Here is a 288358-nt window from a genome sequence, read left to right as displayed (position 1 = left end):
CCTTCCTTGCTCTAATTTCAAAATTTATTCTCCCCCCCCCCCCCAAAGCAACCGAGTTTGCCCCGGAAAATCTAAGCAAACTTGATTCCTTGAGACACTGTCCAAATTACAGCCTGCTTATATTCCTCCTTAATCTACCAGGGATTATAATAATTGCCTTGACTTAATTCTATCCCTGAGTTCAAAATATATCTCTTTGGTCCCCCTTTTCTGATACTGTTAAATCCCTTTGTGTTTGAACCCAAATGCTACAGACTGAATTCTCTCTCTCCAAAATTTACATGTTGAAGCCCTAAGCCTCAATGTGACTGTTTTGGAGTAAGGAAGTAATTAAGGTTAAATGAATTCATAGGGTAAGGCCCTGATCTAATGGGATAAGTGTCCTTATAAGAAGAGACATTAAAAAAAAAAAAAAGAAAAAAGGAAGAGACATCAGAGAGTTCTCTCTCTCTCTCTCTCTCTCTCTCTCTACTATTAGAGGACACAGAAATAAGGTGACCTGCCAATAATCCAGAAAGAGGGCGATCACCAGAATTGAGTCGGCTGTACCTTGATCTTGGACTTCTAAACTCCTGAACTGTGAGAAAATTAATTTCTGCCGTTTAAGCCAGCCAGTACATGTTATTTTGTTATGGCAGCCCAAACTGACTGAAACATTAAACTCTGGGTCCCTGACATACAAAACATAAGTAGAGCATACGAAATTAAAATCCAACCCACAGCCAGCATGAGCCCACCACTGACGAGTTTAAGAACCTCAGAAAAAGACCTTAAGGGGTTAACCCTTCCACAAGAAGCTTCCTTTCTTGACCCTGAATAAAGTTCCAAACAGAATAAAGAAGAACAGAATTTGGGCTCTCAACCCAAGTGCCAACTACCTCTGCCTGACCCTCCACATTTCAATCAGAATCTCATACACTAGGCCTCTGAGGACCATGTGAATCTTATCTGTCTTTATATTATAAGTTTTGGTCTGAAGTTCTAGATAAGAACCAAATAAAGACGGTAAAATTGATTCCATCCACCCGTGCCAAAAAGACATAAAAACCCTGTATAATGATAGAATTCCTGATGTTCAAACGCCTGTCTCAGCTGGCCTTGCCATGGGAGCTGTAGCGTGCTGTGCCCACGGTGTCATTTTTGCTACAGTAGAATGAATGGACTTACTGAGATCCAGAGGGCCTTGGCTTATTGAAAACAGCTATTGTCCGACAGATTCCAGTTACCACAGTAGCTCTGAGAGGCTGGATAACTTTCTGTGGCCTTTGTCCACCAAATCTTGTGCCAAGTCAAACTGTCTAAGAACTACATAATATGTTTTCAATGTACTAGATAATCAATTCCTCTCTATTCCGATAATGACTTCTAAAGAAATAATTATAGATTTTTATAATAAAGAAAACTAGCTAACAACTCAAATGTCTGACAAAAATCTGAAGAGTATATATACTATTATGTTAATAATTGTTACCGTATAGTGTATTTTTCTGTTTGTCCTAAATTTGCTAAACTTTATGTAGTAAAAACTTATTACTGAACCTGTGCTTTTTGAATAAAGAATATAAGATGCCTAGAAAAGAAATCATTAAAATTTTAGTGCTTTTTTTTTTTTTTTTGGTCACATAACTCTTGCAGCCAAAACGGAGTTCAAACACTCTGCTTCCAATGGTTCTGACAAAAAGCTTGAAAAGCTCTTTCCTTGGCCTTAGGGAAACAATGGGCTGTCTGTGTCTGCCCAGATGTATGGTTACAATTACAATGTCATCTTCTTTTAAAAAGAATGGCTACTTAACCCAGATGAAAGGCCATTCACAAGCATGCCCTAAATAAAAGGACACAACTGTTTTGAAGCTGTTTTGGCTATCGATGCTAAATTGTATTCTGTCATGTTTCAGGCTCAGAAGTATGTGAGAAAAAGATTATGTGGAACCTTTCCGCCCCCTCTCCCAAAAAAAAGAAATGAAGGTTTAACAAAATTTATAATTTTTAAAATTTATTGAGTCACTTGTCAATTATTTATTTAAGACTGGGGAAGGAAAGATGACAATGGTCTACACATGTCCTCAAGTAACCTTCAACCTAATGAGAAGTACCAATATGCATATAAACAATTGTACCTCAGGTGCTAGAATATATTATGAAAATAGATACCAAGTACCATGGGAAGAGAAGTGAGAGAGTGACAAATTGTAAAAGTAGGACGAACTGTGTATGGCTTTTCCTGTCTTTGATGAGGGAGCAGGAGGCTGGCTGAGGACAAAGCGAAAGCTGGCACCTTGCACCCCCTCTCCATCCGCTCCCCTCGGTGATGTGTGTGGCATTCCTCAGGCACCCGTGACCAACATAGATGAGAAACAAATAGTTAACTTGCAGAGATCACAATCCTGCAAGACAGGAGTCTCCCAACTATCTTGATGTTAATGGCTTGCTGAAAGACAACATTAATGAAGCTGGGAGACCTCCGGTATCCCGAGCCAGCACCTTGGAGGCCTCCTTTAGCATATGAAAACTCCGTTCAAACCTCCGTTTCCCTCGCCTTACCCCAACCTTGTAGACCTCCTTTAGCATATGAAAGCTCCGTTGAAACCTCCCTTTCCCTCATCTTCCCCCAACCACAGGGTACATAACCTGCCATCCCTCACAACCCGGGGCAGCAGCAGCTCTTCCTGCCCCCGGGTCCTGTCCCCGTGCTTTAATAAACCACCATTTTGCACCAAAGATGTCTCAAGGATTCTTTCTTGGTCATCGGCTCCGGACCTCAGCCCACCGAACCTCACCTAGGTTCTAGAACTTCATCATCTTTGTTTGTGTCATTGGATGGTAATGCAGTGGGCAGAGAGCAGGCTCCCTGCACTCCCAGCACAATTCTGGTCAGCATATAGACTACAGTAGGAATAGTGTTCCCTGTAGTTATGCAGCATGGCAGCCTGAGAATAGGAAAACATCATGGCCTTCAGAGGATTACAAAGACCTACAGGTGGTGCCTTTGAATCCACTACTTCCTAGCCCTATCAGCTAGTAATGCTTTTGGTTGCAAAAACCTAAGCTTATGACTTATGAAACAAAAACACCATTATCTCAAATTACAAAAACTGCAGACAGACGTGATTTCTTCTTGAGAAGCCTATTATCAGTGCTCCGATTCTTTTTTGTGGATAGATGATCTACTTTTTCTACCTGAGAGCTAAAGAAGGTAAGGGAGAATCCACGCAGGTAATTTAGAGAGGAGCATGCCAGGTCAAGAGAACTGGCAAGTGCAGAGTGCTCCGGCTTCCGCTCTGCATACAAACTAACCCGGGCCGCTGGATTTCTTCCTTTCAAATGTGCTTTCTACCTTCTCAAATGTGCTTTCTCAGTTCACCTTCCCCGACCCCCATCTAGAAAAGAGTGACCACTCCTCATGCAGCCCCGCCTGTCCTAGCCTCCCTTTACTTTTAATTCCATCCCCTTCACTACATGACATGTATTTATTTTTGTATTTGTCTATTTCCTTCCACCAGAATGTAGCTCCTTTTGATGAAGTTCTAGAACCTAGGTCAGGTTCGGTGGAGTGAGGTTCGGAGCCGATGGCTAAGAAAGAATTCTTAAGACGTCTCTGGTGCAAAAAGGTGGTTTATTAAAGCACGGGGACAGGACCCGTGGGCAGGCAGAGATGCAGCTGCCCCGGGGATGTGAGGAGTGGTTGGTTATATACACAGGAGTTAGGTAGGTGAGGACAAAGGGGGTGTTCAGAAGGGCTATCAGGGTAAAGAAGACTGTCAGGATATTGAAGTCCTTGTTACTATCCAGCCAAGGCCGCTTTCCCTCTAATGAGGCACTGACATAAAGACAATTAGGAGTCTCCTGGTGGAATGTCGCATTCCTGCTATCAAGCGTCCTTGTTAGTGAGATTTAGGTTTAGAAGCAATTTAACTTTATTTATTTATCCTTCTACCTCAGCCTCCTTCAGTTTTTATGGAGGGGAGGATGATGTTAGGGCTTGAGGAACTGAGTTATGTGCCTCTGGAAATTGGGCTATTGATAAGGTAACTTCTTTGTTGTAAATCTCAAGGACATTTGTAAACCAAGGGAGACTCCTGCCTTGCAGGATTGTGATCTCTGCAAGTTAACTATTTGTTTCTCATTTATGGCAGTCAGGGGTGCCTGAGGAATGTCACCTATAGTACCGAGGGGAGGGAAGCGGGTGGAGAGGGGGCGCAAGGTGCCAGCTTTTGCTTTGTCCTCAGCCAGCCTCCTGCTCCCTCATCACTTTGAAGGGCAGGGACTAAGTCTGTTTTCTGCTGTATTCCCTATGCCTAGACTGTTCTTGCGCGTGCAAGATGTTCAATAAATATTTGCTCAATGAATGAATGAGTGGCGAGCTGGGAGCTAGTGTTAAGTGCGGGGGCTCCACACTGCTGTCATTGCGTAGAAGGCATGCATTCTGGTGCAGTTCTGGGGGACCTTGCAAACTCCTGCAGTCTGATTCTCTCCCATAATAAGGGAACTGGATCCAGGAAAAACTGCAGTCCTCAGCACGTACTTTTATCGAGGCCTTTTCAAATTCCTCTGCTTCTGCTCACAGTACTTAACTGTGGGGAATTAATTTCCCAGGATGCAGTGCACCATTGCAAATCTCTCTCCCTGTTGCATTTTGGGAGTTGTAGTCGGTGAATGAATACAAAAATATCAGGACCGTTATTTTAACAATTAGCAATTTCAAAGAAAAGGAATAGCCCCTCAGTTTCTTGGTTTGTAAAACAAACAAACAGATCAAAACTACTGCTATCGCCTGGAACCATGAAGTTGAGAAGAATTTAGTTTCTTTCCATCCTCTTTCAAAAGGGAAGAATTGCTTGATTTCCTGAGACAAAGTGTAAGTATTGATTACATTTCTCAATTCATGGAAATTTCACCTTGGTTCTAAAGAAAAATTCCTAACACTTTCAGTGTTGGTATGTTTTCAGTATTTCATCATTTCTTTTTCAGTACTCACAGGTATGTTTTCTTAAAGATATACTAAGCCATGTTATAATTTGTTAACCAGATGCTTTTTTTAGCCCTAATGTCAGAAATTACCAAGCAGAGGCTTGTAAACATCTGTTAATGATGCTAAAGAAAAAGAGAATCTGCATCTAATACTTAGATTGAATTAGGTTACATTTACATTTTCTTCCAAGTTTATATCCTGTTGACAATAAATACATCTGAAATTGATTCAAAGAAAACATGTTTTACAAATATAAAAACATTGTCTTACATTTCATTCTTCCTTAGAGTTCACAAATTACCTGCACAAACACTTGACAGAAACTGCTAATCGCTCACCTAAATATCAGAATTGTGATCTTTTTTGGGGGAAGACAATGTGTCCAGCTTAAAAACTACATTACTTAGCCCCCCACAGAGTTAGACCTTTTACTTTACTCTTAGTTGGAGAAGCCATACTGGTCATGGCTGAGATTGCCCTTGTATAACAATATGGGGCCTCTGAGCTCTCCCGGACAAGTGAAAACCATTGACTTCTCCTGTGATTCATAGACTAAGAAACTACAATCTTATGCCCTCCCTGGTACACAAGATTACCCATGTGCCTCCGTGACATGACAGACTGGTGGTTGCTGGGTGACTTTAGACTCATCTCATGCATGCTTTTCACGCTTCTGGGCTGACAATTAGAATGCTGAAATTTTAATACCACTCTGAGCTTTGCAGGTACCTTCTGCTCCCAGATCACTAAACCATGTTGAGTTTTTACTAACCTACAACCTCATGAATGTCAGTCTAGGTGTAAAGGGTCAGAGCTCAGCCTCTTTATTGAGATTGGCCAATAAATAAATTCACTTTGCTCCACTTCTAATTTTTTTCTCTTCCTCTAAATTGTTCTCAACTTCCCTCTCTGAGCTTGGGAGCGGTGCCAAAGGTGGTAGAGAAGACAGGGAAAATGATAAGCTTTTTCTTACTCATTCTAAATTTCTTTTTTTATATCAAGATCTGCCTTTTTGGTTCACTGCCATATATTTTATTTGTCCTCCAAATAAGTTAGGGTATAATATATTGGATATTTGGAATAAAAGAAAGAGTCATGAGATTATATAAATTATTGGAAATGAAAAAAACGTATTATAATATCAAAATCCCAACTTATTCCAAGTGTATTGGTCAGAGTTCTTAGGTGTAAGCAACAGAAACCATTTCTAGCTGATTTAAGCAGAAAAGGAACTTATTTAAGAAGCTGAACACCAGGGTTGGGGAAAAGAATTTTGTAGCCAGAATCCCAGGCAAAATCATTCCAACTGAAATAACTTTTGCTGTATAATGAATCATTCCAAAATTTAGTGACAACCATTTGTTTAGCTTACAATTTTGTGGTTCAACAATTTGAATTGAGTTCTCTCATGGATCTGTAATCAGATGCCAATGAACTGGGTAGCTATTTCTGATGTTTGGGCTGGGTATTGGCTGACACAATAGATCTATGTGATTCGCATCAACCAGTAGGGTAGCCCAGGCCCATCTACATAGCTGTTCAACAGGGTTCCAGGGAATGAGAAGTCTGCCATTCTTTCCACCTTACAAAAGACAGATACAATTTTCACCCACATTTACTCTTGTGGTGTATCAGATACCACAAAGCAAACTACAATTTAATATGATGAATTTTAAAAACTGACTTCAATTAATTAGGATTATTTTATCCTCTTAGGGTAGAGATATGCTGTTCAAATTCATAACTGTTAGTGTAATCACTTTTGGCTATAAAAGCTGCAACCAATTTTTGTGTAATAATTCTCATATCCATTTCTCTGATCATTTGTTTTATTTTTTAAAAATGTTTTTAAAGATTTTATTTATTTATTTGAGAGAGAGAGAGAGTGAGAAAGAGAATGAGAGGGGAGAAGGTCAGAGGGAGAAGACTCCCCATGGAGCTGGGAGCCCCACGTGGGACTTGATCCCTGGACTCTGGGATCACAACCTGAGCTGAAGGCAGTTGCTTAACCTGAGCCACCCAGGTGGCCCCTGTTCATTTGTTTTAAATTTTAAAGTACTCTAAAGGGTGGGTACCTGAGTGGCTCAGTTAGTTGAGTGTTGGAGGCCTGGGTCCTGATCTCAGGGCTTTGGGATCAAGCTCCACATGGGGGCCCCTGCTTAAGGCAGAGTCTGCTTATCCCTCTCCTGCTGCTCCTCCCCTCACTCACACATCTGCATGCACATGCTCTCTCCTGCTCTCTCTCTCTCAAATAAACAAACAAATAAATAAAATCTTTAAAAAAATAAAGCACTCTGAGTGGCATTTGAAATAGGTATGGGACAAATGTATAAATTTTTACTTGAAGCTAATGGACAAACCCAAAAATAAATAACTTCTGATTTTATAGAGTCCTTTTTACTCTTATATAAATTTCACTTGATAGTCAAAGTGCTTCTAATTGAATTAATAAAGTATAGTTCGGTAGTTTGCTATGTCTTGGTAATGTATTTTGATATACTCATAAGAAATTGAGAAAACAAAAAATGACTATAATAACGAATCTTTTCCAAGATAGGCAAAATTCTTTTTGTATAAGTTTTAGAATCAAATTGTCAAGGCCTTCTATTTTGGAATTTTTATCAAGACTGCCTTAAATTTATCGGTGGTTTCAGAGAGAATCAGCACATTTATAATATTGTGTGTCCTGCTCCATAAATATGTATAGCTCTCTATTTATTTAGGCCTTTAATTTCTTTCATTAAAGTGTTTTAGCTTTCACTGTAGAGATCTTGCAAAACTTTAGATTAATTCCTATAACACTTTGATAATTTTTAATCCCACTGTAAATTAATATAGCTATGTCAGTTTCTTTGGGCAAGTTTTCTTTTTTTTTTTTTAAGATTTTTATTTATTTATTTGACAGACAGAGATCACAAGTAGGCAGAGAGGCAGGCAGAGAGAGAGGAAGGGAAGCAGGCTTCCTGCTGAGTAGAGAGCCCGATGTGGGGCTCGATCCCAAGACCCTGGGATCATGACCTGAGCTGAAGGCAGAGGCTTTAACCCACTGAACCATCCAGGTTCCCCTGGGCAAGTTTTTATATGGTGTATTATTTCTGTTCTTTCCATTTTCAAAATTTCAAAATCTTCTATAAATAGGTCACAATTAATTTTTAAATCTGATGTATGGTCCTCATGTTTTAACTAAATAACAGTCAAATTGAGGGCCTGCATTATATATAAATAATCAGGTAGTATATACATTATGAATTATATATAATGTACTTATATCTTCCATTTTCCTATGTTCTTTTTGTTTGTTCCACCTCATATGCTTTTCTTGACCTGATACATTTTCCTTTCCTCTTTTCTCCCTCCTGAAGAAGAACCTTAGAACACTGTAGACCTACTTGACTTTTTCCTGACTTTCATGCTATTTTGCTCATATTTCTTTCTACATCCTTATGCTTTCATAAGGGTCTAATCAGCTGTTAAACTGATCTGTATAATGTTTCAATTACATAATTTTTAGGTAGGTCCTCTTCAAGTCTGTTTACTTAAATCCCTTGAAAAAAATCAGGTTTGACTTTTATCTCTATAAACAGAATAAGTGTTTTATCCCAGTGTGTGTCTGATAAATCCAGTATCTGGAGTTCTTTCTGGTCTGTCTATTGCTCCTGCTGATTCTGGCTCACACAAACTTATTTATGCCTTGTAATACTAAATTATTTGATGGTCAATTTTTTTTTTTAAGATTTTATCTGTTTATTTGACAGAGAGAGACAAAGCGAGAGAGGGAACACAAGCAGGGGGAGTGGGAGAGGGGAAAGCAGGCTTCCCGCTGAGCAGGGATCCCGACATGGGACTCGATCCCAGGGTCCCGGGATCACGTTGATGGTCAATTTTATTTGAAAAATATCTTTTAGATGAAGTGTGGCACTTTGCGTGATATTATCTTCTTCAGAAAGGATTTTATCTCCCACTTTCAATTACCTGTGGACTCTTGCAGTATAGGCTCGATGTTCAAGGCATCTCTGAGCTGCCTAGGGAGTCCCCAGAGTAATCTGTACATCCTGCTTCCAGAATTCAGCTCTCTGAGGTGTTTGCTCATAACAGGGATGGGTTATTGCCAGCTTTGGCAGTTGCTGAGCTGAGGCTCAGTTCCCCGCCTTTGGAAATCTGCCCCAAAGCACAGCTTGCCTCTCAGCTGTTTACGGGGTGTTCCCACTCATTCTAGTCCTCTTCACTGAAGTGTGAATTGCCTCATTTCCCTGGGCAAACGCCTCTGGTGTCAATCACTCTAGCTCACCTCTCTGTGGTGTTTACCCTCACTAGTCCAAGATTGGTTATTTTTCACTAACTTGTTGAGTGTTTGACACTATTGGGAAGATATTTTCTGTATTTTGTCTAGCTCTTTTACTTATTTTAGCAAGTGTTAGTCAAATCACCTATAAAGTCACTACTGGAAGCATCTTTTCATTTATATTACTAGTGAATGAAGGTAGGCATCAAATCACAATGGCATTTAAAGGCTTTTTAAAAATTTATTTATTTGTCAGAGAGAGAGAGAGCACAAGCAGGCAAAGTGGCAGGTAGAGGCAGATGGAGAAGCAGACTCCCCGCTGAGCAAGGAGCCCGATGTGGGACATGATCCCAGGACCCTGGGATCACGACCTGAGCCGAAAGCAGCAGCCCAACCAACTGAGCCACCCAGGCTTCCCCTTAACAGCATTTAGATTCCACTGGACATACATTCTAAAATGATCTCACAGATTTATCTAATATTACCAATATTTACAACATGCCAAAATTATATCATTTTCACTAATTTAAAAATATCTTAAAATTAAAGATACTAACATAAGATGGGCAAAGAAAAGCTTTTTTCATATTATTTCAAGAGACAGTTGAGAAAAATTTTGAAAGGTAGTGTCTGTTTTCTAAGTATTTGATTTCACGTAACTTCCGTTAGCATAGTGTAAACTTGTTTAGAACAGAAGTGTGCTCATTTATCTCTAGAACCTTAGTATTTGGTACACTACCTTGTATAGAATAGTCCCTCAATAAATATTTCTTGAATTATTATATTTTCATTTTTTTCCCAAATTTTAAAATTGTGTTGTGTCCAGTGTCAATGAAGAACTGATCAGCAGTGGAAAACAACACTATTTTCATTAACTCTAGTCATTTTCTTTTCTAATCAATACAACAGTTGGTTTCAGTATTCAAATGACATTAAGACCAAGGTTCCATCTGCTTCTTCTGAAATATTGGTTAATTTACTCTAATTTGCATTCCATCTTAAGTAACCTTGAAAGAACTCAGCACAGATTGAACAAATTAAAGGTATTTGTATAATGTGGCTTTTGCCATTTTATGGCATTTTAAAGTTTGAAATTTCTTCTGAATAATATTTACAAAGGCAAATAGATACCTGAATTTTAAATAGAATATTAAAATTTTCTCTAGTGTATTTTATGGCATATTAGGGAATATTTTTAATTTCCATCAAATATTTTGTGAAAAATAAACTATAGACTATTTTGTGTATGTTATTCCCATGTATCTGAAGTCATGTCACAAGTTCACTGTTCCCCATGAATTCACGTCCATAGATGTGACATTAAAGAGTCAAGACTAGATATTGCAGTGGGGTGGAAGGATGTTTACGAACTCTGCTGTGAGAGTGATTGTTGAGAAATGGTATATGCAGAAAAAGTGAGGGTCTATCCTGGAGACAATAAGATCAACCCCGTGGGTTCAGAGTAAACAGAGACTAAATTGGGAATTAGTGAGAATTAGGATAGATGGGGTGAAGGGGAATCTGAAAGCTGTTTATATCAGGCATCAACACAGTTTTCTATAAAGAAACTGAGAGTAAATATTTTACCTTTTGTGAGCTACATAACCTTTGTCATAGCTACTTGATTCTGCCATTCTGCCACTGTAGTGTCAAAGCAGGCAGAGACAGCACAGAAAGGATGTGTGTGGTTGTGTTTCAGTAACACTACATACGAAGCAGGCTGGGTTTGGCCTGTGAGCTGGTGGCTCACCAACCCCTGCTGATGAGGATTCTAGGGCCCCAAGAGCTAACTTGTTGCCAGAAGGGTTCAGTCCACTTTCAATGCCGGAAGAGTGAATCAAAAGCCTTACTTTTCCTGTGGCATCTGGCTCCATTTGCTGCCAGACCCTTGTCCTTCATAATCCAATGGAAGTTAGCCCACGGCTGCTGACATTCTCTCAGTGACTTGGAAACCTGCATAGTCTGCAGCATTGCCCACTTGGAACATTCATTGTTCTCAAACCACAGCACCACACCAGGGCCAAGTCCCGAGGGGTCTTCCAAACTTAGTTACGTACCCTTCCAGAGCTAGCTCTTCCTTAGCAACTCTTGGGTCCTATTATTTTAGATTTGGGTAATGAAACCAGAAATACTTTTCCTTCTGGTGGGTTCCTCTTGGGAGTCTTTATGTCTCCTCCTGCCAGAAGACTTCTTGTTTAGAGACACCACAGATCACCTTGAGAGTTGACCTTAATTTTTTTTTCCCTTTCATTTTGAAATTGGGATCAGAGTTTGTGTCTTTTTCTTCCACCACAACCCTAGCTTTTTTATAAAGCTGATTCATCTATCAAAATACCAAAGAAAATAGAAAAGTTGTCTCCTGGCAACAGAAGTTGTATGATACCCTTCCCTAAGGACAGTGGGTTCTATTCAATTTACATTTGCCTCTATCAACCCTTTTCAAAGCAGAGATCTGCTCCAAGGTGACTTCTTTCTTTGTCTATAGAATGAATGTACAGTTTGTCTTTATAAAAAGAAAATTTAGCTCTGTCTAAAAGAAGCTTTTATTCAGGTGAGGTCATTTTCTTGGGATGCAGGCACCTCTTTCTGGAAGAGCTAGATTTTCTAAATTGAATAGAAGCTAAATTATCTAAAACGCAAATTAGACCAACACTGCATATCTTGATTCTTTTAAATTGCTAATACACCACTTATCATTATTCTGGCCTCATCTCACATGGGCTGGCCCATCACACAATCTGCTCAGTTCACCAATCAAAATTTGTCAACCTTAGTTAACCCCAGTGAGTTCTGAACATGGACAAGATGTATATGCCTGCAAATAGTGAAGGTCCAGAACCACTGTTTAAGAGAGGTTCATGGACACGTTTGTCATCATCCCTTCTTGCAGATTGTGGGTGGCAGCAAAAAAATGCAGTGGTAGACCACTTGAGTTGAGGTTTAATTTATAGTCTATTGGGATACATTTCAGAATGATGGCATGGTAGGATTGTGGCTTGAAATCAATTTGATACTGACTATTAGCATCTTGTACTTTATTCTTTGAGAAGAACTCTTACAATATCATTATCAGTCTTATAGAGTGTGCATTACACAGAAGTTTTTGGTTTATAATTGACCGGAACTCAAAGAAAAGTAACGGGCAAAAATGGCTTAAGAAGGAAGTGATTATTGACTCATGTAGCTGAATCCCTGAAAAGCTTGTGTTGCTGCTGGCTTTGTGGCAATTGAATTCAGGAGCTCAAAATTCTCTTTTATATATTCTTCTCCCTTAACATTGGCTTTATTCTCTTCTACAACTATAAGACTTTTCTCATTTGGCAGAGGAAACAGGACCATGGGAAGCTTGGGACTTACATTGGCATAGCCTTGCTACCTAAAAGTGAGGGAAGGGCACACTTCCCTCTGACTCTAGTTACGAAGCCCTTGTGAGGGTACTTTGATAGGTTCCTGTTGGTTTTATGCCATCTCTGGGCAAATCTCCATTGCCAGAAGATAGGGTATCATATATGATAGTTCTCACTTCAGTTATGTGACCAATATGGTGAATTCTGAGACAATAAATGTCCCCATTTCTTGGGACCATATATTGGCCTATATTTGGAGAAGAGGTCATACCTCAACAGAAGGGATGGATGTAAACCAAAGTACTGGATGTTTCCAATGCCTGGAATCTACAAAGGACAAACAACTGATGAAATAATAGTTTACCAAATGATAAATCAATGACATATAATTCAATGCAGAGGGTGAACCAATGAATCTAAGAATCCTAGCATTTAAATAAGCACCATCTCCACATTTGCAAAGATCTGTCATTTGTGACTTCATACCTGTGTAAAATCAACTTTGTATTAATTTTGTACTTCAAAATAAAGTCCAACATTAATATGCCTATTTTTCCAATATCAATGAACAAATCTGTATCAAAGGTATAACTGAGGGGGTAAAAATTATTTTAAGTGTATAATTTTCATGTAGTATGTATATTACTGTGAAATTAAATTGTAATTCTACTTGTTTTAAAGTTATGTAATATCTTAATTTTAAGAAATATCTTGTTTTAGCTCTTTTCATAACTGTTTCCAGAACATACTAAAAGAACAAAAGTGGAGTGAGTGGCAGCAAAGGTTAAGAACCACTGAGTTATATCATCTTACATTTCTTTCCATGTCTCTTAATAATTCCTTTTAAAATCTTTTCAACCCCTGTTCCAATTTTTCTCATAATTTGTTCTAAAACATAAGCATGGTGACTGTAGTTAATAATAGTGTAGGGAATATTTGAAATATTGCATATTTGAAAGTTGCTAAGAGAGTAGATCTTAAAAGTCCTCATCACAAGAAAAAGAAATTTTAGCTATGTATAGGGACTTACTATGGTGACTATTTTGTAATATATACAAATATTGAATCATTACGTGTATATCCGAAACCAATTGAATGGTATATGTCAACTATACCTCAATAAAAAAGAATGGTTATTATCATGACATTCAAATTAAGAGGGAACATGGGGAAATTTCAGTTTAGTATGACAAATAAAATATAATTCCCCATCCACAGAGGCGTTCAACAGCCAAGCAGACCAGGATAGGTGAAAAGATATATATATATATATATATATATATATATATGTGTATATATATATATATATATATATGTAAGATGTGTACACATAAGTGTACAGGTGCTCAGAAAAAAAGGAAAAAGAGAACTCACATTTGGATTCTAGAAAACATCTAAAGCTGTTAGAGCCTGGAGATAAGGCTGGAAAACTTCATAGGAGTAGTGAGTCTTCAGTAGACATTAGGAGAGTTTGAGATGCGGTATTTAAGAGAGTGCATGGTTAGCCACACACTGGGAAGAGAAGAGAAGAGAATGGAGAGCTGCCTTAATGGTGAACATTTTTCTGCAGCTCCAGAGAAAGGCTCAAAACTCTCATGTTGGACTAATTATTATAAAAACTCTATGCAATCAATGGATAATTGCAGAAGGAGCAAGAGAACAGGAGTCACTCTGGACTAATTAAAATAGGTTCTTATTTGCGTGTCAGAAGCCTCTCACACTTTTTGTGAAAATTGCCGATGTGCTCAAAGTGTTGAGATATATAAGAGAAAGGAGAGAGAGAAAGAGAGAGAGAGAGAGTGCTTATCCTAGCAGGATCAAAGATCATGAAACCCTAAATTAATCAAAGTATTTATTCAGAATCTTTATTGTTCCAGGGCTTTACCAACCCTAGGAGACAATAGAAATTATGGAATTTAGTTATTCAATAAGTATTCACTGAACTCTTGAAATGTATGAAATATGATGCTAAGGGTTGTGTGTAGGGTCCATACAGGGAACAATGGGGGATGAGACAGGAAGATTGGTGGCAGCCAGAACAAGGACCCTTGCATGCCAGGTGAAAGACTGGAGAACCATGGAGCATTTTTTAGCAAATAAGTGACATGGTCAAACTGTGTTTTGAGGGAGATGTCTTGCTGCAAAATTAAAGAACTGGTCATAAAATGAAGTAATGAAGCCAGAGGCTATCATAACATCATAGAGATAATGAAGTCTGGAACAAAATGGTGAGAGCAGAAATGTAATGGAGAGGATGAATAGCAGAGAAATGACATGTGTCATTCCACCAATTCACCCCTACAGGTGGGAATACAAGATTATAATACACTAAATAAAACAAAATTATCAAGGCCATAACAGGGCCTGATACATTTTCTATATCAAGAAATATATCAAGTGCTACATTATGCAGCACAAAATATCTACTGCTACTCAGACGGAGGTCACTGAAAGCATGGAGTAGCATGAATAAAACTCAAGAAATGTCAGGTGTGCATGTGTTCCAGGATAGGGGAACAGCATGTGAGCGGGCTCAGAGGCAGAATGAACATGATCCAATTATGGCTCAAACAAGCTCATCACAGGAGAGGACACGGTCTAAGGAGAGGAAAATGAGGCTGTTTAACAGAGACGAGGGTTGTCCAGTGGAGCCCTTACTTAGAGGGGTATCATGTGGCAAAATGAGCTCTGAGGACACAGCAAACTTTTGTAGAAAACCAGGCATTAATTGGTGCCAGTGGAGATAGAGGAGACACAAATATGAAAGAATCAAATTGCACTAGACTTTCAAAAGGATTTGGAGACTAAATATAAGGGATGAAAGGCATGAATAAATCCAAGATGATGGCGAGCAAAATCTTTAGACTGAGCGGTTGGGTCCATCTTATACTTTGACTAGTTGTGGCTCGTTACTTACCAGTAAGATAGTAGAGAACCATTTGCCCAGTTACTCTGATAAAAAAGGAAGCATCAATTTATATTCATGTATTTCTCATGTATTTCTTTTCACACATTAAATAGTGTATTAATACAGCACACTAAGGTAAAGTAAAAGAAAATTAAGGGCAGCTATATAAAACTTGGTGGGAAAAATTAATTATATTTTTACAGTATAGGGAGATTTTATTTATTTATTTTACAGACAGAGATCACAAGTAGGCAGAGAGGCAGGCAGAGGAGGGGGGCGAAGCAGGCTCCCAGGACCCTGAGATCATGACCTGAGCCAAAAGCAGAGGGTTTAACCTAATGAGCCTCCCAGGCACCCTATTTTTACGGTATATAAGCATGAAGACAAATCAAATTTTAGGGGAATATATTAAAAATAAAACTTACAAATAAACTCTCTTCTATTTTTTAATGAGAAACTCAAGCTTCCTGTCATAAATATGATTTTGTGCAGAGAATGGCTATATAAAATTAAAAATTTTTATCTAACTTTGTGATAGCTACAGTTGAAAAAACTTGGCATGAGTAGCTAATAAAAGTCTAAAATCATTGCTTTACAATCATTGAAAATAGAACAACCCGTGAAATGACACTGAAAAAATCCAAAAGCTCTGCTTTCATTGACCAAAGTCATGTTTAAATTCCTTGTGATAATTGGATGTTTTCCAATCCAATTAAGATTTTTATATCAAATGTCCCAAAACAAAAATCTTGGTCTTATTTCCAAAACGTGCGTGTGTTTTTAGGGCATTTGCACCCCCATAAAAGAGACATTGGTCACCTATGGACAAAATTAACGCATAGAAGACAGAGGTATTTGTCACTGCTTTTATCTGTACGCGGGAGGAAGCTGCTGGGTCTCTCCACTCTCTCACCACTCCCAACAAACCTGGGGTTGTGCCCGGTGCTCCTTGGGAAGTAACATGTTCTGCAGCTGATTGGCTGGGGCGGGGGGGGGGGGGTATGTCCAGTGGGTTTCCAGGTGGTGGGGCCCCTTCCTGGCTCTGTTCAGTGCACTGGGTAGATACCAGTTCCCGATGCTCCTTCTCTGTTCCTTTGGCTCTCAGCCCTTTGGGCTTGTTGTCATAGGATGCTCTACCCTAACCAGAATGTTTGCAAACAGAAGCAACCTGCAGTGAAGGTCTCTCACACAAACCCTGCCACACCCCTGAAGAGGTAAATATTTTGTGGGGGCAGTTGTAACCCATTCTCAACACATTAATATATCAATGCACACCCACAGCAAAACTTATCAATGCAACTTTTTGTTTGGTTCCTTCTGTTATGGGATTTCTTAGGATAGCTACAACTCTCAGAACAAAGGTATGTTCCTGGGGAATGGGACTCACTAGAACTGGTAAAGCCCCATTTGATTCCTCACGAGGAATCACAGGAGGCCATGGTGGGCAAAAGTCACTGAAAGCAGGAAAATGTAAAACTCAATTAAAAAAAAGTATCTCCTGCCAGAGAATACTGTTAGGTGTCATATTTTTTAAAAAGGTCTTAAGTTAATCCTTTAGTGAATAGGTGTCTTTGTATTCATTTGGGGTTTTTGCTTGCAGCCACCAAGAAGTGGACTCCGGCTAAATTTACGAGAGAAAAGGAGAGGGGAAGAGGAAGAGAGAGACAGAGAGAGACAGAGACAAGGATTTATTTGAAAGGCTATGCGGATTTACAAAGGAACAAAAGAAAGGAGAAAGCCAGACTTCCGAAAGGAAAGGAACACCTCAGTTCTGAGAATCGAAGGACCTTAGAGTAATTGCTGTTCTCTGCACCTGCCATGAATCAACACTCAGAGTTTTCCAACTCTGTATCACTCCCTTCAAAATACAACTTCCTAGGGAATTGATTCCCTTTGTTTTTACGTGGCTCCCCATCCCCACTTCCCCAGTTGGCCTGGAGAGGACCGAACACCTTCAGTATAGCTCTGACTGCAGGAATAGACAGGTCATCATGAAAATTCAAGACACCATCACAAGAAAGAACAATGGATCTTAGACAAACAAAAACAACAGATATTCATTTTTACCAATCAAACTCCATTTTAAGGTGAAGAAACCCGAGTCCCTGAGGTGAAATAGTCTCCTCAGTCCACGACGAGGTCAGAATTAGAACATCACTCTCCCATCTGCCAGAACTTTCCTCATTTCACTACTTTTTCTCCTTCACACATTCAGTCCTTCTAAACCTCTCTTTTTTAGGAAAATGAAATAAAATCTTAAATTGCCTCCCCATACTACTGAGAAGTGGACTGATGTTTGAGAAATACATTACTAGGGGCGCCTGGGTGGCTCAGTGGGTTAAAGCCTCTGCCTTCAGCTCAGGTCATGATCTCAGGGTCCTGGGATCGAGCCCCGCATTGGGCTCTCTGCTCAGCAGGGAGCCTGCTTCCTCCTCTCTCTCTCTCTCTGCCTACTTGTGATCTCTATCTGTCAAATAAATAAATAAAAATCTTTAAAAAAAAAAAAAAAGAAATACATTACTAAATTAAATACACTTTTTTTCAACCTTACAGATAAATGCCAAATATCCCAAGGAAGCATAGTTGCCAAAAAGCCGAGAAAGAGTTCGTATTTGGCTGTGAGCACCCAAAACCAACACATAGGAAAACGACCTCTTTCTTATCTCAGGAATCTGACAGTTTTAATGATCATGTCAAATGCATTTTCAGGCATATTTTTTCCAGGTTATTTGTGCTGTGAAGTACTCTGTCTTGAGAAATGTCAGAGTGCTGTGTTTTCAGTGGGTGCCATTTTTCATTTGAGCACACTGGAACGAGATTTCCACTGAAAAATATTCAAGTTCTACGAGGCACATTAAATTGTTTTTGATTCCACCATTATTATAAGAAGCTGAAACCAGCAAACCTGAAGCAACATTCGACATAAAAGTTCTGCCCTTGGTACAAACATGGATGTGCGTGGTGAGTGTGGGATGGAGCATTTTTGAGTTCAGGAATATCCTCTAGTAGCCTCAAGGCTGGAAGTGGCTCAGAGGTCAACCCTTCCCAAAGCCTTCCTTGGCTATCACACTTAAGAAGTTTCTCCACGGTAATTACAACTGCATCCTAATTGTTTCCTTAGTAGCCTACATCACAAGAGGTAATTATATGCTTGTTAAGAGAAGCAGAGTTTGGATCTGCTTAAGATCATAGAGTTTGGAGGGGCCTCTGGGTGGCTTAGTTGGTTGGACATCTGACTCTTGATCTAAGCTCAGGTCTTGATCTCAGGGTCGCGAGTTCACTCCCTGCAAAGGGCTCCACATGGGCATGGAGCCTGGAAAAAAAAAATCAATATATCAATATATCAACATATCACAGAGCTTGGAGTAATCTACTAGGTTCAAAATCTCAGGTAATTGTAGTTGTTGCCCTTGTGCACAATAACTAACCTTTCTGAGTCTCAGGCCCTGTAACCCAAAAATGTGAGCCAGTGTATGCAGTTCTTAAAGTTGTTGTAAGATTTAAGCGAGGTTAACTGGTGCAAAACATTTCTAACAGTGACTCATCTGTAGTGAGTATCATCTAAGTGCTTTCTATTGTTATGATTAATTTATTGTCCTGCACATCTTTCCTTCCACCTGCATTAGACTGATTTCTGTGAGGGCAGGAACCATATCTATTATTTTGTCCAATGGGTATCCAGTAAGAAAAGTGCCTTCCAAGTAGTGGGGGAGGGGTTAATCAAGATTTTTAGGTTGAATGGATGGACAGATGAATGGATGTCTGCTTTCGGCTTAGGTTATGAGGTCATAATACCAGGGCCCCCAATCCAGCCTGCTTGAGGTTCCCTGCTCAGCAGGGAGTCTGCTTCTCCCTCTCCCTCTGCCCCACCCCGCACCACTCTTTCTTGCTCCCTTGCTCTCTCTGTCAAGGAAATAAATAAAATCTTTTTTTTTTTTTTTTTTTTTTTAAAAGAAGAAACTGAAATGTGGAATGACTTGCTTGAAAGCAGATTTCAAATATAAATCCTGGGCTTGAGCTCTGGTCTCTGACTCCAAATCTCATTCTCTTCTGGTTCAGTCTTTTATTTCTTAGTGTTTTCCACCTCTGAATTGCATCCACAAGATTATTCTTTGAAAGAGGGAAATAATTTGCCCTGTTCATTGCATTGTTTTGAACATCAAAAGTTAGAGTAGGTAAAATACATCACACTGTTACTCCAATATACAATCATTATTGTGTTTAGTGTTGGGGGGATTGCAAAAGGTAGCTGCATTGTTTTGTGAAATGGTTTTAGAAGGGAAAGAAAATATTCTAAAAGAGGTGGGAGAGAAGAAAAGAGAATCTGGTCAAAGGAGGGATAAAGGACTTACAATAAGAACTGAGCTTTGAATTCTGAAGCATTTCCTGATCCTGGACCATGTGGTCAGGTCACGATGGTCAGACCACCTAGAGAGAAAAGGAATGTACCTTTCTAATGTTTCAATAATTTCTTGAATTACTGAGGTGTGGTCAGCATGCATCTCTGGCATTTTATCACAGGTTTTCAACTCTTGGCTAATGACATTAGGGAACTGCAGTTTTAGCTTTCTGTTTTACCTCCCCTTCATATAGAAAAGCTGAGTTTCCTGGATGATAAATTCAGAAATTTTCTAACTTATTTTTTACCACTACCAAGAATTGCAAATTCTGTTGAGGTACTAAGAGAGTTGGAAAAAGGAAATCCCTACAGAAGAACTTCGGTAGTATGAGAAGTATAATTGCTGATTAATAGCATGATGATTGATAAACAGAATCAACTAACAATCATTGAACATTTAGTATGTGGAAGAAACTATTCTACATGGTTTTGTATGCATTGTTTTCTTTCTTTCTACCCATACCCCCACCCACCTCTATCATTTAACTTAATTGATTGATTCATTTCTTCAACAAATATTTACTGAATGCCTATTTGCCAAGCACAATTCCAGTTACTAGATAAGACTTACTGACCTTTTAGAGCTTATATTCTAATGGGACATAAAGTCAATAAAAGTCAAGGAAAAATTGACCAATAAATACTTGATAAACTATCAGATAGTGACAAGGTCTGTATAGAAAAACAAAATAATATGTAAGAATAAAGAGTAACAGAGGCCTGAGGTGATTAATGCTATCTAGGTGGAGTCACTGGTCCTGAAGAGTTTAAATTTGGGCAAAGGTATGAATTAAGTAAGAGGTTAAGCCAACACAATGTTGACAGAAGAGCATTCTGGGACGAAGAAACAGTGCTTGCAAAATCCCTGAGGCTAGGGAGGTTAGATTTTCTCCTGAGTGTGAAGGAGAGCTCTTAGAGGGTTTGGGCAGAGGAGTGACACAATTGGATTTACTTTTCAGAAGATCATTCTGGCTCCTCCCACATAGGAAATGGTTTATAGGTTACAGGACTAACATGAGTGGAAGCTGGCAGAACAGTCAGGAGGCTATTGTGTCAGTCCAAGGAAGAGATGGTGGTAGTTGTGGAGGGTGAGGAATGGGGCAAGTAGTCAGCTTTGGAAGGTAACATGGTTCTCTTCTGATTACTTCCACTCTCGGGGTGAAATGAGTTGATGTCATTAGCTGAGAATGACAAGATTTGAAGAAAAATAAAGTGTGAGTTGGTCCCCAGAGAGTGAGAAAGTGAACGGACTATGGAAAAATACTAGGATTGTGGGATAGCGGGGCCTGTTTGAAGTTTGTGGTCATCACTCTAATGTGAGACAACACCGCATGGTTGTGTGTTTTCCTCTACCCACCTTCAGTTTTTCTGGCAAGGGCAGAGAATCTCATTCAATTCGGGCTGGGGTTTTGCTTTCTAGGTGTGGTGCATAGGGAGGTAGAACATGAAGGTTTGTACAGTTGTGAGCTTTTGGTAAGAATTCTTGGAACCCAAGAAAATGAGGACATAAGGTGCTACTGCCCGAGAAATGTGGACATTGGTGGATCAGATTGTCTCCATGCTGCTAGATCTACTGGAGTGTGCTGTGGACTGAATTTCTGTGCCCCTCAAAATTCTTAGGCTGAAATCCTAACCCCCAATGCGATGGTATTTGGAGGAGGATCATTTGAGCGGTCATCGTTTAGATGAGGTCATGAGTGAGATGGAATTGAGGTGGGAAGGTCTGCGTTGGCGGTCAGACGCTTGAAATGGAGACCTTGAAGATATTGGGGCACGTGATCATGGGAGTGGGTTATCTTTATCAGCCTAATACCGTATATACAGTGTTTTATATTTGCTGGGTGTTTTTCTCCTCTGTATCACTTGACCTTGCTAGGTTGTCAGAATAATCACCCAGTTGAGATCAGCCAAGTTCACTGCCAAAAGGTGGAGGACTTATTCTAGATTGTTAATGTCTGAAGAGGTGCCTCCTATCACAGTTAAGACTGTGATATTGGCTCTGTTCTGGAGGTGTGATGATGCGGTTAGAACACGCCCTGGCCTTTGGGTTCAGTGAGGATGCCCACACACCAGCCTCCCTTGGTGCAGGGAACCCTCACCATTCCCAGACAGGTGATGGTGTTTATCAGCAGGAAGGTGTTGTAGGGGGCCAGGGAGTATCCTAGGCAGAGAATCCTCCCTCAGAAGGGGCCTTCTTTCCTGGATAGCAGCCAGCTCTCTGTAAGTTCCCACCAGGCCTACTTTTCAGTATGGGATCCAAGTTTTTAATTTCAGGCAGGTAGAGGTCAGTGTTCATTCTGTGGGTCAGTGCGCAGGAGCTGGGCTTCCGCTCTCCAGCAATCCTTAAGTAAGCGCCTCCAGCCGCTCAGGAGGCTTTCCGGGGGGGGACGGGGGTGTCTTAGCTTCTCAGCCTCACTACTGCAATATCCAGGGGTGCGTCCCCCCTTTTTCGATTCTTGACGTCAAGCTCCAACAGCACGGAGCCTGGCAAGGGCGGTGGAGAGCAGAGGGAGAGTGGCAGGGAGGGGAAGCCATTGCAGCAACAGCTTGCAGGAGGGAGCTGGACGTCTCCCGGTGGAACAAAACCGGGAGCGGGGGCCGGAGTAGGGGGAGGAAGGGGACCTGCCTGTTCAGGGAGCCGCCGGGTTGCTGCAAAGAGGGGCGGGGAAAGGCGGGGGCGCTGCCTGCAACGCGCTGGCTCCAGCGGTGCCCGCGGGGAATGTGACATCAGCGGCGCCGGGCGCTTGCGGCTGGAGAAGGCAGCTCGCCTCGGCTGCGCGGTGCACACCTCGCCCGGGGGAGGACGCGGACTCGGGCAGGCGGCCGGGATGTCGGCGAAGGAGAGGCCAAAGGGCAAAGTGATCAAGGACAGCGTGACCCTCTTGCCCTGCTTTTATTTCGTGGAGGTGAGTTGTTTCAGCTCTTTGGCATAATGCAGATCTTGAGGGCAGCTCGGGAGCGAATTCGGGTCCCGGACGGTGTTGGAGGCGCGGAGACCGTGCGGGAGTGCGCGCCGCTGCCCTAGATGCCCGACCCTCCCCCTTCCCCTAGGTTTCTCTGGAGCTCCCCCGAGTGTGCCTGTGAGTGTCTGCCGGCCAGGGGTGACTATCACTGGTGATGTCGCTGCTGGGTGGCCTGCAGGGAAGAGATACCTGTGTGAGTGAGTGTGGGGCTAGTTCTCTGGCCCTCCGGTTCTGCCGGTGTGCAAAGCGTCCGTGGCCCACAGGGGCCATGATGCCAATATTTCGGGATTTGTGTTTTCAGTCTACCAGTCCGTATCTAGAACTCTGTGAGCTTTTGGTAAGAATTCAAATGCACACAGCCATGCTCAGAATGTATGGGGTCTGGAGATGTTTATAGAGCATTAGAATTACTGACTGCTTTATTAAACAACAACAACAACAAACAACATTCCCCTATTACAATTATTATGGTGCTCACGTCTGCTTCTAAAATTGGGTCTGCTTCTCTAGGCATCAATCTATTGGCCCTTTTCCATGGCTAACAAAAATTATACATGTGTATACGTATGTATATATGTATGTATAATATTTTTAAAATATGTGACACCATCTGCTTTTGCATGATTTCTACATGTACATTTATTTTGTGCTGAGCAGTACTATAGATAAGCAATTAACATGGAGATGTAATCATAATGAACCTCTAACTTACCAAAATGCAGTATTTAAGAAAAGAACAATTTGTGGAGGGGTTAAAAAGATTGACAGGTACAGTGATTCCATGCACCGTGGTCCATTGCATTAGGAAGACATTTTTTAGGCAAGAGGTTTATTAAGTCATAGGTAGAAAAGAGATACATTAGATAGGTTTGGAGAAATTAGATGGTTGTAGTCATAAAATTATGTTCTGTAATTAAAACCTGGATTGCAACAGAGAGTATTAGAGTGTTGCTGAATTACAAATATCTTTCATTGGTTGTCTTTTCAGGCAAATATGGAGGTTTAGTACTTCCAAGTACAGATAGTAGATTCTGTATTTGATGATGGTGAGGCTTATCTATATTGAACGATAGCCACTGCCTTGAAACTTGGGGGAAGGGACGTTGTCAGATTGTTCTTGTAGAGGACAGAATATTTGCAAATTTCTCTTAGGTGTCCCAAATTCTAAAAATGGTTTCAGTTTTAAGAAAGATGTATGTGACTTACATGAGTCTCAGAAAAATGATGGGTGATTCCTTCATCCGTGACCCATAGGAAAGAGAAAAAAAAAAAAAAGAGGTATCTTGTTTATTTAAAGTAATTAATTGATTAATTTGTTTTTATCCTTTCTCTTTCACAAGGGATTTTGAGGTCATGGTTTAGATAATTTTGTTGAAAGATCATAGTTTCCTTCAGAAAAATGTGGGCAGCAGAAGATTCCATGATGAAAAGGGAAAATAAATAGAAAGAAAATGGGATACCTGACTTTAAGCCAGATCATATCAGGCCACTTGTCGCATTGCTAAGCCACTGTGGTTTTATACTAAAGCACTTTCATCCGTATCTGGACCCTTTATGTGTTCTAGGAGGAATCAGTTCATTTCTGGGTTCCACCTCCAGGATGGAGCACACCTGAGGTCAGCTAGAAGCTGACCACATATGGATTGCAGCTGTATGGCTTCAAAGCAAATACTTTTATGAAAGAGGATGCAAACCAGAGAATTAAGGATATGTCTTTAAAGAGTCTATGTGGGCACTTTTGAAGGACTTTTCACAGGGGTACATACATATCCCGTAATCTAAAATTTTATGAGTAAAAATGCCTCATAATGCTTTTGAAATGTATCTCTAGGAACAAACATCTCACAAATGTCACTTCTTTTCCATGAGTGGAAATCACCCCAAATCATTACATTCCCTTTGATCCGTTCAGATAACCCTCTACAAATTCCTTAGCAGAGCAAGCTATAGAATAGCTTGAATACTTGAAGACTATGCATGGAGTTAATAACATTATTTCCTGGGGGTAACACAAAGTGAGAGCCACAAAAATCGCATTGCAAATTATCTCCCTGAAACTTCATTGCACGATGAACCACTAAAGAGCCTCTAGAAAATCAGAGAAGACATTAGTACACCAATTATTTAAGGGGTTGACAGGATGCACTACCAAGCTTCTTTGGAGTGACTCATTTTGAAGCCAGTGAAAATGAGCTTTGTATTTCCTTTGGAGGATGAATAAATAGCAGGAATTAAGATGTCAGTAAAATACCCTAGAATAATGACACTTTGTCTTACAACATAGTTTCCCAAGACCTTAGTAATTAAAATGGAAAAGTGAAACATGAGTGAATCTTCCATCACATAACAGCCCAAAGCCCATATCTCAAGCCTTTCTATGTTACTTCAGGCAGTAATTTAAGCCCCCATCTCCTCCCCAATTTCTAGAGGTGGTGTGGGTTCCATAGCATTCCTGAAATGGACCAATTTTGATGGACGGAATGGAGAGAGTAACCAACAGAGTGCTATTTACAGTTCGTACAGTAATAATGACAACCAGTTATGAAGCACCTAATAGCTACTAAGAGTAAAGCAAGCTAAATGCTTTACCTGCACCATCTCATTTAGTTTTCAAAGGTTCTCATTAAGAAAGACACTATTATCACCTATGTTTCAGAGAAGAAGAAACAGAAGCTCATGGAAACTGAACAGCTTGCCCAGGGTTTACAAAGCCAGGTCAGAGGTAGAGCTGGGTATGGATTTAGAGCGTGTGCTCCTGGCACCCACTGTCTCTCTCAACACGCTGAAAGAATATTCACAGGGCAAAGTTACCGCCTATGGCCTCCCACTGGTAAACACAGAAATATGTAGTTTCAAGTAAGGATACATCAACGAAGATGACAGTTTTGCCTAATAACAGACCATCCTCCTCAGCTGAGTTCCTCCTTCACAGGATGCCTCTAGACACAAAAGTTGGTGGACAGGGTCCACTCCCCGTACGGACTCAATAGATAGCGGCTAGGGTCCCTTCAACAACTCCCCATGACCAGGTACGGAGAAAGAGAGGAGAGCCTGGCAGTCCAGGTGCAGAATGTCTGAGGGTGGAGACTGCATCCTTGTGGGCACTGGGCTAAGTGGTTCAGCCACTAACAGCGAGTAATCTTGTCCCAGTTCACCGCCAAACTCAATGTCAAGCAAACATTAAATTAATGGATAGAATTCATTTCTCTCTCTCTCTCTTTCCTTTTTTTTTTTTTTTAAAGATTTTATTTATTTACCTGATAGAGATCACAAGTAGGCAGAGAGGCAGGCAGAGAGAGAGGAGGAAGCAGGCTCCTCGCTGAGCAGAAAGCCCGATGGGGGGCTTAATCCCAGGCCCCTGAGATGACGACCTGAGCCAAAAGCAGAGGCTTTAACCCACTGAGCCACCAAGGCGCCCCTAGAATTCATTTCTCTTACACCTTTGGTTTATGCTGCCAGTTGTCTGCTGATGAAGGGGCTTATGGCTGACAGTAATGAAATATATTATTAGTACATGTTGATTGAAAAAACACATGATGATTTCCAGCACGGTACCTCTATGATCTAGTTTGTTAATTCGGTTTTGCCTTGTTCAACTCGAAAGGAACTCTCTGACAAGCACATCCAAGGCCTTATCAGTTTGGACAGAAAAGCAGGTTAAAAAGGAATGTTCCACTGAAGAAAAGGTTTCTTTTGCCTTTAAAGTTCCAAAGCACTGTCCGGCTGATGGTTGTATCACTCTCGGTGGCAATTGCACTGGCAGCACACCTACACTTAGTGAAAGGTCTTGCAGGCTTAATCACCCAAAATTACGTGAGATAAGGTTGATTATCTGTGTGCCTAGTGCATTTCCTTTATACAAGGCATCATAATGGTTGTACCTGTGCTCAGACTCACCATTTTGTTCTCATTAGTCATCCTGTTCAAAGGTATGAGTTCACATCAATTCAGTAGGTAATATAAACAAATGACAAATACCCTTTAAGCCAAAAAGGCATAAATTCTTAATAAGTAAATAGGAAAGAGCTTCTTTTCATTTAAATGTTCTGTTTTATGACCTATATTTTTATTACTAATCTAATGTTCTTTTTATGGAGGTTGAAAAGCTGTGTTTGACCAATATGCAAGGGTATTTTTATAGGATTACAGAGACAGATGGTTGGAAATTCTTGTTTTTCTACACACACACACACACACACACACGCACACACCCACCCCTGCACACACAGGCAGGCACAAACCCAGGTCCAGTGAGAATATCATCTCTCACCATTAAGCATCAAATAGCACAATCTGAAGAATTCCAGATTCAGAATATTTTAAACACAACAAACGTGAAATCATACAGAAGGTGTTCACTAGTTTGAATGTTGTACTTAACAATGGCTATGTCTCGAGATTTTGTTAATGCAGGTTAATTACTGTAGGCTTGGTAACCAGACAGTGTGTTCCAGAGTAAAAGCCCTTGTTTCTTGGTTGCCATCCGACCTGGAGAACTTCCAAAAGCCTTTGTTTGAGCGCAGATATCCTAGTTCGGTCAGTCTGAACACCATGCACAGACATTCTGGTGTCCTGATAAAACATTAATTTGAGTTTTGTTTTCTTCCCCCTGGAAAGTGTTCCCAGATTCTTAATTGTAGCAAACCTGAAGTCACACGATTTCTGTTCTAGCTCGTGATCTGTGTGAAAATTATATAACTCATTTGATCTTCTCTCTGGGAAATATAGCTAGCTTATTTCTTTCTCCATAAACTTTGGCATCAGTAAGAAGTACAAAATCACATTTCTGCATTGCATATACCAAAATAGTAGCTGGAGGCTTTTCCCTTTTCTGGGCGGCATGGTGAAGTAGTCTGCTCAAAGTAGTCCCACAAACCTGCCAACAGAGATGAGCTGACAAATTTTTCCTCCTCTTTTAGAGTCACAGTGCGCAAAGTCCTCTGGTGAATGAATAACAAGAAGGAAATAGAGAATAGATTCCCAAGTTTTAGAGAGACTAAATGAGGACATTTCCACAAATACCAAATATTGATAGGTATGCAGAACCTGCTTTGAGGAAATTCTGTGCTGTTTTAGGCACCATCACTATCCTACTGTCCACGGCCAAGTCACTCGTAATGTTCTGTGGCCTACTTTTCTCTAATAGAAAGAAAAAGAAAAAAAAGCATTTGGCTTCTACCAACCTCAGAGGAGACTAACGACAACAACGGCAATAATAATAATTAGAAGAATCAACTTCAGTCCTCCTACATGTGACAGACCCTGTCCCTACATTATCTTTAATGCTGAGAACTACCCTAGAACTAGCATTACTATTGTGTTGAGGCAGTACCAAGAAAGGATTATTTACCTTATGTTTTAAATCAGCGAACTGGAGCTCAGAATGCTAACTGTTTGTGGGGACACACGGCAATGCAGTGAAGCAGCCGGGATCTGAGTGCTGGTGCCTCTCACTGTTGCATTGTCATCACACTACTCCCCCTCACTCACACTCTACTCAATGGAACAAAGCAGTGGGTTGGGGACACCCGCCTCTACCTTGCCCAGGCTAGTTTCATGGTGTCTGGAGGCAGGTCCTTGAAAGATATCTGGTTGGGGCTCCCTCTGAGTTGTGAGGTAAAGTTTTTCTCTTTTATTCAGCTACTGAACGTGGGGCTCCATTAGTGTTGTCTCCTACTCACAGGAAGGGATTTAATCCTGACCTGGAGGTGTACATGACACCGTATCTGTCCGCCTCAGAAGGCGCTTCTTTTGGGACAGCCCAGGGCACCCACGAGTCTCCTGTGGGGACCAAAGGAGCAGCAGGGATGGAGAGAGAAGTTGGAACTGAAATAAAGCTTAGAAAAGGAAGATCTGCAGGTCTGTGGAAGAAGGAATCCCAAAGAGATAACAGAAACAGAGAGAGGCCAGGCCATGGGGGAATTAGGAGAAGATGTGTGAGAAAATAGAAGGTAGATGTGAAGTGCATGTGAGGGGATGGGGATCCAGTGTGTGAACAAACCATGGAGATCCTTTAGGCATCCGGCTCATCTAAACCGGCTTATTATATACAAAGCATTGAAGGCACGATGGTCAGTTTTTATGTCGGGAATGTATTACAGATACAATGCACAGCAGATTTCCTTCCAGAGTATGTATATACACCAGGTTATTTTCAGGCAACCTCTCTTTAAATAAATAAATAAATAAATAAAATTTTTTAAAAAATTTAAAAAGTGAGGAAATGTTGTATTACAGAATTAAGTGTAATAAAATCCTGCACTCCAAGAACATCTGGCTTGGTTCCTCTATCATAGATGAGAAAATTGTGCCTTGAAAAGGTTAACTGAGTTACCTAAAGACACACTCTGGTGAATATCAGATCGGGAATAGAACCTGAGTCTCCCGTCTCCTGTTCCAGTGTTCAGTCCTAATTACTACTATTTCTAGAATTGCTCATATTAGAAAATGTCCCCCTGGATTATAACACTAAAAATACAGGTCATTCTAATTCTACATGTGAACAATGAGGTATTATCACTTTTATCTATATCTAGATCTAATTAGTTAATATTTTGTTAAAGAATTTTGAATCTGCATTCATGAGGGGGCTAGTTGTGAATGGATCTTCTGCTTTCCCAAATTGTTGGGCTCTTTGAAAAACATGGCTATAGCTAAAGATTATAAGTTTGGAAGTGGTATTTTTCTTTCTCATTGCCTAATTGCCCACCTATAATTTCACAATTGCTTCCTTTGACACGAGGTCTCTGACAGACAATAAAGATGAAACATCGAAGGAATAAGAATATAATTTACATCATTAGTAAAAAAAAACAAAAAACAAAAAAAACAAACCCTGAGTTTTCTATTATAACGTATTGTAGTTTTTCAAATACATTGTCTTTTTTGATCCTTTAAATACAACTGGGCAGTAGCCGTAGATACTAACTCTGTTCTACAAATGCAGTAACTGAGACTCGAGGAGGTCCAAGAATATGCCTAAAACCCAAATAGTCCTATACGCCTATGTTGAAGTTTGTAAAAAAAAAAAAAAAAAAAGAGGTTTGTATTTGGACTGTAAAATGTCTATTTATGAACATCTTAGCTTCTTTGGTTTCTTCTGGAATTAATTAGCTGAGAAATGTACTTCCGATAATTCCTCATGGTCAAGTGGATTTTGGAATATGGAAGCTAAGGACAGAAAAGTTCGTTTTAACATAATTAATGTGGAGGTGTTTCTCCTGTCAGTGATTAGACACGGAATCAATTGCCCTGTAGTTCCGTTATTCTTTGGTTGTTTTCAAGTCACAAACATTTATGTTAACGCAACATAAATTCCTTCCTTATTTGCTGTCACAAGATGGCTTCTGTATATTTTTCCAGAACTGGCCTTAGGCCACTGAGGTATAAATTAAAGAGAGGGAAAATTTTGGGAATTAAAATCAGTGTATTTAGAGAAAAAGGTAAATGACGTATCAGTTTGTTTAGTAGGCTGTTGTTTGGGAGTGGGAACGTGGAACCATGTATGAATGTGTTGTTTACAATTGAATGTCCTCACCAAAAGCCTAGGCTATTTAATTGCCTTGGTGGTAAAACTGCCATTTCATAAAGTCTTAATCATGCTTCAGAAACCGAGCCCACATGGGTGGAGCCCCCAAGAGACCGACCTTACATGAAGTAGTGTCCAAAAAAAGGGTACTAAAATGAAGTACCAGGGTGTAATCTGTTTGTATCTTCGTGATAGTTCATTTATTCATTAAATAAATATTTATTGATTGCTTATTATGTGCCTTTTAAATTAGTGGAAATAATATAGAACCATTGCTGGCATATTTCCTAGTTCATAGGAGAGTTTCAGTAAATTTTCACTGGACAGATGGAATAAAACAGAAATAATATGAACATAAATTTGTCCTTAACTTTCTTTTTCTCAGCTAGTGGAGATGTTTTTGTTTATAAAGTAAATGCTGATGAATATACCATCAAATATGTTGCTCTGTCTCGTGAATTATTGAACAATGGAGGATTAAATCAATCTCCCTGGTCTCTATGAGTCCTCAGTTCTTAAGTATACTTATACTCATTTTATGATGTAAGGCATACCTATGGAGTTTTTGAGATTTGAGACTTCAAGGAGTGGTATTATTTAAAGAAGGAACTCATCATTTTAATTTTCAGAGATAACTCTTCAAGTTACATAAGGAGGCACACATTCTAGCAAACTCTGGGCAAGTAACTCACTTCCTCCAAGTCTCAGTATCCACATTTGTAAAATGGCAGAAATACTGTGGGCACATTCGTTTTTGTGACTCCTTGATTGTATACAAATTATACAAATGGCTAGCAATTTCTAATGGAAACTCAGTGCTTAGGAAATGAGTTTTCTCTTTCCCATTTGCCAACACCCTCCAACCCCTCATCTCATCTAAAGCAAACTTTTCAGGTGGCTTCAGACTTTACTAGATTCCCTGGAAAAGAGTTTATTTTCCTGATTTTTTTTTTTTTTGGTATCACACATTTTGGTATGTTTTATAATGTGCATACAGTGATAAAGTACTCTGTTTCAAAATAAAAATACATATAAATAAAAGCTTGTTGGATTGCATGCTCATTTTTTATTGATACAGGCACACACATACACATAAAACACACATTCACAAAATGGAAACCACTTGCTTTTAGTATCCTTACTTAACCTTGTCAGTGGGAGAAAATTCACATTCACTGAACATTTTCTATATGCTAGTGCAACACTCTACTGCGGGTTTTTGCTCCAAGGATGTTGGTAGGTCCATACTCTGTGAGACCCTGCCATTCAAATCTTTTTAGAATTTTATGGTACTGTATATGAACTCAGCAGCAGCTATCCAGTGCAAAATACATATATTCTCATGTTTCATTTCAGCCATCTATGATATAAAAAAATATATATATTCTACAAGAAAAGATGAATCAAAGGATAATCTAATCTTTGGGAATAAGTAACCTCACTTAGGCTATTGGGGTGAAATTCATTGAAATTTTTTTTGAAACAGTTGGATACACACCAAAGAATTAACAGGTTTTTTTCTTCCTGTGTGATGATCTGGAAATGCTTGTATTGTAGCAACTGAGATTTGAGTGATTGAAACAGAGCTTCCAATTGTAAAGATTTGGGTTTAAATTATGAGTTTTCTCCATGGAAAGACATCAAAAGACAGGCAACACTCTGTTGTAAACTGTATACTGGAAAGAAATTAACTTTTGAAACTTTTCTACTTTAGGTTCTCATTGGGTTTCTAGCTTCCAGTTGAATTTAATAGATGTATGAAGAAATTTATTCAATGATGCTAGATTCTTTGATATTTAAGTCTCATGCATATATAGTTATTTCATGGACAATATTGGTTCTGGTGACTTTTTAGATAGTTAGACCAGGAGATAGTTAAGATAATAATAATTATTATTTTTTTAAACTCTAACCTCTAGAGCAATAGAAATAGCAGAGAGAAGGTAATAGGGTCTCAATAAATTTGTGTTGCATTAATGTCACATTGGTCAAGAAATCTGTCAGTCACTGGAGATAGGGAGATAGAGACTGTACTGGGCCTCAGCTTTGGTCTTAGCCTTGGCCTCAGTCTTCTCTGGCTGATTCCAAAGGCTAGTGGTCTTTCTAGTCCGGTTCAGAAACAAGGGAAGAGATCGCTAAGACTTTATCTCCCGGATATGTGTTCCAACATGTCCAAGAAGGGCCAAGTGCAATACCTTCCAGAAGATGCCTGTTCTCCAGGGCTATAAAAGAATTTTACACACTGTCCGTTCCAAAGCTCCCAGCCCACCTGACTCCACAGGCTCTTCCCCTTCCACCATCACCACCCTTGCACTTTAAGATTGCAGAAGTCAACACAACAGAGGAGAGGAGAGATGGGTAATAAGAGATGACCCCAAGAAACACAAATACCTTCGTGAGCTGTGTTTCAGTCTCTCATCCTCTCCTGTGTTGTGTCTTCATTTTCCAGGCCACATTAAAAACCATAACGAGGACAACAACTTCTAATCTAGACAGAGGCAGTTAAGCATAACAGAGGGGCAGACACTCACTGAGCTTGGGCAGTGGGGCAGGGACCTCCCCCACTTCAATGGCAAGATAGAGCTGCTTAGCTACACAGACCAGATGGTTGGGTTGCCAAAATCAGAAGCTGCTGAAATCTTGGCATATGAGCAAGGGTTAACCAAATCTGTAATGGATGGCTACTTCTTGAAATGGGTGGGGAGGTTGCTTAAAAATGTCATCAGCTACAACAATGCTTAACGGTCCCTCCAGCTCAGAGACATTTCTGCCCTACTGTGCCACCTTCTGAAGATCTGTGCATGGTACCAGGTGAAACTCTAGAAAGTCTGCCAAATGGCGCACACACACACACACACATACACATGCACATGCACACGCAAACATATGATTTCATTTATTCTTTGACTTTTGGTTCAAACTACTACTGACTTTCCCAGTTTTTTGTGTTGGTCAAGCAATTCAGCAGTAATTAGATTTATTTGTTTAAAACTTGAGTAATAAGTTGTGCCTCTTTGCCAGATGTACTTGTATGTCACATCACATCGTATTTTGTGTGTATATTTACTCATCTGACTTTTTGATGCATGTCAAAATGAAACACATGATACAATTATACTTAATTTAATCACAGCCTTAAGATGTTGGAAATGAAAGTTATTAATGTCCTGTCCCACATTAATATTTTACCTTCAATATTCTGTTTATATTTGTTGATATCTTTCACAGATACATTCAAGTAAATAAAATCCTTAGCAGTCTTGGAAAATCTTTAATCTTGAAGGTGGGCTTATAATATGCATTTTAGTATGCATCTAAGTATGTAGGAGAAAAGCTTGAAGGAGAGAGTGGCTCACGAGACATTGTTAAATTCTTATCTAAAATAATGGATTAGAAATCCCTTTGCTGGATAATTGATAGGTCAAGTAAAATCTATCAGCTACAAAGTATACGCTTAATAAATGTTAAGATTTAAATCAATTATTACATAGTAAAAAATATAAACTTTATTAGTACTTATATAAAACAGTTTAAATGATAAATTTGGTGCCTGAGTTTAGTAAAAAACTCAAAAATTTTTCAAATGACTCATGTATGGAATTCAATAATTTCTGTGTTTATTACACAAAATTAGGTATCACTTTAGATCTCAAAATCAGAATTTTGGTTTTGTTATTCCATGTCTCAAAATTGCAGTAATTTTTAGTTAGATTTCATTTCCCTGACATCGCATGACAATATTTATTAATTTTTCTTTTACTCCTATGTTGTTTCATATTAGGAAATATGTATTGGACCCCAAATGTATTATGTATTTCCTTTGTAAGACCATTCAGGGGAAAATATGTATGCTTTCTCTACATGAATTAAATAATCCAAGTGATAGTGAAAATATCATTTAATCTAAGTATATTAAAATTGTAATTTTTTAAGAGATATCAAAAATACATGCATAATACCAATCACAGCAGAAATTATAGGGAGGCATCCATGGTATATAAAGCTAAAATGTACTTTATATTTGTTTATTTTTTCTATTTCTCATTGTCTTTGTGAAGGCAAAGGTCAGAGGTGGAAATTTTAGCAAAATGCAGGAAGTATAATGATCACGAACATGAACACTGATGCTGGGTTTCTTGGAGTTTATAATCTAGCTAACCAGCTGTATAATCTTGCACGAATCATGTCATCTGTCTTGCCTCAGTTCTCCCATCTGTGGGGATAATAATGGTACCTAATAATAGTAAGAGGTTTTATGAAGATTGAAAGAGTTCGGAAACGTAAACTACTTTAAATGACCCATGGAAGTAGCATTAAATTGCTACATGTACCCATATTTTTTGAAGCCAGGTATATGTTGTAAGGGAAACGAAATTACAACTCTAGAAAGATTTAAAAGCAATTACTTTTAACAATTGAGGTATGGGTCCCCAGCCTCAGGTCTTAGTGTCTAATTTGGTTTAAAGAACAAAATGCTTTCCAAGACAATGTACATACTTCATTGTCTAATTATATAAGAGAAGAAAATCTTCAAAACCTGAGGTTAAAACTGAATACAAAGCTTACTACCCCAAGCCTAATGCTGGTTCAATATTCAGGTGATAAAACAGACATGTATTTTTATTTTAAACTTTACTATTTGAAGGACTTAGTTTGAGTTTCTTGTCTTCTTCAGTGCTTAAAAAAATCATTATTAGAATTGTAGAAATTTACAGTAGGAGCATGTTCTGTGAGAGAAGTAGGCAAGGATCTTTTAACATGGGTATTTTTGTTTTATCATATTAGCCACACGACAAGAATTGTGTAAAACACTTAACATCTCTGAGCCAGCCATGTACATATTTATTCTACATTGAGGCTACTGAGTATGTCCTTTGCTATACTAGGCCTGGGGAATAGAGATGTGAATAAGACCATTTCTCTGTTCTCAAGGGTCATATCATTGAATAAAAGAGAAAAGTAGAGAACAACTGCCATCCCATATGGCAGTCGCTGTGACAGAGGCATTCATGAGGCGATCCCTGTGCAGCTAGAGAAAGTGATCCAAAGAAATCACTGAGGACAGGAAAGCATCTGGAGATTTAAGGGTGTCCCAATCCCTGGTATTTTATACTAGAAGTTATTTACGAGGAAAAAAAAATGAAGATGAGAGCAGAAAACATCCAAGATATAATTAAGGGTTCTTAAGATATTACCAAAAAATAATAATAATAATAAAATTACATTGGAGAAACTGCACAGGGAAGAGCATTAAGACCTTGGAATATGAGATCATTGAGAGTGTGATTTGAAAGTGCCTAGGGCTTTTCACTTTTGCTGCCGCTGTTGAAACCCCTCACACACACATGGCCATTTCTCGCCTCTGTCCTTATGTGGCATTTCCACGGAAGCCTGGGGCTCTTCTTTCCTGGAAAACACCGGACGAATGCCAGACGGTGACATGTGCCAGAGCGGCAGCAGGGTGAAGTGGGGCTTGTGCTTCTGGGAACTGAACAGATAAGGTTCCTTACTCGGGCTTGGCACTGAGGAGCCAGGCACACTGTTTAACGTATCTGGGGCAGGATATTCTCTCAAAATTTATCTTACAATTCCCAAAGAGGTCATGAGTATTAAATTAGATAACTCATGGGGAAATGCCTACATAAAAACCCAATAAAAGTTCTTTTCTTTTTAGATATGAATTACTGCTCAATAAATAATTACTTTTAGTAACTGGAAGTGAACCGAGCTGCAGAAAAGACAGGTAGTAGATTTGAGCACAAGAAGCTGTTTTCATGGGGTGCTTCAGTGGTTCAGTGGATTAAGTATCTGCCTTTGGCTCAGGTCATGATCCCAGAGTCCTGGGATCAAGTCCCACATTGGGTTCCTTTCTCAATGGGGAACCTGCTTTTCCCTCTGCCAGCCACTCCCCCTGCTTGTACTCTCTCTCTCGGTCTGTCAAATAAATAAATAATTTTTTAAAAAAAGAATCCATTTTCATGTTCGGGGGCTAAAGAAGTTGATAGAGAAACTGTTTAAGAGTTAAGAAGTGGGTGACTTTTTTCAAACATCACATATTCCCTGCAACACCCTTTTTCCCTTCAGCAATCACAGCCTTTGTAGCAATGTTGAAGGGAAAGTAGGCTGAGACCCATGAGCAAAGAAGTTGACGGCCTGTTTTCTGGACTTGGGCATCTGTGTAGGAATCTGGGTACTCCCACTCACCAGCTTTGTGACCCCTGGACAATTCACGTTACCGACATCTGCCTCAGTTTTCTCATCTGTAAATTGGGGATATCAATAGAAACTTTATAAGGTGTGGACTGAATGCAGCAATCTGTTATAGACCTAGGCTCAGTATCTGGCACCCACATCCCCAAAGCATATGCTATGGATTGTTAAGAAATCATTCAAGTTTTCCATTTAATTAATAGTAATGTCTTGATTTCTTTTGATTAAATTTGGTAAACATTTACCGAATGCCTGAAACATTCAGAACACTGTGTGAGATACACAGGTCTCAAGTAAGTAAATCTTTTTAAGTAGTTTTAAGTAGTTAATCTTTAGACTAGGGCTGGTGATATACAAAAAACTATAGTCCAAGGCAGACAGATACGTCCTACAATAGAATACATATGGAGTATAGGAGTCAGAGTCTTCTGTTCTGAATAAAGAGCATGGAGAAAGTTTCAGGGAGAAAAAAATCATGTCAACTTGACCTTTATGAGGACAATTTTTATGGGACATGAATGTGAAAATGTAGTGTAAAACAGAGCCTAGAACATGCCTTTTGAGACATAAGTGTAATGGGAACATAGCAGGACTGTGGAAAGTAGGTATGGAGCAAAATTAAACAGGAAAGTAGATTAAGCGAGAATATAAAAGGTCAAAGGTGCCATTCTAAAAAATTGGCACTTTATTTCGTTGTTAGTGAGACACTCTTAAAAGGCATGATCAGATATGAACTCTAGAAAAATCAGCCTAGGGCGCCTGCATGGCTCAGTTGGTTAAGCAACTGCCTTTGGTTTAGATCATGGTCCAGGATTCCAGGGATCGAGTCCTGCATCGGGCTCCCTGCTCAGCGGGGAGTCTGCTTCTCTCTCTGACCCTCTCCCTTTTCATGCTCTCTCATTCTCTCTCTCTCAAATAAATAAAACCTTTAAGAAAGAAAGAAAGAGAGAGAAAGGCAGAAAGAAAGAAAAATCAGTCTAGAAATATCTTAGAGGATGAAATGACTCATGTGGAGGACACAGGTAGCAGATCTAATACATTATAGAGAGTAGTGACCATGTGAAAGAAATGAGTGAGATGCCTCCGAAATCATGCCGGCACATGGAGAATTCTAGAAGTAGATAACCATGTATTTATGGTTATCTATATATACATGTATGTATATATTTCACTAAGAACAGATGAGGCCCAGAAAGGTGAAGCGACTTGCCCCGAATTCTAGAAGCTGGTGGAATAAATGAGGGAAGAAACTGACTTCTCCTGTCTCCGAAGCTGGCATTGGTTTCGTTCTACCACACTGCCTTGTTTGAATTTGTATCTATACATGCCATTTAAACGACAGCCAGTTTGTTTGTGAAAACTCATTTAGGTACCTAGAACTAGAATGGTGTTATAGACTCATTCCTGACCGTTTCCTTCCCTTAACTACCCTATGCATGCCAGTGTGTTTTCTTATATTTTTGAGATTCATTGTAGTTTATCTAAATATGCTGCAATTAAGATAGTGATATAAACTATAAAACTGTATACTATACTATAGTATATATTATTAATTATCATTGCCAATATCTTAAGGAAACATTTATCTGGATTAGCTACAAGGCAAAAATTACCAGAAATGTCATTAAATATTGCACTGTAGGAAGTAGAAAATTCTATCATCACTGTGTTGACCTATGACAACCTCCTTTGTGGCATAAGCTTTAGTAAAATTACTTTGATCTGCTAATATTTCTTCTACTTTGAACTTGATTTCAGTATATTATATTAATGTTTTAAATTTCACTTTTTATATGATTTGGGGATATTTTACCAGAATTGGTTCCCAGTCTCCCATTTAAACTTTTTATTTGCAAAAAATAAATCAAATCAAATTAAATGTATTATTCACATTTAAAAATGTCCCTTTTCTTGTAGATTACCTCTTGCATATGAGTGGTATGAATCTACACAGTTACATTCTTTGACTTCTTGTGTCATTATTCATATTAAAAGCAAAGTAATTTCATTCTGAAATTTCTTGAGCGTGGTGGTGTTTAAATCCGAGGGTTGCTGGAGGGGAGGGGGATGGGAGAGATGAGGTGGCTGGGTGATGGACATTGGGGAGGGTATGTGCTAAGGTGAGGAAAAAAAAATTTTTTTAAATAATAAAAAAAAATCATCCTGTATCAGTCACATGCAGCTTTTCACCAACAGCCTCAGTCCAGAATGGCATCTTACTCTTTTCTAACAGCTATATTTTGATACCTAAGAGGCATCTCACCTTTCATACTTCCAGAACAGAGCCTTAGATTTCTCCTACTCAAGCTTCTCCCAGCCTTCCTCCTTCTGATAAATGATGCCACTGACCCTATTGCCCAAGCCTAGGATCCTTGAAATCAGTCTTGATTCTTTTTCCTTCCAGGACTAGACTGCCAATAAGTCCTGTCATTTCTGCCTCCAGAATCAGATTGAGATCTGGCAACTTCTCTACTGCGTCAGTGTCTTGCCTGGCTTAGGTTAGGGGCCATGCCTCCACTAGAATGGAAGCTCCGTGGGGGCAGGGAGTTTTCTGTCGTCGATTGCCGTCTTCCTCACTCACAGACCAGGGTCAGGCACACACGACGTAGTCAATAAGTATTTGCTGAGTTTTGATGAGCCTTCTACATTTTCACCCTGCTTCTACTTTGGACCCACCATATCCATCCTCAACCCAACAGTCAGAGCGATGTCTGTAAGACCTATTTCAAGTCATATTAAACCTCTGCTTAAATTCTCCAAAGCGTTTCCAAACGTACTTTGCCTAAAATATTAACTCAGGCCACAGCCTTCAGTGCTCTGCCAAGCTTGGCCCCAAATCCACCTCTCTGACTTCTTCTTCTGTCGCTGCTCCCTTTTGAGTCTGCTTTTCACCTGGGTTTTAGATGATGAGTTCTTTCTTGTCCCGTGAAATCTCTGCTTAAATGATACCTACTGAGGTAGGCCTTCCCAGATCCAGAAGAGCAATCCAGGCACTCAATTACCACAGCCTTCCCTCTTATCTTCCTTAAAGCACATGTTCGTTCTCAGATTATAATTTTTAAATTGTTATCTGCCTTCCTCAGCGAGAATGAGAACAAGGACTTTGGCTTATTCCGCCTGTATTCCCAGGACACTGAACAAGACCCACCGCTAGCAGGTTCTCAGTAAATACTTGTTGAATAAATAAAAAACAAAGGAGCATTGATATTATACATGTTAATTGGCTCTTTGCGGCTCTGATACCACCAGTTTAAGAGGATTTTGTAAGACTCTACATTCATGATGGCCATGAAAGAGGAAAAGAATGGAACGGAATTTGTATTACTCTAGGCCAAGAGCAAAGAAAACTCTCCCAAATGAGGAAGAAAGCTTGTTCTCATTATCAGCATGCTAAAAGCAAGTAAGTTATCTGACCTAGATAAAATGTCATGATAGATTCCATAAAATGTTTTGCTAAAATTGATATATACTGTCGATTTGATTTTTTAAAAAAGCCTCAAAAAATCAATATTATCTAGCAAATGTAATCTTTTGAAACATATTTCTTTTGTTTGCCTTGTCTTCTAAAACTGTAGTAATTTTCTCTTAAAAATTGCTTCTATTATTTTTGCTCACAAGTTCCTTAGCAGATGGTAATTATAAGAATCAATATCTTTTTTTTTTTTTTTGAAAACTATTTTCCTAATCTTTAGGTAATTTCCCTCCTCTGTATTGCTACATAAAAACAGTTAGTTCACACTTTTTTCTTGGTTACAACGTAAGTGGAGAATAAAATTCTTAATTCTTGCCTATATGGATCTTTTAAAATCTCTTTTAAAATCTCATTTTAAATGCATTCGAAAGATGTCTGTGCAATTTTATTATGTATATATATATCAATTCTATATGTGTGCCCAAATTAGTGCATACCATCTGTTAAAGTTCTTCCATTGAAAAAGAAGTTTTGTTGATGAATATTTCATAAGATGAAGGATACCTCTGAAGATAAGTGTGTTAGAAGGAAGCATTGTAATCTAATTCATTGTTGTCTGGTAGTAAAATACAATATAGGACAACAATGTATAAAATTACTTTTTTCTAAAATATTATAAATATTTTGTTCAAATCATTCTTTTTTAAAAGATATTTATTTATTTGTCAGAGAGAGAGAAAGAGAGAGAGACACGACACAAGCAAGGGAAGTGGCAGGCAGAGGGAGAAGTAGGCTTCCGGCTGAGCAAGGAGCCCAATGCAGGACTTGATCTCAGGACCCTGGGATCATGACCCAAGCCGAAGGCAGATGTTTCCCCAACTGAGCCACCCAGGCGTACCCAAATCACTATTTCTTAAAAACAAATTAGAATACAAGGAATAAAAGATATTTTTAAAAATCCAGAGAAACAAACACCAAAAAGAAGAAAAATATGACCATTATTTTGAAAACAGATGAGGGTCTTGAAATATGTTTCTATAAAAGCTATTAATACATGGGTAGAAAAACTGTGTCACTAGGAAAAATCTTGAAAGAAAGCTGATGTCTGAAATGACTAAGGTGAATAACATTACAGAAGGAAATTAATTTTTACTCAAAAAACTAATTTATTATATTCATATATATGTATATATATTTAGAAGTCACTCATGTATAATATTCATGGAAGTGTAGAAATGAGTAAGATTAGGCCCCCACTTTAAGGAGATTTTCATTTGGGAAGCAGAGCAAAGGCTCCAACTAACCTAGCAGATAACTGATAATAAAGAAGAGCATATAAAAATTTCTTGAAAAGAGGGGCATGGGGGTGGCTCAGTTGGTTAAGTGTCTGCCTTCAGCTCAGATCATGATCTGAGAGCCCTGCATCATTGGGCTCCCAGCTCAGCAGGGAGTCAGCTTCTCCCTCTCCCTCTGCCCCTCCTCCCTGGTTGGGCTTGTGTGCTCTCTCTCTTCCTCTCTCACTTGTGCGTGCTCTGTCACATAAAAAATAAATAAATAAAAAATAAATTCCTAAAAAGAAGTGCCAGGGAATTAAGAGTGAGGAAATGACTTTCAAAATAGATTACCATATAAAGAATTACAAAAAAGGGGACATTTGACAAGTATAATATTATTAATAGTTATAACAACAGCAACAATAGTAATAATACTAACATTTATAAGCTATTCTTCATTCTAGGTATTGTTGAAAATTACTTGCACTAGTTCATTTAATCCTTTCAGCTGCCTGTGATGATGGGTACATACTGTCAATATACCTACTTCATAGATAAGACTGAGATTTAAGGAAAACATTTCTAAGGTCACATTGTTGGTAGTGAGTGGGAGAGCTGATATTAGAACCTCCCTTGAAAACCGTATGACCTGACTGGTTTGACTACAGTATGTTGAATTCAGAGTGTCCCTCCCTATTTACACATACACGTACACACACTCCCTATTTACACATACACATATTTACACATACACGTACACATACATGTACACACACATACACGTACACACACAGACATACGCACAATATAGGAATACAACTTTCATTTCATGGCTATATCTTCACTGGTACAGTTAAGCAGATTCTAAAGTTATCATCCACAAAATTCAATGGCAATTTAATGTCTTTACTAGGGAAGACAACAGAACTTTAAGCTAAATAGCCCCCCTTTTAATTGATGCTAGTTGTGTTTCATTATCCTAAAACTCTAATCCCATTTTTGAAAATAAACAAACAAAAAGCATAGAGTGTGATTAAGAAATAAGATTTGGGAGATACAATTCATGGGCTCAAAACCTACCTCGAACACTCACTAGAGAAGACTGGGCTTATCCACCTACAAAACAAGGATAGTAATAGCACCAACATTATATCATAATAAAAAGTCTTAAGTTAAATGAGTTAAAAATTAATTAATAAAATTATTTAAGCTTTCTAAAACAGAAACTTCACAGCACATAGTAAGGGCTATATGCATTTCTTGTTAAATTAAAACTAAAATATACTAAAAGTGGATTTAAATGAAGAATTAAGTGGATTTAAATGAAAAATCTCAATCACGCACATGCAGCATGAAGTGGTGTTTTATTGGTTGAGAATGAAAACTCCTAGTTGTGTATTACAGGAGAGGGGAGTGGTGGGGAGAAATGATCAGATATTTTAAGTGAACAAATGATCATGGGTTCTAATGAGAGAAATGTGAGTGTTTCGATGTGCTTTTTGTCCTATTGAAAAGCATAAATCTGAAAAACAGGACAATGCCAGATTAATCTCTATAGATAATTAGTTTTTCTAATAAACTTAATTCTCACCTCATTATAAAAAGACCCTTGGGAATAGAAGGCATAATCCTGTTTTGTAAATTTATTTTTTTAACTGAACATCCAGATATGATGGATGGTCACTATTGTCTTCATCAAAAATCTGTTCTGTTTAGTCAAATAAATATTGTATCCTCTACAAGTAACACAGCCTTAGGCTAAGCAACTCTTAATATATGTGCTATTTAAACTGAATTTTCAGATTCTGAAAGGTCTACCATCAATGTACTTGCAGTATTTTCTCTTAAGCTGAGCAGGTGTCTCATAATCTTGCTGGCCAAGCCCATGTCCTGTTCAACCATATTATAGCTCGCATCCACATAGTACCTGAGATATTGTAGGTTGAGTGAATAAATAACTGAATCCATAATACAAAGTCTTGAAGGTAAATGTGTAATATAGACTTAACCAGACAAACTAAAGGACATCCAGTGCAATTACAATTTCACGCAAACAGGAAATAATTCTTAGTTTAAGTATCCCCCAAATATTGCATGGGACATACTTATCCTAAAAATTGCTCGTTGCCTATCTGAAATTATAATCTCACTGGGTGACCTGTATTTTCATTACTAAATCTGGTAACTCTAGTCTGATTATTAACTTATTCAATTAGTCATTTATCAACAAGTATTTATTGCAGTATTAAGTTATTAAATATGTACTATGTGCCCACCACATGGCGGGAACAATTCTGTGCCCTGACTTAGCAATAAATAAACATCACTGGCAGACTCTCACTTTATGGAACACGTATTTCTGTGGGAGATGGGGAGAGGGTGATGAAAAATAAACAGGTGAAGTATTAAATTGACAAGGTAATTTCGGTTAATGATCAATGCCATGAAGAGTATCAAGCAAGATGATAAGGGCAGAGAGGGAAGGATGAACCAAGGGCTATCGTGTGTGTGTGTGTGTGTGTGTGTGTGTGTGTGTAAAAGCCTTTGCTGATAAATAGGTTATAATGAAATAAATAGAGTGAGGGTTTGTTGGGGAATAACAACTCAGGCAGGATCTCCATGTCTCCACGGCAGCTCTAGCTTTCAGCCTTTGCCTTCCTACTGGCCAGTTTGGACGATGAGGCCTTGGTGGGCATGGCCAGCCTCCTCAAGCCATTGGGGGCCTCTGTTGTCCTGACCAGGGGTTCATCTTGGACTCACCACCCCTAGGAGGAGCAGCAGCCTTGGCCTTGGCCTTGGGCCTCCCCTTGGCCGCATGGACAACAACCTCTTTAGGGATGAGGTTTTCCTTTGTTTTGGCTGGAAAAGCAGCACAATTCTTGCCCTTGGGGACCACAGATTTTGAACTCTGACTCTCAACTTTTGTTTCCCTGTGGGCCTCACCATCTTGACTATTCCTTCTGCCTTTGACCTTTGACTTCCTCCTGGGCCCAATGCCACTGGGAAGAGCCTGTGTGGCCTTGACTCTCTATTGGGGGGCCGGGTGACAGGAAATCATCATTAAAAGATGAAAAGAAACCAGTCTTTTCCAAGAGCCAGGGGAAGAGCACAAACAGAAGAAGGAACAGCAAACGCAAAGACACTAGGTAGAAATGTATAGGACTGTTCAGGAAAAGTGTGGAAACCAATTAGATTATAGTGGGCAGGAGCTTGGGGAATTGTATAAACATCATACAGAAAGATGTAAGAAACTGAAACAAGAGCCAGTTCATGCATAAATTTGTATTCCATGATGTGACATTTGGATACTTTTCAAGTAGAATGGAAAGCACTTAGAGTGGTTATGATCAGGAGGGATATGATAAAAAAAATATTTTCCAAAGACCCCTTGGTTTGCTGGGTGGAAAATGGATAGGTGGGGTGGGGAGAGAAGAGTGAAAGTACACCACCAGTTAGGAGGTGATCTGAGAGCAAAGGTGAGGGACATGACATGGGCTCATAGGAGGCTGGTGTCAGGTAGGTGAATTAGATGTTCTGAAAGTAGAAGCCATAGCATTTATGAAAGGTATTAAGTCTGAGATCAGAGGAGAGTGGTGAGAGAAGGGGAAGTAGCCATTTGTTCCCACTTAAAGATGCACTGATCCTATGTATGACCTGTGCACAATAATAAAGTGCTCTTCTTTATCCTTCCTTCTCAGTTGCCTATATTGGCATCATCGGTGGTTAGCCTGTATTTCCTTGAACTCACGGATGTCTTCAAACCCGTGCACTCTGGATTTAGCTGCTATGACCGGAGTCTTAGCATGCCCTATATTGAACCAACCCAGGAGGCAATTCCATTCCTCATGTTGCTGAGCTTGGCTTTTGCTGGACCTGCAATTACGGTAAGAATTGCCCCCAAATTGTATTTGTCATTCTTCCAAAACTAAGAATGACCACATTTGTGTAATAAATGGGTTAAAAACAAACAAAAAAGTGAACTCGAAATCTTGGAACAGAAAGATCATGTCTTTGGGATATTTTGAAAACGTCCTGTGACTTAATAGTTGAAAATAACTAGCATTAAAAGATTGTATAATTGCAAAAGTAATGGGTCTCTAATGTTCAGTTTTATAAATCATTCTAAAAAAATATTTGTAACTGCTTAATTCCCCTTGAATAGCTAATATGACATTTCTGATATATTTCCTAATTAATGTGTTGATTTGGTATCTGAAGTCTGGAAAGCTGGAGGGGAAAAACAAATAATTATATAGCCAAGAACTTTCTTCTCAAAAGGCATGTTGATATCACAGTTTCATTTTTTTACTGGATTAGCACTTTTTATTGATTATAAGCACTGAGTACCAACAATTATAAAGTAAAAAGGGCACAACTCACATTCCTGGCATTTTGGTTCACACATGCGCACACAAACTAAGCATAAAATACTTTTGATGCAAAACAGGCATTTGCATTTTTACATATATAATATAAAGAAATGTCCTAACTTACTGGAATTGAATGTAAAACATAATTCTTTTTATTTTTTTAACTTACACATTATGAGTAAACACATTTTTCATTAATCCATTAATAAATAAGACTGGACAAGCCTTTTTACCATCTCTTCTGCCCCTAGAATCCCACATAAAGGTCAAGAAACATGTTTCAAGGTTAACATCATTTATTTCTACCAGTAGGAACTGTTACTTTGCTTTTATCGTGCTCATGAATGTCAGAGGAAGTGGTTATTTAATGAAAAGCTGTACTTGAATGGAGTTTTTACAAGATTCCCTAATGAATTGGCCAATTCTGGTTCAACACAGCAGCAATTTTAGAAAAATCTATACATAAATCTTCCAAAGTCTATACTTTTATGTAGCTATGAATTTGTTTTTTCAAAATTTCTCCTACATTAAATTATAACATATGTTTACACTCAAAATAAATTATACAAAACATTCTCAGAAGGTAAAATCAGAACTTAATATTCCACAGAACTTAATCATACTTAAAAGGTCTCAAATACTTTGTAAATTACTGCGTTATTTGAACTCCAGTTAACTCTAGTGTGATAGGCACTATTAATGATGTGCTTGGAAATAGCTGCGATTCAAACTAATAAAACATACCTAAAGGGCAGTATTGCTCAGAATAACGGCACTTTCCTGTCATTTCTCTAACGACTTACTAAAAAATCCATATCATCTGTCATTTGACAAGAGCAAAAAGAATATAAGCTTTAAACTGTTACACCAGAAAGCATTTCTCCTAGTTGGGGTGTAGCCCTCAAACTTATTGTAATAGAATACTTGAAATAAAACAAAATTCTGTACAAATGTTCATGACTGTATTGATATTTAACACGAGACTATGTTTGATACTTATTCATTTAAATGATTTTTTATATATCCAGAAGCCTTTCCTCCCTAGGGTATTTTATGAAGTTGTGAGGAAGACAAGTCTAGCTGTGACACCTGCTGCTGCTGACCCTGTTTATCTCACACCGATCCCTTTGCTGACACTGTTACATGTCCTAGGGACAACCACCTTGGCCTTATCGCTGTGTTCCTGCATCTGTGACTCCCCCATTTCCTTAATAAATTCTTAAGACGCAATTTAGGGATGTTTACTGGGGCTTCCAGGCCAAAGCTTTCTTTCTGGAGCCTTGAGAAATGACAGGGCGAATCTGCCATGTCTGTCTTTCACCAAGCTGGACCTGGGGAGCCCAGTGCCAATTCCTCCCACAAAGGACCCACTAAATCTCAGGATCTTCACGGGCCCTCCATAGTGGCTGCGTGCCTCTTAATGGAAGAAGAGGCAAACTAGGGAAATATTTATATTCTGGGAACCCTAAATCCCCGCATATCACTTAGAACTCCAGGATACTCCAAGGAGTCCGTGGTTCTTTCCTTCCACACTGGGTTCGTAGCTCTGGATAACCAACTCGGTGGTAAAACGAATCTTGACTTTGCTCACATCAAAGATTGCTTTCACACCTTTCTCTCAAACATATATCATGCATCTTCTAGATCTCTTTCCAATTTCATTTTCTCCTCTATCTTTAAGGATTTCTCCCAAAACATTTATTTTCTCAACATTGGTCTTATGAGGTCTGTAGTCCTCTTGTTCCACGCCCATAATTTTGTCTCTAATCTTACTACATAGTTACAATTCTAATCTCCTTCCCCTCTTGGTGAAAAGGTGAAAAATAACAAGTAGACTTTAATGGCCAACTTTCAAGGATGCTGTTTTCTTTTTATGTATATGTAGCATTAACCCGTTAGAAAATGGGTTGGTGAGAGAGGAGGGGAAGCAAGAGGAATCCTTCATGTGGAAATGGTTTTTAAAGCCCAGTTCTGATGGGCATTAAGGAGGCCACTTGATGTAATTGAGCACTGGTGTTATATACAATTGATGAATCACTAAATTCTGCACCTGAAACTAATGCTACGCTGTATGTTAACTACATTATGTTTCAATTAAAAATTAAAAAAAATAAATAAAGGCCACATCAGTGAAGAGAGGCATGGTTTTCATCCACTCATCTGGAGAGAAGACCAAGTGAAAAACAAAAGACCTCATGTCAGCAATATTCTCCAAAAGAATCTTTACAAGAACAAAAGAAGATCAACTGATTTTTGATAGAGGCATTTAAATATAAATCACGTAGTGTTTGCTTTTCAGATTTTTTAAAGTGCTTTGAGAGACGTTTTAAAAATAACCTGTCTTCGTGATGCTGTACCAGAAACTGTAAAAATTCCTTTCATGTCTGTGAAATACATTACTTATGTCTCTGAAATTGCCCTTGAATTGGAAAATTTCATCCTTAATACTCACTTTTCATTTACTTTAAAGTAATAATGAAATAAGCATTTTGTTCAGTCCTTTGGAGATTGTATCTCAGGGAAAACAACAGAGGATATCAAAAATGTTCATGTAATCTATATGAATAGAAAAAAATGTATACTTTCTCTTCGCTGGAAGTTAACTTCTATTACATTTTATTAAAAGATAAATATATCTAACTTTATGGGAGAATTCTATTGGAATTTGATTATAGATCCTAGATGGGAACCTTATACAATATTAAATGTATTAGGGTTTCCAAAAGACTTTCACTACAGATTTAGACACTATAATAAATACTATTTTGTCGTTCTTTTTTGCTGTTTCCACAATGAAGACTTTTAAAAAAATGTTATGTATTTATTGGAAAGAGGGTGAGAGAGAGAGCTAGAGAGAGCATGAGTGGAGAGGAGGGGCAGATGGAGAGGGAGGAGCAGACTCCCACTGATCAGGGAGCCCTACGCAGGGCTCCATTTTGGGACTTAGGATCATGACCTGAGCCAAAGGCAGATGCTTAATGGACTGAGCCACCCAGATGCCCCAATAAAGACTTTTTCATTGTGAGTTCTTCCTGTGGTAGATATTCCTAGGGCAGTGCCCATATGATTAATGGAAAGAAATATATTTCTCACTGTGTCTCCCGTGAAGCAGAGCCATTTCAGAATCTCTTCCAAAAACCTGCCCATGATATTCAACAAGGAAAAATAATTCTTCTTCGGCCTGTGTACAGATTAAACAGAATATTGTGAAAGGATACTTGTCAGAAATTGTTTCCTGTTTACAAATGACAAAAGCAGCAAATAATTTTATCATCAGAATCTAAACTCTGAAACCACTTTTTAGCACAACCAGCATGCCATTCAGAATGAGGAAACAAGCAGGCGTATTCAGAAATACATCAGGAAGCATCTCCCCTCCCCCTGAGGAAAATTCCATCTTTGGACAAAATTGAACCACTTTGAAAATTCATGTAATGACATATAGATCAAGGTTAAATGAATAGAAGTGTGAGGAAAAAATTGTTTCTTAGAGAGGACAGTTGGGAGATGTCAAAATAATGACAAGAAACCTCTATCCATAATCAAGCCAAATAGTATTAAAGCACTCTCTTGACATATGAGTCTTGAACATATTAAACAACTAAAGTAAAACGCCTGAAATCTCAAGGTCATTTGAGATAATGACTACTGTGTTGTATGCTAAGACACTTTTCCCTAATGGCACTACACAAATAAATTCTTATATAATTTAACATTAATGGACAAAATGTGAATCATTACACATATAATTGAAAAGAGAAGAAAAAAATTATCCACAGAACTATTTTTGAGGAAATGAAGATAAAATCAATATCTTTTAACCATGCAAGAGTGCATTTCAGGAATGAGTGGTTAATTCTCTTGAAATGATGAATTTTAGATAACCTCTATCTTATTCTATGTGTGTGGTGTTTTGTGTCACATCTATCTATGCAGAATACAGGACCTATTGTGTTTCTGTGTCTAACTTAAAGTAATAGTGTAGGATGATATTTCTCAAGAAGTATAAATAATTAACTCACTGTTAAATGATTTGAAAGAAAAACCCCTCCTTTTGATGATCTCTATATAATTGATCTTCAAGATGTTTATTATATATGCCATATGATTTTCACACATTTATGGTTATTGATAGAGTTCCATTAAAAATTATTTTTATACAAATTAAGATTCTTTATAATTGTACACATACCATGATATCTACAGAATTAAATATAACAGATTGAACACTCCGAACAAAAGGTTGTAGGCTTACTGTCATTAGTTTAAAAAAAAAAAACACTATAATTTTAAATACTTCATAAAATAAATGTTAAGCTAGTAATGAGAACTGGGAAGTTTCCCTTGGGAAATCTATTTGAGCCCCTTATCATGACTATGACCTTTAAAGTGACATCATCCCTTATATCTAAGACTGCCAGTATCTCCTGTAATTCAACTTTTCTCAGCTCCACACATTTCTACAAATCAATGTCTCATTTCATATCAATCTATTAAGCATGGTGATCTTAAATATTTGAATTTTTTACGTAAATAAGACTCATAATTTCAAATCTTGCTTCTCTTTTGTAGCACAACTAAGGGCCTGAATGCCCAGGGTAATCAGCCAACAAGCATCCCACCGTAAAGGTAACAAATGCAAATCCCACAATGCCAGCCATTGTGCTAGACAGGAGAATAAAGGGTAAATAAGAAATGGCCCTTCCCAGGGCACCTGGGTGGCTCAGTTGGTTAAGTGACTGCCTTGGCTCGGGTCATGATCCTGGAGTTCTGGGATGGAGTCCTGCATCAGGCTCCCTGCTCAGCGGGGAGTCAGCTTCTCCCTCTGCCCCTCCCCCTTCTCATGCTCTCTCTCTCTCTCTCTCTCTCTCATTCTAAATAAATAAATAAATAAAATCTTACAAAAAAAAAAAAAAGAAAGAAAAGACCCTTCCCTCAGGGGGTTATAGTCTATTGAGAGACAAACAAATGAACAACTGAAGTGCACTTTCACTGAGTTATACTAAAAAGGAAGGATAAGGTGCTAAGGAAACCACAAAGAAGAAGATATAATTCAGTTTAGGGTGATGTTGGGTGTTGCAAGGAAAACTTCTTGAAGGAAATGATTACCAAATGCATTGGGTCCCTTCCCTGATGTCCTATGTCCTAGAATCCTACAGCAAATATACTTTTCTTTATCTTAACATCTTTAATATGTTAATTTTTCTGATACTACATTATGGCTCTCTGTCCATTGTAAACACATTCTCTTTTTTCTTTTCCTTTTTCTTTTTCTTTTTTTTTCCTGAGAGAAAGAGAAAGAAAGCATAGGGTGGGGAGGAGCAGAGGGAGAGAGAGAGAGAATCTTTAAAATTATTTATTTAATTTTTAAAAATATATTTTTTAATTTTTTAATAAACATATAATGTATTATTAGCCCCAGGAGTACAGGTCTGTGAATCTCCAGGTTTATACACTTCACAGCACTCACCATAGCACATACCGTCCCCAATGTCCATAACCCCACCATCCTCTCCCTACCCCCCTTCCCCCGGCAACCCTCAGTTTGCTTTGTGAGATTAAGGGTCTCTTCTCCTTTGTCTCCCTCCCGATCCCATCTTGTTTCATTTATTCTTTTCCTACTCCTCAAACCTCCCACGTTGCATCTCCACTTCCAGAGAGAGAGAGAATCTTGAGAGAATCTCCATGCCTAGCGCAGAGCCCCACATGGAGCGCCGTGTGCAATCCTGAAATCACAACCTGCGCCAAAATCAAGAGTCAGACATTCAGCCGAAAGAGCCCCCCAGGCACCCCTGTAAACACATTTTCTAATCTTATGCCTAAGGAATTGTACCCTGCTTACCTAAATTCTCTTGTAATTTGCATTCTCCAACAAAATAGCTACCAGCCACACGTGACTATTTCTGTGTTAAGTCTAGATTAATTTAAAATTTAAATACTGAACTAAATGCAGTGAAATAAAATAAAAAATTCAGCTCCTCGGGTGTAGTAGCCAAACTTCAAGGCTCAATAGCCACATGTGGGTAGTGATGACCCTATTGGAAAGACAGGAAATATTTTCATCATCACAGAAATTTTTGTTGGACAGCTTGGCTGTAGGTAACACCTTTCTAACCTCATGGATGCTTTCCATGGATTGAACTTTCTGCTCAATTCTGAATTGGCTTATTGAAATAATATGCTAGTAAAATTTTCTAATCCTAGCTCTGGTGCTAACTTTATTCTTCCCCAACCCCCACCACTGGGTGGGCTGCCCCCACCCAGCCATCTTGTTTTTGTGTTGTAAGAGATGAAATGCCAAGACTCTAAGAATTAGGGCAGAATCAGTAACTGCGCAATTAAGCAATGAGGCATCATCCCTGGATACTGCTGAGCAAAGGGCCAAAGACTGAGTGCTGCAACCACAAGAAAATGCCAGGACCATATCACACCCTTGACCAGTCCATAGGCACTCAGAAGATCCAACTAGCGCTCTCCACAGTGCCCCGATTGCTGCTTCTCTCTGCTCGCTCAACTACTCAGGAGAAATTGCTCACATCTCTAACACTTTAAAGAAAAATATATCTTGGGGCACCTGGGTGGCTCAGTGGGTTAAGCCTCTGCCTTCAGCTCGGGTCATGATCTCAGGGTCCTGGGATCGAGCCCCACATCGGACTCTGCTCAGCAGGGAGCCTGGTTCTCCCTCTCTCTGCCTGCCTCTCTGCCTACTTGTGATCATTCTCTGTCTCTGTCCAATAAATAAATAAAATCTTAAAAAGAAAAATATATCTTTACCTTGTTGAACTGATGATGTGTTAAGAGATAACTTAGAATTCATTTGTTACCTATCAAGTCCATTCTGAAAACCATCCTGTCTTTGCAGATTATGGTAGGGGAAGGAATTCTCTACTGTTGCCTGTCCAAAAGAAGAAATGGGGTTGGACTGGAGCCCAACATAAATGCCGGAGGCTGCAATTTCAACTCCTTCCTTAGAAGAGCCGTCAGATTTGTTGGTGGGTGTGGGGAACCACAAAGAAAGGAAATTTTTTTTCCAAATAGCAATGTTATATTTAATTACAGATATTAAGTTTTTAAAGCTATAATTTAGATGTATAATTTCAGGTACAGGATGAGTTTTACATTATACAAAAAGACTGCTAAAACACCAAGTTTGGGGCTTTGTATCTGTAATATGTTATTTACAGTTACAGTCCTTATTTTGAGAGCTAACGCACCATGCATTTTAGTATATTTTTGTCTTAGCTGTGGTGGAAGCATAAGTTTACTTTAAAATGGTTTCTCTGGATGTGTGTTTGTTTTTTAAAATGGAGAATAAATGTCGGCAGGCTATTGTGAATGGATAACTCTTCAGAAATTAGTTTAGCCACATCAGTGATTCCATTTCAATTCTGGAGTGTTTTCATCCAGAAGCTACTGCACATGGAAATGTCACCATACAGAACTGAATCATGGCTATTTTTCCTTAGTTATATCCTCTAATTTTACCCTTTATTTTTTTAAATCTAAACCCGCATCTCTTCTGATCAGCCCGGGACCATCTTAATGTTTGAGTCACAGAACTTTTTGTTTTTTTTAACCGAGTTGAGAAGTCAAAACACAGTATACCACACCAATATGAATGCTTCACATTCATTCCCAGTAAGTCAGTAAAAAATTACTTTACCTGTAACCTCTCAGCTCAAGAGAATAGGTAATTTTATCTAATATCTAGACAATAATTAAATATAACCTTCTCTCCCACTAGAGGAAAAGCCTGGTTTAATGCCCAGACTCTGATCCACTGATTAAGGTACTTGGAGATGGTGAGCCACGAATAAGCCCTTTAGCGGGGCCACAATTGAGGCAAGGAAAGAAATCCTCAGGATATATAGCCAATCTCAGGGAACAATTTTGCTAATGTAACAAATGCTTTGGACAAAAGGGCATATATCCTCTGTGAAAAGCCTCGTGCCTGCGAGGATGGTCCATCCTTCCCTAGAGAATAAGGTCCCAGAATGCCATCCTCTGAGGGTCTGGGGATGCTCCTTCTCCAAAGGTAAAAATGGATGGGTTTTCCCACTGAAGCCTACTCCTCTCCAGGACCAGCACGCTGCTAGGAATTAGAATGTAGAAATAAAGGACCTGTAACTTGAATTCCAGGTGATCAGGTGGAGAAGGAATTGGGAGAGTCATTGCTAGGTAGGGATAAGCAGAAAAGGAAAGTGGGAAACGGTAATGGGCAGGCCAACGACCACTGTCTGGAGGAGTTGATTGATGAATTACTCAGCTGCCTCTTGTATTGATTTCTATGAGCACATCATGAATCAGAATCCAGACTGTCAAGTCAGAGTGAATCCAGGGTGTCAAGACAACGTAGAGGAAGCCGGGTTCAGATCATATGTATGTGAGCAGAGCTAGCTTCCCATGCAAGGGACTTGGAGTAGGAATGGAGTTCAAGTGAACAAGACTGAATCAGAGTTTGCGAGTTTATGGTTTGAGACTGGGGCCAGGAGACAAAAGAAAGAATTTGGACGGGGAGATACAAGAACATCATCTCTGAATTACAAATATGCAGGAAGTCTCCCACAGCCCTGTACCCAAGATATGATTATTATTTCCATGACAGGGCCCGCCTACCCTCTTCTGTTTTAATTAGCATTCCCGGTATGACTGCAGCTTGTGGGGAGTTGGAACCAGTTCTGTAGGGCTTGGCAACTGTGGCTGGAGTTAGGGAGTTCTGGAGGGAGTGCGAGCCCCGGAAGCTCAAACGTGCTAAGCAATTTTAAATTATTTTGAATTTTTGCCTCATTCCCCATATTTAATCCTCTTCAAATCACACAGTTGGTCACCTTCACATACCCCGGGTATCTGACAAGTGGCCTATAGTAATAATATTAAGAATAGGTCCTTTTTAACCAAACTGACCAAAAATACTCCAAATGACTACCCTAGAGGTACTCATTGCCCCTATTTTGGCATTATCTGGTTTAGAGATACAGGAATTTTCTATCCTTATTTTCTCTAAATAAACTCAGAGAAAATGATCACAACAGATTTGCAGGTCACCACATTAATGTGTAGTGAACATGGTTGATGATGGTACAATGTTGGTACTAAGCACTGACTTAATAAGGATTTCTTTCCCTTTGCGTATAGGTGTTCATGTGTTTGGACTGTGCTCTACAGCTCTCATTACGGATATCATACAGCTCTCCACAGGGTATCAGGCACCATACTTTCTGACTGTGTGCAAGCCAAACTATACCTCTCTGAATGTGTCTTGCAAGGAAAATTCCTACATTGTAGAAGATATTTGCTCAGGATCTGACCTTACAGTTATCAACAGTGGCAGGTCAGAAATGGAGATTTTTAACCTTCCCATGTCAGTGTTTTCATGGTTCATGAGTAGCGACTGTGGGATCGTTTGATGCATACATTTTTCAGTCATAATGATTTTGGTTTTATTTTTCTTTTCTTTATTTTCAATCCAGTGATTTCTTTAGTGGTTACACCATAGAAACTCTGGTGGCTCATTCCAAATCCTCCTGTCTCAAAAATTTTAGCCTCACATTCTTGCCACTAATCTTCATATCACCAAATCCTATTCATGTTTTGCGAGGTACCCTAGACTCTTTATGGTTTTAGGTTAACACAATTTATTTATCTTAGGATGTTTATAGGTAATCAATATGTGTCCTGTATTGACTTAAGTGGAAGCTTAAATATTTATATTTATGTCTCCATTGTATGTTGTATTTTTAAAAAATCATGTGAATTTTCCTTTTGGTAGAGTTTTACATGTGCATCTACTTTGTATAAACCCAGAAGATCAGTATAGCTTCTAATCTTGCATTTTAGAAAACAAAAGACAGAAAAACTCAAGAAAATACCAATGCATTAAGTTTTTCTCAATCAATAAAGTAAAAATTAAACTTTCTGGCAAGAGATAATGTTTTGGAAATTCAAAAGAAATAAGTTACAGAAGGATGAAGGGCAGTAAGTGATTGCTATAAGAATTGCGTTTGTTGTTCAGTGAGTTCTCAAGATCAAGTTAAGAATCGAAAATAAGTTAGTAAGTACCCTTGAAGAAGCAGAACCTGATATTATGTAATTATACACATTCAAGTTCTCATAGTCCATTCAATAATTTTGAAGCTACATTTAAGATCAATGTCCTCTACTTTTTCTCAATCTTTCTACATATCTTGTCTGTGTTAAGTGGTAATCCTTTTTATTGGTACCAAATAATTAGGAGGACATTAATATAACTGAATTTTATTTTTTTTAATTTTTTATCTATTAAGAGAAATCTCTATTTTTCTTCCTTCACCTGTCCTTTTCAGTGTTTCTCCCATATCTTGTGTTCCACCTCTCTCCCAGCTTGCTTCTTCAATTATTTAACTAAATAAGATGCTCTACGATTCTCAAGATGATAATTCCATTAAAGTGGAGAAACATTTTGTTAAAATTGGACTTCTTGTGTTTTCTAGAGTGTAAAAATTACATTTAGACCCACTGCTGTGTGAAAATAATTTTGCCTTTTAAAATTTTGTGTAAATGCTCCCATATATTTAGGAGCATAAGAGAAGTTTCAAAGCTTTAAAATCCTAGGTTTTATGGACCTTTACTTTAAACTGACATACTTTGAGTACCAAAGAAAAATTACAATGTTTTCCAATCCACTTCTACTTTCAAGCATCATTCCAGTGGTGTAACAAATTGATTCCTCCAAAGCTAACACTTTCTATTGGAAAGTGCATTATGCTATTCTTTAATTCTAATACTGATTAGCAGTGTTTATCACTCCGATCTTTCTCCAGAAATCTAAAGAGAAATTAAAATTATCACTTACTGCCTCGAGGCTTTTAAATAGAACATTTTAACCACCCAGCGTTCTTATGATTGTTAGCAGTGAATCTGAAATAGAAGGCATAATTTGACTGTCTTCCTTTGGCAGAAAATCATTCCCTTCTCAACATGCGACCCTCGCTGCCTTCGCAGCTGTGTACGTTTCGGTAAGTCTCTGACTCTTTTTCATCAGTCTGTGTCCTAGAGAATATCAGAGAAACGAGTGTTGTCTCCAAGTGACTAATTAGATTATATAGCCATGTAATAACAGAACAGTAAACTTGAGCACAGCAGTCCTTCAACACAATTGCATCGAAAACAGAAATTGAATGATACTGTATACAATACTACATTAAACGAAATTTTCTACACAGTCATAATATTTATTCAGCCTGCTATCCCTTCAATGCAATATATCTCATGGCAAGGTATTGTGAACTATATGAATGTTATAAATTGTCGAACTGAAAGAATCGTGTTTAAGCACATGCATACACACATAGACACGTGCTTTACTTTCAGTATTTATGTAATAGTGAGTTCAAAGTCAGTGTAAAGTTGATAAATGATATACAGTGAATCCACATAGTGTCTGATTAATACAATAGTCCATCAGGTCCTATGTGAGAAAAGTGTACTGGAATTATGTGACAAATAACATGGAAACTAAACAGTTATCTGGCTAATTATACTGCTTCAACTTATCTTTCAAGCTTTCATGTAATTAAATGAGATCTGCTTTTTATTTGATGAATTTTGCTATGTATTTCTTCTTTTTCAGGAATAGAACATAGCCATAGCAGGAGGAAAGGAGCAGTAAAATTGATGTCAAGTGTATGAGTTAGACTCTGAGTCTAACTTTTCATTCGATTATAATTTAATAGTAAAATGACCTTTCTAACATACTTACCAGATCGCTTTCATTTTTCAGATGTACTTCAATTCCACATTAACGGATTCCTCTAAGCTTCTCAAACCTCTCTTGGTCTTCACCTTTATCATCTGTGGGATCATCTGTGGGCTCACCCGAATAACTCAGTATAAGAACCACCCAGTTGATGTCTATTGTGGCTTTTTAATAGGAGGAGGAATTGCTCTCTACTTGGTAAATAATTTACTATTCTCATTTGATAAACCACAGTTTAAATGGAAAACATGCATCAAACACTTTTGCATTGTAATAATTTACTTGCAATGTAGTTTATGTTCATGAGGAAATCTGAGTGCTTCTCCATCCTAAGCCACACATATATCCCACTTTCAGCAAAATAGTATTTTAAACCCTTACCATGGACCATCCACTGCAACTTTAGGATTATTGCATTTTATACACACATACACACACACACACCAGAAAGAGTCAGGGACTGTTTTTCCTACTGTACTTTTATAGATGAGGAAAGTGAATATTTGTAAAAGTAAGGTTCATGACAGTGAAGGTTTGGCGGAATTTTGTAGAATGTGCCCAACATCACAAATGTAGCACCTGGATGTATTAGCACCAACTATTACTGAATTTTTTAGCAGCACTCTATTTTCAAGCCCAATCTTCCTTCAGAGGAAATATTCTCAGCAGAAAGAAACTGAGATTGTCCATTTCATGCATTCATTCATGAATTCATTCATTCCCTCATTCAGTATCTGATCTGTGCCAGGTACTATACTGAGCATCAGTACTGTGAGAAACAAGATCCAGCCTTAAGGAGTTTTCAGTATAAATAGTAATAAGAATATAGATAGTTGCAGGATATTAAATGGTATACTAAGGTGTGAACAAAATGCTTTGGGAATAGCACACTGAAGAAGGAAGTTACAGAAGCTTTCACAGAAGTGATATAGTTTTAAGAAATAAGAAATTTTTTTCTTAGGGTAAGGAAAGGAGTAAGGACACTTAAGCAAAGAAACTGCCCATGCACAAAGACGGACATCTAAGAGAGCAGGTATAAGTGGAAGGTGAGGGAATAGGAAGAATGAGAGATAACAGCTAAGTTTCCAGCTTGGAAGACGGAATAGATGGTGACTTTGTTAGCAGGCTAGGAACACGATGGAGAAAGTAGGTTGGTGGAGAAGTGTTTGATGAGCTCAAGTTAAGGATCAATAGGCAGTTGAAGAGTTGCTTCTGGAGCTCAAAAGGGCAATCAGAAGTGGGGAAATAGATTTGGAAGTCATGGACATTATTGATGGAAGTACCATTATAGTTATGGAGGAGTCAAGAGTTACTTGAAATTGCCAGGTCATAAGAATGAAATACCCACATGCCAGCAGCATGCAGAGAAACAGGCAGTCACCAAGGAAACTGAAAGAAACTGACAGAGAAATGAAAATCATCTATCACAGCAGTTCAATCATGGGATCTTGATGCCCTTGTTCATGGAAGGTGTTACAAGACAATGATGACAAAAAGTTGTAAAAGCACTGAAGCAAGTGATGATTTATTTTTCACTTTTATAAACTAGCACAGTCAGGATTGTCACTTTAAATCTCATGCTTATGCACGTGCTTTCTTCGGAGGAGGAGAAAGTGATCAAAGTGAAGTTAGCAGACTGGGTATAAGCTTGGGTTTCCCATGGGAGTGTTGACTGGCAGTGCTTACAGAATAAGCAAGGAAGACTGAGAGCTGTGTCCTTCCAGTTCATCCATTGCCCTTGTGTGAGTGTGATTTCACGGTGTCCAGGAATTAGCCTAGGCTCCGTAGTCTGAAGGATTTGGGCTTGAATCTCAAGTATCTTATAGTTGGTCAAATTACATTATCTCTCAGCAACTGGTTTCTTCACTTATTAGGTGAGAATAATAACTGGCTATTTCATATCATAACAAAGATGAAGCGACTATGTTTACTGGCCACAGTGCCAGGCACTGCATGTCGAACAATATGGCAGAGGTTCTTACAGTCTAGTGGACAGTTTCCCCAAGCTTACTCCTTTAAATACAATTATTAATGGAGCATTAGGTAGGGACTGCTCATCCTGAGAACTCTGGCAGCGAGAGCAGAGATAGGTACTATTTAGAAGACAAGATTCTGGAGATGCAGAAGCTGGACTTACTTCATTTCTGTTTGCACCCAGTGCCCTGAAATTGGAAATTCATCCACTCCAAGCCAATGCTATTGTAAATTGTTAAGTGCTCTATAAAATGTTAAATCCATGGGATTCTTGTGGGTTGATTTGAAAAGTGGCTACCAAATAGGTATCTGCTGCTCTCTCTTACCTCTAAACTAAAGCATCTCAGAAGCTGAAAATCTAACAGGAATTTGGTCTTCCATGTGTAAAAATTGTAAAAGTTCTGAATCTAAACTTTGCCTTATCCAAATTTTTATCCCCCAAACCCAAAATAACAGAAAACTGGTAGGTTGAGGATGAAGATATGATTACATAAAATTTAGCTCAGATTTAGTGTACTAGCATTGAATTGATCAACTATTACTTCCAAACTTAAAGGAAAGAATGTGGGTGCTCCCAACTAGTGCTAATGTCTGCCCTTTCTTTTGAGAATACTCTGTGCAATGCTGACCACGGAGGGCTGTGCTCCATCCGAGTTGTAACAATATTTGTCTCTGACCTCACTGCAAAACCTAACAGCATGCTTTATGAATGATTCCTTGTTTTATATTTTTCACACCTCCCCTGCTTTCCATCAGAAGGTGTGATTGAAAATGGATGGTAAAATAAATCAGTTAAGCTATTCAAGGTGTCACTCAACAAGAGGTTCCTAAATCCAGAAAAATAAATTACTTTGAAAAGCAGAAGAACATCCTTATTTCTCTCATTGTCTTTTTTTCTCAAAACATACAGAGGGTAAGATTCGCAAAAACATCCAGGGGGATGGAGAAAGGAGAGAAAATCCAACTAATATAAAATAACGGTCTCCTTAGTTCTGAGCAGTTAGTTCAGTGATATATGATATAACTTACAGAAGATTTCCTGAGTAATTGTAGTTTGGGTTTTTTGTTATTTGTATTAGTCAATGATGGATAGAGAGCACATAGCTTCTTTATATGCTTCAGCGGATCCTCTGAGACAAATTCTTAGTAACCGTGTCTTCTAGTGCGTGATGTTCATTGTTTCTCTTCAACACTAGGGCCTGTATGCTGTGGGGAATTTTCTGCCTAGTGATGATAGTATGTTTCAGCACAGAGATGCCCTCAGATCTCTGACAGACCTCAACCAAGACCCCAGCCGAGTTTTATCTGCTAAAAATGGTAGCAGCAGCGATGGAATTGCTCACACAGAAGGTATCCTCAACCGAAACCACAGAGATGCTAGCTCATTGACAAACCTCAAAAGGGCAAATGCTGATGTGGAAATCATCACTCCACGGAGCCCCATGGGGAAGGAGAACATGGTTACCTTTAGCAATACCCTGCCTAGAGCCAACACCCCATCCGTAGAAGACCCTGTCCGAAGAAATGCTTCCATTCATGCCTCTATGGATTCTGCTAGATCAAAGCAGCTTCTCACCCAGTGGAAGAATAAGAATGAAAGTCGGAAGTTGTCCTTGCAAGTTATAGAGACTGAGCCTGGACAGTCACCACCCAGATCCATAGAAATGAGGTCAAGCTCAGAGCCCTCCAGGGTGGGAGTGAATGGAGACCACCATGCTCCCAGCAATCAGTACCTCAAAGTACAGCCTGGCACTGTCCCTGGGTGTAACAATAGCATGCCTGGGGGACCAAGAGTGTCCATTCAGTCCCGCCCTGGGTCCTCACAGTTAGTGCATATCCCCGAGGAGACCCAGGAAAACATAAGCACCTCTCCCAAAAGCAGCTCTGCTCGAGCCAAGTGGTTGAAAGCTGCTGAGAAGACTGTGGCCTGTAATAGAAGCAACAGCCAGCCCCGAATCATGCAAGTAATCGCTATGTCCAAGCAGCAGGGTGTCCTCCAAAGCAGCCCCAAGAATACCGAAGGCAGCACAGTCTCCTGCACGGGCTCCATCCGCTACAAAACCTTGACAGACCATGAACCCAGTGGGATCGTAAGGGTTGAGGCTCACCCAGAGAACAACAGGCCCATCATACAGATCCCATCCACCGAAGGCGAAGGTAGTGGCTCCTGGAAATGGAAAGCCCCTGAAAAGGGCAGCCTTCGCCAAACTTATGAGCTCAACGATCTCAACAGGGACTCAGAAAGCTGTGAGTCCCTGAAAGACAGTTTTGGTTCTGGAGACCGCAAGAGAAGCAACATAGATAACAATGAGCATCACCACCATGGAATCACCACAATCCGGGTTACCCCAGTAGAGGGCAGCGAAATTGGGTCAGAGACGCTGTCCATTTCCTCCTCCCGCGACTCTACCCTGCGGAGAAAGGGCAACATCATCTTAATCCCTGAAAGAAGTAACAGCCCTGAAAACACTAGAAATATCTTCTACAAGGGAACCTCCCCAACACGGGCTTATAAAGATTGAGTGATGGCATTCAGCACTTGAGCGACCCCCAAAAGACCACGTCATGATTCTACCCGTGCTCTGTTCCAGCAGATCGAGAAAACTTCTCATCGAACTGGGTTATCTACCATCAGCCCGGAACTCAATGACTCTTGAGAACTACTACACTCAAGCTTGTAGATTTCACATCATGGGGAGGGAAAAGCACAATGCAGGAACCTAACTAATGTGATATTGTGAAGAATCTTAAGACCTATCTTCAAACTCAAAAGGTTTGCAGAAGGCAGTATCAGAAGAAAGTGGTTTCCTTCAGTGTATACTATTTTACTTCCTGAATGTGCCAACTTTAGGGATCTTTCTTTATAATTAGCTGTGGGAATCCAGAACACATGTTTCCCTACAGCAGAGGCCATGCAGTATTATATATTCATTTTGCAGAATCTGCACCTAGAGCTCAGTAAGGGTGGTGCTGATTATTATAGTACATATACGATGTAAACTCTCAAATTCTATTTAGCTGTGAAATAGTGGTGTGCAATTCCTTGTCAAAGAAATGCTACTGTATTAAGAAGATGCTGGCTGCTTTGTGTTAGAATAGGACACCCCGCAGCTTCTCTGTAGTGGCTCTGTCACAGTCAAAAAACGAAAAGGTTTTGTGCATTTCTTCAAAATTATGCTTTGTTCAGCAACAAAAATTGTGTAGGAATATTTTCAGTGAGAGGGAATAACTAGTACTTTTCTACATAGGTTGTTTTTATTTTGACTGCTTACTTTTTATTTAAGTATAGCTACTACTCCTGATTCTGTTTTTTCGTAAGTAAATTTGGAGAATTTTAAAAATACTTTGTTTTAGCGTCTTTGGAAATTGTGATCATATTTTGCATTTTATGGCTCCTCCTTTATTTATTAATTGAAAATTTTTTTGATGTTATAGATATGTTTTTCTATTTTTAAAGCAAGAATAACAGTTGACATTCCTTGAGCAAAATATATTGCTGTGAATTTATGAACAAGAAATCTGAACCAACACTTGACATTGTGGATTACATTGCCAGCAATGTTGGGTGAGTCTACACTTGGATGTCTCCAACCAGCTGGCTTTGGTTGCTATCTTAACAAGTAATCCAAAAACTTCATTTTGTTCCAGATTATTATTTTTTATATCCTAATAACCAGTAAATTAGAACAACAGTTGTTGGGTTTTACCTTCTTCCCTCAGATATTTTTGTTCATTGGGCATCAACAGGAAGATCTGAAAAAAAAATGCAAATTGACAAGTGAAAATATCAGTGTAAATTAAGAATATATTTCTTCAGAATCTCTAAGTAGTCACAGTGTTAGTGCTTAATATGCAAACAATAGTTTTGCTACCTATCCTGAATAAAACCTTCAGCCTAAATCAAAGGAAACCAATACAATGAGAAGAAGATAAAACCAAAATATTTGGAGGTGTTTTCCAATTTAAAAACTTAAGTATGGAGAAATATTTGGTTCTTGGAATTTATTATCAAACCTTTTTTACTCCATTTCTTAAGAATTCTAATATACACTCAATGATTGCCAAGGGGATAGAAGGTAACAACAAAGCTGGTTGATCTGATCTGTTTCATTTTCCATGAGGACAGAAGGAGTTGTTTGAGATAAAGACTATCACTTCATTATCAACTTCTACAGGAAAAGGGCAAAGCTTTCTAGAGTCACCAACTTCCTAAAAGCATTAGGGATTTAGCTGAAACCAGCAGAATTGAAAACTCTGGCAATAAAATATGATTCACCTATATCCCTTCTGGCAATTTCCTTCTCAGAGAGGGGAGTGGGAGTAAAACGTTGCCTTCCCCACTTCTCGCCACTACCACCATCACCACACTCCTACTGGCTTCTGCCATTTCATAGAGAGAAAGGTGGACTGGTTTTAGTACTCTGAAGAAAAAAAAAAAGCTGCAGCATTTCAGGTGCAGTAAGACGTTTCCTAATCTTTCCTATTTCTTAAAAAAAAGATTTTAAAGTACTTCTCTAGTCATTGAGGGTTTTTCTTTCTTTACATAAATATTGATATATTCTTTTTCTACTCAAAGTGCCAAAGGCTACAGTTTTTAATGACTGAACCAATTGTACCACATTGTTAAGGAAATATAATGATAGTCACTAGAACTCAGACCTCTGCATGTATATTTGATAATACATCTTTTGTAAAAAAAAAATTACAAAAAAATATTTGTTTACATTCCACTGGTACCTTAATTTAAAATAAATGAGACTAACAGGTGGTATCTCTTCTTAGTGTTCTATTTATCTGATTTGCTAATGAGAGCACTTCTTCCTTTGTTAGGCTGTGCTTTACTGAGAAAACCAAGTATTGAATAAAGAGAGTAATTATCTTTTTAAAGTAAATAAAATTATGAAAATATATATAATATATATAAAGTATTGTGTTTAATAAAATGTTATGCAATGTTTTCCAAACTGATAAAGTTTGTAAAGTGCTATAATGTATTTTGTTAAGTACAGATTAAAGCTATTGTGTGAGTATATTGTGCTAACATCATAGAAATAAAGATTAGATTTCTTCACCAAAATTGGAACATTTTGGTTTTTTACTTCAGAGAGAGTATGAATGGATAATAACTTGGCTTATAGGAAAACAGCTGAAGAAACAAGAATGAATCAGAGCTGATTATATTCATAATTGTTTAGAAGAAAGAGTATTGCACTCACAAAGAAAAGTTTGTCAAACTACACCATAATGTTTCCGCATAATTTAGAATTTTGATTTAATGCTTATCACGGGATCTCTTTTAAATTTACTTAGACATAGATTTCTCACATATCAACATTATAAAGTATAAAAATGAAAATATGTCAGGGCTAATTGCTCTGAATCAATTTTTGAATAAAGTAGTTATTGGGCCTCTTTTCCCCAATATTATTGCCCTTTGTGGCAACTTTTCTTTAAAAGAATACTCTACTATTAATGCCAGGATTGTTTTCCAAGACATTAGCAACTGTTATATGAGTTTTACTGCTGATACTGCTGATAATGTTTCACTAGAAGCTACTAACACAAGTTTTTAGGCCTCGACAGGGAATTACGCTTTACTCAAATGATCCTGAAGTGGCGCACTTACCGAAACATGAAGTTACAGTTATCCGGTAATGCCATCAAGTTCATGCATCATGATTGTCACCTGGCCAACAAACACAGTATGATGCGATTCACTATAGAAAATGCATTGGTAAAACAAAACAAAACCACATTGATTTTAGAGATGTTAACATATGTATAACGGTGTGTATCTTATTATGGTCGAAATACAATAATAAGTTTCTCTGGGTCTTGATTTTTCAACTCTAAAACAGGGATGTTTGGCTCTATTATCCTTTCTAAAAGATATCCTAAAGTCTTTTCTAAAGTTCTATATGTAATTATTTACTATTTTATCCAGAGAGCAAAATCTAATGTCAGGATAATAGAAAATAACTTGCTGGTCTAACATGACTAACAAATGAGTACTGTCATCTTTGATCATACAGTGGATATAAGCAAAACAATGGAGTAGTGAAGAGCCTACATCAACCATTTCATTACATAATGTGTCAGAATAGGTGATTGGTATGCAAGTAACCCTGATCCTAGTACTTTTCTCGTCAGATACCAGGTGAGTGCCTTCTGGGTCATATATCATATATCATATGATGATATAGCTATCATTAGGGAACAATATCATTTCTGTCTTTTACAGGTCAAGTCTTTACTTAATATCTGTGGGTCATTGCTATTATAGTTCAAAGGGAATGTGAAAATTTAAGTGTGGCTCAGAAAGTCACTTAATTAACATAATATAACTGAAGGAAATCAAAAGGAATTGAAGTGGTTTCATCTAAAAGGAAAATATAACTTGGGAAATGGATAAAGGTCTGCTTGTGACTGGATGTTTCATTTCCTCTGTTTATTGAATGCATCTCCTGTCTTTAATCTGTAGAAAGCTTCTAAAATGCTCTAAGATCAAATGCTCCAGTTTGAAGAAAATAGAGTTTTCAGTAATAGTATATGATATTACAGGTAAGATCCAATTATAGGAAATCCCCAGTGATCATATTTTCTAATTGCAAAAGAATATCTAGATGAATCCTCTGATACAGAAATGACTTTTATTTCACTGTCTATACTATCGTTAGTTAATAAAAGCTCCTGCTTGTGATTGTGCACTGTGGTCAATAATAATGAGGGCAAAATGAGCAAATCTATAGTTCTATCACTAATTCTATTTACAAATTTGTTGAATGCCCATTTTATCTCCTTTACTTTCCCTACACTAAGATTCTTAGTCATTACCTTTGAGGGAAATCCATCTAAAGTTTAATGTTAGCTTTACAAAATAGTACAACTGACAAGTGGGAAATGGGTTTAAAAAAAAGTATGAGGGGGCACCTGGGTGGCTCAGTGGGTTAAGCCTCTGCCTTCAGCTCAGGTCATGATCTCAGGGTCCTGGGATTGAGCCCTACATCGGGCTCTCTGCTCAGCAGGGAACTGCTTCCTCCCCCCTCTCTCTCTGTGCCTGCCTCTCTGCCTACTTGTGACCTCTGTCTGTCAAATAAATGAATAAAATCTTAAAAAAATAAAAAATAAATAAAAAATAAAAGTATGAGAATCGTATTCCCTTAAAATCTCTCCTTTTCGTAATCACTTCAGGACACACTGTACCCAGGTACCGCCTTTTAGAAAGAAAGTTAGATATTCTATACCAGAAACTCTTTCTTCCCCCCATGTTATAGTTTATACCTTTCAAACCTGAGATGTCCCTCTGAGAAAAGGTAAAGAATCTTTGAGTACTAGGAAAATCTAATTAACTCCACTCCCAGATCAATCTTTCCCATTCTGCATCTAAATTAAATTTTTCCAAAGGTATTTCCAAAGGCATAAAAAGAAGTATTTTTATTTTATTTTATTTGTTTATTTGACAGAGAGATCACAAGTAGGCAGAGAGGCAGGCAGAGAGAGGAGGAAGCAGGCTCCAGGCTGAGCAGAGAGCCTAATGAGGGGCTCGATCTCAGGACTCTGAGATCATGACCTGAGCCGAAGGCAGAGGCCCAAACCACTGAGCCACCCAGGTGCCCCTAAGAAGAAATATTTTTAAAAACTAACTCAAAATGAGTTAAAGACTTAAATGTAATTATGAAAGTATAAGACTCCTGATAAAAAATACAGGAGGAAATTTTCAGGACCTAGGACAAGGACCAACTACTAGTCCTTGGTTAGGTATGTGGTTTGCAAATATTTCTTCCAACCTGTAGCCTATCTTCTCATCCTTTTAACAAGGTCTTTCAAAGAGCAAATGTCTTACATTTTAATGAAGTCCAGTGTGTCCTCTCCCTTTGGCCATGTTTTTATTTTTTTTATTTTTTTTAAAGATTTTATTTAATTTGACAGACAGAGGTCACAGGTAGGCAGAGAGGCAGGCAGAGAGAGAGGAAGGGAAGCAGGCCCCCTGCTGAGCAGAGAGCCCGATGTGGGGCTCGATCCCAGGACCCTGGGATCATGACCTGAGCTGAAGGCAGAGGCTTTAACCCACTGAGCCACCCAGGCGCCCCTTCGGCCATATTTTTAAAGTCAAATCTAAGATACAGGAAAAAAATCCTCAGAACTCAACAATAAAATGCCAATAAGGGCAAAAAATATCAAAAACAGTAAAATGACAATATCATAGTAAATATCAAAGATTAAAAGAGTAAAACTGTAAAATAAGAAATGAACAAAGGTATGAAGAGACATTTTACCAAAGATTTATTACACATGAATCAGTGTTCAACATCATTAATCATTTAGGAAATAGAAATAGAAATAGAAATAGAAAATAGAAATAGAAATAGGAAATAGAAATTAAAACCACAAAGAGATACTACTATACACATATAAGAATGACTAAAATTTAAAAAAAAGTGGTAATAATATCAAATGCTGAAAAGAATGTTGAGGAATTTGATCATTTATCCATTGCTAGTGCAAATGAAAAATGGTATAACCACTCTGGAAACAACTTGTCAATTTCTTTAAAAAACAAAACTAAACATACAGTTATATGACCCAGGAACTACATTTGGGGACATTTTCCCATAGAAATAAAAACTATGTCCACACCCAAAATACTTTACATTTTCACCTCAGTTTCACGACTAATAGCCCCAAACTGGAAACAACTCAGATGTTCTTCCATGAGTGAATGGTTAAACCATGAAATACTACCCAGAAATAAAAATAAATGAACTATTGATGGCATACCACTTGAATAAATCTCCAGGGAATTATGCTGAATGAAAAACCCACTATCAAAAGTTTCCATGCTGTATGATTCCACCTCATAAGACAGTACAGATATGAGCAGCCCACATATGGAGAAGTGGTTTTGTCATCCTTACCACACAACTACCATGGTTGTTCCAGTTGCCATAATTTCCCAGCAGGAATGGGGTGGGAAGGAGGAATTCAAAGATATGCAGCTTTGTTTTTAAGAAGAAGACACAGAGGTTTTGTATGTCAGGTGTAATCTACCCAAATGGCACAAACCAGATCACCTTACTGCAAGAGAGGCTGGGGATGAAGTCTCTAGGAGAGAGGCCTTGGGCCCAGCTAAAAATCTGTTTTCTCTTATGAAATGAAAAAGGATGAGAATGGCTCGTGGAGGTTCATGACCAGTTTCTGTCATAATAGCTTCAAGACCCTTCACAACAGGGTTGTAGAGCCTTATGTTTCACTGCTTCTCCACTGAAAGCTATTTGCTGTCACAGGTCCAGCTGCTTCATTTGTGTGGGGGGATGGGAGGTGGGTGGGTGCTTGTGTGTGTGGTTTATTTTTAAGTCTCTGGAAAGTCTTTGTTTCCCTTTTTAAAATCCCCTTTGTCCTTCAAGGCTAAATGTCAATATTCCTTTATTTTCAATTTTTCCTTTATCCTAATTTTAGGGCTGGAAGGGACTTGAGATATCACTCATCCTTTAGGTATAATCACTATAATTACCTATATTTCACATATGAGAAAAGAAGAACACATGAGAAGAGATTTACTCAAAACCGCACAAGTGGTAGATCCAAGAAGGATGTTGGAGGGCAGGGAAAAATACCTCCTGCTCATTTTGTAATCCCTAGTGTTTAACACATCACCCACCACATAGGTGAATAAACTTTGAAATGAGTGAGTGAATGAATGAATGAATGAAATATTTATATTTATAATCCTTGTTCTGTATGACCAATGTAGTCACTTACTCAGTTTGTATTATCAATCAATTTGAGTAATGAGGCATTGGATATTTATTACACATTAAATTATAAACTTTTATAAGCAGCTCCTAGCACAATAGGTACTCAAATATAAGAATAATTGGATGAGTACAGTATGCTCCATATACTATAAGAGAAAAAATGATCGAAATGAGTAAGTTATAGAATTCATCACATAAAGGAAAGTACGAGAGCATTTCAAAGAGAAAGAAATGGTCATCTATTTGATTGTGCCCCCAAATCCTACAGTTCTCAGAAACCCCCTCCAAGACTCTGAAGCCAAATAAGTGTTATTTATATTTTTCTCCTTTTTCTTATTTGAAGCATCTTTTTCAAATGTTGACATTGTGTAAGCCAGATTTCCTGGAACAAACAGTCTCCTCACAATAGATATGATTTTGGAACAGTTGTTTGTTCAAATGTTCCCACCTCCACAGTAATCTTGGTAGAGGAAGGTGCCAATAAAGATTTATTCTATCATTAAAAAAAGAAAGAAAGCCCTCTTTATAGTCAACATTGAAACTTATTTTTCTAATTCAAAATCAGATGTTAGAGTCCAGGGATTATAGCAATTTCTTTATATCTGGCCTATCCACTGGTCTCTTATTCCCACCCAATCTACCATTTAGGATACCACAACTATTTTCATAATTGTGGAGTAATGTCTTTGGGGTCAGGCTGACAAGTATTCAAATTCTAGCTCCAACAACTGTGTTCCTCACTTTTCTTGCCTGTATAATATGGATAATAGTTTAGAGTTGGTATGGAGATTAAATGAATAAATATAGGCAAAACAGGGGCACCTGGGTGGCTCAGTCAGTTAAGTGTCTGCCTTGGGCTCAGGTCATGATCTCAAGGTCCTGGATCAAGCCCCACACTGGGTTCCCTGCTCAGCAGGGTGTGTGCTTCTCCCTCTGCATTGTACCTTCCCTTCAAATAAATAAATAAATAAATCTTGAAAAAAATACAGGCAAAACATTTGAAATACTGTGTGGCAGTACACAATTATTGGTTCTTAATCTTGGGCAATGCTGTGTGACTTCTTTATCTTCAGTCTTCTCCTCTCTAGAAATACACAACTGCCTGCTAGATTGATATCTATGCTTATAAATCTATAATTATCTCAGATTTAACATTTTCAAAATACTTTTCCTGATTTCCACTCCCAAATGTATTCTTCCATCTTAGTAATCGTAAACTGTTGACCTCCACTACAATTGCAAAAGCAGAAAATCTAAACTATATACGTAATCCTTTCCTTTCCCTTACCATTCACTTCTGAACTAAGTCCTATCACGTCTGCCTCAAAATATATCCTATGATCTCTTTCGCCCAACTTCACTGTCTTTAGTCTTGGCCAGACCACCATGGACTCTTGATACTCCTCTCTAGGCTTGAGGCTTCCATTTTTGCTGCCCTATAGTCCATTTTTCACATGGCAGCCAGAGTAAATGTCTTAAAAACATAAATCAGATAAGATGTTCTCCTAAAATTCCTCAAATTGTTTATGAAAATTCAAGTTTGAAAAACAATGAAAACTTTACACATAGGTATCCAGTACCCTTCCTTGGCAAAGAGAAGTTTCCCTATGAAGGAACCCCAACCTTCAGGGATGGTACCTACAAAATGGAGAATGTAGAGTGAACTTAACGTGAGCAGAGGACAAACTGAGAGAAGTCCACACCTATTTTCTCTACCTCAGTGGCACTATCCATGCACTCTTGGGCTGTCTAGTGACCTTAATTAATCCAAATAAAGACACCTCTAATGTTATTGATACCCCAAAATAATTCTTTTATTTATTCAATTGGTAAATACTTATTAATTATATTCAACATGTTGATCTTCCAGAGATAGATTTTAGAAATGAAGGACAGTGAGTACAATCCTAGCTGGATCACTCACCAATTTTGTGACCTTGAGCAACATTTCTACCCTTCTTGAAAAGCTATTTAAACATATACATATATTTTAAAGTTTGCTGTGAGATTACAAATGTATATCCCCACTGTCATTTTTATCAGACCTTCAATGTGTCACATCCGGGCACCTGGGTGGCTCAGTGGGTTAAAGCCTCTGCCTTCAGCTCAGGTCATGGTCTCAGGGTCCTGGGATCCAGGCCCACATCGGGCTCTCTGCTCAACAGGGAGCCCGCTTCCTCCTCTCTCTCTGCCTGCCTCTCTGCCTATTTGTGATCTCTTTCTCTGTGTCAAATAAATAAATAAAATTTGTAAAAAAATAAAATAATAAAAAATAAAGTGTCACATCTTTCTTGTATTTTTAGGGAAAATAAGACAGGTTATTAATTCAGATCCTATCTGAGTTTTCCACCCACCAGTTGCTTCTCAGCTTGTTGTACTGAAACATGCTTCTAGTACCACACTGGCCCTCTGCTTGTCACCACCAAGCACTATTAAGCATGGTAACTAAATATGATGTTGTTCCTTTACATAGATTTAACGGGGAGGAAGATCAAGAAAAAGCAAAAATCTTGCTACTGTTCCTTTCTTTTGTTCTCTCTGCTACCATATATATGCATCTACACAGATGTATTCGAGTAACCATAGGAAATGATAAGTATAGGGGGTGAAAATATTGAAACTTTGTGCTAAAAATTGAATTCCTACAATTAAAGAGAAGGCTACCAAGCATGAAAAGACATGGAATAAATTCAAATTCATATTACTAAGTGTAAGAAGCCAGTCTGAAAGTCTTCACTACATGATTCCAATTATATGACATTCTGGAAAAGGCGAAACTATGGAGAGATCAATGGGTGACCATTTTATAATACACTTCCTGACTAGATTTTCAGTCTTTCCTTTTACCATTGATTGGTCATCTTCCAGGTCAAGAGAGAAAAATACTGAGGAGAAAGTGCAGAAAAGATGTCTCTACTAAGGTCTTAAAGTGTGTCCTTCCAAAAGCACTTTCCAATCCAAAAACAGTTGCGAAGTAAGCCAAATCTTTCAAGGGTGATTTTATTCTCCTGCCTCTCTAATTAATCTTTCATCTCCAGTCTTTTCCCTTCCTTCCTTCCTTTCTTTCTTTCTTTCTTTCTTTCTTTCTTTCTTTCTTTCTTTCTTTCTTTTTTTTTTCTGCTTTGCTTATATTAGTCAGTGTATATTGATGAATCACTTGAATCTTCCAGTTTTCAATTTTTACCTGTGTCCAAAACACATACTGTTCTTGATGAAATTTTGCTTGAAAGTAGTCAAACTTTCCTTGATCAATTTTTAAAGCATATATGTGCTTGAAGGGCCCCTGGGTGGGCTCAGTCAGTTAAGCCTCCCACTCTTGATTTCAGCTCAGGTCATGATCTCGAGGTTGTGAGATTGAGACCCACGTGGGGCTCCATGCTCAGTGGAGAGTCTGGTTGAGATTCTCTCTCTTCCTCCACCCTTTCCCTACTTGTTCTCTCTCTTCCTTTCTCTAAAATAAATAAATAAATATTTAAAAAGAATAATTACATATGTGCTTGAGTGAAAGGGCTAGAAATAATTTCATATATACCTGTGATTGTTTCACAAGAAAGCTGAAATATGGTCTACATTTTAACAATTCCATCTTTTAGTAAATACATGATGATTATTCTCACTAACATTTGGAACCATTTGGAAACCATTGCGAGAGGCCATACTCACCAGGTGGAGAGGGACTGTGTTTTACTCATCATTGTATTTCTAGTGCTTACTACAGTGCTTCAGCATTGAAGAAACTCAAATTTATCTGTATGACTTTATTAAATACTCCTAACTTAATAACTATTACTGTTTCAATCTGAAAAATGACAGGCAAAAACTCCAAGAAGTTAAAGGACTTTGTTAAGCTCACAAACTAGCTCTTGACAGACCTGATTTTAAAATCCAGTGTTCTGGGATTGCAGCTCTGTCTGTGATGGTGAGCCACAAAATAGTTGGAATTTTCCCCCTTTTTGGTGAATATCAGGTTCAAAAATATCCACTCATGCAGCCTGGAGGAGACTTGGTGGAAGGTGGAGCAAAGCATTTAATTCACCAAAACCCTGTCAAGGCAATTTAACCTGGAAAATTCCTTATCAATAGCAATAGATTTGTAGGTAGATGATAGATAGATTTATTTTTTTAAGTAGGCTCCCTACCCAGCATGGAGCCCAACATGAAGCTTAAAGTCACAACCCCAAGATCACAACCTGAGCTGAGATCAAGAGTCGTGTGCTTAACTGACTGAGCCACCCAGGCATCCCTTGATTTTTTTTTTTTTTATAAAACACATTTGACTAGAAGCCTTGCTCTAACATTAGTTCACTTTGCTATTAGTTCACAAGATATTATTACTTATTATTTCATTCTTATTATTATTATTATTGTGAACTTATTAGTTCACAAGATAAAGTAAGTCAAATTACTAATTCTGTTATTTTTTTTAAGTCATTTTTTAAAAGAAACACTATAGCTTGGGTGCCTGGGTGGCTTGGTCGGTTAAGCACAGGAGCTAAGCCTCTGCCTTAGACTCAGGTCACAATCCCAGAGTCCTGGGATCTAGTCTCACATGGAGCTCCCTGCTCAGCGGGGAGTCTGCTTCTCTCTACCCCTCCCTCCTGCTTGTGATTTCTCTCTCTCATGCTCTCTCTCAAATAAATGATTTTTTTTTTTAAAAGAAACACTATAGCTTATTTAGAAAACTTTAGGTAAATCTTAGAGAAAAAAATAATGGCCTCTTCCAAAATCCATGACCAACAAGGTCATGATTACTATCTCTAAGCTGAGCTTTTAATCTATTCTAATATTTTTATTAATCAATAGACACCAGGTGTGGGGCAGGAGCCTACACACTTGTACTGTACCAAAACTAAGTTTCAGCTCTGTTAAACCTGCTCTGTCCACGTCACACATGCCTTGCAAGACCTTGGAGCATCATCATTAAGTTGTGTCATTACCAAGTCAGAGAGACCCTGTTACTGTGTTCTAGATAGTTAACCATATATAAATAGGTAGTATGTGGGTTTGTGTATACGGCCTATAAAAGCAATCACACACCTGTATATTAGTCAAAACTTCTAAGTAGTGACTGTATGAATATTTCATGTTTCCTCCCAGCCATTGCTTCTGTAACCTCTTTTTAAAAAGAGAGAGAGAGAGGGCGCCTGGGTAGCTCAGTGGGTTAAGCCACTGCCTTCGGCTCAGGTCGTGATCCCAGGATCCTGGGATGGAGTCTTGCATCTGGCTCTCTGCTTCGGCAGGGAGCCTGCTTCCCCCACCACATTTCTGCTTGTCTCTCTGCCTACATGTGCTCTCTGACTGTCAAATAAATAAATAAAAATAAAAATAAATAAATAAATAAACAGAGAAAGAGAGAAGTGTGCAAGACAGGTCAGTTTCCATAGGAACAAATGTAACAACAGAAAAACCTGTTAGAGCTAGAGCTTTGCCTCCTGGTAAGCTGAACTCACACCACCAATGTGTCATGAGCCCCACATTGCTCTCATTTAATTGCATTTTCTAAAGTCATCTCTAAAAACTTTCCATAACTAATAAGTATTTACAATTTTTCTTTTCATTAGGGATTTTACTTATTTTTTACAAACTCGTCTTTTGAGCATCTTCCGCCATGAAGTGAAATAGATTCACCAAAGTCTGAATCTTGTCCTACATCTATATTGACAAGCTTTTTAGAGAGTAGACCTAGGACACAGCCTTACCAGTAAAACAACAACCACCAAAAAATACTCCCCCAAATCATAACATATAACAAATAATTATACACATGAGCATTATTAATTTAACATAAAATATGTAAAATAAGTGTCACAAACATGGACTCTCTGGCCACTGAATTAAAAATGTTTTAAATCAGAAAATAGCTATATTTTTATTTGGATTTGTATTATTTGACTATAAGAGGAAAAAAGCCAGCTAAAGCATAAATATTCTGAGAAAATAAAGGTGATACAAAATAATTACTTTTCTTAAATACTAACTGTAGTACATCTAACTGTTAAAACATACTAGCTGCTTGACAGAGGGCACAAATAATAAAATAATAAAATTATGAAGTAATGGGGCACCTGGGTGGCTCAGTGGGTTAAACCCTCTGCCTTTGGCTCAGGTCATGATCCCAGGGTCCTGGGATCAAGCCCCGCATTGGGCTTTCTGCTCAGCAGGGAGACTGCTTCCCTTCCTCTCTCTCTGCCTGCCTCTCTGCCTACTTGTGATCTCTACCTGTCAAATAAATAAATAAAATCTTTAAAAAAAATTATAAAGTAATAAGTAACCTATAGAACTTTTCTAAATTTATAAGGTGAATTAATATGAAATAATTCAACTTAGAAAAAATTGGTAACAAATAACTTCTCATTATCAGTATAAGAAAGGGTTATTCGGCACTGTATTTTAAGGGCTCAAAGGAAATACTCCATTTTAGAAAAATCCATAATTATCATGTAAATTCCAAGACTTCTGTTTATAGCTTTTGAAAAGGGGGTTAAGTATTAAAATAGTCACAACAGGTAAATTCTAGAAATTTCAAGATTATCTTTCAATTCTTATTTCCTCTCTCTCCATCCAATTTGTCATAAAACTCTGTGTTCTGTCCCTTCTTAACCTTTCCCCATCACCTCATTCTAGCACTTGTTTGGCCCCAGTAACTCTAGGTCCCCACTTCACAAGATTCCAGTGCACCAGTGCAGAACCACTCTCCCTTTTTTGTATTTACTTGTCCACATTCCCATTCCTAAGGGCCAGGTTTCTCATAGGTTTGCCAGAAAAGTCTGATTAAATTATTTTGAAATATAATGTAAATGGCTGATGGAAATGTCAGTGTATTGTACTTGCCAGGGTGATGTGCATTCGAAAGAGAAGTTTATTATCCCCTAGAATTAATTTATTGATTCAAATCCTTTGGAAATGAGAAGAAACTCTTTTTTGATTTAACAACTGAATACTCAAAGGAAGAATGAATCTGTAATGTTAGAATTTCAGCAGTAACACAGCTATTGACCCCAAGTGACTCTTAATTTATGTAATTATTAATTATTAATTATGTATTAGTTAATTATGTATTATTACAACCATCAGTTCTGTAACAAAGTGTTGGAAATTTAGAAGTTACCTGATTTGTTCTTTACCAGTTGTCCCACAATTTGGAATTTGCAGTACCAGTTACCTTTAAAATGGATATAAGGGTGAGGTTAAAAACAAGAGGCTGTTTGAGTCACAAGAGCCTCCAGATTTTCTTCTTCACTGTCCCTTCCCTACTTCTGCAGAAAACTGAAGATATGTCCTTGAAATAGCGAGACAGAGACTTACTTGAGAAGGTAAGAGGACTGTCTCTTAGAAACATATACCACAGAGCAGGGCAGGAATCCATATTAAAACCTCAAAGTTCAGTGGAAATCTATCAGTGACATACTGAATCTTGAAAACCCAATCCTTTTGCCTATTTAGGCCTCAGAATGATGACAGGATAATAATCTCTCGGTCAACTGTAGAAAAATTCATTTCAGAGAACTTGACTGATTAAGAGAAAAGAATGAAAGATACTGATAGCAGCCCAACTAGATTAGCCAGCACGGAGGTCAATGAAACAGGCAGGTATAATAGTCCTAAGTGTGAATGCACCTATTAGCAGAACTCAAAATATATAAAGCAAAAATTAGGTCACTTGGCCTAATATTTATACTTTACACACAACTGAAGAATTTTACATTTTTCTTAAGTGCACTGAAACACTCATTAAGCAGATATGTTGTACCATAAAACAAGTCTCAATGAGTTTAAAAGGACTTGAAATTATGTGTTTCCATAATATAACCGCATTTAATTAAAAAAATCAATTAGATATCTAGAAGATCTCCAAATACCTGGAATTTAATCAACTTATTTCTAAATCACTGATGGAGTAAAGAAGAAATCACTGGGAAAATCAGAAGATATTTCTTATTTGATGATCATTAAAACACAGCATACCCAAACTAGCAGGATGTAGCTAAAGTAGTGCTGATGCTGTCCTTAGAAGGAAATTTATAGTTTTAAATATTTATATTTAGAAAAAAGAAAGAAAGAAAGAAAGAAAGAAAGAAAGAAAGAAAGAAAGAAAGAAAGAAAGAAAGAAAGGTAGAGCCAATGCTCCAAAACAAGGCACTGGGCTAGACACTAGAAATTCAATGGTAACTAAAACACAGTCCATGTCCTGATGTTGAATATAACCTAGTGCAATGGTTGCCATATATTACGTGAATAATCATCACCAGGAGTATTTATTACAATGTAGAGCCATTAGAACGTAGATCAAATTACAGTTTTCCCTCATGAAGCAATCACTGTTTTAATATGCCCTTCACAATGAGGAGCTCCATGTGGCTAACAAACATACAAAGAAATCCAATTTCATTATGTATTTGAAGTGTTAATTGGAAACAATGAGAATTCACTACACACCCACCAGAATCACTAAGTGAAAAGGACAGAAAATGCCAAATGCTGCAAAGATGTGGAACAACCAGAATTCTCACACACTGTTGCTGAGAATTTAAATGGGTAAAACTACTTTGGAGAACCATTTGGCAGTAATGGCTAAAGCTGACTCATCAGTTTCCTTCCTTGGTATACACCCTACAAAAATGCTTACATATGTTGACCAAAAACCAGTACAATCATATTTGGAACAGACTATTGTAAATAAAGACAAATAAACACTACCTAAATGTCTGTCATTTAAATGGTGACATAGCCACATAATTAGATATTGCATGACATTAAATAAGAAATAAGTACAAATATATGCAAAATATGGATGAATATCATAAATGTAACATTGAATAAAAAGAGCAGTATTGATGAAATGGTATATGTGGAATGATTCTATTCATATAAATTTCAAAAGCAGACAAAACTATTCCATGGGAGTTGAAGTCAGAATCATGGTTTGTGGAAGAGTGCAGAGTGGGGAGTGACTGGTAAGGGACATGAAGCTAGCTTGTGGGATGCCAGCAGTGTTCTAGTCCTTGACTTGTGTGTGCTACTGACATTTGAAGGTTCACATGGGGTAAAAGTTCACTGGGCTGTACATGCAGAATTTGTTCACACAACTTGTCTATTTCATTTCAGTTAAAAGCTCAAATAAAAACAGAAGAAATACAAAAGACAACTGACAGAATGGGAGAAGATATTTGCAAATGACATAGCAGATAAAGGGCTAGTATCCAAAATCTATAAAGATCTTATCAAACTCAATACCCAAAGAACAAATAATCCAATCAAGAAATGGGCAGAAGACACGAACAAACACTTCTGCAAAGAAGACATCCAAATGGCCAACAGACTCATGAAAAATTGCTCAACATCACTTGGGATCAGGGAACTACAAACCAAAACCACAGTGAGATACCATCTCACACCAGTCAGAATGGCTAAAATTAACCAGTCGGGAATCAACACGTGTTGGCAAGGATGCAGAGAAAGAGGAACCCTCTTACACTGCTGGTGGGAATGCAAGCTGGTGCAGCCACTCTGGAAAACAGTATGGAGGTTCCTCAAAAAGTTGAAAATAGAGCTACCCTATGACCCAGCAATCACACTACTGGGTACTTACCCTAACGATACAAATGTAGTGATCTGAAGGGGCATGTGCACCCCAATGTTTATAGCAGCAATGTCCACAATAACCAAACTATGGAATGAGCCTAGTTGTCCATCAACAGATGACTGGATAAAGAAGATGTGGTATATATTACAAGCGAATATTATGAAGCCACCAGGAATCCTAAAATCTTGTCATTTGCAATGACATGGATGGAACTAGAGGGTATTATGCTAAGCAAAATAAGTCAGAGAGGGACAATTATCATATGATCTCACTGATTTGAGGAATTTGAGAAACAAAACAGAGGATCATAGGGGAAAGGAGGGAAAAATAAAACAAGATGAAACCAGAAAGGGAGACAAACCTTAAGGAACTCTTGGTGTTAGCAAACAAACTGGGGTTGCTGGATTGGAGTGGGGTGGGAGGGATGAGGTGGTGGAGTGATCGACATTGGAGAGAGTATGTGCTATGGTGAGTGAATTGTGTAAGACTGATGAATCACAGACCTGTACCCCTGAAACAAAGAATACATTATATGTTAATTTAAAAAAAAACAGAAGAAATATTTCCCTTTGTTTTTAATTGGATTCATGAAAGTTATCACCAAAGTATCTTCATTATCAGGATTTCTCATGCTTACAGTTGCCAACCACAGTTCTTTTTCTCCTTAAATTTAATTAAAATGGCTTGGACCATTCTGTTTGTTCTCACACTTACTATGTACTCCTTGGAGTACATAGTTCAAATGAATGGGAGGCCTTTAATGTTTTCAAAGTCAAATAATAAGTTTAATATTTTATTAGGAGAATTATTTTTAAGGTTAATAATTGACAATGTAATCCCCCTCTTGCCCTATGTAATCCTTTTTGAATCAGGGTAGTGAGGTTTACAGCTCCTTGAGAGTGGTACTTGAGCAATGTCCCCTTGGGAATGGAATGTATTGCTTTCTGAAGCTGAACAAATCTATATTGAATCATAATCCTCCTACTCTGGACCACTGGAGATATCTGGCATAATTTAATACCTACTTCCTGCACTCTAATCATTTTCTTTTCCCTTTAGTAGACATATGGGAAAACAATAACATAGTCACTGGTTTTTCCAAGTAAAATTTGGAGAATCCTTCAATTAAAAGAATATTCATAGAAATATGATTATTTTGTGTTCCTTAGTAAATGATAAATTCTTTTTGTTGTTTAGGAAAATATCCATTTTCTCACATTGGTTTATTTGAAGTTAAATTACAAATGGCCTTGCAATTTAGGGCATAACTGATAATGATTTAATGAATAAAGAGATCTTAACTTTTTTAAAAGATTTTACTTATTTACTAGAGAGAGAGAGAGAGACAGCGAGAGAGGGAATTGGGGAGGAGAGAGAGAAGCAGGCTCCCCACTCAGCAGAAAGCCCAACACGGGGCTCCATCCTAGGACCCTGGGATCATGACCAGAGCTGAAGGCAGGCAGTTAACTAACTGAGGCACCCAGGCACCCCAAGGATCTTAACTTTCTGACTTTCCTTTTATACACCTCCATTTTAAAGTCTGGATAACCACAGCTGAGGAAAGTCCATTTGTTAAAACATTTATGAATGGAACATTTGTTTTCTTTTGCTTTACCTTTTATAATACAAGATACATATTTTTTAAAAAGATAGAAAACTGAATTCCATTCCCACCCGAATTAGCTGTAATTCTTATTGTAATCTTCTCAGCGAGCCACAATTATGAGTTCAGGCACAACTGTGTTAGTGCACCAAATGTGCCTGCTGAAAATAACTATGCAATTAATTGTCAAAGGATTTTACCACCTTGATGGTTATGTAATACGATTCCTGGCCTCTTTTGCAGTTTCACCCAGCAGTATACAAAGTTTGTGCAGTGCTAGTTGTAGAAGATATGGATCTGGGCCAAGATGTCTATCTGCCCAATCAGAATGATTTGGACATTGTATTTGAAGTAGGTTTAATATTAAAAATTTAAAGAATACTAGTTGTTTGCCTTAAGGTATGGACTTCCCAAAGTATACGCACGAGTTTTATATTTATCCAGGTTTCTTAAAATAACTGATTTTTGACAGCATCTTAAAATGAGAACTTGCCTAGTTCCATTACAGTTGCACAGATTTATACTATTGGATAAAATATAATTGTAAATTATTTTTCCTTCCATTATCACCTTTTGAAACATATCCTATTTTGCATTTTTTTCCTAATAATTACCAGAGATTTTGTGTTTTATTGCTTTCTATTCATAATACTCACATCTTTACTTACACTTTCATGGTTTCTGAATTGATTTGCTGTTTCAGTTTCTATGGTAACTCTGCCAGTTGCCTACCTATAAATAGATATTTTATAATAGCAGGCTTATGAAAGTTCAATTTTTGAATACCCTTCTGCAATAAGGAGAATTGCTAGAATAATAACATATAAATCCAGATTTAGGAAAACAGATATCTTATATTTGTCAGGGTGTAAAAATAGATGACTAAAATTGGAAAGTTCAGTTAGACGCATGTTGGCAAGCACATGGCGAAAAGACAGAATACTCAAATATTTAAAAAGAAAAATGTACAGTTAGGATATATTTTTCATTTTAGTCCCCATTGAAAAATTCAGGATATCTTTTAAATAACGTTGATTAACCACATACAAACTCTCCAGACTGCATTGCTTTCATTGGAATCTCATACTACTCTTCAACATGATTTTGTAGAAATTCTTACCTATGGATATTATCCCTTGGTTTCGTATGTATATATATTACATATGAAGTTTACACACACACACACACACACACACACATACACATTACACTTCCAATCTATTCTTTCATCTTTTAATGTTCTTTATATTATGGTTTCATTTACCATACAGGTATTTTAATTTATGCTGCCAAATATGTTTTCCTAATGATGTACTATATGTTGGCTAATTGAATTTAAATTAAAATAAATGTTAGTTTTCAAAGAATTTTTTAAATACATCAGTTTTCTTCTGTGGATTTTGAATCTGTGCCTCAGTTAGGAAGCCTTTCCTACTGCAAGATTATAAAACAATCCCCTGTATTTCTCGTTTATTCTTAAATAGTTTTAAAAGTACATTATGTTATTAATCTATCCGAAATTTATTTTTGTGTTTATTGTGGGGTAAGATTCTACTTTTTATAGAATGTCAATTGAATTATCAGTAGTTATCATTTCCCTCATGATTTTAAGTGCTCTATTTATCATATATTAAATTTCAAATATAGATGGATCTATTTTATACATGGACCCTGTATTATGGTCCCTTCATTTATTTTTTTTAAAGATTTTATTTGTTTATTTTTTTAACAGAGAGAGAGAGAGAGATCACAAGTAGGAAGAGAGGCAGGCAGAGAGAGGGGGAAGCAGGCTCCCTGCTGAGCAGAGAGCCCAGTGTGGGACTCGATCCCAGGACCCTGAGATCATGACCCGAGCTGAAGGCAGAGGCTTTAACCCACTGAGCCACCCAGGTGCCCCCTTTCATTTATTTTTTTATTCCCACACTGATATCTGCTAACTAGCATGTTTTAATATATAGTAGTGTATTTCAAATGTGTGTTAGTATTCTGCTTCTTTACTCTTCTGTATGAACTTTAGAATCAGGTTGAAGTTCCATAAAATTCCCATTAGTGCTTCCATTTACTTTATTATTTAATTCAGGAACAATGTACATCTATATAACATTTAGTCTTCCCATTTAGAAACCTATGAACTATCTATATTTGCTCTGCTCAGTTTTATGTTCAACAGTAAAGTCATATTTTATTCCCGATTCAGAAAAATTCTAGAATTTTGTGTTATTGTATGAGGGATATTTTTTCTGTCATTTTTCTATTTACTTACGGTTATTAATTCTACTAACGCTAGCATATTTATCTACTATTTCACCCCCTAACTGCACTATTGTATGAGTTCTATTGGCTTTTCAGTTCTTTTATATGTATATATAAAGGCATGCTAATATTTCATTTTCTACCCTCATACCTTATAAATCTTATAAATATAGCTTTGTCTACTTTAGGGAATAATCTAATTATGAAACAAATCCTTAGGAAAGACAATAAATGTGTATGAATCTGTTCATAGCTGTCCCGGTTAACACATTAATATCTAGAGACAGAGTGGGGACTGTAAGTTTACAAAATAAGTAACATATTCCCATTTTTAAAATAAAACTTACTAACTCCAACTTTTTCCTAAATTTAGGATGTATTATAAGTATTATAAGTTTCAATACAATCTCCATTGGGTTATGAGCGCCTTAAATTCTGTGGAGCCACCTTATTCATCTCTGGGTCACCAGTCCACCCAGTGAAATTCAGTGTTGTTGGATCATTAATCAATCAATCCTTACCACCTTAATTAATTTGAGTCAGCAAAGAAAGCCCACAGTATGATTGAAACCTATGAAATTTTTCTCTGCTTTTGAAATATTATAATTTTATACCATATTTGGTCTTTTTATATATGCTTTTTATATACAAGATGATTGTGCATTCAACAGAAGGGACCTTTTTCATTTTAATCAGAATCAGGCCACCTGTAGGTGTCTTGCACATAAAGGCACAAAAAAATAAAAAATGATTATGCTCAAAAATGTATTTTCCCAGACAAGAATATCTGAAATGAAATAATATTTGAAATGAAATAATATCATCCGAATACTTGTCAAGTTTTCCTTTTCTTCTGGAATTTGATTGTAACTATCAGTAACACTATACTTTCTGGGTAGTTTCATGATACAAATCAATAAGCTGTATTGCCTGTTCTCTTTTACTATAACAAATGTAAGTTTCATGTTCCTCACAGTATATTAGCATAGACAAATATAAATTACTCCTAACAGTTCAGATTCACATGAAGCACTTCTTTTGAGGTTTCTGCAGAGAATGGTGGTAATTGCATAAAGAAAATGCAACAAAGCTACTCCTTTTTATCATATTCAATGCAATGTTCCATTGATGGATGAATTTTGCATTCATTACAGGATAGATTGTGTAATAAAATGCATGTTAGACATTTAATGTCTGTTAGACATTTCATGTCCTTTGTATTTAAAAGCACAAGTTGACCTTGTTAGATGCCTAATAAGTAAAGTAATTTACCTTGTACCAATCAAAAAAATCTTTCACTATAACAAAAATGAGATTCAGTTACATCATAAAGATATTATTTCTGATGACAGTAGTTTATGCTTAAATATATATTTCTGGTGCCAAAGAAGCCCAGACATTTCTTCAAACAATAATATTTGGAATGCCTACAACAAGGCTTTTGAAATGTATGGTTGTTAAAAGTACGAGGAAGAAAACATAGTATCAAGGATCAAATATTAGCAATGCCATCCATTTCTGGATGTTCAGAATGTTCAGACAGGTGGTCGATCACTACAGCAGAACTTACTCCATTTATTTCCACACAAATATATTTCATTTGAATAATTATCAGAAAAACAATAACTAAAAGAATGAGTTGTGGTTGATGCTGAAAAACAGAGCTTAATATCTGTGAGGAAATGAGTAGTTCTAGAAACTAGAAATCATAAGACATGTCACTACTATAAATTAGATTATTTCCCTAACGCTGTAGTTATGTAAATGTTATCTCTGATGCCATATTTGCAATGTTGTTAACTTCTAGGTAGATCAAAAGTCTCCCATTTCCTTTCTGTCCAACTCATTTTTCAATGGACTATGCCCAGCTTCTTGGTCTGTGCATATGCCAATAAGTATGGCCTTTCAGTAACTGTGAATTGCTAGTACTTCTTTTGAAGGTAGATGTACTCTTCTCTGTATGTGGTCCAATGCTCTAACTCTGAGTGTTTCAGTGTTGGGGCCGATTCCACCTTAAAACCTGTTAAACCCCTAGGGCCTGTCTGGGCCTGCTTAGCCATAGTGACTCCGTGTTGCCTAGGTAGCCATTTTGTTGTTTAATAAACGCCTCAGCAGTTACTGATATTGGTTCCGGGTAACAGTTGCTAAAACACACACCTAACTGATATTGGTTCTGGGTAACCGTTGCTAAAACACACACCTAAAATAAGGCCACACAGGTAAGAAACATCCAATCAGCCAAAGCCACATATGTAGAGATCTGTGGTTGTGCCCTATAAAACTAGCCTGTAAGACCAAGGAGGGCGTCGCTCTCTTCGGAGGCAACCCTGGCCGGTCAGTCTGACTTCTAATGCTTGGCATAGAATAAAGCTTTGCATAACTTTCACTTTGTCTCAGTCTCGTTCCTTTGATAACGGACCCTTCATTCAGCATATTGAAATACTACATTCTCAATGAAAACAGCAGTATCTCCACTGGCCCAAAAGTATATCACTTACTATGGGAATGCTCTTTAAAAACATACGTCCTGGGCCGCCTGGGTAGCTCAGTGGGTGAAAGCCTCTGCCTTCAGCTCAGGTCATGATTCCAGGGTCCTGGGATCGAGCCCTGCATCGGGCTCTCTGCTCAGCGGGGAGCCTGCTTCCCTTCCTTTCTCTGCCTGCCTTTCTGCCTACTTGTGATCTCTGTCTATCAAATAAATAAATAATCTTAAAAAAAAAATACGTCCTGTGAGGTTTTATCGAATGTTGAATTATTTGCCTCCACTAAGGCTTAGAAGTCTTGGAAAACTTGGAACACCTTTCCTGAATAGCCTTTATATGCCTTATCCTAGTTGTGTCTGTCCTAAGGCCAAACTTCAGTTCCCTAATTTGTATTCCAATCATCGTCTTGTTTCTCTCCTCCTGCTCTGGCAGTGTTCCCTTACAGAACAGCTTTCCCATCCTGACCATCAGAATCCATCTTACAATACATATGCCTTTGACCTTTTAGATATCCAAGTAGAAAATGTAGAAGAGAGGCTACAATGTCAGTCTCCACTCTCTACCCTGACACATACAGTGGCCATCATGTTTCTTCCTGCTCTGTATTATTTATTTCTATTACAATACTGCCTTCTCAATCATCCACTGTCTTTGTAGCTAGAGCTCCCTGACCACTCCTTTCTCTCAGGATGTTCCCAGTCTTCTCTAAAAGAGAGGTCTTCTAGCTCTGCTTGGGAACCCTGGCATTTGCTTCTGTCAACATGTGGACCCGACTAGCTTTGCTGAGCATATATTTCAAATCCCAATTTCCCTATGGAATGTAACAGTGATTAAATAATTTATACTTACCCTCATTTTGAGTTCTATTTTGAATCTTTTCGCATGACCTATACATCTCTGCTTTTTAAGATTTACTTTCAGACCTGTGCATTACTTTTACCTCTGGTATGCCCTCCCACCCCCAATTGCCAAAGTATTTTCCCATTTTTTCCCTACTTACTTAAAATCATCAAGAATTTACTGAGCAGCTATGTACCTGGACTATACTTAATAAAAAGACATGAGCGCTGGCCCAAGAAACTGACTCTTCAAAGCTCATATTTTCTTCAAAACACTCTGAAGTCCAATTTATGCAGGTTTGAAGGATCAGAATAACAGAGAAGGGAACAGAGAGATGTGAAACAATAATTCTCATTGTTTTTTAAGTATTATTATCATGTACTTGAGATTAGTAAACATTCATGTTCTGGAGGAGTTTTTCAATAAGCTATTCTTAGATTGCATGAAATAAGCAGAACTTTAAATGCAAACTTTGTCTATAAATTTAATATTAAAAATGTATCTTCATTTTGAGCTGCTGCTTAATCTGAATCTGCATATTATGTAAGCTTCTGAGAGCACTGAGATAAATTATATATAAAGGAAAATTAGAAACTGCTTGAATCAGAAAGTTCTAGTAATAATAATAATTTGTAAAAACCACAGGAGGATCAAAAACAATACAAATTACAATCCAAAGACAATATGGAAAGCCTACCAGGTAAGAGGTTCACAAACAAGCAGACAAAATAAAGCAAATCTGTTTCCAACCCTCATCAGGCTAGAGGTACGAGACAATCTTAAATTACTGTGCACTTATTAAATATATAGGTGTAGAGGTCTTCTATTAAATATAGAATTTAAAATAAAGGGTAATTGTCTATCCTTCCATATCTGAAGCACTTTTTTAAAAAAGCTTCACATGACATTCTTTTTTTTTTTTTTTAAAGATTTTATTTATTTATTTGACAGACAGATCACAAGTAGGCAGAGAGGCAGGCAGAGAGAGAAGGGAGGAAGCAGGCTCCCTGCTGAGCAGAGAGCCCGATGCGGGGCTCGATCCCAGGACGCTGGGATCATGACCTGAGCCGAAGGCAGCGGCTTTAACCCACTGAGCCACCCAGACGCCCCTTCACATGACATTCTTATGAGAATTTTAACAGAAAGTCCTCTGTCCTGAGTTCTGTGTCCATCTTACAGGATCTGAAAAGGAAAAATTACATAGCAAAAGGTTTTAAGGAGAATGGAGACAAACTTCTCTGACCCCACAATGGTAACCAGGGCTTGCCAAACTAAAATAATTACAGGGAAGCCTTTGGTAGGAATCTGCTAAGCAAGTAAAATGCTAATATAGATGAGTATGCTTTGAACTAAGGGAACTTCTAAATAGACTTTATAGATACTTAAGCATAATGATTGCTTAATATTTGCATAACTAGTTTAATATACACTTCTTAGTTTACAATGTGTTTTTATGCACAGATTTATTTCATCGATCTCAATAAGTCCATAAGGAAGGAATTATTCACCACTTTTTTTTTTTTTTTTTTTTTTTTTTTTTAAAGATTTTATTTATTTATTTGACAGACAGAGATCACAAGTAGGCAGAGAGGCAGGCAGAGAGAGAGGAGGAAACAGGCTGCTTGCGGAGCAGAGAGCCTGATGCGGGGCTCGATCCCAGGACCCTGGGATTATGACCTGAGCCGAAGGCAGAGGCTTTAACCAACTGAGCCACCCAGGTGCCCCATATTCACCACTTTTTTGTCCATCCCCTTTTTCCTTTTAATTTTTAAATTCCTGTATGATTAACATACAGTGTTACATTAGTTTCAGGTGTACATGCTAGTGATTCAAGAATTCTACACATTACTCAGTGCTCATCATGGTAAGTGGACTTTTAATCTGCTTCACCAATTTCACCCATTCTCCCATCCACCTCCCAGACTTATGGTAACCATAAGTCTGGTCTCAGTAATTAAGAGTCTGGTTTTTGCTTGTCTCTTTTTTTCTTTGTTGTGTTCCTTAAGTTCCACATATAAGTGAAATCATATGGTATTTGTCTTTCTCTGACTGATTTATTTCACTTAGCATCATACCCTCTAGATCCTTCCATGTCATTGTAAATGGCAATATTTCACTTTTTTTAAGGCTGAGTAAAATTCCGTTTTATATATACATATATCACATCTCCTTTATCCACTCATCTATCTGTGGTCATGGGCTGCTTCCATAGTTTGGCTATTGTAGATGCAGCAATTAACATAGGAATGCGCATATCTTTTTGAATTAGTATTTTTATATTCTCTGCATGAATATCCAGTAGTGGAATCACTGATTCATATGGTATTCTATTTTTAAATTTTTGAGGAACCTCCATACTGTTTCCCACAGTGGCTGCACCAGTTTGCATTCCCACCAACAGTGCATGAGGTCTGCTTTTTCTTCACATTCTTGCCAACCCTGTTGTTTCTAGTATTTTTGATTTTAGACATTCAGACAGGCGTGAGGTGATATATCATTGTGGTTTTGATTTACATTTCCCTGATGATGAGAGATGTTGAGCATCTTTTCATGTTTCTGTTTGCCATCTGGATGTCTTCTTTGGAGAAATAATCTGTTCATGTCTTCTGCCCCTTTCTTAATTGAATTATTTGGCTTTTTCTGTTGCATTGTATAAATTTCTTTATATATTTTGGATACCAACTCCTTATCAGATATATCATTTACAAACATCTTCTCCTAATCATTGGTTGTCTCCTTGTTTTGTTGATTATTTCCTTCACTGTGTGGAAGATTTTATTTTGATGTAGTCCTGATAATTTACTTATTTGTTGTTGTTTGTTTCCCTTGCCTCAGGAGACATATCTAGAAAAATGTTGCTATGGTCGATGTCAGAGAAATTACTGCCTATGCTCTCTTTTAGGTTTTTTATGGTTTCAGGTCTCACATTTAGATTGTGAATCCATTTTGTGTTTATTTTGATGTATGGTGAACGTAGCTGGTCCAGTTTCATTCTTTTGCATGTAGTTGTCTGGTTTTCCCAACACCATTTGTTGAAAAGACTGTCTTTTTCGTATTGTATATTCTTTCCTGCTTTGTTATGGATTAATCGACCATATAATTATGGGTTTATTTCTGGGTTCTCTATGCTGTTTTATCCATCTGTGCATCTATTTTGTACCAGTACTATATTGTTTTGATTGCTACCTTTGTAGTATATCTTGAAATCTGAAATTATGATACCTCTAGTTTTGTTCTTTTTCAAGATGGCTTTGGTTATATATTTTCTTATAATCCTTTGTATTTCTGTAGTGTCAATTGTTATTTCTCCTCTTTCATTTATGATTTTGTTTGAGTTATCCCTCTTTTTTTAATAAGTCTGGTTAAAGGCTTATCAATTTTGTTGACACTTTCAAAGAATCAGCTCCTGTTGGTGCATGGATGGCTCAGCTTGTCAAGTGTCTGGCTTCTGCTCGGGTCCTGATCCCAGGGTCCTGGGATGGAGCCCCACCTCAGGATCTCTGCTCAGTGGGGAGACTGCTTTTCCCTCTCCCTCTGCCCCTTTACCCACTGTGCTCTCTCTCAAATACATAAAATCTTTGAAAAAAAAAAAAAAAAGAACCAGCTTCTGATTTCACTGATCTCTTGTATTGCCTTTTATTATTATTATTATTATTATTATTTCTATGTCATTTATTTCTGCTATAATCTTTATTATTTCCTTCCTTCTACTGATTTTGAGTTATATGTTCTTATTTTTCTGGCTCCCTTAGATTGTTTACTTGAGATTTTTCTTGCTTCTTGAGGTAGACCTGTATTACTATAAACTGCCCTCTTAGAACAGCTTTTGCTGCATCCCAAAGACTTTGGACTACTGTGTTTTCATTTTCATTTATCTCCATGTATTTTTTTGTATTTTCTCTGACATCTTGGTTGACCCATTCATTATTTAATAGCATTTTATTTAACCTCCACTTATTTGGTGTTCTTTCCAGATTTTTTTCTTGTGGTTGATTTCTACTTTCATAGTGCTGTAGTCAAAAAAGATGCACAGTATGACTTCAGTCTTTTTGATTTGTTGAGCTTTGTTTTGTGGCCTAATGTGATCTATTCTGGAAAATGTTCCATGTGCACTTGAAAAAAATGTGCATTCCATTTTTTAAAAGTGGAATGTACTGAATATATATGTTGGATCCATCGGTCCAATGTGGCCTTCAAAGCCACTGTTTCCTTGTTGATTTTCCGCTTGGGTGAGCTATCCATTGATTAAATGCGGTGTTAAAGTTTCCTACTTTTGTATTGATATTAATTACTTCCTTTAAGTTTATTAGCTGCTCTATGTATTTGGGTGATCCCATGTTGGCTGCATAAATATTTACATACTGGATTGTTCCCTTCATAATTATGTAGTGTCCTTCTTTGTTTCTTGGTTTAAAGTATATTTTTTCTAATACAAGTATTGCTATCCCAGCTTTCTTTTCACTTCCATTTGCATTATAAATGCTTTTCCATACTTTCACTTTCAATCTGCATGTGTCTCTAGGTCTGAAATGAGTCTCTTGTGGGCAGCATATAGATGGGTCTTGCTTGGGGTGCCTGGATGGCTCAGTTGGTTAAACCTCTGCTTTTGGTTCAGGTCATGATCTCAGGGTTCTGGGATTGAGCCCTGCATTGGGCTCTCTGCTCAGTGGGGAGCCTGATTCCCCCTGCCTCTCTGCCTACTTGTGATCTCCCTCTCTGTCAGTTAAATAAAATCTTAGAGAAAAAAAAATTAGATAAGTCTTGTTTTTCATCCATTCCATCACCCTATGTCTTTTGATTGGAACATTTAGTCCATTTACATTCAAAGTAATTGTTGGTATGTATGTACTTACTGCCATTTTGTTACTTATTTTGCATTTGTTTTCGCAGTTCTTTCCTGTTTCTTCTCATAATTTGTTGGCTTTCTTCAGTAATATACTTGGATTCCTTTCTCTTTAATTTTTGCATATATATTACTAGGTTTTGGTTTGTGGTTACCATTAGGTTTATGTATAACATCTTGTACATATGCCAATCTATGTTAAGTTGATGGTTGCTTAAGTTTGAACCCATTTTAAAAGCACAAAATTTCCCCAGAAGTAAATATTTGCCACTTTGTAAGGGAGAGAAAACAGAGGCTCAGATAAGTTGGTTGTCTTGGCCAAAGTCACTCTGGTATCAAGCAGTAGATAAAAGCAGATAAATCCAGGGACCTGAACTTCAAAGTCATGAAGTTCTTTGCCTTTTTTTTTTTTTTTTTTGCTACTTTGCTACTCTGCCAGGGGCTGGTAGGAAAACACAGAAGAAATTGTGTTAGGTTTATAGTCCTGTGGACACATGATTTATGGCATTGTTTCTTAAGTCAAATAGTCATGAGATTAGTTTTCTTAGTGTCACAATAACTGAATTAGTTCAGTCTATCTTTTGAGCCCTCCTTTTCTTATGAATAAACTGATATTTTGTGTAAGCCATAATGACCCTCATCTCTCCTTACCAGAACCACTCAGCAGTCAGTGGAAACCCCACTGTGGTTCTTTTATCATCTTCCTCTTCTCCTTGACAGCCAGTGAGAAAACCCGAGCTTTAAGTCTCAGCTATACTATTAACTAACTGCATTCATTTTCTGATTGTTGAAATGAGGGAATTAACTAAAAGATATTCAAGGACCTTTACATTATTATTTCACAATATTATCACTTTAGAGTGTAAGTTCCATAAATACAAGAATTTGTTGATTTTGTTCATTGCTGTGTCCTCTGTGGTTAGAACAGCATTTGCTAAAACATGCTCAACAGATGAATAAATGAATAGTATCTCATTTCAGGTTTAGAGAGGATGAATTCAGTAAACAGATGGTTTATCATTCAGGGAAGGCCTCACCACTGAGCAGCACAGTCCAGGAAAGAGTCCACCATTTGAAAGCTCAGAAACTTGACTTAATCAACTCATTTAAAAGTGACCAGGATTCGTGGAATGGATGCAAAGCAATCTCACAAGTGACTGATTGGTAAACTATAATTATAAACGCATAACTTACCACAAAGTACACCTACTTGGTGTGCACTGAGATTTGTGTTCATTCTGATCAGTGGGTTCTAGGAATGAGTATAAATCAACTCAATTACCCCAAGATTGCAGTGGTCAGCCTGCTTAGCCCCATCTAGAGTTGTGTATTTATTTAAGGGGAACTTTCCAAAGTCAAACTTTTTTTTTATTTATTTAAAAATCTACCCCCAGTACTGCTCATTCAGTTATCCAGTTAGTGCATAATCAGCAACCAAAGTTTGTTACTGAAGTCCAACCCTTTTACCCTGTTCTCAGAAATATCCATAGAGAAGTTTTTATTTTCTTTGAAAATGTGGATTTCTCCAATGGGTAAGTGAATACCAAAAATACTTGAACTCAAATATTTGAGTGAATGTCTTCATGGAGGCAAGGCTTTACAATGTACTTTGAATTTGTTCCTACAGATACTTAGACTAATGTATAAAGAACTACATTTCATAATCATTTGTTCATTTGAAATGAAGAAATGTGGTTACATTAAGCACAACCAGAAAGTATAAGCTATCTCCAAATGGACCATATTATTAAGTGGCTAAACACATCAAGCATGGTGATGGTATTATTTCTAATAAATTGATCACTGGGGTAGCAATTCTCAGGAATAAATGTGCAGACTTTAAAGATATTTATTCTTTTTTTTTACATTTCTCTTTATAGGAGTGTTAGGAAGTTATTTAGGCTATAACTGAAGTTTTAATATGAGTCTGAGCTACTAAAGAAGATCAAAGGATTTCTCAAGCCAACAATTAACTAGAAGTTGAATGAGATTATTTATCCACTATCCCCTTCTGTAATGGACCCTTTAATTCCAATTATTGGATAATTCTCTAATAAGTTTAATGTGACAAGTCTAAAAATATTTTCTTAGCTTTAATTTCTTGGATATGCTTTGATGAGTCATTAATTTTATCAAATCTATATAAAAACTCAGATAAGAAAAAGCATTTGTAACTAGGACTAAGAAGGTATATCCTTGTCATATTCTACCTTTAATCAATACTTAAGATAAAATATGATGATGAATTTCTAAAAGCTTCAATAATTTCTATTAGCAATGCCAAGCACTATGGGGTTAAAATGATTTAAATGATAGTAGCATAACCCCAGTGTTTATAGAAACATTATCTACAATAGCCAAATTATGGAAAGAACCCAATTTCCTATCAACTGATAAATGGATAAAGAAGATGTGGTATTTACATACAATGGAATTTTACTCAGCTATAAAAAAGAATGAAAACTTGCCATTTGCAATGATATGGATGGAGCTGGAGTGTATTAGGCTAAGCAAAATAAGTCAGTCATACAAAGACAAATACCTTATGATTTCATACATTTGTGGAATGTAAGAAACAAAATGATCATGGGGGGAAAAGGAGAGGAAAACCAAGAAACAGACTCTTGACTATAGATAATGAATTGATGGTTACAAGAGGGGAGGTAGGTTGAGGTGGAGTGGGTTAAACAACTGATGGGGATTAAGAAGTGCAGTTGTGCACTGGGTGTTGTATGTAAGCTGTTGAATCACTAAATTGTACACTAAAGCTAATATGACACTGTATGTTAACTGGAATTTAAATAAAACTTAAAAACAAAATAAATGCAGTCCCATACATCAGCATATGCAAATAAAATAGGTTTTCACTCTACCTCTAAACACGAAATAAGATCAATTTAAGGTATGAACATATTTTGAAACTATTTGATTTTCAAAAAGTAATTTTTATTACTAGGAAATAAATTCCAATTAAAAGTCTTCCCATTTAAAAAAAAAAATCCAGCAATAGCTGGGTGACATCTTACAGAATATGAGTGAGATTAAGCAGGACCAAAGAAAATATGGCTTATCAATGCCATACATATTCATGTTTGGATTTCCAAGTGCTTACAATGTGTTCCTTCTAGTTAGGTCTGGAACATAATTAAGAATCATGTTCCTTAGATTAGCAAAAGATTTTAGTAGGGGAAAGAATAAGTCCTGCTTTTCTTTTTCCAAAGCCCCAGCCCACAGGGACCCTGGCCTTTGTCAAGCTACTCATAATCTAATTCCTACTGTCTATAATGCTTGATGAATTACAATGACCAATGATGTATTTACTTGCAGCCATTGTTTCTCATGGTAACAATATCAACCATATCAAATTTATTTCTTTACTGCAATCATTCAAAAAGGATATGAAACATAAAGGCAAAACAGTGCTATGATGACTAGTAAGAGGAAAAGTTTATAAGAATGCAAGAGGGGAAATATTATTATGTGCTAATTAGTTCACTTAAGCAGTAAGTTATTCTAATGTGCTTTTTAGAAACACTTAAAAGTGTATTGCTTTTTATCCTTACTTAAACCCAAATGGCTTTGTAGAGAGATTACAGTGAATAAAAAAATAAATAAATAAAGTTACTTTTCTCCCAACAATGAGAAATGATTTAATTGCCTAACAGGGTAATGATCTCTCGTTATTTTGATTCGGCCCCTACTCTCCGTAGATTTATATTTCTGTTCTATCATATTCAAGGCATCTTTTCACAATATTCTTATTAATATAATCAACCTTTTTAGCAAAAGTTTAAAATTATTTTAATTTTGATTACTTCATGTCATGTATTCTGCTCTTTTGTTGATATTTACTTAAATTTTAAAATCATCAGTAAAACATTTGAAAGCAATGCTTGTGGAATAGATTTTTCTCAGTTAGTGAACATGTCAAAATCATGTTTTCTTTAAAGGTATGTGACAACAATCAAAAGGAAGAACTGGGGTTTCTTTAAACCCTTAACCAAAAAAGGCTATTGGAGGTTCCAGACTGTTGTATCCTTCTGTAGACAACAGCTGTTTGTAAATGCAGAAGTCATGACCTGCTAGCAACTCCCCAAGAGGAGATTCATAAAATGGGTTTACTTCTATCCAAAATTTTTAAGATAGATGCAGGAAAAAAGAGTAAAGTAGCCAATTTATCTCACCGTCCAAATACATTACGTTTTTAGACTGCCAAGAGCAGCCCAGAATTTAAAGAAAAAATTCAATAAATGTCAACTTAACTCCTACTCTATGCCAGGATCCTTTCTGGGAAACATGATATTTAGTTTGCTAATATTAACATGCGAGTGGCAGGCACTGTAAAGTCAAAAGGAAGTAGAGATTAAAACATTATGGTATTGATTCAGGAAGAGACAAATGGATTGTAACAGAATAGAGTTCAGAAATAGACCCATGTATCGATAATTGTGCAATAATTGATAGTGGCAATAAAATAATTCCAGAGAGGGGAATAGTCATGTAATGAATTTTTTCTCAGTAAATTGAGAGAGAAAAATAAGTCAAATATTTTATACCATTTGCAAAAAAAAAAAATCCATTTGGATTAAAAATATAAAAGTAAAAATCAAAGCCTCAAACACATTATAAGAAAAATAGAAATCCGTGTTCATAACTTTGGAATAGAAGATGATTTAACAACATTATATAAAACACAGAAGCCACAAAGAAAAATTCCCAATTTTGACTACACCAAAATTTAAAACTTTAAATAAAATAAGTCAGCCGGAGAAAGACAAATACCCTATGATTTGACTCATATGTGAGATTTAAGAAACAAAACAAACAACCAAGGGAAAAAGAGAGAGAGTCAAGCCAAGAAACAGACTGTGAACCATAGAGAACAAACTGATGGTTGAGGGGGTGGGATGGATGAGAAGGCAATGGGAACTAAGGAGTGCATTGTGAAAGGCATTGGCCGATTAAAATTAAAACTTTTTAAAAATCTAAATAAAATAAAAAACAAAACAATTTTTAAAAAGGACATCTATTTTTGTATCCTACTTTTTCACTTAACATTATATCATAAACTTTTTATATCATTTGTATAATATTTTATATTTTATATTCTTTAGAAGCATTAAGTGATTACACAACTCTGAAAAAAATGTAAAAATTAGGAAACAAAGCTACAGACTGGGAAAGTATATTGTCAACGTATGTAACAGAGAAGGGATTAATATCCAGAATAGATAAGCTACAATGAGGAGTGTATTTTTCAATCTTTATAATGGGACAAAGATTATTTCCCACAGCAGATACGGAGCTCATAAAAATCAATTTAAAAGCCATAGAAATTAGAAAATCACTTTAAAGTTTGATACTATTATATGTTGGGCTTGTTGGGTATTTGATATTGCCATACACTATTGGTAGAAGTGTAAATTGGCACAGTCCTTTTAGAGAATAATTCATCAGTACCACTGCAAGTTAAAATACAACCACCCTATCACCCTGCAGTAGTACTGTTTAATATCTTCCCTGAAGAAATACCTATCTGTGTGAGGACAAATGCATATACAGTGACATTCTTTGTGACATTGTCTATTATACTGAAAATTGAAAACAATCTAAATCTCCATCTACAAAAAAAAGGTTATGTAAAGTCATACAAAGCAGCACTTGAATAAAATAAGAAATATTAATATTTAGACAACGTGAAAAGATTTCCAAGGTACAACTCACCCTAGAATATGAAAATCTCATTCACTTTACAAACTAGTTACTCAAACTATCTATTCTTGTGCACATATAGGTAACAGATAATAGAAAACTGAACTAATGATGGCAAGTGAAACTATTTTTTATCTGAATTTTTTGAATGTATATGAGAATGTATTTATTTAATATTTCTATAATTAGAATATTTACTTTTAGAGAGATTACAATGATTATAAGTAACAGGAATTTGAAAGTGGTATATTAATATGGAGGTGTCAGGGCCATCTTGAAAATTCCACTAAATAAAATAAAACTATTTCTATTCAAACATGGATTTTATTATATCAATAATTAGAATTCTTTTCCCTATAAATAATATCTAGAGGGTACTTCAACTGCTAACTCCTCTTATTTTCCATTTAAGTTTTATTTTTACAATACTTTTCACACTATGAAATTTTCCATGGAAGTCTGTACTGGCTTATCACTTTTACTATTAAACTAAAGAGCTTCCACACACACAATACAAGAAGATATATACTTTTATATGCATTTCAAGGGATCCACTTTTCAAGGGTTCTTTTTGTTGTTTTGTTCTGATGTCAAATGAAATTTTCAGATGTTTTCCTTAAATAGTAGAGTCAGCCCCAAATGAAGTCTCTAGAATATAATCCCTAATTATTCCTATTAGCTCCTTTCTCACCCTAGAACATGAAAACCTCTATAATTGTTCCAGCCCTCATTCAATGTACCTGGGATAATCAATAATTTGGTATGGGTGGATGGATGCTTTAGAAACCAGTCTGGAGATAAATGTATCTGACCTTAGTCTTCCATTCTAAACCTTTCCTCAAATCCTTTACAAGCACTATGAGGACATCCACTTTCAATGAAAGTCTTCCTGCTTCCCTGGAATATGTTAGGGACCAGGGTGCAGAGATGTTTGACAAGTATACAATGTTCAGCTAGGCTATTCTGTCCCTTTGTACATTTTTCATTACATTATATATGTTCCTACCCTGAAAAACAGGTGCCTATATTGAGATTCCCCAACCAACGAAAACAAGTAGATTTTGTGTGATGTTTTGCTATGTGCAATCTTGCTATATACATGTATTACCTAGAAAAACATTTAAAATTGCAAACTACTTCTTTCTATAATCTTCATCTCCCAACTTTGCTTTCTTTTTCCCCCATAATACAGATCATCTTCTGGCATCTTATATCATTTCTTTACATGTTTTGTTTATTGTCTATCTCTTCTCTGTCTCCTTACCCCCAGCCACCCACACCCATAAATACTGAGTACAAGCTCTATGAGAGAAAGGAATTTTGTTTAATTTTTTCACTACTGAAACCCCACTGTTTAAAACACAATACATAATAAATGTTTAAAAAAATTTTGTTAAATAAATGAATGAATGCAGTCTTTACAATATTTTTACATTGCTTGAATGGATGAAATTTGAAGATGAGAAAGTTTGTTTTTTGGTTTTTGTTCTTTTGTATACTAAAAGGATACCTCTAATTTTCCCAGTTTTTTTTTAAAGATTTTATTTATTTATTTGACAGAGAGAGACACTGGAAGGGAGGGAACACCAGCAGGGGGAGTGGGAGAGGGAGAAACAGGCCTCCACTGGGAGTCTGAGTTGGGAGTCTGAAGTGGGGTCAATCCCAGAACCCTGGGATCACAATCCCAGCCAAAGCAGACCCTTAACGACTGAGCCACCAAGGCACCCCTGATTTCCCCAATTTTATTGATGATGTTATTGCTTTGGTAAATAAATTCAGCAGCATAGTGGTCATGGCAATAATTCTTCAAGTCTTATACAGACACAGTTCTCCCAGATTCTGGGGTGAACAGCCTTTTTTTTTTTTTTTTGAAGATTTTATTTATTTATTTGAGTCAGAGACAGAGCACAAGTAAGGGGAAGGAGGGCGGGGCTCAGTCGCAGGAACCTGGGATCATGACCTATCCCGAAGGTAGACGCTTGACAACTGAGCCAACCAGGCGCCCCTGGTGACCAGCTCTTTAGTGCAGGTCAGGCTGTTTCGCTTCCCTTGACCTTTGTTTACATTACTTTGGGGTCATCACAGGTTGAAATTGAAGGTAGAGGTGGGTAACAACATTGTACACAGTGAGTAGAGGACCAATTTTCATTGAAAAGTTTTCAAAATCATGGTAAATTTATTTGCAAAGAAAATTTATATAACTTGATGTATAGTCAATACTACCATAAAAGATGTTCTGCTCCAACCTGTTTTATGAAATGCTTTTGCAGCAGTGCTGTATAACCAGAACTATTTATTGTCATTATTCCATAGGAAAATTGATTCTCATTCTCTGAGTACTTGATGCCTTTGTAGGAAAGAAATTTGGACTCTCTCTCAGTTTGAGCAGCCTCAGCGACAATGTGAAGGAACTAAAATGAGAAGGAGGCTGGTCTTATCTTTCTTAGCTATCTTGCCCTCATTCTGTCTCTCTGCTCCCCCCACACCACCAGTCTGCAGTCCCAGCTGCCCCAACAACCCAGTTTTGCTTCCATTACATTTCTTTCACTGTTGGAGGTGGGGTGGAGTAGAAAATATGTTCGGAAAGAGGAGACCCCTTTTAAAAAATACCTCTTGTTGGGGCACCCCAACTGGGTGGCTCAGTCAGTTAAACATCTGACTCTTGTTTTTGGCTCAGGTTATGATCTCCCACATAGGGCTCCACACTGGGGGCGTGGATTTGCTTAAGATTCTCTCTCTCAGGTGCCTGGGTGTCTCAGCTGGTTAAGCAACTGCCTTCAGCTCAGGTTATGATCCTGGAGTCCCAGGATCGAGTTCCACATCAGGGTCCCTGGTCAGCAGGGAGTCTGCTTCTCCCTCTGACCCTCCCTCTTCTCATGCTCTCTCTCTCATTCTCTCTCACAAATAAATAAATAAAATCTTAAAAAAAAAAATTCTCTCTCTGCCCCTCCCCTCTTCCCTCTCTTAAAAAAAGAAACAAACCCAAAACCCCTTGTTCCTAAACACCTGTCTTAGTTGTCACATCCTCTGTGTAGCAGGTGTCCTAAGGCTGCTCCCCCAAGGGCGCATGTGTGGGTTCTTCAGGAGAATGTATAGTGGTCTCTGTTGTGCGCTCTTTGCTGATATAAAAGATACTCTCCAACATCATCTCCCCAGTTCTCTTTCTTCACCTTTTGCTTTTTGGATCTCTCAGTGGGCACTTCTGCCATCAAGTACTCAGAAGATAACTACAGCCCAACTTCTTTCCACAGAGTCTACCTAACTCCTCATCCCTGTCACACCAAGCGTAGCGTTGAAAATGCTTTTCACACTTCTTTTCTCTATCTTCTCTACCATCTCTTCCCTCCTCCTCTCTCCCTATTCTACTAGGTACAGGGACCAGACCAACAAACATATGATTCAACAGATAGCCATCGAGGACTTGAGTTAGCTGCCTCCCTTGTTTATGGAGGAGGGAGTGTAGTAATGACTAAGAGATTACTTCTTGTACCAGACTGCTTGAGTTCAAATCCCAGTGCCTCCATATACTGCTCCTATGACACCCGGCCAGTTTTCAATTTCTTTGTACCTCAGACACCTCATCTACAAAGTGGAGATAAAATAGTTCCTACTACGCAGGGTTATTATGAAGATTGAATAAGTTAATATATGTCATACACTTATAATAATACCTGATAAAAAGAACCATGTACTGTGCATTGTCCATTATTAATCCCCAATTTTTATTAGTGGTTTAAAAATCCCTTTTTTTGGATCAGGGGAATATGACTCTCATCCCACCCCACTCCTGCCAAAGCGACATGGAAAAAATTCAGGACTCTTTTCCCTGGCAGTGGACCACTCTGACTCTCCTGCTTATTTGTGACCATCCTCTCTCTCCTGGACTGCCGCTGTAGCACCTTAACCTGACCCCTCACCTCCCTCCAGTCTGTTCTCCCTCCTAGAACCATGAAGGTTTCCTTAAAAGCAGAGGTCAGAACGCTTTTTCCTATAAATGTTCAGATAGTAAATATTTTAAATTTTGTAGGATGAAAGGCAAAATCAAGGATATGGTGTAGAATAATAAAAAGAGAAAAGACAAATTTTCACAAAATTTTTGCTGACAGATTCAAACTATAATAATTGAGCACAGTTTTCCTATAATACGGTATACTAACAAAAAGAAAGTAATTATTCTGAGGGAATATCGTTTTCTTCATTGGGATTCAAGGTAGTGTTCTCTACCATCAAAACTGAAGGCAAATGTTCATTTGTCAAAGCTGATATGAAATAGAATTTCCCATTTCGTCTTTGAAAATGTCTTTTCACAAAAATTAATACTGAAATGACTACCCAATGAATTTACATATATTGAAGCTTGAAGTTTACTTAAAAGACACACGGATTTTTCTTCTTTTGATATATAAGCATGTAGAGGTGCCTGTGTGGCTCAGTCCATTAAGCATCTGCCTTTGGCTCGGGTCAGGGTCCCAGGGTCCTGCGATCAAGCCCCAAATCTGGCTTCTTGCTCAGCAGGGAGCCTGCTTCTCCCTCTCCCTATTGCTCCCCACTGCTTATGCACGTGCGCTCTTTCTCTCTCTCTCTGTCAAATACATAAATAAAATCTTTATAAAAAATGTATTCAGTGATGTATATTGAATAGACAAATGAGAGAAACCTCCCAGTAAAGGGGACAGTTTCTGCCCCTGTCAGTACTTCAAGATAGACTCTATGACAGCCCCCACAGTGACTGATTGCCATACCTCCTGCTCACTCAAGACATAATATAATGCCAAAGAAGCATTAGGTGTTTCTAGAAATTGTTACCATACATTTCATAAGAATCAAACCATAAGGGGCATCTGGGTGGCTCAGGCAGTTAAGGGTCTGCCTATGCTCAGGTCATGATCCCGGGGTCTTGGGATGGAGCCCCACATCAGGCTCCCTACTCAGTGGGGAACCTGCTTCTCCCTCTACCTCTACTCCTGCTTGTGTTCCTCCTCTCACTGTTTCTCTCTCTGTCAAATAAATAAATAAAATCTTAAAAAAAAAAAAAGAATCAAACCATTAAAGATGTGGGGTAAAGTATCAGATACAGTGCAAGACAATTAAAGTCAGCACAATGCGCACCAGTTAGTATAAAACATTCAACCAGGCTCTTTTCAAAGTATTTTCAGTTAACTGTCATAGATAGGTATCAGAACCAAAAGAGGTTGCAGAAACTATCAAAATATCAAAAGCAAAATCAATTGATTTTAGAAATCTCTTTCTGAAGCTGGAAAATCAAGACAAAAATAATGGGAAGTTTTCTTGAGCAAATTATATGAGGAATATTTTTGTAACATGAAAGAAAACATGTTAGAGTATATTAATAATGTATCTGTTATAATCCAAATTTTAAGATAATATAGCAATTACATATGCCTTGTTGTTTTGCGGAGCAAAGCTCAATTAGGAAACAATCTTCAGTTTCATATCACTTTATCGGAAAGTGAGAAAGTGAGGCACCTAGGTGGCTCAGTCAGTTAAGTGTCTGCCTTTAGCTCAGGTCATGATCCCAAGGTTTTGGGATAGAGTCCCACATTAGGTTCCCTGCTCAGCCGGGAGCCTGCTTCTCTCTTCCCCCTCCCCCACCTCTCTCTCTCTCTGTCTGAAATAAATAAATAAAATGTTAACATAAATAAATAATTAAACAAAATTAAAATGAAAAATTTTAATCTGATTGTTAAAGAAACTTAGAAAACCTATGTAGAAAGTAAGAGTACAGAAATGCACTAAAAGCATAAAACAGTAAGAACTGACCTAAAAGAGGAATTGAATTATGTACCAATATCTTAATATTCTGCTAGAGTTTTTTTTTTTAAAAAAGGTCACTTGCAATAAATAAACAATGCTTGCTAAAAATTTAATGTGCTCCAATAAAAATTTTTATAGGAGTACTCATAATTCTTTTTTTAAATATAGGTTAAAAAATGTTTTTCTTCTATATCATGAAACGTCAGAATCTGTCCTTGAAGTAAGAACAAGATCTGTCTTGTATAAGAACAGAGGGTTTTATGCTCATGAGCAAAAGATGTGGTATTTTGTTATAATAATTATGATAAAATCACTGGAGCTAAAAAGAAAAGCATAAAATACCTGAGAGGTTCTTAGCAATGTGACAATACCAGTTGCTTGAGAGTGATTATGTCACTCATAGAGATACAGGATAAGACTCATTTTGATGAGGACCTTGTTGAAGGAATAATGCAACGGTAGCAGTGTGACGTCCCTAATCTAAAGACATTAGTCGTAGGAAATATAAAAGGTAAGTCATTTCTGCAGGGCTTTCTATGCTAAGGGCTCTTCCAAAGGTAAGAGTCATTCCAAAGCATTATTCTAGATGTTGTTATAATATGCAAATATTATAACAGGATCACAATGGAAGAAGAATAAGCTCATGAGAATGAGGGCTAGAAGTGCTTATCATAGAAGTTCCAGCTGCTACAAAACATACTATATGCCACCTACCTACCTGTATTTGATGGATAGTAGTTGGTTTTTCCTAAAATAACCCAGTGAAGTAGGTGCTATTATAGAGAAGAGAAAACAGGAGTGAAGAAACTTGCTCCAGGTCACTCAGAGGCAAGCACTGATGCCTGTATTTGATGGCAGACCTTCTGCCACACTGCCTTCCACTACGCTAGCTGTTAAAGCAGCAGCTGTATAGACCCGGGGCACCTGGGTGGCTCAGTCGGTTGAGTGTCCAACTCTTATTTCGGTTCAGGTCACGATCTCAAGGTCATGATGCCAGGGTCATGAGATCGAGCCCCACATCGGGCTCCGTGCTGGATATGGAGTCTGTTTTTGATTCTCTCTCTCCTTCTCTCTCTGCTCCTTTTCTCCCTCTCTCTCTCTCTTAAAAAAAAAAAAAAAAAAAAAAAAAGGCAGCAGCTCTATACTGTATATATCCAAACAAAATGAAAGCCCCTGGACAATATTATGTTAGAAAATCATAATAATATTAATAATACCTAACACTTTTATCATGCTTACCATGTGTCAGACACTATTCTAATCACTATTGTAATATATAGTTATGAGTATTTCACAGATGAGGAAACTGTAGCACCTAACAGCTCAAAGATCTTTTCCTCAGGGAAGACCTTTCCTAAGTTCAGTATACACACACACACACACACACACACACACACACACTCAATCAAATTATCTTAATGTGCAGTACTGTCACAATTGCAATTTTACAATCATTATGTAATTACTTGAGTAATGTCCTTCTCCTCTACAACACAATAAGTGGTAGGATGTTCAGAACTCTGACTTGCTTCATGACTCGTCTTGGGTTGAGTGCCTTGAGACAAAGAACTATATGAAAATAATTTGCTGGGGAAAAGATTCCAGGAAGCATCAATAGGGAGTGAGAAAGTAAGACAGGGTAAGGACCAAGAAAAGAGAGGATACATTCCTGAAGAGTTTGCCATTGTGAGGAATTGAATCAAACTCTTTTAAGGTCCTCCGGAAGACTCTACAGATCACCTCTCAGAGTTATTCTACCTGAGAGGTGAGGAAACTGGGAAGTTTTGCTACCAGCTCCATCCATCATTGGTTGAGGACCACTCCCAGCGATGTTAACTTCCAGTGATTTCCAGCCTAATCCAGACACAAGCCAAGCATTCCTACAACCAGCGAAAGTACTCGGGCAGATTCCTGACAGACATTTGCAGCCACCAATATGTATAGAGTTAGTGCCAGGAAGACATAAACGTCGACTGACAGCTTTTGCTACAGCTCAGCACTCGAAACATTCATGATCCGAATTAAATGTACTCCATCCTCAGTCCTACCACAGACATTTGAAATGGATAACTGTTACAATTTCTTTTGAAAAAAAGAGGAAGACAATAGGGAGACTAGTGGTGCAGACTGTAGTCCCTGTTTTACAGATGTATTTGTTGAGGCTGTAACTTACACAGGTTACCTCTCTCTTCCACCACCTGTTCTAGGTTATGATCAAGCTCCGACAGCACTTCAACTGGTCTAGGTCTGCTGCCCCTGTGGGGTGATGCCAACCTGCTTCACAACTAAGGGGTCTAAACCCCTAGATATGAAGTCCTTGTCAGGGCTTTGGTTGCTGGAATAGCCCATTTGCTGTTTTCACTGAGCATAAAAACATCAAGAGACATCATATTGACTCCCATTATCTGCCAGTGGAGTATTCAATTTCTTTGCCTGATATTTTTGGGATGAGGGGACCTAAACAAATAGGCGTAAACCATAGCCTGGGGCCTAAGGGACCCTTTCTTATGCCCCTGGTAAGAAGTAGCACCCTCAGTCCTCTGGAAACCAGAACCTCTAATCACTCAGAGCAGAGAGGAAGCACAAATTCTGCAAGTGAGATGTTAGGAATGATGGGGAGAGGGACCACTCCTCATTCCGGAGTGCCACAGCAACTCAGCAAATCTTCCCCTCCCAGGACAGAAGCAGCACGGCATCACGGCTTTGATGATCAGAGTCAGAGGATGTTGTTGGCAGTACAGATGCTGCAGAGGGGACGGACAGGAAATAAAATGGTAAGTATTGGGTGTACCCATGTTTGCCTCTTTCATTGACTCTGAATTCATTTTCTAGAGAATACGTTCCGTGCCATAACTTCATAATTTCAGATTTCTACAGAAGAACTCTACAGATCTCAGGAGTGATCTAGGACACATTTTTTTTTTCTTTGAACTTTTCTTTGACACATTTTGCTTGAGTTCTGTTGACAGAAATCATAGCTAATGGACTGTGCTAGGGTTAAAGAATTGATAACAACAATAATAAAAATAGCAACATCTGTTTCTTAACTGCTTGCCATGTGCCATTCTCCCTGCTATGTTTTTTATATGCTTCTAACCTGCATGCCTTAAGCTTCACTGGTTCGTGAAATAAATAGGGTCACATTTATAAGGAAATGCCATATCATGATACAAAAAAAAAAAAAAAATTGTAGCTATTTTTCCAAGTAGTCTTTCCATCATTATTACCAGAATTCCCAGGGGCCCTTCCACAAGTAGTCCAAATGTGGCTTACCGTAGAATACTAAGCCCAGTTATTCTCCTGCCTCCACTTGATGATACATTCCTTCTGCCTCTCCCCATTTTTGTACCCCTTTCGGAGGGCAGGTGAGCGATGCTTATGGCTCCGCACTCCCTGCTGTCTTTGTCAAATTCTGCCCCATTGCCTGCAGCCAAGTCTGCCTCCAGAAGTTGAAGTTGACACTTGCTTACTGGTGAATCTTGTTCTACCTCAAATATCCACATTTTTCTGGTCCCTGCCCTTCATGTCTCCCTGGAACCAAGGTGGAGCTTGCTCAGTACACGTGCAGGGCACCCTAGATGGTAGAGATCCAGTCTAAACCCTAAGATGTCTACCTCATTCATGGGGACGTTTTCTAAAGGGCCTTGTTTATAATGGTCTGCTATTTAGTTGTGAGATTTTTGTCTCCACTCCCCTATGTAAATCATGTGTGTCTACATATGCCTAGAATAAATTGTAGCAATGGGCAAGCTTTAAATTCTGTCTCAACAGTCTGAGGGGTCCTAAGCAAAGGATAGGATATAACCATTTTCAGACCGGTAATCCAACTGAGGTGGACTGATGAAGTAGAGTTACCTAAGCACATAAAATCCCATGCAAGTCTTAGCTTCAGATCCTGCTACACACCTATTTTCTCATTTAATCCTCAAACAACACTCTGGGATAACTGATATCATCTTTGTTTGGGAATAAGGAAGGCAAGACACGTTCACTTGTCTAAAACAACACACTTAGCAATGGTAAAATGTAGATATGCAGTTTGGACGGGGGCCAAGAAAGATTTCATCTCTCTAGTGTTAGTGTCACCAAAATCACTAACTAGGAGAGTATTTAAAGCAAGAATTGGCTAGGACCTTTAAAAGTTTGTGAGCACGGCATAGCTCCCCCTTCTTCAACACCAATCTAATGTCCTTAAAGACACCTTATTACATCTTCATGTATTCTTTCTTTAGAGTATACTCTTAGGCTTCTAAAATACACATCAATATACTCTTAAAGTTCTTACTTTTCCCATGAGCCAAAAGATGATAATCTTTTATTCATGCCGAAGACTCTGTGCACATTTATAACACTCATGCTAGAAGTTGTTTGGGGGAAAGCCCAGATAAAATTAAGTCATCTTTCAAATATTGAAATTAATTCCAATTTCAGGCTTTCAAGACATATGTCCAACAAAAGACCCAAACGCTTTCATCCTCTGCATCTTTAAATAGCATTTGAAGTGCAGCGTGCCAAGCCAACAAAATCCTTGAGTTAAAGATTCTAATCTAGAGCTTTTTATATCAGTAGATCCTGGTAGTGGCATAAACATTAGACTATTGTTGAGGTTCAGAGGCCCACTAACTCTTATGGCCAGAACTTTCCCATATGAAAGACTGAAAGAGTATCATATGATTGTTGCCTACTTCAAAGACCCACATGCAAAGACTGATGAATCTGTTCTGATTTCCTAAAGGGAACAAAGATAACCCAACCTTTTTGGTTATCTTCAGGGTGAAAGGATAAAATTCCAAATTTGGAATTTTCAGGGAAGCAAACAAAATGCTCTTTGATAGAAAGTTTGTTTATTCTTTACTTAAAGGACACTTTCTTTTGCAGAATCAAAGCTAACCTATAAATACAACCCTCTAGTCCTTTTCCATGTGAGGCTTGAAATTTGGGAGATCATTTTCCTTGGCATGTGTAGAATCTAAGCTCAAAGAAAGAGACCTGTGTTCACTTCTTAAAATCAAATTTTGGGTTTCAGTCTGTTCTTGAGCTGTCCTTTTGCTATCTTACACTTGGCTAAGGATAAATTCAACATTCAGTTACTGTTTGTGGCAAAATAGTGTTTATTTCCATGGTTTGTATTTGTGCTTTATTTTCTACACAAATAAGCATGTGGTTTAATATTCATCTACATGTTGCCCTCACTAATTCTAATCCACCATCGCCTTCCCTGTTTCTCTCGTCCCATCTTTGTCTCTGCCAGACTGTGAGCAAGAAGCCTTTGCCCTCACCTCATGCTCATGGTTAATAATCCTCTTTGGAGCTGGGTCTGGGCCCTGGGAGCAATCCTTTACCTTATCACTGCACTGCCCGTATTTTATTATTTCTCTATACATTTTCAGCAACATGCTACTTTCTCTTCTCAATAATTGATTGCATTCATGATTTCTGCCACTTAAAGCAAAGAATGGTAGATTTGGAAAGACCTTAAATTCTCTAAATAAATTTCTAATTGACATGAATTGCCATTCACCTTCACCTGGCAAGCAAATATATCATCCTTTACTGTGAGTCAAAGGAAAAAGAAATGTATCAAAACAAAACAAGCCTTTGAAATATCACTCACTGAGTTGGTGTCAAGTTCAGCAACATTTAAAGTTGGCGTCCCAAACGAAATTTAATGGAAGCTATTGTTGGTACTGCACAGAACACTAGCCTTGACTCTAATCTCTGAATACGAGACCTGGCATGTTTAACCATGGGCCACCTGGCATCAGAAAAAGCCAAAAGTAAAGGGAAGAGTCCTAATTACAGACTGTGATTTATCTGCCCTTTTTGTGACTTTCTTCAGGATGATGACCCTGGAGCCATAAAATCTTGGCACCTTATTTCAAAATGAAAAGTGTTTTTGCTTTTTCCTTATATATTGAAGTAGTTCGTGATCTTAAGACAGATTTCATGAAAAGACAGCAACTTTCTATTATTTCTTTCCACTCATTACAATAAGGTCACAGGAAAATATCAAGACAAACTTGTTTTGGTGTTTTTACTAATTTGGTTTGCCTTACATTCCATAGATGAGGACTTTCAAATATATAAATTATTTTTTCCTAACTCTTTTTCTTAGTAATTAACTGAGATTGTCAAATGCAGGCATACAGCTCAATCTTGTCAAAGGGCTGCTTGGACCAAAACCTGCTTATTTTTTCTGGGCTTTCCTTGTTCTTTCTAATTCTGGTTTACCAAGAGTAAAGGGCATCAACATAGTGTCTTTCCTCCAGAGGCTCGGCATTTAACTAGACTAGGATTCTAAGGCAAATTAAATGCTTCATGGCCTGGAAGCTTAATTTCACTCTTGTTAATTAACTAGTCAGTGGATTGATTACAGAAGTTTAGTTTTACCAGGAAATAAAAGGCCTTGATTTTTCGTATTTTATATAATGGCACGTTAGAAAAATGACAACCTACTGAACCCAATCTGAATGTAAACCTCCTGTAATATCTACATTTCTTTACAATGAATGTCAAGGTTAAACTGCTCCCCATTGGTGCATTAAGTACATTGTATGATTTGAGGAACAACACAAGTTCTCTCACTGGTCTGCAAATCCCCTCTGCCAGCCTTCTGTCTCCTTTGAGATGAGTGTGTGCTGTGGAGTGGACAGTTAAACACACGAGTCAGAAATTTAGGAGAAAGACTGTCTGGAAACATGAAGATAGGAGTCGCTGGCAGGTGGATGGTATTCAAATTTAGGTGTCTGCATGTGATCAACTAGGGAATTAATTTAGAAAGAAGAAAAATTCTTAATCATTGGGGCACTCCAAAAACCTAGAATTTGAGAAAAGAATGGGAGCTGGAAAAGAAGATTGGAAAAGACTGGTGAGATAGGATGAGAACCATGAGAGCTGAGTGTCCTGCAAGCTAAGAAAAGGTTTTAAGAAGGCGGGAAAGGTCAACTGTGTTAAATAAAACAGAAAGTAGGGCAAGATGAGAAATTAGACTTGACTATTGATTTGGCTAGAGAAAGTCAGAGAGAGACTGACTTTGATGAGACCAGCTTCATGCCAGCTATGAAAGCCCGAGTCATAACTTTCTTAGAGAGCGAGGTGTGAACTAGTGGGAGCAGGAAATAGAAAGTTTCCAAGAAATTTTCAGTAAAAGAAAGCAGAGATCTGAGACAGAAGTTGAAAGGGCACGTTTGGCTAAGTGAAGTGTTCATTGTTTGTTGGTATGCATTTAAAGAGGTCAGGGGTCTTTAGGTGGAAAAAAGGAACAATGGGCTGGAAGTAGATAAACAAGCGGAACTATTCTGCCTCTAACCAGCGCCAGTGTAGGAGAAAATGGTTACCAAGTGGGAAGTCTGTGGGAAACAGTGTCCTCAGGGAACGGAAAGGCTGGGGTTGGGAGGGGTAGAACTAAGAGCCTTAAGATGAAAAGAGTTACAAGAAAAAAAAATGGCTCTAGAAAGTCTGAGCCTCTTCTTTTGAATGTGGTCCACAAGACTATAAAGAATGTTTATATTATATGACATTATATTCCTTACTTTGCCACTTCCAGGCTGCCTTTAATGTTTATTTATTATATTTTATAGTTTAAATAAATTTGGGCAAAAATAGAAGAGACAGAAATATGATACACAATGTGATACAGCAAGGGTCCCAGATGGCACTGAGAATTTAGAATATGTTTGTATTTAGATTAGGAGAAGGAAAGACTCTAAAGGAGACTGAATTCCTCATGAGGCAGGAGCATATAGCATTCTAAAGGTAGAGACTGAAGGATAAAAGGCAGCTACAATTAAGGCAGAAGAGCATCACATGTATTTTTTCTCTTGTCCACCCACCTTTTCTAAGAATGGGGAGGATTAGGCAAGGAGTTGGAAAATAGATATTTAACAACCAAGAGAATATAAGAATATAAACTTCAATATTCCCAGTGATTTTGACTCATTTTCTTCTACTGCTAATATTTATCCATTTGAATTTTCCATTTGTATTCTGTCCTTTAAAACTTTACTTTTAAAATACAAAAAAAAAGAATTGTACTTAGACCTGAAACCTTACTGAATTCCTTAAAACTATTTATTTCATATTTCTTGGGCTCTTCAACTCATCTTTTCTCCGTTTCCATTTCTCACTTCAAATAGACTGAGTGGAATTGTATAAAGCTGTTCACTGGCTTGGATAAGAGAAGTATAGTACATATATGGACAAAGATTAAAAAATAGATTACTCACAAGTAGAAGAGCAATTTAAGAACAACGAATTTAGCATCTAGGCTAAAACCAATGCTAGATTTTCTATTTGGAATCTTCTCAAGAGTTCATGTATGCTTCATTGCTCTCAGTGTTATTATGTATAATTTGATGAAAACCTGACTGTTCTTGGCATGTGTGAAAATCTCTGTAGCCACTTTACATCACTTAAAATCCTCAGATTACATTTTTTTCTGATATTCTGATATAATATAATGTAATTTCTTTCTTCTGGTTACTTGGGTGTTGGTTGAAAGGACATGATAAATATATGTGTATTTCTCTTAAAGCAAAGGTTAATGTTGCTTGTTAATAAATTGCCTTTTTACTCAGACATGCAGTTTGTTCCCAGTAACATCATAGTGTTCTGGGAAAACATAGTCTCACATCAGTACCCCCGGCTCCTCTCCTTTGCTGTGCCACCAAATGGAGTTGCAACTTGCATATTTCAAATAAAAGACCACTTGCTGCTGAGTCAGATTGAAAACATTTTCTGATTGGGATCAATCTCAAAGCTACCTCGTGTTTAAAAATCCTGAACAATATCAAAGTAAGAAGGAAGGTAAGGTTGGATAACAATTTTACTATTTCTCCCAAATCTTAGGGAACCGCTAGCAACAACAAACCTTGCAAAAAGGCAAGTGGCCTGTCAGCTCCGACCATTTAAAAAAAGAATACTGACTCAGGCCAAAATCGTTGAAAAGTACAGCCAGAAAGATCAATATGACTCAACAGGCTCCTAACCTTACCTCCCCTCAGAGAAAAAATTATACACAAAGAAAGATGACAAATAGACCACACCCTAAGAAATTCATTTAAAACACACCTCCAGCCAATTTGTAGGAAAGGGAAAGTGTATGTGAAAAATCCAGACAAATGGCCAAGGCAACACTCGAGAATTTTTCTTGTAGTCATCTATAATATAATTTTATTAAGTATTTCCTTAATAAGGCAAACATCTATCAGGGGCTGTCATAGTGACCTTATTAAGGGGGAGAGTTCAAGATAAGAGGCAATTAATTAATAAAGCAAAAGGAAAAGTAAGTATGAGAAAAGCTAAATTCTGATGGATAAACAGAGGATTATGAGGAGTAGGACACCAGGCTACAAAGATCTCCAAGTAAGTTGTCTCTCTGTTCCATCCCACTCCCCAGTTACTCCAGGAATAGAACAAATAAATATCACTTAGCTAATATTTGCTCCTCTCTGAATTGTAAGGGGGAGAAATAGAGCTTAAGGAGGGAAGGTGGAAATACGAGAAATACAGACTTGGTCCCGACATTCTGTTGAAGCTAACATTTAGGGCTGCATTCTGCATTGAGAAAAGTAGGCAGCTTGAAACTTTCTTCCAGAGAGCATAAATATGAGCCCCAAATTGGCACAGATAATGATAGGAAGAGGGACCAACATTCACTTTACATCAAAACTGAAGGAATATCTTAGTAAAACTATTGTGTTATAAATGAGTAGGCAGAATAAAAAATACATGGCAAAGCCTCAATTTTAAAAAACATCAGCACACACAGAAATGAAAAAGTAGAATAAAAGAAACATATTATTTAAAGGATGAATATAGAGCCTCATAAGGAAGCAATCATAGCCAGAGAAAAGAACTTTCCCTACAAGTGCCTGCTACAACAGAAAAATGTAAAAAACAACAGGAATTCAATAAGAGACTTCAAAGATCAGATGAAGAAACAAAGGAATTAGTAAGACTGTAGAACTGAGAAAACCAATTAAAGACCAAAATAATACCCACAGAGAAATAAATGCATTACAAAAACAAACCAAATTCTTAAGAGTACAGAAAAAAACTTTAAGAATATAGGAAAAAATGCAAGTCAGCCCTGAGAATGGTGGATGGTGGTCTGGGAAGAATGGATTTCCCACAAGAAAGAAGCTACATAGGAATATAGAACAGATATTAGGAAGGCAAAACATCAGAAAACCCCTAAGATAAATATGGAGGGTCACTGCATAAGGGTAAAAGTTTAAATCCACTAAGAAGATATAGCAATTTGCAGAATATGCAAATCAAAACTTGGGTGAGCTATGGGAAAATTTGACAGATCTGTGATCAGAGTGAAACTTTTCAATATGTTTCTCTCAGTTATCATATAAAATGTATAACATAGTATAATAAAGTGGCTTGGTCAGTTAAGCATCTGACTCTTGATTTCAGCTCAGGTAACGATCTTGGAGTCGTGAGATTGAGCTCCGCATCAGACTCCATGCTCAGTGCAGAATCTGCTTGGCATTCTCTCTCTCCCTCTCCATCTACCCCTCCCCCTACTCATGCTGTCTCTCTAAATAAATAAATAAATAAATAAATAAAATATTTTTAAAAATAATAGTGCTGGGCACCTGGGTGTCTCAGTCAGTTGAACATCTGCCTACAGCTCAGGTCATGATCCCAGGGTCCTAGGATCAAGCCCTATATTGGGCTCCCTGCTCAGCGGGAAACCTGCTTCTCTCTCTCTCTGGCTTCCCCTACTTGTGCTCTTTCTCTCTCTTTCTGTCAAATAAATAAATAAAATCTTTTTAAAAATAAAAATATTTAAAAAATAATAGTGCATAGCCGTATAATATAGCACAGTATAATATGATATAATCCAATACCAAAAAAATATATAAAAATAAGCTATCAACCATATTCTGTCACCACAATGCAATTAATCAGTATCAAAAATGTAAATGAAAATTCCCATATACTTGGAGAATTTTTTAAAATTATGTCTAAATATATCATGGGTGAAAACAAATGTCTACAGATATTTAAAAATACTTTGGGGTAAGTAACAATGGATATGTTATATATCAAAACTTATTTGGTTAAAAAAGGGATATTAAAAAGACTTTACTAAAATGATTATATTAAAAATAAGAAAGGCCAGAAATTCATGAATAGTGGTCAAACTTAAGAATCATTAGTGAAGGAGGATGTAACAAATAATAAATATAAATTTATACCCAGTTACAGGTATTAAGAGAAGTCTCATAGAAAGTTGCAAAATGAATGAGGACTATGAGTAGAAGCCCTTTCTCCTAAAGAAAGAAGAGAGAGTCTATTTTTCCCTATATTCCTTTCTCCTGTTAATTTATATAGGAATTTATATAGGATAAATTCTTTACTGGTAACTTCATAATTTATTCTATAGCTTACAAAATACCAAGATGTGATTGTAACTACCCCAGAGTAAAAATGAACATTACTTAGAAAGAGATGCAGAGGGGCGCCTGGGTGGCGCCTGGGTTAAGCCTCTGCTTTTGGCTCAGGTTGTGATCTCAGGGTTCTGGGCTCAAGCCCCGCATCAGGCTCTCTGCTCAGCAGGGAGCCGGCTTCCCCCTCTCTCTCTGCCTGCCTCTCTGCTTACTTGTGATCTCTGTCTGTCAAATACATAAATAAAAATCTTTAGAATGAAAGAAAGGAAGAAAGAAGATGCAGACACAGACGAGAGTTGGGGCTTTCCTTTTGAAGACAGAATAAGTAAGTTTTCATTTGAACAAAGGATAGTTGGGACACCTGACTGGCTCGAGTTGGTTAAGTGTCTGACTCTTGATTTCAGCTCAGGTCATGATCTCAGGTTTGTGAGATGGAGCCAGCCCCTGATGGCCCAGCATCAAGCTAGGTGCTCAGCGCAGAGTCTGCCTGAGTTCTTTCTCCCTCTCCTTCTATTTCTCCCACACTCTCTCCCTTTCTCAAAAAAAAAAAAAAGTTGAATTATATTAAGGATATTGCTGTTGCCTTCATGCCATTCTTGTTCTTGTTTAAAAGTCTGGGTGTGGGAAAAGTTTGAATGGATATTGAGTAGCAGACAGTGTGCTCAGTTGACTCATTCAACACCCATTCCAACTCAGTTCTAGTTTGCCTTCCTGGTTCTCTAAAGACTGGGAAACTAAAGATTATAGTTCCTAGATTCCTGTCCATCTGGGCTTCAAGTAAGTGATCTGCGTTCCGTATCTGTATAAGATTCGGGCTTCGTATCAGCAAGAAAGAAGGCAGCAGCCCATGAAGGAAGAAAAAGTTCGTTCTTCTTTAGCCAGTGTGATGATTCATTTATGTGTCAGTTTGGCCAGGCTAGTTTTTAGATGTGGTTAAGATTTATAACCCGCAGCCTTTGAGTGACACAGACTATTCTCCACAGTGTGGCTCCGCTTCATCGAACCAGCTGAAGGCCTTCACAGCAAAGACTAGGGTTTCTCATGAAAGAAGCACTTTGCCATCAAGACTGCAACATAGAGACCCACCCACCTGCTGGCCTGTTTTGCAGATTTCAGTTGAATACTGCAACATTAAATCCTGCCTGAATTTCTGGACTCCTGACCTAACTTACCGATTTCAGAATTGCCAGCTTCTACCATCCCACGGTTAGTTACATGAGCCAATTCCATAAGTAAACTGAGAGACACAGAAACAGAGACAGGGAGACATGGGGTGTTTGGGCTAGAACCGTCCAAGCCGTGCATTAGTGGGTATTTGGATCCTTACATTTCAGCCACACCAAACTAACAGGCTCCGGATTCCTTTACATACATTTCCATCAGCCCACACCCGTCCATGTCAGCTGAAGGACTCCATCTCACACTCATCTATAACCTTCATCAGAATAATTCCTTGAAACTCTAACCAGTGAAACACTCTCTTCTATGTGTGTAGAGTACTTTTTCCATGTTTCCATGTTTTATGGGATGTATATTATTATTACAATGACTATTTAACATGCCTATCGATTCTCCTGCCATACACACTAGACTATGAGTATGTAAAGGACAGAGAATGTATGCTGTTATTTTGTGGTTTTTTTTTTTACATCTCAAGTCTTACTTGGAATGTAATACGCTTTGTTGCTTTAATGAGTGACTGATGCTTTGTTGAATTAATGAATGACTGAGTGATTTAATCTATATAGCAGCAACAATTTTCTCACGTCCCTGGTTCTCTTAGTCTGGGTATTCTTACTGATTCCATGGCAACAAAGGGCTTAAGGGACCTCAGAGGCTATTACTCACTCCCAGTAACACTCACTAGCAGAAAGGGTCATGCGTAAAAGCTTTCGGAGGAAACACAGAGGTAAAAAGCTTGCTAAGTCCATGTTGCGTATGTTAATCAAATGCTCAGAGAAATACATAAAAGAATAGCATTATTTGTAAACATTCATGCACTGGACTCCCATCAGCTTGCCTGTAGCTTATTTCTCATCAGTTGCCAAGCTCAGAGCCTTCATAATCAAGTGAACTTGAGAACTCAGAAACACACCTCCACCACAAACCAAGCTGCAGAGATCTTCAGACCCTTACCTGACCTCTCCAAGTTTCACTTCCCTCATCCAGGAAACACAGCTTATACATACTTACCTCAACAAAACGTCGCTAGAGTTAGGGGTGTAAAATAATTACCATAGTATCTGGCACACAATGAGCCCTAAATAATTGTTAACCCGCATAGATTATGATTATTGTAGTATACAAAGTAAAGAAGAATTTGTAGAGATTAATGCCTGTGAAGAGACAGTTTTACAACCCACTGATACATCTTTAAAGCACATATATTATTTGATTGTGGAAACTACACCCATATCTTATTTATGTGTAAAAATAAAATAATATACTGGGTAACATCAAGTCAAAGGGTAATGCTTTTATCATACACTGATTTCATACTTATTAATTATTTCTTGTCTGTGGACCGAGGTATACTACTTCATCATTTCTTATAATATTCTTGATTGGTTGGTGAATAGTCTTATGCTACCTCTACTAACATACATCTACAATATTTTATAGTCACTTGCTAAAAAATAGGCGTAAAAAGACAATGGTTATTTCTGGAAGAAAAAGAACACAAGAAGAGCAAATTTCCCCAGGGTTTGATCCGCGAATATGTCTTTGACATACAGTATTTTGGAAGCAACAAGCCAGATTATCTTTCTGCTGAGATGGTCTAGGCACAGAATTCCTTAAAGGTAAGAATAGCAAAATGACTGAGTACATTATGTTAGCAGCACAGTCTGTTAATAAAAATTAGGGATCTCAAGAATACCTCCGTTTCCACGCCATCTAAGAGCACCCTCATAAAGGCATTTGTCATGTTTGTAATTTTAAACCAAAGTGTGAGTTAACTTGATTACTATGTTTGCAGTGTCTACTTTACTGTTTCTGTCTAAACAAAGTAAAGTTAAAAGAGCATACTGAAAGGAATTATAGCACAAAACATGAAGGCATCCTTCTTTTGGTCTGCAAATTCAGGAGCTTCTTGGATGAAATCTGAAACTGACCCCCAACCTGACAAGGAAGGAACAAAGAGGCAGACCATGCCACATAGGTAGGTGGCAGGTTTAATAAGCAAGGGAACCTACATACAACGTTTGCCTTGGGCAGCAGCAAGATGTGTGGATTTCCACACCTGCCCACCAGAATCTTAAAACTGTGCATAGAAGCTAGGTTCACTCATTTTTTCAGTCCAGATGGTCTCAACAACACATTGCTCTCACAAGGCTGAATCCTTGAAAACAGGTTCCCATGGTGGGAACAGTGGGCAGAATGTCATACATTCCAAGAAGAGGGGAGGCTATGAGGACCCTCTGATTGCTGAATCTAGCTCACCGGTCAACCAGAGGTCACATCTCCTTGACAAACTCCTCCAACACTTTCCCTCTAAAAAGCAGATAAATACAACTAATTACTCTGAAAGATGAGATTTTATGAATAACTTAAGCAAATTAAAAGCAAATTGAAATCGGGTAACCACTGCATCAAAGAAATGACACTTTTTTCTTTCTGTTCATTAAGGCATTAAGCTGGGTGCCCATGGGTAGTGATTGGCGTATTTGTCCTCCTTCCATCCTTTTTTTCTAGCTCCAATTCAGTTAAAGTTCAGTTTTAAAGCATATACTCCATTTCGATAGAACTTGCAGTAGGGCTGATAATCTAATTGGTATGTCTTTTGAACTGTGCAGATTATCTGGGAGGAATTTATGGCAGCAAGAACAGTAAAGACCTTTTATTTAGTACCTATTAAATAGGAAGAATTGTAATTATATAATCTCAGGAAGTAGGTGTTATAAAATCCATTTTACAGATGATATACTGAATGCTCAAAGAGATGAAATCAAGTGCCCAAGTTTACACATGTAATAGATAGCAGGGCTAGGACTCAAAGCCAAATAGGTCTGGTTCTAAATCTCAACGCCATGTCATTAATGTCATTTAATGAATCCACTGTGCCCAATGATTGATACTTCTGAAAATTATCTTCCAATTCTAAGAAACTAAAATGTATAATAATTTGAGGCAGACAAAAACATATTTCAAGCCTTACATGTCTTAACATAAGCCAAATAATCCAAATGTGTAAGGTCTGCTGAATGAGTAAGAATGCAAGAAATATGTTGATAACTTCATATATGGGCAATAAAAGTAAAGACAGATAAATCTAATGCACTTATGTTAAAAACTGTCGTTCAGGGTGTCTGGGTGGTTCAGTTGGTTAAGCGTCTGCCTTCAGCTCAGGTCATGATCCCAGGGTCCTGGGATGGAGCCCTACATCAGGCTCCCTGCTCAGCTGGGAGCCTGCTTCTCCCTCTGCCACCCCCCCCCCTCCGATTGTGTACTCTCTCTGCCTGTGTCAAATAAATAAATAAATAAAATCTTTTTAAAAAGTTAAAAAAAAACTGTCTTTCTTTGAATATTTATCATTACTCAGAAAATAATTATCTCTAATGTCAGTACTGGTTAATATGCCCACGATCGTTCAATAAATATTGACAATACAGTAGATGCTGAGTATTGGGCTAAGCTCTGAAGACTCATTAGAGAACAGAAGCACATGTAGCACCTGTCCTCAAAAAGCTTAGAGCCCAGTCAAGGTGACAAATACAGTTATGATTATGATTAGTGTCATTAGAGAGAGTTGCACAGTGCTACAAGATTGGGTAAGAGGTTATTCATGGTTATGGATAGCTGGGTTGGTATTTGTTTTTTTGTTTTTGTTTTAAAAGACTTTATTTATTTATTTGACACAGAGAGAGAGATCACAAGTAGGCAGAGAGGCAGGCAGAGAGAGAGGGGGAAGCAGGCTCTCTGCTGAGCAGAGAACCCGATGCGGGACTTGATCCCAGGACCCTGAGACCATGACCTCAGTCGAAGGTAGAGGCTTAACCCAGAGTAACCCAGGCGCCCTGGGTTGGAATTTGAAGGAAAAATAAAAGTTTATTGGATGACAAGGGGACAGAAGAGTTTTCCTGATGGGAGAAGAGCAAAGGTCCAGAGTGAGAAGGAGAGAGCTTGATAGGTGTGAAAGACTGAAAGAAGGCTAATCATGCTTACAGGCTGAGATGGGATGAGGGACTATTGGAGAGTGGGATGGGCCAGACCACTGGGACTTTGATGCATGTTTAATAATTTATTTTTAAACCTAAAAATAATCTTTAAAACATTAGAGGAATTTCAGAGAGAATGGCATAATTCAGTTTGCATTTCAGAAAGAGAGCTCAGGTAGAGTATGCACAAGAAATCCGGGAAGGTCCAAAGATAAAGCAGGCTGCCAGTAGGAAGGCCATTCTGTTCAGTACCCTCTCCTAGACAGTAAGTCATGGTAGCTGCTACTAAGGTGGTGGTGAGAGTAGAAGGATAAAATATTTAAGAGATGTTTAGTAGGTATTTAGGAGGAGCTGGAGGGATATGGAGGTAAGAAAGCAGAAAGTATCAAGGTGAACACGTAAGTTTTTGGGCCTAAGAGATGAGTGAAGGTTGTTCCTTCTAAGATAGAGGAACTGGAAGAAGATCATTTAAGGAGTTAAACCACTAGTTTTTGGTGTGCAGATTGAGACTTAGACGAGAGGTCAAGTGGGTCACATGGACATAAGAATCCTCATGTCAAAGGAAAATCAAATAAGTGAGCCATGATTTCTTGGGAAAAGGATGCAAAGCTAGAAATGTGATGTTTTTACATGTTTTTTGGAAACAAGGCATTTATGTCAAGAGCATTTGTTCATGTATCTGATGTAAAACTAATTTGATTATTTTCAAGTTGGTTTCATTGATGGACTTTCAGGGATGCATTTGGTTCAGGTCTCACGTCTCTTTCCATTCAGTCGTCTGTATTGCCTTAAGAATAAACTCTCTCCTGGGGCGCCTGGGTGGCTCAGTGGGTTGAGGCCTCTGTCTTTGGCTCAGGTCATGGTCCCGGGGTCCTGGGGTCAAGCCCCGCGTCGGGCTCTCTGCTCACCAGGGAGCCTGCTTCCTCCTCCCTGCCTACTTGTGGTCTCTGTCTGTCAAATAAATAATTAAAATCTTAAAAAAAAAAAAAAGAATAAACTCTCTCCTTAGAGTCCATGTTAACTTTAACTTATAAAAGCTCAACTCTCTTTGTTCTGGTACTAACAAGACATGAAATAATTTCTTTAAATTAAACAGTAATTATTTAAATTATGGTTAAAGAAAACTTTCAAGTTGAGGTATCAATCATCAAATCCATGTTTCTCTCTCTTACTTCAGGAATGTTGGAATAACTTCAGGTCTTAACTCACAGTTACCATCAATATAAAATATTATTACTCAAATATAATACATGTCTATTAAAATGATTGAGCTGTATGACATCACTCTTTTACCTCTGAATATCTGTTGTGCAGTTTTCTAATTGTTTTTCATATATATATTTGAATATGTATATATGTATAACGTATATATGTGTATATGCTACATACATATACATATCACATTGATAAAATTAACTTTTGAGATTATTAATTTGGAACTGCTGTCTCCCATCTGTATTAATGTTTTAAATTAAACCCTATCATTTTCTCTATTATTCAAATGGAGCAGACTTTGTGTAGAAAAATGGAAAATTTTCTCTTAGACACTCTCTAGAGGAAGGAAAAGGCAATTCAGAGACATCTATAAAATATGAATGAATAATTTCAGTTTATCTGGAGTTTTCACTAACTGTAAGAGCCTCAGAAGAAAGGCAATTTCAGATATTTGGGCTATCTTAAGAAAAATGGATTTTTAAAAAAGTCCCAAGTATCATCCATAAAATCAGGTGACCCTTCCACAAAGCTTTAGGGTGTAGGGAGATTAAACACTAACCATGTTCTCTATTAATCATACATTTTCTTAGGTCTCATTTTATACAGATTGTTATCACCATAAAGCATTCTTTACACACTTATAAGCTGACAACCTCTGAGCTAGCCCACGAATCCAAATAAACACCAAGATTGTCTAAAAAGAGGGAAAATTTCTTCAAAGGCTACTACCTAAACATGTCAATTTAAGAAAATTACAGGAATTTCCATTGCCCCTTATTAGATGTTACAGATGGCAAAAGATACTCTGTCTCCCGGCTCCTCTGCTTTCGCCTTCTGGTGAGGTCTCACAACTACCAATCATTCATTTACTATTTACTAATTCATTTATTAGGAGTTTAACTTATTAATATTTGCAGCTTATGTTTTCTTTGTACATTTGATGAGCTGGTCACACATGAGATTCTGATGCTAAAATAGCTAAAAAGACGATCCCTCAAGCATCAACTAGAAAGAGAAAGAGATAATGAACACAGAACTGCAAATACTGTGCGAAACACCATCTGAGAGGTATGCCCAGGCTTCGGCTAGACCAGAAAGGGACCCTCTCCCGATGGGAGCCCAGCATGGCTGATTGTTGAAGGATGAGTTTACTTCACACCAATTTTAAGCAAAGGGGATAAAATGAGGAGATTTTCATTTACAACAGATCAGTCTGTCAGCAGTGTAGAAGATGGCAAGAGCAGAGAAAGACGGGAGGGAGCTCCGCCAGGAGATAAACAACCCCATGAAACCACAAGTAGCATAACAAGAAAGGAAATACTAATTTTAGCTGGAAACATCTTCACAGAACCGGCTGTTTAATATGTTAATCTAGTCCACTGAAGAAGCAGGATCTGTATCTTAATGCCTTGGCAGATGCTGGCATTCATCTCTCCTTATGAAGTACGACAATGTGGAGACTCGTGGCAGGGAGCATAGCAGAAAGAAGGAAAACAGGCAAACTCAAGCGACAAGGCGTTTGTGCCTCACATCTTTTCAACTTCAGGGCCATCTCCTGGATGAATGAGCTTACTCAGCCTGGCAAAGGCTCAGCCAGGCAGGCAACACAGAGAGCTCATCAGACCCACACTTAGAAGCTGCCATCCAAATCCAAAGCACCTGTGGCATCGCAACCAAACTGAATTCCAAATCAGTCCTTTGTAAAGGAGAAAGTAGCTGTTTGGGATAAATACCTTTGTGTGGATTCACGTGCTGCAGAAAATGAGCCTTTTTTTTTTTTTTTTTTTTTTTTTTGCCAGTTCAAGAAATACTGCTGCATTCATACAGCTGTGGGCCACAATAGGGAAATATCAAGGCTTTCAAAGCAGGAAATTTCTACATTCGCATCACAGTAACAATCCCATAAGGGATGCTGAATAGGGAAGAAATGATTTATAAAGTTTTCACATACATATTTTATTTCTCTTCATTTGTTTTTAACTCCATATATACCAAGTTATTTGGTGCAGGTGATGGTGGTGGTGGTGATCTGTGTGGGATGGAGCCCCGCTGTTTGCTGTAGTATGAGAATCAGCTAGGTGTTTCAGAAAGACTGAGGGGTATAATGGGAAGGATACCGGCTTGGGGAGTTGTGTGAACTTTGATTGAACCACGCTGCTACACTTCATCTTTCCGGGAACTAGGGTGATTTCTGTAGCTTCCCCTTCCAGGGTGTACATTGAGAGTAATCCGCCTTTTAGGGTTGATATCAGGGTTAAATGCAACAATAGATACAAAGGCATACAACAGAAACTCAATAAATGCTGCTTTTCTTTCTGCTACAGATTTTATGAGATTGACGCGCTGCCTATTCAGCTAAAGAGGCACCTACTGCTACAGATTTTAAATGACAGAAATGATCTACCTTTATGTTCAGAATTGCGATTTTCAAATTTCATGTCTCTTTTTTTAGACTCTTACATTTTGTACTTACAAAGCTAAATATTTGCACTGACTGACTTACCTCCTTCCACACCCCCTCATCTGCGCCCTATGATACAAACTACCCACATCGCTGAGTGACTGGTGTTCCCATGACACCTCTCACACTCTGCCTGTTCTTTGGCTCTCACCGTTCCGTGGGTCTGGAAAGCCCTTTCAGCAGTCTTAACCGAGTAAGTCTTACTCATTCTTTAAGGACCTCAGATTGCACCTTCTCGGTGAAATCTCCCACATCAGGCTGAATTTATCGCTGCTGGCTCTGGGCTCCCACAACCCTTAGTCTCAACCTCTGGTACCGCACGTAACACATCATCAAGTTCTAGATGTTTCTTTCTCTCTGGCTAGATGGTGAGATGTTAGAGGTGAGGCACCCTGTCTTGCTCTCATAACATCAAAACTAGAACACGGTAAAGGCTAAATAAATGAGTGTTGTATTGTTTTTTAAAAATTCATGCATGGGGGGCGCCTGGGTGGCTCAGTGGGTTAAAGCCTCTGCTTTCAGCTCAGGTCATGGTCTCCGGGGCCTGGGATCGAGCCCCGCATCGGGCTCTCTGCTCAGCGGGGAGCCTGCTTCCCCCTCTCTCTCTGCCTGCCTCCCTGACTTCTTGTGATTTCTGTCTATCAAATAAATAAATAAAATCTTAAAAAAAAAAAAATTCATGCATGGGGTGCCTGGCCAGCTCAGTCAGTAGAGCATGTAACTCTTGATCTCAGGGTTGTGAGTTCGAGTCCCACATTGGGTGTAGATATTACTTAAAAATAAAATCTTTAAAAAAAAATAAAAAGTTCATGCTTACTTGTAAAGCTATCACACCACACCACACTTTTTTTTACCCTTTTCCCTAGCTGGGCTTTTCGGGTTGGAGAATATTAACCATATACTTTTCTATTTACATAATATTTCTTTAATTTCCCTTAAGAAAAAATAGAACTTAAGTAGTTACACTTAGATACATTCTATAAACTATGTACTTATTAGTGTTGTATAGCATTCTGTCCTTTAGAGATTTTCTATAATAATGTTATGCTGAATCAGTTATTAAGATAGGATAGCATGCACTTATAAACAATTTTTTCATTATGGCTGTGGGTTGTCTTTAAGATTTTATTTATTTATTTGACAGAGAGAGAGAGCATAAGCAAAGAGATCAGCAGGCAGAGGAAAAGGAAGAAGGCTTCCTGCTGAGCGGGCTCAAGCCCAGGGTCCTGGGTTTAGAACCTGAGCTCAAGGCAGATGCTTAACCTATTGAGCCACCCAGGCACCCGCCTGTGGGTTTGTTTTTTTTTTTTCCACTTTCCAAAAGCTCTGCATCAATTTCTGAAGTACTGTAGGGAACATGATTTCTTTTACAATTACTTATTAAACAATAATTAATTCTAATAATTATTCTAATTATTAAATATCTTAGCCAAGGAATCCGTATTTTTTATAGAAAACAAGAGTCAAACAAAATGAAAAGTTAACTAGTCTGAATATTCTTTTATATATCTTTCTAGACACTTTCAATGGAAAATTAACATAAATTTTCAAAAATAGGATTATGATGTACATACCCTTCTATAACAAGCTTTTGTCACTTAATAATATACCATGGATATTTACTTACATATACAGGTACACATTATAGAGATTTACAAAAAATGTAGTTAACCAATTCCTTATTATCAAAATTTTAGGTTATTTTCTGTTTTTTTCTATCATAAAAAAGTGCTGCAATGAATGTCCCCGTATATATATCTAAGCAATATTTGTTTTAATTTATTTGAGCTATGCTGGCATCTCATTTTTATTGCAATTTCCATAATGACCCTAATTTTCAATATATGAACTGTTATTAATTATAAGAAGCTTGGGCCTTGGAAATAGTATCACAGATTAAGATTTTCTTTTAAATGTTAAGCATGTTACATACAGCTCTTAGGTCCCCCCCTTCCTCCTGCTTTTTACTTATTAAAAACCATGCCAATTATGAATGCTATAATTCACTTTGTCAATGCATTTTTAAAACATCTAGTTTTAATCTGGTTTTTAGCATCACATGGGTTATAAAAATTATTTACACAATGGTAACCTAAAAGTTCCTTAATTTTTATCATTCAAAATGCACAGGGCTCACTTGGGATGTTTTATCTAATTTTTTTCTGTTTCTGTTGATTAATCTTCAATTTTTATATTATAAACACAAATTATTAGCATTTCAAATACCTGTATTAAAATTCCTGTAGGAAACATAATCTTTAATCGTAATTCTGAAATTGTTTAGGCTCTAACTTCCCTTCCTACAATCATTCTTACACATAATTCTTCACTTGATCTTAGCCAAAAGGCCGAGAAGCGATCTTACACATAATTCTTAATAATGCGAAGTTTCTTGGGAGCATGATTGTATTAGAATTGACTTTATTCCTAGATTTGAATCTACCAAGTAAAAACTAAGCTAATTTTAATACTTTTAATACATAATAATGATTTATCTCTAATGCCACTCTAAGAACCCAAAAGTACCTGGGAGGGAAGTGTAGCTTTTTAAGTCAGCAAAAAAAATATGACAGAAAGGAAGCACAAAAGTGGGAAACCAGTCATTTTCAATTACGTAAGGGAAGGAAACGGTTCTCAGAGAAAAGATACAGTTGTAGGGAAAAAAAGTGCAGTGATTTTAAAAGTCCAAATCATGGCTAATTGTTTTCTCTAAGACAGCAGTTTGTCCATTCATTTGCTGTATTTTAATTCAGTCATGTCATGTGTTGAATCATCTCAATATTATATTCCAGGAAACCTCATCTTGGTGACATAATTTTCAGAGACGTTATTTTTAAGAAAACTGGAATATTCCTTAAAGGGGATAATCAGAGCAGTTAGTCTACAGAGGGTTACTGGGGTATTTTTTCCAGAATAAGTGCAATGAACTGTTGTTGCACAAAGTTTATAATTTACATTTACCTAGCATTACACTCTAGCAAAACTCCCTCTGAGATGTCGAGTAGTATATAAAATCCCAAACTGACATTCATTTGCACAATATGACAGAAGTGAGTTCAACAATAGAATGTATGGAAATTTCTGGGTCCTCCTTCTTATACCTGGGACCAGCTGATGTATTTTAAAAAACAACAAAAACAAACTCTACCTCTCAAACTCATAATATACTCTATGTTAATTAACTGAATTGAAATTTTTTTAAAAACCTGGAATAAAATTCCTGGTACCTCTATGGATTTTTATGTTGCTGTTGACTTCTTCAGTATCACTGTGAGAACAGATGAAATAGTATGTCTAAAGAACCTAACACAGGGCCTGGTACGATAGAGTAGTAATGTCTTTCTGTAGTTAATCTCTTTTCCTACACTATAGGAAATCACAGTTACAAGTGCATCGGCATATCCAGACATCTGTGTTAGGGTTCTTCGAGGGCCAATGAACTATCAATAACGTCTCTGTTCTCCACCTGAGTTCTGAGCCATTGGAGAAACAGACTTGACAGTCTAACCCTTGGAGGTAACCGTGTCCATTTTATTACAGAGAATGTTGTTTGGAGAATGGCTTAGACCTGCATGCAAGACTTCCTTCCCCAGTCTGGCGGCTGTGGATGGCAGCCACGGGACCCCAGGGGCAGGGCCTGCTGACAAAAAAATCTCCTTGGCGAAATCTGAGTCAGGCTCCTGGCAGCGCCCTTCTCAGTGAGGTCTCCACCTAAGCCCCATCCTTGCTAGGCCTGCATTGCTGTTTAAGCAAGAATTCGGTTGAGTCAGTTTAGAGAGAATCTGACCCAGTTCCTCATCCTCCACCATCCTGCACATGATATATGACCCCACTGGCCTGCCTTCCATGAGAATCTAACAGGAACACTAACAGAAACTAACAGGCTTAGCAAGAATTCCCCCTAACATTAATGTCTCCTCTTAGAAATTTTCCATCTGTTGACTCCCTTCACCGGCTCCTTGGCAATAAATCTTCATTTGTTCTTGTTGCATTCTGAGTTGAGTCTGATATCTCCTATTGTGATAGTCTTGACACCTAACACAACAACCCTGAATAAAGCCTCCCTTACTGTTTAAAAAGTATTGGAATAATTTTTTTCTTTAACAGTGCACTGCTCAGTTTACAGAATGGCAGAGAAAGAAGAGAATATAATTTCTCCACGGTGAGGTAGAACCCAAAAGGACAGCCAGGAGCAGCCATAGTGTGCATGCATGTCTAATTCTTTTTTTTTTTTTTAAGATTTTATTTATTTATTTGACACAGAGAGAGAGAGAGCACAAGCAGGGGCACCTGCAGGCAGAGGGAGAAGGAGAACTGAGCTCCCCATGGAGCAAGGAGCCTGATGTGGGACTAGATCCCAGGACCCTGGTATCATGACCTGAGCCAAAGGCAGACATTTACCTGTCTCAGCCACCCAGGTGCCCCAATGCATGTCTGATTCTTGTTCTGATGAACATTGAGATTCATGAATGTTCTTTCTTCTGTCCCACCTTTATTATTCAATTAGGACAAAGACTTAATGGTGCCCACCATTAAGAAAAGTGAAAAACAGTTGTAAGACATAATCCTTATCAAGGAAATCTTCAAGCAAGCAACTGGCATTAATTAAACCATACTTAGTTAACCTAAAGCCAACTTAGTAAGCACCTACTCTGTGCTGAGAACAGCACTGTAGGATGATTCAAAAGTGTGAGACTTGATCCCTGGTGTCAAAGAGCTTAAGCTCTGAAGTTTTACACTCCTATGTCCAGAAATCAGACTTCTAGAGTCTCAAATCTTGCTTTATACCAAGGATGTGAAAGTAAGTAAAGTGTGGCTTCAGGTGATAGGTAATGGTTATATCAAGAAATGCTGTGCCTGATGATTAGACACTGTCTATATGTGTATTTACACAACTTGTTGGGAAAGGCCATGGAGAAGACATGACTGGGGATTCCCCTGTGAGCTGGACCCCAGCAATCGGAGGCTCCTCCCTCCCTCCCTCGTTCTTGGAATGCACATTCTGCTCGCCTTCCTTGCTCCCAGAGGCTGGCCCAAGGACGAGCTTTGAGATAATGATGTGGTGTTGTGACCATCTGAAAAGGATACATGGCTGAATCCAGTTAAGACCTCTCCATACACTTTTCTTTGTTAACATAGAATGTATTATTTGTTTCAGGGGCACAGGTCTGTGATTCATCAGTCTTACATAATTCACAGCACTCACCACAACACATACACTCCCCAATGTCCATCACCCAACCACCCCATCCCTCCCACCCGCCTCCACTCCAGCAAACCTCGGTTTGTTTCCTGATGTTTATAGCAGCAATTTCCACAATATCCAAACTGTGGAAAGAGTCTAGATGTCCATAAGCAGATGAATGGATAAAGAAGATGTGATATACACACACACACACACACAACACACACACAATGGAATACTATGCAGCCATCAAAAGAAATGAAATCTTGCCATTTGTGACCACGTGGATAGAACTAGAGAGTATTATACTTAGAGAGATAAGTCAATCAGAGAAAGACAATTATCATATGATCTCGCTGATATGTGGGATTTGAGAAACAAGGCAGAGGGTCATGGGGGAAGAGAGGGAAAAATGAAATGGGATGAAACCAGAGAGGGAGACAAGCCTTAAGAGTCTCCATACACTTCTAAGATTTTGACAGGACAGTGTAAAGATCCACTTACCGTCTGGCTGCAGGAGACAACCCTTGTTTGTAAGTTGCATTGCTTCTTCTTCTTTTTTTTAATGTGTGTGTGGGTATTTTTTTTTTCATTTTATTTTATTTTATTTCTTTTCAGTGTTCCAGAATTCATTGTTTATGCACCACACCCAGTACAATACGTGCCCTTCATAATACCCACCACCAGGCTGGGGTAAGTTGTGTTCTTAAACTCGTCATCCACCAATGTGGAGTGATCTACCACTTTCTTCAGTCTCTCCATATATGGGGGCCAGTTCCCGAAGAACTTGCAAACCAACATGTGGCCTGAAATCTAAGGTAGCATTGACCTCTCCTTCCCCAACCCCATATCAGATCCATCAGCAAATCCTTCACTCATGCCTCCAATGTCAAACCTGCATCTGGCCACTTTTCAGCACCTCTACTGCCATGGCTATTCTGTGGCACCTCTACCTGGACCTTCTAATCTGCCTGTTTCTGGAACTTTCTCCCTTAACCGTCTGACACGAGCAACTAGAGATCTTAACATATGTGTAACATCTTACTTCACTGTTCAAACCTATTTCCACATACACTTAGGAAAAATCTAAATCTATAAAATAGTCAAAGAGACTTTATGCTATCTGGCCCCTCCCCTCGCCTCAATTCCACATCACACCTGTGCTCCCAGCTCCCCCTGCTATGTGGTTTCCCTTGAGTTCCTAAAGGGACCAAGCACCTTTGCACACTCAGGGCTTTAGTACAGCTATTCCTGGTGCCTGAGATGCTCTTTCCACACTCTTTGTCTGGCTAGGACTTACTTATACTTCGGGTTTCAGCTCACATGTCACTTCTCTACAGAGACCTTCCCTGACACACCAATCTAAGTCAGTTACCTTTGTACCTCCTCCCTCATAACATCCCTGTATTTTTTTTCTTCTTGGAGCATATTCAGCCTGAACTTATATTTTTATTTATGTGATTTTTGTTTAGCATGTAGACTGTAAGTACTCTAGACCAAAAGTACTATGAGACTAATGTCTGCTTTACTATTTCCCTAAGTAACATAATACTGAAATACAGTGATCAATAAACACTAACTGAATAAGTAAATGATTGATTAAATCTTAGAAGCAGAGGTTTGAATGGGAAATAAGGGGTCTTTTTTGGTGCTTATGCTTTGAATAATAACACTTAATAACAGTCTTCGGGTAATTTATAGCAGGGAAAAACAAATGTTTATGATCCTAAACCACCAAGACAAAGCTTAATTATTTTGATAGAGATGTTCAATTAAGGGAGTATGTAACATCTTTTGTAAACTCTTTTAAAAAATTAAAGTTTTAAAAAATTCATATATCAAAATGGCTATTTCAGTTATTTTATCAAGTTAGCTAAGTCAAATAAATCTTTGGGTTTTGGGTTTTTTTTTAAGATTTTATTTATTTATTTGAGACAGAGAGTGAGAGAGAGAGCATGAGCAGGTAGAGTGGGAGAAGGAGAAACAGACTCCCTGCTGAGCAGGGAGCCTGATATAGGGCTCTATCCCAGGACTCTGGGATCATGAACTGAGCCAAAGGCAGACGCTTAACTGACTGAGCCACTCAATTGCCCCCTCTTTGTTTTATTAATACTGGATTAACAATATGTTATTTTGGAAGTGAACATTTATGTATATGAAACAACCCATATGCTATAAAATGTATATTTAATCCATCATGATCCAATGGAAATAAGAAAGTAAAGAGATCATTTTTGAAGAGATTTACCTAGGGAAACTCCTTGGGGAAGATTAGTATAGGTAGAGAGGGCCTAAGAAATGGATTTTAGTCAGAAAGAAGAAAATCAGCAAAGATTCAGAGGTAGGTAGGAATAAGTATATGTGGGAATTAGGAGGCATCTGCGTGAAATGGAGCAAAGGGTCCACATTAGAGCAATAAGTTTGCCTGGATGGGCTGGGGATATTTGCGAGTATGAGGGTGGGAGGAACAAATGTCCAAAACCCAATGCTCCAAGATATAGGTGTATGCCTATCAGTGTGATAGGAATTTCAGTAACTTCAAATTAAATAGGAACTATTTCTCGCTCCCTGAATTACCTCTCTTAACAATTTGACACAGCTTTGGAGAAGACGACTTTCTCGATGCCAAATGCCTAACACCACGATAAGTGCAAATTGAGGGATTATGGTTTTTGTGCAGGTTTTTTCCCTCCAATTAATACCAAACTACTCAGTAAACGTGGGCAAGAAAACTGAATGCAGCCACACAAGTCACCTGTGGACTAAGTTTGACAATGACTCAGATACTCAAGAGGCCAGGACCTTCCTCAGGCTCAAAGGCAGGCTCAGCCTCCCACACCTCAGAATCTGGCCAGAACAAGCCAGGCGGGAGACAATCTTTCCTTAATCAACACAACACAGGGCTTCCCATAGGTTTCAGCCAGTGTTTTGCTCCCAAGTGTCTGAGGAACATAAAGAAACAAAATTCCTTTCCAGACAAATGGAGAGACTGCCCTACTTTAAAAAAAAAAAAAAAAAAAAAGTACATTGCCCAAAACAAAACAATCAATTATATAATTGGTGATAATATGAAGCAACATAATGTTTGTATAAATCAATAGGATTATCGGAGATAAATATACACACACACACACACACATTAGCATGTAGACTATAAGTACTATAAGTATATATGTATATATATACATATATATGTATACATATATACATATATGTATACATACACATACACATATATATACAAAACATTTATAAAACACAAAACAGGAAAACAAGAACCAACGCATTCAATGTCAAGGTGAAGAGTCAATAAGGTATTCACTGAAATGATGGGTTGAATATGAAATTTAATGACATAAATGTTCAAAACTATTTTGGTTTCCAAAAAAATGATTGCATAAAAAATTAATATACTTCCAAGTAGAATCATATACAAAAGAACTATTTGACTAACTGCAATTTTAACCTAACACTACTAAGATTTAATTTACTGTCACCACCTTACATTTAACAGTGCCATGCACTTTGCGAAGTGCTTTTATTTGACGTTAGCAACAAGCCTGTAAAGTATGTGACAGTGGCAAACACTTATTGAGCACTTAACTAGTGGTGGTACTTTATATGCATTAATTCCTTCAACGCCCAGACCAAAATTCTATGTGATAGGTGCTGCTATTATCTCCATTTTACACATGAGGACACAGGTTTCAGAGAGTAACTTGCTAAAGGAGCTTGTTTTATTTGCTTGTGCTTTCCTACTGCTAAGCACCTTGTCTACCACAGAGAAAGTACTAAAAAAGATTGTATGTATGTGTATGTGTGTGTGGTGGGGGTGTGTGTGTGTGTGTGTACTTCAGCTTAAAGAATGGCCTTTCCAACAGAACAAGAGAAAGAAAACTGGAATGAAATGAGTAGCTCATCATAGGATTTTATATCAGAAAATCACTACAACCATTTCCAACCCAAAAGTCTTTTGTCCTATTTTTTTTAAATAAAGAGGAAACATAGTGATTTCAAATTATCTTAAATGTCTCCCTCAAAATGTAATTATAAGCAAGATTAGGAAAACATTAACTAAGTCGAGAAAAGCAAAAAATAAAATTCCAAATAAGCAAGCAATTTAAAAAGTTTATACATCTTTTATCTCTAGGGATTAGGAAAAGCTCAGAAATTTGGGACAAAGTTTGTCAAATTTTGTCAAATCTGGGACAAAATTCCCTGTTTCCGTGGATAAAACTAATTTATACTTTTCCTTACTTTGAACAGATTTAACAAAGTTTGCAAAACTTAATACAACTTATGACAAAATATGTGTTGAAATCAGGAAAAGGAGAAAATTGGCGTAGGCAGGTGATGAGGACATGCAGGACACAAATTACTAAACAAGTTATATACCTCAGAGATCCAGTGCATTTGTTACAGATGTCAGAATTGAGTCTCTGAATTTTCTAATACCCTGCAGAGAAACAATGTCAGTTTTTTGGTTTGGCATTTCTTAAAATAAAGCAAATCACTTGCTTTGGAGAAATATACAATATCCGATACTAAGAAGAGAAGAAAAACTCTCCGGTATAATATTAGAAGCAACAGTCTCAACAACACTTAAACAATACAAACTTTACAAACAATACAAAAATTTCATCAATATAGGCAGATAGCTCCATGCTGATGTGCAGTCTAGCATAAAAAGAACTCTTGTCCATTGATGCAGTTTTTTGCTGACTTGCCTTAGAGAAAAGATACATTTTAGAGAAGATTCTAGAAAAACTAACTTGCATATATTCATATAGTCATTCATATATGTCATTGTTTTCAAAAGTTTTTTTTCTATTATCAAAGGTGTATGTTTATATTTGGAGGGAAATGGTTATAAAATATTAAGGGAACTTGTACCAAAGACATCTAATTTAATAAATCAAGTAGTTTTGTCCTACTTAACGATAAAAATGTAGTTCTCTATACCCTCTCCATCACCCACTTCCTGATTTCTCACAGACAACCATCTTCAACTTCTCTGTTTCTTTTGACACCCAACTATGTAGTATAAAAAAAAAACAAAAACCCAAAAAACTTTTCAATGTTAGGTATTATCTACTGACTTTGTCTAAAAAAATAAAGATTTAGCTTTCTTTCATCTCACGCAAATATATACCCTTCTCTTCCCTCCATTTTCACAATATACTTCTATCATAATTTTATTTATATCAATATTCAGTATTTATTTAATATCATTTATAACTTTGGAAATACTAATTACAATGGAACTATATAATATAATTGTATTTTCTTTCCTGCACAGTTCTTCCCCTGGAATGCATTTATTCTTTCATTTACAAATAACTATTGAGCTCAAAACTGTTCTTGCTGCCTGGGACACATTTATAAACAAAGTAAATGAAAAGCTCTCACCATTGTGGAATTTACATTCTAGTAGAAAAAAAAAACTGGGCAAATCTTATATTAACCAATATTATAAATAAAAAATATATGCTATATTAGAAGATAATAAATTCAATGATAAAAGAGAATTAGGAGTGAAAGTAGGATATAAAATTGTAAATGCATGTATGAGAATATTCATATGCATATTCAATTTCCTAGTTCTATCAGCTGAGAGGGCCTAAAAGAAAAGACAACCCAGTTGCAATTAGCATACCTGACATTCAGATCTTGGAGTCTAAATACTATTCTCCATTGAAGGGTACCAGGAGTCCTTGGAGAAATGGCTGATTCCAGGGCTAAAGCAAGAAAAATACAAGGTAACCTTGTTATGCCAAAAGTCTGAAAGATTTCAAAGAAATGGTGAGGACATGTCAAAAGGACACAAAAGCCAACTTAAACTGGTTCCCCCTGGTCAAATCTGGGACAATATGAATATCAAAATAAATAAAGATAGTATTACATGGAGTAGGAGGTCTGTGTGTTCTCACTGATGGAAAGAAAGATAAGAATGAAGGTCCTTTCTTCCACTAGGAAGCCAGCTATTAAAGGTAGACAGACTGATGTCATTAGAAAATTACCATTTGGCAACTATCATAATTAACAGTTGACTCAAGCAAGAATTATCAGTGGATGCTAAAACCAGAAGGCAGAATTTAAGGGAAGTGACAGGATATTTGCATAATGTCAAAATACCTACCCACAGAAGACATTTTAATTACAAAGGGTAAAATAAAACATTGCAGGGAAAAAACTGGCAGACACTACCTTAACCAAATAATCAAAGTTAATATCTCTAATATTGAGACTAATTGATAGCACGTACCTCCTAACATAAGGCACTGAGAAGAATTCAGCGTTAGATCTATGGTATTCCTGCCAACAGATCATAAAGTGAGTCAGTCTTGAGGAAACATCAAATTAACCCAAACTGAGAAACATTCTGCTAAATAACTGGCCCTACTCTCCAAAAATATTAGTATCATGAGAGACAAAGACTCAGAAATTTAGAGAAGATTTAAGATATACGATCACCAAAAGTAACATATGACCTTGGATTTTTTGGGGGTGGCTAGACAGGATATTATTTGTCTAAAACCTCAATAAAAACTGTTTAAAGACAAATCTGAATAAAATCTGCAGTTTATATAATACATAATATAATTCTATTGTGTTCATGTTCATCTCTTGACTTTTATAATTACACTGTGGTTATATAGAATTCTTTCTTTTTTTAGGAAATAGACACTAAAATATTCAGAGACAAAAAGGAATCATCCGCAACTTACTCTTAAATGGTTCAGGGGAAAAAATAATATAGTAAGTTATACCATATTTGATCATTGAAAGGACTCATCACACATTGTATTCACAGAAGATTTTTATAAGAGTAAAGGATGTGGTGCCGCACAAGAAAACAAACCCAGGCCAACATGAGAGAGAGGGAGCCTTCCAGTCATAGCTCCCGGGGTCCTTTCTCAGTCTCAGAGAACACACTTCATCTTCGGATCGTGGATCAACAAGATTGTCACAGTCTCATCTGAGGAAGGGTTTTTAATAGCCTCCCATCACACAGCCCACGGCAGGCTGCATGACCAGTCTCAAGAGCAGAAACCAAAGAGCAATTCTGAAACCAGGTGCAAACCATCAATCTATACATTTTCTAAAACCAATGCCAATAAACTGCTAAGGTTGCCCCTGATGTTCTGCAGACCCTAGCACAGATCTGTATCAAGCACATTTCATTCGGGTTTGGCCAAGAGTCAGCACCATGCCCCTGCTGTCTCAAAGATGAGCAGAGTTGAAACAGCAACGGAGATCAGACCTAAACTTCCAGTCTAAGCCCCTAACCCTTAGTTGTAATTCGGAATTAAAAACCACTCATTATCATTCTTCCTGAGTCATTCAAAAGAAATAGAACTAAAGAAATAGAAAGATACACACCAAAACATTGTATCTTCCGATGAGGGGTAAGTATTGCTTTAAAAAAACATTTCAGTTTATTACGTATTCCAATATGGACTTATTCATAACCATGTATAAATTGACAACTCTTCCTTCCTTCCACCACTAAATATGAACTTTATGGAAAGTATCAACAGACTGATTTCATGTAACAGTTAATTGATCATTAACAAAATCTGTTCTTTCTCAAGCCAATCAGATTTCATTAGCAGAACAGCTTGTTGAGGTTTTAAATTTATCCTCCAGCACATCTGATTGGTACACAGTTATTAACTTTGCCTGTTATACCAGTATTACACCAAAATGAAGTTACATTATAACTGCAGTAAAGTGACTATAAAAACAAGATCTCAATAAAACACACAGGGCACCTCATGAATACCTGACAAGCTCTAGCCTTTTGGTATAAACTTCATGATATGCTGGTTGCAGACACAGTCCTAAGTACCTGAACATTCTGGAATGAACTACTTAAACTTTATAAACATGATGGCTTTTGTTTAATCACTATACACCCTTTGTAAGAAAAATTGTTCTGGCCTTCAGAAATCTTGGTAACCAGATGACTTCAAAGTTAGCAGCTGTTAATAGTATATACATCCGGGTATTTCAAATTTAAGCAATTTGATAAATAATGCTGCATTGTTGATAAGCTAAATATTACTTCTCACTGTATATCTTATAATTTCAACAGGTGAATATTTTAATGTAATGAATTACAAGCTAGTTACCTTGCTTTTAACTGCTTTTTCATTTTCTCCATTTCAATATATTATTCATTGATTGAATATCACTTCCTGAAAAGGAAGATAAATTGCAGAATACACACATACACAAAAATCACAAATTCTAAAAGGTTAAAATTACCACAGATTCAAAAATAACACTTTCATTTAAAGATAGCTTAAAATGTCAATGTAAATGAACATCATGTTATGGGGCTCAGAGGTAACTCAGTCAGTTAAGCCTCTGACTCTTGATTTCAGCTCAGGTCACGATCTCGGGGTCACAGGATAGAGACCCACGTTGCATTCTGCACTCAGAGCCAAATCTTCTTGTCCCTCTCCCTGTACCCCCTCAAATAAATAAATAAAATCTAAAAAGAAAGAAAGAAAGAAAATGAACATCACTTCACTACCAAAGAAAAATTTTAACCTGTATTTATTTAGACAACATATTTTTCTGTGATAAAATTCTGGGCTAGGTAACAGGACACCAAAACTAATAAATCATAGTCACCAATCTCTAGGACATTACAGGTTTCTGGGTAAGTCAGATGTGAAAATAAACAAGCAGTTACAATGTGAAAGTCTCCTCATCACCTCAGAAACAAAACAGGAATAAGAAAAACAATTTGCCCTCAGAAATCAACACAATCTGTCAAAGCGGAGATTTGCAAATTTCAATTAAAGAAATAGATTCTCTCCAGGTCAATAAAATTTAGACTATAATCATATTTAAGTGCAATAAAATAAGAGTGTGCCAATTAGATAAGAGATGGTTCGGTTATTTATATAGAGAGAGAAAATGAGAATCGTATACAGAAAATAAGAGGCAAAGTTTGGGAGTTCTTATCCAAATACCATCCAGGAAAGAATTTTATCAGGCTTGCAGATTTATCTCCTTTGCCTACCATATATTCATGTTGCTAAGATTGTTATGTCCAGTTAAGGGAGCCTAATACCATAAAATATTGAAATGATATAATGTATATAAATCCTCTTGTTCTGATTCCATGTTTCTCAAGCATCTCTCTGATAATCTGGCTTTCAGTATAGCTTATCCGCAGGGACCAAATGTACTTATCAAGCAAATGTGAATGTAAAGCTGGCTTCACAGATGTTTCTCATTTAAATTCATAAAATAGCCTCAGTCAGGTCTCTTAGTGTGAGTTAGCATCTTTATGTCCTATCATTCTTATTAAGTGAGACATGGCTGAGGCTAGTTTCTGAGCACACAAGGCCAAGAGTCTGGTCTTGGACTGTAGTGAGGTCACTGGGCAAATAAATAAATACGACCTTGTGGCCATCTGTCTAGGTGACCAGTTGGCCACCCATATCAAAATACTTCATTCTCTGGCTCAGTGGGTTAGGCCACTGCCTTCGGCTCAGGTCATGATCTCGGGGTCCTGAGATCGAGTCCCGCATCGGGCTCTCTGCTCAGCAGGGAGCCTGCTTCCCTCTCATTCTCTCTGCCTGCCTCTTTGCCTACTTGTGATCTCTGTCAAATAAATAAATAAAATCTTAAAAAAAAAATACTTCATTCTCATTGCACGTGTTCTTAAGTCTTCTAAAGTCACAATGGCCTTATCAGAAATGTACATGTAGTGTACCTAGCTCTGCCTAGTACATTACAGGGGATGCAACGGTAGGGCTTACAATTCAGCTGAGGCTTGACTTTGCCAGGTAGCTAACAGAGTGACGGATACTCCAGGAAAAAGAAATTCCCATTGCAAAAAGCTGAACGTGTGCGAAAACATGTGAAAAGCAGAGTTTGGAATACCTAAAATATAAAATACGCTTGGAGAAGGTATGATAGATGACATTGGGAAATGTGGACCATGACAAAATCATGAGGGATTTTGTATATTTTTCCCATTATATAATGTACTCAAAGCCTACCCTATGCTAGGTCTTCTTACAAACCTTTGGGATACATTATTGACTGGGCCATTGGGCTTTAGAGTGAAATTAATGGAGACCAAGAAGAAGTTTAATCAGAGAACTGATACGTCTTTTTGAAAGGCCTCCAATGTAAATGGTAGAGTGCAGAAGAGAGTTTACATGGTAGCAGGCCAGAGATTGGTATTCTTAGAAAGACCTGCTTGCCAGGTTGGTCTTTGGCTGGCATCTGGAAACTTGGATTCCAGGAAGGTTCCCAACATTCCCTAACTGATTAGAATGGCTCATTGTATTCAAACTGTTTACACAAACAATGTGGTTTATGCTGAATATAAACCCTTCTTCCCTGGAATTTTCATATGTGCTAGGCAGATGGTGCTTACGTGACCAGTCACCAAGAAAAACCCTAGGCACTGAGTTTCTAATGAGCTTGTCAGATAGACACCATTTCGTATATGTTGTCACAGTTTAATGCTAAAGAAATTAAACATGTCCTGTGAGTCGCCACAGGGAGAGGACTCTTGGAAACTTGTTCCTAGTTTCCTCTGGAATTCACTTCAGGTACCTTTTCCCTTTGCTGATTTTGCTTTGTATCACCCAGCTATAATAAATTTTAGCTTTGAGTTTGACTGTATGCTGAATCCTGCACGTGCTCCTGGTAAATCATCAAAGCCAGATGTGGTTTGGAGGACCGCCAACATGGAGAGGAGATCAAGACTGGATATGGATGGAAATGGAAGCAGTAGTTGATGATGAGAAAACAATTCAAAAGCAATACTAGGATTTTTTTTAATGAGCTTCTAGATAAATATTGTTATTTATTTTTTTAATTCTGAGAAGAAACAAACTTGGGAATGTTGGTAATCAAAGGAGCGAGACTGATACAAAGCGAAGGTCAAGCAAAGCTTTATTTTGTGCCAAGCATCAAGAATCAAACCGACAGTTCGGGGCCGCCTCTTACAGAGAGAGCGACCCCTCCCTGCCTTACAGACTAACTTTTATAGAACAAAGGCCATGTGGTTGAGCCTGGCCACACACAGGTGGCCAATGAGATTGTAATACACAGAGAAAACTGCACAGTCATGCTAGGTCACACACGGGTGGCCAACTGAATTACAATTCACCCCATAGTAGCTGTTTGAACTAGCCTATCACCTTGGTCAGAATTGGCACCCAAAAGGCGCCCAAAAGGCGGGGCCCACACTCCTTGGTAGCTAGGGAGACTGTATGTGCGCCCCACTGACTGGATGTCTCCACCTGGCCCGACTCATCCCTGCATCCCGTCTCTGTTATCTGGGACTGATCGACCATATTTTACTGGTTTCCCGGACTTGCTTTTAAGTAGGTTCCCCAGGGGGTGGGGGGCAGGGTCAGTTTAAGTTTTACTGCATAAACAACAAAATCACTGTTTAACTGGATGGAATCACTATGGCTAAATAGGCCCTTACAGGGGAGAAATTATTTACATTCTAAATCTAATATGTTTAAATTAACTGTTGAATATCCAAAGAGGACAATTTAATAGGTGATAATAAACCTGGGCTTAGAAACTAGGACAAGGACATTGATTAAAGATACGTATGTAAGACCCATAGGCATACAGGAAGGTATCTATGATAGAACCAAGTAATATTTATGAAGTTAAGAGAAAGAACCATAAAGAATATCAACATTTAAGAAGTACATGAAAGAAGAGGATCCTGGAAGATATATAATTGTGAGAAACTTAAAAGAGCAGTATCAAACACCACAGAAAAGTCAATGCAAACATTGCCTATGGGATTTGCCATACGAGAGGTCTCTAAAGACCTTGGAGGGAGCAGGTTTGCTAGTGTATGTGGAGGAGCTTAACAGTGGGAGAAAACAGTTTAATCAACGAGTAGGAAACAAGGAAATGAGAACTCCGAAAATAACTAAAAATGATGCTCTGGAGCACAGAGGTGGAGGGATTTTCTTTGCCATTACGGGTATATATATATATGTGTGTGTGTATGTACATATATATATTTAATTTTTATTTTTACTTATATATGAGAGTCTTGAACATATTTCAAGTTTAAGGAATAAAACTAAAATTAATAAAAGTCTAAAGATACAGGAGACCCAGTGGGCCGCTAACATATGGTATTCTTATGAATTATCCTAGTTCTTAACTGATCAACAAAGGACAGTTGAATGACATATCTTGGAAGTCCTGTATGGGGCACAAGTTGATACAGTGGACATCACACCAGAGTAAATGCTTACAAGTATTACAAAAATGAAGGTTTGTGGATGTGAGCCCTGTCCTATTAGCCCATTCCAATCCTAGGCATGAGCAAGTCTATTAATGAAGTATGTTCATTTCTTTATTAGCTTTCACCTTCACCAAATCTCTTTGGTCCTGGCATTCCCATTATCCTCACCCACATCAGGTGCTCAATAACCTCCTTACTCAGATTAGGAGAAGATTAATACAGGTCTTCAACAAGTACATTCAGAAATTCCCACCAAAATAAATGATAGTTGAGCTTTAGGATCTAATAACTATTTTCCTAGCTGCAATTGTAGGAAATAAATTGCTTAAGTTATATTTTCTGAAAGCTTAATGAGGATAATTTCCTTAATTTTAATCACAAATCCATAAGTACTATGACCACATAGACAAGATTCTCGAGAACAGAATATATTTCACATCCTTTTATCCTATTCCCAAAAGTTGAAGTTTATTTATAGTTAAATGTTATTTTTATTATTTTTCCTTTATAAGATTAGTCATATAAATAAATAAATGCACAAAGAAAAACGTAAAATGTCAGACATTGGGCAGAAAATAAAATCACAGTGTATATAAAATACTGATGACCCTTCATTTCTGTCAGAATGTGGAAGGAGATGGCGGAGGCCAAGAGGTCAAATTAAAATTAAAATGACCTCTACCTAAATGGTAAAAAAGGTAAAACATAACAAAACAAAACAAAACAAAAGCAAAAACAAAAACAAAACCACACCTACCTACCTGCCAGCACTAGCATGAGCCTTAGAGAAAGTACCCCAGTCTCTGTGGTAAACTGTTAGCCATTTTTAGGGGGAAAAAATAAAACATTACCCATCCTCTTCTCAGTATCACATGGCCTACTTGTGCCCATGCTAATAACAAATGAATAATAACTCATATTCACTATTTACTGTATGCCAGGCACTATACTAACTACTTTACAGGGTTTGTCTCAGATAAACCGAGAATCAAATGGAAGTATGGATATGATCACTATCCCCATTCCACAGATGAGGTAACTGAGGCTTGGACAGGGTTGAATAACTAAGGCAGCATCCCCCGATTAGAAAGCGAGCCCCAGGTCAAGATTTGAACCCTACAGCCTAACTACTTATCCCTGTGCCAAGTCTCATGATGGCAAGGTAGAAAGTGCTGGGGTTTTCCCTGGCCTGGCAGGATTGGATATTTATAGAAACTTGGTGTAGAAGTAAAATTACTTCCCCTCTATGAGGTATGCCTGGAGACAGGGAATGAGTTCTGGTTCAGTAATGAGATTTTATAATCACCTACCCATATTGCTTTAGAGTCTGTACGCTTTGGAGCGTACAAAACCCTCCACAAATTATCACCTTATCAAACCTCCCAACAGTCCTATGAGATAGATAGGACAGGCCTTAACTTCATTCCACAGAGGAGGCACCAGAGCCTGGGACTGGGCTGTTTGTTTGAGGTCATGTTGATAAGAACTGGCAGGGACTCAGGGCCTTTGTTCCCAAGACAATGCCTTTTCCATTACAACACACCACTTAAATGGATACCCATGGATAATTAGGATAGGATAAATCAGACATCCACAGTATATGCAAGCCTTCAACTCTGAAAGAAAACTCACTGATGAGCCCAAAAGGAAATGTAAGGGCTCCGTGACAATTTTTCAGCTGACTTGGAGAAATGAAATATGTACTGATCCCCTGCCCAAACTGCCTCAGCGTTTCCTGAACTCCTTGGAAGGAATCCTGAGCTTCCCACTCTGGGAAAGCGCTGACTTCAACCCTGTAAGTGGAAAGAAATGCCTGCGGGATGTGCTCTAGTAAAGAAGTCAAAGGAGAAAGGGTGGCGCTGAGGCATTGGAGCTGGCAGGAGTCGGGGGAAAGGATGATGCCTCATGATTTCCAACAAATCCTTTCCAGGAGCGATGGGTAATTAAGAATGCCACCTGTGGACAAAATGCCAATCTAAATGAAGTGGTATATTCCTGTCTCTGATGCTCCAGTTTAATCCAAATTTAAAATATGACTGTGCAACTGATAGCTAGGTTTTCCCCTCAGCATTTGATCTCCAACCAAATGTAGGTAAAAATAGATTTTGCCCTAGTGCACTTTTCAAGTTACATTTTAGGAATGAAAGAAAGGACAAGGGACGGGAAGAGGGAACCTTTGAAGAAAATCAACCAAAAGAATTTTTTCATGTGGCTATAAATAAAAAGATCCATTAAAAAAATAACTAAAATAAAGATATGAGTAAAAAAGGAATGCATTTCGATTGTTTCTTTTATAACTAGTGAAGATGAAAACCCTTCTACTCATTTATGCAAATTATTTTCTGGTTTGATAAACAAAACTTGTTGAAAATGGTAAATGCCCAAGTGTGAGAAAGCCACGATTCCACATTTAGACAACGCCTAGTGCTACTGAAACAGTGACAGTGTGAATGACATGAGCAGCCATCCCTGGCTGCCAGGAATGCTGGGAAGTGTAGTACTTTTGTTCAGATGAAGCATGGTAACCAAAACAAAACTGGGGCAAAAAAAAGGAAAGCAGGAGGCTGGATACTGGGAAGGCAACTTGCATCTTTGCCACAGATGGGAAGAAGAATGGGGAATGGCATGAATGCTGCTCAATGTCAACCCCAAAGTTGAGGAACAGACCCCAGACGCGAGACATTTTCATTTTCCTTCCATAACCTAGTTTGATGTGACTAGCCATTACTTTTAATAACCACCTTTGTATTTTCAGAGTGTAACACAGGTTGCTTCCTCATAAAATAACCCAGTTCAATTCAACTACCTTCATTTAGGGCTTTATATTCACCAAGCACGAGTTTTACAACATAAGAAATCTATAGCTAGCATTTATTTAGTAGTTTCTGTGCTAAGACAGGGTACATATGATCTTACATAATTCTTAAAACATTCCCATCAACTAAATATTATTTTATTTTTGTCTGTTTTTCTGACTATCATATCCCAAAGCACCTATTGCCTAGAAATGTCCCAATAAGTATTTGCAGAATGAATGAATCCTCATTTTGCAAACTGGAAATTTAAAGTATAAATAAGCATAAATTGTGTACCATCTGCATTTAGTAAATGGCAGATCCAGAATATAAACCCTGACTCCAGAACCCCGTCCTTACCACTATGACAGCCGATCTCAAGGAGGAATAAATAACTTTCTGATGGAAGGAACCACAATTTACTTGTCTGTTAGTATCCTCTGCATCTAACACAGTGCCTGAAATATCTTGGGTGCTTGTAAATTCACTTAATGAATTAACGATAAGCAAAGAGGCAGACAGTAACCAGTGGGCCTACAAATTCCAACCTTATATCAGCTCTGGGACAATGTGATAGGCCTGGCAAAGCCAGACAAATTCTCTCAAATATTTAAGCAACCTAATCTTAGAAATCTCCACGGAGAATTCTCTTCAACCTCTTTATCTTTATATAAGTCTTTCTCTTGATACATTCTGTAAAATAATTTCCAGAAAAAAAAAAAAACTGAACAAATGAAAACCAAACTAACTAACTAACCATTTTTAAAAAACAATTAAAGGAGAGGAAATATTACTTGAGCTGAAAGTTTTCAAAGTTGTTACTATTTCAGGTCTTGACATTTGCTATTTCTTCTGCCTGTAACTTTCTCCTACCAGATAATCGTATAACCTGTTCTGTTATTTCAGTTAGATCTCTGCTCAAATCATGTGTCTGCAGATATACCAACCATCTAAGTGGCCCTTCTATTCAAATAGTTTCCCTCCTCTACCTACTTATCTTGATTTTTCTTTATAACACATAGTAGTACTGGACAGTGTATTTTATATTTGTTTTTGTATTGTCATCTCCCACTAGACAGTAAGATTCCTAGAATTCTGTCTCATTTGGTTACTATTATAACCCCAAAACTTAGAATGATACTTAACATATTGTAGGATCTCACTCACTATTAATTCAGAGATAAATGAATCAATGAAATTAATTCAAGAATGTCATAAAAGAAAACTGGCAGAGATCAGTACAAAGTACTCTTAAGAAAGTGACTAAAACCATATACAAAGATAACTAAGACAGACCAGGTCCTATATATATATATTTTTAAGATTTTATTTATTTATTTGACAGAGAGAGAGATCACAAGTAGGCAGAGAGGCAGGCAGAGAAAGAGGGGGAAGCAGGCTCCCCGCTGAGCAGAGAGCCCAATGTGGGGCTCGATCCCAGGACCCTGAGACCATGACCTGAGCCGAAGGCAGAGGCTTTAACCCACTGAGCCACCCAGGTGCCCTGACCACGTCCTATATTAAAGTAAACATCAGTTATATCAACTAAAATTAATACACTTTTGGTTCTTGTCTTAAAAGAAATTCTTTGTATGTGGATTGTCCTCCTGTGATGGAAGAAGTTTATGTATTTCTGAGTTTTATCTTGTGGGTTCCATGGGAACAGCATGCTTCAGGTAACCAGTTATCCAATTTAAGATAATTTCAAATATGTCCTAGATGAAACAACTTTCAGAGACCCTAATTGGTATTGCTGGTTTTAGCTCTAGTCCTGAAAATCATAAAGTTGAATATCTACAAACACAGCGAGAAGAAGAAGTGATGATAGGACTATTCCGCAGTCAAGAAACGAAATGTTGATACTACACCAATCATTCCGTCTTCTAACTACAGAAGAGAGTTTAAGTGTTGAACTGAATTGAAAGAGTTTAACTAAAATTTGTAAGTAGACATAAGCAAGAACCTACTGACGAATTATTAACACAATGGTTACGGAATCACCAATTCCAGGAATATTTTATTTTATTTTTAAAGATTTTATTTATTTATTTGATAGAGAGAGAGGTAGGGAACACAAGTAGGCAGAGAGGCAGGCAGAGGGAGAGGGAGAAGTAGGCCCCCTGCTGAGCAGAGAGCCCTATGAGGGACTTGATCCCAGGACCCTGGTATCATGACCTGAGCAGAAGGCAGCCACTTAACCGACCGAGCCACCCAGGGACCCCTCCAGGAATATTTTAAATAGTTCTTTTTATCTCCTTTGTTAGGAAAATCTAGATGTAGGCATATCCTACTAAAAGGTTGAACTATATGACCCCCGTAGATACTGCTATAGCCTGAATTGTGACTCCCCCCAGCAAAATTCATTTATTAAGCCCTAACCCCCAACGTGATCCAGGTTGTTCACACGGCAGTGACACAGTGGTATGGTTTCAAGAGAAAAAGCAGAAGCATGCATGACCTCCTGAAGCCCCAGCACAGAAGTGGCACAGTGTCATCTGTGCCATGTTCTATTGGCTAAAGCAAATCACAAAGTTAGACCAGACTCATGGAGTGAGGAAGTAGATTTACCTCTTGATGGAAGAATCTGCAAGGTCATACCACAATGGCCATGGATACAGGGAAGCTGTTAATTGTGACCTTCAATGCAATTGCTTCACATTAGAGTACCTGAAAAAGCAATTTACCAAGTGAATATGTGAGTGGAAATGGAAGTGGGAGGGGGGCACCATATGGGGATAAATCAGAGCTGCCATTACTTAAGCATAATTATCATAATTTAAGTAATAGTTCTATATATACAGGAGTGAGAGTGGTGAGAGTATTCTAATTTTCTTAATGAAAGAAAATTCACTTCTCTAAAAAAATTTAAAAGCATTTAAATGAGAAGGATCTTCATTACATAACCTTAACATGGAGATTTTCACTGTCTGAAATAAATCAATTCAGATTGTGCTGAAATCTGTGAGATTCATTTTTCCCTTCCTGTTGAATGAATATTTCCTTGTAATAATTCTCTTTGCAGAACACAATAACTACCCAGCCAGTCTGCCAGTTCTCTCTGAGTGGGAGGTTGTCAAATGGTACATGAGAGTCAGGAAAAATGCATCCATCTTTCTGCATTGTGACATTCATGAATCAGACCAAAAGCTTTTAGTAATATGGAGACAATATGTGAGTTTTAGGCTTAAGTGCACAGAAACAGAACAGAATTGTCATTATTACGACATGTTCCCAGATAGAGGAGGTAAAGTAAAAATAAATAAATAAATAAGCAGCCTTCAGTTTCTCTTAAAACTTCAACATGGTTGGGTTTTCTTTTTTTAGGTTCCCCCTGCCCTGGTTTGACAATGATTGAATATATATATTTTTTCTCGGACAGCACAATCAGAGTTACATTAAGGTAGTCTCATCCTAAACATAGGTCAAAATTAATTCATGGGTCACTTGATAGTCGACACTAATGCAGGATAATAAGAGGAAACAGTGCATAATTTTGTGCTTAATGGAAAAAGGAGCTGACTTCTTGAAAAAGAGGTATGAATCTCCTTCTTTGTTTAATTCTAGTATAAACATGTTTAATGGTATTTAATAAAAATTTGGGGAGACAAAGCATTTTTATGTCTACTCCAGATGGGAAAATCATGAGGCATCTACTTTCTTGGTATTGATATTCATTAAATATAAAAGCTTAAATACTTTTTATTTTTTCTTTCTGTATCTTCACTTTTTTTTCTTAAGCATATTTGAGCAAGTTGGCCAAACTACTCCGACGTTTTGAGATTATTTAGGCACAATCACCATCGTTTTGAGGAAAGAAATCCCTACTGAACTGAGATGCAAAGTTGTTTTTCTGTTACGTACTAGTTATTATCTGTTAAGGTCCAGGCTATTGCTATGAATGTTCCTCCGGTGAGATAAATGGTAAATGATAGCAAGAGATGATAAAGTGGAAAAAGAAGATATTCAAGATTTAATAGCTGCCCTGTAGTTTATATGTTTGCATACTTAACTGTCATCATTATAAAATCTTCAGAACATAAAGGGAATTTTTTCACCAAACTTCAAAACTTTATTGAATAAATATTTAAATTTATCTCTAGTTTTTAATCCGCACATACATTCTGAACTTCGACATAGCTGGAGTGGACAAAACTTACCATGACCTAGGTCTTGGCCCCAGGGTGAGGTAGTGGCGGCCTAGGTCTCTGTTGGATCTTTTTGCTTTAATATAAAATAAGAGTCTCTCAGCAAGGTTCGTGAGAGGAATGGTTGGTGTCAAACTAGTTAAACCCAGAGCAGCCATTTTGAAAACAGTGTGTCCTAAGATTTGCTTACTGAGGGACACCTGGTTGGCTCAGTGGGTTAAAGCCTCTGCCTTCGGCTCAGGTCATAATCCCAGGGTCCTGGATCGAGTCCCGCATTGGGCTCTCTGCTCAGCGGGGAGCCTGCTTCCCCCGCCCAGCCGCCCCGCCGCCTGCCTCTCTGCCTACTTGTCATCTCTGTCTGTCAAATAAATACAATCTTAAAAAAAAAAAAAAAAAAGATTTGCTTACTGGAAATACCTAAAAATGGAGTAACACCGTGTTTTGCTTTCTTCCACCTTTAAACGGATTCCATCCCCCAAATAAACCATTTCAGGACCACCAGGTTCTGGCAATGGGGCATTGTTATAAGTCGGAACATCTCAAGAAAGCAAACTCTGCTGCTTTCGAACAAACTAACAAAAAGTTGTCAGATTTGGTAGTAATAATTAAGCTAAATTAAATACTTCTGGATGTTTATATAACAAAATCACAAAAATTGCACCAGAGTATACCCTGAAATACCACCATATCCACTTCATTTCATGATGGCTATTCTCACTTGTGGAGTTAAACCGCAGATTTCCAGCAGTTCACAAAAGCAGTTTTTGAAAACTTTGCTCGTTAAACATGGGAACACACTGCTCTTGAGCCCTGAAATGAGAAAATCTCCCTCCAATGTAATTGCTCCAAGTGAAATACTACATAATATTAACCTGCTTGGACATCCCAAGAACCTTTCCAGTGGCTCATTACCTCCGAAGGCTAGCAGTGTACTTCCTAATGGTTTCAAAACTTACCGGAAACAGGAAATGAAAGTGGAGAGCAAGGTCTTCTAAAGGAATCATAATAGTCATGCTGGCCTCAGCAAAATCACAGCAGTTACTATTCATTGAGTGATCGCTAGGTGCCAAGTGCTTCACACTTTCTAATTCATTTCATCTTCACAGACATCATTATGTTCCCTCCTTACAATGAAGAAAATGTGCGCAAAGAGAGTAGTATGTCCGTGGTCACACAGAAAAAAAAAAAAAAAAAGGCAAAACCAGAATCCAAATCTCCATAGTTTAATATACATTATTCTGCCCCTTTACAATAATTCTGGCTTCCTGAGGGTGATTCAGGTGAGTTTCCTCAGCAATCGTTACTCTGCCAAATCGCATCTTTTATGTGGGGAGAGGATAGTCCAGCTCAGAGCAGCTAATAGGAGCTCTGCATCCAGGAGAAGAAAGATGGTCCAGGAACTCTGTCAAGCCCAGTATTTCACATTGTGCTTTGCAAGCTATACGTACGAAGCCCACCTTCCCTCAATGGATTACAGAATCTTTGACTTCTGACTATGATTGCTGTTATTCTTCTACAAGATTGCTATTATTGTCCCTATTTTAGAGATGCTAATCTCAGCACTAGTGAGTGACAGAGATAGAGTTTTAATGTAGGTCTGTTTTAATCCAAACCCTGTGTTCTTCACTGCTACTCTAGTTTTTCACAAAAGGAGGTCTAAATTTATTTTTTTGCATTGATGTAGGAATCGCTTTTGTTGTATTGGTAGTGTGTCTTGAATGGAGATCACAGACGACATAGTTGCATGCAGGTCGAGGGTCTCCAAAGCAGGTCGTCAGGAGCCAAGAAAAGCCCGGGGACTTGAACTCAAGTCCAGGTGGCAGTGCGGCAGGGACTCAAGGGAAGAGAAAAAGCAGAGCAGACAAAATGGCAGAAGCATAGTCCTTGAAACTGAAGTTATCCAGACTTTGCTGAAAGTGACCTTTAAAGTCCCATATTACTATAGGGTCCAGTAACTCTCATCTTATATTCAACCTGGAATCGGTCCCCAAGTTACAATGAATGTTCTTTCCTGTCAGAATTTGGTTGTAATTCTTAATAGGATACTGTTAAACTCCTAGTAAGTTTAATAATCAACCTTTCATTACTCCATAAGGGCATACCTGGCTGAGGAGAAGCTTGACTACTGGTTCTGAGACCTTGCTTCTGAGCTCTTGCTCAACAGTAACAGAAGATATGACCACCTGAAATGTTTATAAACAGAGCCACCTTATTTCAAGATGGCAAACTAAACCACAAATTATGTAATGTGTAACTTTATGCCTTCTTGTAGTAGATACACAATTATTTAACTCCACTGAAAGTTATAGTGGAGTGGGCACTAAAAGATTTTTGCTAAATGATGAATGCATTTATTAGGACTCTTTCCACTGCAAGTGTAGGAACTCATCCAAAATAAGATTACATTTAAAGAGGGGAATTTTTGACTTGCATAGTATAAAATAGGTGCTGGCCTTAGGAACATCTGGTTTTCTGGACTCAAGTAATGTTATCAGTGCCTCCTCCAACTCTAGTCTCAACACATCTCTGTGTTTTTCTTCTCCTCCTTTCCATACGGTGGGTGTACAATAAAGAGGTGGTGATGGGGACTTTTCTACAAGCACAACAAAATGCAAGCTCTTCTGTCCTGCTTTAGAACTGTTCCAGAGAAGGACTGGGTGTGACCCAACCAATCACTTGCATACCCCTTTGAACCAATGACTATTGGAAAGAGATAGGTGTCATAGTCTGCAGTCACCATGTGACTGGTATAGCACAGTAGGGCCAGCAACAGGCTCACCAGATTCACATGGTAAGAATCTCAAAGAAAAATAGAAATGATTTTGACAGAAGAGAAAAGACATGGTAGGATGACAAATTTTTAAAAAGCAGAAAAACAAATAAAAATAGATATTTGCTTTCATCAATTTAAAAAGAAAGAGATCTTATTTGACTTAATGAAATACCCATTCTTTTAAAGATTTTATTTATTTATTTAACAGAGAGAGATCACAAGTAGGCAGAGAGGCAGAGAGAGAGAGAGGAGGAAGCAGGCTCCTTGCTGAGCAGAGAGCCCGATGCGGGACTCGATCCCAGGACCCTGAGATCATGACCTGAGCTGAAAGCAGAGGCTTAACCCACTGAGCTACCCAGGCGCCCCTGAAATACTCATTTTAATTGTGTCTGAAATCCCCAAATATTTTACACTAAAGAATATTTTATGTACTTGACCTCCTTGTTAATTAAAAACAAACACAGTTGGACCAGAAAGTGAAGAATTGTCTTTGGATCAGAGTCAAATGGAACAAAAGTTACAACCACGTTCTACCAAGACTTTGTGAATCTTTATATGAGGGTTTGTTTGTTTGTTTGTTTGCTTGTTTGGGGTTTATTTTGTTGTTTTGTTTTGTTTTGTTTGTTTTTTGGCCTGAACAGTAGAATCTAAAGTGAGTTAAACATCACAGAATAAAACATGGTCAGTAGGCTCTACTTGAAGACTCATTTCAAAAATGTTTTTTGGGCATTTCCTATTGTAGGCCCAAGATCAATTCCCACAAAAACGTTTCATGTATTTCTCATATTGTTCCTATAATTTATTTACTGAAGGTGGCCAATGACTAATGCATTAACTTATCAAGCTTAAAACGTTTTATTCTCTTTTAAATCCTCTCTCTTCCAAAAGAAGGACATTTCTATAAGAATCATTTTCCTTTTCAGTTTTCCACACTTAGCATTTTGAAAAAATATAAAACAGAGATTAAAGAGGAAAATCATCCTGTTATTATCTCACACATATAGATGCTTATACCATCCTTTCAAAATACACAAGAATGTAAAGGAACTTGATGGAACTATGAGTTTTTTGTAATTAACATGGAAATTTTTGCTGAGGAAAGGGAAGAAGCTTGAAATATTGTTCTTACACACGCTGGAGGGACTACTTTGAACAAGAATTTAATTTATAGATTCATATTATAGAATCTCAAAACATAGAAATCCACATGTAAATATATAATTCAATTGGTTTTATTTCAGAATATTTCAGAAGCTCCCCATAAACAATAATATTCTGGCAATTTTTGTTATGAGGCATATGCTTGAAAAACGATGTGGGTGGCTCACTGTTGAGTGGAAACTGCACTTTAATGCTCTGCAATCTAAGAGATGTTGGTAATTTTCAAATGCAGATGTTCTTCTTGGCATCTACAGTAATATTTAGCATATATGAAAGTGCTGAATACATTAGGATGACCAAATGATAGGCTTTACTGTTTCTGTCATCTCTTTAAAGCTTGGAGAAGGGGCGGGGGTAACAACTCAAGGGAAATGTTATCTAGTTCAAAGCTTGTAAAAAAAAAGAACAGAGCAAATCAAATTTATTGTCCTTTATGTTTAGAATTCCATTGCAGTCTTTATCTCATGGTAATTCTAGAAATGCCAACCATCAGTAACATTTTACCCTGAAGTGTTCCTGTGTGGATGTTTCCAGTGTGGTCAGTGAATACTCAAAAAGAAACTTGGGAGGGGCACCTGGGTGGCTAAGTGGGTAAGCCTCTGCCTTCGGGCTCAGGTCATGATCCCAGGGTTCTGGGATCAAGCCCCGCATCAGGCTCTCTGATCAGCAGGGAGCCTGCTTCTCTCTCTCTCTGCCTGCCTCTCTGCCTGATTGTGATTTCTGGCTGTCAAATAGATAAATAAAATCTTTAAAAAAAAAAAAAAAAGAAGTTTATTTAAAAAAAAAAAAGAAGAAGAAAAAAAAAGAAACTTGGGTGATCATTTTTGCTTGTCAGTTTTTTTAATAACAGAGGAATAGGAAACACATCACTTCTACCCACATGCAAAAATGAAATCAGTGTTCACAAGAGAAGTTCAAATGACCTTGTTACATATTTCCATCTCAAAAAATCAATCAAGATCTTTCTATTTAGGGGGTACCTGGGTGGCTCAGCTGTTTAAGCATCCAACTCCTGATTTCAGCTCAGGTCATGATCTCAGGATCATGACACTGAGCCCCACATTGAGCACCACATTAGGCTCCACACTGGGTGTGGAGCCTGCTTAAGATTCTCTCTCTCCTTCTCCCTGTGTCCCTCCCTATCCCCGCTTGCACACACATGTGCATAGGCTCTCTCTCAAAAAGAGATATTTCTTTTTTTTAAGCATTAAAAAACTTATGCACCTGTAAATGAAATGTTCCCAGTTTAAAAAAAGAGATATATCATGATTTTACAGAAAGAAGAGGAAAATATGATATGGAAAGCTTCATGAATTTATAATATTGACTCAGTAACTAATCTCTGAACTCCTATTATACATCAAGCCCTCTCCTAGGCACTGGGAAAAAGTATGGTGAGTGGGATGAAATCACTGTTTTCTATGAGCTGTTGGTGTCATTCAACTGTCACTGACCCTCTTTCTCAAGTGAGTTATCTAACAGTCGTAATATAATTCCATCTTATTGGTTGAGTAAGGATATTACATATGAAAGAAAATCCTTTGGTCCTTAAAGTAGGAAAAAAACTCAAAGGCCAAGATATCTGCTGTAAATTGAATAATGAGATGTGGCATACCAGCTTGATCAAAACACTAATTTCCAACTTTAATGTACTTCAGGTTGAGGATCCCTTAGGAATGCCTCTGGAAGCATCAAAGAAAAGAAATATGAGAATATCCATTTTTTTCATCACTTCAATAAATTTTAAAAAGGAAGCATGGTTAGATCCTCTATAAACATCCTTACGTAAGCCTAAACATCAAGATATCAAGGAAAGATTTCTCGTATGGTGTTGGGAGGGCAGTAATAGCCTGGACTTGTATTTCACCAAGTTTAAGTCTCAAAAGATTGATGTGTATTTGGCAGGTGGAAGATTTTAGAAGGGATTCTGAGTTTCTCATTTTAGACAATAGTATTTTCTAAACCAGAGACCTTCTATTAAGACTACGATGTGCTCTGATCAGAGTTTTATAGAGCTCTCGTGGGTTCCAGTGGATAATTCCTTCACAAATGTCTCTCAAGATCATTGAAAGAGGGATGCCATCATTTCCTGGTTTCAAAACACATTCCCTGTCCTAAAAGTGTCATAGAGTGTGATAGCTGTCCCTTATCCATTCTCTCTTCAATCAACCCATCTGTGTCAGCTCAGCAACAACATCCCATTCTGCAGCAATGAGTCTACAGGGACTGCTGAGAGATGTCAATGCAAACTTCTGCCTGACCCCCCAGCCCCTCTGAAGAGCCATATGCTAATCAGGAACAAATGAGGTCATTGCAAGGAGAACTTAGACTTACTCAGTCAACAGTCAGTCTGGGATAATTCCTTTTTCAGTAAAGGAGACATGAAGAAAAAAATGTTTTTCAATTCCCGCACAAAATTACATTTATGTTTCATATCATGCTCCCTTATATCATTATGAAATAATAAAATTTTAGCTGTATGACACTAGGCACGAAGTGTTAGGGTCCAAGTACTATCTAGAGATACCTAACCCAAAGGGCCATTGCAAGAATAAAATAAGATGATGTATAAAAGAACTTACCACAGTGCCCAGTAGATGGACCATACTGTATGCCCCGCAAACACAGCATAATCACTTTGGGTTTGTTTGTTTGTTTTTTCCAGCAGGGATAGCACTATTATTTACATATCCTTTTTACACATATCCTTTTTATAGGTCAAATCTATTCACAAGAGTACAAAAAAATGGAAGAAAGAAAGACCACAACAAAGGAAAAAAATTACAGAAAACACTCAACTCAAGATTGTGTATTAGAATGCTGTTAGAAAGCACACAAAAGAGCCAGCAATACTAATGCTCAGAGAATGGAAAATAACCCACATTAATCATGTACTGACCACTGATGGGAGAATAAATTAGCCAAGCACTTTGGGGAGAAATTTGACGGTAGCTGTTTAAATTGAATTTAAACTTACCCTACAATTCAGCAAATCCACTCAGTTATACACCTCAGAGAAACCAGCGCATGTGCACAAGGAGAAAAAATTGAGAGTATATATTTCAGCATGGCTTCCATCAGTGAAAAACTGAAAGAAACCTAAATATCTACCAAACAAGAATGATATATTGAGATACAGCCACCCAAAAAACTACTACACGGGGATGGAAAAAATGAATCAACACAAAAAACATGAGTGAATCTCGAAAATATAAATTCAAGTGAAAAAGCAGCTTGTAGTATTCATTCAATCAGTATTTTCAATAAGTATTTATTAAGTATTTTTTATATGTCAGATACAAAGGTTGTTGTAAGTAGTAGAAATTCAGTTGGGGAGAAAATAGGCAAAATCTGAGGTCTCAAGGAGCTCACCCCCTCATGGAAGGAAAGAGGTAAGAAGAAAATAAATAAATATACAATATACCAAGGATGAAAAGTGTGTGAAGAAAATGAAAACAGAATGAGGGTGGAGGTATCAAAGGGACCATTTTGTATAGGGTAGTCAGGGAAAGATTCTGATAAAATATAGTTTGAGCAGACACCTGAAGGACATGAAGGAGCAAACAGGGGAGTGTTTTCCAGGTCAAGAAAACAATTGTAAACCCTGGGTCTGGACTGGGTATGTTCTTGGGCTAGTAAGGAGGCCACTGTGGCAAGGGAAAGAGTGGGAGGAGGTGAGTTCAAGAGGAGAAAGCACGCCGCAAGATCAGAGAAAGGACTTCGTGTTCTAGGTAAGAGAGAAAACCATCAGCGGATTTTGAAAAGAGGAATTAGTTACATAAGTGACTTATCTTCAAAGATCATCCTGAATGCAAGGTTGAGAATTTGCTATACAGGACCAAAATGAAAGCTGGGAAACAAGTTCATTACACTCTTTCAATGTTTTAACGATTTCATAATTTTAAAAAGATGCTAAAAGGTATAGTTTCATATTTACATGCGTCTGAGTGTAAGATGTATTTGTGTATGTACATATACATTTATGTATATAAAATATTTCAGAGACAAATAACATAACATAACAAATAATAGAAAATATGCCAGAGGGGGTACGCATGTAGTCTATACTAGGTAAAGGACAGAAATGCCACTTTTTTGCCAACCCCGGTCTAAGGACCAACAAAAACTTTGGTGCATTTTTGAGAAATCAGTGCTACTTCAGGAACAAGATGTTTATGACTATGCAGAAAATTAGAGTAAAAGAAATTAATTACTCGTGCTTGTAGAAAAATTAGGCGACACATGACTATAACAATTAAACACGACATAGTGAAGAACACAGGGGACAAAAAGGTGAGTCAAGTTTCAGAAAAGTAGCTGGATACATGATCTTGATGATTCTTTCCAGTTGTAATTAGAAAAGCAGTAACAGAAAAGTGTAACTCTGCCACCTGGTGTTCGGTACAAAAGCCCGCAGCTAAATATCTACGTGTGCTATTTATGTCTCATTAATCGTTAAGAAAATGCAAAGTAAAGCCGAAAAGAGAAACCGCTAGACCAGGGGTCAGCAAATTTTTTTGTATAAAGACCAGATCATAAATATTTTAGGCTTTATAAGCTACTTTTAAGTAGCTTTATAAGCTACTCAGCTCTGCTGCAGTAAAGCAAAAAGAGCCACAGAAAACAGAAGCGAATGGGCACCACCATGTTCCAATGAAGCTTTGTTTGCAAAAACAGGTGGCAGGCCAGATTTGGCCTGTGAGCCACAGTTTGCTGGCTTTTCCAGTACAATCTCTAGAATGGCTGAAATTGAAAAGATTAACTGTACCCAGTGTTGGTAAGGATGTAGGGCGACTGGAACACTTCCACACTGCTGGTAGGAATGCAACAGGATGCAACCGCTCTAGAAAACAGTTTGGCAGGCTATTAAAAGAATAAGCTGTACCTACCACGTGACCCGGCCATTCCTTTCCTGGGTATTTGCCCAAGAAAAATGAAATCACACAGTCTTTTCCATGACTTTATGTACACTAACCAAACCTGCAAACAACTCAAATGTTCATGAACAGGTACATGGATGCACAAATTTCAGTTTATCCACACAAAAGACTCACACTCAGCAATCAAAAGAACACACTGTTGATACATCCACAAACTGGATGCAACTCAAAATAGCTTTGCAGTGTCGAGCAAAGAAGAATACATACTGTATGATTTCATTTTTAGAAAATTCTAGAAACAGAAAACTAATCTGTAGCAACAAAGAGATCACGGGTTGCCTGAAGTTCAGGGCAGGTAGGGACGGCAAAGGGTGGAGAAGGATTACAAAAGGGTACAAGGAACCGTTTGAGAGTGATGGAAATGTTCTTTGAGTTGACTATGATCAGAGGTTCATGGGTGTAGACATAAATCAAAACTTAGCAAATTTTAATACTTTAAATGTGTGCCAAAACATTGCGGCTGAGGGGTAAAAGAGAAATGCTGCCCCCCACTGTGGATCAGGCTCTACTTGAAACCTTTCCCCTGAGGTCTAGTGTTTACGGTTAGGCGTCTCTGCTAACTACAGAGATATCGTTGTTCAGGTTTAATTTATTAAAGTTAATAAATTCATAAGCAAAAATGGATTATACAAAATCTTCATCATGAATTTCTTGTACATGGTCTCACATAAGGAAACTCCAGCAAAGCTGATGAATAAAATTTATATTGTAGCAAAATTTTTCTAATCAGTGTGAACTTGGCCACATTAATAGGCTGCACTCTTTGTGGGCTTTAAATAGTGGCAACGATGACTCATAATTTAGGAGTTAAAACCAAAGTTTTAATTATGCTGATGGATCCAATGGAGCCATCATCATTAAGATAATAAATCAGTCATATAGACTTAAATAAACTTGAGAAAGTGAATATATCTGTTTTATTACAAAGGTGATATACTAGTATGTAGATTTTAAGATTTTTTCTGCACAAAGTTAGTGTTCTCATAGTCTTTGAATATGAGTACTGAAAATTAACCATGTAGTTTTATATATGTGTGTGTGTGTGTGTGTGTGTGTGTGTGTGTATGTGTGTATACACACACAAACAAACAATAGAGAACATCATCATCCCATTGTTTTCTTAAAGAAAAACCAGCCTGTGGCTCCCTGAGGACAGATGTTAGGCCCCACTGCTCCAACTCCTGGCCCTGGTACAAAGTTTGACAATAGGGAGAGGTGCTCAACTAAAGAAAACAGCGGTCTCCTCTTCAGGTGTCATTTAAAAACACCACACTAAGGCTCCTGGGTGACTCAGTTGATTAAGCATCTGCCTTAGGTTCAGGTCACGATCTCTGGGTCCTGGGATGGAGCCCAGCATCAGGCTCCCTGCTCAGTGGGGAGCCTGCTTCTCCCTCTCCCTCTGCCCTCCCACTGCTCATGCCTTTTCTCTCTCTCTCAAATAAATAAATCTGTAAAAATTAATTAATTAGTAATTAATTAAAATACCACACTTAACTTATAAACTAATATTACGTTAAGACCAGCTTCAAGAAATGTTAAATTATGCTCAATAAAAGCAATCAGTAAGTGCATAATCTTTAAAAACTAGTAGCTTTGAAGAAAGATATACACTTAAATAACAGTAACAAAAATAGTAATAACACCACTCTAGCAATAATAAAACCGATTGTAATAAGAGTAATATTGGACACATAGTATATGCAAGGCACTGTGCTAAGTACTTAACAGTTGTTATTTCTTTTACTCCTCACAACAGTCATGTGACTGTTTACACTTCACTGACCTATTAGCTACATAGCTGTGTAGGGAAGGGACCATATCTTTCTCATTTTCCACTGTGTGCCCAGAACCAAGCACAGTTTCTAACAACAGATATTTCTGAGTATATCCTATTATTGAATATGGGGAGTATTCATTCAGCCCAGGGTTCCACACTTCTTATACAGCAAAGTCAGGATTCAAAATTAGATCACCCAGACCCCATATTCCATTTGCTTATTGCTCTTTATTGTTTTAAGTAAGCTCTACACCCAGCATGAGGCTCAAATTCATGACCCCAGATCAAGAACCAGCCCGGTGTACCTCATTGCTCTTTATTCATGCCAGTAAAAAGGTTAAAAACAATCCAACTGTTCAATGGTGTAGAAATGGTTAAATGTGTTTTGCTACAGTAACTCTATGCAGTAATATGCATCCATTAACGTGTTAATTTAAAAACACTAACTGGCTACATGGGAAAACGCTCATACATTAATGGGGAAAAAGAAAACAAAATTATATCTCTGCTTTGATTACAATTATGTAAAAATGATGCATGCATATTAATAAAAACTGTAAGGAAGTAAAATATTAAGCCATCTACTTTATGGTGGTTGAGGATAATGTGTTTAATTTTCATTATTATTATTTAATATAGCCTTCTAAAAACTACTTTAAAAAAGAAGAAAAACATTAACATAGGGTATGCTTGTGTTATGTGAAAACTGCTTTTAACCAGTGAATTTGCCTTTAACCACCACCCCAACCATTCCCATTTCAAATGAATTTGATGTTAGCATTGAATGAGTAAGAAGTAAGTTAAAATCCTAGCAGATGGTTAATGCAGAGTTTTGGAGAGGCAGAGGGATTATAAAATCCTAAGGCAGACGAAAGAAGCTAATAAGCCTTCCCTACCTTCTCAAGAGGTCATCTTCATAAAACTCTTCTATTTCTTTGTACCAGATCTACAGAATCTACAGAGCCCTAATTATGTTGACAGCCCTTTGTAAGAGAAGGAATTCTAGTAACCAAATTCCCCTTAGGTATCCATCATGTTCAGCAAGTTTAACACCTAATGATGTTTCCTTCATTAACAATGTTCAGGCAGAAGTGTTCAGACATTCAGAGTCATTTCTGCATCTCTCTTCTGCAGGTGAAGAACTTTTACTTCTACTCTAGTCATCAGAGACTGCAGCCTCCAACAGGATATGTCCCTTCCAACAGATATGCGGGGGGGCATGGCTTACAGCCCCCAATCTAAAGCATTTGAATTCCAGTTCCACCATTTACCAGCTTGGGACCAGAACTGAAACAAGTTACTTCACTTTTCCAAACTTCAGTGTTCTTGGTTGTAACATGGGAACCATATGGCCCTTGACTCATTGGCTTATCGAAAAGATTAATTGAAGAAATATAAATAAAGTGCCTGGTCCACAGTAAATGCTCATTAATATCAAGTTACTATAATAAGACTCATTAGTAGTATTGTATTTCCTTAATAAGTACCTCCAGCAACTTCTGGATGCTTTTCATGGCCTTCCCATGGACTTTTCATATCTTCAACATTTGTCTAACTTCTATGGATATCTCCTTTATATATATTTATGTCTGTGTATGTGTGTGTTTGTTAAGGTTATTTCATCATCTTAACATCTCTTCCTCAATCTATAAATCTTAGTTTAAGATTTAAGCAACTTTCTATTAAAATACAGAGACTTTCCCTAAGTGTTTGGCATCAGAACCCACTCCAGTTGAGGTAGTAAATCAAAAAAATAATCCGACTTTTTGTGAAGGAGAATGGACTATTGCCACAGTCCAGACTTGACGGATGTAAGAGTGGTGGTCCCCATTTATTTATCCCTACTTAATTCATTCGTCTGGCCTGTGCATAGACCATATGGATCCTGATGGATGACAGTGGAGTAACACAAAATAACACAAATTAACCAGCATTAGCCCCAGTTACAGCTACTCTACCAGACCTGATATCTTTCCTAGAGTATATTAATATGGCCCTAGGTATATCATATGTGTCTTTGATTTGGTGAATATGTTCTATTCAACATCCATCAGGAAAGGAGATGAGAAGCACTTTACATTCACATAATATGAACAATTAAACATTAGCAATCTTGCTGCAGGGCTATGTTAACTCTACTGCTGCCCTCATCACAATATAATCTGAAGGGACTTGAACCTTCTGAACACTGCAGCACATCACATTAATACACTCTATTGAAGACATCAGTGTAATCAGACCTGATGAGTAAGAAATAGCAAGCAACTCTCCAAGCCTCAATAAGAAACGTGTGTCCCCCCGAGAGAGGGAGACAAAACATGCAAGGATATGGGAGCCTGTTACACCCATGAAATTCTTCAGGGTCCATGGACCTGAGGCATGCCAGAAGATCTCCTTCAAAATAAAGAACAAGTTATTGTATCTCTCATCAACTATCAATAGGAAATTCAGTGTGTGAGAAGTTCTCTTCATGTTTTGGAAGGAGCAGAATACTGATCAGTCCATTTATTAAGTGATAAGACTATATTTATTGCAATGCGATGACAGAGGCTAGGTAGCCAGATCATTGCCTTTAGAAAGGAAGTAGGATGTAGAGGTTAAAAACAGATTTTGAGAGGCACCTGGGTGGTTCCATCGTTGATCATCCAACTCTTTGTTTCAGCTCAAGTCATGATCTCAGGGTTGTGAGATCAAGCCCCATGTCAGGCTCCAGGGTCACTGGAGAGTCTCCCTGAGATTCTCTTTCTCGCCCTCTGACCTTCCCTTGTTTATGTCCACTCTCTCTATCTAAAAATAAATAAATATGGCTTAAAAAAAAAAAACCCTCACAGATTTTGAAATTACCTTATCCGTATCCAGAACTTAGCTCTACCACTCATTATCAGCATGGTCTTGAGCAAGTTAGGTTGTCTCTCTATTCTTCAAGTTCCTCACCTGCAAACTTGAGAGTGATAATAATACTCAGTTCACAGAACTATTGTAAGGACTATCATGACTCAATGTGTCTGACATAGATAAAGTTAGCTAATGCCTCTAATATAATGGACTGGATATTCTGAGAAATGGGAGAGAAGGAGAAGTCCAGAAAAGCATTTGGACTTTTTGTGTTCATGAGCTTCTTTCAGTGAGTGGGATGAAGAAATTAAGGATTACTGCGACAAACGTAAAAGTGAAGGGTCATTATTAGGTATAATACACAGAGAAGCAAGGTCACAGTGTGAGATGCCTAGAGATAGGGAACAAGACTCACAGAGGAAAAGTGAAAGCTACTGGAAGACATGGGATGAGCAACACAAAGGACAGACCAAAAGGACAAATTAGATTTTAAAGTCAGAAGGAGAGAGTTAGGAAATACAGCTCAGGTTGTGGAGAGTATCTGCCAGCGAGGAATAACCATCAGGGCCTCTACAGAAAACACAAAACAATTGACAGAAAAAAGAGAGTATTTGGACACTTTCGATGTTGGGAGAGTTATAATCTAGAAGAGCAGGTGGGGCATTCTGTTCTTCGAGCTACATCTATCAGCACTTTGATAAAATCACCCAAATTAGAGAAGGTGATTAACAAAGAAAAGAGGTAATCAGAGTTACTGAGGAAATAATTGTAAAAATAGTAAGTAAAATCACATGCATATGATCAAGTAATCAACTGGAACCAAATAAAACTAGAGATATTAAAGCGCCAAGCACACCTAATCAATAAAATATAGTCCTCCTCTTGTCATTTGCTTAATGATTGGTATGGGTTCCATCAAGGACAGTATGTCCAAGGTTGACAGAATAGCTTGGAATGTGCGTGGAAAACCTATTGTTGGTTCATATAACCTAGAGAACTGCATCAAGATCTGAGCCTATCATGATAAAATGACAGTTTGGGCCTCCTACCACTGTCTAAATAGGCCCTAGAGAAAGATTGTTGGGTTGATGTCTCAGCTACAACATTGTGTGTACAACCTTGGACCTTGCTTAACTTCTCGAAGCTTCAGTTCCTTCATCTATAAAAATTGGAATAATAAAGGTACCTAATTTCATATGATTGTCATAAAGATTAGATGAGTAAGTACATGTAACGTGCTTATACCAATGCCAGGTACAAACTAAACAGCATCCAAGTGTCTGCTAATCTTTGCAGGTGGTGCCATTTCCCTTTCTAACTCACTGATTAGATCTATTCTATTAACTCTTTGTTTTGACATAATACATATATAGGTGAAAGATTTAAATTATTTCAAAATGTTCTTTTCTTAGTAACTATATTACCTATTTACAAAAATTAGTAAAAATGAGAGAAGAGCCAAAGTACTAAGTACTAACCCATCATAACATTCTCCAGCAGTGGCCAGGTGTGGTTGTCACTCCTAAGTCACCAAATAAAAAACATTTCAACACACACAATCATATTTGCCATATTCCCCATGTCAATTGTTAAGACCTATAGGTCTCTTCACATAGAAGCCTTAGATTTGTGCTGCTCCTACAAAGGCTAACACATATTAACTGTGTCTCAGAATTTAATTTTTAATTTGGATAAAATGGTTTCTGGAAAAGAGAGTCTTGAAAAGCTGTGCTTTTGAACTTTCCAGAAAGTTCTGAACAATGAACTATGGTGTTCTACCAGAGGACCAATCCTCTCGTATAGTAGAAACTTCCGGAGGCATTTTTTCAAAATAACAAGGAGTATGCAAGCTGAATATTTTCCCTAAAGTGGCAGAGCTAGAGGTCCCTGGAACAGCTGTTCACTGGGGAAAACCATTCTCCCCCGTCTGGCACTCACCTCGAGGACAAAGTCCTGTGCTACTGTAGCTGAGTAGAGGGGTGGCTAGAGATATGGTATTTTGGTAAAATAACTTTCCTATCAGCAAATATCCTCTAAACCCCAATGGTCATGAGGCAGAGGTCTTACATTACCCCTGAACAAGTTAGAAGCCCCTGTTCCAATGATGGAAAATATTCAAGCAAATTTTCCATGGTCATTTATAACATCAAAAAGTAATAAATTGAAATATTGCTTTGTCTGGCCTAAGTCAGCCTCAATTTTTCTTTCCCTAACATGGAAATTATCATCTCGGAATATTTCTCTGTTAGTTGCATAATCATTAAATAATTAGACAGGATCTAGCTTTAGAGGAAAAACTCATCTAAATAGATATTCTTTAAGGTTTCAAAAACAATCTAGATGAAGGCCAATAACAGAACTCAATGAAGGTGAGACAGGAGCTGAGTACCGGCTGGTTGCAAAGAAAGTATTTGAAATAGGCTTATGATTGTTGGGGAGACTTTGCTGTTTCCTCAGAGCAAGACTACTTGTCAGGAAATACATGATAGGGCAACTGACCGGCCTCTTAGGGCAAGTCAGTAGTCATTTCATTACATCCTCTTCAAATGCAATATGTCTCAAGAGTCAGGGACGTCCCAGGATAAGAGCTACTATGTGTGTCTGAACACCAATTCTCCACAGCACCCCCACTGTCTCCTATCCTGATTCTACCACTTTCCTGATCCCCTAATCCCATTTGGCCTCCATACATTGGGTCTGATTCTCAGTTAAGTCCCTTGGCTTGATGCCCCAGTTACAGACCTTCAGTCAACTTCCAGGATGCCACTTCCGTTTCTGGGCTCTGGCTTCCCACAACAGCATACCTGGCCGGTACTCTCTCAGGTCTAGCCTAACATGAGCCTAGCGTTCTGGCCAGGAAAGTGAGAGGGGAGTTTCAAAGAAATGCTGGAATTACAGCTGGCCGGATACAGTGCCTGAGCAATAGACCCACCTTCACCCAGATTTCAGGCAAATTATCTGTGTCCTTCAGGGCCTTAAGAGATGTTGGTCTTTAAACTGCAGTTCACAAGTTATAGGTAGGGTTAGTCTTTGTGCAGAGGATACTAAGCAATTTGATGAGGGTCAGGGACAAGACTTCAGTCTTTTTGGAGAAAGAACTACCTAGAAAAACAGTGCGCCTCAGCCCTAGATGGGAGGGAAGTAAGAGACAAGATGGTTATAATAACTAACTAGAGCACTGGGATTGAGGCTTTAATGAGAATTGAGGCACATAGCTCCAACTGTCGTTTGGAGCTAGAATAAGTCAGCCACCATGGTCTATGATTACATTAAGGAAAGAGCAATCCAGTTGCAGTGGAGGTGAAAATAGAGACAGGATGAGATGTTTCCACGTCTGGCTGTGCCAAGATGCTTTCCCTCCAGCCCCATCCTGCTTCCTCCCACTCCTGATTCTGAGGGTAACATCTAAAGCAGAGAAAGATTTACTGAGAGCTGCCATCAGACTCCCACCCAAGCGTAGGCTGCCAGCAGGCAGATAGACTTAGCATTTACACAGTTCCCATGAAAAGAGAAGCTTCTGTCTGTTTTATTGTTTGCTTGTGTCAGACAGATAGAAATCTCAGATAACACTGATATGAGTAATGAAGTAATTTATAAACTGTTTGCCAGCAAATTGATCTTCCTGTAATCTGCCACGTTACATACATAGGCATCATCTAAGTAATCAGCATACAGATAGTAAATGCCAAGGGGGAAATTTCCTCATCTTATATTCTCTTTTTTTCTGGGTTTTAAATTCTCCGTGACAATGAGTAACACTTCCAGTTTGCCTGGGGCCTTCAGGTTGGAGCACTGAAAGCCCCACACCCTGGGGAACCTCCAGTCCCATGCAAACTGGGATGGTTGGTCACTCTAGTGGGAATTCAAAACCCTGGATTGGAGTCTTCCTGTACCACAGATTAAATATGTAGTTTGGGGCATATCAGTTGACATATCCTATCCTCAGATATAGGGTAAGGCAATATTAAGACCCACACAAATCAATCCCTTAATCTTTTTATTATATCTGAGGTTCTCAACCAAGGATAGGCATCAGCACCAAGTAATACAAACCCCAAGTAGTGTCAAGATTTCCCCTCTCCCTTTTGCTCTTTGTTAAGAACCACAGACCGAAGGTTGCAAAATGGATTCCAGATACAGATGAGTAGCTTCAAACATTTCAGTATTTATCAGGAAATGTATTCACTCTTAGAATGAATTTAATATGTATTCAAATAATAAACATTGACTTAAAAATATATTTGCTTTCCTAGAGGAAAATTTCCTAAATTTCCTAAGGCATTTCTCTGACCCCAGGCACCTCTACTCCACCTGTAATACTAAAGGGGGTAAGCAGTAAAAAAGCAAAAAAACACTTAATAATGTCGTAGTCAGGAACTCAGGCTCACTAGAAGACTGATATTTAATCATAAAATAATAAAATCCTTCCCTTCTCCCATGTCTTATGTGATAGTTAATCTTCTTTGTATGAGCTTGACCAGGCTAGGGGTCCAGATAGCTGGCGAAACATTACTTCTAGGTATGTCTATGAGAGTGTCTCTGGAAGAGATTAGAATTTAAGTCAGTAGACTGAACAACAGTTGCTGTCACCGATGAGGTGGGAATCATCCAATAGGTTCAGGTCTTGAATAGAAAAAGGTGGAGGAAGGGCAAATTCCTTCTTTCTGCATGGGCTGACACATCCATCTTCTACTGCCCTGGGACCCTGGCGCTTTCAGTTCTCAGGCTTTCAGATTCCAAACGGGACTTACACCATGGCACCCTCCCTACCCGATTATCCCTGCCAAGTCCCTATTTCTAAATAAGATCACATTCACAGGTACCAGGGGTTAGGACTTGACTTAACTTTTAGAGGAACACAACACAACCCATAACAGATACTATCAGACAAAAGATCTAGCCACAAACTAAGAATCGGTCTATTCAACAAAAGTTTACACAAAGTCTCTCCTCTCTCTTCTTTCGCTCCTCTCTCTCACTAAGTGCTGGCACTAATAGCAGAGCTCTGTTTATTTTGAAAATACGTGTTCAAAAAAAAAAAAAAAGAATAAATGGTAGCTGTTGAGAATGACAAAGTTGCAGGAACATACAGTTCTGAAGGTAGCTCTAAAAACTAGCTTAACAGCTGAAAATGTCTGTATTTTCCACTAAAATGTTTTTCAATTTCTGCAATTTCTGTGATAGTACTAAAGCAAACTCTTTCTTATCATCTTATTTACATTGTCATTTTAAAGTACCATTCTAAAATATTTTTTCTACCCAAAAGGCTGATTTTAAAAAATATAGAGGGGGACTAGTCTACTATACTATTCTCCATCTGGACATGGCTCGCATATAAAGACTACAGAAAATAAAAATCGTATCTGATAAAAATCAAAATAATTAAGGCTGTTGAAGAAAAAAAATCTACTTCATGGGGGGAAAATGTATGTTATAGTGACAGAGTAATTTAAGGGAAAAAAACTATTGATGTGTACTTTCTGTCTTGTATCTTTTTCTCTTTTCTGTCTTTTTTTTTTTCTTCCCCCCCCCCACTTTGGTGTATTGAATTATTGAAGATTGTTTATAGAAAGGAGAAAAGCCCCAACTGTCTGTGTTTATATAAAATTATTTTTGTCTGCCTAATATCAAAACTGTGTAAATGTGACTTAATAAAATAAAATAATGAGAGATTGTGTATTTGATCACTAAAATGTTTATCTATACTATAAATAATAACCAATAAAAATGTGTTGCATAAATATATATACATTATAGTAATCATTCAAAAACTAATATTACTATGTGTCTTCAAGGTAAATAGTTAAACAGTTTAATTCAAATAGCTTAAGTGTCCTTGATATTTTATGATCTGTTACCTCTAAAAAATCATCTTCTTCTTACTGTGTTGTTCACTCTACTCCAGCCACATTAGCTCCTTGTTTTTTCTCCACTATCAGAGACATACTTCTGCCTCAAAACATTTGCTTTTTCGGTTTCTGCTGCCTGGAATGCTCTGCCCCAGACATCCACATGGTGGTTTTTACTCAAAAGTGGCCTCAGTGAGGCCTTTGCTGGCCTACCTAAAATTCCATTGCCCCACATAATATCTCTCATCCTCTTCTTCTTATGTTTTTGTTCTTTAGTTAAAAATAATGACTAAAATTTTATTTCCAGATCATTCCAGATCATATTTTTCATATATACAATAGCCAAGGTAGACTCCCTAAAAGTTACACACACACACACACACACACACACACAAAATGATATTTATTTGTTTATTTATATTATTATAGTATATACAAGTGGGAAAAAAGATGAACTACTTTGTGGGAAACTTATTTACACTGAGCTTCCTCACATATCATTAAATTCCTAAAGATATGAAATTATGATGGGTTATCTTTTCACTTAGGCTATAAGGCAACTCACTGCCAAAGTTATTGTTCAATTATAATAATTGTGTTCATTATAAGGTCCTGAATTTCTTTTTTTTTTAAGATTTTATTTATTTATTTGACAGAGATCACAAGTAGGCAGAGAGGCAGGCAGAGAGAGAGGAGGAAGCAGGCTCCCGGCAGAGCAGAGAGCCCGATGCGGGACTCAATCCCAGAACCCTGGGGTCATGACCTGAGCCGAAGGCAGAGGTTTAACCCTCTGAGCCACCCAGGCACCCCAAGGTCCTGAATTTCTTATTAATTTTTTCTAATCTTGACCTTCTATTCAGTCTGTCTCCTTATTCTATTTTTGCCTTTTAATCCTACGTCATTATATGTATTTTATGTGTTTCCTTAAGTTGTTTCAAATCACTGTGGACTAGGATATGTATAAATAAATAACAAATGAAACACTAAGACCTGATACAGAGAGATGAGTTAATTCTTAGCCAGGTCTTATTCTTTCCAGATAGCATGAGAAAAAGATGGTCCTTCATAGATATTGTGACTTTTTCCCTCCAACAACTCCCCTGTTCCACAGAGTGGATATAATAGAAAGGACCTAGTCCTCACCATGAAAAATAAGAAGGCAGTATGAGTTAGGGGCTTCTATTTTGCTGCTGCTTTTTTTTTTTTCCTGTTGAACAGTTAAAGAGGGACCCATCAGGACTAGAATACATACAGTCTAGAACCTTCCAAACACTTGAAAAATATTTGTTTGATGAATAAGTTCATGAACAATTGAATTAATTAGCTGCTGAATGAATATTGACTTCCTTGATGAATATATTACTCCTTTCAGAGTAAATTACATTAATTGATGACAGTCTTTCACTCTTTCTCTGCCCTTGCCAGAGTTTGTCACAGGTAAATTTTGATAAAGTTATCAAAACTCAAAAACATTTTTATACATACATATATGCATTATATTACATATATACAAACAATATACCTGTTAACTGAATTACGTGTGTACACACACGTGCACATGTGTGTGGTGAAGCTAGGTTTGCTGCCGAGGCTGTTAGAGTCAGGGAAGGGACAATCTTCAGTGACATTAATCCATGGAAGGACTGGACAAACTGTGAGGAAGAGGCTCAGGAATCTGGGGGACTCTATGAGGTTGCTCTCTGTTAAAGGGTCAAGCCCTCTTCCTGCATGCCTGTCCCTAAGAGCTGAGAACAAAGTACCCCCAAACAACAGAGCCCACTGAGGCTGGTCCCCTCATGTCTGTCTCCTGGGAGGGGCACCAAGCGCTCACGGTCTACATGCTGACCACTGTCACAGCTTCCTAAGGCCCACCAAAGCCCTGTTTGTGCCGCACTGGTCCAGGAAGGTAAATTCAAGTAACAGCCACTCCCTCCACGGTTAGGGATTCATGAGAGCAGTCTCTGACTGCTTCTTGGCACAGTTCCCACAGTTTAAAATCCTGAGCTTGATCCAAATGGTGAAACGTGCAGGAGCACACAGCTTCTAAGAGCTCCTCAGTTCTTCGGGAGGGGCAGGTGCATCAAGAATATCAAAGGTATCAAGGTCAATGACACAAAGAGCCGCTGAGCCAGTAGAATGATGCTGTGAGCCAGCAGTCCTGAGCCAAGACCCCACTGACCAGCCTGTCTCTCAGATAAACCCAGGCATCCCTGTTAGCTGGTGTCACTTCAGCTTCCAAGGGTAAAAGGGACTTTAGCAGTCAGTGGTCTAGTCTTGGCACAAATCAGTGATATAAAATTCCTGTCAGATGGTCATCTAGTCTCTACTGACTTGCTGTGAAGAAGTGTGGTCTTCCTATCAAGGGAGTCAATATATAGGTTCTTGCATATGCTAAGTCAGCCTCTAGGCCTCTTGTATTTCCCCCACTGGTTCTGGTTTGTCCCCATTAGGGCCACACTCTTCTTTCCTCAGAGAGCCCTGTGCAGATGTAAAGACAGCAGCCAAGACCCCCGAAGTCACAACAGGGTTGTTCAGTGCATAGTTAAGCAGATGCTCATGTTCACACTGGTGACTCCACCATTTGGAAATCTTGTTACCAGAGACCTGATTTCTTCACTGTCCTGGAGCCTGGAATTCTTTGGGGGGAAAAAAAAAATTGTTATCCTCAAAAATAATAAAAAATGAAAACATAAATAAGGAAAAGGGAATAAGAAGTATCATGTGGGGTGGTGGAATGTTAGATAGGCAAGGGAAGACCTCACTGGGGCCACTTTCCTATAAAAACTTAATGTTAGTGAAGGAGCTCACCATGCAGATAATCTGGGGGAAGAGCGTTCCAAGCAGCAGAAAAAGGAAATACAAATATCCTGAGGTAGAAATAGGTCTATGGTAGTAGAGTGATAACAAGAAATCTAGTATGGCTAGAGTAGAGTGAACAACATGGTAAGTAGATGAAAATTATTTTTTAGAGGTAACAGGGTTCGATCATAAAATGTCAGGAACACCACCTTTTACTCTGAGATGGAAACCATGAAGAATTTTGAGAAGAGGAGGGGCAGGAGCTGATTTCTATGAGATTACTTGGGCTACACGTTGTGACTGCTAAATGACAAGGGCAGAGACTGTTAGGAAATTGGTTGGGAAGCTGTTCTAGCAATCCAGGCTCTGTGAGTGATGATGACAGTGTGGACCAAGGTGGAAGCAGTGAAGGTGGGGATGAGTGGTCAGATTCCAGATACAGTTTGAAGAGTTGACAGGACAGACCAGATATGAGAGAGGAGAGAAAGAGATGAGTCAACCATGACACCAAGATCTTGGACTGAACAGCTAAAAGATAGAAGAAGACATTGACCCGATGAGGAAGTTTTAGAAGCAACAAGTGGGCAGGGAAACTCCAGGAGCCCTACTTTGGACTTGGTAAATGTCAGGCAACTAATAGGCATCCAAGTGAAGATGCTAGGTAGGAAGCTGGTTATAGGGATCCCCAGTTTTAGGGGGGGGAAAAAATCTCACCTGGAGATATAAATTGAGGTGTCATGAAAGGTATAGACAGTATTTAAAGCCACTGGTCTGGATGAAATTGCCCCCAGGAGGAGAGAGTAGATTGAAAAGAAAAGAGGGCTCAGCTCTGAGACACCTCCAACATTTAAATATTGAAGAGATAAAAGGTGACAGCAAAGAGACTAAGAAGGAGAAAGAGTAAAGGAGAAAAAGCTGGTGAAGGCAGCATCGTGGTGGGGACATGAGAAGTTTCAAGGAAGAGAGTGGTAACTTGCCAAATAGTGCTGATCCATCAAATCAGATAGAGATGAAGGGACAGAATGACCGTGGCGCTTGGCCAGGGGTTACTGGTGATCATGATAAAAGCTTGTGTTAGAACTTTGTTTTCAACTTCATTTGTTGTCTTTCAAAGGCACTGAAATAACGATCTCTTTTGAGCTTCCCACAGTGATGTCAGATAGCTGTATTATGACCCCATATTGACAAGTGGACTCAAGATCACACGGTTTTGAAAAGGCTAAACCACACTTGTAACTCCATGAGTCATGAGGGCTTCTCCACTGCCCCCCTGGCACTCTGTGGTCGTTAAATAATAGAGGGCATTCCCCAAGTCGTCCTCCATCCTTCAAAAGCTCCCCCATTTATCTCATAAGAATACATTTATCTAAGACTCTCCACATTACTAATTTGGCTTACAACATCCCTGGAAGAATAAATTCCATTAATTTGCTGTCCACTTTGCACAGCAATGTGTCCCTTATAACCGCTTCCCAGCTGCGAGGGTTCTCTCCAGCGGGGACCGCCTGGATTGTTTCACGAGACCGTGTGGGAATTCTACGGTCTTATTCTTACTTTAATTTTCATTTCTGTTAACCATTTCCTTCTGCAGACAGCTTTTAACCTGACTTTCTTTTGTCTGTCTCTTAAGGTTGAGATGCTGTGGTGGAGGGAAACTTTTTTAAAAAAAAGGTATTTCTGAGATTCCAAAAATGCTGTCTTCTTTCTGCGGACGCCACATGCAGACAGTTACAGTGCTCTCTTCTGGTGGAGATGTATCATTATTCTCCACATGTTTCAGATGATAATCTCTGTGCTGCTCTTCTCATGATGCAAGGTGCTTTTGGGCTCCTACGACATAACTCCAAGCGAGAAATTTTTAGAGTCATCATCTTGATTATTTTGTTTTAAATGCATTAGAGAATTGAGGCAGTATATGGACCCTCTAAAGAAAACAGTTTGCAAGTAAAAGATAATCTTACTTTGAATTTAAATTTTACTTCCCCCGCCCTCCATCAATTTCCACCCTTGGAAGTGTTCATCGCAACCCGTTCAATAAGGGGCCCCTGGGTGCCTCAGTCAGTTAAACATCTGCCTTCAGCTAAGATCATGATCCCCAGGTCCCAGGATCAAGTCCCGCATCAGGCTCCGTGCTCAGCAGAGAGTCTGCTTCTCTCTCTCCCTCTGCCTGCCTGTCTCCCAGCTGAGTGCTCTCTCTCTCCCCAGCAAATAAATAAATAAATAAATAAATAAATAAATATCTTAAAACAGCAACAACAACAAAACCCTTTCAACTGAAAAGGTGAGAAACTAATCCAAACTAGCTAAAGCAAAAAAAAAAAAAAAAAAGAAAGAAAGAAAGAAAAGAAAAGAAAAAGAGAAAGAATAGAAAAAAAAAGATAATTTCTTGGCTCCTTTAATGAAAAATCCAGGGCATGCAGGATTTCACTCTGGGCTCGCTGTATTTAGGAGCTCAAATAAAGTCACTGAGCCCCGTACCTTGGCTCTGCTCTCCTCCACAGACTCCATAGTCACACTCCTCAGAAAAGAGAGGCTCTTTGGGCCTACACCATCTTGCATGCCTGTAGCTTTGGCTGAAAGACCCAGCCAGGTCACCTGAACCACTGTGACCACAGGAGCCGTGTATGTGATGTGCATAGGCCTAGAGGCATCCCACGTGATGACAGCAGGTACAGGTCATCTCCTCAAAGGAAACAACAGTAACTGCGACGGCAAACTACAACAGGAGCAGCGTTCCGCTACTAAAAAAGACAGAAAGATGCAAAAGGGGGAATGTAGACGTCAACGTCATTTGGGCACCAATTCTAAAGAACCCTTTCTATTGTGAGTGGGGTATTTTGTAGAGGACAGCCTGTTTAGAAACTGATGGGAAAGGGTAAGAGGAGTTAGCGTTATTGGAGATCTTATTTAATTTTTCACAATCTCTGTCTTAGCTGATGCTGGTCTTGTTCTGCAGTGGAGAAAAGCGAGGTATAGAGATGTTTAGTCACTTGCCAACAACCTCGTAAGTATTTAGAGAGAAGTCTGGCCCTGGAACCAGAGCTCTGAGCTCTGAGGCCCTTATTATCCCTCACCGTGAGGCCCCACAGTCCTGTCACTGAAGGAAGGTAACTGGATGACAGTAACATTGGATCTGTCGACACTGAACGCCAGTGACGCAGCCAAGGTAGAAAGCTGCTTGTGAGAAGGGGCCAGCTGTGCTGTCCTCGATGTCCGTCACACTCTCGACCATGCCTGCACGCAGGAACCTGATCCCAAAAATTCAAATTTAAAAAAATTCCCTTACACTGAATTGAAGGGAAGCCCCTTTTATAATCCAGGGAATTCACAGAAATGGTATGAGGTTAGGATACTTCATATCACATAATTTCCCTTCCAGATTAAAAAAAAAAGGATTTCTGTCCATATCAACTCATGTTAGAATCAAGTTCGTGAAGGATACAAAGTAGAGTGACAATTTGAAATCGGAAGTATAATGATGTTGTCTTCTGCCCTCAGCCAGCTTCCTGGAAGCCTTTTTAAGGAGAGCAAATGCCGGGGCATGTGGGTGGCTCAGTCAGTGAAGCGTCCAACTCTTGGTTTCAGCTCAGGTCATGATCTCAAGATTCTGGGTAGAGCTCCGTGGGAGTCAGCTTGAGAATCTCTCTCTCTCTCTCTCTGCCCCCTACCCTGCTTGAGCTCTCTCTCTAAAATAAATAAAATTGTAAAAAAAAAAAAAATAGTGAATGCAGATGTGCATGTAACACAAAATGTTCTATTCGAAAATGCAGACCCTTCTTGCTTTGCATCTCAGCTTAGGTTCTCTGAAAATATGCAGCTTCCTTCAGGAGTTTGAACTCCCTGTCAGCATTAAATAATTTCCATGGGAACTGGGGCTAAAGAGAACGTCTTAGAGCTCATTAAGTATCATGCCACTTAAACAAGATTTTTAATTTCTCTTGTTCTCCCTTTTGTTAGATAATCAATAACTACCAACACATATTTCTTAACGATGTGACTCCTAGATGAGCCTGGAAAATGATGACTGATTAACTCACAAAGGTTCCTCCTTATAGAGAATGCAATGTCTATGCTTTAAAAGAGATCCTTGGTGGCTCAGATAAAGCAGAGAAGGAATCCAAATGTTTCCAAAGTAGCTCAGCCTTTTAGCCACAAAGGAAAATCCTGTGCCGAGATTCCAGAATTTTTCTTTGTCTTGGTAATTTTCCAGCATGTGTTTTTACTCTTCCAAATGCCACATCAGAGTCACAGATGGCAGCATGATTTGAGCAGGTTTGAGCTTCTCTGTTCTTTAATCCAAATCCTAAATTAGACAGAAGTTGATATTAACCTCTCAGCCTCCCACACCCCTGTCTTTCCCTTCTTGTTCCCGGTTGTTTTCATCTCATTGAGTTTTCAATTGTTTGACCCCATTAGTATTTTTTACTAGCACAATTAAAGGACCAAAGAGCCTCAGAAATGTCAATACTTCCCAGCAGCTCAAGCATTTCCTTTCTCATTTCAATTTGTACTCTCACATCTAAACTAATTGAGGTTATCAGAAGAATGCTGGGGGTCTGGCTTTGCCCAGTTTTAAAGGTAGAGGTAATCTTGATAGGTTTGAGCTTGGGGTCCAAAAGTAAAATATTACATTTTAGACTGTCGCTATATAGCACAAAATACTTCCACTTTTCACTTTTTATCCAGATGCTTTTTATGGTTTAGTTGTGACCTTAAATCTTAAAACTACAAATTGCATATGCGTTTCACGTACGAAGATTTAAAACGCTAATGCCCCAACAAGCTACCCAAAGATATGAAGATCATACATGATTTTGAGCAGTTAACTTCTTTTTAGAATTCAGTAACATATCAGTGAATATCTACTGTGTGAAAGGCATTGGCCTGGGAGGACTTTGAGAGACACAGTAAGTATGAAGGGACCTGCCCTCAAGTTCACGCTTGTAACACTGCTCAACAGGTTAACCCAAATACAGTATACCTTACTTTGCTTCAAAAAGATTTCTGCTTACAGATGTCATTATTCTGCTTGGGTTTTGCTACCAATTTCTGTACATTTGGATGCTGTAACTTGCAGTTCTGGCCTTGACTTAATGAATTCACTTATCCAACAAATGTGTAAGCACCAACTATACTCCGAACATTGTGCATGACACTGAGGAGACAAAGAAAGTTATCTCCCTATTCATGGGGTACATCCAGTCTAGCAGACCAGGCCATCCAAACAGAACTAAGTATAATGCAGTATGGAATGGACCACGGAGGCCGCCAAGTGTGTTCTGGGCACACTAAATACAGAACTCCTATGCTTATATTTTTAAGTTCCTCTCTGCCTAGTTTCCAAATTTCAAACCTCCTCCTTGTGAACCCACCTTCCTCTAACCCACCTCTCCCAGTGCTCGGAAGACACACACCAATGGAAGGAGCACAGAATCAGGTGGACTTTAAATCTGGCTCCATCCTTGACAATCTGGGTGTCTTTGTGCAAATTGTTTTAACTTCTCTGAGTCTGAATTTCTCCCTCTATAACATAGAGATGTTCATACGTCTGCATGTATTTGATGTCGGGGTGAAGGGGGATAACTTATGGAAGGTGCCCAGCAGAGTAGCTGCATGTAATAAATATGAATTCTCTGACGGCCACAGTTGCAGTGACCTTGTTGGCCACATCTCATGTCAGGCCCTGTTAACCAGCCTGATTTCTAATGCCCACAGCCCAGTTATTGAGTCACCATGAGCCAACTGTCTCAGTTCATCTCCACAACCACCCATCGAGTAGATATCGTTGACCAAGTACTCTTACCTCCTGGTTCCCACCGAGGCTAGAGCACTGTTCTTTCCATGCGTCTCTACTACCGCCTATGCGTGGTCTACCCACCCAGTCATTTCCTGGCTTTGGAGGCTGTTGCATATTTGCAGTCGGACAGATCCACACTGCCTTCTCTGACAGCACCTTACCATGCATTATCCCTTACTGGGGGCCTTTTACTATACAAGTGTTATGAGTTTCCAGGCACCGGGCCACAAGGGAGACCATATTGCTGGGAACAATAGTCTTCCTCCTTCACTTCCTTTTCCTATTCCCTTTTCAATCCCACCCCCACCACCACCTCTGGCCCTGGCCAGACACTTCCCAACTGTTACAACCAGCCTTGTAGTCAAATTGTGCCAAACTGCTGCTTATTCCAATAAGCACATAGAAACCCTTTAGTGTTTTCCTGTCTGTTACTTGCAGTTTATACTTATCTAAAAAGAAGAAAACTTGCCATTTAACTATACTAGAAGGTAGAGTCTGTTAAATGTCTTCAAGAAAAGCACAGGATGCTTCAGGAAACAGACGTCTCAGAACCTCAAGATACCCACGCCTGGCTCCTCACCGTGTCTTTCACTAACCCCTTAACGAGTTTAAGCAAGGAGGCCTTGATCACCCCAATAATCTCTTAAGGGTTATCTCCCTGTTTTTGCTTCCTGAGGTATCAATTCTATTTCCATTTCCATTCTCTTTGAGGAAAAGAGCTCTGTGAACGTGCAGTCTCTACCATGATCCCCCGCACGAAGGAAAGCAAGGACTGGCTAGAAACTCCCCGGATTCTTCCATCTGTGGCAAGCTTTGTGATCAAGTTTACACCAGAAGCCAAATGTCTAGTTTCATAATGATAGCTCTTAACAGATGGGCAGGGGGGTAGCAAACTTAGCAACCAATCGCTACCATTATCATTTCAAGAGGTAGAGACTTTTCTGACCAACAACCACACATTCTCCCATTTGGTTCATGGTTCCTCGGAGGCGATGCACTTGGAGGGGTCAGCACTTGAAAGGTTGTGCAGACTAAACGCTCTTCAAGGTGGTTTGATGGAATGTCTGCTGTTTATAGTCATGAATTACATTGCCTGACAACCTGAAATGGAAGAACTTAATATCTCCTGGGTTTCAAGGTGTGTTGTTAGCCACTTCAGACTATTTCTTCCACCAGCTTCTTCCTGTCGTCTGAAAAATCTGAGGAAAATTTATTTGGTCCGCAATCTGTCTTTGGCAGGTGTCTTCTCTTGGTCAAGGTTGTTAACTTTGTCAGTAATTGTTCATATCCGTTTTAATTCCTCTTAAAATATTTTCAATGTATCTAACAACATAGAATCACCTACTTTTAATTTATTATCATAGTACTCATTATGACCACCTTTAGTCCAATAATAAATTACTATGACATTCAGTAATTATGGTCATTATAACATGTATATAAAAGCTTAGATATCTCCAAAGCAGATCAAACTCATTTTCTCAAAACTGAATTTAAATTGTGTTTTTCAACCAGTGTTTCTTAATTCCATTATTTCCCCTCCTCTATTTTATTACTCAAGTTGAAAATGTAGAAAGCTTTCTCATTCTTTACCCGTCCACCTCATGCCCCCACCTCAACATTAGTCATCAGGATCTAGTGATTCAGTCTCCCAAAGCTCTCTTTAACTTTGACTTCTCACCATCTTCCTTTGCAAGCTAGGCCAACCAACTATAATCACAAGGCCTACTCATTGGCCCTTTAAATCTTTCTTGTCACTTTATTTTCCAAACTGCAACCAAAGTTAATCTTAGAAAAATCTCAAATCTTTTATTTCACTCCCCTACTTAAAATCCTTCAGTGACTTTCCATATCTCTTATTATCTGTGTTTAATAATCTAGTAGGTCTCAAACAACCCGACTCCTCTTTGTTCTCTGTGTCTGACCTTTCCCAGCCTTGCGTGCATGTCTTGGGCACACTTGGCTGTTCCACACTCTTTTTCACCTCAGGATATTTTCAAATATTGTTCACTTCCTGGAACATTCTTCAACCTTCCTATGTCCCCTTAACCAAGGTAACTTATTTATCCTGTAGATAACAGCTAAAATGTTCACTCAAGGAATAATTACTTCCTTTATCCATCATATCCCACAAACACACTCCCAACTAAGCTTCAGGTTGTTTCCAAAGTACCCTGACTTCTTCCTTCATAGATCAGTCAATCCACAATAGTAATCACTTGTTTACAATTGTGTTCCCTGCTAAGTGATAGCAGGGAGGGACCTTAATCCACAAATCCAGATGCGCAAGCAATAAAGCATTGCTTTATTTTCTTTAAATTAACTTAAACCCAACACTGCTTAATCAGCTTAATTCCAAATCCCACCAATCTGGAGAGATTTTAATCCTAATAATTATTATAGCATTTTGTCCTCGTTTCCTTAGTGTCTTATAAAAATTCAGGTGAGTTCTCCTATTCTGTCCCAAGTCATTGCAGAGGTCCATCCTGTTACTGATTACTGTGGAAAAGCTTATTTTCCCTTCAGACATTGTCGTACATGGCCCCTAATTGCCTTATGCCTCTCTTGAGGTCCAGGACTCTTTATGGGGAATGGGAATTCTGTGGTCAAGACTTGAGTCTCTGGGTATACTTTGAGTCCTGCCATTGCCCAAGGATGCTGTCAAGGAAAAGGGGTAGGGCCATTCCACTCAGAGACCCAGCAGCCTTACTCTCACCATTCCCAGAGAGTGACACTGAAAGTGTTCCTCTCTCCGCATTTCTCCACTCTTATAAGCACAGTCTTTCAGAAAGAGAGTTGCTTTCAAGGAATTTCTACTTCTTGCTTTGTGAAAGAAAGCTTGAAGCAAGAAACATAAATCATCTGATTTGAAGAGAATAATGAAGAAGGAAAGAACACACAGAATCATGTCTACAGACATTTCATTAGGGCAACTCTTCCTGTCCATACAGGATGTCCAACATACATATTTATTAAAAGAATGAATGGATTTGAATTAGCACATAATCCTATCATATGTTTTGTAGTGTCTGAGTGTGTTGACAGACATGTTTACATGTACAGAGGGAGAGAGAGAGAGAAATGGAAGCCGATTTTTATGGACAGCAAGGAGGTAGCCTTTCTGTTCCCTGTACTACCCATCATAGTACCACATCCAGCTCAGCTCCAGGCACTTGCAGACATCACCACAGGTAAAATAAGAGGGAAATGAATAGGTATCATAGGAGAGTTCTCCATAATACATGCAACCCAGGATGTGTTTTTCATAGGCTAATAACAGTCTGCCTTCCCCTACAAAGTGGATAAGGAATGAGAATGATTGGAAGGTAGAATGGGCTGTAGGAGATCTGTTCCTGTGTGTGAAGCAGAACTGAGTGTTTGCGGTATAATCAGAGTTTAAATCAAACAGGCTTTAACAAATCATGTACCATGGTACTTTAATAACCTTCCTCTCAAGTGGACAACATATTTCCACTTCCCTCTGCCATAACTGAGATAAGTTTGGAAAGGAGATTTATTACCCTTCTTTATAAAGGCCAGACATGGGTGGGGGAGAGGGGGGTGGAGGGAGAGATTGGAGTGGATTCTGACATAGTTCTTCAACAGGATTTCTTATTTTTCCAGAAGACATCCAGCAACTAGGCTATGCCAGCAGAAATTTCTTTCAACTTTCTGGTTACATATTGTCTAATACATGGCTGATGCTTAAGAATGTCAAATAAAGAACAATCCTTTCCTGGGAATTGAGCTCTCCTCCAGCTATGAACATTAGGATTTTGCAAAATGTGTTTGTTTCTCCAGCACTGAAGCCAATCTGGACTTTGGCAAGGCACCTATCCTACAGGACTGTTTCTTTTAAGAACAAGCCCCAAGGTCCCAGAAGCACATTTGTTCAAATGTAAGTGGGCTGCAATTCAAGTAATTTGCTCCCTAACTGCCTTGTGACAATCTTGTTTCTGTTCCTGTGTTGTTTCTCCGGCTCCCCTCCAGCTTTGGCCCCAAAGACTGATGCACCATTTCATCTGTTTTTTCAGAAATTTAGTCTCCTTTTCATATCCCATTTCTGGGCTCACATACTACCTCCAAAACCCACTATTTCAGAGTCCCCCATCTTGCACCAGATTCATATTTGGACCTCAAAGATATACATGGTCATTTATAGGCCCACTTGATGAGCCCCAGCCCCAATCCTACATCACCCTGTCTCCAAATCCCATGCTCATCTTCAGATTCCACGGTCTAGCAGTTAACACATTTGTTTTATATGCAGAAGATCCTAGGTTCAATTCCCAGGGGAATCACAAAATTGCCTTCATTTCCATTCAAAAGAAATATGGTGAACCCTACTCATAATCCCAATCTTTATCAAAGAATTCTAATATTGAACTTTTAGTTTTAAAAGAATCCCAGAATTGCAAGGTACAGGGCTAGCCTATATATATATATATATACCCTGGCCATCATTCATATCTAGTTTATTTCAATCACTGGGAAAGCCAACTTAAGAATTTCAAATAAAGATCAATCCTTTCCTGGGAATTAATATTCAGCTTTCTTTAAGTAGACACTTTCATTTAATATGTAAGCTAGTGCAGAATTATTATTATTATTATTATTTTGTGGCACACACACTCTAAAGACAAGCCAGGAAAAATGCTATTATCCTTTTATTCTGAGAATACAGGACACATTTTTCTACAGGATGATTTAGGTGTTAAGGAAGACATAGGCACCCACAGACATTAGGTTTAGTGATGTAAAGCAAGTAAAGGCACATCTCCAACCTCTGCACCAAAAGGAAGCTCTTTCTCGATGTAGTTACAATAAGAAAATGCCCTAACTCACACTTATCAGGTGAATAACACATTGCATGAGTCCTATGATATATGGGGATAAAATCAAGTCACAGAGCATTATCAGAGAGAAAAATAACATCAAAGTAGTATCCAACCACAAAATGGAGCCAAGGATGCTACCATAGTCAGGTGAGCTAATGGGAATAGTAAGTCTAACAATTGTTGCTCATGTGCCTCAACATCCTTCTTCTTCCCAACCCAGACTATCTGACCCATCCTTATCTTCAGCCCTGTGACATCATCAGAAGCTAATCCTAGCCTTACCATGAATTTTAAGAAATTCTACGCTAATATTTGGACGTGACAGTCATTCAAGCCCTGATTTGCCTCCTAGGACACACATTCACAATTGCATGTGGGAAGTTTTCTTCTGCTTACTCAAATTGTACAAAAGCGTGGCTTTTGAAACCAAATGGGCATAAGTTCTAATTCTATTTCCACTAAGGAAGTTTTAATATCTGGCTCCTTGCCTATGAAATAAAGATAAAATCTTTATTCCCAGAGTTTTACAAGCATTCACTGAGATAATAAATATAAGATTGTCTGGCAAAGAATCAAGTACATGGTAGATGCTTAACTTGTTGCATTTTAAAATTCCCATACTACCATTCTTGAGTTTTCCATTAGTTTTAGTTTGATATCTTGTTTGCTAAAATGTTTCATATCTCATCTCAAAACTTACAGCACTCAAATTAAGCATTTATCCTTCTAGGCCTTCACTGTCCAAATAAACGAACACTAGTCACATATAGCATTCAAGTATAAATTTTAACTACTAATTTTAAATAAAATTAAATATTCAATTCCTCAGTTGCACTAACCACATTTCGAGAACGCAATGGCCACATATAACTAGTGGCTACTGTATTGCACAATAGAAATAGTATTGCCATTGGGGCAAAAAGTTCTATTGGACAGTACCTGCCCAGATAATACCTAAGAACCTTGCTAATGTATTCCACTGATGAGCTCTGAAGTATTTTGCAACATTTTCCTCAACATGTCAACAAATGACAGATGCCCCGGAGGCCCTCTGCTTCTATAACACAAGTTTAAAACTTGAAAATTGTTCGCACTTACTGTGGTCATATGAATAATAAGATTTTCAGTTTTGAGCCTTCTATTCTAAGTTTAGGATACCAATTTAGAATATAAGGAATTAACCTCAGACTTAACTGACCTTTAGAAATAAAGATCACATTAAATATCCTTGAAAGCTTTTATAATATTTCTCCTCAAAAATGTAAGAGTTAAATTAAATATTCCCAAAGATGGGTCTCAGAAGTGTACCAATGTCAAGTATTTCACGTTTAATTTAATAGTATCATATTGACTCATGAGAAACCTCCTGTTCTAAACTCTTTAAATTATATGATTCTTTGATGATTGAAAGTGAAATGGACCAGACACGGCCCTCACGAAGGTTTCCCAACTTTTACTGCTCATGTCTTTCCATTGTTACCTTCCGAAAAGCTCTGGATTACCCTCTGGAAAAAACCTCTCCCTTTTACTTCTCTGGAAGTTACTAGCTTAGAGTGAAAAACTACCTCATTTAATGGAGAAAATCATGTACCATAAAACATGGTATCTGCCATTATTCACTATTCACCCACTCAATCAGCAAATATTACTGAGTATCTGGTGTGTGTCAGACTGTTGGCTAACTGCTGGAGATACAGTGATGAACAAAATAGATATGTCTCTTCTTTCATGGGGCTTATTGATGAACGTTCTAATTCAGCCTGACCAAGATTAAGTAAGTTAGAAGAGTTTATTTAGTTGCTTTATTTTCTCACCTCAGACCGAATGGTATTATTCTGTCACCATGTGTAAGGGGAGAAGGGACATTCTGTTCCACTAACATCTTTATATCATAGTCAAGTCAAAATTACATTTTTCCAAAGCTATCCAACCTTGGTGTGACAACCAGTAACCAGTTTGGGCTAACTCACCAAGAGGGCAAATGTGTTTTGCCTCGTAGGACAAATGTAATTAATTGGTATTGGTATTCAATCTATTTTGAGGAGCTGGACTGAGAAGGATACTGAGGCTAGATTTTGTGGGGGTGGGGGAGTATGGTGATACATTAGCAGTATCTTCCATGGGCTAGAGATTATAGTGTAATAGGTATGCCTAGTTACTTGTACTACCTGGAGTAAAAATGAGGGGCGTGGTTGGAGGAGGTGTTCCAGAGTCAGAAGGCAGGCAAGGGAAGGCAAAGAGGCATAGAAAAGCATCAAGGTTAAGTGAGTCGTCTCCAAACAGCCTGTGTGCTCTTTGGTGGTTTCCAGTCTGAATCAAAGTCTCCTTCTCTCTATTAGTTTGTCTTAAAAAGCCCTCTTTCTCTTCTAACTTTCTCCTAACCAATGCTGTTCACATGCAAATTATCTTGTTTTCATTATCATTAAACTTAACATTCTTAAAATTCAACTTTAAATTTGATGAGCTCTTCATTTATAGGGAATTAAATTTCAGAATAAGCAATAAAATAAAGTTAGTCATGTAATTAGATCACTACATAAAGTTCCACCCAAACTGTTTTGAGAACTATGTCAAGCTAGCCACATAGAGCTCAGGTTGTGTTTTTCTTAACCAAAGTGAAGAAGATAGATATGTATTTAGTGAAGAAAAGATAGAAAAATAAGGTGAATTATACTATGAAATCCTATTCCCAGAAAATATTCAGTTTCTTTGTTCTATGTAATAAATACCCAAATATTCCCTAAATTATTGTCTTCCCCACACCCTGGAAAAGAAAAGCACAAAATGCCCTTTTCCCCCTTCCAGCCTCTATGGGTGTGGGGGGGGAAAGGGTAGGGGGAGGTGGTGGTGGAAGAGGGAGGGGTGCTAAAGGTGAAAAAGAGGAATAGAAACTAACTATAAAATTACCAATGAACAATTTACTACCATGCATGGCATATCATTCTTATAATTCTGTAAAGTGACTTAATGTACTGAAAAGACAAGTTATTTCATGCCTACAATTTGTGTAGTGGAGGTCTGTTCATTTTTTAAAAGACATACGCTGTATGGAAAGGGTAATAGTACTTATAGATTTTAAACTGAATGGCAAATGGAAAAAAAAAAAAGCTCATACAAAAATAATGGCCCAAATTTACTCTGTCAAAGAATAATACTCTGGTGATGCAGAACGGAGTCAAAAAAAACCCTGAATATTTGTCTACCCCTGCCCCCTTGTGGTGATCTGTGCTTCTTAGGTAAAGCATGCAAATTTTTACAGGTTTGAAACCAAAAACCAGGTTTGAAAACAGAAAAGAAAGAATCAAAGAAGAAAGGAATTGTTATATTTAATACATAACAATCTAATTTTATTTCCCTTAACATGTCTGTTAGTATAACATCTGTGGTTAATTTTAAGAGCTGCTGGACAAGAATAATTATAAATGCAAAATCTGAATTTGTCTGAGTTAGAAAGAAATAGCAAAATTGTGGTTAATTTTTATTTGAGGTTTTCAAAGTCCCATAATGGTAATTACATAGAGCTGTGTTTTACCCCTAGACTCTAAAGGGTTATATGATCTATGTCATTCACCCACGATGTTGGATGTTTTTTGACAATCTACAGTATGCCAGGCATAGAATTATATTTTGGGAAAAAAATGATAAGCAATAATAAACAGTATTTTCCCTCATGGAGTTTATGCCTTGTGGAGAAAAAAAGACAAGGAACAAAGAATCGTGCTAAAAAGTTAGAGTCTCAAAGTGATGTTTGAAAAGAGAATATGATTCTATGAGAACCGATAGTAATAGAAATGTATCTAGCAGAGGGGAGACTAAACAATGGAAGAGCATCCTGGAGACCAGGCACATGGGGGCACTGAGCATATAAGAACCCTCTGAGTTCTTCATACTCCATTTTACTGTGAACCTAAAACTGCCCCCCAAAATATAGCCTAGTTTAAAAAGAGAAAGAGGGAGAGAGGGAGAGAAAGGCGTTTCATAACAAAGGGCACAGGGGTAGGTAGTAAGAGGCGTGCGCAGGAAAATACACAGACAAAGGCTCCGGGCAGGACAGTGCTGTGGCACATCCCCAGGTCTGAAAAGTCAATGTCTGGAGCCCAAAAAGGAGCAAGTCCTCCAAAAAACACAAAAAGGTATCCAAGGGCCAAAATGTGCAGGAACATTTTCTGAGCTGTATTCTGGGCCATAGTCTGAACATGGATCTTAAAGAATAACAGAGCTATTAAAAAGTTTTTAAACAAGGGAATGACACAATTTGATTTGTATTTTACAAATATGTTAAATATTGAAAAATAGGGGCGTCTGAGTGGCTCAGTGGGTTAAAGCCTCTGCCTTCAGCTCAGGTCATGATCCCAGAGTCCTGGGATCGAGCCCCACATCGGGCTCTCTCCTCGGCGGGGTGCCTTCTTCCCTTCCTCTCTCTCTGCCTGCCTTTCTGCCTACTTGTGATCTTTGTCTGTCAAATAAATAAATAAACTCTTAGAAAACAAACAAATAAATAAATAAATATTGAAAAATAAACATTAAGAAAAGAGGGCCTAAAGGAACAAAGTAATACACTGCTTTTATAGTAGCATATAGTAGTGTCCTTGAAGAGGTCAAGAATCTATCCACCAAACAAGAGACAAGGGGCTTAAAAAAGAGGGGGGGAAATTAGAAACCTCTGACCAGATAAGTAAGTTGATTGTAAAAGAAATAACAGACATCACTTAAGGATGCCATACTTACAACAAGAGGACTGTGGAAATTGGAGAAGGGGTTGAGAGTGTAGGCAAGTTTGCTGGTGGCAAACACGCAAATTCACTAAAACTCTATTCACCAAATGTCTGATTCACTGACAATCCACCCATCAAATATGTTGATTTGACAAAAGATAATCTTATAGATTTTAAGAAGAATATTTGATTTGATGACTGAATGTGAAATAGTTCACATACACCAAGTAGAATTTTACTTTTCATATGGGGACTCTCAGTTTACACTGGTTTTTACTCCTTTTTAAAATGTCATTGTGTGTTGTGTGTTGAGCCAACCTTTCAGCATTCATCAATTATCATTTATAATATTTTTAATAGACTTGTTTCTTACTCTTCTTCAACATCTTTTTGATTTGGTCCATTGTGGTCATTTTTTTTTCATTGTTTTTTGTGCTTTTGTGGATCATTTTGCAAATTGCTAGTCACCCAAGTCAAGATACCCTAATTGTTCTTTGACAGAATCACATTTTTAGTTTCATGGAGATGTAATGTTTATAACTAATTCTGATCCTTTTGGATGAATTTAAATTGTAATTCTAAATATAACTTAATTTAAACATTTTATTTCATTAAATTTTAATCTTGTTTAAAATTCTGATTTATTTTAGTGCCTGTAAGTTAAATTTAAAGTTTAATCTTCATTAAAGTTTAATTTAATCTTAAACTTTAAATGCTAGATATAAAAAAGGAAAGCTGGGATGCCATTTGAGGAATTGGCAAAAGAATTAAGAAAATGCTTAAAATTTACTGAAATAGAAAATGACATTCAAAGATAACTGAAAATATTTCAGAGGTAGACAAGTGGTCCCATTTCATATAAAATGGACAAAAAAGGAGGTTTGGAAAACAGTTATTCCTTTGAAAAATTTTTTTTAAATTAGTACTGATTCTATTTTGCTAACCTCACCCTTTTGCCAGATTCTCAGACGATAGATCCACCATAAAATGTTAATATCCAGAAAATCGTATGCCCTCGTTGGGAAGCAAACTTAAACATCCAAAGAGCTTTAACTACTACAACTGTTTGGAATAAATTGATAAAGTTGATGAATCCAATCACTTGGCAAATGGCCATTCAGCCAACTGGTCCTTTAGCAAACGTGTTTTCAAATTAGGAAGTGTCCAATTCACTGCAACAAAGATAAGCTTTCTTTTCTCAAGTCTCACAATCTAGCAGGAGAGATAAATACTCAAATAATGCAAACTTTCTGATAAATATTTAGAAAGGAGGTGGGTGCAAAGTTCTATGGTAGCACAGGAGGGACGGGAGGGCAGCAGCCAACTTTGCCTCAAGGAAAACTTCACAAGGTTCACAAGGGCAATGACAATACAGCTGATTATTGAAATATATTTCCAAGCACAAAAAGGAGAAAAAGATAAGTAAGCCTTTTTCAAAGTATGGAAGGGCCTGCTGTTTTCTCAGAATGGCAAATAATGTATCTTCAGCATTCAATGCTCCAGAGGCATGGATAAGGGCAAATTGGTACGAAATGGGGAATGGAGGGAAAACAAACAAACAAACAAACAAACACCCCAAAAAACAAAAAACCTATTAGGTTGAATTATATTTTAGAAACAGAGTTTCTTGTTAATTAACAAGACTTAGAACTTGATTGGGTGTGGGGGGTAAGAAAGGGCCAGATCCAAAAATCATATGCGGTTTCCAACTTAAATGGATAAATTGCTGAGACAGGGAAGTTCAGAGGAACTGTTACAAGGAAAGATATTCAGAGAGAGATTATGAAATCAGTGTTAGAAATGAGTTTGAGAAATGAGTTAGAAATGAGTTAGATGCTCGTGCGGCATCTAAATTGAGAATGTCACATAGAAATTACTTAAATGGTTATAGAATTCAAGAGCAATGATCATAGCATGTGAGTAAAAGACATGGGGATGAGTGGAATATAGTTGATACTTGACACCGTAGGAGTGAATGATATCAGCAGAATATTTAGAGTTTAAAAAATGAAGGGAGCTGGATAGAACCCCAAGGAGACCAACATTTAAAAAGGGAAAGAGTACCCAAAATGAAACTGAGAAACAGTGGCTAGGCAAGTAATGTGGAGTGAAAAGGATGTTTAAAAAAGGGTCGGGGGAGCATGGAAAGAAGGAAAAAGAAAAGAGAGTAGTCAATGGAACTACATATTTCAGGAAGGTTGAGTGATTTAAAAATTAGGCAGTTTCCATTGGGTGAGTTCCTTAAAGAGAGGAAGCACTTCACCTGGGTGGTGAGGACACAAGCCAGAGAGTGGAGGTGAGGAGATACGCTTGGAGAGTGGAGGTGAGGAGGTGGACAGTAAATGAAGATAATGAAGAAGGGGGCAGTAGCTTCAGGGAATGGTTTTCTGGAGGTTGTAGACATTTGAACATGTTCAAATACAGGTAGAAAATGAAAATGGAATGAGAGAATTTAAAAATATATGGTGGTTCAATCACACTTGCTTTGTGATCAAACATTTTTCTGATCCCATTCTTTCATCTGCAATATGGGGATATAAAATAGTACTTTCTTCATGAGCTCTAATGATATAATCCATGCAGAGCTTCCCATATTACCTGGCATGTACTAGTCACTTAATAAACACTGGTTAATGTTAAATGGCAGAAGGAGTGGGATTGGGACAGGAGGAAAGGGCAAAATGGGGATTTGGACCCATGACTATTTGTAGATTTGGTCAACAGGAAATTAAGAGGTTGAGTCTCATAACCACTATTTTCTTTGCCAAGCACAGAGCAGGAAAAAATGGTAGAGGAATCAGAGGTTTAAGAAGTGAGAAAAGGGGGGGTGGGTAGGGGGCGCCTGGGTGGCTCAGGTGGTTGCACTACCAGCTCTTAATTTCAGCTCCATGATCTCAGGATCATGAGATAGAGCCCCATGTCAGGCTCTGAACTGAGCATGGAGCCTGCTTATGATTCTCTCTCTCTAAAAGAAAGAGAGAAAGAAAAAAAGAAAGAAGGAAGGAAGGAAGGAAAGAAGGAAGGAAAAAAGCACTGTATTCCTTGTATCTAAAGGAAGATAGAAGGAAGTAAAGAAACTAAAACTTACCTTCTATGAATCAGCCATTAAAACAAATGCTTTGTTTATATTATTTCATTTCGTTCTCAAAACAGTTACTTTTACTATTTCCTAGATGAACAAACCAAGGTTTCTGTATCATTTCTCTGGAGACAATAATCTCAACCAATGATTCAAAAAAGTTTATTTCTTGCTATGAGAACAGTCCAGGAGAGTGATAGGGCTTCTTGACTGTAACCATTTGAGAATTCAGGTTGATAAGAGTTTCACCACTTTTGATAGGGTGATTTCCAAGTTTGGCATACCCATCTCCAGCCAAGTAAAACCTAGGAAGGAGGGGCTTTTACCTGCTTTGGTGGTGGTGGTTGGTGGCAGTGGTTTGTTGGTTTGTGGGGAAGATGGTATGGGCCAGACTTGGAAGGGGTGCCCATGACTTCTGTTCATATTCCACTGACTAGAAACCAGCCCCGTGCCACAACCAGCAATCTCTACGATCATTTGTTTGAGGAGGTTTGGGAGAAAGGAAGAAGATCACGAGTTTATTTTAGAAACACTGCATTTAAGATCAGTTTATATGTTCAAATGGAGTTTCACAGACGAAAGCAAAGCTTAAGAGAGGATCGCAGTGGAGTTTGGAGGACAACCCTGAGATACAAAGTAAATGAGATCACCAAGCTTTGAAAGAAATGAGATCACCCAAAAAAGATATTACAGTAGTCATCAGATTTGATATTTTCATAGAAAAAATAGCACTGAGAGAATCCCTATGTACTAATTTAAAAGTTAGTAAACATAAAATGGGGGGCGAGGGGAAGGTCCTAAATTGCTAAGCAAACATATAGAATTACTATTTCAGAAACTACAGTAAAAAAAAAAAAGTAAGGGTAGGGGGTAATTTATAATACTATGGTTCACTTTTCACACTTCTTTTTTTCCCTATCAATAGAAGAATGTGCTATGCAACTAAAGACTGGGTAGCAAAAGAGACATGGGCTATTTAGGAACTGGAAATAGTTATTGATGTTGCCTGGCAACTAACTGATAATCTATTTTAAGTTGATTCTGTTGCCTTTGATTCATTTTTGTGATATATTTCATGCCATATCTCTATTAACTGTGTAAGTCAGGATTTAAGGCAAGCAAGGAAACGGACAAAAACAAACCTTACCACCTTAATGAAATTAATGCTCAGCCGAGCAAAATCGTACAATTCTTCTATAACAAATTCTTCAGGAACAGCAAGTGTAGTGAAAGGAGCAATGGACTTAGATTCTTGTCCTAGTTCTGTAAATATCTCCTCGAGTAATTTGCAGAAGCTCCCTTTCCTTTAGGAAAGCCTCACCTTTAGATGCAAGTTTGAACTAGATAAGATTCAGTTTATGAAACACGCATTGGTGTTTATTGTCAAATTCTGTGTCAAGTATGGGGGATAGAAAAAATGATTATGATACAATCCCTGTGCTGAGCTGGTTACCAGTCCTTCCCCTGTCCTTCCCAGGCACATGGAAGACTAAGCTTCCCAGTCTTGCTGTCCAGAACCCATGATTAGCTATGGCCAATGAAACCTGAACAGCACAGAGCAGGATGAGCCAGTACGCCCCAATCAAATTTCTAATCTTTCTTTTCTGCCATGGAAGTCGGAGGAAAAATCCATTTTACTGAGAAGTTAGAGCCCCAGGTTTGAAGTGTCCTGGATCCCTGAGTCCCTGAACGGAATGGCGACCCACCGCCCTTGAGCACTGCCCAATCTGCCGCAGACTCTTGCATGAGTGAGACGTAGACTTCCGTTCTGGTAATCTACTGAGCTGACCACAACAGAGCCTATCATTTCCTCACAAAAGAGACTAGTCAGAAGGCAGACATGATGAAAGTGTGTACTATGGCATAAATAAAGTACTCTTGGCAGGGAAAGGGAAGAGGAATTCATTGTTTCTAAAGAAGTTGGGGAAGATTCATGGGGCACTGGATGCCTTAGTCAGTTAAGCATCAGACTCTTGATTTCAGCTCAGGTCATGATCTCAGGGTCATGGGATGGAGCCCTGCATCAGGCTCCACACTGGACAGAGACCCTGCTTAAGATTCTCTCTCTCCCTCTTCCTCTGACCCTTTTCTCTCCCTCTCCCTCTGCCCCTTTTCTTTCCCTCTCTCTCTCTCTCTCCCCCCAAGTCTAAAAAAATAAAAATAAATTAAAAAAAAAAAAAAGAACTCAGGGAAGATTCAGAAAGTAGAGATGAGTGTGTCAGTCTAAATGAAAAAACTGGAAATATAACATTGAGACAGAAGAGATGACAGTCGAAGATGGGACCTTAGGGAACACTAACATTTAATAATTAGATAAAGGCAAGTTAATAAAGAAAACTGAGAAGAGAGGACACCAAAAGGAAATGGTGAACTGAAACCCAGAAAGGATAACATTCCAAGACAAGTCAGAAACTGTCTATAAAGTCACTTCCTGGGAAAGCATGAGATGTGATCTGAGAAACCATTGCGTTTGAAATGATGGAAGTCTTGAAGACAAAATCCATTGATTTTTCTCCATAGTGATTTGAGAGATGAAAAGGAGGTAAAATATGTAAGTATTAGAACAGAATTTATGACAATTGGGTAATATTTTCTGTGCAAAATACTCCCCCCAAAAGAGGGAGGGATTCAAAGCCAAATACATTTTGGACATGCTGCATACTTTATACCTGTATAGAAACTTCTTAAAGATCTATTCAAGATTTTCTCATGTTGAGAGATGAGAAAAGCGGGGGAAAGGTATCATTTACTTACAAACCGATAATACCAAAGCAAGAAAGCAAAAATAGCATCTTTAAACTAGTCCACAAGTGTTGATCAATAATATTTAACTCCTACTGTTACTAAATTTGTGTTACTAAGCAAAATAAAACATGTGGTTAAGGAACAATTCAGATAATTTTTTTTAAGGATTTTATTTATTTATTTGAGAGAGAGAAGAGAGAAGGAACAGGATGGGAGGGAGGGGCAGAAGAAGCCCCATCCCAGGACAGGATCTCAGGCCTTGGGATCATGACCTGAGCCAAAGGCAGACTTTTAACTGACCAAGCCATCCAGGTGCCCCTCTGATAAATTTTTTATTCAGTATATTTGGGGGGGAAAAAAGGCAATAAAATATGTTTCACTTCTGTTGTAACAAACTTGTAGAGAAGTCAGATTGCCAGCCTGATCACCATGATGAGATGTCTGATTTTGGCCAATTTTGACAATTTCCCTCTCTCTGATCTATAAAACAGAAATAAGAATAATATCTAAGAAAGAAACTGAGGGTTTTGGAGGGGAGGGGAGTGGGGGTTTGGGTGAGCCTGGTGGTGGGTATTCTGGAGGGCATGTATTGCATGGAACACTGGGTATGGTGCATAAACAATGAATTTTGGAACACTGAAAAGAAATAAAATAAAATAAAATGAAATGAAAAAAAAAAAGACCCTATCACAGCTCAATAATGAGAATATAACCCAGCTAAAAAGTAAGCAAAGGATCTGAATACATACTCCTCCAAAGAAGATATACGAATGGCCAACAAGCACATGAAAAGATGCTCAACATCATCGGTCATCAGTGACCAACTCAAAATCACAGCAGTACTACTTCACACCATTAGAATGGCTATAATAAAAATGACTGATAATAACAAGTGTTGGTGAAGTTGTAGAGAAGTCAGAACCCTGATACACTGTTGGTGGGATAAAATGGTGTGGCTGCTTTGGAAAATAGTTTGGCAGTTCCTCAAAAGGTTAAACCTAGACTTCCCGTATGACCTAGCAATTCCTCTCCTAGATATAAACCAGGAGAAATGAAAATGTATATCTGTGCAAAAGAAGTTATGCACAAATGTTCACAAATAATTAGAGCATTATGCATAATAGCCAAAGAAGTAGAAACAACCCAAACATTTATCAATGATGAATGGATCAATAAAATGTGGTATATCCATTCAAAAGAGTATTTTTCAGCAATAAAAAGGAATGATGTGTGAATGCATGTTATAATATGGATGAACCTCAAAAATATTAAATTAACTAAAAGAAAAGAGTAAAAAGAAAAAGAATACTATCTATTCCACAGGGAAGATTATATGAGATAAAACATGGAAAACACTAAACTCATAGACAATGCTCAATAAAGAGTGATGTGTATCATTACCATTACTATGAAACTTTTCATAGCTCCTTCAGTATTAAGCTGGCATAAAGCAGAACTCAAATAATCTGGGCTCCCTGATGAAGTGATGTTAATGACCCTGTAAATCATTCAGGCATAATTTACACGCTAATAATCAAGAGTTGACAGAGGAACAATTATGTTTGGTTACTTCGATTTCATGTAATCTGTACTTGAGAGTGAATAATCAATAACCATGATCCTTGCAGGAGAACCACGTTTGTGGGATTTGCTCATCATCCACCTGATAGCAGGGAAATGGAATAATTTAATGCATATTCCTATCTGGGACTCACACTTAAACACACACACACAAACACACACACACACACATTTCTCACTGAGGACATAACAAGTCTGTGCTTTTCTGTCATCATCCTAATCATTGGATTAAATCATTCCTCAAGGAATCTGTTTTCTGAAAGGATACTATAGAAAAGTGTTTAGCCATTTTTATAATTAAAGACACTTCTTTAAATCTTCACATGAATTAAAAACTTGAACATAAAATCTGCTCTGAGGAAAATGTGATTTTCTATGTCGCTGCTGCCAAAGAATCCCCTCCCTGAAAATTTACACCCTGTGATCGTGTGGGCTGTGAACATCGTGAGAGCTTTCCTCTCAAACCTCCCAGACTGAGCCCTGCCTCCCACACAGCTTTTTTTTCTCTTTAAACACGGGATTTTTAACTCATTTTTGCTTTTAATGTCAGCCTTATCTGAGGTGATTTATGGAATCCAGCATGAAGCACAAGAAAAGTTGTTTAAGTCCCTGTCCCCCATGTTGCAGCAGAAATAAATACCTGAAATTATCAGCAACATAATGGTCTTAAGTTATATAGATTTCAAATTCTTGCTTGGAGAGCAGCACTGAATTCCCCTCAGAATGCCTTTGGAGATGGATTTTTTTTTTTTATATCTACCATCTGGGCTTTTTGTATCTGCCAGCCTTAGGAGGCATTTTCCATATTCCTTGTCTGTCCAGAGAGAGGTCCCTATAAGCCCATAATAATTGCGCTATAGTGAGGAGAACGATCTCACAGTTTCTGGCTGCTACCTTCCACCTCTGCTGAGTCCACACACACTTTTCATTCCCTCTTCCAGCACCTCCAAAGCCAGAAAGAAAGTAACCGGTTCACCTACACGCTCATAATTCTTCCGCACAGCTCTACTTTTTAAGGTGGAGACAAGCATCTTAGAAGAAAGATGTGTCAATCCAGTGTCCTACTGTTATTATGTGATGTTTTCAATTTCCATCATGTTCCCTCCAATCAGCCCACACCAGAGATAGTCCACTGGCTAACTTCAAAATTACAAAACCCTTTTAATATAAAGAACAGAGTAAGATCAGTCCTAGGTTCCTGACTCTTGCCACCCCTAGCTTCCTGGCCAGTTCCTGTTTATTTTTCAAGTCTAAAGGGTAACTTAAGCAGCAACACTTTCTCCCATCCCTCCTCCCTCTCCCAACACACACACACTAATCTGGGATAGATCCCGCTATACAATGTATTAAGAAACATAAATTTTTTCTTCGTGGCATTTAACATTAATTATAATTATGGGGTGATCTGTAATGGTGTTTTAGTGTTTTTCTCCCCTACTGGGACTATTTGCCCACCTCTGGTTATTGTTGCATGAATGTTGATCAGATGAATCATTGAGAGTAGTAGCTTTCACCAAAGAAAGCAAGGCTGGCAAGATGATGGCAGTGCTTAGATCTCAGTTCCGAAACAGAGGCATGATGAGGGAGGAACAGGGATGAGCCACTGCATCCCTTTGGCGTTTAGGAAAGCTTTTAATCTAATTAGAATTAATTTCATGAGCCTGGCCCTTTAAATTTTAAATGTAGCAAATAAACCCACTTTGATATCATCACATCCTTGGGAATACATTTCTCCCCTGTTATTGTTTTCTGTAACTGACCGAGAACATTAAAATGCGCTGCCTGCTTTTGTGGCCAATCACGTAGGATACAAAGTACCATTACAAAATAGCCCATTGAGGAGAATAAACATTTACTACCATCTTCTATTCGTTTCCCTGATCAATTGCCTCTAATGGCTACTCTGTGCTATCTCCCTGTTGATGTCTTTCCTGCTGCCTCTTTTTCTGCTCTGTGCTTCACACATTTTACCACAGGCATACTCTCCACTGGAGGATTTTCCTGTATGGGTTTTCCATTGTGTGGAAGATTCAGAGCGCATCATTAACCCCAGACTGGCCTCCTGACATTTACAGAACTGCCCAGAAGTGCCCCTCTCCCCTTATCAGCCAGTGTGTGCTCGGAAAATGCAAGCAATTATAATACTGTCTTGAGGTAAAAACATAATTAGGAAATCAAATCGCTGAAGGCAAAAATATCCACAATAAGACTTTCCAAAGCCAAACAGAGGTGATTTGTTACAAATTGTCCATACTCATTTGTCAGGCTATTTTCCAGAATTCAAAATCTCATTTAACACTTCTACTCTTACCTATGGATGGCACTTAAAAGCTTATTTGGAATGTTGTTCATAATTATGAATTCTTATGGTCTTACAGAAATCAAAATACCAAGAACAAATTTATGCAAGGGTAAGAAGTTGTAAATGTTTTTCCTCTAAATAGATTCTTGAAATTTCTTCATACTGAATAGAATCAACCATGTACATAGGTTCTGCTAGAAAATATTAATACGCCTCCCGGCAGACTGATTCAATAAATACTTGTTAGGTGCCCAGTATATATCTGACACTGATGAATGCAAAACTGAGTAAACCTTTAACTTATTTATTCCTCAGTACCTTCACCTGTGAAATGTTAATAACAATAGTACCTACCAAATATTTGTCGTATTATATGAGTTAATACGTGTGAAGAACTCAAGGCAGGGCCTGGCATCTAGTAAATTCTCAAGAATGACAGCTATAATTATTTTATATTATTGTATTAATTATAATTGTAATTATGATTGTCTTAAATTATAATTTTTAGTTCTTATAATAAAGAGGAATCAGCTTAATGGGCCAGATTTAACTGTAAACATGTAAATATGGACCCCCTGTGGTTGTTCTGGTTGTTTCTAGTGTTTTTTCAAACCTCATTTGCTTTGACAACACCACTATATGGATAACAAGTCTAGTGCAGAGCTGACCCAGCACTGGACATCTCAGAGACTTTAAACCAAACCAATAAAATAAGGTCTTGTCTGACCTCTTCTTCCCCTTCACTTCTTTCCAAAGAAAACTTAGAAATATTTCTTTCTGGAGGAGGCCCAGGTTTCCAGTTTAATCTGTCCTGGATCACTTTCCATCTTCAAGTGAACCCAAATATCAGGTTAACCCTGAACATAATTTGTTGTTCTATTCCTCTTGGGTTTTGTATTTGTTTTGTTTTGGGGAGCAATCTACGAAGCAAGAATAATTATAAAAATAACGAACATTTATATAATCCTTTGAGCCAAGCACTCTTTTTTTTTTTTTTTTCAGTGCAAAAGGTGGTTTTATTAAAACACGGAGACAGGACCCGTGGGCAGAAAGAGCTGCTGAGCCAAACACTCTTGTGAGCACTTTCTAATTAACATTTAATTCTCACAGTAACAGTTATTACCTCAAATTTACAGATGAGGAAGTTGGGGCACAGAGAAGTTAAGTCGTTTGCCCACAGTCACACAGATACCCAGGATTTGAAACCAGTCAATGCTCTCAAGGATGACAATATACTGGTCCTTATCCTACTCCATTCCTACCTCGATAATAAATTTTGCCTAAGCCAAAACTTACAGTGTTTCAAAACCAAAAACCCCAGGAGCTCCTTAGAGGGAAACAAAAGCATTTCTTTTGTCCTGTTCCATGGAGTTTAACTGTGCAGTTTCTACGACTAAGTTACCATACATCTAGCTTGCCCAGGACGGTCCAGGTTTGCACCTGTTGCCCAATCACAAAAATAAACAGCACTCCCTTTCACTTTCAGTGACGTCCTTCTGAGTAATTTAAATTATATGTCTGATCTACAAGTTAATATGTCTGAAAGTGGGAAGTGAATCTGTGTGTATGCATAGGTGTGTTTCTCCTGAGATTTTGAATTCTTTACCTTTAAAATTTTTGCTTTTTTCTTGAATTTGTCTTTTAGATTTCTACTTTTAAAATTAAATCATCCATCTTAGTTGTCCCCTGGTGGTAGGGGTCAGGAAGTATAAAGGATAATGGGTCTTTATACCCGTGACACAAAGTGTTGACAGTAATTCTAATTAGATTTTGGCAACTTTCACATTTTTCCGCTTAGTTCATGAATTGTTGAAGTTACTTTTGTAAAAGTATATGAATGGATCCTTGACCAAACACTGTTAATCACTTTGTATTTGTTTTTTCATCTTTCATATCCACTCATCTGATTACTAAGTAAGAGAAAAGAATCCTCTTCTAATTCCTGAAGTTTTGGGGCACCAGTGGCCTCAAAGCTTTCATGCATTTTGAGGGTACATATAAAGTAACAAGTAATGGGTTTTGTTTCCCCCAGTGACTTTTCACTGCTTCTTGTTCTGGTTTCATTGTCCTTGAAGCTACATTGTTTTATGACTTCTGCTTGTCTTCTCTTAATCCAAAAATAAATAAATATAATTCACAATTATACCTCTTTTATGTGCCTTCTGGGTATCCTCCCGCCACTTATCATTGTTTTAAAGACGGAGTGAGTCTCCTGTTACAGATTATACGTAGATATCTGACTAGAACGCCCTTTTGTCTTCTCCCTCTGGTAAAATCTTACCTATTCTTCTAAGCCCACATTAAATAGCTTCTCCTCTGTGAACCCTCTAGCCAGAATGAACTGCTCCCCCCTTGGTGATACTGCAGTTTTGTTCATTCTGTGTTATGGTTTTACCCTCATCTGTCACCTCCATCAGTTGCGACCTCAGTCAGAGCAAGGACTGTATCTGATTCATTTTTATAACCCTCCCTTGGGCTTAGCACAAGGTCTGGAACACACATACTCGAAAACTGTTTGATGAGTGATTAATATTTTATAGTAGATGAAGTTATTTCAACTATATTATCTCATCTTATTTCTACAGCAATATTACGTAGCATAAGGTTATGGATGTCTCCATTTCATACATGGAAAAACTGAGAAATCCCAAAGATAAAGGGTATGGACAGAGGCTGTAAATCAACCTATAGGTTTCTAACTAACTAGATTTATACAATTTAGACACAACTTAGTTTTTCAGGGCAACAAACATAATGTTGATTTAAGAAGAACTATTTGATGTGGAAACTTTTTCTAGTGTCCCAAGGACAATCTTTTCTGTTTTGGGTTTATAGTAACTGAGCTATCATATTTGCTACCAGCCTCCCTCACTTGTCACAAACTATACAGGACACAACAGATACACAAGTCAAGGAAGACAGGCCTTGAAACTCTATTTTCCAAGAGGGTTTCCATGACTTTGAGAATGGCCTCCAGAGTTGACTGGCTTCCACAGAGCAGACCTTGGCCAACGTGCATGATGCCAGCCCACTATGAAAATGTCCATGCAGCAACAGACCACAGCTGAGACAGTATGGGTAAGAATCCTCTCAAACCACTGAAATGTTGTCAAATTTCCCTTTGGAGCAGTCTCATCCTCCTCTCCTTAAATCATTTCCTGATTTTTCTCTCTGAGGAGGTTGGGATGCAAGAAAAATACATTGACATAAATTTACACTGACCTCTGAACAAGAAACAATAAATTTAATTACAACATTTATGAAATATATGTAACATTAAATATATATATGTGTTGTTATATATAGATAAATATGTATTTTTTCCTTCTGCCTACATTACTAAAATTGTTTCTAATCCATAAACACAAAATAAATTAAGTATATAAGCAAAAGAAACAGGGTCAGCAAATTAAGCCTAAGTTGAGGTGTGCCATAGTAAGGAGAGTTCTGGAGTAACACAAGACAGGGGTGTTTGTTCTTTCAGCCAGTATTTATTGAGCACCTACTATGTACCAGGCACTGTGCTACATGTTAGAGAGTCAGCACTATGTAAAATAGACACGGTCCCTGACCTCATAATGCTTACACTCTCACAGGAAAGCCAGACTTTGACATTTAATTGAAATCAAGTATAAATGCTAATATTCAAAAAAGTCCAGGGAAGCCTGAGGAAGGAAGACTTGTAGATAAATATGTCCGTTAGACAAGGGAGGGGAAGGAAGATGAGGAAATGAGAAAGAGCTTTTCAGGTAGAGAAAGGTAAGAAGACTAATAGAAGCTTACTGTCACATGTTACTTCTGATTAAGAAAGACTAAATCTGGTTGTCTGAGTAACCATGAGAAATTAAGAATAGAGGGAGAGAGTCAAAGCCTGACAAGGTAGATAGAACATACATCCTGGGGAACCTCATTAAGTCACATTAAGGAGGTAGGACTTTAGAATATTCAAAACAATAGAATGGCAGTGAAGTTTTAAGGGGAGGAGAGGTATGAAAGACAATTCATCGACTGCTGGATGAAAAGGGGATGGGAGGAAGCAAGGGGGGTGGTAAGGAAACCATTAAGAAGCTATTACAGAGTCCCAGTGTAATAGATTGCAAAAATGGCTATAAAATATTCCTTTCCTTCTATCCACAACCTTTGGTAGTGTCTTGCCACAGGAAGTCAGAGGCTCTGAATAGCATTAACAAAAAAAGTGCAAAGGCCTGCAAAGTACTTGTACTTCGGGGCTTCTTGTTCTCTTTTACTGCACTTGGAATACGGAGAATGACATGTGGATGAGCCCACGCTAACCTGCTGAAGAATGAGAGACCACACATGGAAAAGAACCCCAGCAAAAAGAAAAGAAACTTTTCTTAGTCAAAAGCCATACGACCATCAGCAGCCACCCTGCCCACCACCTGGTGTCTAAGTGAGACCACAGCAGGTCATTAAGCCGTGAGCCGTCTCATGACTCAACAGATCACAGACCCAAGAGAAAGCCCAGCAGAGCTTCGCCAAACTGGCCCAGACCCAAAAAGCCTACCCAGCTGACACACATAATTGTGAGTTCGGTAAAATGATTTCTGTTCTAAGCCACTAGGGGACGGAGAAATTTGTGTTGTGTAGCAAACACTGACGGGAACTCTTGGCAAGAGATGGTACTGGCCTGAACTAGAAATGCCAGCAGTGGCAACCTGCAGAAGAGCATAGGAGCCGGGGACACGTGGGTGTTTTGGTCAAAAGAACTCCATGATTTTTGGCTTGGACCAATAGGTAGATGGTGGGTCCTATGAGCTGAGCTGAAGGATAGTAAAGGAGAAAAAAATACACAGTGGCTAGTACAACTGAGAGTCTACAGAACTTCCGGTGGCTGGGAAACATCAAGGCGAAGATGTCCGATGGCTGGAGAACACCCAACAGAGATCCAGGCTACGAACACAGATTTAGGATTTGTTGGTGTGGACGTTGTGAGGGAAGTCATGATAAACTTTCCTGAGCATAATGAGGAGAATGAGAAGCCTAAGGGGACTCTGGTAATCACTATACCTGTCATTTGGGGCAAGTGACTCAACATTTCTAAGCCTGTTTTACTGCCCGTAAAATGATGTAATGTGAACTGACAGACCGAGCTGTAATAAAGATTAAATAAAATTTATTTCATTTCAATCGTCTGACACTTATGAAGGGATAAAAAATGTTGATTATCTTCCCCATCACTTACAATCGAACTACACAGCAATATATTAGAGTCAGTTCTGCCCCGTTTTTTGTTCTTGAATATTTGTAAATTAGTGATGAGTTTTAATCGTGGACAGTAAGAGTACTAGATTCTTCATTCTCCTTTTGAAAACTTTAACAATCTTTCTTAAGTTACATGTGTCAGAATTACCTGAGATGATTATTTAAAATACAAATTCCTTACCTCCACCCTTGACCTTCTGAACTAAAAGTCTAGAGGAGGCAAACAGGAATCTACATTTTTAATAAGCTCCCAGAGTGATTCTATACACAAGCTCCAAAAGTTCCCAAACCAACCCTTCCCTGTGGCTCCTTATTAATAATTTTAAAACAAGCTGAATTGGTGGAAATGTATCCGATATCCTGTGAAAGTCACACGCAAATGACTCCTTCCTAATCAGCTCCCACAACCCTCCCATTGTACTAACTCTTCCCCCACCACCACACCGTCACAAGGTAAAAGTTTACAAATGCTCCTCTGGCCTGAGAGTCTGACTGGCCTCCCTGGAAGTGGAAATCCTTGGCCTCCTCCGGAACCATTCTGTGATATTTCTAGAGTGGAGTCTGACCCATCCCACTGTCCCAGATCATCCCTCTGAGAACATACTTGATCTCCCGTTGAAGTTCTGTCTCATGGCTCAGACAGTTACATACAGTACATGGTGTGAGACTCATGAAATCGGTTGCTGACTAAGAATAAATATTGTCTCACAGCTGTTAGAAAGGTTCAAATACTTTAAACTGATTGCAGAAAAAAAATAGTTCCAATCTGTTCTGTTCTGCGAAATGTCAATAGACTGGTAAGCAGGCACGTCAGATACCATGCTTTTTGCACAAATTACAGGGTAGAAGGGAAACCAGGAGAGCATGACTAGAAAGCCATATTTCAGGAGAATAAAGGCAGCTGCAAATCAGTGAGCGGAACCTGCATAGGTAGCTACTTGTCATGGGCTTCTGGAGCTAAGTCCATGTGAAGAGGAGGAGGAATGCTCCTAGAGACAGAACTCTCTAATCAGGGAGGCGCTGCGCTAGGCACACATTTATGTGAATTTGCTTGTTTGTAACACTTGGAACCAAAAACGCAGAGCCCCCAGATACACTGTATTCATCTTTCCCAGAGCAATTTGCCTATTTCCCAGCCGCTGGAGTAGAAGGAAGGAGATAAGCTAGGGAGTCACACACGTGATCTAAAATAGCATGAAAGGCCTATGATTAAAATACGTTTAAATATGTTCAATAACACCTTCCAGCTCAAAGTGCTTCTCCTTTCCAACTGTCTCTCCATCTCGACCACCTCCCCTGCAGGGAGCCTGGGCAGTTGCAGAACCACCACTGTTGGAAACAAAAGAAAGATAATCCTATGCTGAATAAAATCATTAAGAGAGTGAAGAAGGCTCCAATTCCATGCTCTTTTTATGAGATTGGGTTTTATATTTCTTCCAGTACATCATGAAATATTTATTTTTAAATAATATGTTAGCAGCAGGCTGTTGATTTACTCCTGTTCGAATACCAGCCCCCAGACCCCCATGTTCAAGCATATCCTGTGTCCTTAACATGCTTCAGCCCAAATAATAATCAAATAAGATGAGGTGTGGCGCTCACCCTGAGAACACTGTGTACCACTCCGTTTCCACCCTCATGTGTAAAAAAAATCTTTGGTCTTAAAAAAAAATTTTTTTTTGTTTTTATTCTAGAAGAAACCAATATATATGCAAAGTTTTCTCCATCTGAAGGGGGCACTGCTCAAAATGAAAAGATAACATGTGCCTCCACATGCTTGCTTTGGTTTCCTTTGATTCGAGGGCCAATGTCATTGTCACTAATGGCAAATCCCCTTGTGCACAACTGTTAGTAAGAGTGTCAAGAGTTACCCAGTTACCCAGTGTCAACTGGGTAACTCAAGGAATCTATTGAGAGCCACAGTTTCCAGCTCAAGAGAACCCGAATAAGTCAGGCAAGAAAAAGGGGATGGCATATGTCACTCCTTGTGAGAATTCCTCTCCCTCATGCCTAACTAGATCTCATCAAAATGAAGTTTTGGGGAGTCTCTGATAGCTAAAGATCTCAAAATCTGAGGATTAAAGACGAAAAATCATTCTCTAATCACCATAATTTAAGTTAAAGTCATTCCAATATAATTCAGCCAACGCCTTCTCTGTTCAAGACCCTGCTTGATAAATGATTCAAATACAATAGATTTTGCAAGCTTCTTTCATTAAGGTTTACCAAAAATTGCTTTACAACCAAGTAAAAAAAATACAAGCCTCGTTTTAAATACCATAAGAAACCTGAGGCTCAGAAAATTTAAGTAAACTTACATGATATTAAGAAGCTAGTAATACAAAATCATTCTGAAGCCACTATTCTTATTACTGTAAAGATATTGTGTTGGAGGTAAGACTAGTGCTAGGGCAATATCTTAGTCCATTTGGCACCTAATAAAATACCGCAGACCAAGTGGTTTACAAATGATAGGAATTTATTTCTTACAGTTCTGGAGGTTAGGAAGTCCAAGATAAAGGTGCCAGCAGATTTGGTGTCTGGTGAGAACCCAATTCCTGGTTCATTTCTGGTTTGTAACACCGTCTAGCTTTGAACTCCCTTGAAGGGGGGAAGAGGGATCTCATCTCTTTTATACAGGCACTAATTTCATTCATTTGAGTTCTGCTGTCATAACATAATACCACCTAAAGCCCCACCTCTTAATACTTTAATACCTTAATACCTTAGGGATTGAGATTTTAACGAACGGATTTGGGGAGAACATAAACATTTAGCCCATTGTAGGCAACACCTAAAGATTAAATAGATACTTGATCCTAAAGCCAGAGATAAAGGTTCACTTGATTCTTATAAAGTAGTGGGTACACCTAGAAATAATCTAAGTTGGGACGCCTGGGTGGCTCAGTTGGTTAAGCAGCTGCCTTCGGCTCAGGTCATGATCCCAGCGTCCTGGGATCGAGTCCCACATGGGGCTCCTTGCTCCGCGGGGATCCTACTTCTCCCTCTGCCTCTGCCTACCACTCTGTCTGCCTGTGCTCGCTCGCTCTCTCTCTAACAAATAAATAAGTTTTAAAAAAAAAAGAAAAAGAAAAAAAAAAGAAATAATCTAAGTTAAAAAAAAAATCCCTAGGGTTGCTGAGAGGAGGGGAGTCGGGAGAGGGGGTGGGGTTATGGACATTGGGGAGGGTATGTGCTATGGTGAGTGCTGTGAAGTGTGTAAACCTGGCAATTCACAGACCTTTACCCTTGGGGATAAAAATACATTATATGTTTATAAAAAAATAAAAAAATAAATAAATAATAAATAATACATCCCTAAGCCTTTGAATAACTTCAATCACTATTTTCAACTCAAAGTTGAAACTATATCATTTCTTGACCATCCAAATTGTAAAGATTTTAGTGCAAAATTGCATGTCATTTCTATATTTTACAGCTATTACAGTAAATATAGTTGTACATACAGCTGTAAATTTGTGTTGTAAATTTGAGCTGTATTGGGGAATATCTAAGAACATAGCATGTCCTACCCCCACTACTGCCCTGTGAAGAAAACGATTTCAGGTAATGTCTTGTATTAACGTGTTCATGTTTTTATCATGTGACCTCTCTCTACAGGTCAGAACTAAACCAGGATGCTCACAGCAAGAATTCACAGATGCCCACTTCTGAATGGATGACAAAACAGGTCACAAGGATTAATAACTGGGTCCTGGAACAGTTGTTGAATCTTGGAAAATGTTCCAATGTTCCATAGACCTAACTTCATTGTGAAATTTGGAAAGTAGTTTTCTTTGCTTCCTCATTTCTCCATGACTTCTTAAAGTAAATCTCAACTACCTGAAGAAGACAATTCACTGGAGCCTAACAATACATTCATCAATGTTACCATAATTTTTAACCACAAATATGGAGAACTTTTTTATTTGCACTAAATACATGGCAGACATAAAAAGAGGCTCAACATCACTAACATTCAAAGAAATGGAAATCAAAACCACGGTGAAATATCACCTCACGCCTGTCAGACTGACTATTATCAAACAGACAAATGTTGGTGAGGAGGTGGAAAAAAGAGAAACCTCATGCAGTCAGTGAAAATACAAATTGGTGCAGCCACTGTAGAAAACAGTATAGAGGGTCCAGTATAGAACGACCATACAATCCAGCAATTCCACTGAATATCCAAAAAACGGTAACACTAATTCAAAAGGATATATGCACCTATATGCTCATGCAGCATTATTTACAATAGCCAAGATATGCAAGCAACCTAAGTGTCCATCAATAGATGAGTGGATAAAGATGCGGTATACACACACACACACACACACAGGAATATTACTATGTCATAAAAAGAATGAAATCTTGCCAGTCACAACAACAAGGACCCAAAGAGTATTATACTAAGTGAAATAAATAAAGATAAATATCATATGATTCTGCTTATATAAGGAATCTAAAACACAAAACAAATAAAACAGAAAGAGGCTCATAAATATAAAGAACAAACTGGTGTTTGCCAGAGGAGAAGGGAGTGGGAAGATGGACAAAAAAGGGGAGGAGAGCCTGGGTGGCTCAGTTGGTTAGGCATTTGAGTCTTGGTTTTGGCTCATTTTCAGGGTCCTGGGATGGAGCCCCACATTGGTCTCTGTGTTCAGTGGGGAGTCTCCTTGAGGATTCTCTCCCTCTCCCTCTATCCCTCCTTCTGCTCTCTTCCTTTCTCTCTCTCTCTCTCTCTCAAAAATAAATAAATTGACCAAAAAAAGATAGAAGGAATTAAACAGAGAAAACTTCCAGTTATAAAATACATAAATCATGGGGATACAAAGTGCAGCATAAGGAATATAGTAAATAACATTATAATAGCTTTGTATGGTGACAGATGGCAGGTAACTAGACTTATCCAGATGATCATTTTGTAAGGTAAATGTATGTAAATGTTGAATCACTCTGCTGTACACATGAAACTACTATAATGTTGCCTGTCAGTTATACCTCAATAAAGCAAAACAAAAAGAGAATTTCTTGAATTTTCTGATAAAAAATAAGAAAGAAATCCAGCCAGCCCTGACCAAAACCAAACAAACATACAAAACCAAAAAAAAAAAAAAAAAAAAAAAAAACCCAACAAAAAAACCACATCTCTCTTTAAATAGTTCAGCAACTTTATAGGGCCTATAAATCTATCATAAATGATCAATAAAATAAAATTTTCCATAACATAGTAAAGTCTCAGAACAAGTGGGTGTTTTCTTCTCTTGCTATGTGTTCTGTAATAAACAAACCTATGTTTAATTCTGTTTCTGTTCTTACTAGACATGTTACCTCGGACAAGTTACTTTGCCTGTCCAATCACCAACTTTCTCACCATAAATGGGAATAAAGTGTGTTCTTATTTCATAGAATTATTGGGGGATAAAAAGAGACAATACCTGCAAAGTATTAAACACGATTTTTAGAACCTGGTATTTCCCCTTCTTTTTTTTGTTCTTCTCAGTCTCTGTGCCTGGCTCCTTAACAGCTACAACCACCACAATAACAAATATATCTCACTGAAGTTCACAATCCAAAACATTAAAAAAAAAAAAAAAGGTCCTCTTTCCCTGAACTCTTCAGTGCCACCCCCCACCCCCACCCCAGGTCTCCACGTTTCTAAAGTGAGTTGCAGGACCAGCCTACGAGGAAAGGTGTGAGTGTGAAGTGCAAAGTCTTAGAGAAAGGCTCTTCCTTCCTCCCCAGGTAGAGGCAGTGGTTTATTTTCCCAATACATAAAGCAACAAGAAGCAAGATTATGGTCTGTATGTTTCATCACAGGAGCCTTCAGGAAGTTTCTGAATTTAGGCCTCCTGGTCTCCACATGTACTCTTTGTCCAGATCCACAACCAGAGTCCCTTTCAAACATGGACAAAATGCCCTAACGATAAATAAAACCCCAGCTGCTCTTGGCTGCATCTCCACCTAAGGGACATGGTCAGGCATAGCTGATAAAACTCTGGCTGACAGGCTGTCAGAAGAGCCTTTATTATCACTGCCTGCACATAAAAGAAAGTGCTTTTGAACCTATGAAACATGCCAATATGTACATTAAAACGATGTACATTATTTTATACATACTTCCCCATTAGACGTTTGACTTTCAAAGCAACATAAAGGTCCTGTATCAAAATTAAGCAGGTGCCAAGAATCTCAAGACATCAACAATTCGATGTTAGAAACTTGAAATGGTTCAATGAAATGAAATATCCATATTATATTCACCAAGTAGAAAATATTTTGATTTACCACAATAAAGGGATGACTGACAAGCTAACAAGTTAAGTCTGAGACTTTCAGAAGCAACACAAATTACCTTGAGTTGTGAGTGATATGAAATAAAAAGCCACAAGTGCTAGAGAGCAGATGGGGGAAAAATGGAGCCAATTTCTCAGTGCAGTAGAAACATCTTCCTGGTGATACTCTTGTTCCTGATGGAACAGAGTGAGAAAATCTGTATAGGCTTCTGAGTTATAAATTGGGCAAGTGTTTTTTGTCCTGTTTAAAATGTGAGAGGGTGATTTAAAAATATTAGGAATCTAATATCAAAGGAATGAAAGATAATTCTCCATATAGTCCTTCCCCCTAAAAATAAAAGTCCATTTGACCTTTTTGTTCACTGCCAAGGAGATAAATATTTTTTATTTTGTTAAAGGTCAAAAATGTTGATAGGCCATGGTTGAGTATAGAACTACTTTGAAGAAATCTTCTGCTATGCCTTTCATATTACAAGACCTAATCCACTGATCTTACTCAAAAGCCAGGCCAGTAATAATAAAATAATAATAATAAATAAATTAGTAATGACAAGTACAACAATAGCACCTACAAAGCACCTACCCTGTACTACTTATGGTTCTAAGTACAATACACACACTTATGAGATAGGTGTCTTTTATTTAGGAGCAATTTAAACACGAAAGCCTGAAATGCAGAAAGTTTACAGAACAAGACCAAGCCATTCAGCATTGAGTGGTGGAGCTTAGATTCAAACTTGGGCAATCTGGTTCCGGGGGTTGTACACTTAACCACAGGTGTAAGAGTAGAAACAGGGAAAGAATGAGGATGCAGATGCTCAGTTTTATTGTTGGGAACAAAAGGGAGCCGGGGAGACTTTAGCTAATTAGAAAACAAGCCCATCTTCAAGTCAAATTCAATCCTTGTCTTGCTGGTAGGCAACCTTACGCTTGAAGAAGATAAGGACTTCATTGCTCAAAGTAGGACACAGTGGAAGCCATGGCCTTGAGCATTGAGTTGGGTGGTAGTTCAAAGTCTCATGGTGGTTTGATTCCCAGAGGATTGGGGAATAGGTGAAGGTAGAGTTCTGTGGGGTGGCATGCACTGGGCGATTTACTCACAGCACCATAAAAAGGACAGGATCTAAGTCGTTGAGAGCTACATGCATTCCTATGGAAATGGAGGCAAATAGAGCCTGGGCAAAAGCTCCTGGAACAACAGTTAGTTCTTGAGAAGAGATGCTACCCACAGAGTCAGACACTTTGAAAAATATCTTATGGAATCAGACAAAAAGCAATAGCAATCATGATGGCTATAGATCAGAAAGCAAGCGAGGGATTGCTCTTATTTTTCCTGGACTGTGCAAATCACAAGGTTTGGAATAACCCAAGAGATAGGGCAAGACCTGTGAAAAAGGAGTGATATTAGAATTCATCCTTAGAAAATGTGAGCAAGAAAAATTCTCAGAGGACAAGACCTTGTCTACCTTCTTTTCCAAGAATATCCCCAGAATAGAGCACATGCCTGGCCTATAGTAGTCATGAAATGATTATTTGTGAAATAAATAAACCAGATTTTATTTTTATCCAGAAAGAAAGGCTCTATGGTATTTCTTACATCTCAGGTTTTGCAGCAACCCTCGCTCTATTCATTGCTGATTTGTAGGATATTTTTAAGCGGAAAGGGACTTCCAAAATTATTCCCATATTTTATGGATGAGGAAACTGAATGACCCAAGAATCCAGCCAGTTAGTGGGAGAGCTAGGACGAAGGGCTCATCCAATCCTTCCTTACTCTAGCAATATAACTACTTACTTACCTTCTCAGAAATTCTTATAGGATCAAGATAAAACTGCTGATTGAGTCATAATATTTCAGACAGTTGCTATCTTTTTGCATTACAGGCACTCAGCCATGCTGGTGTAGTCACACAAAAGTAACTTCTACCTCCTATGCATGGTCTTTGTGGCCTCACCTCCAACTTACACACACCCCATTTACTTCTACCCAGAACGCTTTCCCATACTAATTCTTTGTCAGAACATGTCCTACTTGGAGCTCAACCTTTCCTCATTATGGAGACTTCCTTAACTAACAATTCCTTCATTGAAAATTTACCCATTTACAACTAAGAGCCACTATGTGGCAATGGGGCCTTCCCACATTGAAACAGGCAATTAGGGTCATTCACTCTAAACTGGGTCAAGTGAAACATCTTCTCTCTAATAGATAATTCATCCAGTCAGTTTTAATTCCCTCTGACTCATTAAAGCAGACATTTTGAAGCACAAGTCTCTTACCAATAATTTCTAGTGAGTCACTGTTTTGTTTATTTTTAACTCAAGTTGGAGGGGCTAATCTTTCTTTTCTTTATTACCCTTTTATGGTTGTATCCTGTTCTAACTCAGATGTAGGGGAAATATTTCTACACCCAGTTGGTTTTGAAGAAAATCACTGGAGACAAGAAGAAAACCACAGAAATAGGGGCACTAAAATATAAGATTATAGTTAGAAGTGTTGTCAACATCACGGAGACATAAGACGTCCCTCATTTTTTGCCCTCACTCCCAAGAACAAAAATTTGGCATCCATCCACAGGTAAAAGTGCCTTTGAGGGTGCTGTGGGATCCAGCATCATATACCATGGGACTCAGGAGGAGTCTTGTCTATCTTGGTATCAGGCAATGGGCAAATTGAACTCGATCCCATCTGTGGACTCAGCAGCAGCAATGAAATTGCTCCAGTCTCTCTTGGCCCACAGTCTGGGATCCCCTGGAGAACAGTGACTTAGACAATTACTCATGGATAAAAGAGCATCTGTGGAAGTCCAGATTTCCAGAGGAAAAGTTCCAGCACTCTGTCACAGCAAAAAACAAAAACAAAAACAAAAACAAAATGCAAGTTTGGATGCATTAGAGTGGGTAAGAACAGTTTTACTTTACTTGTGTCACCCATCTCCCAAGGTGGTAATGGCTTAGGGCCAAGAAAGATCTTCCTCAGCATGTGATTTATCTTGCAAGAGAGACGGAGAATGTGTAAGTGAGAACCCAACTTCCCCAGCAGTGCAGGAAGTTGCAAAAGGAACTCATTTCTCTCTCGCCCCATCTGCAAAACTAAATCAGGAGCCCCATGACTAGGGGCAGAAAGAGTCTAGGAGATGGGAATCTCAAAGTGACTTCAGCTATCATTTAGAGTAAAAATGGGAAGTTACTGGCAGGTTCTGAGCACAGGAATGGCATAACTGCTAAGAACAAACAAAGAGTAGGAAGGGAACAAGAGTAGAGGACAATTCAGAAACTATTGTGATAATCCCAGACTGTTGGTAACATGGTTTATATGATAACAGTGGAGATGATGAGAAATGGTCAAATTCTGGATATTCTTTGGAGGTAATGCTAAGGGGAAATGCTGAATGATTATATAAGTAATTTCAAGAAAGGCCCCAAGGCTTTGGGCTATAGCAATAGCAAGGATGGAGATACATTGATCAAGGTCAAGAAAACTACGGAAGCTTTGGAGCAAAGTTCAGGTGCTCAGCTTAGGATATGTTGCATTTAAATTGATTAGTAGATTTTTTTTTAAGGTGAAAGTTCAAGTAGGTAGTTAGAAATATGAGCCTGGATTTAGAGTAAATGTCCAGGATATAGTTCTAAATTGTTTAGTCATGAGTACACAGATGGTTTTTAAAACCATGGGACTTGTGACAACCAGGGCAGAGTGCAGAAAGACAGGAAAGTTCACAGGTAATCTCTAGAGTACTTCTCTTGGAAGATGAGGGAAAACCACCAAAAGGAACTGAGATAAGAGGAAAATCAGAGGTGTGTCTGGGTAGCTCAGTTGGTTAATTTTCTGCCTTGGCCCCAGGTCATGATCTCAAAGTCCTGGGATCGAGTACCGCATGGGGCTCTCTGCTCAGCAGGGAGCCTGCTTCTCCCCCCCCCCCCCGCCTGCCTCTCTGCCTACTTGTGATCTCTGCCAAATAAATAAATGAACTCTAAAAAAATTATCTAAAAAAAAAAGAGGAAAATCAGAAAAGTACAGCATCCTGGAGGCCAGGAGAAAAAAATTCTGGAAGGAGAGAGTGATCAACCATACCACTGTTGCAGATGCTTTAATCAGATGAGTGCTGTAAAGTGACCATTGGTTTTTAAAAACTAGAAATCATTGATTGAGTTTGAGTAGAATAATGGAGGAAACCTAATGGAATTGGACTCAAGAGAGAGTGGGAGGAGAGTAATTGAAGACATAAAATACAGAATACTAGTTCAGATCATCTTTCCCTACAGGGAAAAAAGAAAGAAAAGAGTCAGTAGTTTGAGAGCAAAGAGGGTGAGGAGAAAGGTTTTTAATAAACTAACAAACTAACTGCAAGTATACTGGTATAAGGAATTGCACTAAATTTATATAGAAATTAAAATTTTCCTTCAAAATGTAGGGTTCATTTTTATCTGATTCATCTTGAATAAAGCTATATTTAAAACTGGCATATTTTGTTAACAAGAAGACAAAGTTGTGGAATCATACAATTCAACTTGGGGATAGAGAGTCATGTTAATAATTCTAATTACATACAATCCTCAATTAACCATTTCCTTCAATATTTTAATTTGTGTATGAAAAAATTCTTTTTTTATTTTATTTACTTAATTTGACAGAGAGAGGGAACACAAGCAGAGGGAGTGAAAGAAGGAGAAGCAGGCTTCCCCTCCACCCCCAAACAGGGAGCCAGACATGGGGCTCAGTCCCAGGACCCTGAGATCATGACCTGACCTGAAGGCAGACACTTAATGACTGAGCCAGCCAGCTGCCCCAAATTTGTGTATGAAAAAATTCTTATTGAAGCTTTTGATTATTACAGATTACTGAATTTCTTTTTAACTCTCAGTACTAGAGTGGATTAAAAACACCACTGACCCTAAAACTGAGAAGTCAAGCAGGGATGAAAAGTTAATACATCTAACAGTTATGAACACATGTACTGAAACTGTTATAGAATTCATTGAGACATATTAATGTACTGCTAGTCAGGAACTTGCATATTTTTCATGTTCACTTTTATAAGTAAATGATTCTGGGCTTATATAAAAACTAGTTATGAATTAATTTTAATTATATTGAGGTGTTAAAATAGAATTACATTCAAAACCATTGTGGTGCACTGGTCATCCCAACACATGAATGGGATGCAACTGAGTTTGTGAATTATCCTGGTACAAATAAATGGGATCCTCAGTTTCAAATTTGACTGGCTTCGGTGTTATTTCTTAGAAATGTGTGTATCAATGTGGTACGTGCCAGACACCAATGGTTGTTTGCCAAAATTGTCCTCCCTTTTTCCTTCAGTGCCAGAAGCCCCAAATTTTAGCTAGGCATACAGGAGCTCAGAATGTAGACATTTCCCAACTCTGTTTGCACCTAAGTGTGGCTGTGTGACTGGGAGCAGGCCTATGTGAATATGAAAGAATATAAGGCATCTTCCAGCAAACATTCTTGAGGAGAGGATTCTTGCCCTGATTTATCCCTTTTTATTTTCTGACTGGAATGGAGCTTTATTAAACCGGATATCCAGTAGACATAGGAATAGTGACTATACACAAGAAAGGTAGCAAAGGAGACAGAAGCCTAGATTTTTCCCTGATACTATAAAATATCATTTTGGCTTTATGCTGTCTCCTTCAAAATTCTCAAAGACAAGAAAGAAAAAAAAAAATGTTTCTATTGTTTAAACCACTATTAGCCGATCCTTCTCGTGACCCTGTTTCATGGGATAATACATGGAGGCCCAGATATTAAAAGCATTGAATGCTGTAAGATAAAAATAGGGGACAGAAGTCCTAGGAATAATGCCTGAAATATTTTTTAGAAAGGGAAATGATGGGGAACCTGGGTGGCTCAGTGGGTTAAAGCCTCTGCTTTCGGCTCAGGTCATGATCCCAGGGTCCTGGGATGGAGTCCCATATCGGGCTCTCTGCTCAACAGGGAGCCTGCTTCCTCCTCTCTCTCTGCCTGCCTCTCTGCCTACTTGTGATCTCTGTCTGTCAAATAAATAAATAAAATCTTTAAAAAAAAAAAAAAAGAAAGGGAAATGATGAATGTACAGATTCATTTGTAGGATAATTAATTGTCCAGAAGAATTTATCTATCGCTTTATCTAAGATGTTTATTTCTTAAAGCAATGATGAGAAAGGCATCTATACTATCTTAAGGCCCATTCTTGCTGGTTTTTTTTTTTTTTTAGATTTTATTTATTTATTTATTTATTTATTTATTGGAGAGAGAGGGAGAAAGCACACGACTGGGGTGGGGGCAGAGGGAGATAGGGAGAGAAAGCATCCTAAACAGGCTCCACATCCAGCGAGGAGCCCAACATGGGGCTCGATCTCACAATCTTGAGATCATGACCTGAGCCAAAACCAAAAGTCAGATGTTCAACCAACTGAGCCACCCAGGCACCCCAAGGCCCATTTTTGAACACCCTATCCAAATAAGAACAAGTGTTTATACTCTGGGTACAAAACATGAAGCTCTTACTAATGGAGTTCAGATGCCCAAGCAAAAATGAAATCAAGAATTTGGGTTAAGCAAGCTGATAGTTGTCTACACTGATCTTTGTCTTGAAAGAAATTTATTCAGGGGATATTAGAGATGGCTATCAGACGGCCTTAAGAAAAAAGAAGGACATAATAGTCCTTACTAATAAAAATGCCTTTGATGAAAAAGACAAAAGATAAGAAATATGATCAAAGAAGGAAATTGATGGTGAAGTTCAAAGAAGAAAAACTACTTGTTGTACATATGCTTTGAACCACATGAATAAAAAAGAACACCAGATCAAGATTTTCCTACAACTTCCAAAGCCAATACTTTTCTCCTTTGATTGTTTTTATTCAAAAGTAAAGATATTTCTGTTTGGTAGTAAGCACTGTGGGTAGAATAACTTTAATTCTGCCATCTCTCTGTGAACATGGGAACGTAATAGGAAACTAGACAATTGCTCACATTTGACTATATTAGGCACTGACACCAGAAATAGCCAAGGTTTTATTTCAGAGTCCCTGAACATCAGGATGCTTGCTTATCTCTCAATATTAGAAGAGGGCATTTATACCCCTACCTGCCTCACGAACTTCTGTTCTCAGAAGTACATGAAACTTTAAAATACGCACTACTAGCTCTTCTTATACAGAAAATAGATTGATTAAATTCTCAAAAAGAAGGAGTATATTTGGTCTTTGGTAAATGGAAAAGGTATACAGTTTCTGAAAAATCGAATGACTTCTTAAATTTTTATTTATTTGTTTATTTGAGAGAGAGGGAAAGAGAAGAACATGGGTGGAGGGAGAGGCAGAGGCAGAGGCAGAGGCAGAAGCAGACTCCCCACTAAGTAGGAAGCCCAACATGGGGCTCAATCCCAGGACCCTGGGATCATGACCTGAGTCGAAGGCAGACACTTGACCACTGAGCCACCCAGGCACCTCTGGAATAACTTTTTTAAATTTTTTTTATTTTTTGAAAGTTTTTATTTTTTTTATTTGACAGAGACAGACTTAGCGAGAGAGGGAGCACAAGCAGAGAGAGGGGGAAAAGCAGGCTTCCCGCTGAGCAGAGAGCCTGATGAAGGGCTCTATCCCAGGACCCTGGGATCATGACCTGAGCAGAAGGCAGACACTTTACGACTGAGCCACCCATGCACCCCTGGAATGACTTTTTTTAAACGTCTCCATAAGAAGAAGCAATCAGGTGATTAAATAAGAAGGAAACAAATGCATTCTGCTATCCTAGGTGGGGATGAAGACAAGAAGAAACCAATATGACTCTGAACCAAAGAGGAAGAGCATGTGGTAAAAGTGCCTGTGGTTCTGCAGGACTGATAAGAAAGGCAGGGGAGGTGAGGGTATGCAACCAAATTTCTGCTTCCACATGTCAGGCATAGTTCTCAAGAATTTGGTTTGTTTCCATCAGTTAGAAAAAAAAAATGCACAAATACATACTGAGTCCAGTAAACTACCACAGATATAGGCCTAATACAGTTAAACATGACCTAATATTAAATACAGTTGAACACAGTAGAATGAGTAGCTAGACTCTTGGAGGATGATTGCTGGTAGAAAGACTCTAAATTAGAATATGCAAATACACTAAGAAATATGCACACATGGTAACTGTAATTACAACAAAAGCCAAACCCAGCTTAATTTCTGATTAGATTGACTCAACCTCCATGCAAAAGATTGAGCAATGTGAGAGATATAACAATTTCCAGGTACCTATTCCCAGATTCTGTTTACCTCAGTTACTGCATTCCTATATAAGAGTTAGATCATGAATGCAAAAATCTACAAGACACAGAAAGAAGCAACTTTTAAAAACTGTCAAGAGATAAGCAATCAACAAAACCAAATTCTGATATGACACAGATGTCTAAGTATTACAGAGGGAATTTAAAATAACTGTGCTTAAAATACTAAAGATTCTAATGGGAAAGGTGGACAACATGCATTAATGCATGGGAATTTCAGCAGAGATAAAAACTATAAGAAAAATGAAAACAAAATGATATCAATGAAAAATATAATAACAGATGAGTGTTCCTTCAAAAGACTCATTGGTGGATTCAACATGACTGAGGAAAGAAGCAGTGAAAATTAAAGGTCAATAGAAATCAGCCAAACTGGGGGCAGGTGGGGGGGGGGGGAATCAGCCAAACTGAAACAGAAAGAGGAAAAAAGGAGTTGAAAAAAGGAACAGAACATCCAAAAGCAGTAGGACAAAATCAATTTAACATACATGTAATTGGAAACCCAGAAAGAAGAAAGAGAACAGGGGAAAGAGCTATTTGAAAGAATTACGGTTATGAATTTTCCAAAACTAGTGTAACAATTAATACACAAACCACACACACAGACACACACAGACACACACATAGAGGGAGAGAGAGAAAAAAAAATAGAAAACCAATTACAAAGAGAAAATTTTGAAGGAATGCAAAGAAAGAAGACATACTACATGTGGAAGAATAAAGGTAAGAATTATAGCAAACTTCGTGTCAGAAACCATGCAAGCCAGAAAACAATGGAATGATATCTTTAAAGTATTAAAAGGGAAGAAAAAAAACCTGTCATCCTGAGATCCTATACCTAATTAAAATACCTATCAAAACTGAAGGAGAAATAAGAACTTTTTCAGAAAAGTAAAGATGGATAAATTATCATTAGCAACCTAGTGGTTGGTTATACTACAATGAAATGCTAAAGAATGTTCTTCAGGAAAAGTCAATGCCACACAAAAACTTGGAATTATACAAAGAAATGAAGAATATTGAAAATGGGATAAATTAAGATGAACACAAAATTTTTTCTTTTATTTTTAGTAGTTCTAAAATTGGCTGCCTAAGGCAAAAACTATAGTGTGGGGATGCCTGGATGGCTCCGTTGGTTAAGCAACTGCCTTTGGCTCAGGTCATGATCCTGTAGTCTCAGAATCGAGTCCCGCATTGGGCTCCCAGCACCACGGGGAGTCTGCTTCTCCCTCTGACCTTCTCCCCTCTCATGCTCTCTCTTGCTGTCTCTCCCTCAAATAAATAAATAAAGTCTTAAAAAAAAAACTGTAGCGTGAATTGTGTGCTTATAGTATTCAGAAAAGTAAAACATATGTCAACAATAGCCCAAAAATTAGAGAAAGGAATTGGGAATATACTGTCGTAAGGTCCTCACACTATGTTAAGCTGTATAACATAATTTAAACACAGGGTCTAACTGACTAAATATATATAGTAAACTCTATAGTCATCAATAGAGACAATATTCTGGGCCATAAATCAAATCTTAATGAAAGACTTGAAATCTTGCAAAATATATTCCCTGAGCATAATTAAGTAAGCTGAAAATCAATGACAGATATCTGGAAAAATCCTAAAATGCTAACAAAGAAACAATATGCTTCCAAACCCCTGAGTGAAAGTGGAAGTCACAAAGGAAATAAAAGAAAATTTTAAATTGAATGAAAATGAAAACACAGTATATCAAAATGTGTGGGATGAGCCTAAAGTAGTACTTAAGTGAAATTCATAGTACTTAATACTCATATTAGAAAAGAAGAAAATTTCAAGTCAGTAGTCCAAGCTTTCAATTTCAGAACTAGAAAAAGAAGAGCAAAATAATCCCAAACCAAGCATAGGGAAAGATATAATAAGGAAAGGAGAAGAAATCAAACTGAGAATGATAATTGGTAATCTACTATTCTTATATTCCTTATATATAGTCTTATATTCCTTACAACTATCTTTATATGAATTAATCTCTCATTACTCCAATCCTCTGCTATAGTCAACAATTCTTTTTATTTAACTTTTCCTTTCCAAATTACTAATTACTGTGTGGTTTCTGTTTCCTGATTGGATACAGACTAATGCAATTATACTTCATTCTTCCTCAGAACCAGTGGTTTGAGTAACACATGAAAGGTTTTGTACTACCTTCCTCTGAGGATCATCATACCACCTCACTGCAAAGCCCACAAATCCCACTTTAAAAAGGAGGGGGAATCTATTTCTTTTCTTGTCATGCAAGAAAATGTGAATATGGCACCTGCATAAAATACGTGAGTCAGACACCCAAAGAAGCTTGCAATTTTCCTTTGCCCCTTGAAAAGAAGGCAGAATAGACAGAGCACTTATGCCTCCAACCAATTTTTCATTAAATCCCCCCCTTGGGACTGTGTAGGCTGGGGAAGAGAATTGTTCAATATATGAATAAATCTTCCCATGGAGAGAGAAGCACAACAGGAGAGCCAAATTCCCGATTGTTCATTTCACATGCCACCTAAGACTTCATTACAAGACTGCATTTCTTTCCAAACTTAAAAAACAAAAAAACCTGAAATTCCGTGCATAGTCTTCTCAAATCCCATGTGACTTTTTTATATGCTGAATATTTCAATACCATACACTTTCGCATTGAGAGGCTTATTCCTTGATCCCTACCTGATTGAAGTTAGAAGATAAGACCAGAGTCCACAAAAATAATGAGATTAGGAAAGAGAGAAAGGAAAAAATAATTCACTTTTTATGCTGACTCATTTGAATTTGACATGCTCGAAAAATTCTGACTGGCTAATCAACAGATTTGGGGGGTAAATGGTAGAATCATGAAACTATAGACTACAGATAAGGAATTCATTTATTCATTCAGAATTCATTTATTCATATTCATTGACACTTGAACATCCCACAGAATTCCCGCTATGTGAATATCTCACATCATAGGAAACACAGTTATCAATACCACACTCTATTCTATATGTAGACAACTGATTGTTAGAAAGTCTCTTCTATTTACTTTGAACTGAAGTCCATTACCATTGTTTCTCATTTTATTCCTTGGGTTTATACAGAAGAGGTCTAATTCATTTTTAGTATAATGGTCTTTCAAACAGCTACAGATTTCTGCCATGTTCTCCTTTACCACATTTTCTTTGTACCTTTGGTAATGAAAAAACTTTGGTTTGCTCCCAGAATGAGGCTCACACAGCTAAGTTAGTGATTTCTCATCAGAAATGAGATAAGACTGGGTTCTCCTCACCTTCCCACCTCAAGTGATGAGAAACTGAACACCCAGGTCCAACTTCACTAGAGTCAGAGGGAAGTGAACACAAACCATCTGTTGAGAATTTCCTCTGAGCAGAAGACCCCTCTGCCCAGAAATGCTTCCTTCTTCCCAGAGGACCCATGAGAGTCCCAGAACTTTTGAGATTCCTATACTTCTGGATACTGAGCCTGTGATCTGAGATCTGGTCAAGATTTTTACGAGGGACCTCATGGTAAAAGACTAACATATTGAATATGAAGATGTGAAGAAAGACATTTTACACTGACATTTTACACTTTTTCTAATGATCTTCTCAATTCAAGTAGCTCATTTCCTGATATGCCCCAATAAAAATTATTTGTCTCTTAAGATGTCAAGGTAAACATTGATAGCATACTATTTGCAGAAGCTGGTTAGAATACAGATGCAAGGTTAAGTCTCAAGTTCAAAGACCCAGCATTTTTCATGCAATCCACGAGAGTGGGCATTGCATGCTAAAACTTGCATGAGGTTCTGCACCAGTAAAGAAAAGATGAAATTATTTCAGTTCCCACAGAAAATGACTGAAAAAGTTCTTCAGTGGAATCTGGAATTTAGAGTTTATATTTGGGGTCTTCCAGACTAATCTCAGTTCTGGGAGACCTCTGTCACTTGCTTCCAAACTCCAATATAATCCTATGTCTTATTCTTTAAATGTCCTAAATGTCTAGTGTTGATTGATATTACACAATACACACTGTTTAAGTTAACATATATATCTCTCAGAGGAAGTTCAAAATAAAAAATAACCACCAGTTGTGTTTGTTTGGTGAAGTAGTATAGCTGGAACAGATGATAGCAAAACCTAAAGCTGGCCTAGATTATGGAAATAAGTACCAGCTTCATGGACAAGCCCCTCCTTTACATTGGGAGGAAGGGCAATATATTACAATACAAGGCAGCAGATGCTACGTGCCAAGATAACTACATACACAAGAAGGGAGGTATCCTTGTGGGATCCAGCAGATAGGGAAAGCCTCCTGGGAAATGTAGGCTTATCCTGAGCCCATGAAGTAAAAGTAAGATCTAGATAAATGAAAAGAAGAGAACAAGTCATTTCAAGTGGTAGGGATGGTACAATCAAAATGGAGGCAGGAATGTGCTGAGTATTTCCATTAAACACCAGACTCCAACTGGACTGGAAAGAATGAGTCAGTGAGACATAAGTATAGAAGGTAGGCAGGTCAAGGCCAGAAGGTAGTGTCTTTTAAAAAATTCAATTTAGAGGAGTTTCCATAAGAAAGAGTATTTTAGACTAAAATTAACAACAACAAAACCAGATGCTGACAAGGGTGCAAAGAAAGGAGAATCCTTTTGCACTGTTGGTGGAAATGCAAACTGGTGCAGTCACTCTAGAAAACAGTATGGAGGTTCCTCAAAAAGTTAAAATTAGAACTACCCTATGATCCAGCAATTGCATTACTAGATATTTACCATACAAAATCAAAAATACTAAATCAGAGGAATACATGCACCCCAATGTTTAAAGTAGCATTATCTACAATGGCCAAACTATGGAAATAGCCCAAGTGTCTCTTGATGGATGAACGGATAATGAAGATGTGGTATTGACTTTATACTTGCATGAAAGAGACATTCCATGTTTAAACCACCAATTTTAAAAAATTTTAAATAAACCAATTATTTCAGGGCAGATTAACTTGTCATTTTATTGAAGTTAACTTCAGTCAAACTGTGTTGGCCTATGTGAGAATACATCTGGATATATACGAAATCAACTAAATTATGTTGAAATTGCAAATGGTTACCTTTGAGTGTTATATTATGTTCCCATTGTTTGTTCTAAAATAATAAAAGTTGTATCTTTAAAAAAAAAAAGAAAATGGAGAAGCAGCAGCAGCTGTGGTGTGTGTGTGTATATATATACATACATACACAATGGAATATTACTTGGCCATAAAAAAGAATGAAATCTTGCCATTTGCAACAACATGGGAGAAGTTAGAGACTATTATGCTAAATAAAATAAATCATAGAACAACAAATACCATACGATTTCACTCATATGTGGAATCTAAGAAAAAAAACAAATAAGCAAAGGGGATAAAGAAAGAGAAGCAAACCAAGAAACTCTTAACTAGAAAGAACAAATTGATGGTTGCCATAAGGGAGGTGGGTAGAATTATAGGTTAAATAGGTGATGGGGATTGAGGCATGAATGTGTTGTGATAAGCACAGGGTGATGTATGGAAGTGTTGAATCACTGTACTGACACCTGAAACTAATATTACACTGTATGTTAACCTGGAATTTAAATGAAAACTTAAAAAATAAAAGTAGACATTGCTTACCAAAAAAAAAAAAAAAAGAAGAAGAAAAGAAAAGAAAGGAAAGGAAAAAGTATTTTTATCATTGGCATGATTTAGAATCACTGGTGCATACTAATTTTTTTAAGATTGATTTATTTGAGGGAGAGAGAGAGCACGTGCACATAAGCAAGGGAGGTGCAAAGGAAGAGGGAGAGGGAGAGAATCTCAAGCAGACTGCAGGCCGAGAAGGGAGTCTGGTACAGGACTCCATCTCACCACCCTGAGATCATGACCTGAGCCGACACCAAGAGCCAGATGCTTAACTGACTGAGCCGCCCAAGTGCCCCTGGTGTATAGTGATTTTTTTTTAAAGTAGACTGATTTTTTTTTAACTGGTTGAGAAGCAGCATGCTTTATTGGGGAGAGGAGACTGATTTTAGTTGGTATTGTTACTGTGTTTAAACTCTCTACATTATGAGCACTGAGTAGTGATGTATGGAACTATTGAATCACTACATTGTACACCTGAAACTAATATAACACTGTGTGATAACTATACTGAAATTAAAATTAAAAACTTTATAAAATAAAATAAAAATAAACTCTCTACAGGCACTGCATCTCCTTTTTGCCTGTGCCCAGGAGCTGACTGCTTCCCTTTCCCCTGTAGTACCACTCTGGTTTAGAATATATTATAGAAACTTTACTATGAAATATGGTGCTAATTTGTTTTACATACTTCTCCCCCTCCCCATCTCTCTTTCTCTCTTTTTCCCTCTCTGTAAGTACTTACAGTTTTCTAGGCATAGGCTAAACCTTTTACATACATTATCTCTCTTAATCCCGGAGCAATCCTAGAACTATTATGATCCCCACTTTATAAATGAGGAAACAAGACAGAAAAGTTAATTGGCTTGCCCAAACTGACAATGCCAATGAGTCAAAGTCAGACATCTCTAGTACTAAGGTGCAGTTCCTTAGCCAGTTTCCTTATTTTAGTTGTCATCAATAGTTAGTAGTTTTACAACTACCTGCAGCATATTCAGAACACGTTTTTAAGCCATTATTGCTCCTTGAGCTTTTCTCACACATTCTCTGCTGCCACCATCTGGACTCTTGTAAAACTTTCAAGCTCTTCTCAAGTCATTTTCAGCCTTACCAGTTTTGCATTCCCTTGAAAAAGGGCTGAAATTTGTGTGGACTTGATTTATCGTCCTTAAAAATTCCTAATCTTATCAATTGACTCTTTTACTTCTCTGCAATGTGTTAGGGTCATAAAGAGATTAAAATGGGAATTAATTGGCTAATAAACTGTGCTGGCAAAAGAGAAATCCATAGCAAATCAGCTGCTGTGCCAAATGCTGCAGGGGGAATGGGTCAGTTCTGGATTCAGAGAGAAAAGTGTGCTGGATGCATTTTTTCCCCCGGTTGACTGTGGGAGCCATGAATTAACAAGTAAGGGAAGGGAAGGAAACATAGCAAATCTAAGGCCATCAAGAAGAGGTTCAAAGGGCAAGGGAGTTACTGGCAGAGATTTAGCACACCAGCCATCAACTTCAAAAGGCTGATGGCCCTAATCCTGTGAAACATAAAACGTGCTCACGTTTTTAAGAATGGGAAAAACAATCATACCCTTGCCAAGTCCTCTCTGTGATCTGGTTTCCTCAGCCAGTCTCTACCTGACTGTGTATTACAATCACTGAGTGTGTATTAAACGCTATTCTCCCTCATGGGGAAGGGAGGAGAGAGAAGCAGAAACAGAAGCGTGCATGTTAGGAGGACAACTTACCGATACGGAAAGAGCAGGAGACAGGGAATTCGCAGTCCTCTCTTCGATCTGGCCTCCCTGGCCTCCGCCTGTTCACGAGCAGTTCAGTTTCATCTCTAAGCACCTTCTCACTTCTCCCACCTCAATTTCCTCCTTTGAGCGTAAAACCTTATTGTCATAATGAGATTTTGGAACACTGAGGATGGAAGAGAAGGCATCAGACGTTTAGCGCCTACTCCTTTCCAGGCACCATGCAGGGTTCTTCAAATCCATTGCTTCATTTCATGAATCCACAATAACACTATAGAGATCCTTACCCTTATTTTATGGTTGAGGAAACTAAAAGCTTATGAGCTGAGAGTTCAGGTAAGCTGACCAAAATCATGCAAGCTGGTGGCTAACGCTTTCATGATTCAAATCAGGATTTACTTAAATGTGTGAAAAAAATGAATGAAGTCAAGAAAGAAGTACATTCTTCTCTAATTTAACAAAATAGACATTTTAACTTACTATATATTTCATTTCTCACTAATCATGGGGACTAAAATTTGGTTCCACTTGAAGCCACCTACAAAAAATTCATGTAGGGGCACCTCGGTGGCTCAGTTGGTTAAGCGGCTGCCTTCGGCTCCGGTCATGATTCCAGGGTCCTGGGATCGAGCCCCGCATCGGGGTCCCTGCTCAGCAGGGAACCTGCTTCTCCTTCTCCCTCTGCCTGCCGCTCTGCTTACTTGTGCTCTCTCTCTATCTCTCTGTCAAATAAATAAAATCTTTATTAAAAAATTCATGTAATAAGGGACGCCTGGGTGGCTCAGTTGGTTAAGCGGCTGCCTTCGGCTCAGGTCATGATCCCAGCGTCCTGGGATCGAGTCCCACATCGGGCTCCTTGCTCAGCAGGGAGCCTGCTTCTCCCTCTGCCTCTGCCTGCCTCTCTGTCTGCCTGTGCTCACTCTCTCTGACAAATAAATAAATAAAATCTTTAAAAAAAAAAAATTCATGTAATAATAGTTACTACACACCCAGCACTTCCTAGGTGTCAGGCACTATTCTAAATACTTAAACCAGTTAATCCTCACAACAATGCTATGAAGTAGGGACTATCACTGAACCCATTTAACAGATAAGGAATGTGAAGACCTGAGAGGTGAAAGAACTTGTCCAAGATCCCAATTAGTAAATATGGAGCAGAAGGTTTGACTCCACTGGCTTCCAGAGTCTGTGCTCCTATAGCCAGTGCCCTCTAGCACCTCTTCAGTTCACACACCCACACACACCCCCTTCATATATATGCACACGTGTGTATATACACACAGTCTGACTTATTTCTTACACAAACAAGTGGAGCTATAAAGACAATAGATTCCACGCTCAGATGTTCTGGAACGCATCCAGTTCTCTCCATCCAATGTAACACTCCCGCTCTGTCTACCTAATGGGAAGTCAGAGATATAGAGAAGCTGACTAAGATAAGGTTTACAACCACCAGGGCTGGAATTCATAAAAACCTCTCAGAAAAGTGAAGACATTTGTCTCGGAATTTCCATAGTTATAGCTGTAGTCTATCACCTTGCTAGGCTGCCATAACCGAGTGCCACAGCCACAGAATGGCTTAACAACAGAAATTTATTTTCTCACAGCTCCGGAAGCTGGAAGTCCAAGATTAAGGTGCTGTTGGGATTGATTTCTTCAGAGGCCTCTCTCTCTTTGGTTTGTAGACGGCCATTGTCTCCATGTGTCTCCACGTGGCTTTTTCTTATAAGGACACGTTGGATTAGTCATGTTGGATTAGGGCCGACCCTAAAGACCCATTTTAATTATCTCTTTCAAGACCGTATCTCCAAATACATGCACATTCTGAGGCACAAGGGGTTAGGACTTCAACATACAAATCTGGGGGTTGGCAGGGAGAGAGGCATTCAGCTCATAACAAGTACTAAATAAAGAACCACATTCTAACAGTTCAGAAATTAATTATGCTCAGAATGATGTTTGATTTTTAGTGATGTCAATAAAATTTGTCTACATCAAGTGACTTATACTTAAACATCAATCATGTTTAAAATTGCCCTTTTATCTTTTCTCTCTACAACAAAGTGAATGACAAGCAATTTTAATACATGAACAAAACAAGACACAGAAATTCTTAACATTAATGATGAGAAATTATTTTTAAAGGGAAAGTATTAATTTTGAAAATATTTTTCCACTCTGCTGTGAGACTCAGCTGTCTCACAAAAAAAAAAGGTACTATATGTGATATTTTCAGAAATAAAGTTCTATTTCCTTCTATGATAATTCTCATCATAATTTAAAATCTGCAGTTTAAACTATACAATAAAAAACATACTTGGGGGGCACCTGGGTGGCTCAGTGGGTTAAAGCCTCTGCCTTCGGCTCAGGTCACGATCCTAGGGTCCTGGGATTGAACCCCACATCAGGCTCTCTGCTCTGCAGGGAGCCTGCTTCCTCCTGTCTGTCTCTGCCTGCCTCTCTGCCTACTTGTGATCTCTCTCTGTCAAATAAATAAATAAAATCTTAAAAAAAAAAAAAGAAGAAGAAGAAGAAGCACCTTAATAAATTTCTGGGTGATTTGCTCACTTCTACAGTTAGTCCCAATGTCAACAACTTGTCAACAAGCAAAGTTGGCAAATACCTAAGTGCAACTAATGAGTAGCTTAGGAATCTTGGTTGTCTATAAAATTGTGTCAAACTAGATTTAACTTGAAAAAAAAATGAAGTTAAAGCCAAAAAAACACTGAGAAAAGACTTTTCAAAAGAATACAAATGCAAAATCATTCACTAGCTACTTACTATGTGTGTGGTAGGCACTGTGTAAGACACTGCACGCTAAGCCAACCTTTCCTAAAACTAAAGGTCTTTGTTCATCAGATAAAAAGTGACCTGTGGAGAAAAATCAGGAGAATTTAATCAGGCAACATTTGAATCCACTATGATAAATATCTTAGTCTGCATTTCTAAGAGAAAGTAACTATTGGCACTTAGAATTAGCAGAACTCGTTAAAGGTCTTTTGAATTCAAAACTGAATAAATATTAAAAAGATAAATAAAAGGAACAGAAAGTTGAATTAATAATTATACTCTGATTCTTCCATAATGAACTAATTATGACCTACTCCAATACTGTAAAAAGGTTTAATTCCTTTTTAAAGATTAAGTGAGAAATAAGTACAAGAAAAATTATAATTAAGGGCAGATGAAAACCATCCTATTTCCTAAATTACCAAAAACTGCATATCACCACCAAGGTGTTCATTAAATCATTGAATTACATGTTATTGTAGCCAAGCTTCAGTTACACAACTTAGTGAACAAAGTATTCAGATCATTTGCCCTACCTCTTTTTTTTCTAATAACAATTTTTTGAGCAGGTCACAAATCAGCATTGTCAAAATGGAAAAATAAATTTTTAATATATGGAATTATTTGAATTTGTAATTTATTAACCACTCTGATAGAATGTTCACTTTTCTTGGAAACTGAACCTTGGGTAATGGCTAATTAAGGTTTGGTCCATGCTCATTATTCATGACCATCACTAGGGTTAATACAGATAACCCATAGTTTCCTCTGTTTTCAAAGTACTGTTTTTAAACATCTCGAAATATCATAGAAGAGTTTTGACCTTCACTCAAACTTCTATATTGGATCACCCGAGATATTTATGTAATCGTAAAGTGTCCCACATGATTCTTTCAAAATTCAAAATGAGTTGTTTGAAGTTTGGCATTATAGACAATCTGGGTTTTTTAATATTAATTTTTTTAATTTGAGAGAGGGAAAGAAAGAAGTGGGGGTGGGAAGGGGCCGAGGGAGAGGGAGAACCTCAAGCAGACTCCATGCTGAGTGCAGAGCTGGACGGGGACTCGATCTCACGACCCTGAGACCATGACTCCAGTTGAAATAAAAAATCAGACCCTTAACCGACTTAGTCACCCAGGTGCCCCACAGACAATCTGTTTTGAAAGCAGTTGTTCGATTTAAAGATTTTTGCGAAAGAGGCCAACTCTTTCCACATTAGCACCAGGTCCCAGACCCCCAGTCAGATGGCTGGAGTGAGCCATAATCCCACTTGGAACTTCAGCCAGTGATAACTTCTCTAATCTAAAGACTGACATAAACACATTGTCTTCTTATTTTTCTGGCCCTTGGAGTTATTTCTCTTTCGTGACAGAAAGAGAGCTTTGAACTCTGCCAGAATTGATCCATTTCACCTATTTTATGAGAAAAGCAAAATCAACAAAGCTTCGCTTGTTACTCCACCACCACCTGTGTTTTCGGGAACAGCAGTCACTCCAACATTTCTTAGATCCGAACGACACAGTGAAGTAACTTCCCAATAAGCCGGCCTCTAAATTTCATCTTGCTCTGAGCGTAAAAGAATAAGGAGCTCAGTGATGCTGGCATAAGACTCCTGACCACCAGGAAGGAACCCTTAGAGCCTGGCCGTCACTTGATTACTGGGTTCGAGACTGATAAATGGCTTCTCGCACACCCTTTAAGAGTAAATCTTGAGGTTTTTGCCAGGCAAACCTGCCAAGCTAGCTATGGAAGGATCAACATGTGAAAGGATATGTATATCTTAGCTGGTTTTCTTGAAGAGAATGAAAAGATGGAGTGGGGGGCGGAATTGGAAGCAACATCCCATTTCTCTCCACTATATTGCCAAGTTTCTAAAACAACACTTTCCCATATTATTCCTCCTCTTGTAACCTGGCCCCTGGCCCCACCCACTGGGGGTCTGAGAGTCATCAGACACTTTCTTGTTTTCAAATCTAATCGTTTCTCCTCAGCTCTGCCTCAGCTTCTGTCATGTTGGACATTGTAGACCCATCTATTAAAATCCCCCTTTTCAATGGCTGCCATCTCCCTGTTTTTTTCTCTTTTCCCTCATTCTTGCTCTACACTCTTTCCCCTGTAAGGGATTAGCACACGTGCTAACTCTTTGGAATATAAAAATATTCTACCTCCATGTAAAGCAGTCAAGAGTGTGGTATTTATGAATCAGTTTCTAAAAACAGACTCACTTGAACTTGATTCCCAATTGCACCATTTACTGTGGATACATACAATAATGTGTATGTGCAAATGCAGATCATAATAATTGTGCCATTTTTTTAGGTTTGGAAAAACTCAATTAATTACCATTTAAAACATATTTTCATATAGCATAAGAGTTTTTAAATAAATATTAGTATGATTTCTAATTCTAGTGGTCTTTGGAAGATAAAATTAGAAACGGATAGCACCATAGATCTTAATCAGAAGACAACCAAGTGACAGTTGAATTGCAATTTGCTTGAACAGAATTACAAATTTAGGGAGGTAGGAAAGACTACTGAGTCCAGGGGTCAGTAAGCTAGTGCCCCGAGGACAGACACAGTCTACCACCTGTTCTTGTAAATAAAGAATTCATGGAACAAAGCCATGCCCGTTCATTTATGTTTTGTCTATGGCTGCTTTTATGCTTCAACAGCAGCACTGACTAATTATAAAAGAGACTATATGGCCTGCAGAGCCTAAAATATTTTACAGAATAGGTTTGCTAACCCCTCCTCCATTCTAACCCCCATCATTTTCCTAATGAGAAGATTAAATACAATCACATGATTCTGAAATTGCTAAGAAACTTCCTAATGTATCATCTTGGTTAGTTTGCAGGAAACTTAATATGTATGCAGACTGTTTACCGATGGAAATAAAACCTGCTTCATTAGCATGTTTTGTTGTTTCTGTGACACAATTATAGTTGCCAGGAGTCCCACAGAATGTGGGATTTATTCTGACACTATATATCTAGTACTTGCTCCGTGAAAAGAAAGCATTTCCCATTAGGACCAGAAAAACAGAGGTTCAAGGGAAAACCGCATAAGCTCATGCCAAAGGCTGAACCATTCCTTAATATTAAGAAAGGCTTCTGCACAAGGTAGGAGCGTCCAATTGCTGTAGAAACTTCTCTCCTCTGGAAACTGATGACCAGAATGACCCCAGAAGCAATTTTGTATTCTCATGAGATGGCTTGTATACACAATTTTGTATATCTCATGAGATAGCTCTGGGAAAGAGCAGTGGGTCCTCAGAAAGGTTAGTATGTTGTCTGTTTCCTGGGAACTACTTGCAGAGGTTCCAAGGAGCTGATGCAACTGGACACAAAGCAGGAAGAGGGTCAGACCATGGCATTGCATCAGTGGCTACAGAGGGCATCCACGGATTGTCCAGAAAGAGGAACATTTCATGGTTGAAGCTTTGGTTTGTTTCTATCATATTCGTGTGCACTCCCTCATGCCATATGACCACCACAGAGAGAAGCCACTCTTGGGGATCCCAAGAGTAAAGCTTAGCTTCCACCTAAAATTCTCAAGTGTCAGATGCAAACCTCACAGGGGCGTGAGCAAGGCAGAGAAAAAGAAAACACCACTTTTCTTTTGGAGAGACCAGCTCTATTTTCCTTCCTGGCACAGGAAATGGCACTTACTCTCCATTACTCTCCACGCTGAAGGGAGGCCGAGATAACCTGTGGATTTCGCTACTGGAAGACTTCCTGTGTGATCCCTTGGCTGTGGTTCTACAATCACCTACTTCAGGAGTGTGGTGGTTAAAAATGCTGACTTCGGGTTTCTGTACCAGACATTGTGAATCAGCATGTCTGTGTCTCACACCCAGGCGTATGCATTTTCAACAAGCTTCTAGCGCTACTCCACTGCAAGCTACGGTCTGGGAACTGAGGGTCTGTTGAAGAGAGAACTAGCACCAAATCTTTGAGCTCTGCCAAGGTCTAGCCTTGTGACTTTGAGTAATGGACTTAAAAGGAGCAGAATATAATCTACGCTGCTAGCCAAGAGGATTTATTCATTTTGAGAATAAGAGGGAAGAGCCCAGGGTGTGATGTCAGTGCAAAGTATAATTACCTGGAACAGATTAGTGAACTGAGCCAAAATGGCTAAATTGATCAAAGGCAGGGGTGTGCAGAAGGTTCCATGTTGGACAACATGGCCTTTTTTTTTTTTTTTTAAATATACTCAAGGCAAAGTATTCCAATTTTATAAAATGTTAGCTTTTAATGTTATTTTGTCACTTCTGTCTGTCCAGTAAATTTAATTGGGTAGACTAATGTCTAATATGCATTTTCATGAGAATGAAGAAAATCTCAGAAATAAACAATTTACCAAAGCTCTGTGTAGTCCTGCCTGTCGATATATTCTATACAATTAAAATGTCTGGGGGCAGAACTTGAGCTAACCCCACCGAGAAGCCATCTAAACATGTGACTGTGACTACAGACTAAACTAATGAATATTTTACTCTCACCAGCTGCTTCACAATCCTTCCCCTGCCTAAAAGCCGTGCGATCACAAAATCCAATCTCACCTTCTCTGGGGCTTTGTACCCCTGAATACACAAGAGCCAAAACGCTCTGCTATTTTACTTACAAAACAAAAGGCAGCAAAAGTGGCTGTAATTGAAGTGACTGCTGCCAAAGTCATTTGCTTTTCTGCTACGCCAGACAGTTCAAAGCTGGATCTGCTCTGCTGTCCACCCCGGTGCCGTAACAGCTCTTCGGACCAAGGATCTAAGTGGCCACAGATATAAAAGTAGGTAATGCTAAGAAGCAACATCCCCCCACACTCGTTTTTTTTTAAATATGCATTAAAAGATACATATATATATAGTAATAATATTAAATAACAGGTATTGATTATACGACGGATCTTTTAATACATCGTCCCACCTTATCTTCACAAGTGTATGAAGTAGATATTATTTCCATTTTACAGATGAGAAAAGTGAGAAAGAGCAGAAAATTGCAATGAATATCACAGTATGCATACTGAAAAATTAAATTAGGTAGTCAGCCCAGGCTTACTTGGTTCCAGATATCACAATTTTGACCACTACAACAAAATGGACTTCATGGCCTTGATGTAGCTGTCTCTGTCAGCAAACTAATCCTTGTTCAAAATGAATCAGATTTCTTTGTTAACCATTATTGTCAAGTTTCTTTAAAATCTAGGAATTATCTCTATGTAAGGGACTGTCTTTAAGGTATATAGTAAGGTGCTCAGCAAATATTTGTTGACTGAATGAATACCACAGTACTTAGAGGAATTGCCAGTTATTTTAAACCACAAATCCTCTTCCTTAAAACGAACATCTACCAGCATTATCTTCAAGCCACTGGCTTAAATTTGCAGTTCGTCACAGGTGAATTGTCACTAGTAGTAATTACAGAAACACCATTTATAAATTATTTACGTTTTTTTAGAATGTGAAGTTAGAAGGCAGTCCACCAGTAACCCTTACTTCTGACCAATTACAAACTCATGGGTCCTTAAGGCCATACTTAGTTTGAATAATTCGCTAGAAAAACTCACAGAACTCACTGGAAGCTTTTATCCTCATGGTTATGGTTTAAGATATAGACTAGTTTAGGGACGCCTGGGTGGCTCCGTCAGTTAAGTGTCTGCCTTTGGCTCAGGTCGTGATTCCAGGGTCCTGGGATCGAGTCCCGCATCAGGCTCCCTGCTTAGTGGGGAATCTGCTTCTCCCTCTGCTTGCTACTCACCCTGCCTCTGCTCTCTCTCTGTCTCTCTCTTTCTCACACACACACACACACACACACACATACAAACAAATAGATAAAATCTTAAAAAAAAAAAAAAAGATAGAGATTAGGTTACGTTACATGATACAGATTAAAGTCAGCCAAGAGAGGCACATAGGGCAAAATCCAGGAAAGTTTCAAACACAGGGCTTCATGTTGTCCTCTCTGCACTGAGCCACACACAGCATTACTTTTCCAGCAGCAACATATGCTGACACGTATGGAAAATCGCCAAACCAGGGGAGCTCACCCAAGCCTTGGCATCCAGAGTCTTGATTCAGGTTCTGTGGTTGACTGGCCATGTGGCTGACCTCAGTTTCCAGGTAGTCTGGGATCAAGCTGACGCTGTGTGACTCAAAGCTCCTGCAGTGAATAACATTAATAGACTATCCAGACATTCTGTCAGAGTATCTGGGAGTTCTGAGGCTGTGAAACCTCTGATATCCCATAACCTCCAGTCCCACAAGACTCCTCTCAGGCATGGCATTGCAAGAGTGTAGAGATTACCTCCCAGAAGCTGAGGGCAGGGGGCAGACCTCTCTTGGGCAAGGGTTATTCTTCACTACAGAGAGAGTTCAAAGAAAATCCAAGGTTTTGTTTTGTCTGTTTGTTTGTTTTAAAAATACTAGTTTCACTTACACTGATATATTTTCCAGTGTAGAAAACCCAGAGACCCAGTGATAGCTACGGGGCTGGGATGTGGATGTGAACATCATCTTCCAGGAATGTCGTTACTTCAGGAAACGTGATTTACAACTCTAGGTTTTGTCTCAGGCATGATCTCAGGGTGGTAGGACTGAGTCCCGCCTCGAGCCCCCCAAAGGGCTCCATGTTCAGTGAGAGTTGGCTTGAGATTCTATCTCTCCCTCTCCCTTTGCCCTCCCCTCTGTCTCTCTGTCTACCTCTCTGTCTCTCAGATAAATATACCTTAAAAAAAAAAAAAAAGGAAATAGAACTGACTTACACAGCAGCTGAGAACTACTGTATAAGCATCAATAGCATCAAATTACAATAGAAACCAACATGCAATAGTAACCCTTCCATGTAAGCATATCAGAGAATCTACAATACGGACATAGATCTTAGAGTGTCCTTAGTTTGGAATCCAGTCCAATAATTAGACTCTGAAGTTAGGCCTCTCCTACATGATTGTAGGAGGAAAATCAATCTTCCTCTTAATTCCACCCTTCTTTTCCTCCAGCTCATTTCAGATTCCTTGCTCTTCCTTCTTTTGCCTGCCAAGGAAACAGGTGGTTTGTCCATCTGGAACTCCAAGTTTTGCTCCATTCTGATCATTTCCATGTATGCTGAAATCTCAAAGGCTTACATCTTGTTCCAATTATTTCAATTATTGGGCTTTTGGGTTGAAAGCAACAGAAACTTAATGACAATTAATTTGGGCAAAAATTTTGGACCTAGACACACACACCCAGGGAAAATGCCATGTGATTTCTGTTGCATAAGCCACCTCGTGTGTGTTGCAACAGCCTCAACAAGCTAATGGACAGGCTAAATATGTATTTCTGGTCATTTGAACATCATGTTTTATAGTTGCCTCATCTCATCGGTCAAAATCTAGCACAGTTCACAAAAGAATTTTCTCTTTTGCCTATGCAACCCCAGTCCCTTAGATTTCATTGTCATTAATCAGCCTACACCTATTGGTTTCTCTATTCACATCACAGATTTTAATCTATGTGGCAGATAAATGCAATTATCATGAGAATTTAGACTAATTAGTCATATGTCAGGCATAAAGACCTTAATTTCAAATACCGCACTGTGCAGATCCAGACCTCTATCAGATTCTTTTAATAGATTCCAAGTGTCTATTGAAATATTCCATCTTTTTATTCATTTTGACCATCTTTTTCTTTATTTTTCAACACCTTAATCATGGTTGTTTTGAACTCCTTGCTAATTATATTCCATATTTATATCTTATCTAGGTCTTTTCCCCCCACCTTATCTCTTATTTATTAGTCACTTTTCCTGCTTCTTTGAATGCCTAAAGTTTTATATGATATGCTGGATGTTCTAAGTGATACATCATAGGTGCTTTGAAGTATGTCGTCTTCTAAAGAGCATTAAGTTTTTATCTGACAGACAAGTAAGTCTCTAGAGGATCACCCTCATCCTGCCATTTGATGTTAGTCTATGTTGGGGTGGGTCTATTTCACTTTTGCCCTTTCTCCTGGAGTCCAGCCCTTACTCCTACCATACTACTAATACTACATACTACATTCTCCTAACTTCTAGGACGTGGTATTTCAATGACAACAGTAAGCCCAGGGCATTTACTAGCTGGACCCAAACATTAATGTCTCCTCAGAGTTGTAAAAATTAAAAATCCTGATTATATTTAAGCCTCCCTGCATTTTTTTCTCTGTTCCAGCTCTTGAAATTTCATTCTGTGCATGCATAGCTTTATGAGTCAGCCAAAGACCCGATATGAATTTTTGTGTAGATTTTTGAGGGTCCTCTGTAGCTCTCTTCTAATACCCTAACCCTCAAATCCCAGTCACCATGATAACTCTAAACACCAGCCTGTTTCTTCTGATAGCAAAACTGCTGTTTTCAGCTTGGGCTCTATGACCCCACAGAGGGGTTTGGAAATTGCACTCGGGGAGAAATTAGGGTGAATACAGAACATAACTCATGCGTTTCCCTTAGCTCAGAGACCTTAGCCTTGCATTGTTGCTGCCCATTTCCTTCAAATCATTGTTTTATGTATTTTTCCACATTGATATACATTTTGGTGGGAAGAAAACTCTGATACAGGCTAATTAATCATGCCAAAATTTAAAGTCAGGCATAAAGTTCTTACATACAGTGTTAGGTACTCATGATTAATTTCAGCATTCTTTTATAGCCCCTTCTCTCCTCTCTTTCCATATCTTACTAATGATAATATAATAAAAGCATATTTCCAGGGGCACCTGGGTGCCTCAGTTGATTAAGCACCTGACTCTTGATTTCTGCTCAGGTCATGATCTCAGGCTCCTGGGATCAAGTTCCACATCAGGCTCCATGCTCAGCAGGCATCTGCTTTTCTCCCTCTCTCTCTACCCCACCCTCCCTCAAATGAATAAAGAAATCTTTTTTTTTAAAAAGGCACATTTCAGAGGAAGCAAGATGGTGGAGGATTAGCAGACTGAAACAGCATTAGTTCCCAGGAATTCAGCTAGATAGTTATCATATCATTCCAAACACCTACAGAATCAACAGGAGATAGAAGAGAAGAAGAGCAGCAATTCTAGGAACAGAAAATCTACTACTTTCTAAAAGGTCTCTTCTGACTTGGATAGTGTATATTTTTCTGGGATCTTTGCCACCTCTTATTATTTTATTCTCTCATTCATATATTCATATCTGGATAAAATGACAAGGTGTATAAACTCACCCCCCAAAAAAGAAGAGGCAGTACCAACATCTAGGGACATAATCAATATGGACATTGGCAATATGTCAGAACTAGAGTTCAGATAATTATCAAGGTGCTAACTGGGCTCAAAAAAAGGCATGGAAGATATTAGAGAATCCCTTTCTGGAGAAATAAAATCTCTTTCTGGAGAAGTAAAAGAACTAAAATCTAACCAAGTTGAAATCAAAAAGCTATTAATGAGGTGCAATAAAAAATTGGAGGCTTGGGGCACCTGGGTGGCTCAGTGGGTTAAAGCCTCTGCCTTCGGCTCAGGTCATGATCCCAGGGTCCTGGGATTGAGTCCCATATGGGGCTTTCTGCTCAGCAGGGAGACTGCTTCCTCCTCTCCCTCTGCCTGCCTCTCTGCCTACTTGTAATCTCTGTCTGTCAAATAAATAAATAAAATCTTTAAAAAAAAATGGAGGCTCTTACTGCTGGGATAAATGAGACAGAAGAAAGAATTAGTGATGCAGAAGACCAAATGACAGAGAATAAAGAAGCTGAGCAAGAGAGACAAACAACTACTGAACCACGAGGGAAGAATGTGAGAGATAAGTGATACCATAAGACAAAACAATATTAGAATAATCGGAATCCCAGAAGAAGAAGAAAGAGAGAGGGGGGCAGAAGGTATACTGGAGTAAATTATAGTAGAGAATTTCCCTAATTTGGAAAAGAGCACAAGCTTCAAAATCCAGGAAGCGCAGAGAACTCCCCCCAAAATCAATAAAAATAGGTCCACACCCCATCATCTAGTAGTAAAACTTACAAGTCTTAGTGACAAAGAGAAAATCCTGAAAGCAGCTCTGGACAAGAAGTCTGCAAAATACAATGGTAGAAATATTGGACTGGCAGCAGACTTAGCCACAGAGACCTGGTGGGCCAGAAAGAACTGGCATGATATATTCAGAGCACTAAACGGGAAAAATATGCAGCCAAGAATACTATATCCAGCTAGGCTGTCATTGAAAATAGAAGGAGAGATAAAAAGCTTCCAGGACAAACAAATATTAAAAGAATTTGCAAACACTAAACCAGCCCAACAGGAAATACTGAAAGGGTCTTCTAAGTAAAGAGACAGCCTAAAAGTAACACACCAGAAAAGAACAGAAACAATATACAGTAATAGTCATCTTACAGGCAATACAATGGCCCTAAATTCATATCTTTCAATAGTTACCCTGAATGTAAATGGGCTAAATGCCCCAATCAAAGACACAGGGTATCAGAATGGATAAAAAACAAGACCCATCAATATGCTCTCTACAAGAAACTCATTTTAGACCAAAAGACACCTTTAGATTTAAAGTGAGGGGGTGGAAAACAATTTACCATGCTGACGGACATCAAAAGAAAGCTGGGCTGGCAATCCTTATGTCAGATAAATTAGATTTTAAGCCGAAGACTATACTAAGAGATGAGGAAGGACACTATATCATACATAAAGGGTCTGTCCAACAAGAAGCTCTAACAATTTTAAATATCTATGCCCCTAACATGGGAGAAGTCACTTATATAAACCAATTAATAACAAAAATCAAAGAAATACATCAACAACAATATAATAATAGTAGGAGACTTTGACACCCCCCTCACTGAAATGGACAGATCACCTAAACAAAAGATCAACAAGGATATAAAGGCCTTAAATGACACATTGGACCAGATGGAAATCACAGATATATTCAGAACATACCATCCCAAAGCAACAGAATACACATTCCTCTCTAGTGCACATGGAAAATTCTCCAGAATAGATCACACCTAGGATAACAAATCAGGTCTCAAACAGCACCAAAAAATTGGGATCATTCCCTGCATATTTTCAGACCACAATGCTCTGAAGCTAGAACTCAATCACAAAAGGAAAAATGGAAAGAACTCAAATACATGGAGGTTAAAGAGCATCCGACTAAAGAATGAATGGGTCAACCAGGAAATTAAAGAAGAATTGAAAAAATTCATGGAAAAAAATGATAATGAAAACACAATTGTTCAAAATCTTTGGGACACAGCAAAGCCCGTCCTAAGAGGAAAGTATATGGTGATATAAACCTTTCTGAAGAAACAAGAAAGGTCTCAAGTACACAACTTAACCCTGCACCTAAAGGACCTAGAGAAAGAAGATGAAACAAAGCCTAAACCCAGCAGGAGAAGAGAAATCATAAAGATCAGACCAGAAATCAATGAAATAGAAACCAAAAGAACAGTAGAACACATCAATGAAACTAGGAGCTGGTTCTTTGAAAGAATTAATAAGATTGATAAACCCCTGGCCAGATTTATCAAAAAGAAAAGAGAAAGGACCCAAACCAATAAAAATCATGAATGAAAGAGGAGAGATCACAACCAACACCAAAGAAATATAACTATAAGAACATATTATGAGCAACTATATGCCAGCAAATATGACGATCTGGAAGAAATGGGTCCATTCCTAGAGACATATAAACTACCAAAACTGAACCAGAAAGAAATAGAAAATGTGAACAGACCCATAATCAGTAAGGAGATTGAAGCAGTCATCAAAAATCTCCCAACAAACAAGAGCCCAGGGCCAGACAGCTTCCCAGGGGAATTCTACCAAATGTATAAAGAAGAATTAACACCTATTCTCCTGAAACTGTTCCAAAAAATAGAAATGGAAGGAAAACTTCCAAACTCATTTTATGAGGCCAGCATTACCTTGATCCCAAAACCAAAGACCCCATCAAAAAGGAGAATTACAGACCAGTATCCTTAATGAACATGGATGCAAAAATTCTCACCAAAATAGATTAAAAGGATTATTCACCACGACCAAGTGGGATTTATTCCAGCTGCAAGGTTGGTTCAACATCCACAAATCAATCAATGTGATACAACACATCGATAAAAGAAAGAACAAGAACCATATGATACTCTCAATAGATGCTGAAAAAGCATTTGACAAAGTATAGCATCTTTCATGATCCAAGATCAAACACAAATGTGATCAAAGCTCTTCAAAGTGCAGGGATAGAGGATACATACGTCAATATCATCAAACCCATCTATGAAAAACCCATAGTGAATATCATTCTCAAAGGGGAAAAACTGAGAGCTTTTCCTCTAAGGTCAGGAACATGGCAGGGATGTCCACTATCACCACTGTTATTCAACATAGTACTAGATGTTCTAGCCTCGGCAATCAGACAACAAAAGGAAATAAGACATCTGAATCAGCATATGGTTTCACTTACTTGTGGAGCATAAGGAATAACATGGAGGACATTGGGAGATGGAGAGGAGAAGTGAGATGGGGGAAATTGGAGGGGGAGACAAACCATGAGAGACCGTGGACTCTGAGAAACAAGCTAAGGGTTTTAGAGGGGAGGAGGTGGGGAGATGGGTGAGCCTGGTGGTGGGTATTACGGAGGGCACGTATTGCATGGAGCACTGGGTGTGGTGCATAAACAATGAATCTTGGAACACCGAAAAGAAAGAAAATTAAATTTAAAAAGGAAAGAATAAAAAGGCATCTGAATTGACAAAGAAGTCAAACTATCACTCTTTGCAGATGATATGATACTTTATGTGGAAAACCCAAAAGACTCCACTCAAAAACAGCTAGAACTCACACAGGAATCCAGCAAAGTGTCAGGATATAAAATCAATGCACAGAAATCAGTTGCATTTCTATACACCAACAGCAAGACAGAAGAAAGAGAAATTAAAGTGTTGATCCCATTTACAATTGCTCCCCAAACTGTAAGATACCTAGGAATAAACATAACCAAAGAGGGAAAGAATCTGTACTCAGAAAATCATGAAGTACTCATGAAAGAAATTGAGGAAGACACAAAGAAATGGAAAAACATGCCATGCTCACGCATCGTAGAAACAAATATTGTGAAAATGTCCATGCTCCTTAAGCAATCTACACATTTAATGCAATCCCTATCAAAATACCATCAACTTTTTTTCAAAGAAATGGAACAAATAATCCTAAAATTTATATGGAACAAGAAAAAACCCTGAATAGCCAGAGGAATGTTAAAAAAAGAAAGCCAAAGTTAGTGGCATCACAATTCCAGACTTCAAGCTCTACTACAAAGCTGTAATTATCAAGACAGTATGGTAATGGCACAAAAACAGACACATAGATCAGTGGAACAGAAGAGAGAGCACAGAAATAGACCCTCAACTCTGTGGTCACCTAATCTTCGACAAAGCAAGAAAGAATGTCCTATGGAAAAAAGACAGTCTCTTCAACAAATGGTGCTGGGAAAATTGGACAGCCACATGCAGAAGAATGAAACTGGACCATTTCCTTATACCACACCCAAAAATCAACTCAAAATGGATGAAAGACCTCAATGTGAGACAAGAATCCATCAAAATCTTTGAGAACATAAGCCACAACCTCTTTGACTCAGCCACAGCAACTTCTTCCTCGAAACATCACCAAAAGCAAGGGAAGTAAGGGCAAAAATGAACTATTGGGACTTCATCAAGATCAAAAGCTTTTGCACAACAAAGGAAACAGTCAACAAAACCAAAGACAACTGACAGAATGGGAGAAGATATTCGCAAATGACGTATCAGATAAAGGGCTAGTATCCAAAATCTATAAAGAACTTATCAAACTCAACACCCAAAGAACAAATAACCCAATCAAGAATTGGGCAGAGGACATGAACAGACATTTCTGCAAAGAAGACATCCAGATGCCCAAAAGACAATGAAAAAGTTCTCAACATCACTCAGCATCAGGGAAATACAAATCAAAACCACAATGAGATACCACCTCACACCAGTCAAAATGGCTAAAATTAACCAGTCAGGAAATGACAGGTGTTGGCAAGGATGTGGAAATAGCAGAACCCTCCCACACTGTTGGTGGGATTGCAAGTCAGTGAAGCCACTCTGGAAAACAGTGTGGATATTCCTCAAAAATTCAAAAATAGAGCTACCCTATGACCCAGCAATCACACTACTGGGTATTTACCCTAAAGATACAAATGTAGTGATCTGAAGGGTCATGTGCACCCAAATATTTATAGCAGCAATGTCCATAATAGCCAAACTATGGAAAGAACCTAGATGTCCATCAACAGATGAATGGATAAAGAAGATGTGTCACACACACACACACACACACACACACACACACACACACACACACAATGGAATACTATGCAGTCATCAAAAGAAATGAAATTTTGCCATTTTCAAAGATGTGGGTGGAACTAGAGGGTATTATGCTCTCTCTGATCAAATCATATGATCAGATCATATGCTCTCTCTGATTTGAGAGGCAGAGTGGGGGGTTTGGGAGGTAAGGAAAGAAAAAAAAAGAAACAAGATGGGATCGGGAGGGAGACAAACCATAAGAAACACTTAATCTCACAAAACATGTGAGGGTTGCCAGGGGGAGGAGGGTGTGGAGAAGGTGGTTGGGTTATGGACATTGGGGATGGCATGTGCTATGGTGACCACTGTGAAGTGTGTAAGCCTGACGGTTCACAGACCTGTACCCCTGGGGCTAATAATATATTATATATTAATAAACATAATTTTTAAAAGGCTTATTTCTAGTAGATAATTCTACACATAGCTATGATCCTACTGTAGGAAGAATCAAATGCTATTATTCTAGAGAAGAAAATCAACAATGCAAGGACAGTAGGAATTAAATTAATGAATAAATTGGTATCTAGACTTCCATGAAGACTTAAAGGAGAAACATGTACTCAAAATAGCTCTCATAATTGCCTACTTACTTAAATGCAACTTTATGGAAATAACCAGGCAAGGTCTCAAGACGAACACTACAAACAACACATAGTGGAGGCACAAAGCAGACTTCTTAGGTTTAGGTACAAGGTATGGGGCTAGCAGAATTCATGCAGTCTTCCAGATTTTTATACCCCATGAAGAGGCACACTTTGGCCAGGCACAGTCAGGCATTCTTCAGCTTTGTTTCAGGAAAAGTTCTCTGATTTCCGCTCCCCCTCCCCCCATGTTTAGAAGGGTTGGGAGTAGGGAGAAAACATACAAACTGCAAAGAAAAAATCCTGGTCTTTGCAATTGAAGTGACAGTCCTTTCATCCTCAGGCGCAATGGCCCGAGAAGCTTGCAAATCCACGTGCTTACAGCCAGAGACCTTGAGGATCTCCCGGACAATCCAGCTTGCAGACCTGATAGGGAAAATCTGATTCTCTCTTCACAGACAGTAAGTAATATCTCTGAGTTATTATTGCAAGGTTGTGTCATGAAGGCTTTTTCCTAGCTGAGCATATGGTTTTCGTTAAAATACAAAGACAGCGAAGGGAGGTCTTACCGATTCATCAGCTATACCTCAGAATGATGCCTTTATAGACTCCTTTTCTGATAACGTGATTTTTCAAGTTTAGAAACAGCAGACCAGAGAGAGTCAATTATCATATGGTTTCGCTTACTTGTGGAGCATAAGGAATAACATGGAGGCCATGGGGAGATGGAGAGAAGAAGGGAGTTGGGGGAAACTGGAGGGGGAGACGAACCATAAGAAACTATGGACTCTGGAAAACAATCTGAGGGTTTTGGAGGGGCGGGGTGGTGGGAGGTTGGGTGAGCCTGGTGGTGGGTATTATGGAGGGCACGTATTGCATGGTGCACTGGATGTGGTGCATAAGCAATGAATTCTGGAACACTGAAAAGAAATTTAAAAAATTAATAAAAATTTAAAAAAAGAAAAATTTTAAACAATAAAAAATGCAAAAAAAAAAAAAAGAAAGAAACAGCAGACCACATGACATGGCTATGAAAGAATGCCAACAGAAAGATGAACAAAAGACTGCAGAATAAAGTTTGGAGGCTTGAGGAAATTGCCAGATTTAGCAGTCTGGGCTCCTACTGACATATCTTGGCGGCCCATATTGACATTTGTTATTGAGAGCATGGCCGTTCATTAGTACAGGTGGTACTGTACATTGCACGGAACAAAAACAAATGGCTTTCAATCTGGGGTTGAATGGAAGATCACCTGGGGAAGTTTTAAAACTGTAGGTGTTCTAACCACACCCCAAACCAACTACATTAGAGACCCTGGAGATGGAGCCCAGAAAGAAATAGTTTTTAAATCTCTGCAAGTGATGTCAATAGCAGTCAAGGTTGAGAATCACTGATTTGAATTCTCCTGGCTTCAGCTTTCTTCTGTAAAAATAAAACATCAGTCAGATGGTCCCTGAGCATCCTTGCCAGGAAAGTCCTCACCTCTGTAATTCTGCATGAGAGCATTTCCTTCAACCAGTGTTCTCCTTTCGCTGCTCCCAAAACAATGAGGAAAATCCAGGGAGGCCATTTCTGCCTCAGCTTTGTGGCTTTGGTGAATACAAATGTCCTCCAAAGTTTACCTGGCTTCATAAGATGTTTGCCATCTCTGCTCCCCTCATCCTTCACCAGAGGAAAAGGAGAAACAACTGTGATCATCTGTGCAAAGGAAAGCGCAAGTCAAACATGAAAGATATCTTAAAAATAAACATTTTAGAAGTGGGATGAGCCTTTTTGCCAACACAAGGAAGCACCTGCTTATTGACACCTTGCTATTGTGGAAATTATGTGCAAGTGCTTTCATAATTACAGATCCATATTCCCTGTCTGTAGAGCAAAACTGTTTGCACGACCCATTTGGGGCCCTTCCTTCCTCTCTCCCGTCCCCCCACCACCACCCCGAGCAGATGTGGAATGAGAAATGCCATGATTGGCCACATGGGCTTTTTCAGGGAGGCTCTGGGAAGAAGGAAATCTGGAGCCAGGCCCATCTCCACAGCACAATCACCTGCTGTGGACCATTCAGTTCACGTCAGGCATTTTTATCTACCGCTCTTCCTACCTCACAGATGTGTCATAATAGAACGATGTAATGTGTAAGATGCTCCGTGGTGCTATGAAGCAAAAAAAAACAAATAAATATAGAATATTTGCTTTGCCCAAAACCAGCATCTCAGCATCCAAAAGGAAGATGCCAAGCCACCTGTTAAGGTCAAATGGTTTGTGATCTGAAACACATTGCCTCTGTTCAAAATAAATGGTGTGATACCCATGGCCCCCCAAAAACCTTCAGTATGGTCCCTTTATATTCTTCTTAAACCTATCTGCATATTTAGGCCTCCTCATCCTTGTTTATGCCTTTGCCCCACGGGCAAGGTCTTCTGCCTTTATTTTTCTGTCCTGTCTCTCCTACTTCCTCAATCCCAACTCCCACCAAGGAATGACAATCTATCATTCAAGCTCCAACTCCGTTAATCACAGCTGCCTTTGTTCAGCACTTCCTGTGTAGCAGGAACTAAGCTGCATGTTTTACATACTTTGTTTTGTTGAATTTTTCCAAAACATCTATAAAGTAAGTTTTATTCAGCCAGTTTAACAGAAAACAACCAGCATTCAGAGAAGTAAAATAACTTGCTCAAGATCACCACGTCAAAATTCAAATCCAAGCCTGTCTTGATCTAAAGTTGATGTTATTATTCACTGTGTTGCAGTCATTCTTACCAACTCTCTATCCAGTCTTCCTTGATGACTCCACAAAAAGCAGTTTCTCCCAATCGAAACTAAGCTCCCCTCCAGAACATATTTTGACATGCTTTCTACTCCCTTGATTATTGTTTGTTTTATATTGCTAAGTTTAGATGAGTATGTTTAGTTCCCCTTCCTAAGTATACTGTAAACCTAGGAAAGTCCCAGAACTGTTCAAAATGCCTAACTAATGCACCTATATTCTCCAGCAAGTACTGGTCTTACTTTATAGTCCCAAGTATGTTTTTGGTGCCCTTTTATCACCTACCATATTTTTATGTATAGCACTCTAACCGCACAAATAATTTGTTCTCAATTGTCAAGCGTCCAAGTATGGGGAGTTAAATGTGAAGATAGGAGGTTGAGAGGGCCAGGAAAGATGTAACCAGAGATGAACATACCTCCTTCTGGGGCATTAGGTTATGATCTCTAAGTTGATAAGACCTATCAGAACTTTAAAAAAAAAGAAGAAGAAGAAGAACAAACAAAGCATTCCTTTTTGTAATGGTAAGAATGTTTGCCAAAATATACTGATATTAAGCATTATTCTAAATATGTATGAGTCATAATATTTCCATATCAGCTATTAATAGTTACTAGTGTCTTCTTTGTGGAGAATGCTTTTCAATATGTCATAAGACAAAGGTAGAATCAAGCATAAAATAAATTAACATAGCATTTTATATTCTAGGAATAATGAACACTAGGTCTATCTAGGCAAAGTGATTTGATGGATTAAGAAAAATATTTAGAAAATTCAGAAGGCAAAGCACTCTAGCCAGACAAACAGAAAAGTGAGGGAAAACTTTTAGTTTTAATGAAATAGGTAATTCTTTAAGAGGAAGGAACAACTTATGCAAATGAGTACCTACTGATGAAATGAAATAAAAACATGATACTGAAAGATAAAAATAATTGGCACCCAGGAGAAACCTGGGACTTCCTGTACCACCCACAGTATATTTTTTTTGGTTTTTGTTTTGTTTTGTTTTTTCTCAAAGGAAGGAGGAGTAAAGGTTACATGCTGTGGCTTTCTGATAAGTGTAAAATTATTCCAATACTCATTTTTTTAAATTCCTGAATCCTTGGCTAAAATGCTCAAGTTTTTATTTGGGAACACAAAATGGAATATGAAGGGAAATAAGCTAAAGTAGAAAGGTATGCATCTCAGGGAGCAGTACATTTGCTCGTGCTCACCTGTGAACAAGACTACCCTGTTTGGGGGATAAGAATATGAACACACTTCATCACGCAGAAGCCGAGAACGTGAACTTTACCTTGCCCTTACGTACTGTCTCAGTGTGCGTGTGTGTGTCAGGTGTATTCTTCCCTTCTCTGAGTCTGTCTCCTTTTGTGTTGACCAAGATAATACCCATCTACTTTCCCTCAAAAGTCTCAGGGATGACTCATGAAAAAGGCTCTTCAATTTAGTCAGTGTACAAAGATATTGTGAATAATCAATAATTTCCGTTAACCCTCCAGAAACTTTCATTTGCATTTACTACTTAGAATCTCAATCGACTTTTCCTGTGTGTTAGCAGCTGTGAAACTTTCAAGAATTATAACTATAGGTTTTCACCATTTCCTGGCCTCCCTTTGGCTATAGATTTTCTAGCCACATGATCTTAAAGGGTCAATTTAGTTTAGTGAAATGAAAGTGGCTGCAGATACGGCATCAAATGACCCATGTTCAAATTTCAGCTCTGCCTTTCGACCTTGATTAAACCAAGCACCTCTCTAAGTCTCCGCACCTTTCTCTATAAAAGGGGAAAATAATACCTTCCTGCACTTACCCACAGGATTATAGTGAGGCTCAAGTTGAAAAGTATGCAAAAATGCTGCCTAAATCACATCTCTGTAATAGGTCTATTCACATTATTTTTTCTTTTAGTCCCATCATTTCTATCAAACATGAATAACGTGCAGTTAAGGTTTTCATTTATTTCCTTCCAGTCTTTTACTACACTAGGCATATACGCATTTGTGTATATGTAGGCAGTATTTTATTAAATGTAGGCAGTATTTTATTGTGATGTAATTATGTATTACTTACTTGTATGATGTATATAATATATATATTATATATTATATATATTATTACTTACTTGTATGATATATAATATATATAGATAAAGATATAGATATATAATATATAATATATATAATATATATAAATATAGATATATATAATATGTATCATATATATCATATATATCATATATGTCATATAGATAGATAGATATCATATATAGATATATATCTAAATATATCTATATAGATATATATATCATATATATGATATATCTATATAGATATATATAGATATATATCATATGTATAATATGCATGTATATATGTATATATATTTTTTCTTATTATTAAAAATTATTTCCAAATATGGCTAATAATGAATACACTAAAAATATGATTGGGGCACCTGGGTGGCTCAGTCCATTAAGCATCGGACACTTGATTTCAGCTCAGGTCGTGATCTCAGGGTCTTGAGATCAAGCCTCAAGTGGGGTTCTGCACTCAACAGGGAGTCTGCTTGAGATTTTCTCTCTCCCACTCCTTCTGCCTTTCCCCCTCAACATGGGCTTTCTTTTTCTCTCTCTCCCAAATGAATAAATAAATCTTTAAAAAAAAATAAAGTCTCTATTAAAAAAACATGGTGGGTAGTGCTCACTTTGGCAGTACATATACTAAAACTGGAACAATAGAGAGATGAGCATGACCCCTGCATAAGGATGACACAAAAATTTGTGAAGTTTCCATATTTTTGCCCAGGTAGAAAGAAAGAGAAACACAAATACCATGTGATTTCACTCATATGTGGAATTTAATAAATAAGCAAAAGAGCAAAGAGGTTAAAAGAAAAAACAGAGAGAGAGAGAGAGAGGCAAACCAGGAAACACTCTTAACTATAGAGAACAAACTGATGGTTACCAGAGGGGAGGGGATGCGTTAAATAGGGGATGGGGTTAAGGAAGGCACTTGTGATGAGCACTGGGTGATGTATGGAAGTTTTGAATTACTAAATTGCACACCTAAGATTAAGTCTACACTAGCTTGAATTTAAATAAAAACTTTAAAAATATATGGTGGGTAATAATTCTGTCATATGAGTGAAACATAATTTGTAGAATCATTCTCCACCTTCAACTCATCAAAAATCCTCATTTTCAGGCTCTTTTGTTTTTGTCTTGTTTTGCTCCATTGTAGTTGATGATGTTCCTAGGTTTATTTGCTGTCATAACCAAAACTATATTAAACATCTTTGTACAAAAATCTTTTTATGAATCCCTAATTCCATGCAGGAGATTTCTAGAACTGAAATCACTGGATCAAAAGTATGGATTCTTCTAAGGCCTTTGGTTAACCCTAACATATTGTCAGCTTCTGTTCCTGCAGTATTGTACTATTTAGACAACACAAGAGACAATTTTTATGTTAGCTTTGTCCTAATTACCTATTTTAATCATTAATCGTTACCAATTTCACAGACAAAAAAGAGAATCCTTTTATTATTTCATGTTTATATGGTCACTAGTGAAGTTGAAAATTTATTGTGTTTATTGATTTTAATTATTTCTGCCACAAATCTCTTACGCTTGCTCCATTTCCAGTATTTTCCTTATTGATTTGTTGGCATTATTTGTACCTTAAGGAAATTCATTTCTCAGTTGTCATAACTCAAAAGGTTTTCCAAATTTGTCATTTACACTTTAATATTGCTTGTGATTTTTGACATTGCAAGGGTTTTTTTTAAGTTTTTTTCCTCCAACCTTATCAGGATATAATTGACACATAGCACTGTGTAAGTTTCACTTAAGGTGTACAACACGTTGGTATCATACATTTATACACTGCAAAAGGATAACCACCATAGCATTAGCTTATACCTCCATCCGTTTCATAATCATCATTTCTTTTTTGTGGTAATTTTTTAACTTTGGAAAAATCAAATTTACCAAGCAGTGTCTTCCATTGCTTCACTTTTTTATTTTTTGTGAACTAAGTAGAGGGAATCCCTACTTCATCCGTATAGCAATTCATGGTTTTAATAAAAACCAGACCCTAAGTTCGAAGACTTAGCAATCTAGAATAAAGTTAGAGTGTGACGATACTGAGATTGCTCTTCTACTAAGAAGTTAGTTTGAAAGGAGATTAATAAGTATTTCTGGTGCAAGAAGAATTGGCACCAACTCAGACACAGCTCTATTTTAGACCACTCAGATATGTCCCGCATATGGCTTTTAGCCTATGGTGAGCACCCAGAAATTCCAACACTTGGAAAGCAAAAGCTCTGTGCTGGCACATCTGTAAGTCAGCTGGGGTCAGGCACAGGGCCAATGACACCAGGGAGAGAGCGGGGAACAGGCAACAGAGGAGGCCAAAATCAGTTCTGCTCAAGAAGAGGGTTTGCGAATGTCTGAGATGCGGAAGCTGTAATTAACAAGGTGACTGTAAAAGGAACTGGACTTACCTCCTAGTTTTAAGTGTCCGTCTCACTGTTCTCTGACCGTATTTGCCTCAGTGCTGAGTAAGAGCAAATTTTTTGCTTGCCTTACATTTAAATTCGATACTTCTATCTTTAGAAAGGCCCGTGAGGAGGAACACTTGCCACCTTAGCAGCGTGAATAGTAATCATGGCTAATAAAATTAATAAAAATTAACGTTAATTAGGCTCTTACTTTGGTTCAGACTCTGTTCTGAGCCCTTTATATTTATATTTATATTTTATATTAAATTTATATAAATATATTTATTTTATATTTATATTTATAGAAGCCTTCAAAACACTTTTAACTGGTAGAAACATAATTTTCTCCATTTTGTAGTTGAAGGAAGAGAGGCATCGAGAAGGTGGACAACTTATCCAGGATCACATAGCCTGCAAGAAGTTGAGCCAGGATTTGAAACCAGACAACTGATTCCAGAATTGGCACCTTTTCAATATTCTATGATATTCTGTATTTATTAATAGGAACTTTGAGAGCCAGTATTAATTTCAATTTATATATGTGGAAGGATGTATGCATATATATTTATACATATGGAAAGATCTATAAATATTATATCTTAAATATGTCTTTATTTATTATGGTCAATGGAAGGGGGGATTAGGAATTAATTAAAGAATTTTTGGCTTATCTAGACCTCTGGTTTTCTCACCTACTGATACTTCTACCAGAAAACAAAAAATAGAACAAAGGCATAACACAAGTATGACAATTTTTCTATAAGTTTGACATATGTTACTTCTGCTGGGGATTGGTTTAAAGAGAAGCCAGACTGAATGTAGTGACCAAAGTAAGATCAAGTTTGTATACCCACCTATTATATTCCTAGTTTCTCCAGGGCTTCCCTGGGTACCAGCTTAGTGCAGGACAGTGGAGAGGGTAGAATGTGTGTGGATCCCCAGGAACAAGACAATTTAGACTCTCTGAGTGAGGCTTGCCACATAACTGATGGACTCATGACCCTACTATCCCTTTCTCTTCACACCTCAGTACCCATGCAGACCCAGGGGTCTCCCATCGCTGCAGTTTCAGGACTACTCATGGCCTGAGGTCTCAGATGGCAACTAGGAGAGAGATTACCCCGCTGCCTACAATTTTGTCTCTTGTCTCATTCCCTCCACTCCATCCTCCACAGCGCTGCTAGACTAATCATAGTTTTAGTGTAGATTTAGTCACCTCCCTCTCCTTAAAATTCTTCCATGGATTCCCACCTCCTATGGGATAAAATCTGACCTCCCTAACATGGTATCCAAGACCCTTGATGATATAGCCCTTCTCCTGTCTCCAGCTTATACTGTGAGCTCCGTACAGGAGAGGAACCCTACTCTTCACCCTTGTGAATGTCATTTAATAAATATTTAATGGATGAATGTCTAGGTGGATGAATGAATGGATGGCTCAATAAAAGAATGGATGAATAAGTCTTTTACACAGTGATAATCTTTTATTTATACTGTTCTTTACAATTAGCAGAGAACCCCCAAATCTCTCATTTTGTATTTCATTTAGACATGACCACAAATCTCTGAGATAGATATTGCCAACAATTTACACATGAGGGTAGGTTCCCAGACCTCACAGCTTGGCCACACCAAAACTTGTAGCCTTTCTAATGTCACAGCTCTTTCTCATAATGCATGAGGTGATTTAAATGTAGTTATTTGATGGTGTGGAATTTATAGAGTTTTATTGCCAGGAGGCTCCCCTAGTCAATCTTTTTAATTGGAAACATGAAAAACTGAGACCAAGAGATATAAAATTGCTTGAATTTGCACCACTCATGAGCAACAAACTGAAAATAGCTTCCTGGCTCCTAATTCCAACTTTCCAGGTTCTTAAATCCATCCTCTGCCACTCTCTGTACAACTGTATAACTTTATCCTTTCTGTGCCTCAGTTTCCTATAGAGATAAATCAGGATAATGATAGTACCTATCTATGCTTAGAGTTGTTTTAAGGATTTAAAAGAGATAATACATGGAAAATTCTTACAAGAGAAAGTATTTTTAAAATATTAGCTATTAACCACCATCATTTCACTTGGATGGGTTCTTTCTCTCTCACAAATCGATAACATTGAATACATGCTAGTATGGTGGTAACAGTCACACTCAAATAATACAAGCTCAAAGACAGAAAAGAAATATGATACATGTTCAAATGGAAATATTGAGTTATAGGACTGGAGGATACTATGAGTGAATGATAGAAACACTCTACCTTAAGGTCACAGGCAAACAAATTGTTAGGCTTTTTATTCCCTGAAACTGCCCACTTTCTGAGAGGAGGTAAATTAACTTGTATTGCAATGGGTGGTTAAAAAATAATTAAGTAATAAGCGACCAGTTTTTATTACTTATTTCCCCCCATAAAATAATTAATTTTATTCCTCTCTCTCCTAACTGAAATAGATACATGCACAAACAGGCACATAAAACAAAACCAGGCACATAAAACAAAAGTACACTGTCATACCTACAGAAGGACCATTCAAACCATAATCATTGACTGTCCTATTGAGTTCCAGCCACTGGTTTTCTCTAGAGGGAAGGATTCTCCAACTTCTCACTAATCAGCCCCATGAGAACTTGCATTTACTCATTGATATCTTACTATCCTAGCTTTCAGTAGCAGTCAGATTAGGCAGAGCTATGTCATAGTCACAAACAAAATTGCATTAGCTTACAAAAGCAGAGTTCCATTTCTCACTCCTGGTTCATGTTATAATGCACTGACCACAGCTCTGAACCACTTCTCATGGTGGGACTAGGAGTAGTGAAGGAGTAGTCAATGTCTAGAACACTGTGGATATTACAGCAGAGAAACAGAGTTTGACGAAGTATGAATTTCTCTCAAAGCTTCTACCTGGGTGTGACACATATCACTTCCATTCATCTTCACAAACCAAAGCAAGTCGCCTGGCCAAGCCAATCTTCAGTAAGGTGGGGAAGTGGATACTGAACAATAGCAATGTAATCTATCACATATTCCTATTGCAACCATTATTGATTTTTTTTTCCTCCAGAATTAGAGCAAATTCTGACTTTCTAAGGTTCAGGTAAATTGTCATTATCATGTTTCCTCCTTATTTCCATGTGACTCCTGATTAGTTTTGTGACATTAAGTACTGGACATGTATTATTATTCCAAAGAAGATACACATTATAAAAAGGCTAAAGGGTTTATTTATTTATTTATTTATTTACCAAAGTTGGGTTATCAGATCTCTACATGAATTGATTCTAACATAAATTCTCATGAGTTTCTATATTGTTTCTCCAACTCTCTATTTGACCAGTAATTGTGGCTTCTCATCTTCTAAACCTTTTTCCCCAGGGGGCCTGGCATGTATAATAATTATACATTTTGTGTTTTCATAAATACTTGTTAATAAAATGATTAGAATAGACTGACAGCACCTCCTAGGATAAATATAATAACCTTCAATCTTAGGCCTACCACCATACTGGTCTGCAATGTGACAAAGGGCAGGTCTATGTCTTTGAGTTCGGAAAGTGATGATGTCACTCTTAATGGAATTGGTGAGATTGAAGAATGTTCATTATTTAATAACTGTAATGGGCTCTGAAAGCATCCTGCAATTCATGTGCTTTATAATGCCAAGTCACCGAAATCCAGGAGAAGGGTAAAATTACTTTGGAAGTCATTCTTTCCATGAGTCAGGGAAAAAACAACTTTTCATAATTTACCTCGCTTATAGTTTCCAAAATCACATTAACCAATTTGAGTTTGTAGAGTAACTTTACCCAAATTATCTACGTTCACCTTAATTCAGTGTTCTGTCCCCATGAAATGGATCAGAACCAGAACTCAGCTAAGGCAAGTTACTCTCTTCTGGGAGCTTCATAAAATTCACTGTTTTGCCAAAAATCCATCGATAGCAGTGTTTCTCAACTTAGGGAGCCTTCTTGGATAATCTTTTTCTAATCACCCACACACAATTTCAATACCACAGATACACTGTATGCCTGATTATTTATTATATGTATATCTGTACTTTGTATGTTAAAAAGTAAGAGCTAAGGCGACTGTGTGGAACAGTCCATTTAGTGTTAGACTCTTGACTTCGGCTCAGGTTATGATCCCAAGGTCATGAAATCAAGCTCTATATTGGGCTCCATGCTCTGCGCAGAGTCTGCTTAAGATTCTCTCTCCCTCTCCTTCTGCCCCTACCCCATGTGTGCTCTCTCTCTCTCTCTCAAATAAATAAATAAATCTTAAAAAAAATAAGAACCATTTTTTTTTCCTCCCTTGGAAATAATATTGCCCTACATGATCTTTAGGACAGATGCTTTCCTCTGCAACATACTTTCACCTCTTTTACGCTTGCATTGGAATTTTCTGCTCTTCTTTCTCAACCTTGCCTTTCTGCATGTTCTTATTTCAGTATCTTTGCTCATGGGATACCTTCTTTCTGGAATAACCTCTTCATTTCTGTTGAGTCCATCTATTTTTCAAAAACCAGATCCAGCTCTAATCCCTCCAAGTAGAAGTTTTCCCAAATACTAAATCAACCTCCCTCCCCCAGAACATTTACCTTTAATAGAAGACATTTCCTCTGCTATAATAAAATATCTCAGTCTACTTTAGACTAACATTATTTAAGTCCATTACCCCCTCACTAGATTATAAGCTGATAGATGGCAAGGACTATATATCTATGGATCTCCCATTGTTCAGAAAGTGTGCTCAATAGATATTTGTTGTATTGGGTTTATTAATTTATGACTCAATTTTTTCCAGCTAGTGCTTCATAACAAAATGACTTCAGCTGCCTAAGAGTTCATGTTGTTACTTAGATAGGTATATAGACATAGATGGGCATATACACAAGTGTCATCTAGCTGGGAAAATGGGTTATTCCTTCAACTATTCATCCTCTGCACATCAAAAGTTGAAAAGTTTCCTGGATCTATCAACAGCATCACTATTCTTTATATTACACAGGCTCAAAATTTCAGAGATGCTTTAATGCCTCCCTCTCCTTCATCCCCCATATCTAGGTGGTTGCCCAAACTTGTTGATTCTTCATTTTTCATGAATCTTTGATTTTTGCTTTCTGCCAGGATCCCACTGCCATCACTTTATTCTAAATCTATGACATCTTATTTATAGTCAACTCCTCTATCCATAGCTCATATCTTTCCACATCACTAGTCATAACAATTCTTCAATCCTTCTTTCTCCGGATTATCTTCCTGAAACATAGACTTTTATCTTACTCTGTTGCTCAGTGGCTTAAGAAACTACAGACAGTTCAGAGTAAGTCCAACCAACTCAACATAAATGCCACAGACTGAGTCACATCCTGCCAAAATGCATATGTTAAAGTCCTAACCCCCAATGTGATGTTATTTGGAGATGGGACCTTTGCAAGGGAATTAGGTTCAGATGAGGTCATAAGGATGGGGCCTTTATGATGAGATTAGTGCCCTTGTAAGAGGAGACACCAAAGAGCTTGCTCTCTCTCTCTTGCTCTGCTCTGTGAGGATATTGCAAAAAGGTGCCATCCGCAAGCCAGAAAGAGCTCTCACTGGAATCCAACCAAGCCAACATGCTGATCTTGGACTTCTGGCCTGCAAAACTGTGATAAAATACACTTTTGTTGTTTAAGTCACCCAGTCTATGATATCCTGTTATGGCAGCCTGAACAGACTAATACAGTCTTTGTAATCCTGCTTCAAATGGCCTTATCTAATCAACCCCAGCAGGTGAGGCTCCCCACAAGGAACGTTCAGATCCAGCAGGCTTACATCCTTTCACACACATGCGAATATGAAATTATCTCTACTTAAATTAGTTAAAATGTTTTTCAGATTAATTGGTTACAATAAAGATTGTTATTGTTTAGATAAACTTTTCTAAGGAATGTTTTTGCTAAAGTGGTCTATAAGGTTCAACAATTGTAAAATGAATAGATTGCAGGGTCTGCCCTAAGCTAAAAGAAGCACATTTGTATTTAAATTCAAAATACTTCAGCTTTTTATACCAAAAGTAACATAAAGAGGGAGAAATTTGATCACTCATATTTATGCATTTAACAAATATTATTGTTCATCTCTCATAAGCCAGACCCTAAGCTAGATGTTATCAATATGATAGTCAAAATGGACAGTTTGGACCTTCCTGAAAACTGCAGATTAGTCTGATGGATGAATCCAGCTCTTTTCTATAAGCTAGTGTGGAAAATTACTTCATTTGCTTGAGAATAGATCTGCATGTGGTTTCACACTGGGCCAAAGAGAAGCTGTTAAGTGGTTTGCTCTGAGTGCCTCCCTTTTATTTCCATTCTCTGAGGCTGCCTATCCTCTTTCTCTCTGTTTTCTTCACTACCTTCTTATGTAGAGATAAATGGAAAAGTTCTTCCCTCACTGAATTTTTCCTTATTCACCTACAGAGGACAAGACTGAAGAAACAACTCTCCGCTGTGCTTTCTCAGAAATATCCTGAGATGCTGTGGGCTTTCTGGGAAACTCATAGTAGAAACTATGACATTCTGCTAAAGGACATTTTCATGTCTGAGGATTTACTCCCTATGGACCTTTTAAATAAACTAAGGAGAACAGTAGAGATTTAAGAAATTAAGCTTTGCCTCATGGTTTGGGTTTTTTTTTTTAAAGATTTTATTTTATTTTTTATTTATTTGACAGATTATAAGTAGGCAGATAGACAGACAGAGAGAGAGAGACTGGGAAGGAGGCTCCAATGCGGGGCTCGATCCCAAGACCCTGGGATCATGACCTGAGCTGAAGGTAGAGGCTTTAACCCACTGAGCCACCCAGGTGCCCCTGCTTCATGTTTTAGAGGATAATTTTTTCTTTCTAAAGTTAAAACCTGTGCCCTACGAAAGACTTTAATTTAAAGAAAATAATTTTAAATTCAAATCTATGGATTTCTTTTTGGAGTTTATGTAACCTCAGAGAGATGGAATGTGCTTTATTTCCTTTTGTGAGAATGAGTTTGCATATTTTACATGTCCTCCAATGTCACAAAGCATTCCGTTCATTTTGATGACATAATCTTCTACTTAGCCAATTTTTATCCAAAGATCAAATGCTAAACTATGATAGCATCACCAACAGCCAAACCCAGCTCCATGTAGAACCTCAGTGTCTAACACAGGCTTTTTTTGTTTAAAATTTGTAGCTGAAACAGGGTGTGTGGTTCACTGACTACCTTACTGTCTTTTAGGAATTTAAAGAAGGTCTACCCCTGTGAGTTCCCCTTCACACCCCATGCATGTCTTGCACATCTTTGCAGAGGCCATTCCCTTCACCACTGTGCCTGTAGTCTCCAACATGGGAGGAGCCTCACTATGCAGCAGTCTTACCATTTTAAAATCACAGACTAGGTAGAAAATACATGAATTACACAGGTCTTCTAGTGGTATGGAACTCAAGGTAAAAAACCTTTCTGGGAGAAGAAACAAAATGTTGAAAACCTGTTTTTCATTGAGCTATGGACACCACAAACAGAGAAAGAAGAGAGAGGCAAGAAATCTTGTTTCCAAAGACCAAATTCTTAGACAGTCTTATCAGGTCTCTGGCAGTTTTTTCAAATCATTTTCTTCTTCTCTAAAATAGAAATAACAAAAGTTTCTCATTTCAAATATCCTACAAAGAGCAAAACCTTGGTCTTTCTGGAAGGAAGCTCAAACTTGAATATTTTCAATGTATTATATCTTAAAATATATTTAGTTCAAAAAAATAATAGCTATAAATTATGGAATCCTTCCTGAGTGTCACATACTTTGTTAAATTCTATTTCACCTTCCCTACAATCCTGACTGGGTACCATTACTATCCTATTTTACAGGTTAGAAAATTAAGGCTGATGCCTTTCTTATAATATGAAAGAGCACACACAGCTAATAAATATTGAAGCCATGACTTTAACCAATGCTCTTTATCCCACACAATATTGTGCCTCTATAATTTTCATTAGGAGTTTCATTACCATCACCAGCCCCAACCCCAACCCCAGTACTAACCCACTAACTCTACCCCAGAAGCAGACAGAAGTCATTCAATACATCAGGCAGAACCAAGTAGATGAAGTTGCATACCATATTGGTTAAAAATGAGACTACCACGCCTGGATGGCTCAGGTGGTTAAGTGTCTGACCCTAGATCATACCTCAGGTCTTGATCTCAGAGTCATGAGTTCAAGCCCCATGGTGGGCTGCATGCTGGGTTTAGGAGCCTGCTTGAAAAAAAAAAAAAAAAAAAAAAGAGACTTCCAGACCCATCCTACTCTTATGGGAGCCTGAGCAATTTATTTAGCCTTCTTGTGTTTTGTTTTGTCATCTGTAAAATGGAAATGAGAATAACAATATCTAGCTACAGGGTTATTATAAGTATTAAATGAGATAATTCCCCTAAAGGACTTAGTGACTATATGTGCATCAGTTATTGTGTTAATATATGAAGACTATATCCTTTTAAGCTTTGTCTTCTCAGTGCCTACTTAATGCCTGACTTAAAGTAAATTCTCAATAATTGGTAAGTTAATAAAAAATAAAATAGGGGGATGCCTGGGTGGCTCAGCCGGTTAAGTCACTGCCTTTGGCTCGGGTCATGATCCCAGAGTCCTGGGATCGAGTCCCGCATCAGGCTCCTTGCTCAGTGGGGAGCCTGCTTCTCTCTCTGCCTCTACCTGCTTGTGCACATGCTCTCTCTCTCTGTCTCAAATGAATAAATAAATAAAATCTTTAAAAATAAATAAATAAAATAGGTAGGGGCGCCTGTGTGGCTCAGTCAGTTAAGCGTCTGTCTAAGGCTCAGGTCATGATCCCAGGGTCCTGGCTCCCTGCTCAGGGGGAACCTGCTTCTCCCTCCCCCTCTGCCTGCCACTCTATCTACTTGTGCTCTCTCTCTACCTCTCTGTCAAATAAATACATAAAAATATTTTTGAAAAATAAAATAGGTCAAGATTCATCATCAAAGGAGTGAAAGCTTACCCCAAAGCCAGGTTTTGTAGCAAATGTGAACTCACAGAGAGAGATGACCAAATTCAGAGCCTCAGTTACTCAAAGGAAAGACAGCAGATACAAGCAGAGTAAACATGATCATTGGGACTAACAACAAGATCAAGGGCAAAGCTGGCAGAAGCTAAAGGGGGAAAAGCGGGGCATTGGCATATGGGTACATTTATCAGATTATAATGGGTGACTTGTCTGCCTTCCCTCTTCCCTGCCTTCTGCAAACAAACATTTGCTGGGTACGTTTTTTGTATCTAAAACCATATTAGGCTCTGAGATTATAATTAATAAAACCATTAGAATTACTTGATTATTTCCTTGTCATGCTTATTTGAACTGCAAAGCAGGTCATTACTAACATAGTTAGAGGCGGACTACTCCTGCCTTGATTTCTACCGAGCCATCAGTATGATCTGTATCAGATGCCAAACAGGGTGAGACAGATCACCATATGCAGAATTTCTCCCCACCGAAAAGTTACAGTAGTTTCCCAAGTCACAGATCCACCTCACTCACCTTGAAAATACAAAAAGGAGAAAGGGAGGGAGAGAATGAAAGTGGGAAAATATTTGGAAGGAGATTTCTTCAGAGAAAGTTATGCTTTGAGCTTTCTCCCAGCTATTCAGGACAGAGAAGTGTCCACCTCATGTCTCTCCAGCATAGCAAGTGGACTTCCCATGGCACCTAGTTGACAACTAGATTTTCCCTCGCAATTGATGGGCACAGAAGACTGAAGCTCGACTCAATCCTCAGACAGAATGACTGTGGCAGGGTGGCCCTGCTGACATGGAGCTATTCTCTCAAATTTTTGTGGGATAAGGGATGTATGAATGTTTCTGGTGGATGAGAGTCAAGTCCCTTGGTAGACAGAGCTACCAAGGCATCGGAGTGGGCCCAGCGAGGCAGCGACACCTGGACAAGCAAAGAAATTCCAGGAACAAGAAGCTAGAAGACACTTGATTCCCAGGGACTGTGGAAGGGAGTCGAAGTGAACATGCACTGTAGAGATAGATCTGAGAGGGTCAACAAACCTAAATGTGAGAGGTCTCCAGGGATGAGAAGCTCAGAGGAACCCACAAAAATGACTAGCAGAGAGACAATCACATTTGAAAATTACTCAGCCCAGAAGAGCCAGTTTCTGACCTTTTCTATCCCCTTCCACCTGCCTTCCCAACCTCAGGGGGATCAAGAACAAGCTCAAAATCTGGAATGAGAAAAGTGTTAAGGAGGAGGAAAGCACAAAGCATAGGAAGATAGAAGCCAACAATGTCTCTTCTTCCTCGAAGAAGGCCTGAGTTGGAAAAGGGGAAAACATCTGATACTGAATCAAGCTCACTGTGTATTAACATCTTAGACTTGGCAACTCTGATTTATTTACTGAGACTTGGTTTGTTTCTTAAGAGTTGGTAGGATATGTTAATAAGAGCAGAAAAGTTAGTGGAACCTACCCAAGTTCTGATTCACCAGCAAGAGATAATTACGCTCACTGAATGTCTGAAATAAACCTGAGGGAGACAATAGTGAAGTTGTGTTTTTGTTATGTGTCATGAGTCATGTTTCCCCACAAAGTCCTGAATCTCGCAACTAATCTCTCTCAATCTCCTCCATCTTCTCTCTCTTTCTCCCACTCCATCTCCTCCTCCTCCTTCTTGTCTCTCAGTGTCTGCTCCCTCTAATCCCTCTCTCTTTCTTATCTGTGCGTCCATCTCTCTCTTCTTTTTCAACGATCTTTGGAATTATCATTAAAAATAATTAGAAGAGCACCTGGGTGGCTCAGTGGGTTAAGCCTCTGCCTTCGGCTCAGTTCATGATCCCAGGGTCCTGGGATCGAGCCCTGCATCAGGCTCCCTGCTCAGTGGGGAGCCTGCTTCCCCCTCTCTCTGTCTCTGCCTGCCTCTCTGCCTACTTGTGATCTCTGTCTGTCAAATGAACAAATAAAATCTTTAAAAAAATAATTAGAAATAATTGACATTATAACATACCAAGATAGGTAAGTGACATTCCCAACACAATCCAGTTTGCATCCTCTGTTAGTCTGTGTTCTGTTGCAGACAGCAGAACATGCACGTAAAGCAGTTAGTCCAAATAGAACTTTGCACATAATAAGTGCTCAATGAAGAAAAGCTATTACTACTTTAAACACCACCTCTCGAGCTTATTAAGGGACAAGTCATCTTGAGAATCACTCACTTTTTCTTTTCAGATGGTGTTCTGCCAGCTTATAAAGAAAGTGTTCTGCACTAATAAAGAAATGCATTGTATTATGCATTCTCTTTCAACTCATACCTTTTGTTTGCAGATACCAAGCCTCTTTCCAATCATTAGAAATAATAAATCATATTTGTACATTCCAAACTCTGAAGGAAGTTAAATATTTACAAAGTTCTGCATGGCAAATAAAGAACAATTCATTGAGACAGGCCCTTAAGAATGATTCTTTATACATTTTTGGAAAACTCCATCAGAAATTTGGCCTGAACACTATAGCAATAATTCATCTGACCTTTAATGTTATCACTGCTTTTAACTTCCTCAGATCCATGCAAGAAAAGGTGCAGCAAGAGAAACAGAAGCTACTAGTAAACTAGCATTTTTCTATAGTGCAAATTTTTGATGGTGCCCCCTGCAATCACCTAAAAGACATAGTAGGGTGAATCAGAATTTTTTCCATTTTCCTTCTGCTTTTCCCTGCTCCAAAGTCAAATGGTAAAAAGCGCTCAGCTTTCCCACCATCTAATTTTACCAGAAATTGCTAAATTTTCTGGATTTTTATGAAAGCATGCATCCTTAAAATAAAAAATCCAAGTAACTATAACAATTTTTTGACTCTTTGTGGCCTACAGAGCACTTCCACTATTCACAATTCTTGCAATGCTCTCCCTTCCCCCATGAGCTAGACTTTATCATCTTAATTTATACATTAGGCAACTACAGGACAAAGCCAATCAACCAGCAAGGGCTGGGTTATAACTCAACTATTAGACTTCCGAACTTTGTTCATTTCAGTATTTCATGCTTTCTTAGCCTCTTCAAAAAAATAGTATCTGCTTTTTACTGAAAGTTGATCATCTATAAGGAGATGAAGTGATTCCACATTTAGGACTTGTGAGGAGGACAGAGGAAACCCCAGTTCTTCTTTTACAGTTATTAAATGATCAGGAGATGTAGCAAGTACTCTCTGGGCTGTAAGATTTCTTCCAGTGAAGTAGACATTCTCACTGCCTTCCAGGGAGGCAATGAGAGCAGGAAGGGAGCAAATGAGGATGGGGAAGTGTATCACATGCTAACTGATCTTAAAAGTAGAGCTGACTGCAACCTTTCCAAGTGTGTGTTTTACCATTGACCTGGGCAGATGGCATGAGCAAATTCAGAGAGGCTATGAAAAAATGATTAGGGAGATCCCAACAGAACACCCAAAAGCACCTCCTGCTACCTCCAAATCCAGCATTTGGCAGGGCTGGGCAGCTTCATACACTGAGTCTGTCAGTCAACAACTTCATTGTGAGTTGAGGAGGTGGAGATGCAATGTGGGCTTGTCTGGAAGCAGAAGAGATCTAAAGAAAGAAAGTGTCTATGAAGTGTTGTGAGCTCTTTAAAGATAAACACTGTTACTCAAAATTGCCATCATTCATGACTGGTTGTGGCACTAGAAGGGAGATGTTAATTGTGTATTACAAGTAGGCTTGTTTTGCTTACACCTACAAGGATAGTCACTGATAAACCTGACTCACCAGACAGACACAGTAATCTCACTCTCCCTAGTACACAACAGAAAAGGTTTTGTCTTAACAGTGTTGTTTGCTCTCTTTCTATGCCATCCCTTGAAGATTGCTCACCTTCATCAGCTGCATTGTGAGTTCTGCTTTTCCTTTTTCCCAAACACCTACAATGAAGAATTCTGCCTCCAGATATGGTTTTACTTTCTTCCCCCTTTAGCCATCTCCTTATCTTTCTTTTACCTAATATTTCCTTCCCAGCTACCCTCACTTCAAGAGGCAGATATGTCCAAATTTAAGTTTAAGAAATAGAAAAGACTTGAACTTACAAATATAGTAATCATGAGTCTGAAATACTTAATTTACGAAACATTAACAGTCTTATAAAGAAATATTTTCCAAAGTGCATTTAAAATGTATTTAATATATTTTTGAAGTCTATTATCAAGTACTTTTCCAATTGCATAAAATGGGGTATCCACTTATATTATCTTCTTTTACAGAATCATTAGGCAGCCAAATAAAGAAGTAAATAGAATCAGAATTCCTTCTCAATATTGCATTATCATTTTCTTACAGCTTACTGGCTTCAGCAATGAAGGGGATAATACTACATCAGCCAATGAATTTCATGAAAATTATAGCTAAATTTTAATTTGGGCTTCACTACAAAAATCACTTCAGTCCCTAATTGCTTTGGGGCATGGGACAATTTTGTCATTCCTCAACATACTAATGAGCCTGGTGATCTATTAAACAGGGGGGCTGGACTATTTCAATTCTCCAGTCTACAAAAAGGCCACTCAACTCTAGTCATCTTTCAAAATTACAGATCTTTGTGAAAAATATACTGGAAAAAAGCTTTAAACAGTTATTTCCTAACTCTTTTCAAGGCATAATTTCTTGCTCTTAGAATTCTTTCAACATACAAACTAAAAGCCAATTTTAAATTTGTCAAATCCCCTCTGTGTGCCTCTTTTCCTAAGCCCCATCCAGCCACAGAGATAAATTGCTATGCTCATGCTACCAGGTTTAAAATTCCAACCACAGGGACACTGTAGGTAAGTTCTATTGCAGAAAGAATTAAGCTTGGCATATACATGAAAGTTAAATTCCCTATTAGGTTAGCAAAAGAGAAATTTATCCTCCTTACAAAAAACAAAAACAGGGGCACATGGGTGGCTCAGTCAGTCAAACACCCGACTCTTACTTTCAGCTCAGGTCATGATCTTGGGATCTTGACACTGAGCCCTGCATCTGGCTCCATGCTCAGTAGGGAGTCTGCCTGAGATTCTCTCTCCCTTTCCCTTTTCTCCTCCCCTGAATACAAATAAATCTTTTTTTTTTTTTTTAAAGGTGAAAACAAAGACAAAACCCTGTGCTTAATGTGGAACCAGTTTTATATCTTCACTTTTCTTTCCCTAAAAGGCTTTAAAAATAATGATCAAGGTGTTTCAATAAATTGAGTACCAGGTCAGAATGAGGTCATAGTCTGCTAGGAAGGAGATACTTTGCAGTATTAACATCACCTGGTCAAGAAAGTTATAAAGAAAAACTACACATTCTTCCAGTTTCCAGATCTGATAGACTGGTGATTAGTCTGATAGATAGGTGATTAGATAGATGATGGATAGATGGATAGATAGATAGATAGATAGATGTACTGAAGAAATCCCTCTTCACCTGCTGAAAAGCTATAAAATTTTGTGCATGTTTACAGACCGTAACTGGACTCACATCAAACATATAGTTTATTTCCTTAACATAAGACAAAAGAGAGTATATAACAAGATATACCCTTTTTTTCACTTCTATCTAGTTCTGACCCAGTATTTAGATGTCAAAACTTTATAGGTTTTTTTTTTCCATTTCTAGATCACTCTGAGATTATTTTTTTTGAAGATTTTTTATTTATTTATTTGACAGACAGAGATCACAAGTAGGCAGAGAGGCAGGCAGAGAGAGAGGAGAAAGCAGGCTCTCCACGGAGCAGAGAGCCCGATGCGGGGCTTGATCCCAGGACCCCGGGATCATGACCCGAGCTGAAGGCAGAAGCTTTAACCCACTGAGCCACCCGGGCGCCCCTCACTCTGAGATTATTAAACATTCAGCAACACTCAATCAATCTCTTTCAGATAGTCTAGAAAAAGCTTGCTTGGGAGAAACCAGTCATCCTGTGTTTCCATCTTCTGAAATTTACCCGGGTCAAAGAAATCTGTCACCACCAGCAGGTCACAGGCATGCTTAGTACCACCCTCTTTAGTTGCAACCACAATACTGACCATCTTTTGTTGTTGTTTGCTCACCCACTAATTCAACACAGCCTAACAAACAGACTTAGGTCAAAACTACCTGTGTGTTAAGAAAAAAAATCTGCTATTGAAGTTCTCTCCACTTGCTTTCTACTGATCCCATTAATCAACTTTTATTTTTCATCTGTGACTTCTCCAAATGTTCAAATAATAGTAGACAAGACCTTCCACACAGTATTTTTCCTTCTAGATAGCAGTAAACAGGGTAATTGCTGGCATCAGGATGGTCAAGGTCAAGCAGGCAAAAAACAATGACTTGCTTAGGATGCATCTTCTAGAAATACATCACCAGCCTCATGTCTTTAGGAATATTGGTCCTGAATTAAAAGAAAGGAAAACACTTTAAATTACTCTCTGAAAAAGTCATCTTGGAAAATATCCTTCACTGAATCCTCATCCCCTTCATTTGTTCCTCCTTTCCTCCATTCCTGTTGATCCTCAGTGTGAATCTTCTCTCTTTTCAAGTTCTATGGCAGCCACTTCCAACCTTGTTGCTGAGTTGTTGCCAGAAATAGTAACAGGTTCATGAAAAGAGCAACAGCAGAAATCACTTGGAAATATTTCCTTTCAAGGAATGCTCTGACCTTCAAATAACCTTCAATCCCTGTTCTCGCCAATGTCCTGCAATGCATGTAACATCACTCTTAGACTCGTGTTCTGAAGACTTAGAACAGACATCTTGACTATTTACTCCACAGAATCCTGGAACCACCCCAAAGACAAAGGCAGGGCAAATCACCTGCTGTAACCCAGGACACACACACACACACACACACACACACACACTAAACACAATGTCACATCCAATTTAGCTGTGGTTTTTTGGGTTTGTTTGTTTTTCTAATTTTGAATTTCTATGTAAGTTTCCCTTGGGAAAAAAAGGATTGTACTGTTAGGAAAAATTTTGACTCAAGTTTATTCTCTATATTTTATAAATGAGAAAACTGAAGAGAGTAAATGATTTTCCCAAGGCCACATAAATAATGAGTAACCAAGCAAGGTCTTGAATCCAGAGTCTATGAATCTATATCTAGCCTCTTTTTAGCACTTTGTTATTTTTCTTCATGTCAAAAAATCAAACGTTTACCCAATATGTCCACTTCTGTGGCCTACATTAGTTTATCCAAAACAAGGCAAATTGATGATCAAATTATTAATTCCACCAATTATGTAGACTGAATAAATAAAAATCAGTAAAACTAAACTTTCTTCTCTCACAATTTTTTTTAAATATTCCTATTCTTTGGCAGAAACTTCCTTCAAGTATTTATTCTGATAAGTGTCAATAAAATCAAGAAAGAGTCCATGTATCGATTCCTATACATCAGCTGAGGCAAGGTAATTATGTGGTCAAAGAATGACACAGACCCAAAATGGATTTTTAAGGTTTCATCATAAGTTTCTGAAAGTAAGCTCTTGAGGAGGGGGGATACAGAATAATATGACTAAGGCTTAAGAAGATACAATTTTATTTTTAGTTCATCAACATTGTCTGTACATACAAACTGATCATGGAAGAGAAGGGAACCCAGAGAAGAAAGCCCTGCATTCCGGGCCACTTTTCCGGAGACTTCTGCTTCTTTTAGGAAAGACACTGAGATACTGAACAGACATTCTGGAAACCTTATACGATAGGGGAACAAACTTTCTCTGGTGAAACACTCTACACTTTGGGTTATAATCCCAAAGGGTTGAGTCTAGGAAGAAGGATAAACCAGAAATAGTTCAACCTTTGCAGGGACTGAAACACAACTTCATATCATATTAATTTCTATAATTAGAATGAGTTGTTCTGGGATGGCTAATGCTTCTACACTCTTGACAAGAAAAAAAAATACAGTTAGTAAGGCCAGGGATAGCACTATCATATGCTTCAAATTAATTTTATAGTTTTCATTATACATTGTTCAGCACAATCAAAAGTACAAGACAATGTAATTAAAAACCAAAAGAAATAAGAGAACAGATTTGGGAGATTCAGATGATGAAAATTTAATGCACAGACTTTAAGCCTTTATTAATATATCAAAAAAGACAAAAAATATGAAGAATTTTGACACAAACATAGACTATAAAATAAAACCAAATGGAAATTCTGGACATGAAAAATACAACTGATATTAGAAACACAGTGGATGACTCTAAAATTAAATCATGCACAGCTGAGGACAGAAATAGTGAACTAAAAGCAAAATTTAAATAAAATCATCAAAATGAAGCATGGAGATATAAAAGTAGAGAAAATACAGAAAAGAGGGTAAGCAATATAGGAGGTATTATAGTGAGAAAGTCTTAACTACTTTTAACTGAAATCCCAAAAGAACAGAGAGCTAATGGGGCAGAAAGTAGGAATTCCAAAGTTTCTGAGAAAGTGCCTTTCAAAACAGCTAAAATCAGGTAGTTTCAGCAGTATCTTTTGCAACAGTGAATGCTAAAATAAAATGATAGAATTGCCAGTCAAGACCTAAAAGTTTTATAACTAGCCTGTCATTTCTCTAAAATCAGAAGTCAACCGTGAAAGTTATTCTCCTTACTTATTTTAACTGAAATAAATAGGTATTGAGGTATATGACAGTTATATTAATGTCTTACCTTTTTAGTGATAAAAATGTTTTAATTTATTTATTTTTTATATATTTTTCTGTTTTAGTGCTTATAAATCTGATGCTTACTAGCCTACAAAAATCCAAAGCAAAAAGTATCTTACAATTATTTTAGGTAAACTTTCAAATATAACCTAAGTTTTAAGGAACAAGGCACGGCAAATATTTGGTACACTCCTCAGTTAAATATTCTTATCAAACTAAATGTGACCAAGAGGTAACTGAACTCTGGGGAATTTTTGCCTAGTGATGTAGCACTAAGTAATCAATTGGGAATAAAAAGTCAGTCCCTGGGGAAATTTGTAGTTGTAAAAGCAGACTTTTAATATTAAAATGTGTTCAAATTTCACAACATTCCTCTCTTAAGAGTTGCTGATAAAAATTTCTCAATTTTGAGTCATTATAGAAAGGTGTCTCCTGTGGAAGCCAACTGACTGAAGGCTTACTTGGATTCTATTCGATATTGCATAAAATGAGCTTGATCGGACAATTATCTAGCAGTACTTGCTTTTGAAGTTAAGGGAAATCTAATCATAAATTGCCTAACTCATTTAAGAGTGAACATCTCTGGCATACTGTTTGGTGCTGAAGTTACCTGAAAGGATCCATTTGCTTCTAAAAGGTGAGTCATTTACTCACTAGTCAGATGACGTCAATATTGGTAAATGTTTTCCAATTTCATCTTAGTAATATTCATTTTCCAGACTTACCTGAGAGAAAGAAAAATTAATTCGAGGAAAGGAAATCCACAGTGCTTCTGCATATTTGTACAAGGTTTTATCAACCTTGATGAATTGTGCTCAACAAAATAACACACAAATAAAATTTCATTACAATTATCACACATTGTAAAAGGTCATAAGATTCCACAACAATACTAGGTTGACCAGATGACAATAACAGGGGGTTCCCTTTATATCATGTGGTAATTCTATTGTTGTATGGAGAGCAAAATTTAATGCCAAAATAATTATAGAGGCAACTCCATGATAACAGTGATTTCAAAAAGGGTTCTCTTTGGAAAGTTGAAAAGAAATTTTGAAGGCCCATCAGAGATTAAAGAGGAAAGAAAATATAATTCTGAACAGAGACAAAGCAAATATTTAAACTTAGCCACAGAGCATAGTTCATGTCAGGGCCAGCAGATGAGAGGTCAACAACACTAAAACTAGAATCCAAAACAGGGTTCACAAGTAAGAACAAAAGTCAAGCTAAGAAAGATAAGGAGCCCAGTGCAGATTCTTACTACACATAAATAAGGATATTGGGCACCCTGTCTCCTTTATGAAAGGAGAACTGACTGATAATGTTGGCCCTTGGATAACGCCAATGTGGGTCAATAGGTCACTCTGCTCCCATGAATCAAGGGACTACATGGGCACTTAGGTATTGACAGGACAATGTTTTCAATGTTGGTTCTGTGATTTTAGGTGTAGCAGAATCTCTCCTCTAATGCAAAGCCTTCTTAGTTGACAAAGGTGGTCTAGTCAACATAAAAAGTAGACAAAGCATGCAATTAGAAGCAGTATTTGTTGGATTTCACTTCATAAACGAACTCACTACAGCATGTACTTAGTGTATATTTCATGAATAAAGGCTGGGAGAATAGAGAATCCACTCACATTTCAGGAATCACACCACAGTGACAATAGAGGCCATCAAATTCTGCCTCCTATTCATGGAAGGAATAGCTCTCTACAACTTCCCTGGTTAATGGTCAGGCACCCTCAACCCAAACACTCCTGGAAAAGGGTATGGGTAAATTCTTAAGATTGACAATTTTACCTTTTTTGTCCTTTTATAAAATTAGATAATTAATATATTCACAGGGATCAGATTTTTTAAACTATAAAATAGTACTAGCAAAAGTCTCCCCCAACCCATCTGCCCAGTTCAAAAACAAAGTTAAGTTAGACCAGCAGCCCCACTGTACCCCACCCTGCAACAAAGAACCAACATTATAAACGTCCCATTTATTCTTCCAGGGGTTTAATACATACAAAAGAGAATGCGAGTATTTTTTTCCAGTTCCACTTTAAGGACTTTAACTTATTAGAAAATACTCATTTGCTATGTTTCTAATTTGACTTCCTTTTATTGAACAGAAAAATTATAGAAATTATGTTCAAAGACATTAAGTAGTATTTAATTTGAACATATATGAGTGTTTGTACACTACCTTAAATGCTTTACAGTTATTTTCCTACATTATCCTTACAAAAATCCTTACAAAAAATAGTGTACGTATTCTTTTCATTATAAAGGAAATAAACCCTTGGCACAGAAAAATCAGCAAATGGCAATACAGATTAGCAAAAATATCCTGTGAGTTTTTTTTCTTCTTCTCCATCTTCCCTAATGCTCACATCTACACCGATATCATCTTTTTCTTCTTAAATTCTGCCATGTTTACCTCTAAGGGAGCCATGTAATTAATACCAAACTCTCAGTTCCTTAACCTATATAGGCTTTAGAATAAACTTTGGAGACAGATCTAACTTTGAATAAACTTTCACCATTCACGAGCTATGGGAATCCAGATTTTGTCCTTGCCTCTCTGAAAGTAAGAAATTGTGGGTGGAGTGGGGTGAGTGTGAGGGAGCACAATGGAATAAACTCTATAGATTTTTGGAACCAAAAATTTGTGATTCAGAACCATAAGTGGGTACCCAGCTTTCTTTTATTTTGTCCCTTTTTAATGTATTCTATGGTGATTAACCCAAACCATTATCATTTTCTTTTTTCCTCCTTACCTCATATCTATAACCCTCATTATCAGCATATGAACTTCAGATAACACCATATAGGCAAGTGTGACATTACAGGAAATGTATATTTAGTCTCTGTCCCTGGTTCCTGACACAGAGCTCCTAAAAACCGTGTAATTTCCTAAGATATATGGATGTTAGGAGCATCATTTTTTCCTAATACTTCAGTTTTTACTTCAGTTCCTGACACAGAGCTCCTAAATCCTTTGGAATTTCCTGGGTGATTAAAAAAAATGGTAATGCCGTTCTTTTAGAGTAAGTCTATTAATGACAAATAATTCTCTTAGTTTTCCTTCATCTGAGAATGTCTTGATTTCCCCTTCATTTCTGTTGTTCAAATGAGGCAACTCTTAGTGGGCTCCTGGATGGGGGCTGATAATCAGAAGACCAAGCCATGATTAAGAGCTTGGAAATTAGTATTACAGGGGAGCTATAAGGAGAGGTTATAGGAGCTGGAGGGGGTCTCCCAGGGCTGCAAAGCAGCGCTTATGCAAGACTGGGAATTTGAGAATTATCTGTTTAAGCCCAAATCTATCTGATGACCATATCCTAATCATTCTACATTTACTAGCAATGCTTAATCAAGAAGTAATCTTCATTAATAAAATAAGTGTTAAATTTGTAAAAAAAAAAAAAAAAAAGAGAGAGAGAGAGAGAGAGAGGGAGAGAGAGAGGGAGAGAGCTTGGAAATTTCTGGGGCACCTGGGTGGCTCAGTCATTTGAGCAGCCAAATCTTGATTTCTGCCTAGGTCATAATATCAGGTTTGTGGGATGAGCCCACATTGGATCCTGCATCAGGCTCTTTGCTCAGCGGGGAGTCTTCTTGAGATTCTGTCCCTCTCCTTTTCCCTCTGCCCCTCCCCCTGTTCACTCATATGCTCACTCTCTCTATCTCTCTCCCTCCCTCTCTCTCAAAAAAAAAAAAAAAAGTCCTTTAGGAGAAAAAAAAAGAATTTGAAACTTTCAGCCCCGCCCACATTCTTTAGAGAGGGATGAGGGTCTAGAGATTGAATTAGCACTTAATCATGCCTACATGATGCAGTTTCCACAAAAAATTCCTAAATGCAGGATACAGGGAGTTTCCAGATTGCTGAAAACATCTACATGCCAAAAAGCTGGTACACCTCAACTTCCTGGAGACAGAAGATGCTCTGCTCAGGATTCTTCTGGACATTGCTGTTTATGCCTCTTCATCTGGCTATTGATTTGTATATAATAAACTAAGAAGCATAAGTAAAAGTTTCCCTGAGTTTTCAAGCTGTTTCATCAAATTATCAAATCTGAGGGAGGTTTGTGACAAACCTCGACTTTGTAGCTGGGTTGAAACAAACCATGGAGACCCATTACTTGCAACTGGTGTCTGAAACAAGGACAGTCTTATGGAACTGAGTCCTTAAGCTTATGACTAGTTAGTGGCAGAACTAAATTAAATTATAAGATACCCAGTTGATGTCTAGAAAGCTGGAAATTGGTTGGTGTTGGTTGGGGTTGATGGGTACAAGGAACACACCTATTTGGTATGAGAAACATCAAAAAGAAATCAACACATTTTTAAAAATTGAAGTTATCCAGCGTGCATTCTCCAACCGCATCAAATTAGAAATCTGTAAGAGAAACATAACAGGAAAATATACAAACTTGGAAACTAACCAACACAATAATTCATAGATGAAAGAGGAAACCTTCAACTAAAAGAAAATTTCACTGAACTAAATGAAAACAGAAATATATCAAAATTTGTGGGCTGTAGCTGAAAGAGGGCTGAGTGGGACCTTTATAGTATGAAAGGCATATGTTAGAAAAGAAGAAGTTTCACATCAATAATCTAATCTCCCACTTCAAGAACCTAGAAAAAGAAGAACAGAAGAGCAAACTGAACCCAAAGTAAGCAAAAGGAAAGAAATAATAAAGAGCAGAAATCACTGAATTTAAAAACAAGAAAGCAGAGGGAAAAAATCAGTGAAGCAAAGAGCTATTTTTCCAAAGATCAGTAAAATTGACAAGCTGCTAGCAAGTCTCACTGACAAAGTGCAAAGAGAAAAGACATAAATCACCAATAACAGTAATGATATGGAGGATCTTACTACAGACCCTGCAGACACCTAAAGGAAAATGGGGGAAACTGAATAATCCTACATACATAAGTTTGACAAAGTCGGAGAAAAGAGCCAATTTCTCAAGCTACCACAATTAAACTAATATGAAATAGATAATTTGAATATACCTGTAACTATTAAGGAAATTGAATTCACCAATTAAAACCTACCAAATAAGAAATCTTGAGGTAGAGGTGGTTTCATTGGAGAATTCTACCAAACTTTAAAAAACAAACACCAATTTTGCACAATGTCTTCCAAATAACAGAATAGGGGAAAGCTAGCACTTTGGTGAAGTTAATATTATCTGACAAAGACATTAGAAAACTGAAAACTGCAGATCAGCATTCTTCTTGAGCATAGATACACAAATTCTTAATAAAATATTACCCAATAGAATTCAATAAAATACAAAAAGAATTATACACTACGACCAAGTGAGGTTCATTCTGGCTGTTGATAATTAAAAATCAATCAATATAATCCATCATGTTAACAGGCTAAAGAAGAGAAACCATTTTATCATATCAATTGGTGTAGAAAAAGCATTAGAAAATAATCATTATTCATTCATGGTTTTTAAAAACTCTCAGAAAACTAGATATGGAGTGGAACTCCCTCAGTCTGATTATTAAAATTTACAAAAAACTACAGATAATGACAAAAGACTGACTGTACACACATCTACCCCCACCACCCAGATCAAAAACAAGCCAATAATACCCCTCTCACCACTATAGTTCTGGAAGTTCTAGCTAGGAAATAGGATAAGGAAAGAAAGGGAGGGGAAAGGCAAAGAGACTGGAGAGGAAAAAATGAATCAGCTTCTATTTTCAGATGACATGATTGTCTATGTAGAAAGTCCTAAGGAATCTACAAAAGAACCTGCAGTACTTCCCAAACTAATAAATGAATTCATCAAGGTCACAGGACATTAACATACAAAAATCAATTATATTTCTATATACTATCAATGAACAAATAAATGCTGAAATTGAAAATGCAATACGATTTACCATTGCTCAAAAAAAAAAAAAAAAATACCAGGTGTAAATCTACCAAAACAAGGACAGGACTTATATGTTGAGAAGTAAAAAACACTTATGAAAGAAATCAAAGAAGATCTACTAAATTAAGAGATACAACATATTCACAGATTGGAACATTAGGCACAAAATGCTGTTACTTCTCCCCAAATCTATATACAAGATTTAATACAATTCTCATCAAAATTCAGTAAGATGTCTTATAGATATAGACAAGATAGTTCTAAAATTTATATGGAAAGACAAAGGAACAGGAGTAGTTAAAACAACTTATAAAAAATAAATAGGGAGGAGGAGGAGAAAGATGGCAGAGGAGTAGGAAACCTAAATTTTATCCGGTCCCAGGAATTCAGCTAGATAGTTATTAAACCATTCTGAACACCTACAAACTTAACGGGAGATCGAAGAGAATAGCAACAATTCTATGAACAGAAAAGCTACCACTTTCTGGAAGGTAGGACATGTGGAGAAGTGAATCCGAGCTGATATTTGGAAAGACAGACTGTGGGGGGAGGGAGCCTCCATCAGCCACTTACCAGCAAGTGAGAGAGCAGTGGAGCACAAAATTGGAACTTTTAGGAGTCTAGTCCACGTGGGGACACCACTCCAGTGGCTAAGCGAGGGATGGAGCCCTCACTGGGTCAGTGTGCTCTCAGGACCCTTGGGGTCACAGAAAGACTGGGGGTGCCTGAGTGTGGCAGAGCTTCCAAGTATCAGAGCGGGGAAGCCAGCTACAGAGATGGAGCCGAGGAGTGGCGTCTCACCTCGGAGTTGCCATAAACAGTGATCCAAACCACTTCTCTTCAAGCAGGGACCCCACAAATGGCAGATCTAGGGAGACTCTCTCCTTCCTCCACCAGGAGGAGTGGCACAGGAGTGTACAACAGAAATCTGATGGGTTTGGAGACTCCAAACAGACCCTGCGCCAGAGATAGAAATGCTCAGTCACAGGTTGGGTGTGATGGGAGTGTGGCTGGAGACCAGGGAGACAGGAGGGATTGGCTGCTTTTCTCTGAGGGTGCACTGAGGAGTGAGGCCCCAAGTTCTCAGCTCCTCTGGGCCAGAGGCTAGGAGGCCACCATTTTCATTCCTGTCCTTCAAAGCTCTATGGAAAGCGTTCAGGGAACAAAAGCTACCAAGAGCGAAACTGAGCAGATTACTCAGTCTGGCCCCTGACAAGGGTGGTGCAATTCCACCTCAGGCAAAGATACTTGAGAATCACTGCAACAGGCCCCTCCCCCAGAAGATCAGCAAGAACATCCAGCCAAGACCAAGTTTACTCATCAATGAGAACTGCAAAATAGCAAAATAGCAAAATAGCAATGCTAGGGGAATACAGCACATAGAATTCATGGCTTTTGCCCCATGATTCTTTAGTCTTTCAAAGTTAAATTTTTTAAATTTTCTTTTCTACTTTTTTAATTTGTCCTCTTTCCCATTTTAACTTATTCTAACTATTTTATCTTATGAATTTTTAAAAATCTTTTTTAATTCTCATTTTTATAGTCATATTCTATCCCTTCATTGTATTCATAGAAATTTTTATTTCTTTAAAATTTGGAGATACAGTTTCTTCTAACAGACTGAAATATACCCTATATCTGGTGTATGGCTTTGTTTTAGGCTCCAGCCTGATCACATTTTCTCCTTTTTTTTATTTCACTTTTTTCCACCAACTTCTTATCAGTTCTTTTTTAAAATCTTTTTAATTTTCATCTTTACACTCATATTCCATCCCTTCATCATGTTTACCCTTATTTGTGTGTGTGTGTGTGTGTGTGTGTGTGTGTGTGTGTGTGTGTATCACCAAAGGAAAGGGAAGCAAGGCAAAAATGAACTATTGGGACTTCATCAAGATCAAAAGCTTTTCCATAGCAAAGGAAACAGTCAACAAAACCAAAAGACGACCAAAAGACGACCAACAGAATGGGAGAAGATATTTTCAAATGACAAAGGGCTAGTACCCAAAATCTACAAAGAACTTATCAAACTCAACATCCAAAGAACAAATAATCTAATCAAGAAATGGGCAGAAGACATGAACATACATTTCTGCAAAGAAGACATCCAGATGGCCAACAGACACATGAAAAATTTTCAACATCACTCAGCTTCAGGGAAATACAAATCAAAACTACAGTGAGATACCACTTCACACCAGTCAGAATGGCTCAAATAAACCAGTCAAGAAAGGACAGATGTTGGAGAGGATGCAGAGGAAGGGGTCCTCTCCTACACTGTTGGTGGGAATGCAAGCTGGGACTGCCACTCTGGAAAACAGCATGGAGGTTCCTCAAAAAGTTGAAAATAGAGCTTCCCTATGACCCAGCAATTGCGCTACTGGGTATTTATCCCAAAGATACAAATGTAGTGATCCGAAGGGTCATGTGCACCCAAATATTTATAGCAGCAATGTCCACGATAGCCAAACTATGGAAAGAACGTAGATGCCCATCAACAGATGAATGGGTAAAGAAGATGTGAGATACACACACATACACACACACACACACACACATACACACACACAATGGAATACTATGAAGCCATCAAAAAATAATGAAACCTTGCCATTTGCAACGGCATGAATGAAACTAGAGGGTATTATGCTAGCAAAAATGTCAGTCAGAGAATGACAATTATCGTATGATCTCACTGATATGACAAATCTGTAAACATGACAGGGTCATAGGGGAAGGGAGGGAAAAATGAAAAAAGATGACACCAGAGAGGGAGAAAAACCATAAGAGACTCTTAATCTCAGAAAACAAACCGAGGGTTGCTGGAGGAGAGGTGGGTAGGAGGGATGGGGTGGCTGGGTGATGGACATTGGTGAGAGTATGTGCTGTAGTGAGTGCTTTGAATTCTGTAAGACTGGTGAATCACAGACCTCTACCCTGAAACAAATCATACATTATATGTTAATTTAAAAGTAAATAAATAAATCATAAAAATAAAGATAAAATCTTAAAAAGATAAATAAATAAAGAAGGAGAGGGGTGGCTGGTGGGCTCAGTCAGTTGAGCATCTGACTCTTTGTTTCGGCTCAGGCATGATCTCTGGGTCATGGGATGGAGTCCCAAGTCCATCCGGCTCCATGCTCAGTGGGGAGTCTGCTTCTCTTCCCCTCCCTTTGCCCTTTTCCCCACTCAGATGTGCTATCTCTCTCTTTCCCTCTCGAATAAATAAATAAATATTTAAACAAATAAATAATAAAGTGGGAGCAATCAGTCTATCTGAATTCAAGACTTACACTATAACTATAGTAATCAAGACTGTGTGGTAATGTTGGAGGGATAAGCACACAGATCAATGAAACATAATAGAGAACCAATTACTGAAGCAACTGGACATCCATAGGTGAAAGAAAAAAAAAAAGAACAAAAGAAAAAAAAGAAAGAAAGAAACTCGACCTAAACTTTACCGTATATGAAAATTAACACAAAATAGATCATGGACTTAAATGAGAAACATAAAACTATAAAACTTTTAGATGAGCATGTATGAGAAAATCCTCACAACCAAGGACTAGACACAGTTCTTAGACTTGGTACCAAACAAAAAATTGATAGTTTAGACTTTATCAAAATTAAACCTTTTGCTGTATGAAAGATCTTGTTACTGCAAGGTATGGACTAGAAGAAAATATTTGCAAACCACATATCCAACAGAGGACTGGTATCTAGTAATTAGAATATATAAAGAATTCTCAAAACTCAACAGGAAAAAAATCCAGTTAGTAGGTAAGCAAAAGATGAAGAGACATTTCAACAAAGAGAATCTACAGATGACAAATAAGCACATCCAAAGACACTGAACACCATTCACCATTGGAGAAATGCAAATGAAAACTGCAAGGATGTATCACCGCACACCGATCACAATGACTAAAACAAAAAAAATTGTGACAATCCCCAAAGGCAGCAAGGATACAGAGAAGCTGGATCATTCACACTTTGCCTCTAGGAATGTATAATGATACAACTGCCCTAGAAAACACTTTACCAGTTTCTTCAAAAACTAAACACAGCTACCATGCCATCCAAGAAGAGTTGCACTGGGGCATTTAACCCAGAAAAGGAGACTTTTGTGCATATAGAACCCTGAACATGAATGTTTTAGCAGTTTTATTCAAAATAACCTAAAACTGGAAATAACACATGGCACTTTACATACTAGAATTATACTCTTGGAACATTTTAGTTATTTGCTTCCATGTCTTTCTACCCAACTAAAAATGTTTGAGGTCATGTCTGACATGTTTGAGGTCAGAAGTCTTATTTACCTGTGGGACATCGTGTGGAGGGTTTAAGAATGAAACGCCAGACAGTATGGATCAAGCCCCACATGGTAGCTCTCTGGCCTTGGACAAGTTATTTGATTTCTCCATGTTTATATTTTCTCACCTATAATAATGATGATAATAAGACACAACACTAGGAATAGCTGCTGGCACATAGTAGGTTCACACCACGTACAGCTGGCTCTGGAACATAGCCCAGAGCCTGGCAAAGAGTACTTTAATAAATGTTTGTTGAATGAATAAGTGAGTGAATGAATGCATGAAGGTTCCAAAATACTCTCCCCACACTGTATAAATTGTTGCCCCTTTCTATCCCCATCGCTAAAGATCTAATCATGTCCCTTATCACATCTCATCATACGAGTATAATAAATTCTGACCTAATAAATGAGATAATGTTTAACATAGTCAGCCCAATGCCTGACCCCAAGTATTCAATGATTATAGACATGATTGCATGGCTACAGCCTTGTAAACTCACTCACAGTTCTATCACAGGGTATCACTCTTCTCTTACTCCAATCAAAAAGTATAAATCTCTTAGCATAACACTGAAGGCATGGCAATCTGACATTAACCCAGTTTTACATACAAGAAAGTGTTCAGTAAATAAAAGCCAAAATTATATTTACTTTTCCACTAGATTCCTTTCCAAGTCCTGTATTTAAATCCTACCATATTATCCACTATTTCCTGAAGAAATGATGACCCTATCTGAAATATTCTTCCTCTCTTCCTTATCTGTCCTATATTTTCTCTTCAACAAAGCCTCATACCAACATCTGTCTCTACCCAAGGCCTACCTATACACCTGACAATCTGAATCATTCTTCAAGCATTCATTTATTATTTATCTTCTTATGTCCAGGGGCCAGCACAGTGCCTGGCACATAATAATATTCACTAATGTTTGTTGTATTGAATTGAGGAAGAGAGAGAGAATCCCTAAAGTCACCAATTTTCTAAACTCTTGAAACATACATTGGTTTCTTGGAAATGTAATCATTATAATTGAGCACTATGTGCAGTGTTTGGTAAAGTGCTTGAGTTTCTAAGAAGTAGGACACTAACTGTCAAGATATTATTTTAAAAGTTGCCTCATGAATCTCCTAGGAAACCCTGAGTGTGTCTCTAAGGCGTGTGTCCAAGCTGGGTATTAAAGGAGGCGCCATCACTGTCACCCCCCCTCTCCCTGACTCCCCAGGGGCACTCCTCACAGCCGCCTCATCTCCCACTGCCCAAAGTTCCCAAACACACATATCTAGTCCACATTCCCACCATGTCCTTTCTACTTCTTCTAGCAGCCTTCTTTCTCTTTCCCATCAAATCCAACTCCTAGGGTCCTATTCACACCTATTTAAAATAACACTGATACCTTGATGACTAACACAACTTACAATATTTCTTCTACCCCTGTCAGATCATTTGAGCACTTGAGCATTTTGAAGTAATTCCTGTTTTGACTTCATAAATCCCAGCCAGGAATTTTACCTCATCCTTCAAATTACTGCCACTGGATAGACAGTGCCAATGATGAGAATATAAGCTTTACAGAACACTGAGCCCAACTTTGTATAAACCTGACTTCATTTTCAAAAATTAAAAATGTCTAATTAAAAAGGCATAAATTTACATTCATTATATAATTGAGTTAAATAACTCTTAGAGCAAAGGTATCACTCTCAAGGTATGTGAATCTACTAAATGCTTTTATTTATTTAAATTTTCTTTTGGGTAAAATTTTCTGACAAGATTTCGACAAGTGTTTCTAAATAGATTTTTCTATCATAATTTTTTCTACATCTTTAATGAGCTAGTTTTTTTTTCATTCATAAATCAGTCCCTGACCAAAATCAATCCACAGAGAATAAGAGTGCTCTTTCCCCAGCTGTTTTAATTCTTTTTCTTTTAAGATTTTATTTATTTATTTGACACACAGAGAGAGATCACAAGTAGGCCGAGAGGCAGGCAGAGAGAGAGGGGGAAACAGCCTTCCTGCTGAGCAGAGAGCCCGATGTGGAACTTGATCCCAGGACCCTGAGATCATGACCTGAATCGAAGGCAGAGGCTTAACCCACTGAGCCACCCAGGCGACTGCTGTTTTAATTCTTAATCACAGTCTCACCGAGTCTTTCTTTCCCTGCCACTCAGGGAATAGAAATATAATTGAATTTAAAAATCTAAGCCTTTGTTTTCTCTTTTCTTATACATATGATATCAACTCTGATCATATACATACATTTTCCATCTGCAACCTGAGCAGATCTCACAAGGTTCTCCCATCTCTTAACATAGAACTTCCAGCCCCCAGACAAAGTCTGTGAATGTCTCACCCAGCCAAGGCCACTGATTCACAGACAACCAGGGCTTTCAAGGTGATCTATGGAGTGATGAGGGTAATGCCTCTCTCCTACTTGGGTTAATCTCTAAAGGAGGGGATCCTCACAGGTGTTTCTCAAACTTTACCATTTATATTCTTGGTGAAAGGAATTTTTCTATTTTTACTTACTCTCTTTCCCTGTCAAAAGACCAACTCTACAATTTCGTGTTCAAAATCATTTTTCCTCTTGAATGTCTAAGACTTTATGACTCAGCCAAGCATGGGGTCTGGCTCTTTTTGCTTTTAGGATGAAGTTTCCACCCAGACATGCTCAGCTTGTATAAACAGTCCTGTGAACTGCCCGGGCATCTCACCAGACATAGCCAGCATGCCTCAGTCCTGGAAGGAGTAAAGCTCAGGTTCAAGCTAATTCCCCACCACCTACTAGGACTAAGTAAAGGAATAGGACAAAAATTCGTTGCATTAAAACCTCTTGCAGATTCTTCCATTTCAAAAGAGAACATCTGCAAATGATACTACATTCACCCGAAGAAACAAATTCCTGACAGCAAAACTTGCAAGAACAGGACAGCAGGTGAGGAAGTATTTTTAGAGTTTTTTTTTTTTTTACCAAATCACACTCTAACCAGGATTATATTGGCAGTCTTCTCAAAACATCCAGGGCTTTCTTAACTCATGGGCAGGATCACTCTTGCTGGGCATCATGGGTCCGTCAGCCCGCCTCAAGCCCTGGGTCCTAAGCAGCTCAGGTGGTGTCACATCCTGTCTCTAGGACCCGTAAATATCTGCACGCGGAGTTGGCCAGCTGCCACCCACAGGGAGAAACTTCACACGGGTTTATTGTGGTAATGTGGGGATCCAAAAACAACCTGACATTGAAGTTTTGCCACTAATCACTCTAACAATCAGCCCACTGTTCTCTCCGTACCTCCTTGAGTTTCCTTCATTTCCATCCAAGCTCTTTTTGAAATAAAAGTCATTCCCCCCCCCTGACTTCTTTTGCTTTCTCTCTGTACAGATTTGTGAAAATCTTTCCTCTGGCTTTCTTTTATTTTTAAATCTATCTAGGGATTTTCAAAGTGTGTAGACAGTTGATCATGCAGTTGTTAGATGGAGCATTTGCCCCATGTGGGGAAGGGAAAGTAGGGAACTGACATTTATAGAGCATTTCTCTGCGCTCTTTACACAGATGTGGAAGCCCCACAACTTCCTTCGAGGATGAGTTGTGATACCTTCATTTTACAGACGGAAACACAGAGGCACCAAATGACAAAGTAAGACGCTCAGGGCATACAGCTCCTAAAGCACGGAGATCAGGTTTGAGCCCTGGTCTGTCAGATTCCAGATCCCATTCTTTTCCATGTACACAAAGCCTTCCGTTAGTCAGAAAGCGAATTCTGTAAATAATTCTCTCCACACTAGGCAGGCCTTGAATTTAAGTCTAGCAGTTCACTTCACTACCTACATTTTAATGGATGTTCCTATAGTCACCATGTTAGAAGAGTATTTCTACCTTGCATTTGTCTCCAAGTAGATCTCTCTATTATTTTGTCTCATTCCTGTATTTTTTGTATCTCAGAAGGGCAATTTAAGAATTATTCTATAGTTTCTTACAAAGTCCTAGCCGCTAAATGTACTTTCTCTCTCCTGGAGACCACTCATTTGGATGAAATTACCAAGGGCTATTTAGCTAAATTACAGCTATTATTGAAGTATGAAATGAAACTGAAAGATTTAAACCTTTCTTCTGGATGGTAGGGCTAGTTGTTACCTGGAAAAGGTTCTGATAATAAGATGGTTTGGGCAAAACTGACTGGGTAAACAGTAAACCTTAAAGTCTGTAACAGTTTGATAAACTGCAATGAAGTAGGAAATAAATGTTAATATAATTTTGTAAATACCAATCAGACATATTAGGTGAAGATTACATAGAGTCAAATATTTGTATAGAACATGCCTAAAATTCTGAATATTTAACTTTCCTCTGTAAACTCTTCTGAATTTTGATTTGTGTGGGTAGTGCTGTTCAAGAATTCTACAAAGAAATACTCAAACAGTGATGTCAGCCTTAGTTAAGTATCTGCAAAAAAAAAAAAAAAAGCGTATATAAAAGAATATAAATTATTGAGTCAACACCACCTAGGGAAAACACAGCAGCTATGTAGAAATGCAACCAGACAATTTCAAAATCCCAGAGTAATTTACAGCATATTATCTAGTTACAGTAGCCTAAAACAGCATCTTGTATTACGAAGGTCTTGATTGGGCCAAGGTCTTGATTGGGACAAAATTCATGTCACCTGTTTTGGGGGGATCCTCATTTAAACAATTTAAGTTCTATAAGCAAATAAAATTTTTAGTTAATTTTTAAAATGTCTTCTCTCTTTTCCTTAAGTTGGCAGATCTGTGGTACATCAGCATACCCATTCTCAGTAAAAACACTCCCCACTGGGGCACCTGGGTGACTCAGTGGGTTAGGGCTCTGCCTTCAGCTCAGCTCATTGTCTCATGGTCCTGGGATCGAGCCCCACGTCAGGCTCTCTGCTCAGCAGGAAGGCTGATACCATCTCTCTCTCTGCCTGTCTCTCTGCCTGCTTGTGATCTCTCTCTCTCTCTGCAAAATAAATAAATAAAATCTTTAAAAAAAAAAAAACACCACTCCCTAATTTTTCCACAAACTTCCTTTCTCTAGAAAATGTTCTATCATCTTCACACACAAAAAACCATCTTCTGCTCCTAGTACAATGCTTGTTAGCAGCATCTTCCACTTACTACTTATTATATATTATCTTGTATTATTATTTATCATTCACAACTGATTATTTGTATCTTACATGTATGCAATTTGTACACCAATCATAGACTGTGTGGTCCTAGAAAAAGGAACTGTTATGCAACTTTATAGTCTCCCCAATGTGTACTTTGCTGTTGTATATGTACTGGGAGCTCAACACAAAACTGATTTACCTAGCACTGATTTTTTTAATAATTACCAGGGCTATCTTCTTCAATAAATATGAAATATTTTTGCTAAAATATTCTGCTAATCAGAACAGATTATTTTTTTAATTCACATATAGATATCTTCATTGCAACTGATGTGTATATAATGTCTGGTGCTGAAATAGTCACTAATAAAATTTACCAAAAATATAAATATAATATGTAAGAGTTCTAGAAGTAAAATACCAAAATAGGACTTGAGAGGTTGTCAAATGATCATTCTGTCTCAGCATTAAATAATCTTTTAACCATTCATTTAAAAACATAGTATAAATGCTATATCTAAAATGACTTTTTATCATAGCTTTGATGTATTTTATATGTAATTCATCAGTAACTCTAGTATATTGCTTCAACTGAAATGTTTTGATACGTATTTACTCTTTAGCTGCCAGATAACATTGCAGTATATATCTTTTTAAAGTTTTGAATCTTCCAGGAATTGATTCATTTGCTACTTTGGCAGATGTAACAAACATTCAATAATTTTATTATTTCATTTCCTTTTCAGTGATCCAATACCTTTTATATCTTTTCATTTTGATATTTTGGTAGAGAAATTGAACTGAAATTCATCATGTACTTAATTCTAACCTTGAATAACCCATAAAGTAAATACATGATGACACTGACAAGAATCTCTGGACCTTCCACAAATTCTGACATTCTTTGGAAGACAGAAGAGAGTATATATATCATAACAGTATGAGAGAATCATGACAAATGGACTGATAAAGATTGAAATGACAATTTTCCAGTTTCTTACGTTTATCAACCCTTAACAACCTAAGATTATAATGAACTTTGAATAAAAGCCGAATGTCTTCCCCTACCTGTGTCCATTTTAAACTCAAACTATATCCAGTCTGTGGGAATGGACCCTTATGTTAACTCAAAACCGAATCTCTGGAAGCCAATCCTGAAACTAACATGGAAGACTCATAACAATGAGCAGGAAATCTGCCATTCAACCTGGTACCTGAACCTCTGTTAAAACTTTAGTATTCATTAACCATGAGCCCAAATATCATTGCTGAGAGAGATTTATGAAACTTCTGTCCCACTGGAACATTTTGAAGTAAACCAGACCTAAAGAGAACATTATTGTTTGTCAGAGAACCTAAGAGACAACTCTGAAGAAGGAAATCTGACTTCACAATTGAATTACCAGCCCCCAGAGGAATTGAGACAAGTGACATCTTCGACAGAGGAGAAATCTCAAGAGAAAGTCCCTGTGAGAAGAGGAGCATAGCATGGACACAGAAACAGGAAGAAAGTGGAAATGGGGATTAAGAAACTAGGGACAGAGAGAAAGGAGGAGACCAAGACCAAACCTGGGGAGCTGGTAGAAGACAAGTCATCCAGCCTCCCCAATTTCTGAAAGCCCCCTCCCTCCTCAACTCCCTCACACACACATACACACTCTATGAAGAGAAAAGAATATTGGTTGTAATAATCCACACTGAGGTGATTTACCAAGCAAGGGAGGGAGGTAAAAGAACAATCCCTGCCCTGCCCAGTTGGGAGGGGACAGTTAGCGAAGATGAGGAGATCAAGACAGAGGAGTTGAACTTTGGAGGGGTGTTTGGAAGGACACCAGAACGCCTGTCAGCGTCTTCTTATCTAGCATGTGCCTCTGACAGACTGGAACCGTCCCAGAGCACAGTGTTTTTGCTTAGTGGTGGTTGGCCATGACCGTATGAGGGAAAGCTGTTCCACAGGTGAAGACATCTGTTTGAGGGGGTCCTCTTTCCCTCCCCGCCTCAGGCTCAGAACAAGAAAGACAGATTAATAGGGATTTCTCTTTCTAAAATCTGACTCAGATTTTTTTTTTTTAAGGCAAATCTGCCATAGACATTATTATTGCTACTTTTCGTAACATAAAAGCTAGAATTGAGATATTCCCGATTGAACTTAAATGATTAAATTTTTGTATTTCAGCACCCTCCTACCTGAGAAAAAGTAATAGCTGAGCTATAGTGGTAATATACCCCTCCGAAATGCAGGTTTTAATGCAAATGAGGGAGAAACTTCCTTAGAGAACACTATCGAAAATAGAATGGGCTGCCTTTAGAGGGATGGAGGTCCCTCTAATCAGATCAGGCAGAATCTGGGTCCTAATAAATGATTAGAGAACATTCATGGATCAAGGGTGTGTGTGTGTGTGTGTGTGTGTGTGTGTGTGTGTTCAGAGAAAGAGAGAAATAAGTATGGCAAAATGTTAGCCATTATTGAATCTAGGTGGAAAGTATACGTGTGCTTCTTGTTCTTTCACTTCTCTGTATCTTTGAAATTTTCTTAATAAAATGCTGGGGAAAATCCTATTTAAATTTAAATACTCATAACCTGAGTATTCCCAAATTATTATAAGTGTTTCTTTGTGTTCTTTTTTCACCAAATACATCATAGAGACGTCTTAAAATGAGTAAATTTATGTTTACATTATAGTTTAAAGTTGTTCATTGTTTTGCCTTAGCTTTTCTTTTTTTTTAAAGATTTTATTTATTTATTTGACAGATGGAGATCACAAGTAGGCAGAGAGGCAGGCAGAGAGAGAGGAGGAAGCAGGCTCCCTGCTGAGCAGAGAGCCCGATGCGGGGCTCGATCCCAGGACGCTGGGATCATGACCTGAGCCAAAGGCAGAGGCTTTAACCCACTGAGCCACCCAGGCACCCCTTGCCTTAGCTTTTTTAAACTCATCATTAGTCTATGAAATATTAGGTAGTTTCCATTTGATTTTACATTAAATAAAGTAGCAATAAGCATCTTATATACATACTTTTGCTTCTTTGTAATTCCATCCTTAAATAATTTCTAAAATTAGAAATACAGGACCACAAAGTACATGTATTTTACATTTTGAAACAATGGTTGCAAGATTGTTCTTCATATAATTTGTACCATTGTTTAATTCTCTCCTACAGTGTATTGAGACGGCCCCTAGCCTGTTTTGCTAAACATTGGTTATTATCAATTCTTAAATATTTTCCATGATAAAACGGTAAGCATTCTTTTAATTTACATTTATTTCAACATTGATGAGTTTAAACTTTATTTCATATGTTTAATGGCCCTGTATATTGTTTCTCATTTTTCTCCGGAAGTGTCCACTACTTCCTTATTGATTTTATACCTCTTTTGTCATACCTCTTATATAAGAAAGCTTAGTACTTTTTAATCTGTTGTTCAAATTTGTTTACAGTACTTATTTTAAAGATTTATTCATTTATTTATTTGAGAGAGAGAGAATGGGGGGAGGGCAGATGGAGAAGGAAAGGCAGAGCTTCTCAAGCAGACTCTATACGTAGCACAGAGCCTGACTTGGGGCTCAATCTCAGGACCCTGAGATCATGACTGAGCCGAAACTGAGAGTCTGATGCTTAACTGAATATGCCACCCAGGTCCCCTGTTTACAGTGCTGTCACAGAAATATTTTCATGCAACCAACCTGCAAATTTTTTCTTTAGATGTTGGCTCCAGATGCCATTTTTATTTAATTTTTTTAAAAGATTTTATTTATTTGGGGCGCCTGGGTGGCTCAGTGGGTTAAAGCCTCTGCCTTCGGCTCAGGTCATGATCCCAGGGTCCTGGGATCGAGCCCCGCATCGGGCTCTCTGCTCAGCAGGGAGCCTGCTTCCTCCTCTCTCTCTCTCTGCCTGCCTCTCTGCCTTCTTGTGATCCCTGTCTGTCAAATAAATAAAATCTTTAAAAAAAAAAAAAAAAAAAAGATTTTATTTATTTATTTGACAGACAGAGATCGCAAGAAGGCAGAGAGGCAGGCAGAGAGAGAGGATGAAGCAGGCTCCCTGCTGAGCAGAGACTGACGTGGGGCTCGATCCCAGGCCCCTAGATCATGACCTGAGCCGAAGGCAGGGGCTTTAACCCACTGAGCCACCCAGGCTTCTCCAGATGTCATTTTTAGAAAGCCTTCCCTATTCCTAGATTATGAAACTCCTGCTTAAAACTTCAACTATCATTATGGGGTTTTTTTTACATTTAAATTGTAATTGCTCTGAAATTTAATTTGACATAAGTAACTGATTGTTTTGTTTTGTTCTGGTTTTCTCCAGCTGCGGAGAATAAGTCTCTATCCTTCAGGGTTCCGTGTCTTCCCAAATGTCATTCACTGATACTTCAGGCTTATTAATTCTGTGTCCTAATTCTATCTGCTCTCTGCTCCTGCACTGACTTTACTCTCTACTTCTGAATTACTTGCCAATATGGCTGTTTGAATTCAAGAAGTACTCCTGACACAAATATTCACACAATGATATTTCAGGACATTCATACAAATTTCTCAATTTCTGAAAAATCATTTAAAAACCATCCAAGTCTTCCTGAAGTGTCAGCTTTCCTGCCACCCCACTGGCAGGAAATGGTCTAAGTGTCTCAGCTCATTTAAGAAGTGACTTAAGTAGAAGGTAACACTTCTTGCCGTCTCAGAGTTTATCAAAGTCTCCTGTTCACAGAAAAGGACTGAATTTTCTCCCAGGCCACTGCCACTTCTCTTGATCTACACATGTGACAAGTCAGAGTGTAGCATTTTCCTTACAAAGACTTTTCAGGTGTCCTCTGATCACAGACCTGACATTAGAAAGCAGGGAAACTTAAAGCCAATGGTGAAGAAAAGAAAACTGTCCCACTGTATTATCAAAAATTGGTCTCCTTTTCTCATTCAGGTTTATCCATAAAGGTTTCCTAATCAGTCAGTGAAAGCTCTGTGTCTGGAGCCTCTCTGTATGTTTGACAGAACTGAAGTGAGAGAAGGCATATTTCTATTTCTACAGAATAAAATCGAAGGTCCTTCTCCCACCCCCCCACCCCAAAATGGTCAGTGAGGTACTATGAGAGGTTGACTTTCATGAATCAAACAGAAGAAAGTTACTGTATGGGCTTTTTTCAAATCACAATGGCTCATTTTCTCTCTCATTTGATAGCCAATAATCTGTTTTGCATCCCTGAACTTGTTTTCCTTTGAACCAACTATTTTAGGCCTCAGGTTAAAAAATTACTCTGAGTTTTTAGTCACAATTTTATTTTATGTCTTCCAAGCAGGTCATAACCTGTCCCTCCAACAGTACTATCCCCCATCTCTTCCCCAGAAATTCCTTCAGGGAAAACTGGCATCATTCTTGCCTTTGTTAGTCTTTTGTTGTATTTTCTCCCAGGAAGAAGGATGAAGTCATCTGGTTAAACAGGTTTCTTTCTTCCCAGTCAAGAAGAAACAGGCCAGCCCTTTCCATAAGATAGCCACTGTGAGCTGTGGTCCTTTACAGATCTGCCACTGAGCATGTCACCTACGAAACTAAAGCAGAAGGCACTAGAAATGTTGCCACAATCCACTCACCTGTTCAGTGATGGAAGCGAGTAGAAGGACTGTGAAACTTTAAGTGCTTAACTTCGACAATCCACTTGCATTCCTGGAGTTCACCATTGGCACTTGGGTCCACTGAGGATAGGAAAGTTAACATAAAGCAGGATACCCCTGGTATATTTTTTGAAGGGTAAGCTGTAGGCCAGTCCATTACAACTTGTGCACCTGAATTGTTTTACTCTCCTTGGTCTCTGACTACATGGTATCAATCTAGACCATACTGAAAGACTGGCAGTGATACAGAAGATAGTTAGGAGGTACCATACCTTTCGAAAAGCTATGATTTAGCCATGCGGAATCCACCCTGTCTCTGATAGGGAGCTTGCAAGCTTTGGCATGTCTTCCTGTGCTGGTCTGCCAGGCTCCACGCATTCTATTTTGAAAGCATTTCCTCCAACGGCCGCTGAATTGGCAGGGTGGACCTCCTGTGGATCAGTTTTTCCATTCTCTCAGTCCTGCTTAGGCACCGTGTTCTGTTGTCTGTCAACTTTCTATTCTAGACCAGGCCCTGCCCTTGGCCTGCTAGAAGCCTGGGAGCTGTTGGAAAAGAGAGAGCCCTTTTGATGGTGCATACCATATGGTCAGACAACCGAGCCTTCCCCACCTCTCCAGCCACACTCTGCTGGCTTTACACCAGCAGTACGCAGGGGTCGAGCAGAGGGTATGTGATCATTTGGTTTGTTTAAACCAGATTCTTTCACTGAATGTTCACTGGTCTCCTTACATCTCCTGTGCACATGTGATGTGTGGCCAGAATCCCTTTGGTCCTCATTAAGCCCAGGGATCATCTCTCTAGACCCAGCCCAGAGCTATCAGTGACATCTCATGAGCTGTCCTTTGATACACTTGAGCAGAAGAACATTATTTTAATCACATTCCAAATAAAAAGGAAAATCAACAGTTGTTTACTGAGCACAGGCTCTTTGCCCAGCACCACATAGAATACTTGAGATGGCACAAATGTGGTATATAGCATGATCCTTGCTCTTAAGGTACTTAAAATTCTAGTGAGAAGAAAAGACCACAACCAGAGCCTTGAGAGAAAAACAAGTAGTAATGAATTAAATACCATGGTATATTTCTTAGTAATATGGATGATAGGATGCCAAGATGGTTGAGATGAAAATGGAAGTGAGATGGAAGGTTGGGGACATGCTTCATGAAGGAGGTTGACCTCAAAAGATGACTCAGTAGTACTTTGTTTGTAGACAAAGTCAGGAAGTAGGAAAACTGAATGCATCATAATGAAAGGCTTTGATGTTGTCAAAGGACAGTTGGATAGGAAGTGTCTTTTGCCAAAGAATACATTTATAATAATAAAAGTAAGAGTTACCATTTGATGAGAGTTTACTACGTGGCAGGCACATCGTATCATGTCGTATATAACATAACATATAATGGCGTTCAATCTACACAATAAACCCTCATACCATTTTTAGTCTCATTTGAAGGATAAGGAAACTGAAGTTTAAAGTAGCTAAATAGTTTGTTCAACATCACAGTAAGCACTAGTGCCAAGAACACAGGTCTGACTCCAGAACCAAGACCTTGACCAGCTTCATCCAGACCTCACGCTGTATTATTGTCACCCACAAAGGATAATGCTTGAACTTTGGTCATGAAAGTCAAGTCAGAGCCCATATTGTTCAAGGTTCCTAAAACTTAAATAATATAAGTTTAGACAACCTCTAATATTAGAGAACTAAATAATATTAGAACTAATTAAAACTAAATAATATTAGTTTAGAGAATATTAGTTTTGATAACAAAATCTACCTGAGGAGAACACCAAGCTCATTTGGTCATGTGATTTTCATAGTAAATGGGCTATAGGGCCCTACTGGTGAAGGACATGGATGCTGGGGCCTGTAGGATTATAGTCTCTCTGTAGTCCAGAGCAGTCCCACAATTTACAACCTAGCTTTATGTAATTGGCAATAAAGAAAATCCCATGAGTTGGATAGGAACAACACCTACTTAAGACCTTACAAATTCCTTAGTCTGCCTTAGAACAGATGCAAATATTTCAGGCCCACCTATGAAAGGTCCCCCAATAATGGGTCCGTGATTAAAGGAGCGACACTGATACAAAGCTAAGGTCAAGCAAAGCTTTATTTCGCACCAAGCATCAAGAATCAAACCGAACATTTGGGGCCGCCCCTCTTACGGAGAGGGCGACCTCTCTCTGCTTCACAGACTAGCTTTTAAGGGCAAAGGTCATGTGGTTGGGCCTGGCCACGCACAGGTGGCCAATGAAATTGTAATAAACAGAGAAAGCTGCACAGTCATGCTAGGTCACACATAAGTGACCAATTGAATTACAATTTACCCTATAGTAGACATTTGAACTAGCCTATCATCTTGGTCAGAATTGACGCCCAAAAGGCAGGGCCCATACTCCTTGGTAGCTAGGGAGACAGTATGCACCCCCACTGATTGGATACCTCCACCTGGCGTGACCCACCTTTGTGTTTGGGCTTTGTTACCTGGGACTGGTTTCCTGGGTTTGTTTTTAAGTAAGTCCTCTGGGGGGAAGGGGGGTAGGGACAGTTTAAGTTTTACTGTATAAACAACAAAATGACTGTTTAATCCAAGATGAAATCGCTCTGGCTAAGTAGGCCCTTATACCTACTTTTGATTAGGCCCTATCTGGACATCTCAAACTATTCTACTGTGGAGAGGGGCTCCTGGATCACCCAATACTGAGTCTATCTTTGACATAGACTTCAACAAAGCCTACCATGGATCCATGTGAATCTTCTCTTAATGGCCAAGTCTTAACAATTTATTTATTTATTCCACAACTATTTATTGAGTGCCTACTATGTGATAATCTTTGCTCTGCAAAGTGGTATCAGAAAAGGGTTCTTTCTTCTTTTTTCCACTTTGTCCTTCCTCATACTTATCCCTAGGGAGGAGCGGGATATGTTGTCTGGCCTAATAACACTAAAGTTATGTTGTGAAAAACACTCAGTATTACTAACAAAAGATTGTTGGTTTACAGTAGTTGCAATCTATCAATGACAGGGCTATTTCTTAGTTTTCCTAGAAAACAAAAAAACAAAAATGGGTCCCATTGGCCTTTTTAAAGTTCACTCCCTCAGCTCCTCCCATTTTAAAAAAATCTTATTCCCATAATGATTAGATAACATTCATGGTGGTTCTGTTTCTCTGGCTGAACCCCAATTAATAGAGTTCCGTATGGAAAATGCATGGGAGCATCTGGACCAGTGATATTGGCAGATCCATTTCCTGCCTGTTTAGACAATGTGAAAACTGGGGCACAGAAAAGGCTTTTTCAAGCAATTTTGAGTGTCTATATTATATAAAAGGCCAAGCCAAGTAATGAAGGATCTGCTGTCTATCCCAGCCTTGAAGATAAGCCATAGGAGGAAAGTAGTCAACATAGGCTGCAAATAAGGATGTGTTAGAAATGTGTTCTCGTGTATTCTTGCCCTCCCCCAAAGCTAAGTACTTACATTAACATCACAGAATGGGGAAATAATGGAGAAATTG

General features: G+C 38.1%; 1 protein-coding gene and 1 long non-coding RNA gene across 3 annotated transcripts; one reads left to right on the top strand and one right to left on the bottom strand.

The window, feature by feature from the left end:
* Window positions 1-22688: 22688 nt before the first annotated feature.
* On the top strand, window positions 22689-64388 carry PLPPR4 (phospholipid phosphatase related 4). Its single transcript, XM_080801157.1, has 7 exons — window positions 22689-22811; window positions 44991-45176; window positions 52525-52654; window positions 54798-54993; window positions 56599-56656; window positions 57421-57594; window positions 60567-64388. Exons 1-7 carry the CDS (start codon window positions 22734-22736, stop codon window positions 61890-61892), a joined length of 2148 nt encoding a protein of 715 aa, XP_080657283.1. The 5' UTR covers window positions 22689-22733; the 3' UTR covers window positions 61893-64388.
* Window positions 64389-86812: 22424 nt separating this feature from the next.
* On the bottom strand, window positions 86813-285198 carry LOC308341308. 2 transcript variants are annotated; one of them, XR_013966704.1, is made up of 8 exons: window positions 285109-285198; window positions 284816-284917; window positions 145265-145363; window positions 135775-135840; window positions 133905-133954; window positions 133296-133377; window positions 132035-132095; window positions 86813-87069 (listed from the first exon to the last, which is right to left on the bottom strand). It is a non-coding gene; the product is annotated as an uncharacterized lncRNA (long non-coding RNA). The 2 variants fall into 2 exon arrangements; XR_013966705.1 differs by lacking the exons at window positions 86813-87069; window positions 132035-132095; window positions 133296-133377; ... (2 more) ...; window positions 145265-145363; window positions 285109-285198 and adding exons at window positions 166828-168812; window positions 221215-221389; window positions 224005-224094; window positions 230064-230176 and having other exon boundaries at window positions 284816-285079.
* Window positions 285199-288358: the final 3160 nt, after the last annotated feature.

This window comes from Martes martes, assembly GCF_963455335.1.
Source record: "Martes martes genome assembly, chromosome: 4".
Taxonomy (NCBI): Eukaryota; Metazoa; Chordata; class Mammalia; order Carnivora; family Mustelidae; genus Martes; species Martes martes.
This window is presented reverse-complemented; position numbering and strand designations above follow the sequence as displayed.

What these genes read in the sequence shown, in the direction of transcription:
- PLPPR4 (XM_080801157.1), top strand. Translation starts at nt 22,734, where the DNA reads ATGTCGGCGAAGGAGAGGCCAAAGGGCAAAGTGATCAAGGACAGCGTG. An exon ending in CCTGCTTTTATTTCGTGGAG is followed by an intron (nt 22,812 to 44,990) that starts GTGAGTTGTTTC and finishes CTTCCTTCTCAG; the next exon opens with TTGCCTATATTGGCATCATC. An exon ending in AAGAGCCGTCAGATTTGTTG is followed by an intron (nt 52,655 to 54,797) that starts GTGGGTGTGGGG and finishes CTTTGCGTATAG; the next exon opens with GTGTTCATGTGTTTGGACTG.